The sequence below is a fragment of the Rhinolophus sinicus genome, linkage group LG11 (assembly GCF_036562045.2).
Source record: "Rhinolophus sinicus isolate RSC01 linkage group LG11, ASM3656204v1, whole genome shotgun sequence".
Lineage (NCBI taxonomy): Eukaryota > Metazoa > Chordata > Mammalia > Chiroptera > Rhinolophidae > Rhinolophus > Rhinolophus sinicus.
Genome location: NC_133760.1, coordinates 57,223,082 through 57,493,923, shown reverse-complemented (window position 1 = coordinate 57,493,923; position 270,842 = coordinate 57,223,082). Strand labels below are relative to the sequence as shown.

At 42.5% G+C, this 270,842-nt stretch overlaps 12 protein-coding genes and 1 long non-coding RNA gene across 22 annotated transcripts; 9 read left to right on the top strand and 4 right to left on the bottom strand.

The window, feature by feature from the left end:
• Nucleotides 1–24,805: 24,805 nt before the first annotated feature.
• TCAF2 (TRPM8 channel associated factor 2) lies at nucleotides 24,806–38,574 on the bottom strand. The gene is made up of 8 exons (XM_019715364.2): nucleotides 38,493–38,574; nucleotides 36,278–36,913; nucleotides 32,798–33,774; nucleotides 32,457–32,554; nucleotides 31,266–31,479; nucleotides 30,688–30,927; nucleotides 29,434–29,771; nucleotides 24,806–27,535 (listed from the first exon to the last, which is right to left on the bottom strand). Exons 2-8 carry the CDS (start codon nucleotides 36,898–36,900, stop codon nucleotides 27,284–27,286), a joined length of 2,742 nt encoding a protein of 913 aa, XP_019570923.2. The 5' UTR covers nucleotides 36,901–36,913; nucleotides 38,493–38,574; the 3' UTR covers nucleotides 24,806–27,283.
• A 9,188-nt stretch (nucleotides 38,575–47,762) lies between these two features.
• On the bottom strand, nucleotides 47,763–92,671 carry LOC109436637 (TRPM8 channel-associated factor 1). Of its 5 annotated transcripts, none has more exons than XM_019715363.2 (9): nucleotides 92,508–92,671; nucleotides 71,015–71,648; nucleotides 57,795–58,789; nucleotides 57,407–57,504; nucleotides 56,101–56,314; nucleotides 55,569–55,808; nucleotides 54,233–54,570; nucleotides 52,946–53,222; nucleotides 47,763–50,354 (listed from the first exon to the last, which is right to left on the bottom strand). In XM_019715363.2, the coding sequence occupies exons 2-8, from the start codon at nucleotides 71,632–71,634 to the stop codon at nucleotides 52,968–52,970; spliced, it is 2,760 nt and encodes a 919-aa protein (XP_019570922.1). In that variant the 5' UTR covers nucleotides 71,635–71,648; nucleotides 92,508–92,671; the 3' UTR covers nucleotides 47,763–50,354; nucleotides 52,946–52,967. The 5 variants fall into 5 exon arrangements, with proteins under 5 accessions (XP_019570922.1, XP_019570920.1, XP_019570921.1 ...); XM_019715361.2 differs by having other exon boundaries at nucleotides 52,972–53,222; nucleotides 92,508–92,670; XM_019715362.2 differs by lacking the exon at nucleotides 92,508–92,671 and adding an exon at nucleotides 80,404–80,557 and having other exon boundaries at nucleotides 52,972–53,222.
• LOC141567564 (olfactory receptor 2A5-like) lies at nucleotides 65,179–199,964 on the top strand. 2 transcript variants are annotated; one of them, XM_074315225.1, is made up of 2 exons: nucleotides 65,179–65,287; nucleotides 197,752–199,964. In XM_074315225.1, the coding sequence occupies exon 2, from the start codon at nucleotides 197,756–197,758 to the stop codon at nucleotides 198,686–198,688; it is 933 nt and encodes a 310-aa protein (XP_074171326.1). In that variant the 5' UTR covers nucleotides 65,179–65,287; nucleotides 197,752–197,755; the 3' UTR covers nucleotides 198,689–199,964. The 2 variants fall into 2 exon arrangements, with proteins under 2 accessions (XP_074171326.1, XP_074171325.1); XM_074315224.1 differs by lacking the exon at nucleotides 65,179–65,287 and adding an exon at nucleotides 95,511–95,609.
• Nucleotides 95,498–107,281, top strand: LOC109436627 (olfactory receptor-like protein OLF3). Its single transcript, XM_074315226.1, has 2 exons — nucleotides 95,498–95,609; nucleotides 105,319–107,281. The coding sequence occupies exon 2, from the start codon at nucleotides 105,342–105,344 to the stop codon at nucleotides 106,290–106,292; it is 951 nt and encodes a 316-aa protein (XP_074171327.1). The 5' UTR covers nucleotides 95,498–95,609; nucleotides 105,319–105,341; the 3' UTR covers nucleotides 106,293–107,281.
• LOC141567565 (olfactory receptor 2A5) lies at nucleotides 95,509–173,303 on the top strand. The gene is made up of 3 exons (XM_074315229.1): nucleotides 95,509–95,609; nucleotides 169,311–169,580; nucleotides 170,866–173,303. Exon 3 carries the CDS (start codon nucleotides 170,898–170,900, stop codon nucleotides 171,828–171,830), a length of 933 nt encoding a protein of 310 aa, XP_074171330.1. The 5' UTR covers nucleotides 95,509–95,609; nucleotides 169,311–169,580; nucleotides 170,866–170,897; the 3' UTR covers nucleotides 171,831–173,303.
• LOC109439917 (olfactory receptor 2A25) lies at nucleotides 95,512–181,270 on the top strand. Its single transcript, XM_074315227.1, has 2 exons — nucleotides 95,512–95,609; nucleotides 179,474–181,270. Exon 2 carries the CDS (start codon nucleotides 179,489–179,491, stop codon nucleotides 180,437–180,439), a length of 951 nt encoding a protein of 316 aa, XP_074171328.1. The 5' UTR covers nucleotides 95,512–95,609; nucleotides 179,474–179,488; the 3' UTR covers nucleotides 180,440–181,270.
• On the top strand, nucleotides 121,536–126,722 carry OR2F1 (olfactory receptor family 2 subfamily F member 1). Its single transcript, XM_074315219.1, has one exon. The coding sequence runs from the start codon at nucleotides 122,648–122,650 to the stop codon at nucleotides 123,596–123,598; it is 951 nt and encodes a 316-aa protein (XP_074171320.1). The 5' UTR covers nucleotides 121,536–122,647; the 3' UTR covers nucleotides 123,599–126,722.
• On the top strand, nucleotides 130,835–142,008 carry LOC109439531 (olfactory receptor-like protein OLF3). The gene is made up of 4 exons (XM_019719852.2): nucleotides 130,835–130,845; nucleotides 131,637–132,580; nucleotides 138,895–138,948; nucleotides 141,806–142,008. The coding sequence occupies exons 1-4, from the start codon at nucleotides 130,835–130,837 to the stop codon at nucleotides 142,006–142,008; spliced, it is 1,212 nt and encodes a 403-aa protein (XP_019575411.2).
• OR6B1 (olfactory receptor family 6 subfamily B member 1) lies at nucleotides 142,237–143,256 on the top strand. The gene has a single exon (XM_019719853.2). It carries the CDS (start codon nucleotides 142,315–142,317, stop codon nucleotides 143,248–143,250), a length of 936 nt encoding a protein of 311 aa, XP_019575412.1. The 5' UTR covers nucleotides 142,237–142,314; the 3' UTR covers nucleotides 143,251–143,256.
• LOC141567694 (olfactory receptor 2A25-like) lies at nucleotides 190,272–192,966 on the top strand. Its single transcript, XM_074315912.1, has one exon. The coding sequence runs from the start codon at nucleotides 190,519–190,521 to the stop codon at nucleotides 191,467–191,469; it is 951 nt and encodes a 316-aa protein (XP_074172013.1). The 5' UTR covers nucleotides 190,272–190,518; the 3' UTR covers nucleotides 191,470–192,966.
• ARHGEF5 (Rho guanine nucleotide exchange factor 5) lies at nucleotides 197,673–245,611 on the top strand. Of its 5 annotated transcripts, none has more exons than XM_019710597.2 (16): nucleotides 197,673–197,806; nucleotides 204,300–204,459; nucleotides 229,624–232,786; nucleotides 233,327–233,384; nucleotides 233,817–233,881; nucleotides 234,066–234,319; nucleotides 236,903–237,063; nucleotides 237,568–237,720; nucleotides 238,013–238,142; nucleotides 238,407–238,481; nucleotides 238,908–238,997; nucleotides 240,059–240,216; nucleotides 240,816–240,977; nucleotides 242,420–242,490; nucleotides 244,068–244,172; nucleotides 244,878–245,611. In XM_019710597.2, exons 3-16 carry the CDS (start codon nucleotides 229,636–229,638, stop codon nucleotides 245,033–245,035), a joined length of 4,791 nt encoding a protein of 1,596 aa, XP_019566156.2. In that variant the 5' UTR covers nucleotides 197,673–197,806; nucleotides 204,300–204,459; nucleotides 229,624–229,635; the 3' UTR covers nucleotides 245,036–245,611. The 5 variants fall into 5 exon arrangements, with proteins under 5 accessions (XP_019566156.2, XP_074171321.1, XP_074171323.1 ...); XM_074315220.1 differs by having other exon boundaries at nucleotides 233,321–233,384; XM_074315221.1 differs by lacking the exons at nucleotides 197,673–197,806; nucleotides 204,300–204,459 and adding exons at nucleotides 221,863–222,456; nucleotides 224,694–224,858 and having other exon boundaries at nucleotides 233,321–233,384.
• A 12,068-nt stretch (nucleotides 245,612–257,679) lies between these two features.
• On the bottom strand, nucleotides 257,680–261,585 carry NOBOX (NOBOX oogenesis homeobox; the record flags this gene model as incomplete). Its single annotated transcript, XM_074316029.1, has 7 exons — nucleotides 257,680–257,981; nucleotides 258,658–258,962; nucleotides 259,282–259,513; nucleotides 259,738–259,823; nucleotides 260,097–260,209; nucleotides 260,537–260,643; nucleotides 261,003–261,585. Coding segments are annotated over 7 exons (1,728 nt in total), but the record flags the coding sequence as incomplete, so codon positions are not given.
• Nucleotides 261,586–261,662: 77 nt separating this feature from the next.
• Nucleotides 261,663–267,535, bottom strand: LOC141567568 (uncharacterized). Its single transcript, XR_012490326.1, has 3 exons — nucleotides 266,319–267,535; nucleotides 264,598–264,646; nucleotides 261,663–264,142 (listed from the first exon to the last, which is right to left on the bottom strand). It is a non-coding gene; the product is annotated as an uncharacterized LOC141567568 (long non-coding RNA).
• Between the last annotated feature and the right edge of the window lie 3,307 nt (nucleotides 267,536–270,842).

The window sequence follows — 270,842 nt, the reverse complement described above, 5'->3', positions numbered from 1 at the left end:
TTTGCAGACATTTGGAAAACATTGATAGCATGTAGGTCGACTGTGCTTGTTTATAAACCTCTGGAGTGGGGGGATATGAGCTAGTCAGAAATTCAAGGCCATGCAAACTGGAGGAGAATATTGGAGTTTTCCAGTAGTTGTTGATGATATCTCTTATTTCCTTCTCTCTCTCTTTTTCTTTCTTTATTAATTTTAATTGTAAGCTTGACTAGTATTTCCTTTCAGTGATGCTGAGTCATGGTTTCTAATCAATATTGGAAACGGGATTTGTGCATAGTTGTTGTACCACGGAGTGTAATAGCAATAAAGCTGGGTCAGGGGCACCACGTTACATCGAGGAAAGAACTGGAAAGAATGCAGAGAGCTTGCTTTTTGCTGGCTAATGTTCCTTTTTGAGAAGAGAATTCCGAGGATTTATATTTATTGGTGTGACCATGTGCTTTTTCTTATCAGCTGAGGGGAGTGTGTTGAAACAGATGTTTGCAGTCTTATGGAGGATTAGTAGGGTGGGGTGGGTCTGAGGGAGGTGGAATCACTTCCTATGTGTTTTAGAGCCTTCACTTCTTTTGTGGGGGAGGGGCAATCTTCAATCTATTGAGCTAATTTAGCAGAGCTCTTTTTGTTGAGTGAGGCCTCTTCCTTGCCAGGGAAGCCTTGGCTGTCCTGAAGGTTCGGGTAGGATGAAACTGCTGAAGGACCCACAGTAGCTCTCTTCACTCTGCCTCAGCTCACCTCCTCTTTACTGCTTCCTTTTTGTCTCCTTAGAGAAGCAGGGGGTGAGGGGCCAGAGACTGAAATGATCTAGTTCTTTTGCCTTCGTGTTCATACTGCGCAGAAATGGAGATGCCAAGAAAGGCCAGGTGAGGGTACCAATAACTATCCACTGAAAGTATGTCATGTTTTACAAACAAGGCCCTATGAAGCAAGTCCAATAGTCAAACCAAAAGGAGACTGAGGAGTGTTTCTACTTGATAAGAGTTCCTAGGAAGATTTGCCATCAACTCTAGGAATGTATATTAGAGACGTCTTTTCTCTGGGAGGGGGCAGGGGAATAGATACTTCCAAAACTTCATGATTTGGTCCATTCAAAACCCAGCTCCACCCTGCTACTAGGAGAAGCTGCAGAGGAAAAAGAAATGACTGCAGGTCTACCTGAGCCCCCACTACCATCACCACCCAGGGGCAGAAAGGCAGATTCTCACTCTTTCAAGTGATTAATAATAACAACAATAGCTATGCTTGAAAGGGTGGCAGGCCAATGAGCATAAGGACTTTACACAGTGCTAGCGACAACCCAGTGAGGTAGGCAGACTCTTATACCCATCTTCCAGATGGGAAAATGGAGGCCTACAGGAATTAAATGTCATGAGCCAGTTAATGGTAAAGTCAGGTTTTATACCCAAGCAATCTAGCCCTTGATAGTCCCTGGTCCTACCCTCTATAGAGTCTTCCTTACTTACACCTCTCCTAAAAATCCTTCCCACATTAGACACACCCTACGCCTCTTCCCACATCTCTTACCTCTCCCTGCCTAGGAGTTATCTGTACTCCACTAGGTATTTCTGTTGTCAGATTTCCCTTTGCTGACATTTCTCTTGAGGACATGTTGATGTAAGCTGTAATACAGATAATCTGAGATAGCAAATCTAAAAATAATTTCTCCTTAGCTTTGACATTCATCACTGCTATTGTTATTGTTCTGGCAGATCTGCTCTCCTCATTGTGTGAGGCTCCATGGAGCACCACAAAGTCATGGCTGGCTGATGGCCTAGGACATCTGCATGTGGCTGGGCTGGGGCTACCGATCTGGGCTTTGATTTTCACTGTGCAGAATGACTAAAATCATCTGTAATAATGATGTTGTTTAATTGGTCATTTCAATAGTCAAGGAAGCACTTCTTAAGAGAGGTGATGAAATGGGAGATTTGAGAGGCAGACAGGTCAGGCCCCTCTGGGTCTTGAGGATTCCATAGATTGCTGAATTTGGATGAAACTTAAAGGTCAAACGGTCTAGACCCTCATGGGGGTTATAGCCAGTGAGGCCCAGAAAGGTCACACAACCAGCCTGAGCCATGGCCCCTATCTGTCTGTCGCAGAGTTCATCGAGAGCCCAGGTCTCCTAATTCCTGGTTGACAGTCCCATTTCTGAAAGACTAAAAGCACCAAAGGTGAGCAAGCTCACAGGAAAATCAGACCATTGTCCCATAGGATGTTAAATTTAGGTTATAAATATGCCTCAATTTCCCTAACTTGGCTTAATAACCTGTCAGGGGCCTCTGGTCTAAAAATTAATACAAATTGTTCTGGACTCCATTTAAAAAATTATTTTAAAAAAATGTTTTTATTACTATGAACTCCCAGTACACCAAACAGCATCAGTAATGTAAAGTTTGATAAAAAGGACTTTTTAGCTTAGTAGAAAAGGAAGCTTGAAGATCAGAAGTACAACGGATATGTACATCTTAGTGGGAGATGTATGTATGCGACCATCTTTCTGGACTCTATTTTCACCCAGTGCTTCTTTGTAGAGAAAACTCATACCATACATTCAAAAGGTTTCTTTTTTCTTAACCATTGGTGAAGTGGAAAGAGTCCCCACAGTTTAATTTTTGCTGTGTTATTTGCTGGATGCTTGATTTGGGGTGGGGATAGCTTAGTTAACACTTCCAAAGCCTTGCTTCTTCACTATTAAGTGGGGGTAGTAAAGGAGAGACTTTGTGAGAATCCCGTGAGATCCTATGTAAAAACTAGCACAAGACCCCCTACATAGGAAGCACACAAAAAGACTGAAAAGCATTCTCATCTTTTTATTCTTCCTGACTTGACAGACTTAGGTCATTTTTCCTCTGAGTATTTATCTTTCCACCATGAAAATCTCACCCCTTAATTGCATCCTTTCATGTGCTTTCCTAGTGCCGTTTCTGTCTTTCTGGGGTCCAAGAAGCAGAGGTGTGTATAGTATTCTGAATTTAGGAAACTCATGGGGAGATAAGTAGACATGGATACCGATAGATCTGTCTGTACATTTGTCTGTCATCATCACCATCATCATCACCATCATCTCTCTGTCTTTTTGTCTTCCTACTTTTTTTCCCTTAGGTTTCTATTGCCTTTCTAAGACTGTACAGACTATGGAAGAAGACATCTGTGGATTCAAATCCTGGCTCAACCATTTACTTACATTACCTTTGGGTGATGTACTCAATTTCCCTGATCCTCAGTCTCTTCTGAATGGAGATGATGGTATCTAATTTGTAGGGTTGTTGTGACAGGTGGGCACACGACAAAGGAAGCCCACACACAGTGCCAGGCAGAAAGTAGGCAACAAGAGGTGGTTATTAATCGTATTATAAGAGGAAAGAGTGAAGATAGGGCATACATAAAATGGAGTCACTTTAACCTAGCCTAAAATTATTACCACTATGAAGGTTGAGGTATGAGGAAAGACTCTGTTCTTGTTCTAACTAGTCTGGGAACTTTAATTTTTTGAACTTTCCAGTCCTTTGTCAATGCCTGGATGTACACCTGGACATATACCAGACCTCCAGGTAACCCTCTGATTATCCCTCTGAAGGATTCATGTATCCAGACCACTGGACGTGACCAGACCTCCTGGCACCCATCCTCTAGACCACCTGGCATCCATCATCTAGACTGCCTGACATCTGATTGATAACCATCCTGGACCAATCCTAGGGCTAAGACTGGTAATTCTCACGAATGCACTTTCTACTATAAGAACTCAACTTTTCTGTTTTCTTCAGAACACTGTTGGGTTTTTGCCTAGCTGTGTGCCCACTTTGTAAACCCTAAGACCTTTGAATAAATCTTTATCACTTATTTCTAGCCAAAGCCTCCAAACTCTTTTGAGTTCCTTTGACATATAACCCAACTTCTACAATGTCGTTGCAGGCTTTGGGCTCTGTCTGCATAGCATCTGACTGTTATAATTACTACAATGACTCTTTTTCCTGTGGTTTATGACAGCCTTTCCCTTGGTTTATGACAGATAACTTGAAACTCATTAATTTACATGTATTTGTATTATTATGTATTTCAATTTTAGATTTGTTTTCTGAAATAAAATCCTTTGAGTTAAGACTCATTCACCATTTTCTTGCCCTGCCATGCAAATTTACATCTTTTGGTATTTTTTTTTCCTCATCAGTTTGGTAATCCCTTTATTCCAAGGAGCTACATATCATCTCTGGAAGTAGAGATTTTACTGCATGCCCCTCTTCCAATCATTTATGATGTCAGCCTCAATCCCTGGGATATGTGCCTGTTTTCTGGCAGTCTGTTTCTGTCTTATGAGTCAGTTCCTTTTACATGATAAAGCAGTCTACAAAGTCCTTGATGACTGAATTTGTTAAGATGGCTTGTCAAAGGCTTTTGAAAGTCTAAATAAAAGAAATCCTTTGTTAGTTTCTCATTGGCATCTGTAGCCCAAAAAGCATTTACATAGATTTAATAGGGAATGTTTTCCTTACACAAACATTCTTGCTTTTCATCCTTTATGGTGTTTTCTGAAGTATTTAGTGATCCCACATGTTATAAAAGTGAGGTGTCCTTGATATTCTCAATGTCTCCTCTGGAGCTCTTCTTTCCAGTGATGGTTATATGGGCAATCTGTTAGTTCTCTAGCTTTGGGTCAATATGTTACTTTGGGTTTTGCATTTCAGCCAACATTTATTCTTTAAGTTTCCTGACGATTCAGAATTACAATGACGTGCGCACTTGTGTTTAGAGCACCCTAAATAGTTGCCACTGTTAGTTCTCTTTTCTTAAATCAATTGTGGGATAAAAGCTTGGAGCAAAGTATCATTTCAGCCTTCATGCTCTCTTGTATTTTCATCTGAGGAGGAGCTTTGAACCATACAAATCTAGGAGTCCTACTGATTTTAGAGCTTGCCCTCTGCCTTTGGTGCTTTTAAAGAAACTCTCTGCTTGAATGAAGCAGCATTCGTTTAAACTGATATCTCTGACCCAGGCTTCTGCCAGAGGCACAGGGATGGGTTTCAGAAATGGGCGCTTTAATGTTCAACATCAAAATTGTCTGGTGAAGAGGCTGTCCCCGTTCTGGGACTGTGAAGGTCATCCTTACCACACACGTCTGATCAGCATAGTGCTACATTTTGAAGGGCATTCTAGGTCTCAGGGCCAGTGACTTTATCTCCCTGAAAACATAGTAACAGCTTTGCTCTGGTTGGTTTTCTCCTTTGTTTTTTAAAACCAACTATCATTTTCCAGGAAGTCAGTTTTAGGACATTTGAAAATACTTTTAATTTCTAAACTGCATCTTAGGCTACAGAACAGCAGGAGGGGTCCATGAAAAACCCAGAAGATTCTCCTTCTAAAAGGTGCTCTTGTGTTTCTTGTTGGCCACAGACTGACAGCTGGAGCGAAGGAACAGGGCAAGGCAGCTGCTTGGGTGAGGAAATCAAGGCTACCTCAGTTCTGCCGGGGTATTTTCATGATTCATTAAAAGGAAGAAAAAACAAAAAAAACCCACTGGTGAGAAAAAAAAAGCTGATCTCCTCGGCCAGCCACCCATCCATCAGAGAGCACGGCTGATATCTTTGGAACACTGTCTCTGAAAGCCACAGGGCCCTCAGTAAACCCTTCCCCTGAGAGAGTGGTATGCGTGTTTCAGGACCCCTTTCTAATGCGACAGTCTTCTCACCACCCTACTTCCTACCCCTAAATTTCTAGAATAGACTCCTGTGATTGCTGAGAAGAAGCAACAATGACTAGATGAAATGAGATAGAAACCACAGGACTCAGTCAGCGGGGAGAGTCAAGGGGGGGCTCTCATGGGAGCCCAGGTCTTCTTCAGGGGGGCAGGTCACTGTGGTTGATGTGGTTTAGGGCCTGGGGGGTTTAGGTCTTTGGCCAAGAAGTGGAGAATAAGTGGAGCCAGTGACAATACCATGACAGGAAGTTTCTGTGTGGTCAGATTCTGTGTCCTGTGGAGCTAAATAATCATCATGGATGTCATCTTCATGAATACTCTTTATTTTGCTTCTAAGAGTTGAAGAGATAATATTTTCCTCAATTCTATTCTTACCCGTTATTCTATAGAAACGACATAGCTTCTCTCTGTGAGAGCCTCTGTTCACTTGAGAAGAAACAGGGCTCTCCCATTGTTAGATGGGAAAGTGGAGGCAGAAGAGAGGCGTTTGGGTAAAGATGTTGAATAAAAACGTATACAGAACCTCAAACATCCTGGCATCTGGAGCTTCCTCATATTCCTCAGACCCCGCCCCACCTCAGTGCACCCCAAACTGAAGGGTTTAACAAGTGACAGCACCTTGAACACTGTGTACCCCATGACTTACTGATGTGGGGTACCAAGTCGGACCTAAGAACGGCGGTGGCAGGGGAAGAGATGCTTCTCTCACAAGTAGTTACCTCTTTGGGGCAAACCTAGCTGGGAAGCAGTTTGATTTCCTTATTTCCATGCTCTACTCTTGGTGTTTCCTTCTGTTCCTTTGCCCACCTACCCTGCCAATGCCAGGCATCTCCTTACCTGGACTCACAGAGAGGGATGACTTGGAGATGAGTGGAGAGGAGACGCCGATTACGGTGCTTGGAGGTTAGAGAGATCCCAGGCAGAAGGAAAAACAGCACATTAAGAGCTGCAGTGGGCGGTTGTAGAGGATCAGGAGGGCTTGACATGAGAAGAGAGAGACGGAGAGGCGAAAGAGTGGGGATTTCCACAGCAGTTTCTGGTTAGCCGTGTCTGGTTGGTCCTATAACCTTAGCTTGCTATATGTCCCTGGAGAGGTGGGGAGAAAGGAGAGGAAGTATACTGGTTCCTGCCAGGGAGGGCAGTGGGGGGGCCAGGGCAGAAGCCTCTGTGATTAATGCTCTCACCACAAAACCCTCCTCAAGGATGGAGACGTGGGAGGGGCTTGGCACATACAATGACTCTGCAACTGTCCAAAGAGGAACAACTCTTCCTGTCTCACGTGACCCACCTGTCCAGAGTGCTGGCTGTCCCACTGGGGCTGCACTCTTTCCCTAGACTGTTCCTTGCTCCTCTCTCATCGTAACAATTCCCATCTCCGCATGCTGGACCAGGTGGCAGCTCCAGAACCTGCTGTGAAGTGTCAGGTGCCTGATAGGTCTAAGATGTCTTAGTTTGTCCAGCGGCGAGAGCAGGAGCTGGTTGTGGAGATGCGTGAATGAATCCCCTTTCTAACTCTCACACGTGTGCAAGGACCCAGGAAACTACACTAGGAAGCCTCCACCAACAGATACTCCTGACCTTGGAGTGTGAACTAGACTCTGGCAGGTCCCTCTAAGTTTGGGAGCTGAACACTTGCTCTTGATTTTTTGGTTATTATCCTGCATATCCATGAGTATATGTGTACAGCATCGTAGGACTCTATGAGGTCATTTGTTCTAATTCATTCACTCATTCATTTATTCAACACTTCAACACATGTTTATTGAGTACCTACTATGTGCTAGGCTTGGATTTAGGTTCTGGGATATAGAATGGGGCAAAACAGACAAAAATGCTTGTCTTCCTGGAACTCACATTCTAGGGAGGAGAGAGAGACAGTAGCTGAATTAAGTAAATGTTACAGCATATTTGAAAGTGATAAGTCTAGTGGAGAAAAATAAAGGGTAGGAAATGTGCGCGGTAGGGGGGTGACAGACACTCTTAAACGGGATGTCTGAGGAAGACTTTAGTGGGAAGGTGATATTTGATGCAAAACTTGAAGGAGGTAGAGAAGACAATCATGTAGATATCTGGGGGAAGAACATTCCAGGCAGAAGAATTAGCCAGGCAGAGGCCCTGAGGGGAGCAGGCCTGGTGTGTCTGAGGCACAGCGTGGAGTCCAGGGGGATGGGGTGGAAGGAGTGAGGACAGAACAACAGCAGATGAGGTCAGAAAAGCAGTGTGTGGCCAATAGGGGGCGCCTTGCAAGGGATTGGGAGACCGGCTTGCATTCTGTATGCGATGGGGCGCCACTGGAGCGTTTCAGGACTGGAATGCTGCAAAAGGGTCACTGGCTGCTGTGTTGAGGATACACTGTAGAAGACCGGGGTGCATTGCAGTAACCGGGTTGAGGGAAAATATGACTTGGGTCAGATTAGCAGTAAAAGTGAGATGTGGTTGGATTCTGAAAATATTTTAAATGTAGAGCCCGCAGAATCTCCTGATGGATTGGCTATGGTGTGTGAAAGAGAGGGGCCAGAATGACTTTGGTTTTTGACTAAGCAACAGGAAGGATAGAGGTGTCATTACCTGAGATGAGGTCGGCCTCAGGTTGAGCGAGTCTGGGGTGGAGAAGTTGTTGGAATTTCAGTGTGGGGCCTATTCAGTTGGAGATGTCTGCTAGACGTCCACGTGGGTCTCTGTAATTGGCAGTTGGGCATATGATCTGCAGATCATGGGAGAGGTCCAAGTGTGAGGTAAACATTTGAAGTTATCAATTAGAGGTGATATATAAAGTCATGAAATGAAGGATGAGATCATTATAGAAATGAGTATAGTTAGAGAAAAGAAAATGTCCTAAAGTTGAGCCCAGAGGTATCCAAAGTTAAGAGTTTAATTTATAAGAGGAAACCAGAATGGGAGTCTGGGGTGGGGGAGTCTACAGTCTCCATTTTCCAGTTGAGTAAACCATATATTTACATTCTGCCTGTCACCCAATTTGCATGTCTCCATCATCGTGGAATATTTACATGGAAAAGGATTCCATGATATAGTAAGAAGACTTCCCCTAACTGATAATAAACAATGACGTCAATCTCTACACAGTTCTTCTATTGAAGATAATGTAGAGTGTTGAATGACGGTCATACAGGAAGCAGAAGATTTCCTCCCATCTCCCCTTCTTCAAAAGTATAAGGAGCTGCACCAGAGGATGGAAGTGAGGGCAGAACCCAAACCCTATGGGAAAGAAAACAGTTGGCAGCAAAATTCTGGGTTCTAAAATTCTATATTCGTATCCCAAATTTTTCTTTTCTTTTTTGCTATTGTATACTTTAGGAAGTAATTTACCGTGTCTGAGCCTTAGCTCACACGACTGAAATGTAAGAGTAATAATACAACCTGTGTCAAATTAGCAGATTTTGTTTTAACATTGGATTTTATTTTCAACAGCTTTATTGAGGTATAATTGAATACAAAGAACTGCACACATGTCATGTGTACAATCTGATTAATTTGGACACATGCAAACACCCAGGATGCTATCACTGTAATGAAGGGAATAGACATATCCCAGAGTTTCCCTGGGTCTCTCTCTTTTGTTTTTTTTTCTTCTTAAAGTGATTTCTACCTTCCTAACAAATTTTGAAGTGCACAATAAAGTATTGTTATCTATAGGCGTGATGTCGTGCCACAGGTCTCTAGAATTTATTCATCAATCATAATCGAAATTGTATACCCTTTGGATGACAACTCCCTAATCCCCCCACCATCCGGCCTCTGGCAACCACTATTGCATTCGCTTCTTCTATGAGTTAGACTATTTCAGATTCCTCATAAATGTGGAATTAAATAAAAGGTATTTCTCCCATCTTAAAGAAAAGCTTTCTTGATCCCATTTTTTTTTTTTCACCTAGCTTTCTTGATCCCATTTTGATGCAATGGGAAAAACTCCTCAAGCGAATTGTCTATGCGTGCCGTCTATACTTCCTTTCCTCTTAGTCTCTCTTTTTAAAAAACCACTTTAATGAGGTATCACTGACATGTAAAATTTTGAGGTTTTCAATGAGATCTTATTTATGAAAACATTGAATAAATTCTGAAGTGCTACATTAAGTGCTACATAATTCTAAGTGTTACTTATAATTATTATTATATTGAAGAACAACGATCAACACATGTTCCAATATAGAACTCTCTCCCACCTTTCCCTGGCTCTGAGCTTTCAGAATGCAGAGTGCCCTCTCAGTCTCGTTTATTTTGTGCACATAGTTTTCCTGTAAGGTGAGAAACAATCGGAAAGGGACTTGGTCTGGACAGGCCTCCTTAGTGATCTGGACTCCCGGATGTGATGATTTCATCCACAAACAGCAGTGGAGTCATAGGTCAGAATTTCAGAAACAGTGCCAGGAAGGTCTTGGATATCGTCTTCAGGATGTATAAATCCTGGACTGAAGCAAACAAAATTGATCAGTGACAGGAGTTTGGAGTTTTATGCGTAATGATTTCCTTGGCTGGAGTCTGGCTTCATTTGATAAATTGTGTCGACATAGGGAATTCTCTACTTGGGTTTAGGGATTCCTCAGATTGGTGGTGCCCCTCTCTTCCCTCTTAGGCGGTTGCTGTGAGTTTTCTCAGATTTGGAATCATGTGGGATCTGTGTTTGGACAGAGACTAGAAATACTTATATCATGTCCGCATTCCTCAACCATTTGTCACCGGATTGCACATTGCCTGGTGGGATGCCTGCTTCCAGGGGGAAAAGATACTGCTTGTCTCTTGACCTCAGCAGAGAAGAGGTGGCTTAAGTTATTGAGTCTGATGAATACCTATGACCCTACAGAGGAAAAGTTAATTTCTTTGGGGGCTTTGCATATTTTGGGGCAGTAAATTTATAGAAATATAGGTGATAGAAAAAGAGCAATAGGGTAAATCTAAAGAGGCAAAAATAAATGAAGTTATAATGATATATAAGGAAATCAAGGGTGTAGAAAAGAAACAAAACAGTATAACCAAACCTTGAGTTGATTCTCTGAAAATTCTCAGAAGATGGATACATTTCTGGCACCAAGGAAAAAATTAGAAAAAGGCACAAGTAAATTAAAAAAATTAAAAGAGAAATTAAAATAGATACAGTAGGGATTTGAAATCATAAAATAATATTATTAAAAAGTACTTATAGGTACAATAGACACATAACTGAAAATAAAAGTCTAATTGGCCTAAGAAGAAACAGAAAACTTGGATAGAATTGTAATCATTAATAACATTGAATTGCTATTAAAAAGATAACCTCTCTGACCTTCTCATTATGTCCATAAAAAAAAATTTTACGAGTGGACTTTACCAAAGTTTCAAGGGACACATAATCCCCATATATTAATAAGTTTTTCCAGAAAATGAAAAAAGGAAGGGAAAATTGCTCACTCATTTTATAAGGTTTGCATAACCTAGATTAAAATAATTCTCATAAGAATATTATGCAAAAGTATGCACTAATATTACAGATGAAAACATCTTGTAATATTATCCAAGGAAATTCAACATTAAAAAAAAATAGCCCATTTTTACCAAGTGACAATTTTTCCAGGAATACAGAAATGATTCAATTTCAGAAAATCTATGAATTCACTATCACATTGGTTGACAAAAGGAAAAGAAAGTCATTTCAATACACATGAAAAATATGGTAAAAATTCCTAGAAAGCTAGAAATAGAGAATTTGATAACCTAATAAAACCTATATGCAAAAATTCTACAACAAATGACATTATTTAATAGACAACTCCGAAGTACTTCTTCTAGAGTCAGAAACAAAATACATACACTTTGTATAAATGACACTTACGAGTACAGTACTTATGAGTCTAGCCAATACAAAAGGAGAGAAAATAAAAATTGATACGGAGGAGAATGTATTGTAATGATGTGCTGGTGATACGATCATTTACTTTTAAAATCCAAGAGAATTAATGAGGAAATAAGTCACATCAATAAGAAAGTTCAGCAAGATTTCCCAATAAAAGATCAACATATAAAAGTAAATAAGAGTCCTGTAAAGCAGCAATAGTCACTTAGAAAATATAATAAAAAATAAGACACCATTACAGTAGCAAGACATGCCATAATATATAGAATTAATTTAACAAGATGCACAAGAGCTTTACAAAGAAAATTATTGTTTGTCTTTAGTAAAGGGCAAGAAAGAAAAATCCAAATAAACATAAAAATATACCATGTTCATTGATAACTTTTCCTGGTAAAAATGTCATGTTTTTAAATTTTGGGGATATAACAAATGCATTTTCAGTAATAATTACACCAGGACTCATGAGGCAAATTGGCATATCAGTTTTAAAATATATATGGAAAAATAAAGGCCCTGAAATAGCTAATAAAGATAAATTTTGAACTAAGGTAGAGAGAAAAGAGAATGAGTAACCCTCCTAAATATTAAAATATACTGCAAAGCAATAATTAGTAGGATAAATTGATATTTGTATAAGAAAAACAGGCATATGGTACAGAATTGACAGTCCAGAAACCAATCTGTATCTTTATGTGGACTTGGTAAATGATGGTGATTGCATCATACATCAGTGGTAAATAATTTTAAAGTAAATGTTTCAGGGAAAGTAGGTTCAATAGGTTGGGGAAAATCAATAAGTTGCTTCAGATACATCAAAAGATGTAAAATACACAACCTTTAAGAGAAAAATAGATGGATTTGACTACACGAAAAATAAATATTTTGGTTAACAAAGGACAACGTAAGTAGAAATAATAGTCCACCCTGTTAACTATTGTTATACCTTAGTTTGCGAAGCAACATATTTACCAAATGTGACTTTAGACTACACCTTCAGCCTCAGCTAGGTAACACATTGAGCATGATACCTGACACAGATATTAAACAACTATTAAGTGAAATAAAAAATCAAAAAAAAAAAAGCAAGAACGAATGAGAACCCTATTAATGACTATCAGGTTACAAATAGCTAAAAAAACGTCCTGGAACATAGTAAACAATAAATGTTTCTGCTGTTCTCCGTATGTTATGTCTCCTAGGACCATCACATATCAACACTTATGTGTTAAGCCTTGTGCCAAGTATATTATCTCATTACGTATCTTATCTCATTTAATGTAACACACTTTTACTGAGCAGGTTGAAACAACTCAAGAAAAATCGTTAGGTTTTTCAAAATAGATTTCCTTAAAATCTGAGGTCTCCGCTTACCTCTCTAATCTCAGAAAAGAAGTGTGCTCTGCCTCTCCAAAGCCAGCACTTCAATATGTATTTTCATCCTGAGTCCTTTCTGTCACTTCCAAGACCATGTTTTCTTGGTTTGACTCCCTAGATTCTTCACTCTCTCCCTTCCATGGGCTTCTTTCTTGACCTTGAGATATGTGTAGGTCTACCGAACTTGTCTTGAAAATTCCCAGGTTTGAACATTTTTGGGCACAAGATTCTATCTTATTTTTCTCTTTCCCATCATCTTACACCTCCTGAGGTAAGTTTTCAGTCTGTCCTCTGCTTTTTTCTTGCCTGAATTCTGCTCCTGGAACCCACCTCAGTCATTTCTGAAGTCATCACAGTTGGTCATGATTTCCTAGTTACCAAAACCTTCTTCTAACTACTTATTCTCCATAGATTTTTCTAGTGCATTTTGCCCTTTTGACCACTGTATTCTTGAACATCTTTCTTCTTTGGCTTTCATGGTGGGACACATTCTTGATTCTCTTCCACCTTTCTGCACACACCCTCTGCCTCTCCCAGCCTCTTAAAGCCAGATGGTAAGCATCATGTGAGGGCACCATCTGGGGGATCTTGGAAGCAGAGCACAGGAGGTGAGGATTGGGGCAGCCGTCGGGTCAGTATTCACATCGTTGGAGAGAAATCATGAGGACACCAAAGGGCAGAGAAAGGCAGAAGGTTCATATTCCTGGCATCAGGTGATAGCTGAGATAGCTGCAGTTGTAGATGCAATATTATGAATATGTGAGCACAATTGGTCAAAGGGTTTACAAAACCGGATGGAGCTGCAGCAAGGAAGGGCAGGAGGTGTTCAGGTGGCAGCTGGGTGGGATTGCAGATGGGCAGAAGAACGAGGGAAAGTAAAGGGTCTTGACTCCACTTACTTACTACCTCCTAGTGAGAGAAGTTAATCCTGGGTTGGCCTTGCTTAGTGGCCAGAGGGTAATGCAAGCCCCTGGCTGGGTGACCTTGACAGCAAGGTGAGAACCCGGTTGCTCTGATTATTGGCAGTGAAATGACTAGACCCTGATACAGATCTGATAAGTGAGGCACTTGGGCCATCATCGCCCTTCCTCTTTAATAAACATCAGCCATCCGCACCTTTTGTAGCTTTTTATTATTGAAATTCTCGTATATACATAAAAATAGCGTAGTATAATGAGCCCTCATGCATCTATTATCCAATTCGGCCATTATCCACATTTTGCCAATCTTGTTAAATCCAGCTTTGCCCCACGCCTTTTAAAAAACAAATCTAAAACATCCTGTTATTTTCCCCACAAATAATTCAGTGCATTCACTCGTTTTGTGTCTAAACCCCTGCAGACACTGGCACATTTTCTGCTTTGTACAATTATGCATATGGTTCTTCAGTTCTGATGTTTGAGTACCAGGTGAGTCTTAAAATAGACCAGTAGCCGGAAAGCCCAGCTGAGTCTGCAGACGGATGTGATAAATACCCTGGTAGGAGCGCCTTCTTTTTCCTGTAAGTTTTGTGACTTTAAGAGGCCCCACCAAAGACTGTATCTTACTCCTTAAGTTAAAGCAAGGTATTCCTTTCTTAGGCGGTCAGCTTGGTCTTTAAAGCTGAAATTTGTATTTTTGGGAAAAAGGGCTTTGCCATTTGAAAGTCTCTGAGCTAGTCTGTTAGGCAACCTTAGAATCATTGTTGTAATCCACACTTTTAACTCTGGGAGATAAGCAAGTACTGGAGATAAATAGACCAACGCAGTAGGAGAGATATAAAGGGATAAAAATCTAATTAGCACTACAGTGCTGCACACAATACTGAAAAACAGGTGTGCACAATAGCGCGAACCAATTATATCAGTCGGATATCAGGATATGTAATTTAATAAAGATGTTTTTCTGATGTGCATTTGCTTATCATAAGAATTCTCAAAATAATCACATTTCATGCTATATTGGAGTTATCTTTATTAAGAAGGATAAATCAGATAAAATCAGGGCCATGTTGAAACCTGGGACAAGTGGTTCCCAAGGCAGTGAGCTGAGCTATTTATTTATTTATTTATTTATTTATTCATTCATTCATTCATTCATTCATTTTTGAAATGAATCAGGAATGACTGGAAACTCATGGCCTTCATTTCTGGGAAGAATTCATTTACTGTGTTTTAGCTAAGGTTGTTCCCTCCATTTTCTTTGTTCAGGCACTGAACCTTCTGGCTGCTCCTCTATTTTTTTTTAAAGTATGTGTTTTCTCTAGTTTTTCCCTCTCTATCTTTTTGCTTAACTTAGAGGAGATTTTCTTGACTGTCTTCCAACATTTTCATTTAATTGTTCACCTCTACAGTCAAATGTTTGATTTTAAGGAACATTTTATTCTCTGGTGTTTCTTTTCCCTGTGTGAGGGGATGTTCTATTTGTTTCCATTTGATAGATGCAATATCTTTTCTAATTTCTCTGAGGAAATTCACTATATATGTATTTTGTAATATCTTTCTTTCCCCTGAGATTTCTTTTTGTGTCTATGTTTTCTCTAATATTGGAGGTTTTTAAAATGCCTGGTGCTTCCTGGCTCTCTGTTCGTATTTATGATGAGTCAATAAAAACTGTTTAGGGAAACAGTATGTACAGACAAAGCTTGTTGATGGGTGGGTGGGCTTCAACAGTTGAGTGGTGTCTCAGTTACTTCAGTGGGGGAACCTCTGAGTGTCAGAAGCACCACGTCTCTTCTACTGACCTGTCAGTACACTCAGAAAGAAATTCGCTCGTCTCTAGCCTGTAGGGTACATGTGTAGCTGCCAACATCCCAAGAATCTGATGGAGAAACAGATCTGAGGGTGAGATGGGGAAGAAGGCTCACTCAGTGACCCTGTTTTCAACATACCACCTCTCTTCTTGCATGGTTTGCTGTCCTGAGTACAGAATTCTTGCCGTTCAACCTCTCCTGTCTTCACTTGGGGTAGAATAGGGGCAGGTCATAGAGTAGGGATCTCACTGCTTCTGTGCAGGCTCTTAAACCAGCCCTCATGTTCTTCACCCTTCACACCCCCACTCCTCCCCAATTCCAGAGACATCCTAATAATCTGCAGTATAAATATGGCCTTTAGGCTACTATATTTCCAGCCTCGGTTTCTGTTTCCCTTAGTCTGCTAAATTGGTTACCTATCTGTCTGTTCTGCAAAGTCTAAAATTTTTTTTGCTATCATCCCTACTTTTGTGTTCTGGATCCTTGAAAATTTATATCATTTGTCATCCCTTAATTGTCATTTTAGTGAGGTTTGAGAGGAAGCAGTGGTGATCTCACGTGATAAATCTCATGTATAAATGGAAATTTCTTGAGAGGTACTTTTTCACCATCTTCTGTGGGACTAGCTTTTTGATTCATTGATTTTTCTTTCTTTGTGTCTCTCTTTTCCCCCCATTTCATTGTTTTCTGCTGTTATTCGTATTATGTCCTGGGAATTCTGGATTGATTTCCCAGAATCAATACTCTAGGTAATTGTGTTTCAAACTTTTTAAAATATTGTGGCTTATCATAAATACCTTTTACATCATATCTTGGTAAGTGCACAAAAAACCCACATACATATAGTTAAAACAAACTTTTACAAAACAACACTTACCTGTGTTATGCACAATAAATTTAATATTTTTTTCCAGCTCAATTCCATTCTGTTCCAGCCTAGCTATATTCTCTTTTGTTAAGAGAAATCTGTTCAGAACCTGCTAAACTATATTTACAGCCTACTAATGGTTAGTGGTCTACAGGTTGAAAAACATTGCTGAAGGTGATTCTGATAACAGGTTATACACACAACATTTAGTGAAAACTTTTGCTATTTCTTTAGCCATGTTATGGATAAAAATGAAAAACAAGATAGGGCACATTTTCTAGCCCCGCAGAATATCCCTAGAAATCTCTCACCAGGTTGAAAGAGCGCCATTATTGAACATACTTTGCATGTGGTGGTTTATCCACAAATATTGAACCCAGGTGTCAATGTAGGCACCGTGAATACAACAGTGACTAAAACAGATCAAGTTATTGACCTATACAATTTCTATTTTAGTGGGTAAAAACAGTCGATAAAAATTATACAAATAAACACGTCAAGTGATCATAAATCCAATGAGAAAAACTGAAGCAAGCTGAGGAAGAAAGACATGGGGCCGTCATGCTGTTTTATTTGGGATGGCCAGTGATTGTTTCTCTTAAAAACTGGTATTTGAGCAAAGAGCTGAAGACATGAGAAATGTCCTGGCGAAAGGTGGTGGTGACACTCTCTGTGTGTTTTTATAGCACTTGTTACCACTTATATATGGTTTCTTAATCATGTATTGTTCTCCGTAACTGCCCAACGGGGCATGCTGTGAGACCAGAAACCTCGTTTCTTTTGTTCACAGCCATATTCCAGCACCTAGAGGAGTGCCTGGCTCACAGAGGGGCTCAATAACTATTGGTTTGAAAAACGTCTCTTCATGTCCTCTGCCCATTTTTCAATTGGGTTGTCTGTTTTTTTGGAGTTGAGTTGAGTGAGTTTTTTTGTGTTTTGTTTTTTTAATAAATTTGGGATATTAAAAAAAAACATTAAAAAAAGTATATGACATAAAAAAAAAATTGGTTTGTATGAAGGAGTGAAAGGAAAAAAATTGGCATCTATATTGAGTCCTTACTATATTTCTGTCTTTTCACTCTCTGCTTCCACTTCTGGGAATCTCTTTGCAGGAAATTTTCACAAACGCAAAGACTTATTCCCATAGATATTCATCAGAGCAACTAGTTCTAATCGTGGAAAATTGAACACATCCTAACTGTTCAACAAGAGGAGAATTTGGGACACTTCCAAAAATGTTCAAGGGAGACTTTGCCTACTTTTGGGGCAGGATGGTCAATGGTGGGAAGTAGTTTCCTCTGCTTGGGCTTTATTTAGCACCAGAGCCCAGCTGACCTGTGGGCACAGGGTGGCAGGGTTGTTAGTTCACTTCAGAGCCTGCGTTCTAATTACAACTTTTTAAATCTCGAGGGTTTAATTTAAAAAGTTTTACAGCAGGCTTTGAATGACTTCCTGGGGTCTCATTAGTGCCTGCTCTCCTCACCCTGGGCCTAGTGGAAGGAGTTAAGGGAAATGAGAGAAGTGACTAAGGGAGAAAAAGCTACAAGGAGGAGTGTCTGTGATAGAAACACTCAAAGGAGAAGGGGGAGCAGAGCTTTAATTAAAACCCAGCTGGGCAATTTGCACCAGTGAGTTTAACCCTGAGAAGGAGAGAGTGGCCTTAGAAAATGCTGTGGGAATGTGGGTTTGCTTGGCCCCTCAGAAGTGACACTTTCAATAGACATTGCAGTACAGCTCATGATAGGAGCTCAGAACGTCCCTGTGGGAACTCAGGCTTGTGTGTGCAAACGTGAACACATTAGCTTTCCTGTTTTACTAACTACTGAAACCTACATTTATTCTGCTCAGTGCAGCTGATTAGATTTCACTAAAAGAAAACAATATTGTTTCTACCTTAAACCTCAAGCATATTACAAAAGCGAATCGAGTTGACAGAAAATCAGTTTGTCCAGCTGACCTATGGCTCATGTTCTAGCCAATCTCTTTACCTTTACTTGAAAACTACTTTATAATTTCATTTAAAGTAAATTTTATGTACTTTCCCCCTTTCAAACACGTAGGTCCCAATGTCTCCCTCCCTATTAGGTTATTCACATCTATATATAAATAGTCTCTAGTATTTCATTATTGTTTCAAAACCAGACTCTTCCCTTGGCCCTTTCCATGTATCACCCTACCAAGGAATAAGTAGAGCACTTCCTTACCAAGAAAAAAGTATTCAAAGCATTCTAAAGATGAGTTATCGCGCCCTCTTCATCTCCCATTCTCCTGAACCTGCCCCAGTTGGGTTTCTGACTTGGCCACCTGCTGCCTTCACGACACCACCAACATGAAGGCTGATCCAAAGTTCCCCTCTCCACCCTCATTTCACATGACTTTCATGAGTAGTCAACAACATATGACTGTTGACCTCTGTCCCCTCCTCCACTTACAATTATTTTTCTTTCCCACCGTTCTATGATACTAAATATTGTAAGCTTGGACTTTCTGCATGTCCCACCAGGCTAGTCCTTCCCCATCTCTTGGGCTTGCTTCAGAATGTTGGCCTGCAGCATTCTCACTGTTCTTCTCCTTAAGCGAGTCAATGCAGCCTAAACCTTTGAATGCCATCTATAGTCTGATAAGTTCTAGATTTATATTTTCAAACTTGACCTCTGTTCTGAAGTCTAGACTCATCTATCCAATTGCCTATCCAATATCTCCTCTTTATTCTGTACTCCAGACTTCTAAAGTTGAGACACATATATCAAACTGTCTCTCTGATATTTTCCCTTCATCTTACACTTTCATTGTCCACTATGGCAGCTAAAGGTATGAAAAACTCTGACCGCTCAAGTCAAGACCCTAGGTGTAACCCTTGATCTCTCTTTATCTGTCCCTATCACATCCAATTTATCAGCTAAGTCTATTCGGTCCACTCCCCTCCCCCCAGAAATATAGAGGATCATATTTTCTGAAAATAATGACTATTTTGTCTCTTCCTTTTCAGTTTGCCTACTTTGTCCTTAATTCATAAGGACCTCCAGGGACATGCTGAAGGTAGCATTAAATGTAAACATTCTTCATGTGAATGCCTCTAACTTTTTACTACTTGAGTATAGTGCTTATTGAAGATTTCTAGCAGATACACTCTTTGGTATAGGATGTTTCTTTCTACTTTACTGTGCTGTAACTGTTAATTATGCGTGGGTCTTGAATTTTTCAAATTATTTTTTGGCATGATCCTAAAGTTTTTCTCTTGTAATCTGTGGATTTACTGAATATATTAGATATCCTAGTATTGCATCATTGCATTCTTGAGATTTATCTGTTCTCCCAATCCATTTCCTCTGGGCCTGGAGAACTCCCGCGGCAGCTCTTGCTCTGTAAAGCACCTCGCACTGACCAGGTTCTTGGTTTTCTTCAACCATGTGATGCCATCACCCCGGGTCTTTTAGAAGGAGCTGGCCTTCTGTTTTTCCAACGCTGTGTTAGAGTTTTAGAAAAGATCCTGTCTTTCTAGTAATTTAGGGCCAGGGGTTGGAGAGGCTGGAACTTGTGCTTATTATGCCATCTTGAGGACAGACAAGAAAGGACTCGAGTTTTTCTGGTTGGTGACATAAAGAGATTTGGGGGATCCTTCTGACTTAGGGGCATACCCTTGGTCCAGAATTTAATTATATATAGCAGGACTGTGGGCAGTGATCATTCAGAAAAAAAAAAATATCCTCTCCAAAATTAATGTCGGCTGAAGTTCCAGTAAGCAGAGAAAAAAAAAGGTGTGGGAAGAAGTGAAGATAGACTGTAAAATATCAAGGCCTAAAAAATTTAATTAAAAATTGATTATTTCCCTTGAAAGTTTCCATCATCATCCCCCACAAAAAATGTTGCTGAAAACATTCTAAGTACTGAATCTTGAATATGTAAAAGGGGTGAGGAGGAAACCAAAGGAAAGTTCCCTCTCTTCCAATCTCACCACCAATATGGCCAAAATTTATATAGCCAGTTACAAGGTAGAAAAAAATGGAAGTAAGATTAAAGTCACATTACAGCTTCCTTCTAGTTTCATGAGAGAATTTCTTTGAATTTCAGTAAACACCATAGGTCTCTATAGGCTATTCAATGGGTATAGGACTTGGGAATCCTTCATCTGTTTTGTATACCTTTATTGAGTCCACAAATACGGAAAACTTTTGATGGGCCAGGCACTGTGCTGTGTATTGGAGAGAAAAGCTCTGAGAAATTCCGACATCACCCCTGCCTTCATGAGGTGTACAGCCTAGTGAGGAAAGAGAACATGAAACAAGCATTTACTGCAAGTGTGACAAGATGTATTAAATGATGCATGGCTGGTATGACTGCAGGTAGACAGTATGTGCAGATTTTTAAATAGACTTAAAAGATGAGACACACAACCTTTGGTCAGCCTTTCCCACCAGGCTCCTGTCTTCCCAAAGCTGGAAAAAAAACAAATTATTTGTTTATCCTCTTTATCCAAAAGTGCCTTTAAAAACAAGAGTATGGTTTTGGAATCATGGAATTCTAGAAGGTGGGGCCTTGGTGACCATTGGCTATCTTTACTCTCAGTGGAAAACTCACTTGTGTTATCACTGTCGCGATCTGTGCTTCTCTGGGGCCCACCCACTATGAGTAGGGGTGAAAGAGGAGGGTCTGTTCCTGGGCAAATCCTCTTTGAGAAAAGATAGGGGTTCATATTGCTCCATCAGCAGACTGGAGAGGACTTGAGGAAGGGGGAACTCTTTCAGCTGGAATTTCTGATGAGGTGAAAGAAACTCAGACTGGTAGAAGCAAAAGGAAGCAATTTACTGGTTCAAGAAACAAAAAAGTCTGGGACTTGACCTGCAGCTTGAAGGATTACTAGACCCAGATTCTTGAGCAATATTCTTAGAGATCCAGACCTTTGACTTGTCATCGTTTTCCTTTGTGTGGGTTTCATTGTCCACCAGACTCTTTTTGTGTGAGATAATGCTATTACAAGGCAGCTCTGGCCTTAAACGGCTCATAGAAACCATGATCTCAGAAAACCACACACACACACAAACAGAAATCATGCTTCCTCCACTACTTCGAAAATGGTTAGTTGATAGTCATAAGCTGTAAGGTTTCTAAGTGGCTGCAAGGGGGAAACAAACAGCAATGGCGGTTGACCACAGAATCTGCAAAGTCTAAAGTTCCTTCAAGATAGAAATTACAGCCATGTGCTGCTTAACGAAGGGGATGCGGTCTGAGAAATGTGTCGTTAGGGGATTTTGTCATCGTGTGACTATCATAGGTGCACGTATACAAACCTAGGTTGTCTCGCCTACTGCCCACCTAGGCTGCATGGCCTGGCCTAGTGCTCCTGGGCTACAAACCTGTATGGTATGTGACTGTACTGAATACTGTAGGCAATTAGAACACAATGGTGAGTATTGGCCTATCTAGACATATCTAAATACAGAAGAGGTACAGTGAAATACGGTATAAAAGATTTTAATGAGGTTATAATCTTATGGGACCCCTGTCACATACGTGATGTGTCGTTGACTGCAATGTCATGAGGTACATGACTGACTATACTTTCATTCCCTTGAGTAGCGCTTCTTATTTCATTTTTATAATATGTGTCAGAAGTAGGAGGTTTGGTGGTTCCCTTTAGTGTGACCAACCACAAATGCTTTAATTGTTTTGAAATTAACTGCCCAGTCTTCTAACAAGCCAGTGGCTGTATTGTGCTCAGGGGAAACGATACAAGTAGGGTCCTTTTTATCTTCTTTGAAACTTAAAAGTAGCCATTCCTACTTCCCTAGGGTTATTTATTTTGAAACTTACCCGATTTGCTAGGAATTTGGGTATCTCAGATATCGGATCTAATAATCTATAAGAATGTATGTGGTCCCTTGTCCAATGCTCTCAGACATGAGGCTGGAATTGGAAGAATGAGCAAAGCACCCTTGGAGACAGGTCCTGTGCTTAAGATGACTTAGGACTCCGCCAAGTTGTTATTTGAAGCAGGGGAGCTTTAATATCCTCCAGACGAGGGCAGGACAAGGTCTTGGTATTGAGGGATGTATGTCTTAGACGCATGACCCTTCTCATTAAGTACTTGCTTTTTTACTAACTAGAAGCCACTGGTTGGTTCAGTTTTTAGCAGTTTGGATCTGGTCCTTTTGTGATTCAGCAGCCGTGCACATAGTTTCATGCATGTAAAGTTCAGGCCCAATAATTGTGTGGTAGAGTATGTTGGTTAAAAGTGTGGGCTCCGGAGTCCAATGTGCAGGGCTCAAAATGTGGCTCCACCCCTTGCTAGCTCTGTATCTCTGCTTCCTTCTCTGCAAAATGGGGACAGTAATTGTACTCTGTGGGACTGTTGTGAACACAGATAAATAAAAAGCACTTATAACAGTTCCTGGCACACAACAGTTTATTTATGATTCCCCAGGCCCACGCTGACATCTTGGGAACAAATGCACTCTGCAATATAGATTTTTAGGTCCTTTGCTTTGAATGGGATTATACAAATGCACAGTATTTGTTATAACTACAAGTACCTACTTGGTTCCGTTTGTTGTAATAGTCCACTGACTTTTCCCATATATAACTTCCTAATTCAATCCTCAGTGGTTCCCAATGGCCATATAATTCAACTACCTGTTCAAACTACGGCTTATTCATGATAAATAAAAACAACGTGACTGAAAGCAGCCTGCATGGTTATATTAAAGACGGTGTCATTTGTGAGGGCGTCCCAGTATCGTGGGGTCACATGGTATTTATCTCATCGAATGACACTGCAGCTTGGGTTCCAGTCTCTGCAGACTCGGGAAAGCACTGAGCACTACACTTAAGTGCCGACGTTTGTTTCTCATTCTTGTGAGTATCCTTGCATGGCTTGATTTTTCTTAGGCCAATTGTGCTGGATCTGAATTTCTAAATGTAAGGACTAGAAGCAAGAAAGCAGCAGAGGTAGAGGGGCTTTTTTGGTTTAAGTATCCCTTCTACCTGTAATCTTTAGTAAGAAGGACTGGCTTTCTTCAGGTTATTCTTCATGAAATGATAACAAATCCAAGTAGCTTTCATAAATTTGTTAGAAGACTAGCAAAAATTTTTTTTTTTTTTAAAGTAGGGTCCTTCTTATTGAATTCTAAGATGGAAATAGCTCATTAAACTATCCCTATCTCAGGCTGGCTTTGAGTGCTAGCCCCTTGAGGTGAGGTTGTATGACATCTGAAGTGGGACCTCGGATACTGTACCCTCAGGTTAGGCTCCTGGTTGCTCTCGAAGGTGAGAACTTCTTTCTCTCCATTTGTCTGTGGTGCCGCCCACTGAACTTTTGTTCTCTGGTTCTCTGGCTTGACAGGTAGTTTGCAATTTCAATTCTGATTTTTTCCCTCAACCCCATTATTTCCCAATCCATGCTTAACATTTTAAAACAGTGCTCTCTCCTTTCATCGTCTTTGGGGATTTATAGAGGTGACATTGATATTATTTATGAAAAATAGGTTATGTTATGACTTTCCTGAACAAAAGGTGAGTTAGTACGGAGTTAGGTGTATAAAATGTAGGGTCTCCTGTAAGTTGAGCATGAGCAGCAGACTACCTTCCTGTCACAATGGCAAAGCACACCAAGCTTGTAAAAGAAGAAAAATGGAAGCTTTGTCAGCATGGTACCAAAAACCTGGTGACAGGACAAGGGCATGGAGAAGAGTGTTCTCAGAAGACTGGAAGTCATGACACACCTGCCAGGAAATAGCATCAGCTGAAAAGTAGCTGCCCTTCCTTCGAAAACTTGCCCACATCTAAACACCTTGGCTGACCACTTGTTGGCACACTAGATACAGACAGCTCAAAACATGGTTGGAGAGGACTTTGATTTCAGGCCAGTAAGCACATCAGAGATATATCTTAGCAGGACTCAGAAAGCTCAGGTTTCTGTTTCAAAGTTTCTGGTTGAGATAGCCTAGAGGCTGAAGAAATAACTTCTTGTCATAGGAAACTATGAGCAAGTTTCAATGAGTGGGACAAAAATTTGAAGTAGGCTAACAGTAAGCTGTTTTTCTACAGAAACAGAGACTACCCGATCAGAAGTACTTATGTGAAGTTGCTATCTATAGGTACCTTGGCTGTCTTGTTCTGGAATTGGAAAGCCATGTGAGAGGATTTGAATTATTATGTTTATGTTTTGGTCTTAATTTGGCATGATTCTTGCTGTGGGATGAACCTTTGTTCCAGAGCCTAAAAACATGACAGACTCTGAGAATGTTAATTCAAAGTAAAAGGGACAGAAACATGACAGAATCTGAGAATGTTAATTCCAAGTAAAAGTATCTTTAATAGAGTTAACTTTGGTTGGAAATGGTAATTAATAGAGGAAAGGAATCGACATAGAGATACAGTAGAAATAGGGCCCAAGAAATTTCAGGAACTGAAAATTTGGTTAAGTAATTTTTTTCCCCCCACCAACAGTACAGAAAAAACTCCTGAAAATAGCTTGTAGTTTCCTCTGGCCTTAATTCTTGGAAAAGGAGGAAAAGGGTATTAATGGAAAATTTACGCTCACTCAGGTAGCCTGTATTCAGTTGATAGAAATAAAAGAATGGTTATAATCACCCTGAAGTTTCTCTCTGGAATAATGAAAGTATTTTCCTGAATAAGAATAAATAAGAGGCCTTTTAAAGACAGCAAACAGGTACAACAGTTGGTAATCCGTTCCTGTCTTTCCCCATATTATACAGTCTCATCAGGAATGGACCGATTCCATAAAGACCCGTAGCAAAGCTGACCTGTGCCAGGCCCTGGGCTTGGAGCTATGTCACCAGCTGTCAATCAGACAAACATGGGCCCTGCCTTTATGAAGCCTATATGTAGTGGGAAAGAGAGACAGATGCTAGACAAATAATTACAAATGTGATGACAGGTATCTAAGGGAAATTACAGGGCTTCCTCGGAGCATGAAGCATGGGAGCAAGGCCCAAAGAAATGACCTTTAGGTTAAAACCTGAGAAATGAGAAGAAAACCTTAGAAAGACTGATACACAAATTCACATTTGCCTAGAGAGGTGCCATCTCTTCCCCAAGGCCACCACTAGCTCACCGCGTGCCTTTGTGTGAAGTAGAAAAGGCCTTGCCGCTGGGTCTTGGGGAGAGGACCAAGGGCTGTACAGCGCCCCCTGCTGGCCCTTTGATGTGGTGTCTGTGTGGGGCCCAAATGGTACACGACACAGCGGTCCTCCTCCACAGGACAGGATTTTATGTTATTAAATACAACACTAAACCGCACTGATTATCTTACTGGTACTTAGCTGATAGATAAAATATGTTAAAATTATTCACATTTCAAAAAGATTTCAGACCATTCAAGTGTAAGGTCTGGTTGAAGGTCATTGAATGCTTAGCAGGAAAAAAAAAAGAATGTTCTAATTTCCTGAAATGACCCTAGAATTGAGAGATGTGCTGATGGGACTCAGAAAAAGACATTCCCTGGGTCAGTTCTCTTTCAGAGGAGCCACTCTACTCTCAACAAAGCGCATGGATTGATGTTCAGTATAACAAAAGTATGCCTTAAAAGTGAGCCAGAGCAAAATGGCTAGGTGTACATCCCATTAACCCTGGAGACAAGTCTAATTAGAACTCCACCTCACCAAAGAGCAGGGATGGGCTGGAATGAGATTATGAGAAAGTGCCGGGGATGCTGGGTTGTGGGTTAATTAAGTGACTGTGGGTTCATTAGGTCTGCTGTACCCAGCAATCCTGTCCCAGAGTGAAGCCTGCCACATCCATGGACCTCTCAGCACACCTGCTGTCCACGGACAGCGTCCTTATTCCATGGCGACCAGAGGAGTCGTAGCCGGTTTTTGTTCTAAGAACAAACAGACTATGGACTTGGTAGGGTTGCTAAAGAGACTTTTACCTTTGGCTGAAACAAAAATACTGGAAGATGGAACTAACCAAGACCAAACCCCAATAGCTTTGTAACATCCAGTTGAGTTCACACCATTCTCTTGAGTTTACACCGTTCCATAGGTTATACCCAAGAATAATTCCAGAGGCAGGAGAAAGGATATAGATGGGCTAGGATCCTGACAACTATCGCTGATACCATGTCTGGGAATGACACTGATAGTCATTACTCTCCCATGAGGACTGAATGCTGACCTCAAGGTGGCCAACCCAGAAGTGAGATTCAGTTTGTAGGTTATACGCACGAAACTGGACAGACGGGCCACGGTAGGACCTGGTGAAGGCTTAAGAGGACCCTCTCACCAACACCTTCCCCATCACGGAGCCACAGATTTTTATGCCCACGTCATGGACAAGGATGCAGAAGCACAGAGGCGTTAGTGGCTTTCCACAGAACCAAAGCTGGTCCAGGGTTCTCTCCACTACATCAGCCTGTCGTTCTTGCTGTTAGAAAACCTCTCAGAGCATAAGAAATGAACAGCCTTGTTCAGGGCTGGCAGGGCCGAGGGAGTGATACCAGATTATTACGGTGATCCATAATCCATGGTCTTTAGAACTGTTGGCCAAAAAGAGAAGCCAAGAGCCCGCAGGACCTCAAGATGCCAAGAGCAAAAATCTTCCACTAGCTGAGGAGGATGGATAAGCAGAGTGACAATACAAAGAAACACCAGGGCATTTTCCGGAGAAAGTTGGTTTCATTTTGTCTTAAGACCTTAATAGCTGCTCTGAAGACAGAGTAGGAAGTAGGATTCAGGGTCAAGGTACACGAGGCCAGGCTCACGGGTGGTAGAGCGAGCGAGGGGCCTGCTCTCCTCCCACCAACTCTGCACAGCTTTACACAGTGTGGACATGAGCCAGCATGGGGTTTTCCCGCCACTGAGGCAGACAGGCCAGGCTATCAGCCACTTCCTTCTGGACAGGCCAGCCCCAGGCCTCAAAGAAAGGAACTAGATTCTTCTGCACTTTTTCGGAAAACTTCTTCACCCACAGATTCATCTTGCCAGCGTTGTCTTTGGGGGTGTCACGGAGCGTCTGATACTCAGCAAAGAGCTGGGTGAATGGCTCCCACCCAAAGGCCTCCTGGAGCTGGGAAGAGAAGGAAGGGGCAAAATGAAGTGTCGGGATTGTGAAAGCAACTGCAACATGCACGTTACAAATATTTCATTTACGGTGATTTCTGCCCCTTGATCATTCATTAGCTTCACTCTTATTATTTGCCCCTGTCGCCTACCTGACCCCTGTACATCAATATAATTGTATTGGCTCATTCCACTTCTTGGCCACAAAACTTATACCCCCTGACTCTTGTAGGGGACTTCCTGGGAACCTAATGTCTGAAGAGAGGTAAACACTCCATAAATGACACTTATTGATATTATCTTTAATTTAAAAAATTATATCCCTAGGTCCTAAGTGTTTTCCTATGCATCAGACAGGTTTGAGCCTGAGTGACTTGAGAACCCCTCACTTTGTACAATTTGGGATGACATCAGAAGAGGGCAATAGATCTGAATTTTGACAGGTGACTTAACAGACAAGATATTCAAGCACATTTCAGCCACAGGAGGAAACACAGGGAGGCAAAGAGGCCTGGAACAGCAAGATGTGCTCATAGCGGGAAGCAGTTTGGTATCCAGGAGGGTAATTATGGAGCTGTGGAAACTGGGAGCTGGAGCTGGGTGTGCTGGTGGAAGTCTGATGACAAAGGGCCTTCCACACCCTGCTAAGCAGCCTTGGCTTTATTCTGCATGGAAAGGAGAGCACTTTGAAGGTGTTAAATGCGGAATATGAAGGTTGTTTTGGAAGTGGAATGGAAAATGGGTTGTAGGGGTCGAGACAAGATGCTGGAACAATTGAGGAGTCTTCTGGAATTGACAAGGAAGAGCAATGAGGACCTGAGCTGTGAGGTGGGAATAACAGCAGACGATGTGATGGGGAGCAGACCTCTCGCAGGTAGAGGAAGCAGGTGTCTGCCTGTCCTGCGGCTGAGGCTCAGTCTCCGAGGTTGATAGGTGTCTCCATAGCTTTTGCAAAATGATATTCATGGCTCCCCGGTGAGTGGGTAGGTGGGGAAGGGCAGAATTAGGGCTGTAACTTCCACTGTAGTGGCAACCTACCATCTAAGGTGTGTTTCCTTGTAGACCTTCGAACTGGCTTTGTAAGAATACAGAGTTGATGCAATGCAAAGTTATGTCATTGACATTCACTCTTTAGAACAAGAAAGGGGAAGACAATACAAAAGGCTGGGGCTCCTCATTTGCTCTTCATTTTAGGTTCCGGGTCCATCCTTTACATGTAATTTTGGACAGGCTGCTTCAACTCCTTAACTTAGTATGTGTCCCCTGGGAAAAGCAGGCCACCCAACTGCTATCTGTAGTGCTAGATGCACAGCTTAGGAGGTCTGATACGGAGAACGGCGTTCACTACTCCAAAACGTGAAACTTCAAAGCAGGATTGGGGGAGGAGACGGGGACTTGGGTTTATTTCACAGGCAGTCGACCTGGCTCAGGGCTTTCTCCCACTGGATTGGTTGGTTGTTTATTTGTTCTGAAAACATTTTGGGTTCAAGTGGGGTGATAGGCATCTGAGAATCTGACTGACAGGTTGATCTCCTACCTTCTTGTCATGCAGTTGTTCCATAGACCATGGGAACATCACCATGGGAACATCTAACTCATAACTTCTGCTCTTGACCGATATACTGATATGCTGTATTTCCTTCTCTTTTTTTCATAACGCTTTTCATTTCCTCTTACTTATCATCATAAAATCACAGGAGGCAAGTGGAACAGGCATCCTTCTCTCCATCTTAGAGATGTATAACCTGAGAAGCACCACCGGGAAGCCTAGTCTCTCGTATCCAGGGGAGGTAGTGGGCCCAGACTGGTGGGGGTGGTGCAGGAGTTGGAGAACCCCTGGGATCCAGGATGCTACATGATGGACGGGTCTCGTGGACCCCACCTCCATGAGTTTCAGCTCCATACCTGTAGATATGTTTCCAGAGCTGTCCACACGGTCCAGTTACACAGGGGGGCTCCCTTCCCTAGGTGCTTCTTGATCCTCTTCTCTCGTTTTGGTGGGCTCAGAGCAGGGTGGGCCTTGGCCCTGGGAATGCCAAGGACTGTCTCATGCACGTAGACTGACCAGAGGTTGCAAGTGGCTTCAGTGGTGTGTGGGGGGAACTCCCAGCCATGCCTCTGCTGGTTGTGGCCCAGCTCGTGGATGGGTCCCCACAGACCACTGCTTCTCATGCTGCTCTCATTGATGAGCTCCTGCACCGACTCCAGATGGCACATGATGGGGTACCCTGAGTGCATCCAGCCTGGGAAGCCAAAAGGAAGAGATGAGGCATGGCGGGGGGAGGGGGGAGGCCCAAACCCATCTCCCTTCGTTCCTCTCCACGGTGTAGCTTTTCCTCACCATCCCGGCTGCCCCCAGTAATTCCAGAATCTCTGTGCTGACTGGAAAGTCAATGGCTTTTCTGACTTGGTCAGAAACTGAAGAGTCCTTACATCCCTTCCCAGCCTCGCACTGGTTATGCCCTCCTCATCACTCTGGCCCTGGAGAATAAGAATACACTTTACACAGCCATTCTCGTTGTAATTCAGTGCTGTGTGTGTGTGTGTGTGTGTGTGTTTCCTATGCATGTTATTCTGTGACATTACATCCTGTGTCCGAATCGGAGATCCTCGAGGCTAGAACAGTAGGACCCCTTCTTCTCCAATGTCAATTGCTGTTGTCCAGATTCATACTCTTTTAACAGAGAGAATCTTGTCCTTTTTTTAAAAAATAAGAAAACTGAGGTCCAGAGGAATTTTCTCCATGTCGCAATCAGGTTTCCTTATTTTTCTTTGGGTGTTCTCTTTCCTCTAGACCATTCAAGACTTATCATAAACCTCTTTACTCCCTCTTTTAATTGCCAACTACTCTGACTTATGTTCGAAGGAAGTATTTCTATGTTAGCCTCTCTTGAAACAACCCTTATGGTCATCTGTGAACTCCTAGTACCATTTTCCCTGAGATTGTTCTACCAACTCGGTGAAAGCTCACCTTGTAGAAGGAAATGATTTGCCTCTTCACATATAAACATCTTTGCATCCCCATCAAGGTCCAAGGTTCTTATGGCTTTTTACCTTTACTGGTAAAATGACGCCTTACACATATTGGACATTAACAAAAGGCAAAATAATAAATCAATGGTGTTCACTGACTAAGGGGCCCTTCCCTACAGCACCCACCAGCTGAAATCTGCACATCAGCAACGATCCTCTCGGGACGGAGGAATGGGAAAGGCTGGGCCGCCAGCCGTGCTATCGCCTGCATCATCTCGTCCCAGAGCCGGAGCACGGGCTCGGGGTCCCCCAGGGCCCGCAGGTTCGTGGTTGGCACCGTCAGGATGATGTTGTCTGTGGCCAGCTCTCCCCAGGGAGCTGGGCTCTCCTGGATACGTCTCTTCCACTCCTCCAGGGATGTCTTCCCTGGGAATGAATAGCACAGACGCTGTCACCCACTTCCCCAACTTTCTCTTGAGCTGAAACATGCAACTTGAACTCCAGGAGGAGGACCCTGAAATAATGAACTGTTATCATGTGGGTCTCCAGGCTAGGAAGCGAAGGACAGGCTTCCAGACCCTTCCTCTGGTTCTTCCCTGAAGTCTCTGGGGACACAGCATGTTCCATGTCTCCTGCCTCCACTCTCACCTCGAGCACTTCCCCCTCCTGTCCACCCATCCTTCTCTCTCTCCACCTTAGCAACCAACCCCTAACTACCATGGCGTCCTCAGTGTTTCCTCTTCCCCAACATTCAGTCCACTTACCCAGCTTGTAGTACGGGGCAGGCACAGCCCTCTGGATGGTGATGGGCATGGGGCCCAGTTTGCTGCCCTTGGGCACGATGACGTAGAGAAGGCCACCCCAGAGACAGGAGACCGACCGTTTGGTCCTGTCCATACAGCACTGGTGAGTCACCACAGGGGCTCGACACAGCTTGCTGGCCTTGCTCAAGTCATCGGTGTGACAGCCAACCTGGACCTGGAGGGGTGATTCCACCATGTGTTGGAGGAACTAGGTCCCTGTGGGGTGTGTGTGAGGTTGAGTGCGGTGCTGTGTAGCTGGCGCGTATTACAAAAACTCCAGCTTCCTCTTTCTGTGAGCTCTACATGGACATCTATGAACCTGTAGCACTGCAAAGGTCACATGGACTGAAAGGCACATAGAATCATTTTCCCAGGGACTAGAACAGCACCTGAGGCTGATACTGATGGGGGTCCCCTGGCTTCTCCTGGCAGACCCTAAGCAGTTGGGTGAGTCCCATGCTGGGTTTGGCCTGGGGGGGATACTGTGTGCCCTTCCTGCACAGACAGGGGGCCCATCCGAAGGCAGTAGGATCTGGCCCGAGGGGAGGACTCAGTCTCTCTGCCCCCTTTGCCCAGGGCTCCCCTCTTGGTCACATGGTCTGAATGCTGTGTTCTCTGGTGTCCTGGATTTGATTTTCTTAGGCTTAATGCAAGCGAGCTCCTGAGAGGAGGCTGACACAAGAGACTCTAAGTGTGGAAGGAAGCGACCCTCAGAATTGAGGCAGGAGGAATTTGAATTCCGCACGTAGGGCCTATTTTTGGGAGTGATCGGGTTAAGTATACCCTTCACATGGGAGGGTAAAGAGGTAACCAGAAAGGTGGGGTGCGACGGGGAAAACTGGTGAGGTTGGGAATATGCAGGGGGCAGTCCCTTTCCTCACACCTGGCCTCTCTCTACATCCCTGGCAGGAGGCAAAAATCCCCATGCGTGGAAATCTGCAGGCCTAGGGCTCAGTGCTGGAGCTGCTCACAGAGCTGTGGCATCATCATCATCACTCCCTCAGGCACCCCCTGAAGTTTAGTGGCTTCATCTGTGAAATCTGTAAAATGGGCCAGTACTCTCTTCCTGTGCCCCTGGTAACAGTGCTGTGGGCGGGATGAGTGAAGCCACCCAAGGCTTTGGGATATGGGCAGTGGGTCTTCTGGCCTTACCTTCAGGCCAGCACAGGCTGCAGGTTCAGACAGCGAGACTTCTGCATTTTGTCCGTTCAGGAGGTAGAGTCCGGTGCTCACCCAGGACTCGCCGTGGCCTGACAAAAGCCATCGGAGAGTCTGAGTTCTCCCCGCACCTGGAGCCTCACAGCCCCCCCCCGCCCCCAGAGATGCAGCCCCTCCTAAATCCTGAGCAGAACCCCAACCCATCTTCCAGGAAGTACCTGCTAGAGAATGGAGCTGGCCTGCCTGAGCTTCAGCACCTGCGTTGGCCCGGAAGCCCACTCACTCCACCTTCCCCAGCTCCCGCAGTGCTCCAGACACTTCCCCTCACTCCATACCTGGGTTGCTTCCATCCACCTCCACAGTGACAGTGAATTCTGAGTGGCAGGTCCCGGTTCCCGGCCCCTGTGCCAGCTGAGAGCAGTCGGTCCCAGAGTGTGCCAGCTCCGTGGCCAAGCAGAGCATTGCGGCCTCACAGGAGTCACTGGCCAACGGGTTTTCCCGGCTCACGGCTGGGAGGCTTGACAAGCGCAGCATCTTCCTCAGGAGCCGGTGCAAGGATATGTAAGCGGGGACTCCCTCTGCAGGAATCTGCAGGAAAGCGGCACTGTCCACTCCCAGTTTTGCTAGCCAGCCCTTTTCCAAGTTCCTGTCCCTCCGAGTCAGGACACCTTGGAATTCAGACAGTGCCTTGCGGAAGTGGTAGCTCCGCATCTGGGGAGTGGGGACCGGGAAACAGCCTGGCTCAAGAGTCCTAGGGAGGATGCTGAGGCCAAAGCAGTTGAGGATGATGTTACCAGGGAAACCAGCCAACGCGGAGCGGCCTGGGTTCTGGGAGGCCCACCACCAGGCCTGGCCCCCGATCAGCAAGCCCCCTCCCTCGGCCACAAACTCCTGCAGGTGCTTAGCTTCCTTGTCACTGTAAGCCACACAGCAGTAGACACCCAGGCCATCCGTCAGTTGGGGTACCAGACTGCACGCTAGGCCATGCTCTGACAGTAGGGCACGCAGGTTTTTTAGACTTGGGTTCACCCCAATTTTGTCCATCTGGCCTCTGGCCAGCCAGCGCACAGCATTGAGCAAAAAGGGCCCCATCTTGGGAGCACAGAGCATGCCCTCGTGGGCAGCCAGGACCACGCGGCCCCGGCCATAGCGGGCGGCGGCCAGAAAGCAGCCGAGGGAGGCATCTAACCCCAGAGGGAAGGCCAGCGCCCCGTGAACCAGCAGCTGTGAGGGGATTCCTCCGGTCTTGATGTCCAGCTCTGAGATCCCTTCCAGGAGTTGATGCTGGTCCTGCCTGAGGTCCTCCCCACACCTGGGAAGTGACATGGGGAATAAAGGGGTGACAGTCGGTTAATGAACCACTGGAATGAGCTTATTGAGTAGAGAAATCTGTGCGTGGGTACAAAGATTATACAGTTCATGCCAATCTCATTTTTACTAGTAACATTTAAGAGTTTAGTGCATAATACCATTTATTTTATTGCGTCTAAGACATAATTTCTCACCTTTTCACCATTGATGGCATATCATTGTTTGTGCTTTGTCGTCCTTGTAGAGGCTAATTGACTTCTTTTACATGAGGCGTTTGGTGCTTAATTTGTTTTCTTCACTCTGAAATCCCCTTTTTCATCTCATTCTGTCTCTCGTTTTATTTAACACGTATTTTTAGAAAGTTCTTTTGTAGCTTGAAGCAGTCTCAGAAAATCTGCTTCTGTTCATTGGGTCACCTTTTTCTTCCAGACGTGACTGATTCTGTTGTCTTTTCATACTAAATGCCTGTCTCATATTGCCCTTTTAAACTTATTATAGTGTTTGTATTTATTAATAGTTATTATGTGGATTTTTTTCACAATTGGCATGGGCATATCTTTTGCATGTTCTGATATAGGGTGGGTGAATTCTCTGTAGTGTTTTTTCTAAGCCACCCAGGACCAGTTTGTTTCTACACACACACACCATATCCATCTTCTCAAATTATACTGAGGTCTGTATATTGTTTCTTTCCCCTTTCTTATCACCTGAGATTCGTTGCACTAAGTAAAGGGCAAAGACTGGCTGGGGCCTACTGTCCTTGGTGGGGGCTGGTCCCTCCACTCTTTGGGGACCTAAAACTAAGCCTATTCTACTCAACCAGAGATAGAATGCACTTAAGGGGTTCAACCCACCACTATGCTTGGAAGAGGGTACACGCAGCACCCCTTTCTGCCTTCACCAAATCCTGAAGTAGCTCTGCTGCTGTAACACTTGAGGGTTGTTTTTTGCTTAAATGTCCACTCACCCAATTTGCTCATTCTTCTACAACATGAGAAGGCATCAATGATCATTCTTGGATGTGTGGTTTCAGGTTTTTTTCTTTCAGTGTGCGTCTGGGATGGGGGTGGCGTCAGCAGATGCTGCAGCACACACCAGTCACCTGTCTCGCCCTCTGGTCAGTGCTGGCAATTTCAGCATCAGCATCAAAACCTGCCAGTTCAGCTGCTTGCTTATTATGTTTCATTCATGGGGTCAGATTTGGTGGAGAGGGTGATTCCAGGATCTAGCCTCATTTCACACAATCTTTAACTGGAAACTGGAATCCGTTGGATATGAAAACGGAATGGTGCTGCTTACCAGCTGGGAGTCCTCAGATAAAGACCTTGCACTCTGGGGTTGTGGTGAGGAGCGAATGAGATAACGTCATCTTCATGAGATGCATAAACATAAGCAACTAAGACGTACTTACTTTTACATGAGCAGCTTTTAATAGGTTCTAGGCTTTGTAGGTGTAAGGATGTTGAGCTATTGATCTCAGATTAACCGTTTCCCCAGACTCTTCTACCCTGTTTCCCCCTAAATAAGACCTAGCTGGACAATCAGCTCTAATGAATCTTTTGGAGGAAAAATTAAGACCTAGTATTATATAACATTACATTACACTATATTATTATTATATAAGACCCAGTCTTATATTATAGTAAAATAAGACTGGTTCTTATATTAATTTTTGCTCCAAAAGACACATTAGAGCTGATTGTCCGGCTAGCTCTTATTTTCGGGGAAACACTGTATGGTTTTAAAGCTGCCGGTGACTTGGGATCTGATTTTGCATATAAAAGTAACTGATTGTAAACCAGGTGTGCAATCAGCTCTTGCCCTTGGGGATAGCTTGAGCCAGAGGAGTTGGGGTTTTTAGAGCCGGCCCCTCCCCTGAGCAAACCAAGCAACTCCCTGAATGAAGTCCAGAGTCTTCAGCAGAAATCTGAAGTTAGCAAACCTGCTAGGTCAGTCCAGAAGGTCTTGACAAAGACTTGTTGGCAGGAAAGTTCACTGAAAACCTCCGAGGGGACTTTCCAGTGAAGGAGGCAGGAATCTGGGCGGAGGGCCTGGGCTCCACATAAGGGCCTTCTTAGACTTGAGAGTTGATTGGGTCAGTGAGACTAGAAGCCCCTGAGACTCAGCAACCCCAGCAGTATATTCCATAAACTGAAGCTGTCTGTAGTGTCAGCACTAGTACACTAGGCCACCCTTTCTCTTGTTATGGTTTCGGATGAGTAGTCATTCATCTATTTATTCATTGATTTCTATAATCTACAAATATCTGTTGCTCTCTTGCACACGCCAGGCACTGAGAAGAAAGCAGCATACATGACAGGCCAAGATCTCTGCATTCATGGAGTTTTACCTTCTGCTTGGCAAGACAGGCACTCACAAGTGCACAGGGGGATATTTACAGCTGTGATCACTGATGTTTAGGGAATAAATGGAGAAACTGGAAGGTTAGTCCTAGTTTCGGTAGGGTCATTGGGTAGGATTCCCCAGAAGGACACATTACTCACCTGACCTGGAGTGGGATCTTAGGGACCTTCTTTGACACCTTGAACCGGCCTTTGTCCCCATAGGTGTCGGTGAAGTACACTCCGGCCACACTGGTCACCTGGTTCCCAGGGAACCTGGACAGCACCTTGTCATGACCGTGCTGACTGGCCCAATACCAGGCCTGGCCTCCAATGAGCAAGCCCCCTCCACATTTCACAAACTGGATCAGCTCCGCAGTCAGGGTGTCTGTGTAGGCATTGATGCAGTAAACCCCCACGCGGTCTCCTGGTTCTGGCTGAATATGTGCCTCAACCCCGAAGCCCTGCAGGATGCATACTAGTGGCGCCAGGGAGGGGTGCACGCCAACGGGAGCCTCACGTGAAGGACAGAGCCAGGCCACCGCATTGCGAAGAAATGGAGCGAAGCTGGTATCCAGCAGATAGCCCTCATGGGACAGCACCACCAGGCGGCCTCGGCCATAGGAGGACGCAGCAATGAGGACCTGGCCCATGTCATTCACCATCACTGGAAAGGAGGCCTCTCCAATAAGAAGGAGTTCACAGGGGATGGGGTCTTTGGGGACATGCCAGCTTGTCACTCCGTTCATAAGGGCCTCGAAAGCAGCAGCGGGAGTTGTTGCCATGGTCAGTTGGCTGCTGCAGAGAAAAGCAAAGACTCAGCGTGGTCAGAACAGATGAAGGGATGCGTGAACACACAAACAACTAACCGCATTCAGATGAAAACAATTTGATGGGTCCCCACTATGTGCCAAGCACAGAAAGGAACATGGCAGACACAGTCCCTGCCTTTATGAATCTAGTGTTTTAGAAGGGGAAGGACAATAAATTAACAGGTAGACAAACGGATAAAATGCAGCAGTGAGTAACTGTTACGATGAAAATAAAACACAGTGACACCTTGTTCCGGGCCAGGTACACAGAAAGCACTGAGAACACTGGAGCGTTTGTCCCTTTGCTGCCCTTTCCACCTTCCTCAAGTGACAAGGTCTGTGGAGTAGATGCCAGGTATCAGTGCCACTGCCCCTCGGCCCACCTCTGACTTTGGTGGCTACCTGAAGGGCTTTCTGGAATCTCCAGAAGGTCCAGGAGGGACGGAGCTCCAGCTGCCCACAGTGGGCAAACCTCAGCCACGTGGTCTCCCTTCACTGCCTTTCCTTCCTTCCTTGTCTCCTCCTCGCTTCCGCACTCTGGCGTTCTGCACTTTCTTCCTAAGTGAACTACCTGCACTCAAGTCCTTCTACCAGGTTTGCTTTGGGGAAGAAGAATCTAAACTAGGATACCAGAGCCCAAGGCTGCCTTTGAGGCCTTCCGCCCTCTCTGTTTCCATATGCAGTCGGCCACTTCATTTCTTCCTCTTCCTTCACCGCATCTCCAAACGTCAGTCCCTTTCGTGTCCATTCTGGTTTTACTTCCCAGGGAGTGGTCTCATCTACGGTGTTTTCCAATCTGTCCTATTCACAGTTCTCTCTACTGACAGCCCTCCAATTTCATCCACTGCCCATCAGGCAAAAGCTGAGTGACTCACTCTGGATTTTAAAGCCTCCAGGATCTGGGCTTTCCATTGTTTTCTAGACTTTTTCCACGAAATCTCTAGTTGGAGTGGCATCCCCAAGCATGACCTGTATTTCCTGTAGAATTCTAGAGTCCAGCTCTTTTTTTTTTTTTTTTTTTCAAATTCCCCTCCCAGCTCCCACCTCTTTCTCAGTATTGCTCTCAGGTCAGTGAATTCACAAACGACAGCCCATCCCCAGCTGGAGCCTGGAGTGTGTGGGTGTGTGATCTCCGCTTTGGGGTCCGGAGTGAGAAAGACAGGAGAGAGGTCAGGCAGCTGAAGGTCACGTTCCTGCTAACATCTCTGAGAGGACAAGGGAAGTCTTTCACTAATTTGGACCTCCCTGGTTTTACAGGAAAAACAAACACAAAACCCAGGAGATGAGCAATGTCCTCGGGACGCCGACCCCATCTCCCTATATCTCAGTGCGCATGTGCGCACACCCGCATCTTCGTCAAATTCTTGACTCACACATTCAAAAAGGCAAGAGGAAAGCGTTTTGAGACAAATAGTAAATAGCGAAACAAAATGAAACAAAAACCCGGCCTACGAAAAGAGACACCCCGATTGAGTGGACGTTCTCGGGCACCCGTCTGGCACCTCCGGGCACACAATTTGCCGGGTGCTTGGCCCACCCACTACGCGCTGGGATAGAAAACTCACGCTCAGGTGGTCCGGGACGGCAGCGCTGGCTCCGGAGCTGGGAGCTTAGGCAAGGGCGTGGCGGGGGCCGGGCGGGCCTGAGGGGCGGGACGAGGGGAGGGGAGGGGAGGGGAGGGCCTTGTGTCCCGGAGCCACCTACCTACCGTCCCGCCCAGGCAGGCCGCACCTTGGGCGGCACCCCAGACTCTCAGGGCGCCTGCGGGATGCGTGTCCGGCTCCATCCTCCCCGTCCCCCTCCCCCCCCACCCCCGCCCCACCGCGTGGTCCCTCGACCTGCAGGGATCCGGACCGAAACCGGCTCTCCCAGACCCTCCTAGGGGTCCTGGGGTTCGAGAGGGAGCCCTGCAAAGTTGCTGTCACACTGGGTACGGAAAGCAGACACCAAGTCTCTAGCAAACCAGATTCGGGACAAACAGTCTCCCAGCAACAACGTAACCCACAGCCGAGGGTCTGCTTGGGTCCCGACTGGAATTGGGCTCCCACCCCTCCAGGCCTGGGGTGCGGTGTCACCGCCTCCCAGAGACCCTACGTTGAGGGCCTGCCCTCTGGTGGTCAGCACCCACAGTGCATCCCGTGCCGGGGGACATTTGTTCCAATCCAGGGTACTCACCCGAGAGAACTGGGTCTGGGTGATAGAAATCATGCCCAGTGATATTCCTGCTGGGAAGGAAACGTACCTGTTACGGACACATCCATGCATGGCTTCCGAAACTACAGCTAAAGCTATAGAGTGTCTGCTGCTGGAAGTTCTACCTAAGAAAGGTGGGAAGGTGAAAATCAAGGTGGAAGAGTACTAGGTGTGCCGCGAATCTGATTTTGCACAGCAGTTATGCTGTTTTCACTTTGATGGAGTCTTGTTTTGTTTTTAGGGGAGAGAGAGGATACAAGTCAGGGTAGGCAGGTGAGTGTTATGACGAGGGTGATTATGGAGACTGGGGCTTTAGATCTCTTTTTTTCTAAGCACCCCCCTTTGGGGCTACCACTGATTATACATGTAAATCATCTCACTGTTTATGAAGTTATCGGATGTGCCTATTTTAAAAAAAATAAGGTTCGTGACTGTCTCTTCATAAGCATTATTTAAAAGCAGCAGTTACTCTCATCAACAGCCTCCTTGAGTTCTGTTAGGTTGGTGCAAAAGTAATTTCAGTTTAAAAGGCTAATAATTGCAAAAACTGCAATTACTTTTGCACCAACCTAATAAAATGTAGCTGACTCTTCACTCATATTCTCTCTTCTGTCTGGGGGCTTGTCAAGACCTAGTCTCCTCACCAGAACTTGAGCCCATTCTCTTTGTAAAACAGGTAGCATCTCCTCCAGGGTCTTGCTGTCCAGTTCCCTCTCCTTTTTATGTTTCCATTTTTTATCCTCTCCTGATATCTTTCCTGGACTTACGTTGGGTAAACTCCCTTCGTTGCTTCTCTATATAGAACATGTCATTTCTTCCCCTGGTTCACCCTCTTCTTTGCCAGGAATGAGGTTCAAATCTCAGCATGCAGCTTCTGCTTGGACCACTTCGTCTCCTTCCAAGGTCACCAGTGGACTCCCTCCCAAGTCCAGATTATGTCCTTACCTCCTTGACTCCCACGCACGCTTGGCAGTGCGGGCGGATTCATCCTTTTCACTCTGTCTCTTAAACTAACATAATGCTATATATTATTACTCTATCTTTGTAACATTACCAAAATATACTTTCAGTCTTTTAAAGCAGTGTTATTTATGTATTTACTGAGAGTGGGGGCAACCAGGAATGAAATGCAGATTCTTAATGCATGGTGAAATGTTTCTTGTTATGGGCTGAATTGTGTCGCCGTCTCCCTCAAATTCATCTGTTGACGTCCCACTCCTCAGTACCTCAGAATGTAATTTTACTTGGAGAGAAGGTATTTAAAGAGGTGATTAAATAAGTGAGGCTCCTGAGGTAGGTCCTAAATCCGATATGACTGGGGCCCCTATAAGAAGAGACACCAGGGAGCTCCGCACACAGATCGAAAAGCATGTGAGGACAGAGCAAGAAGGTGACTGTCAGCCAGCTAAGGAGAGAGGCCTCAGGGAAACTAAATCCTACTGGCACCTTGACCTTGAACTTCTAGGCTCCAGACTGTGAGAAAGTAAATTTCTATTACTGAAGACAAAGACAAATCAAAATTACCTAATCAATATTTAACTGCTCACTTATTGATAGTTTGAATTTAAGATGCATTATACAGTGTAACTTTTCAACCATTAACAGAAATGAAGTAGATTTGCAAGTACTAATCTGGAAATGCTTGAAAGTTGGATGTTTAAAATGTATTGGTTAGTGTGCGTAATATTTTGTTAATATAGAAAAAGGTTTTATACAGATACACAGCCTGTGTGTGTGTGTGTGTGTGTGTGTGTGTGTGTGTGTGTGTAAATGCATAGACAATGTCTTGAGAAGGATTTTAGAACTTGATAACCATGGTTACCTCTGATAAGTGATCACAGATTTTTGGGGGAATGGAGAGCAGCATTTTTCCTTTGCATCTTGTGTTCTTAACATGTATTATTTGTACTATTAAGAACAAAGAAAACTATAAACGCTTATGGGAAGAAAGTCACATACACTTTGAGCTACTGGAGAGTTAGAAGACCTTAGAGAATTTGTCATGGTTACCTGTTTGTGACACTGGGGAGAAGTTGATAGTATTGCTAGTTAAAATGACCCAAATTTGGACCAAGCTGCCACAATACTAAGAGGCAGCACATTCAAAGCTCTAGCATAAAGTCCATCGACGGGAAGTCCTGTGTCCAGACCTCCAAGACCTGTGCTATCCATGCCTCAATCAGTCCTTACCACTGAAATATCACTAATCCCTACTATGTACCTCTTGAAAACCTCGTGTCCCCTCTCTCCGTCTCCACACCCTGACCTATGTCAAACCACAGGTATCTCTCCTATTGCCATGGCCCCTAACTGAATGCCCTTCCCCTCCTCCCATACCATTTCTAGTCTACTCTTAACACGGCAGTTAGTGTTCATTCTAAAGTTCAAGTTGGGTCATGACAGCTTCCTGCATAAAAGCACGTCATGGCTTCCTACCTGCCTTAGACTATTGACCTAGATAGACAGCCCCTGCCATGGTCTGACCCCTGCTTAGTTCCCCAGCCTCATTGAACGTTGTGGGTCTTCTTTTCTCCCAGTACTCTATCGCCATGGTTTTCCTTTAAGTTTCCTCAATGTGCAACACTCACTCCTAAAGTGAAATTTCCTTCTCGGAGATAAAAACTCTTTGTTTTTTTTAATCTTAGCTCAGTCACCTCTTCCCTAGAAAAGACTTTCCTAATCTCCAGACTCTACCAAAGCCTCTTCCTGACTACACCAAATGCCTCTGCTTCTTTGTTCTTATCCAGGTTATAATTTTATATTTATTCGTATGATCATTTGGCTAATGTTGGTCTCTCTCACAGGCTCTCATGCCGTGACTATAGAGTCTCTCCATTTTTGCCCCCCATTGGGTCCTCACTGCCTGGTTTCCTTCTGGCATGTCATAGGCTTTAGTTTCTTAATAAATATATAAATGCAGATTGAATAAAATGAGTAAGTGTATAGTGAATGTTCCAGAAATGTGTGTTGAATTTGTGAGTAAATAACTTAGTCTTTGGAACACTGGTGGGAACCTGTTTGGCAAAGGACCAAATGGAATCAGATTTCAGAAAGAAAGAGCAAGGAGAAACCTACCAAGGGAGACAATTTGGATACGACGTATGAGGATTTCAAATAGTCAGGATGGCAGCCCAATGGGAGGTGAGGTCAGCTGAGTTCTTAGGTCTCATACCAGGAAAGTTGACATTCAGGAAGCGAAGCGGGAGACAGACATTGAGGGAGTGGGTCAGGAAAATTGCATGTCCAATGCTGAGCTCAGGGTGTCTTGTGTGTGTCTGTGCTCTTCGATTTCAAGCACTACATCAATCTCCCTCTTCATGGTGAAGCACTGCTATTGTTGTAAAGACTCCTGAGAATATTTTGGTGTTGATCTAATAGAAGAAGGGACTTCAAACAAAGGTGAAATTTCCAGGGTTAGAAAATAGACGCTAGTTCACCATCACCAAGGTAACTGCCATTTGGGAGCAGGCTGAAGAATGGAAACAGAGAAACATAGGGCATAGCATAAAGGTCTGTTTAAAACCTGGAAATGAAAGGTGGTGACCAGCGTGGGTTCTGACTGAAGGTCATTGGGCATGCGAAGGTGCCCCAGACCTTTTATCCCACCTAGGAGAAAACAAAGTACTCCCTGAAAAGTCACTCTTCTCACTGGGCATATCTTCTGTGAGGCACCCTGGGAGATGGAGATGGTGCTATGGCCAATAAGTTTAGACAGGAGAGCAGATGTGAAACAACGATAATATCAGGTCGATTTATGTAGGTGCCAAAATTGGCTGCAAATTAAGTGCAAGGGAACAGAAAGGAAGAAGCAATGATTTCTAATCAAGGTATCGGAGAAGAACTTAGAAGGTGACACTAAAACTTAGCTTGGAAAAAACAGATATGATCTTTGTGGGCAGAGAAGCGTGGAGGGGGCATTACAAAGTAAGGCTATGTCATAGTCACAGCGTGCAGATGTGACAGTGACAAGCTGGATTTAAGAAACAAAACGTTCATTGTGATTGACACTTATTAACAGGACCCGTAGAGTGCGAGCTCTGAAGAGACCTTGGGCCGGGTTTTGAGGAACTTTGGCTGATACACTGAGTGAGGAGTCTGGGTTGTGGTCTGTAGTCTGCAGGAAGGTTCTTAAGAAATGCCATGTAGGAAGCACTGAAGTCACCTCCTCAACTCTATGCCCTACCTGACCCGCCTCCGATGGTCCTTTCTAACCAAACCCCAACTCTGTTCGGATAATCCAGCTTTCCCTTATCAGAATCAGGGGGAAACGAAGCCATTTCCAATTCCAAGGCTAGATATGAATTGGCTTAAGCCAAGCATGCTAATGCATGCCCTTTGCCCTGCAATGACTGGTGCTTTCTGGGTCATATTTCGTAAAGATACATAAACACTGTGGTACTTAATCATCCAGCCTTCGCAAGAGGCATACACAAATCAGAATTGTCATTGTTACCAGTGGGACATCAGTCCATTTTTGTCAAATAGAGGACAATCCCTTCAGAAAGTCTCACTAAGCCAAATGCAGGGATTACTTCATACATATGCTTTCTAGTTATAGGCTAGTGCAAAGAGTCACTGGCCTCCTGCTTCAATTATTTTTAGATATGAGTTAAACTGACATGCCCCAATATATTCTTTCCTTGAAGGGCCTCAAGAATCTGGAAAGGATTAGCCACACTCTAATTTAAGAAGAGAGATGGGTGAACCCACCTGTGTGCATTTACTGGCATGAGTCACTGGGGAGGTTGACTAAGATGATCCAAAACAGGTGTCTACAGCTGTTTTAAGAATAAGTATGGCAGGGGCCGTGAAAATGGTCCGCTCAGATCTCCAACTGCAGGAAGCGGGTGTGTGATTGACAGGAGGCCCCAGTTGGTGCCTCTGGAATCCCTGGCACCAGGGCCATGCTGCCCAGAGGCTTCTCCTGGCCAGTGATTAAGTGTGGCCGGGATGCTAAGCTAGACCCATTCCTGGGGGACACAGGACTCTTCCGATGGGTCACTTTGGCTTAAGGATTCCCCAGTGGCCTTGACAAAACTTTCTGAGAACTGCACTGCAGTGCAAGCCTTTCTTCCTTCTTTTGCTCTCTCCTTCCCAAGGCTTAAACCTATATCACAGTCTGATGGCTCTCCCAGCACACTTGATCTCACTTTGGCTTCTGCCTCTGGAAGGACCAGGCTAACACAAGTACTGCTATAATTATATCTCCTCACATTAACACGCTCAAGTGTGTTTATTGAAATTGTGGTGTGGGGGGAGTAAAGAGCCAAATCATTAACTGGGGAATATTTATGAAAGACTCACCCACTACGTTTATCATCCTCTAGCATGTGTATGGTAACCTTTATTCAAATTATAGCGTACTCTATCTCTACGGGCAAGTTCCTGCCCGCCTGTTTATTTAAAGCAATGAAGCTGGTGTTTGCTGCGTCTCTTGACAGTTGGCCAGCCCTAATTCAGAGTAATAGAAGCTGTCACAGTCTCCTTTGGCATATTTGTGGCATTAGCCTGGGCCTGTATTTTCTTTCTGGGTCATAAGTGTGCGGAACATATGTGGTAGGAGCCAGGGTTCCAATTACAGAGGCTTTCTTGGAACGCATCACTGCCACTCTAGAGGTATCCATGCTGAAACTCTCTTCCTCTCGTGAGGAACAAGGGAGGGGTCTTCTTCTACTTCTAAACTTCCCCCACCCACAGGTTAGCCATTATTTATTGTTTTCGTGCAAATGTAAACAATTCTTTCCAAATTGATGTATTCTAAAGTTCCTGTGATATTAAGGTCTTCCTTCTCAAGGCTTTCCATTCTGTATCGTGAATTGTGATCCAAAGTGTCTTGTCATTTTAACTGAGGTCAGATAATCACCATTCAGCGTGGGGTGAGGAGAAGAGGTTATGGAATGAGAAGCCAAGAATCACTGAGTCTAAATGTCCCACTGCTCTCCACACATATGTTCTCATGGACATCAATATGTGAGACTAAACCTTTCAGTGCTATGCAAATTTATTCAGTTTCCAGATCAGTTTTCTCCATATGAATTTGGTTCCAATTCTACTGCTTATTGGGCCCATCAGGCCATTAACAGGGGATCAGAACTTAGTATATAAAATAAGAATTATGTCTCCAGTCAATACCTTTGGCAGAGAGCCCGGCAACCCCTGAGATAAGCTCCTCTTTCTTCTTAGAGAAATGTCAGAGGGGAGAAGCTGCAAAATTTACTGTGAAGTGTGTCTTGACTTGGAAGTTTGAGGACAGATATTCAAAACTGGTGAGTTTCCTTTAGGTCAATGGCTCCTATCAGACTGTTAAGGTCAGAAATCTGTGATCCAGACTTACATCTGAGAAAGTAGCAGCTATCACAGGACCGAAACTCGTGTCTGTCTTGCTGCTCTCAAGACATTCAGTATAATTTTCCCTTTTTGGCTTGAATTATCTGCATGGTTTGTTCCATCTCTTTCAAGAATCTGCTCAAATATCATCTTGTCAGAGAGGCTTTCCTGGACCTCATTACATAAAACAGCAAGCATATCCATGTGTAGTCCCCTACCCATCCTTACTTAGTTTTTGTATTCCTTCGTAGTACTTATCATACCTGAAATGTTTATTTGTTCATTTTCTATGTTCCAACTGGAACATAAGCACATTGAGGGCAAGAGCTTTATTACGTTTATCTTGTATTTCCAGACCCTGTAACAATAACTAGGATAGTCAGTAGGTGTTCAAGTAACGTTTGTTGAATGAATTTTTAGGTGACCACACAGACAGCAAGAACAAAAGGAGAAACTATGTAAAAAAATAAAACACACACAAAAAAACACTGGAGTTGCCTCTCCTATCTCTGTTTACCTTGATGGAGGGTGAGGAAGGAGTTTCTGGTCTTTTCTAGGTCCCTGGCTCCTGTTTAAAGCACAGACACTTCACAGAAATGGGAGTAGACCTAGGGATAGCCTGCTATATTCACGTGGGTCGTGGACTACAGGTTGTGTTGAGAGGGGGGGAGGGTCTTCTCTCTACGTCTGTGGGGCCTTGTCTAGACCCCTTGACTTGCTTTCATATTGTACATTTGATCATTTTGCTTTCCCCCCTCCCACCCTTTCAGCGCTATCTCAGATTTCAAATTATACTAAATAATTTTGGCAATCCGTGAAAGTGAATTTTATGTGAAAATTTAGGTAGTTTGCGCAAAGAAATGTTTAGTACCAGTATGTACATATTTCTTGAATAATTATATGAGTTCCTCTATAGTGCAGATGAACCAGAAGGAACTTTTTAATAGCCATCTGGTGCACATATTTATATTAATATAATCTGTGGCTCCTGACATTCATTTCTAGTAAGTGCATGGCTTGTTTATAATTTAGTCATTCATTTATTCTGTTTATTTCTCATATAATGAACACCTGTAAAAGCAACCATCCAACATGACACTAGAACATTGGCAATAACTTAAACTGCTTCTCTCCTATTGAAGAAATGCTTTTTTTTTTTTTAAGTAGCATTTAAATGCTCAAGAATACAAATGCGGTAAGTAGCATTTCTATAGCTCTCTTGAGTTAGATGTGGAATTGTCTGTGTGAACGTGTAGTTAGAAGATCTCTGAAAAGTTGTGGCTCACTCCCACCCCTTCTCTACCACCCTTGGAAGACTGGCTCCAATGTTGTGTGTCAAAGAAAGAAGTCCGTTTCAAAGTGAAGGCAGGTAGGGGTCCAAAAGCTTTGAAGGAGAACAGCACACAGCAGTGAAGTAGTCTTGAAAGAAGGGTGTGTTATTTTTGTCAGCAAAAATTGTCAACATCTAAGGCCAGATCTGGTTAGCTATTGGCCTGTTAAGTATATACCTTAGGCGAGGTTGTGACATCAGGTGGAGACATTAATTTAGGGATGGAAGTGTATCAGAGATTAATCTTAGGAGGAGATGGGAAGGATTTCCAATAAATGCAGCTGTTGAAGATTCGCTGTAAGGCCAATACGCATTAGAGAGCTCCAGTTGGCCTTGGGAATTACACAATAGAAGAAAGTAAACGAATGGAGAAGGAAAGAACCACCACGGAATAGCAAGATACAAGAAACTTGGGAGCCTGAAATTTCCACTAATTAGTTGACTGTTTCCCCCAAATACAGGGGGGAAAATCATAATCTGTTCAGGCAAAGTGGCAAAAAACATACCAAGGAGAATGACAGATGGACAGAAATCCTTTGAACCGGGTCTCCTAGGACTAATACTTATTATCAAATGGGTTGGAGGGCAGGAAAGCTTACGGCCCCATATGGTCTTGAAATACTTCCTGGAATGGGGACAACTATTCTGTGCCTTTTGGGGAAAGAACACTAGTTGACAGTCTTCACGCAACACCTTATTGTGCATTCATTCATCCCACAAATATTGAAAACTTACTAGACCATAAGCTCAATCATCAGACACATGGTGAGATCAGGGGCCGGCTTTGTTTTTCTGTGGAACACCTACAGAAACAAGGTGAAGTGTGTTTAAATCATTGGAGGATCTTAAGTGTGGCTAGAACTAGAGAGTGTGGGGAAATATGATGACTCTGGACATGTCAGATAGAGCCAAACAGTTGAGGGCCTTATAAGCTATGTTAAGGATTTTGGTTGGACTGTATCGGAGTCAATATGGAGCCACTGAAGGATTTTTATTTGAGTTTATTAAAAATTTTTCCAGGTAATACATGCACAAGGTAAAAAATTAAATAGTACAGAAGAACTTAAAATGAAAAACACAGTTCCCCATCCTATCCTTTTTAACCCGAGTCCCATTCCCGAGAGGCAATGCATTTAACAACTTCTATTTTTAGATCGCCTGTTATCTAACTTCCTAACATTAAATAATATGTTTGAACAATAATTTTTTGGCTTATTAACTTTAGACAATCTTTAATAATACCCCATTACAAAAGATAAGGAATTAACTTACGCTATCTCGACTTTTCCTTTACCTAGCCTTTCTCAAAATTTTGATGTGTCATTTTAATACTTCTATTGGTTTAATTTATAGCTTTGAACAATATACTAATCCTCTAGTTCTTGTTCCATTAACTGTGGACTGTTTTTCTTTTCTTTTTTTAAAATCTCCGCTTTGAATCTTCCTTCAGCTCTCTTCTCACAACTGATTCTCAACCTCTTTCTGCTCCCTTTTTCCTTAACTTGTTGGGATTATTTTCAACTTCATTTCTCAATAAAGAATTTAAGCCTTTTGTGGTTTGCCTATAGGCTGATTAGAACACTGTGTACAGATAAATAGCATCTATATTATTTTGGCTATGTACATACTGTTTACGGAGAGCCAAGTAGAAGGTAGGCCATTTTCTTCTATACACATCCAATGACATGCCAGTGTCACTTGAAAGGAAATGTACCTACCGTCAATGTGAAATTCTAGTCTCTTCTTACATTCCATCCATGAGTATTTTTTGGTTGTTGTTTCCTAATTGGATGCAAATTTCATGACATTTGCTTTGTTTTCTTTTTTGTTGACTAAAGAATGTATGTTCTCCATCTTCTCAAACATGCCAGTTTCTCGATGACGCCATCTATGGCATAGAATGCATATTCTTCCCAGGGAGCCTGAATGATGCATTCTCATCTGAAATGGGTCTGCTGGAAAACTGTCACTCTAGCATGAGACATCCTGTTGGACAAGTGTCACTTTGGAGTGACACATCCTGGGTGAGGTCCATTGTTTTCTGGATTCTGTTTCTTCTTCTTTCCTGGTTCTCATCCTCATTTTGCGGTAGAACTTCCTCAAGGTGCTTGCTCAGGAAGGGTGCAAAGGAGGTATAGACTTTTTGAAAACTTGCATGTCAGAAAATGTCTTCATTTTGACTTGACTCTGGACAGTTTGGCTTGCTATGGAATTCTGGGCACAAAATTTTTCCATAAGAAATGTGAAGACATTGTTCCATTGGCCTTTAGCTTTCAATGCTGCTGATGAAAAATCTGCTGCCAGTCTGTCTATTTCCCATCCCTTTTTAGTTCAGGGAATTATGATGACCTAATTTTGTTTTCTCTCTGGGCACTTTTAATGTCTTTCCTCTATCCTTCATATTCTAAAATTTCACAAGATTGTGTCTCAGTGTAGGTTTTATTGGAGCCCCCTCAATCTGGAGACTTAGTTCTTTCTGTTTTTCATTTTTCTTTTCCTTTTTTTCACCTATATTTCCTATGCTTTCTCTTCCAGAAACTGCTAATGGTTAGATATTATTGTCTACTGTCCTTTCTTCATATTTTCTGCTAATTCTCTTTGCTCTACATCTAGGGAGATTCCCTCAATTTTATTTTCTAGCCTGTCTACTGAATATTTTTGGCAGTCTTATTTCACTTTCAAAAGGCTCTTTTTATTTTCAGTGTTTTTCCTTTCTTTGTATCAATCTGTTTTCGTCTTACAAAATGTCAGATCTCTCTGGAGATATAGCTAGATTTTAAAGTTATATTTGTTTTTCCATTTTAACTTTGTTTCTTCCAGAATTTGTTGTATTTTTCAAATCTCCTAATTTGCTGTATTTTTCTGACATGCTTTTTCCCTCGTCTTCCTTCTCACCCTCCCAACTCCCATACCCAATGTCTGGGAATTCCTAGCTGACCATTTGTATTTTTAAGAATCACTATAACGGGTGACTTTTATAGAAATTGATGTGGGTTTCCTCTGCCATTCTACAGTTCAGTCTGTTTTTCCAGTAAGCCTCTTCTATGATCGGAAGCATTTGGTTACTTAATTAGGGGTCTCAACTCTCAGTAGAGAATTAGCAGATAGGCTAGAGGGTCACTTATTTCCACAAAAAGAGAAATTTTATTCTGGAGCACCAACCCCTACCTCTCCTCGGGCAGTTTATTCAATTCCTTCATAGAAACAACAACAACAAACAACAAACAACAACAAACAACAACAGCAAGAACACATTTTTCACTGGTACCAATAGGTGATTGCCTGTGTTCTGTACACAAGAGATGGGGTAGAATTGGGATGGGGTTTAAGTTTACAACTAGCATAATCCTTTAGGAGACAGACTATTCAGGTGCCCGAGTCTCTCTAGGGTTATGTTGTTCAGATCAGCTTATAGTCTGTCTTAAAGGTACCTTCACTCTCTCATTCTTTTTCATGCTTCATCCATTTTCTCTCTTCCAGAAATGCGTCGAGGTCTTCTTCACTTATAATCGAATGCCTTCCGTTTTCTTTGCTGAGTTGTTTCTTTTGTATTTCTTGACTTCAATTTCAGTGGGGCCTGAGGAGGGAGGGGAGGCAAACTTATATGTTTAGTTTATCATCTTAAATCCAAATTCCCACTGGAAGTTTTTAGACAGGGAGGTGGCATGGATAGCTTTACATTTTAAAAACATCCCCAGGGCTGGACTGCTGAAAATGGATTATAGAGGGTGAGAATGGATATAAATATTATTTAAAATAACTGAGGATCTAATTTCCTTTCTGAGAACATACAGTGTCTGGGACTTTTGGGAGTCAGGCACTTTACCAAAATAACCCATTATTCAAAATCCAATGAGCTAGTAGAATGCTTTTATGGTGTCCTGGAGGGAATGTCTGAAACCTGAACAACCTGGAATCTAAAAGACTTGGATCACACTAGTGGGTCATCCCAGCTCTGTGTATCGGGAAGCACTTCAGGAGCCTACCTCAAATTCTTCCTTTGAACTAGAATTTGGGATCAACAAAGGGACTTTTGGTTGTGATAAAATTAGATGAGGGCTAAGTACAAGCAATCAAAGTGCTGGCAAATAGGGACATAAGGTCCTTCTGTTTGCTCGCTGGGTTCTTCCTTTACTCATTTATTTGGTTATTCAAAGCACGAGAGTTACTAGCACCCATATTGTAATCAGAATGCCCCAGTTCAAATCCCAGATCTACCATTTGTTAGCAGTGTAGCCTTAGGCACTTTATTTGATCTCCATAAAACTCGGTTAGCTCATTCCCAAAAAGGGAGTGATAACTTTCCATCTCATAAGATTATTGTGAAGATTAAATGAAACAATCTGTATAAAGGAGCTAGTTACAATGCTTGGCACATATTCAGCACCCCACTATTTGATAGCAAGTATTTTAAAGGTTGAACAAATTTTCAGCATCTGTGTTTAAAGCACCTAGATGATAGACATTCATGAAATAAGGGGAAATAATTTTATGATTGAAAAATGTTATCTAGGTCACACCTTATTGTCTACGAACCCACCCAATTTCCAATAAAGTAAATAGAACAGTGTCTTAACACAAGCAAATAAAAAGAAGTGAGCTGAAGGAAAACTGGCTGGATATACACAATATTAATCCTGTAGGCTCAACTCTAGGTGAAACTACAAAGAAATGGGAGGTTCTGAAAACAATCAGAAGAAAATGGAAGAAATTCTTTGATTGTGTTGCAGCGAAATGAAATGTGAGTCAGCTCTATCTACTTATGTTGTTCCAAAGTAAAGATTTCTATACATGTAGGGGTTGTATCTGCCCAACTAGTAAGTAATTCTTGACAGCGATAGCAATCTATGTCACTGTGGGAATGTAAACGATGTCACTGAGCTGGATGCCCAGTGTTTGCTAAGGACAAGCTGTTCTAGTTTTATCAAGTGACTTCTACTCTTGAATTAATTAAAAGAGGAATGTTACCTGAAGGATGCAAGTGAATAAAGAGACCAAACCCTAAGTAGCTTTTAAAACACTGTGAATTTAGAGCCCTTCCTTTAGATCATGAAGCAACGCACCAGAACCCTTCCAGAGGTTGGTGTACGGAGTGTAGGATGGGATAGGATTAATGACACTCCATCTGTAGGAGCCATCGAAAAATGAAGTCTAGCTTCAAAATGATGTTAATTTGATAATAATAATAATGTCAGCTGACACTTTCTCAGTATCTACTAATTGCCAGGTACTTTTCTGATAACTTTCAGAGGCACTGACATTTAATCTTCGCAATAGTCCTATGCACTAGAGCCCGTGTTATAGATGAGGAAATCAAGTCACAGAGAAGTGAAAGAACTTGCCCAGAGTCATACGACTAATAGGTGGAAGAACCAGGATTTGGATGCAGGGCGTCAACTGTGACGGATGGTCTTAACCTCTAGGCTATGGGAAGTACTCAGCTCACTACTGTGGACCAGCACAAAACAGAGCAGCCCCTTAGAGAACATGCACTGCCTTCCCAGACCTCTTCACAATGATCAGTGTGAGCCTTCACAACCCCGTGGGGCAGGCGTTTGTAGCCTCGTCTCACACAGAGAGATGGGAGGACAGAGGTAAAATGACTTTTCCAAGAGCTAACGGCCCTAGCGATGGGCTCTTTCTACTTCACCAGATTGCTTTTCAGGCTCTTTGAAAACGATCTAAGACACAAAATGTGTAAGTCGTCAGGGTAAATTTGTATTTACATATTTACAGAAATGGTATTTGTAATTACAAATGTGTGTCTGGTTATCATGGTAAATTGGTATTTCAGTTGGGTCCTATGGTCAGGGATTTTAGAATAACTGATCAGCTATAAAAGCCCAGAGAGTCCTCAGGATGTGAGAACTATAGGCTAGGGCCCATGATGGTGAAGCAAGGGCTGGTATAGACACAGAGCTCTCAGAACCGTGCCCGACAGGGTCAGGAGAGCGGAGTTGTTAGAATAAGACTCATAAACAGAAGGCCTTGCCTCTGAGAAATTCGGATGCCGCTTTTTGGCTGTGTTCTGAACCCACTTCCTAGAGACAGAACTAGTTAATAAGATTCAGGGGCAGTGAGCTGAGAGGACCCCTAAAGCTAGATCCCTAGGAGGCAGAGGCTGAGGAGTGACTCCCCATCTCTGCCTACCTCCCCAGACCTCTCTACCTGCCACCTCGCTGGGCACTCCTTACATCTGTGTGAGGAGGTACAATTTCATAATATTTTCCTTCCATTCAGGCAGATAGGCCAGGCTGGTAGCCACTTCCTTCTGGATCGGCCAGGCCCAGGCCTCAAAGAAGGGAGCCAGGTTCTTCTGCACTTGGTGGGAGAACATCTTCACCCACAGATTCATTTTGTCAACGTTGTCTGTGGGCAGGTTGGTCTGGTTGCGATACTCAGTGAAGAGACGGATGAATGGCTCCCAACCAAAGGCCTCCTGGAGCTGGAAAGAGAAAGACGCAGGATGACATCTAATCAGCAACAAGCAGACAGCACTCTGATACAGGAATTGAATGCGTTACACTCCTGAAACACTAGTTTCCTACCTATCGCTGATCCTCTGGCTGCCCTCATGCCCTGCTCTCTCATATTCTAATCTGAGGAAGGGCCTCTGAGCTAGCACCGTGCTTCGCACAAAGCAGACACTCAATAAAGTGTGGTACTAACAGCAATGATTAACATCAGTATTTACCGCCAATACCATTATCATGAAAATGGTGATGGGCTATTACAGGGGATATAAAATGAGCTGAAGTGAAAAAAGAGCCTTCTCTCTCTTCACAGTTGCAAAGTGAAACCCCAGTAGTTGGGGAACTGCTAGCCCTGTCCTGACATAATCTGCATTAATCATAGGTCTATGTCCATTTGCAAATGCTGCTACGATGGTCTTTGGCGGAAAAACAGAGTCCGGTAGACGCAGAAGACTATGTACAGTCTAGGGAATTAACAGTAAGGTGTAATTTTAGCAAAAGGCAGCCATCCTCAGGCCACTGGAGATAAGCGGGTTGTAGAGCTTTACAATTAAAAGGGACATTGACAGTTCCCTCGAACAACCTGTTTTATTTCACAGATGAGGAACTTCTGTCCCTGGGGTGAAGAGGCCCCAGTGACAAGTTTCAGTAGAGTCTCTGGCAGTTTCACTGTCATCTTCACTTCAGTGGGAAGGAACAGAGAGGCAGTCAGGCAGGTGGGAGGACAGGAATACAGTGTGCCTGGGCCGCGACTGAGTTCTAGAATCCAAGGTGATGTAGCTCTCCATAGTGATCCAGGGGCTGGGGGAGAGACCTGGGGTTTGAACGATGATAATTCAAGGCCAATGGGGAACCTTGGATTGCCTATAAGGTGGAAACTGAGGCACAGCCAGGTCTTAATGAGAAGATGGGATACTCGTCTAAGGAAAAAACATAGGTCCTATCCCGTGTGTGTGTGTTGGGGATAGGGGTTGCCTATTACCTGTAAATATGTTTCCAGTGCTGTCCACGCATTCCAGTTTTTCACATTAGGACCCTTGCCCAGGTAGATTCTGACCCTCTTCTCCCGAACTGGGGGCCACAGGGCAATGTTGGCGCGGCCTCGAGGAATGCCCAAGACCGTTTCATGCACGTACACACACCACAGGTTGCAGGTGGCCTCGGTGGTGTGTGGTGGGAATTCCCACTCCTGCCGCTGCTGGTTGCGGCCGAGCTCATGGACGGGGCCCCACAGGCCCTTGGTTCTGATGAGTTTCTCATTGATGAGTTCCTGCACCGACTCCAGATGGCACATGATGGGGTACCCTGCGTGCATCCAGCCTGGGAAACATAGAGGGGCGGGAGAGAGGGTCAGCGTGCTGCCCACCCGTCCTGCAAAACTCTCCTCTGTATTGTTTCCCTCCAAATACCCAGTCGCCCTGAAGACTTCCGGTACCCCATAATGCTCAGAAGGACAATCCAAACCCAGAACCTCCTGGGCTGTCCTCTTTAGCTGCTCATTCCACCATAATGCCTTGAACCTCACCCTGACCTGAAAGCGTGGCTATAGGAGGTGACGCAGGTGACAAAGTGCTGTTCGTGCTACTATTCAATTGTTTTACATTTATTTATTTATTATTTATTTATGTATTTATTTATTTATTTTTAAGGAGGGCGCAGCTCACAGTGGCCCATGCGGGGATCGAACCAGCAACCTTGGTGTTATTAGCACCACGCTTTAACCCATTGAGCTAACCAGCCGCCCCTTCAATTGTGTTATTTTTATGAGAGTGCCCTGTCCATGTGAACCCATGACATCTTACTCTTCTCAAAATTAAGAACTTGTCGAGGGTGGTTCCCCTTCTCTTTATTCAGATGTGGAATTGCCCTCCCTGACGTTACTTTGTGGCGATCGTCTATGTAAACCGAGAAAGCTAAGGGCCTAGAGCGATGTCCATGGTTCTTTAATTTCTATAGAACCCCTCACCCCCAATTTTTTAGGGCTGTTGGCCCACTGGTAAAACGCCATCCACATATCACTTTAAATGTCTTCCTCAGTGTCTGTTGAAGGTACACACATATGTTACTAAACCATTCCAGAATTATTGGACATTTAGGTAGTTTCCAGTGTTTTGTAGAAGTGGCTGAGTCCATGTTTTTTAAAATACATTTTTCCCTTCTCATTTAAATAGCAAAGGCTATATCTTGTATGTCTTGCTGGAAAAACATTTTTACTCTGCTGGCTGGCTGCCCACTGCACAGCTGTTGAAAGAAAGAAAAGAAGGCCCTTCGGGGCGGGGCAGCACGCACAGAGGGCTGGTTCACCCAAGGGCACCCACCTACTGAGATCTGCACGTCAGCGACAATTCTCTGAGGCAGACGCAAGGGGAAGGGCTCAGCCCCCAGCCGTGCCACCGCCTGCATCACCTCGTCCCAGAGGCGGAGCAGCGGCTCAGGATTCTCCAGGGTGCGGAGGTTGGCGGTTGGCACCGTCAGGATGATGTTGTCCGTGGCCAGCTCTCCCCAGGGACCTGGGTTTTCCTGGATGCGCCTCTTCCACTCCTCCTGGGATGTCTCCCCTGGGAAGAGAGGCCACGGGGCTTAAACTCACTTTCCTAAATCCCTTATGTTAAAACATACAACGCGAACCCCAAGGTCACAAACCCCAAAGTCACGAACCACCATGTCACCGTCTCTAATGTATTTATTTCCATGAAGTCCCCATGGATGTGGTTTGGTCTGTCTCCTCAGCCCCAAAGCTGAATCTGAGGGGACTTACCTTCCTTCCCTCCACGTCTGAACCTCTCCCTTCCTGCACCCAACAGCCCCCATGACCTCACCCAGCTCTCCTGCCCCTCAGGGCTCACTCACCCAGCTTGTAGTATGGAGCATGCACAGCCCCCTTCACAGTGACAGGCACGGTACCCAGCTTGCTGCTCTGCGGCACGATGATGTAGAGGAGGCCACCCCAGAGGCAGGTGATCGATTTCGAGGGCTTGTCCAAGCAGCACCGGTTAATCACCAGCGGACCTCGGAACAGCTTGCTGGCCCTGGTCAGGTCGTCAGTGTGGCAGCCAATCTGTACCTGGAAAAGAGAGGTCCCCTCACTGAGTCACTTTGGGGCGTGTGCAGGCAGGAAGTGGAGACAGGAAGGGCTCTGGGCTAGGACCCCAGGTCACCTTAGCCTTCCCCGTCTATGAACCGCGTGTGCAAAACCTATAAAATTGCATTATTCCTCAGGTGGGTGGGCCGAATTGTGTGTAAACATCCTCCCAGGGGAGTCATGAAGGGTGATGCTGAGACGCTGATGTGAGGGGCACCAGGTGTAAACCTCAGGCTAATTCTGAGGGTCTCTGGGTATCTCTGTAAGAGACAGAATGCCAGGACGCCTGTTCCATGGTGGGGATTCTGGCATTAGGAATGGGGTACAGGGGATCCTGCCTTTTGCTGACTCGAGAGGACGCTCAGGGGAAGGCAGTGTGACGGGCTGATGGAGCCGAGGGTTGCTTCAGTTCCTCCTGATCTCTAAGACCCCCTTCCTGGGCTGATGAAGTGACCCCTGTGCTCAGTGGAGTCCGGGAATAGTTTTCCCGGTTTATGCCAATCAAGTCCCAGGATCGATGCAGGCACAGAATAGACCCTAACCTTTATAGCCACTCTCAAGGGGACAGAGCAGGATGATAACTTAATTTGTGACTAGGGTATGTGTATGTATAAGTGACAGAGCTGAAGGGGGGACAGGGTGAGCTGGGGACAGGGTGAGCCAGGAACAGTCTTTGGCATCCCAGGCAGAAGCCGGAGTCAGACAGGCCTTTGCTACAACGGGAGATGCGTAGGTGGGAAGTGAGATGAGATTTACTGAACACCTCTGTGTGCTAGGGCGTCTTCCATGTGGCTCCTTTCCTGTTCCTCACTCTATGACACCAGTTCATCGTACACAACTTCAGGGCCAGAAGGTGGTTAGGTTTGAGTCTCGGACTCTGGAATATCTCCGATCTATACATTTTAGTCAGTCAGTGTGCTGCTCTACCCCTTAGTTGCCTCATCCTTACAATGGAGGTAAAAGTACACACCCCAATGGCCAGTAGGCTTTTTATGAGGATCAAATAAGATGCTGACTGGGAAAGCCAGAACACTGGGGTTCCATGTTTCATGGGGAGCACGGGCATGGCCTTACCTTCAGGTCAGCTGAGGCAGCAGCTTCAGGCAGTGAAACTTCTATAATTTGCCGTCCAGGTATGTAGAGCCCGGTGCTCATCCAGCAATATCTGGTGCCTGCCAAAAGCACAGGACAGACTTTACCCCGGCTCCATGCTCCATGCTTCCATCTCCCCCAGCATTCCACAGCCCCGCTCATGAACTCCACGTGAGTTCCCCTCCACACTGCCCTGACTCACTCTTGCAAACATTACCTAACACCTCAACCCCCATCTCCTTGAAAGTACATGACAAAGGGTGGAGGTGGCCTTCTAAAGGTGATCAGGTCCCTGAAATGCACTGCTGAAGTCCTCATGCCCCAGTCCCCCAGACCCCCCAACACTGAGCTGCCACCCCTCCTTCCGTACCTGGATTGTTGCAGTTGACCTCGACGGTGATAGGCGATTCCGAGGGGCGCAGATACGGGCTGCTGTACATATCTTCAATTTCGGGGACTAACAGAGAGAGGTCACTTCCAGAGTGGGCCAGACCGGTGGCCAGGGACAGCATAGCACCCCTGCAGCAGTCGTTGATAACGGGGTTCTCTCGCGTTGCCACTGGGAGCCGGTATCGACTCAGCAGCTTTCTCAGGAGCCGGTGCACAGACATGTAGGCAGGGATCTCTTCTGCTGGGATCTGCAGGAAGGCAGCGCCATCCGGCCCCAGCTTTGCCAACCAGCCCTTCTCCACATTCCCTCTCTTCCTGCCCATGATAACCTGGAACTCGGCCAGGGTGGAGCGGAAGTGATAGGTTCTTATCCCTGCTTTGGGAGTACGGAAGGGCCCTGGATTGAGGCTTTGGCTCGTGATGCTGATGCCGAAGAGGTTGAGGAGAAGATTTCCTGGAAACCGAGCCAGAGGGGACACTCCGGGGTTCTTGAAGGCCCACCACCAGGCCTGAGCTGCAACGAACAGCCCGCCGCCCTCCGCTACAAACTCCTGCAGCTCCTTCACATCCATGTCACTCACGGGCTCAAAGCAATAGACACTCGCATCGCTGGTCAGATTGGGCTCGATGCTGGTGTCTATGCCTCCCACTGCGAGCAGGCCGCTCAGTGTCCTCAGTTCTGTTTGCACCACGATCTTGCCTCGGCGGCCGGCGTCCAGCCAGCGCACAGCATTGAGCAGGAAGGGGCCCAGTTTACTGACGGAGAATAATACCTTGTGGCCCATCACGACCACGCGGCCCCGGCCATAGCGGGCAGCCGCTATCACACAGCCGTGGTAGGAATCTAACCCCAGGGGGAACGCTAAAGCGCCGTGCACCAGCAGCTGGGATGGGAAACAATCCGAGTTGCTGATGTCCAACTCCGAAATGCCGTGCAGGAGCTCCTCTCTGTCTTCGGAGAGATCGTCTTCACAACTGCAAAAGACACACGTGTGCTGTGAAAGGAGAGACTGCATAAAGCTCCTAGAACAGCCCCCGGCATGCAGCAAGCGTCAGCTTTACTAATAGGACCATTTTAGCTCCTAGAGGACAGCTGGGAGAACACAGGGGGCAGATATGACCTCACTGTGGATGCAACCCCTTTGAGGGAAGACAGAGGGACTCAGCCTTAATTCTGCTCTGCTCATTCTTGGTATACACATTCTCCAAAGGAGATCTCCAAGGAAGCCCCGCTGTTTTCACCCCATCCTACATGTGAAATGGTCTGGATTGAAGTGTAAAAAGTGCCCTTGTAGCATTACGTAAAGAATCAGACCGGAAATCATGTTTTCATCCTTATAAGGAATCTAGTTTATAAACTTCATGCAGCTAATTTTCTGCAAATAAACTCAATGGACAGCTGAGTCCATGGTGCTAGGGAAGAACCATTATTATGTCAGAGCCAGGGGGCTGGTTGGCCCCAACGCTAGTGAGACCTGCCTTTGACTTGAACCCAAGAGGATTTCCTGTCTACATCCAGCACTCTAACCATCCATTGCCTGCCCACGGGAGTTCTGTTTATAAATTTCATGCAGTTAATTGTTTTCCAAATGAAGTGAGTGAAGAGGTAGGTTACTGTGTTTTAAACTAATACACTGGTAGCTTATTATGACAAGATGAGTGATGTAGAATAATGAGACACCACTGCACACCTATTAGAAATGGCATATCCTCGAGGACATATGATGTGGGGCATCCTTTCATATCCTTACGTGCCATCTGTACATCTTCTTTGGTGAAGGGTCTGTTAAGGTCTTTGGATCATTTTTAAATCAGATTGTGTTCTTGCTGTTGAGTTTTAAGAGTTCTTCGTATGCTTTGGATAATAATCCTCTATTAGATGTGTCTTTTGCAAATATTTTCTCCCAATTGCTTTCTCATTCTCCTGACACTGTCTTTTGCCGAGCAGAGGTTTTAATTTTAATGAAGTCCAGCCTGTCGATTATGGATTGTGCCTTTGGTGTTGCGTCTATAATGTCATAGGCATAGTCAAGGTCATCTAGGTTTTCTCCTACGTTATCTTCTAGAAATGTTATTATAGTTTTGTGGTTTCCATTTAAGTCCGTGATCCATTTTGAGTTGACATTTGTAAAGTGTGTAAGGTCTGTGTCTAGATTCTTTTTTTTTGCATGCTGGATGCTCAGTTGTTCCAGTACCATTTGACGAAAAGACTACCTTTGCTCCATTGTATTGTCTTTGTTTCTTTGTCAAAGATCAGTTCACTATATTTATAAGGTGTGATAAAACAATACGGTCAATGTTTAAATTAAAAAAAAAATTATTACAGTAAAAGACACATTGCCATTAATCACCCTCAAAATTTCCCCCCTCACTTCAAACACAGTTATCCCATCGTTCTTGCCACTTTCTGAAGCAGTTCTGGAAGTCCTCTTTTGTGAGTGTCTTTAGTTGCGCTGTTGTGGCTGCTTTGATGTCCTCAGTCATTTTGACTTTGGGGAAGAGCCAGAAGTTGCACGATGCTAGATCCGGTGAATAAGGTGGATGAGGACACACCATAATGTCTTTATTTGACAGAAATTTCCGTGTATCAGAAGCGATGTGTGACATGGAACATTGTCATGATGGACGATGATTTACAACACACTTTATAAGACACCTTTTCTCAACCGTAGCTCACACCTGACTGACTGCACCGAACAAGTTGATACTTGTCACACACTGTTAATAAGGTTGGCCGTGCTGTTTCCCATATTGAAGATCCCTGCCTTTCCGTTGGATGGCACTTGGCAGCAACATTCACCGTATTTTGTGATCACAACGGAAACGCTCCGATGTGGGTGTATTTCTGGGCTCTCTATTCTGTTTAATTGGTCTCTTTGTTCTTTCACCAATACCATGCTCTTGATGGTTGTAGCTTTGCAGTAACTCTTTAAGTTGGGTAGGGTCAGTCCTCCAACTTTGTTTTCCCTCAGTATTATGTTAAACATGTCAATTTAAAAAAAAATCAACTTCACTGACACGTGATAAAATTCACCCACTTAAAGTGCACACCGTGATGCATTTTTGCTACATTTATACACTCATATAATCACAATAAAAATATATCATTTAAATCACCATGAGAAGCTACCTTTTGCCCCGTTCCAGTCAATTGAGCCCTCAGGCAACTACTGATGTGCTTCTTCTTTTCAGTATAAATTAGATTTGCCTTTTCTAAAGTTTCATATAAATGTAATAATAAAATATGTACTCTCGTGCTTGGTTTCTTTCACTTAGAATAGTTTTTTTTCTGTTTTTTTGGTTTGTTTTGTTTGTTTTAAGATGAAAGCATTATTTCAATTATATTGGGGAATGTTGGGGAACAGTGTGTTTCTCCAGGACCCATCAAATCCAAGTCATTGTCCATCAATCTAGTTGTGGAGGGTGAAGCTCAGTACCAAGTCCAGTTACCGTTTTCAATCTTTAATTGTGGGGGGCGCAGCCCGCCATCCCATGAGGGAATTGAACCAGCAACCTTGTTGAGAGTTTGCGCTCTAACCAACTGAGTCATCCCCTGAGGCAGCTCAGCAGCAGCTCGTTGTCTTCAATCTAGTTGTGGAGGGCACAGCTCACTCGCCCATGCGGGAATCGAACCAGCAACCCTGTTGTTCAGAGTTCGCACTCTAACCAACTGAGCTATCTGGATGCCCCAGAATAGTTTTTCGAGAGCCATCCATGTCGTTGGGCCTATGAGTAATTCATCTCCTTTTCTTGCTGTGTGGTATACCACTGTGTGGCTACATCACATGGTGTTTGTCCATCCGTTAATGATCATTTGGGTAGCTTCCAGTGTGGGACTTGCTGCCACGAACATTCACGTACAAATTTTAGCGTGGACATGTTTTCATTTCTTTAGGATAAATAGTTAGGGATGAAATGGTTGAGTGGTATAAGTATGGGTTTCACTTTATAAGATATTGCCAAACTGTTTTCCACAGTGGTTGTATTACTTTACATTCACAACAGAAACGTATTAGAGTTCCAGTTTGCTCCACATTCTTGTCAACATTTGGTTTGTGAGGTTTTTTACTTTTAGCCATTCTAGTGGGGGTGTAGGTATCTAATTGTGATTTTAATTTGCATTTCTCTGATGACCAGTGATGTTCAGAATCTTTTCACGGGCTTATTGGCCTTTCCTAGTCATCTTCTGTAAAGTGTGCTAAAATATTTTGCCCCCCCCCCTTTTTACTATTGTTTCTCTTCTTGAGATATGAATATAAGAGGTCTGACTGCACATCTATTGTCAGATATAAGTACTGCCAATAATATTTCCAGTGTGTGGCTTGCCTTTTTGTTTTCTTAATATTTTCTATTGAACTGCAGAAGTTACTGAAATCTTTTTTTGATGCTCAATTTATTAATCTTTCCTCTTACGACTCGTGTACTTTTTGTATCCTATCTAGGTAATCTTTGCCTACCCCATAGTCACAGATACTTTCTCCTACTTAGTCATTTAGAAGTTTTTGAATTTTAGCTTCTGCATGTAAGTCTAGATCTATTTTTAATTATTTGTTTTGAATGGAGTGGGATAATTTTCAAGATTCACTTTTTTTCCATAAGGGTTCCAGAACCATCTGTTGAGAAGTTTCTCTTTTCCTCATTGAACTACCTTGGCATCTTTGCCCAAAAATAACTGAGCATAAATCTGTGGCTCTATTTCTGAACTATCTAGTCTGTTTCATTCATCTGTATGTCTACCCTTATGCCAACATCACAGTTTGATTCCTTGATTACGTTAGCTTTTTAGTAAGTCTTGAAATTAGGTTATGTTAGTTCCCTTCATTTGCATAACTTTTAGAATCAATTTGAACTTCATTTGGGATTGCATTGAATCTACATGTCATTTGGGGAAAAACTGACATCTTAAAAATATTGAGTGTTTTGATCCATCAACATGATGTGTTTCTCCAAGTCTCTAGGTTTTATTTAATTTCTCTCAGTAATGTTTTGTAGTTTTCAGCATAAAGGTCTTGTAACATATTTTGTTAAACTTATCTGCTAGTATTTAATGATTTTGGGTCCTATTTATTATAGTAGGTTTATGGACATTAAAAATTTTTTTTTTTACATAGATGATCATGTTTTCTGCAAATAAACATAGGTTTACTTCTTAACTTTTAATCTCTATGCCCTCTTTTATTTGGCTTATTGCCCTGGCTAGGACCTTTAGTACAATGTTGAGTAAAAGCAATGAGAGCAGGTTTTCTTCTTTGCCTGGTTCTTAATTTTGGGTATTTCACCATTAAGTATGTGCTTACTTACAGGTTCTTCAAAGGTGACTTTTATCACATTGAAGAAGTTCCTTTTTATTTCTAGTTTGCTGAAATTTTATCATGTTTGGGTATTGAATTTTGCCTTTTTTTTTTTGTGTGTGTGTGTGTGCATGTTTTGAATTACATGGTTTTCTCATTCATTCTATTAATATGGTGAATTTATTTGATACTTGAATGTTAAAGCAGCCATGCTTTCCTAACATAAATCCTACTTAGTCATGAGGTATTATCCTTTTTATATATTGCTATATTCTATTTATAATATTTTAATAAGAATTTTTGTGCCTTTGTTCATGAGGGATATTGTTCTGTGGTTTTTTTTGTCTTTCTCTGTCCTTCTTGTCTTTCTCTGGTTCTGGTATCAGAGAAATACTGGTTTAATAAATCAAGTTGCAAAAATTTTCCTCCTCTCCTATTTTCTGGAAGAGTTCATATAGGGTTAGTATTATTTGTTCCTTGAGTGTTAGATAAAATTCATCAGTGATGTTATTTGGGCTTGGAGGTTATTTTTGTTTTGTTTTGTTTTTTAAGTAGGATTTTTTTTGCATTGTTGCTAATTTTAAATAAAATTTTTATTTTAAAATAAAAATGTAAAAGTTGTCAATATAGTACGGAGAGTTCCCATATACGCTTCACCCAATTTCCCTAATGTTAACATGTTATATAATCATAGTACATTTGTTAAAACTAAGCAGTTAACATTGGTAAAATACTATTAACTAATCTCCAGACTTTATACAAATTTCACCAGTTTTCCCACTAATGTTTTCCAGACTGCAATCAGGCTACTACATTGCATTTGGTATTGAAATATTTTTAATTACAATTCAACTCATTTAACATATATTTTCTGTTTCTTCTTGTGTCTATTTCAGTAGTTTTTGTCTGTCAGAAAGTTTATCCACTTTATATAAATTGTCAAATTTACTGGCATAAAATTGTTGTTCCCTTATTATTATTTTAATGTTTGTAGGATCTGTATTAATGTCCCTCATTCCATTCTTGGAATTTATAATTTGTGTTATGTTTCTTATTGTCATAATCAGTATACCTAGAGATTTATCACTTTTATTTTTTATTTTTTGACTAACCAGCTCTTGTTTTTATTGTTTTCTCTATTTCCTATTTCATTGATTTCTGCTCTCATCTTTATTATCTTCTTATTCCTTCCACATGTTTTGGGTTTAATTTGACTTTCCTTTTTTTAGCTTCTTGATGTGGAAACTTAGGCTATTATGTTTAAACTTTTCACTTTTCTAATAAAAGCATTTAATTTCTCTTTAAGCACTGCTTGAACTGCATTCCACAAATTTCGACATGTTGTGTTTTCATTTAAATTCAGTTCAAAATATTTTCTAATTTCTTGTGTAATTTCTTCTTTACTTATAGAGTATTTGTGGTTTCTAACTTACAAATATTTAGATATTCCTGATATGTTTGTTACTGATTTCCAATTTAACAGCATTGCGATCAGAACATACTATGTATGATGTCAATCCTTTTAATCTCATTGAGACATTTTATGGCCCAACATACAGTTTTGCTTCATGAGTGTCTCATGTGCACTTAAACAGAATGTAATCTGCTGTAAACTATTAGCCATGCTAATAGTTTACACGTTCAAAAATTAAAATTAGATAAAAAAAAATATGTGTGAAAACTCACATTAAACAAAAATAGGGCCAAATTAACAAGAACCATCCAAGTAATTTTTGAACAGAGTACTTAGACTTTTTATGCTCCATGCAATATATTCTGAGAACATCAGAAAAACTACAAAAATAATCTTTATCTTAGTAAGTTTGCTGTTGGTAATAGCGTGGGAATAGTAATCATGAAGTTATTTTGTGTGCACTATAGGACTGAGCAAATGAGCACATATTGAAGTTGCTGGAAACCAATATTCTCACTATAAGAGAAGGAAAGTGGAAATATGGGATGAGTGAAGAAGAAGAATCTTGTGGTTCTGGATTAAAATTAGGGCCTTGTGATTAACAGATATGTATTCCCTGATTCTGTCTTTGTAGGGGTCTGGAGATGATGAGAGTCTAACAGCAACGAGCACACCTAGAGCTTGGTTTCCAATACCATTCACCACTAAAAAGAACTAAGATTCCTTGAAGAAATCACTGAGTCCTTTTTTGGACTGGAAAAGGACAAGGTAAGTCTGCAATTTCTTGTTGTGCCAGAAATGAAGTATTAAAAAATGATGGTATGTCAAAAGATTCAGGAGTCAGCTCAGTGGGGCTTTTCTTTGCTAAATTTGGGACCATTGGACCGTCAAAAAAATGCCAACTATAAATGCATTATAAAGCACATTTGATTTTTGTTTTGTCTTTTTAAAAAGGTCTATGTGTACAGAGTGATATTAAGACAAACAAAATTTAAAAACAACCACAAAACCAGCAACAAATGTTGTGGAGGTGGGGAGGAAAGCTTCTCTTGACAGAAGGATGTAGCCAATTCTGGGAGAAACCTAAACTCCGCTGGGGTATGTCCTAGAGTGTCAGGTTGCTATGGAAGCACAGAGGAGAGCATCTATATTAGAATAGGAGGTGGGGGGGGGGTGCAGTTTCTGGAGGAGGTGATGCTTGACATGAATCTTTAAGAAACGAGCACAGGAACTACCCAAGTGGTAGAAGTAACCATTTTTGTAAATATTGACTGTGACACATCATCAAGATCATAAAACCACTGAGTGAAGGGTTGTTGCTGGACAGGATATGAATAGTCTCAAATTGTCATACTGTATATTAAATTAGTTTGAAAGGGGGAAAGGCACGCTTACAATAGGAAAATCTGGCAAACTCCAATTTAACTAAATGACCAATTCAAACACCGCCAATAACAGACAAACTGACTTCATGTCCTCCCAATTTGATACATTGTGATGAATACAATGTCATGTATGTAGTATTCTTGCCAAAAATGTTTGACGGGAGTATAATCACGAGGAAACAATTAGACAAATCCAAACTCAAGGGTATTCCATAAAACAACTGGGCTGGATGCTTCAAAAACGCTAATGTCCCTAAAGGTAAGAGCTGGGAACTATTTTGGTTGAATCCTATATATTTTTAAAAGACATTGTTAGGACAATTGGAGGCATCTGAATATGGATATTGGATAATAGTATTGTATCAATACAACATTGAGTGAGGTAATTGTGTTGTGGTTGTGTGGGAGAATGGCCTTGTCTTTAGGCGATACATGATGGAGTATTTAGCTGTTAAATGTCATGATGTCTATAGGTTACTCTCTAATGGTTAGGCAAAATAGTCTGTCTCTGTGTGTTTATATGATACTTGCGACAAAACCTAATCACCTGGTGAACCTAGGGGAGGGGAAAGGTTATCATTATGTTATTATTGCAACCTTCCCATAAGCATGAAAAATTCTTAATGAAGAGCTGGGAAAAAAATTAAAGATAATTTTGAAAGAACAGAAAAACTATCTGTAATTTCAGAACACTGAGAAGGGGAAAAGAAACAACCAATTGAGCAAAAAATTTAAAAAGAAGCAACAGGAAAGTGTGACAGAAAACACTGAGCAAGAGGATAGTAACTAGAACAAACATCAATTTTCTCAGTTATGTGAGTTTTGCCTTTGTGACAGAGGATCTCTTTTAAGAAATCAGATTGATGCTACGAGATAAATCTGTTTTAAAAGTCAAATCTTTTTAAAAAGGATCAACGACAACAGCAAAAAAAAAAGGAATAATTACAATATTAGACAAAATAGAGTTCAAGGTGAAATACACTAGTTGCAAGAAAGGATATTTTATACTGATAAACATGTACAAATCATAAAAAAATCATAAGATTTTAGACATCCAAACTATAGCTTTGAAATATATAAAGTAAATTACAAATTCGGTTCCAAAATCTCAGTGGGGGTATGAAGCAATTGTAGAAATCCCTTTTAGATCAAGTATATAAAAATTAAGTAATTCATAAAAAATATGACTAATCAAGTTGATCTAAGGGATAGGTATAAAGATTATATACAAAATAGAGATACTTATAGAATGTTCTCAAAAAATGATATTGTTATTGACATTTTATTGGTCAGAAAAAAATGCTATTTAAAAAATGTGTTAACAGTATTGTGCTTATATTTAAAAATGAGTCTTTATCTTTTAGAGATATACAATTTTATGGATAAATGATGCAATGAAAGGGACTTGCTTCAAAACAAACTGGAAGGAGGAGAGAATGGGTGGGACACAGAGTTGATAACAGTTAGCCAGGAGTTGATAACTGTGGCACCTGGGGGATGGCTACATGCGTGTTCATTGTTCTGTGTTCTAGTTCCACACATGTTTGAAGATTTCCAAAATGTTTCTAACAGGAAACTGCCAAGTATTTAAAATAAATAGGTGTATATCAAGCCTATGGGTTTTAGTGAAAAAAATATTCATTGTATCGTGATTTATAAGAAAAAAATTAGAAAATAACTTAATGTGCACTAATAGATGAATGGTTAGATGACTTATAGAACCATTCAACTGGGAAACGCTGCATAGCCATTCCAAAGGGTGAGGCACATCTTTTTTCATGCATATGGAACCATGTCCAAGATGTATTCAGTGAGAAATCAAGTTGCAGATCTCTCTGTCTCTCTTTCTACTGTTTCAGGTCTCCCACCCCAACCCCAATACATACACAAGAAAGTAAACTCAGAAAAGACACAATCTAAACTGCTAGAGAAGAATGGAATTAGCAGGAGGCAGAGGGAGAGGTGGGGGATGAAGCTCTTTCACTTTCTACTTTGTATATTTCTGGATTATTTCATTTTTTTCTCTCTAAAAAGTGTGTATTTTGAAGTTGAAGACAGGAAAGTGTTCATCAAAAGACGAGATGTAGCAATTTCTCTTCTATGATGGCACATCATCCCACTTGCATTCACTCTCTAAAAACTTCTGGTTTATTTTGTGAGAAGCAGTTAATACAATTTTACTATACATGGCTAAGAATGTAGCAAGAGGCAGAGAGTATGAGTTAGGAAAGTACACTTGCCCTAGTACATCAGCCATGACCCTAATGGTAAGATCTATAGTCAGCATTCTGTGTCCTCCTAACATGTAACTAACTAGCAGCGACCTCCATGGATTTGTGGATCCTTGTTATAAAGACGCTTATTAATATCTGCTCAGATATTTTTATTTTCCAAACTACATGAGGAATCATAATAATGTTTCTTTTCAGTAATTGGGCAGTTTTCTTGTTTCCTTTGGGCTAATTTCAAGTAGGCACTAAACTTTCAAAATTCAGAAATCTTAATAATCTGGAATTTAAAAAAGACACGTTTGTGTATAACATCCCTTCAGCATCTTGCAAGACGAAGGGGATATATCACATCTATTTATCATGTTTGTCAATTCAGGTTTAACAGGGGTGTTGTCAGGCTAACGTGTTTGGAGCATTTGGATATTTTAGAGCATGACCACTGGTACACCAATCTTTTCTATGCATTTCTGATGACTTTGAGCAAAAAGGCATCACTGAAGACTGTCAATGGAGTAAAAGCTAAAATAGGGACAAGGGCCTTCTACTCCAACACTTTTCACTTAAAGGGAAAAAGAGAGGTGAAAGGACATGCCAAGGTCACACTACACAGTTATTGGGGGTAGACCCCGGGTTCCATGTCCTACTGAAACATGTTAGCACAGAACTCTTCCTACAACAGTTATTTGTTTTTTGCGATTTCTCCCATGTCTGGTGATTGCGGATGTTTCTGGGTCCTAAGTATCAGATCTTTGGAAATCATTCTCTTGAAATAAGAAAAAATGTCTATTTCTTAGAATATAGAATATACTCATATAGAATGCTGGCTAAACGACTATGAATGAACAAACATAGAGTTAGAACTTTAACAGAAGCTTGAGATTTGGGTTAAAATGAGACAAGGGCCTTCTTATCCTAAGCTGTCTTGGTTGATTTTCCTAAAACAAACCTTGTTTGTTAAATGATATATTTAATCTGCATCAAATCTTTTACTGGTAGCGCCAATTCAGTCTCTAGTACTTGTTTTGTTAAATGTATAAAGAGGGTAAAATGTCAGTTGGTGTCATTTGATTATAATGATGCTATCTCGGTTTGGTGGAGGAAGCAGGAAAACATCAGTTAAAATGTTAAGACCTTATACAACTGGAACATACATGATTGAGGACAAAGCAGTAGAATGACAGATGCTAGGTAATTTTCAATGGTTGGGAGTGATTTATTCATGACATCATATGCTTACATACCATAGCATGAAGACTGGATGTCAACATAATTGAAGTGTTTTCGGTACTCTAAAGTATGTTTCTTCATTTATTCCTCACAACCACCGTGAAAGGTGTCCTTACTCAACCAGTTTTAGAAATGAGGCTGAGTGGTTGCTATGGCCCAGGGTTTTAGAGCAAGCCCCAGACTTACTAAACTTACTAGAGTCTCAAGTCTGCCTTCCCTCAAGTCCAGGATATATGAGATCTTTTACTAGAATCCTGAGTCCTGCAATGGGGCTGTGAGTAGTTTATGACACTAGATCCAGTGTTTGTCCATATGAAATACTTAATGGAAAGAAGGTGGGCTCAGTTCTATACATAAAGTACAGTTGCCACTGCCCTCAGAGCTGGAGGGGCCACTGAGGAAAAAGCTGATGGGAGAGGACGAGTCCCTGCTCAGTGAACAGACTACAAGTGGCTTTGGACTGGAGGCTAATGCTCTGAATGCAGGTCATGATGCTTTCTGAGTGGGAAGGTAGGGCCGTGACTACAAGGCTTGTGTCCTGATATCTGTGGGTATTCTCACCGGGCTAAAAGTTGATCACCTGGTTTTATTTACTTGCGGTTTTATTTTGCCGATCATAAGTGTAGTATAGTCTTCTGATAAAAATTTGATTCATCTTAATAAGACCAGTGGATACTCTTTTAGAAGGTTAAGAGGATCCCGAGATCGTGTTTAGAGTTTAATATAGTAAGAAATGTGCAAGTAATTAGATGAAGGGTTAAAAGTTAATTCACACTCATGTTTAAATGAGGGTTTAAAAATAAATAACAGGACACTTTGGCAGAGTAACTAAATCCATAGGGGCTTTCAATCTAAGGATGCTGAGAGTTTTCATGTACAATATAAGGTGTGGCCTGTTGTGCTTTTTCTACTCCTGGGACTTCCAGCTTCTAATCTCGCTCATTCATCCATCCAATAAATGTTTACTGAGCACCTACTTACCTGCTCTACGTTCAGCACTGTATGAGGTGCAGGAGCTCAATGCGCATAGAACAGCTGGGCAGCGCTCTGAGACTTTCAGTGTAGCGGTCTCTGCATCCGTCCCCTGCCTCCTTCATTCTCCACCACGGGGTCGTTTGCCCCCCAAGATGAAAGCTGCTCCTAACTCCTCCTAGATTTCGCAGAGATAACTTGTGCCCTCTTTTCTGCTATTTCAGCTGCTGATTCCTCTAGCTCTTCCTGCCATCCTAAGCCCATCTAGCTGGACATTTCCAAATCTTTCCCAGGGCTCTCTAGACTTTGTCTTATGGGGTCCCTCGTGGTTGTTTTTCTTTTCCTCACATTTCAGTTGCAAGCAACCTTCTCAAGCAAACCTTCCTGGATTAGTCATGCCAACTGTGGGATTCAGCAATGAATTTTAGTAAGCTAGACTCTGAGGGCATAACGGTCACTAAGTTTGTCCCCTCAAAACGAAGTGACCGGGTCTGAGAAGGCAGCAGCAACAGAGACCCTGCCCCACCTGTACTTCAGGGTGTTTTAAAAATCTGGGTGATTTACGTGAATCCATATCTGAGTGCCAAATTCTCTTCTGTTAGCCTGGGAGTAATCTGAAGGTAAGAACGGTGTCAGCTTTTGAACCTGGGACCAACTCCCCGTTGGGGTAATGCACTCACCTAACTAAGACTGGGATCTTGGGCATCTTCTTAGACACTTTAAAGAAACTAGTGTCTCCTTTGTTGTCAGTGAAGTACACGCCGGCCACGCTGGTCACGAGGTTCCCAGGGAACGTGAACAGAACCCTTTCGTCATCGCCCTGGTTGGCCCAGTCCCAGGCTTGGCCTCCAATGAGCAGGCCCCCTCCGCGTTTCATGAACTTGACCAACTTTTCAGTCAGGGTTTCGTTGTAGGCATCAATACAGTAAACCCCCAGGGAGTCTTTCACTTCCGGCTCAATCTTCGCCTCCACCCCAGAGCCCTCGAGGATTTTGGCCAGAGGTGCCAGGGATGGGTGTACACCAATGGGAGCCCCAGGGGAAGAGCAAAGCCAACCCACTGCATTGAGGAGAAAGGGAGTGAGCTGGGCTTCCACCAAATAGTCCTCATGGGACAGCACCACCAGGCGGCCTCGGCCATAGGAGGACGCAGCAATGAGGACCTGGCCCATGTCATTCACCATCACTGGAAACGACGCCTCTCCAATCAGAAGGAGTTCACAGGGGATGGCATCTTCGGGGACATCCCAGCTTGTCACTCCGTTCATAAGGGCCTCGAAGGCAGCAGAGGGAGTTGCCATGGCTGGATTGACTTCTGCAGAGAGAAAGCAAAGACTCAGCTTAGTGAAGAATGGCTCAAACAAATAAACAGACAAACAAACAAACAAACAAGCCAAGTAGTTCATTCCTCCGCTAGCTGGTGTGATTCTTCACATAACTCGGATGAGACTGACATTGTGAAATGACTCACCAGGGGTGGCAGTGTCTCCAATCCAGGAGATCCCATCACACCCTGTCCTCTTAAACTCTCCTGGTCAAGCTAAAAGGGCTCGATGCTTTCCCATCACCGAAGAAAACAAACACAAGTGAAGAATGAGGGCAGAATTGTGTCCCCAAAGAGATATGCTTAAGTCCTAACCCCCATGAATGTGACCGTATTTGGAAGTAGGGTCTTTGCAGATGTCATCAAGTTAAAATGAGGTCACACTGGATTTGAGGGGGCCCTAACCGAATGACTGGTGTCTTTATAGGAAGAGGAAATTTGGACACAGACACAGATACCTGGAGGAGAATGCCATGAGAAGATGGAGGCAGAGACTAGAGTAATGTGTCTACAAGCCAAGGAATGCCAAAGATTGCTGGCAAAACCAGGAGCTAGGAGAGAAGCCTGGAGCGGATTCTCCTCCAGAACTTCCAGAAAGAACCAACCTTGCCAACACCTAGATTTCAAACTTCTGTGCCTCTAGAACTGTGAGAGCATAAAATTCTGTTGTTTTGAGCCACTGAGTTTGTGGTAATTTGTAACGGCAGCCCCTGGAAAATAATACAGTGGTGCAGCATGCTGTCCCCTCACCCCTACTTTACCCCACTCAGCTCACACATTGATCTTATTAATCCCAGCTTGGGGAACCAGAATTCCAGTCTGAAAAGTCTGGGTCTTCAGAGAAGGATTTTTGGTCATAGTCATAGGCTATTAGGTAAGAGGAAAGCTGAAGCCCTCTGTGGCTTGAATCCAGGTCTCAGAAGCAGAAGATAAGTTATGAAATTATGGCAGATTCTTCCTTGCACCTGAACACAGTGGAGAAAGGATTTGTATTCACAAAAATCCTCTGCTCCTTTACCACAAGCTCCCACTTACGGATGCTCTACAGTCTGACCTCTGCTATATGCACTTTACTGAAACAGCTCCCCCATGGACAGATGTGTTTTCATACTTGGGACATCCAGGGCTTGTCATCCTCACTGACCACTCCACTTGGTGGCTCTGGGCAACGCTTTGCTCCTGGTCCCTGAGCCTCTCACTACCTCTAGCCTTATGGCCCGAGCCAACGTCATCATGGGCCACCTCTTGAACTATGACTTCCTAACCTTCCCTTACCTCTTCTGAAGATCCTTGTTTCTACCTTTGGCCCTTTTACCTCTTTTCTATTTCCTTTGTCAGAGAGCGTGCTCACTCTCAAGGTCATATGGCAATGCGATTACACTCTCGGCTCTGGGGTTAGGCTGTCTGGGTCTGAATCTCAGCTTTGCTGTTACTGACTGTGAGATTGGGTAACCCATCTCAGATTTAGTTTCCTCATTCATTAAGTTAAGATGACAGTATCTGCCACGTAAGGCTGTTCTGAGGATTACATTTATTATATACACACACACACACACACACACACACACACATTCATATGTGTATTTGCTTATAAATATTTGGTTAAGAGTAAAATATTTAAGTATGCGTAATAGAGAATTCTTATAAAGTAAATGAAAAACCTAACCCAATGTTAGATTTTACAAACACTGGATTAAACATTTACTGGTTCTGATTTCATAGTTTTCGTATTTTGGAGCCAACATGTACATTCATACCAATTATTATTATGCTTAGTGCTCAGGTATTTCTAGTGCCCTTGGAAAAGTCCTTGGCATAGGTACCATGCCTTCTCAAGGCCACAGATGAAAAGGCCCTGATGTAACGAATCAACTCCAGAGCCCCACTGAAAGAGCACACTCTCCAATTGGTAGCAGTCTCTAAAACTAAAGACTGACATTTATTCTTTTCCCTCCAAACTAGCTCCTCGTAGGGAAACTACATAAGCTAGATGTCCCTAGTTGTTAAAGAGGGTAGCCTACACCTCAGAGAACTACTAATGAAGAAGATAAAACCCAACACAATTGGTTAAGAAGAGCTTGTCCCTTGCCTGCTTCTCCTGGTGTCCACAAATAACCAGGACAGCAAACTATACAGTCACAATTGTGTCCCTTCTCCCCCCTGCTCCATATCCAGCTGGCCCCAAGTCCTGTGAATGCTGTTGTTCACGGTTTCCAATCACACTGCCATTAACCTAGTTCAGTAGCTCAATTCTTGACTAAACTGATCCAGTTTCTCAGTCACCACTATCTCTTCTCACCTCTATTCTTCTAAAGCCACCAATGGTGGTGTTATTTCCTAGAAGCGACCCCTGGATGTCACCTTGGCCCACAGGGGAGAATCTGAGCGCTCAGCCTAGGGTGGGAGACCTTCAGAACTGGCTGCTTCTTACTTTTCCAGTCGTATCTCCTGCCGCCCAACGTCTCTGCAGCTCCCAGAACACTTGGCATCCCTGGACATGCCCTGCTTTCACTCCGGATGCTCTTCCCATTCTCTTTTCTTCCTGCTCCCTCTCCCACATCTTTCTATTTATTGAAATCCTATCCTTCTCAGAGAAGATACTCACAGAAGAGGACATTTAAATGGCTGATTGGTTTATGAAAATATGCTCAATCGCACTAATGAGGCAAATGAAAGTATAGTGTATGTGGCCCATAAGATTATCAAAAAAAAAAGGTGGTGAGGAAGAAGAAAGAGGAAAAGGAGGAGGGGAAAGAGGTAAAGAAGACAAAGGCAGCTAATAATGTCCACTGTTCAAAAAGGCTTTGGGGACATTATCACATCTGCTAGAAGGACTGAGAACCTGACAGCCATCTGACAGTGGCAACTCAGCGATCCTTCTTCTAATAAGATTTCTCACAGAAATGAGAGCAGCAGAATGAAAGATACACGTACAAGGATGCTCCCTGCCCCACAAAATGACAAATGCAGACAGATAAATGACAACCTAGAAACAGAGATAGATAAATGACAAGGAATGTTTCCTAGAACCATTTTTTACTCCTGTGGGCACAGGATCTGTAATCTAAAGGTACACCCAGTGTCCACATATCCCGCCCCCGTAACCCACTGTCCCCAACATAAAACCCTGGGGCACAGCCCCAGCCACCCATATACACCCTGGAAAGAACTGCCCATCGGACCCCTTCTCTTTGGGCCTATGTCACCGCTGGTATTGGTACAAACACACCCAGAGCCGGGCACTCACATTTTGGTCTCTCTAGTTGTATTCTGAGCTAGCTCATGAGAGAAGGAATATCTGTCACGTGACAAAGGGCAGGTGGCTTGGAGATTTGAAAAGTAGGGAACCAGGGAGAAAGGAGGGTTTTTCCTGATGGGTCCCCTCTTCTACCTTTCCTCTGGGCCACACTGGTGGCCCAAAGTGAGTGGGGTTTGGTTGGGAACGCCTGAGCTCCCCTTTTCTCTGCCAGTTGCTCCCGTTCTTGCACTGTGAGTGCAGCTGCAGTGTCAGCCTTAGTCTGATACCAATGCTGTGTATGTGTCAAGATATTTGAGAGGGAGAATGTTTGAGTCAAGTATGAAAAATCTAATTATAGGACATCACATAGCTATTACAAAGGATGCTTTAAAGCTATTTTGCCTCTACCTAGAAGGATGGTCTAGATATATTTTAAGTGAAAATTTCAAATCACTATAATCTGTAGGACAGAAACCCACTTTTGTATGGGTGAAGATAATAATTGTAGCAGTACTAGTAATTTTAATAGTAGTAATGACAATACAGTACTTACCAGCTTCCGGGCATTATTTTAAGTGCTTTACATAAATTATTTAATCCTGACAATAAGCGTATAAGGTATGTACTACCACCCTCCCCATCTTATAGGTGGGCAAAAACACACAAAACAAAAACCCTGATGGCTAGAGAATTTGTTACTTGTTCAAGACGACATAGGTGGTAGTGGCAGATCCAGCATTCAAACCCAGGACATTTAGTCCTGGAGTCCATGTTCTTAAGTGCCAGAAATAGATAAGCCTGTAAAGTACCAGGATCTTGTATATATAGCAAATCCATGGAGGCCACATTTCAACATGCTAACATTGATTCGTAAGGAAGGGAAGAGGTGAACAGTATTCTTTCTCTTTATATGTCTGCATCCTTTCAATTGTTATTATTACAATTAAAAATAGCACACTCAATTCAATCAAGTCGACATACATTAAATGTCCGAGTATATAAGTGATTTGATTGATCAGGTGACCCTGTCTCATTCCTCCTAACATGTCTTCCTTCCCGACAGGTTGTGCATTTGCCCATCAATAGCTTGAGCTTTGCAGTTAGTTCTCTTCCCACTGTAACCAGCTATGGGTGATTCTGACACTTAATGTTTTTTGTTTTTTAATTATTATTAGTTTCACGTGTCCAGAATAACATAATGATTAGACATTTACCCCTCTCACAAAGCGATCTCCCCAACAAGTCTACTACCCCTCTGACATTGTACACAGCTATTACAGTACTATTGATTATATGCTGTTCCCTATGTGGTACTTTACACCCTATGATGATATATACATATAAATTTTAGTTGACAGACACTTGACTTTTGAACCAAATGCTTCCTCTTTGTGCTTGAATCCACGTTTGCCCTCCTAGCTTTGTGAGCTCAGACAGACACAGCCTGGAGAAATCCCTTTTATTTCTCTCCCGAAGTTCTTCATCTTTGGTTCTCCTCCCATGGGTCTTGCTTTCTCTCCCCAAGGTCCACCAACTTTCTGGAACACAAGGCCCCTCTAAAGCAGAAGGTACCCTAGGCGCAACCTGAAACTCAGGGAGAGAGCTTTACAAATCCCCTACCCCAGCCACCATGTCACCTAAACGGGGTTTCCCTTTCAGATGTATATGGAAGGGAAGGAGGGCAGTGGGCCTGTCTTGCACATTGCACCACATCCTGCATTATGGTTTGCTTCCAAATCCCAAAGTAGGATAAGTGCCTGAGGTCAGGGAACAAGTTTTGTTTTTTTGGATGTCCCAGGAGAATGAACAGATACTCTGGATGGCTGATTCAATGACAGACATAAGGTGTGGGTGTAAGGGCCAACCTAGGATGTATTCTTGACTACCTTGGCCTTGAAAAATGCAGACTATCGCAGGCATCCAATTCTGTAGGTCTTCTCTTTTTCATGCCATTTTCTTCCATGAACTCTTGTTTCTTTTTCCTTACATGTCCAATATCTTTTCCAATATCCATCAACTTCTCCTAAGCCAGAATTAGGGTGGGTTCAACTCCTTTTGCATTCTTTCTGGAATATTCCCAGTTCCATCTTAGTTGATTTTCACTTAAAAATGGTTTAATTCACACATGTAAAAGAATACGTAATGCGCGTGGAAGGATATAGATGGTAAAATAATAATAAAACAATTAAAAAAATTAAATGGACTCCTACATACCAACCACCCAGCTTAAAAAAGAGACCATTACTATTATCTTTGAAGGTCATTTGTAGCTCTCCCCAATCAATCCCTCCCCCATTCCCCAAAAAACGTCAGCAAGATTCAGAACTTTGCCTTTTCTATTCTGATCTTACTACACTCCCTTCTTAATTCATGAGTTCCCCTGGGGCTGTCTTTCTCTCACTCATATTTGCACACTTCTCACTGCGTAACTCCCAGGAGAAGAGCAAAATGGAGGACCACTAGCCCAGGAGTGAGAAGACCTGTTTTGATTTTTTAAAAAATCCTGTTGCTGCCTCTTCACAGCTAGCTGTTGATCCCCCTGCCTCAGAGGGTGTTCTATAAATGGACAGTGTTGGAGACAGAAAGGACGTTCCACATTCTGGTGTGGGATCCCTCTCCCCGCTTTCCTCTCCAGGCCCTCACCCAGGCAAGACTTTCCTCCCCAGGCCCAGGGCCAGTCCACAAAGAGCAGGTCGGTGACGTCAGAGGAGGAGTGAAGGGGGGCGGAGATAGTGGAGTTGGGCGCAGCAGGGGGAGGAGGGGAGCATAGCGGAAAAGCTGGGGTTGGCAGGCAATTCTCCTGGCCGCTGGCGCAGGGTCTGAGATGGGCCACTGGCCCCTCTTCCACACACATCAGTCTCCAGGGGCCATTGCCAGTGGACGAGGGATCTCGGTCCCAGAAACAGTGTTTGCGCAGATCAAAGGGCAGTAGGACAGAAGTGATGCTCGGTCACCAGCCACCTGTGTGACTCTGAGCCAGCCCCGTCTCCTCCCTGAGTCACGCTATTCTCATCCGCTAAAACTGCGGATTAGATGCTGTTCCTCTAGGTCAGGTCTGTGCGTAACTCGACGACACAAAGCAGGCAAACAAACATCAGATGTCAGAGCCCTGCGGCAGGCGCGACGCAGAGCCTGAGAGCGCAGAACAATCACTAACAGGACCGCGACACAAACAGTGAGGGATTCTGTCCCCGATTTGGGCACCCCCAGCCCTGCCGAGCCCGGTCCCGCAGGTCTGCCCGCCTCGCGTCCCCTCGGCCTGCGGCACCGCCCTCCCCCAGACCGGGGCCGATGCACCGCCACCAGCCCTTTTTCTGCCTGCGGAGCTTTCCGAGAGGGCCACTCACCTGGTTGCCTGCAACTGACAAGGGGGCAGCTGGAGGGGGCAGGGCTGGGTGCAGAAGGGACGCACAGTCTGGCAGAGAACAGGCTTCCCTGCAAGCAGCACCCCGAGAAGAGCGAGGAGTGGGGAGAGAAGGGAGACGAGCGAGGAGCCAGGAGAGGAGGGGGAGGAGAGGAGGGGTTCCTGAGCAGTCTCCTCCCCCCCACTTCCTCCCGGGCGGGATCGAGCCCGAGGGGGCGGCGCTTGGCAGGGGACAGCGCTTCTTTGTGTCGCCAGCCCTCTTGGCTTGGCACCGCGGCGGGCCCCCATCCTGGCAGAGGGGCTGGCCGTTTTATTAAAGACATCAACTTCTTCGACTATTCACTAATAAGGAAAAGGCTGAACAAACGCTAGGACACATCCTGTGGAGTATCATTCAATCCTTCTGAAGAGCTTAGCTCTCCCTTCAGTTGGAGGAATGTACCTTATAAAAACTATAAGTTCTTGAATATGCTTTCATTTTTTTAATAATAAAAAACAGCCCTGTGTATATTTGTAGTGTGGTGGCAGAAGGGAAGGATACAGCTCTACCTGTGAATACTTTTGAGCCTGGAGAACAGTCGAGGGCAACTTTTATATAGGTCTACATTGCGTGCACTCTTCTAGATGTTATTCTTGTAAACAAACAATAATATATTTCAAACAAGCAATAGGTAGCTAAAATATATTCTTCAAAGTACATTCCAAATCCTATTTCTTTTCTTAAGTCCTTTCTAATTATCAGTTGACAGTCGTTCCTACCCTCTGTGAATTGCAAGTTCCTACTATGTGTGGTGATTTCACCTGGGTCACGTGCTAGTTCTAGCATGTGAAATGGGTACTACAATGGTTAGGAACCTAGACTGTCACCAGATGGCCTGGACTCAGATCTCAGGGCTACGCTATATGGGCTGAGTGACTCTGAGCATGTTACTTAATTCCTCTATGCCTCAGTTTTATTATCCATAAAATGGGGATGATGAAATAAGTACTTACATTACAGATTTATTGTAAGGTTTAAATTAGGTAAGTGAATACTTGTAAAGTTCTTAGATCAATGTCTGGCAGAGATTAAGACTGTATGAGTGCTTGTTAAGTACAATAAATATTCAGGTTGTCCTAAGAATCAATATTTCGTGTTTCAGGAAAATGCATACCTTTCCATCCTGATTAGGGTTTTGGTTCAAACCCAAGTCATACTTCAACCCTCTTTCCTCAAATTGACTCATGTGAACAATAATCAATAGGGGGTTGGGGGTCGGTGAGCTCAGTGGCAGGGCTCACATAGAAGAAACACCAGGAACAGAACAGATATGAACCACCTGGATTCAGGATCCTGTCCCTTCAGGGACCACTTGAGTGACAATGAGTAGGTCCTTTATCTTCTCCAGGGCTCAGTGTTCTCAGCCAATCAAGGACGGCTGCGGACGTGCTTGCTAAGTCCTTTTTCGGTATGAAATGCCAAGACTCATAGCATCATGAGTTAAAACTCCCAAATACTGAGTTTCATAAACAATTTTAAAATTCTAAACAAAAACGCATATATTGCTTACATAAAAATAATAAAAAAAAACCAAAAATATACACAGGAAGGATACCACCTGACTTACCTCTGAGGATGTGGGCATGAGATTTGGTGGGGAAAAGGTTTTAACTGTCAGGTTTTATTTCTTAGGGACACGGACACACACACACACATACACACACACACGGGTGAAGCACAGGTGATAAAATGTCAGCATCTGATAAATCTGTTATATTATCTTCTGCAAAGACCTGTAGCTTTGAAATATGTCATCATGAAAAATGTTTTAAAAGGATAGGAATATACTAGACTCCTGATGGTTAGGTTCCTGGAGAAGAAATGCAGCACACAATAATTAAGAGACACAGCGGTAGAAAAACAGCAGAAACAGACATGGAAAAAACGCAGGGAATCCGCTTTGAAAGACATCTAGACATCTGCGTCCTTAGGCCCAATCGGTCTCCGGCCCCAAACCCGACCACTTCACAGCCCCGCAGGCGCCCCCTCTCCGGAGCTCCCCCAGACCCGGGCCGGTCCCTCCCTCTCCCACCAGGGACTGTGGACTTGATTGGTGCACCCGGGCCGGGTCCGGTTTCAGAGACCATCATTAGATAAGACTCACCGGTTGTCCAGCAAGGTCCGCACCCGGCTAATTCGGAAGGGTAAGGACTCCTCTGCAGAGATGTGACTAGAAGGGACAGACAGCCTGGGGATTTGAAAATTGGTGACGACGGTGGTGGGAGATGCGTGGGGGTAGGTGAGCTGTGGTGCAGAGGAGGGGCGAGGGGGCCGTCCCGGGAGCTGATTGGCGGTCACGGCGGGGAGGGTGGAGCCGCCTCCCCTCACCCCTCCCACGTCAGACCCTGCTTTGTGTCAGTTTCTGTGGAAGATGCAGCCCCAAATCTACAATGGTGACACTGGGGCCCGCCGGGGGTGTGCAGTGGGGCAATTTGTTGAAAAATAAGTCCCTGAGACTATTTACCAACAAGGGAGTGGTTGATAAATTATGACAGGTCTTTGTATAAAATAATATATAATACAAATACTTATCAGAATGAGTAAAATCGCTACATATTTGCCATTAGTTAGGTTATATTGATATTCATATTTTTAATAAACATTTAACATGGTGGTCAAATGGAGAGTTTGCATTTTTGTATGAAAAACTTGAAAAATATTTTATATACTTATATAAACTCAAAAATTGTGTGAAAAACATACATCAAGCTATTCGAATCAGTTACGTCAGACAGGAAAGTATTTTTTTCTTCATACACCTCATTGAAGTTTAATATGTATTATGTAATAAGTTTAATAATATGTATTAAGTTTAATATGTAATATGTATTATTTTGTGATAACATAGATACATTTAATCAACTAAAAAGAGATTAAATATCCTTGTTCATACAGCTGGTAGTGACCACCACTCTATAAATATGAATTCTCCCTGTGTGTGGATTCATAAACTTTGTTCCTAGTCATAACTCATTTTAATCAAGTAAGAGTGGGATCCAGCGCTTGACTTTGAGCCAGGCCCTGGCTTTATGCCTGATGAGGTCCTGCCTTGAATGGGTATCTGCTCATCTAGCTTTGTGAGTCAACTTTAGAGCCTGGGGGGAAACCTCTGGTTCCTTTTTATGGTTGTACCCAAAGCCCCCAAAGGTTTGTGCGGCCTCTGTACATTCTCCTGTATCCCGGCCCATCACCACTCTGGCCCCTGTTCTCTGGGATCCTATAAGGAGAAGGTGTCCCCAGACCAAACTGTCCCTGGGAAGAGACCATTAAAAAAGCTTCCTCCTGGACCACAAAACAGTGTCCAGGCTGGACCTCCCACAGGAATGTGGATTCCGTGATAAAGGGGATAGAGTGCCATATCCGGATTACTTCAGGGTTTCATTACAACTCCCCAAGCATAAGTCAAGTACTGTGTTTTATTCTTCTTTAGATTCTCCACTTCATGTGGCCATAAGCAGTTGCTCCGTAATGTCCACTTGATGGATGAATGAACAAAATAGATGAATATGGACTGAGGAAGGCAATCCTAGAATTGTTCCTCAACAAAACAGCAGCTTGATGTAGAAAACTGCTCAAATTGCAAATTTCCTGTATTGTAAGTTTTCTCCTCTTCTTCGTGTTCTTTGTTTCCCCTTAAGCCTTTTGTTTTCTTTCTATACCTCCCCAAATTTCAGCTGGTTCTATCCTTTCTTTCTCTCTTTCAGACTCCACGTTACTAGTTCAATTTTAAATCCTTTATCCTTCCCTTTTTTTAATTCCCCTAGAGTTTCTGTTTTTCTTTCCAATTTTTTGCCTTGAGTTATAGAGACTGCCATGAAACCTTTAAAGCACTGAAATCACTTTTGAGATGTTAAGTTCTATAAATATTCAGCAACATAGGAGTGAATGCACAATTTATTAAAAATCCATACTACAGAATATATGCAATCCTTCGTAAGGGTGAGCTCAAGTCAGAACTTGAGGAATGCTTTCAATATATATTTTCAGTGAAAAACTTATGATCCTACTTTTTTTATGTTTATCTAACAGGAAAAATAGGGACATATTTGGTGAACTCAGGAAATGCGGATGGTTGACCAGTAATTTTTTTCTTTAGAAATTTTGTATTTAAAAAATGTTATGAAAATAATTTTGAAATAAAAAATACGACTGTTCAGTAATACCGCTCTTAGGTACATACCCAATAGAAATGCATACAGATGTCATCAAAAGACTTGTACTAGAATGTCCAAAGCAGCAGCAGCATCCATTATAGCCTAAAACTGGAAATTACCCAAGTGCTACCTTCCCTGCTTTCTTACCCATAATGCACTGCCCTGGCACTACCTTCCATTACAAGAGTCTTAAAAATGTTACTTCAGACCAACAAATATTGAGAATTTGTCATCAAAAGATCTGCTTTAAAGGAAATTCTAAAAATTGTATCTCAAGAATAAATTAAATCATCTTAGATAAATAATCCAAGATGTAAGACAAAACAGTGCGAGTTTTCCAATTCTGGCATTGACAGAATGCCTTGTTTGGAACAACCCTCCCACTGAAAACAGCAATGAAAGTTGGACAAGATATCAATGGAAGATTCTGAAGAGTAACAACATAAGCAGCACTTGGGATGCTATGATCCTGACAGAAGGAAAACATGACCTGAGCTCCACATTCACTATGGCTTTTTACTTTAGGGCATTTTCCAGTTCACAGTGCAGGGTAACTGAGGCTAAGCAGTCTAAGATGCTCGGCCTCAGTTACCCTGCATTGTGAACTGGAAAATGCCCTAAAGTAAATAAAGTAAAGGAAAATGTGAACTGGCTCAAGATGACCAAACTAACTGGAGCTCAAAGGGCAAAATTAAGAAAGCTCAGAGAAGTGAATCTAAAAATCTATGTACAAATTCCCCTTAAGTCACTGGCTGACTCCTAAGCTATGCATGCACAGGGAGAGACCCCCAAAAAGAGTTGCAGAAAATAGTGGTTAAATGCTAAACAACTGAGCAGTCATTTCAGTAGCTGTACTGTTCTGGGAATAAATAAAGCAGTGGAGGTCAGGTCCCACCAAAGTAAATGATTCTTATCAACATACTGCTTTCAGTTGAGATATGAGAAAATCCATAGCATATGAACGAGAATGACATCTAAGGACTATGCTCTTGGATAAAGGAAAAACCTGAAATGGACCAGTTTTAATAAAGCTTAAAACTAACCTTTGATAATATGAAATGAATCTGCTGGTACTTTATCTGTCCCTCACCCCTGAAAAAATCCTCTTTGAAAAATAATAGCACCAATCAGAGCTTTATAATTTTTCATTCCTGGTGTCCTGCATCCAATAAAAAATTTAGAGGAAGGCTGAAAACCAGGATAAATTGCCAAGAACTCAGGAAAACAACAGGTAATAGAAACAGACTTACAGGTAGTTCAGACATTTGAGTTCTTAGGGACTGACTTTAAAATAACTGTGATCAATATGTCCAAAATAACAGAAACAAGGCTGGAGAATTTCTGTATAGAATGAAAACTCATAAAAGAGTAAAATGGAAACTTTAAAAATAAAGTCATTGAAATCAGAAATTCAACAGTTGGCTTTACTAGCATGTTAGACACAAATGACCAGAGAATAGGTGAAGTATAACAAAGTTTAACAGAAAGTATTCAAAAATAACACAGAGGAAAGAAAGGATGGTGCACAAAGAGATGAAAGATATAGAAAGAGTATAATAATATTATGAGACATGGTAAAAAAAGTTGTGACATATGTGTAATTAGAGCCCCAGAAGAAGAGAGAGGGAGAATGAAACAGAAGCAATATGTTAATAATTCATGACTGAAAATTCCCTGAAATAGATGAAAAACATAAAAACTCAAATTGAAAAAAAACCTCTGTGTTCCCTAAGCAGAATAAATACAAAGAAAACTACACCTAGGCACATTATAGTCAAAGTGCTAAAAACCAAATTCAGAGAGGAAATCTGAACATCAGCCAGACCTAAAGGATATTTTCCACTCAGAGAAATAATAATACAGCTGGCTTTTCAAAAGAAATGATGGAAACCAGAACACAATGGAATTGCTTTAAAAAAAAAGAAGAAGAAGAAGATAAAATCTTTCAACTTAAAACTCTATGCACCACAAAATGGAAGGCAAAATAAAGACAATTATAGATAAACTGAAGCTGGGAAAATCTGTTGGCTATACAGTATAAGAACTCTGAAAAGGAGTTTTTTGGGATTAAGGAAGATGATCCCAGATAAGAGCCCATAACTATCTGAAAGAATAGAGAATACTGAAAAGAGTAAATATATGGGCAAATATAAGTTAATATTGACTGTTTAAATAAACAAATACAATGTCTCATGGGATATAAGGGTATACAAAAAATAAAATATACAATAATAGCACAGCTGTGAGATAGAAGTTAATGAAGATAAACTGTTTTAAAGTTCTTGTATTGTTTGAGTCTTACCCTTACCTTGATACCAAAGCCAGACAAGGACACTACAAAAAAAAAGAGAAATTACAGGCATATATCACTGATGAACATAGATGCAAAAATCCTCAATAAATATTACTAAACTGAATTCAACAATACATTAAAAGGATACTGCACCATGATCAAGTGGGATTTATTCCAGAGATGCAAGGATGGTTCAACATGTGCAAATCAATAAATGTGCTACACCGCATTTGAAAAATGAAGGATAAAATCATGTGATCATCTCTGTAGCTGCAGAAAAAGCATTTGGCAAAATACATCCTTTAAACACACAAAAAAATCTCAACAAATTGGATATGAAAGAAATGTACCTCAGTGTAATAAAGGCCTATATTACAGGCAACAATTAACATCATACTTAAAGCTGAGAACCTGAAAGCTTTTCCTCAAAGATCAGGGACAAGACAAGAAGTCCCACTCTCACCACTTCTTTTCAACATTGTACTGGAAGTACTACCCAGAGCAATTAGGCAAGAAAAAGAAATAAAAGACATCCAAAATAGAAAAGAAGAACTTAAAATTGTTTCTGTTTGCAGATGAGATGGTCTTAGATATAGAAAACCCTAAAGACTCCACCAAAAAACTATAAGAATTAATAAACAAATTCAGGATGATTGCAGAACATAAAATCAACATAAAAAATCAGTTGTGTTTCCATACACTAACAACAAAGTATCTGAAAAGGAAATTAAAAAAACAATCCTGTTTATAACAGAATCGAAAACAAAAAAAATACTTAGGAACCAATTTATCTAAGGAGGTAAAAGAGCTGTACACTGAAAACTATAAAACGTTGATGAAAGAAACTGAAGACACAAATAAATGAAAAAACTAGTCTGTGTTTACGGATTAGATGAAGTTATAAAGTTAAAATGTCTATACTACCCAAAGCTATCTGCAGATTCAGTGCAATCCCTATCAAAACTCCAATGGCATTTCCCACAGAAACAGAAAAAAACAATCCTAAAATTCACATGGAACCACAAAAGAACTCAAATAGACAAGAAAAACTTCAGTAAGAATAAAATTTGAGGCATCACTACAAAGCGATAGTAATCAAAATAGTATGGTACTTGCATAGATACAGATATATAGACCAACGGAACAGAATAGCGAACCCACAGCTGAACCAATGCATTTACATTCAGCTGATCTTCAACAAAGGTGCAAAGAGCACGCAATGGGGGAAAGGATAGTCTCTTCAATAAATGGTGCTGGAATAACTGGATATCCACATGCAGAAAAATGAAACTGGACTCTTGCATCTCACACCATATACAAAATCAACTGAAAACATATTAAAGACTTAAATGTAAGATCTGAAACCATAAAGTTACTGGATGAAAACATGGGGAAAAAGTTTCTTCACATTGGTCTGAGCAATAAAATTTTTGGATATGACCCCTAAAACACAGGCAACAAAAGCAAAAATAAACAATTGGGACTGTATCAAACTAAAGAGCAATGGGAAAACAGAGTGAAGAAACAACCTACAGAATGGGAGAAAATATTTGCAAACAATATATCCAATAAGGGGTTAATATTCAAAATACATAAGGGACTTAAACAACTCAATAACAAGAAAACGAATAATCTAAATAAAAGATGAGCAAAGGACCAGCATAGACATTTCCCAAAAGAAAACATACAAAGGGCTGATAGGTATATGAAAAGGTACTTAAATCTACTAGTCATCAGGGAAATGCAAATCTAAACCACGAAATATCACCTCACACCTTTTAGAAGAGCTATGATCAAAAAAGGGAAAAGATCACAAGTGTTGGAGATGATGAGAGAAAAGGGAACCCTGTGCATTGTTGGTATGAATGTAACTTGGTACAGTCATTATAGAAAACAGTACATATAGAGGTTTCTCAAAAAATTAAAAACAGAGCTACCATATTATCCAGGTACTTCTGGGTACATATATGTTCAAAGGACATAAAATTGGCATCTAGAAGTGAGTGATATTTGCACTCCCATGCTCTTTGCATCATGTTTCACTGTAGCCAAAATATGGATACAGCCCAAGTGTCTGTCAAATCGATAAAGAAATTGTGGTACTATATATACAATGGAATATTTTTGGTCATAAAAACAGGAAGGAAACCCTGCCATTTGCAACAACATGGGTGAGCTTGAGGGCATTATGCTAAGTTTCGAAGTAATTCAGACAGAGAAAGACAAATACTACTATACTTGTATGACCTCTCTTTATATAGAATGTAAAAGTCAAACTCATAAAAGCATAGCATTTATGATGGTTTATGAGAATAGCATGGTGGTTACTAGGAGCTGGAGTGAAGAAAATGGGGAAATATTGGTCAAAGGTTGCATTGCAAAGTTTCAGATATGTAAGGTGAATAAGTTCTGAAGAGCTAATATATGACACAGTGACTATGGTTAATAATACTGTATTATTATGTACTTGAAATTTGCTAACAGTAGATTTCAATTGTTCTCACACACAAAAAAGGGTAAATTAAGTGAGGTGATTAATATGTTAATTAGCTTGATTTGATTGTAGTAATCATTTCACAATGTATGCATATACCTAAAGATCATACTGTACTATATATGTGTGTGTGTGTGTGTGTGTGTGTGTGTGTGTGTGTGTGTATATATATATATATATATATATATATCGTTGTCAATTATGCCTCAATAAATGTTATAAGTTAAATGTGTTATGCAATTAAAGTATTCCTAAAACATTTACGTTAATACACTAGAATATGTAACTTCCAAATAAGACTAGGAGTAAAATAGGGAAACAAATAAGGAGTAAGAATGAGGGGAGAGGAATCAGACAGAAAAAGCAGAAAAATAAAAAGCAAATAATAAGATGGTAGAAAAAAATCTAATTGTACTACTAATTGCAATAAATATAATGACTAAATTATTCAATGACAAGTTATAAATTATACAATAATTTTAAAATCACAGGACTTAAGAAAATACAGATACATTTTTAACATATTTACTTAAAACATAAATTTAGAGAGATTTATAGTCAAAAGATGAAAGATAGGTAAATAAACACCAACCAAGGAAACCTAATTTGATATCTGAACAAATTAAGAATTTAAAACAAAAGGCTTTAATAGGTAGCTATAATATTGTATCCCTACATTATGATAAAATTTTAATTTCCTGTAATTCACTAATAATATAACCTCAAAATATATAAAGTAAAAATATACAGCTCTACAATGAGAAATTTCAAAATTTACCGTTTTCATGAGAGACTTTAATATACCTATTTTTGTAATTGATAATACAAGCAGATAAAAAATCGGTGAAAATATGGCAGATCTGGATGTGTAATTAAAACACTTGTTTTAAAGGTATGTATAGGACATTATATAATTAGAGACTATACATTATTTTCAAGTATACAAATAAAACTGACCACATGCTAAGTTATAACACTAATTTCAATAAATCCAAAAAAACTGGTATCATATATTCTCTGACTATATTATAAATTACTTAGGCAACGTTTACTACAAGATGATAAAGGAGTCTTCATGTGAGTGACTGGAAATTAAAATATACACTTCTGAAAAATCATGGCTCAAATAAGAAACCATAATGGAAATTATAAATACTTAAAGGTACATAATAGCAAAATATTCATATCAAAACTCATGAAGTGACACAGCTAAAAAGAAGTGACACACATTTATAGCCTTAAGAGCTGATGTAAGAAGGAAAGCCCAAATTTATTAAGCTAAGCATATTAAGAAATTGAAAAATAAATAACAGAAAAATTCAAAGATACCAGGAAGAAGTAATAAACTAAATACCAATTAATGAAAAAAGACAGTTTTTGTGTGTGTGAGTATGTGAAAGAGCTAATAAAGTAGTCCAAGTTCTGACAAAATTAATTAAAACAAAAAGAGAAAGAATATATACCCATATTAATAATGAGAAGATCATAATGATGGAAATATTTAAACAGATAGCAAGAGGATATTATGAACAATTTTATTCTATTAATTTTGAGTGTGTGTGTGTGTGTGTGTGTGTGTGTGTGTGTGTGTGTATGAAATGGTTAAATATACTGGAAAATAAAATTTATGAAAACAGAGTCCAATAGTCCTATAATCCTTAAAGTTATTGAACCAGTTAGTTTAATATCTTCTGACAAAGTAAATTCCAAACCCCGAGGGTTTTCTGGTGATTTGAGGAAATATTCAAGGACCAGATAATTGCAAACTCGCACAAATTCTTCCAGAGAATAGTCATTGTGAGAATTCTACCTATCTTATTTTATGTGATAATATCAGCAGCACATAAGGTTAATACCAAAAGGGATAATTACAGGCCAATCTCAATTCACATATATAGATGCAAATATCTAATGCTTATCGTTATATCAATATCTATACATAAAATTTATTGCATATTTGTCATAGAGGGTTTATTCCAGGGATGTAAAAAGTTGATTTAATATTAAAAATTGAATACTATACTTTACCATATTAACATATTTAAAAGAAAAAATTACATGTAAAAATCAGCTATAGAAGAAGCATTCAGTACAATATCTGCTAATAATAAAAGTGCTTACCCAAGGAAGAATTGAACTTTCTTATCATGGGACAAAGCATATACAAAATAACAATAATGAATGCAATATTTAAAGATGATATAGTGAAATCTTCCTCTTTATTAAGGATAAAACAAGATGACCTTCCCTACTTTTATTCAACATTATAGTGGAGGTACTAGCCAATGCACTAAAGACAAAATAAATAAAAAAAAAAAGTTATAAGGATTGGAAAGGAAGAAACAAAATTGTCTTCATTTTCAGGTGCTGTAACTACTTGTTTAGCAAATCTGAAAGACTCCATAGGTAAATTTAGAATTATTGAGTTTATCAAGATTGATATGTTATCAATGTGTAAAAGGCAATTGGATTTCTACACACCAGCTACAAAATATAATTTTTATAAAATAAAACATTTATAATAGCAATAAAGATACAATGTACTTATAAATAAGTTTAACAAAAATGAGCAAAAGGAAAACAATGAAAAATACTACAAAACCTTAAGAAAACATTAAAGTGAGCTAAATAAATAGCATTATATGGTAAGTTCATAGGTGGAAACAGTCAACATCTTAAAGAGGCCATTTCTCCCCAAATTGATATATAGAACTAATTCAGCATCAATCAGAATTCTAGCAGGTTTATTTGTTTGCTTTGTTTGTTTCTTGTTTTCTTATTTAAATAACAAGGGTGAAAGGTCCAAGAATTGGTAAAACACTCTAGAAGAAGAATAAAGAGAGGGGGGTTCACACAGTGTGAGGGATGTAAATGATAAACGTCTAAGTTTTGCTTTGTCTTGTGCACCTGAAACTAATTAAAAAAAAAAAAAAAAAAAAAGAATAAAGAGGTGGGAGGATCTTTCCTACCAAGTTTCAAGACTTGTTACAAAACTATTTCATATTGGTGCAGAATTAGACAAATAGATAATGAAAGAGTAGAGAACCTAAACAAATTCATGCATATATGAAAAACTTGATTCATGTGGATCACTAGTGCTGGGATAATTATTACCAATATGGAATAAAAATGTAATAATCAATTTCCAAGTGAATTAAGACTAATTGCCAAATGCACAACTATAAAAGCTTTTAGAGGAAAATATAGTAAAATTAATTTATTACTTCCAGAAAACAATTTTCTCAAACAACGCAAACTATAAAAGAAAATAATGCTGACTTGAAATGAAAAGTCAAGACGTAGTTCATTGAGACAGACATACAGAGAAAGAAAAGCTAAGTACCGAATTGAAAGCAGGTATTTGCAGCATATATAGATAACAAAGGATTAATTAGCTTTCAGATTATATAAAAAAAGCATTCCAATGAGTCAATAAGAAAAAGACAAACAACCCAATATGAAAATGAATAAAAGGCAGAAACAAGAATTATCACAGAGAGAAAGGACCATAGCTCATCAATATATGAAAAGATGGTCAACTTCATTACTTATCAGAGAAATACTCATCAAAATCACAAGGGAATGCTATTCCATGCCTGCCCGACTGGCTAAAAGTGAAATTTCGTAATACCAAGTTATGACAAGTATGTAGAGCAACAGGAACTCTGGTCTGTTGCTGAAGAGAGTGCAGACTGGCTCAACATTTTGGAAAACAGCTTGGGAATAGCCTAATAAAGTTGAACATATACAAATCGTGTAACTCAGTAATTCTGCACGTAGGTCTATACTTCAGGGAAACTCATGTCCATGTGAACCAGAAGCCATGTACAAGACTGTTAGAAGACATTGCTTGTTCATATCCTCTGTAGTAGCAGCTTTTAACATGGCCCCCTAATAATCCCTGCTTCTGGGTATTCATGCTCTTGTATCACCCTCTCGCCTTGAGTGTAGCCTGGAATAAGTGATTCACTTCTGATGAATATACAGCAAAGTGATGGGCTGTCTCTTTTGAGATTAGGTTACAAGAAGAATCTGACTTTTGGCCTTCTTTCTTTCTTTGTCTCTGAGAGCCTTCATTCTAGGGGAAGCAAGCTTCTCTATAGAGGCCCATGTAGCAAAGCACTGTGTGTAAAAGAAGGGTCACTTGAACACAAGCACTGTGCTACTCCGACAGTGGGTCTGTTGGTTTAAGCGTCTCGGTTGAGACGCTAGGGACTGCGCAAAATTTCATCACGCTACTCAGAACAGTGTGCAATTTAAAACTTAAGAGGTGCTTGTTTCTGGGATTTTCTATGTAATATTTTCAGACCATGATGGACTGCGGGTGACTGAAACCTTGGAACAGCAGATAAGGGGGGAATACTGTATTGAAATGAAGTCAATTGACAAATCAACAGTTGGGAGTATAAAAGGATGGTTGGTGGATGGATGGTCAGCTAGACAGATACATTCTGTGCTTTACGTCTGGTTAGATCTGAATTCTTCCAGTAGTGTCTATGATAATCCCGTTGTTAAATCTTTTTCTCCTACTTAAGGCCTTCTCCCTCCTCCCCCCCCTTGATCCCCCCCCCTCAGTCAACTCAGCGGCCAGCTCCTCCTGGGCTATTCACCTGGTAACTGTGTAATCCAGCGTTTACCTGGAGGCCTGAAGCATTCCAGACAGAACATTCCACCCAGTTCCCTGCACCCACCCTCTCCACCACCCCCCCTGCACCTCTCACCTCCCTCCCCCACCACAGCCACTCTCAGGCCCCCTGTGGAGCACTTGTGTAGGTGAGGACTTTAACCTTGGGGGGGGGGGGGAGGGTTATGCAGAGGCAGGCTACACTGAAATAATTGAAGAGCGAGCCCCAGGAGGTGAAATGCCATCCCTCCACAGTTCTCTGCAGCTTAAATCTCAATGGCTCCTGTGGAGCACAAGAACATAGGGGGTAATCGCCGCCAGACAAGCAAGGGTGAATAACGATGTGACAAGAAGGAAATAGAGAGCCAGCTGCAGGGAGGCAGCAGAGAAAGATCCGTGAGGTGTAGAGCAAGGACTGTGCGTGGAACACGTCTGCCACCCTCCCATCCACCCTCCCATCGGGGACATGCAGAGGCCCCACACCAGCCCCCACCCATGCTGTCCCCACACAAATGCACAGACAGCCTCCCGGGCGTTCACCACCCGCCCCCTCTCCCCTCCAGGGCCATCAGCGCTTCGTGCTGTGGCCAGTGTCACTGCCCGGCCTCTCCTGGTCCAGAAGCTATCGCTGACCCCCACTCACCGTTTGCCCCTCTGTTCCCTGCAGCGCGAGACCGGGGGCAGAATGCACTGGCTAGGAGTGGGTAGCGGCTGTTCCCAAGGGGAAGGAGCTTCTCAGGAGAGAAGGGACTGGCCGGCGGACAAGGCCTGGGACGTGAGAAGTCACAGGCAGGCAGAGGGGCGAGGAGGGGCCATGCAGGGAACTGATTGGTGGCTGTGGCGGTGGGGGGCGGAGCCTGGCTGGCCACCTCTGGACTGCAGAGGCCCGGCTTTGTGTCAATTTCTGCACGAAGATGCGGCCCCAAATCCAGGATGGAGAGACGCGGGTGCCCGCCCCGGGAGTGCGGCAGGATAATTTGTTGAAAAATAATCCCTGAGACTATTTATGAACAAGTGAGGGCCTGACAAATAATAATAATATATTTTTCTATAAGATAATGCACAATTATTTATAAAGATGAGTTAAAAATCCATGGGTCCTAGATATATTTTTAATTAAAAGAATCAAGTTGTATTACAATGGAGTGTAGGATTACATTCTTATAAGAAGAAAATCTTACATTGCGTATATTTATAAGGGCAGGGCTATGAGTGAAGAAATTGCCTGTTGATACTTCATAACCATTTATTTGTTTTAAAAATATCACATGTCTTGTTTTATGAATTAAATAAAACAGGAAAGGGTTACAGTTTTTACTAACCAATAAATAGGTGGCAGACACTGAGCATGAGGGAGAGAAAAGGCCTGGCTGTTGAAAGTATGGACTTTGAAGCTACTGTGACATTCTCTACTTACCAGCTGGGGAGTGAATGTGTTTCTTAATGCGGGGGTAACATGTGACCACAAACGTAGTGGCTTCAAACAACACATTTATTATCCTACAATTCTCACTGGCTAGCATCAAGGTGTAGGTAGGGCTGTGTTCCTTCCGGAAGCTCTAGGGAAGAACCCATCTCCTTCCCTTTTCTAGCTTCTAGAGGCTGCTCAAATTCTTTGGCTTGAGGCCTCTTGCTCCAAGCCAGCAATCTCATCACTTGGCCCTCTGCTTCTTTTGTCACATCTCATTCTCTGCTTCTCCTCCTTGACTTATTTCGGAGGAAATTTGACCCTGTTAGTTCCCTTTCTGTCCTTGATCCAATGGGCCTCCCTCAATTCTAAATCCCACTTCCCCATTTTATCTGATTTCCCTTTGGTCCTTTGGTTCATCTTCTGTCTTCTGCATTGTCTGTCTTTGTCGCCCAGATAATGCAATTCTTTACAGGTAGGAAGTGTTGTGGGTAGAGCACCTTATCAACAGAACACTCGCACAGTCCTCTTACGGCCACTTAAAAGTCAGGTGCTTTTCAGAGTTGTTGAAATACATGTGACAATGTGTGAGAAGGGACGCTCTAAACCTCCAGAGGCTGTCAGTACTCAGTTCCCAGTCTGCATGGGCTCCCCCCTCCCTCCTTTCCTCTCCAGGCCCTCACCCTGGCCAGACCTTCCTCCGCAATTGCAGAGCCAGTGCACAAAGAGCAAGTATATGACGTCAGAGGAGGAGGGGCGAGGGGCCTCGGTGAGAGGAGGCAGCAGGAGGAGGAGAGTTGCTGAGCAGAACAGCCTGGCCCCCAAAGGCAGGGAATTTGCTGGCAGAGGTTCTTGCAGTCTGCGTGTGCTTTGCAGGGTGGAGGAGGTACGGAGTGTGCACTGGCTCTGTCTCCTCCCAGCCACACACACACACACACACACACACACACACACACACACGCACACGGAGGAGCAAAGCCAAGAGGACAGCACCACAGATCTTTGCCTCATGGATTTTGTACTGAAAGCACGGGAGCCTTGAGTGGGCATCCGATGTCAAGATCCTGCTCCATTTCTGCCTGTGCTGACCCTTACTGCTGTCTGCATTTCAGTATTCTTTTTTTTTTTTTTTTTTATAAAGGAGTACACTGGGTGAGATGTTTTAGCTCTGAAACTGTGACCAAATAAATACACAGCAAGACCAACAACTAAAAATGGTGGGCTCTGGGGGTGTATCTGGGGAGAGGATGGGGGTAGGCATGTATCACTATTCACTGTCAGTTTCTGAGAAGAGGAGAGATATGGCAGGAGAGAAATGCAGCTGTCTTGGCAGAGAGAACGAGGGTGCGATCCAAAGCTCCATCTGCCTCCACAGGTCCCCCAGACACCCCTCTCAGCTGTGCAAACATGCCCAGACACTGGCTTTGCCTTTCACCCCCAAAGGACTTTGTAGTCAGAAACTACGGCTCTCTGCCTGGGAAGCCAGGTCGCTCATTTCTAGAGACCTTTGAGAAGTGAACCCTCAGATCTGCCTTCCAATCTCAGGCCACGCCTGGCAGATGGTTCTGAGGGATATTAGACTTTGGCAGGGAAGTGAGGAGAGGACAAAGGCTTGCAGATTTGGAGAGTAAAGGAGGCAAGGCAGAAGGAGCAGTGGTTGTACCTGTGAACGAAAAGGTCGATCCTCGTCTTAGAAGGAGAGAATTCTTCCTGCCTCCACCTGGGACATTGACTTTGTTTCTTGCCTTCAAACTTGAACTGAACATCAACTCTTCCTGGGTGTTTAGCCTGTTGGCCTTCAGACTGGATTTACACCATCAGCTCTCCTGTGTCTCCAGCTTGCCACAAACCCTTGTCCACCCTAAAAAAAACAACAACAACCCAAACAATCCCCCCGCCCCCCCAAAAGCCCCCAAATAAAAATACCCAGCCAGTTATTTTACCAGCAAAAACAGGCTTGGTAGGGAATGTCAGAAGAATTTCAAGTCACAACATGTGAGCTATGAGGTATCTTATTTTTTTAGGATAATGACTTTCTTATTTTTATGAAAGCTATATAATGCATGAATAGGCGGAAAGAAAGGAAAAAAGGGACTCATACTAAACATACTTTTTAAAAAAAAATTTTAAAAGGTATATGTCTTAGTCACTTTGGGCTTCTAAAACAAAAATATAGATTGGATGGCTTAACAACAAAAATTTTATTTCTCCCAGTTCTGGAGGCTAAGAAGTCCAAGATCAAGTTGCCAGCAGATATGGTGTCCCGCGAGGATTCTATTTCTGGTTCAGAGATGGCGTCTTCTCCCGGTGTCCTCACATGGCTGAGAAGGAGCTCAGGTATTTTCAGCCCCTTACAAGGGCACTATTCCCTTTCATGAGGGCTCTGCCTTCATGACCTAATGACTTCCTAAAGGGTCCACCTCCTAATACCATCACATTGGGGGTTAGGATTTCAACATATAAATTCTGGGGTGACCAAATACTTAGTTCATAACAGTTAACTTGAACTCTACAACAATAACAACAGCCAAAGAATTGCTCAGGTAAATGTTTCTTCACAAGAAGAACATCTGAAATATTGCTGCGTGTTCTGTACCGTGGTGTTCTCCAGTGGCTGGTATACCCTCTTGTCAGGGAACGGCATTTTAGAACCCTGGGAAACTGTGAGTGCTGCTGGTTCTAATGGTTTCTGTGAAGACCATGGTGGAGGTAGAGAGAAGTTCCTACACTTGGAGGAGTTTATTCTGACTTTTCCCAGGGCTATTCACCACATCAGTCCACTATGTCATGATTGGGTGATATGAGTGAGAATTCTTAGCGTTTTATCAACTTACCTCTTTCCTTAGTATAATTTCTTAGGCCATGAAGGTGCTATTGGCAGAATGAGTGAGGGGTTTAAACATCATTCCAAGAGGAACCAGATCTTATTTTCTGTAGAGGCACGATTTAGACCCAAACAGCCTGGCATCGAATACCCATTCTTAAGACATGGTTTAAAGGAGCCTGGTACATAGCAAGGGCTCAGCAAATGCCAGGCATTTATTGTTAAATTAATACCACTTTCAGAAATTCACGGAACGAGGTTGTGCCGCATTCCTTGTTTGCTCTATGATAAGAAATATTTCGTTTACGCTTTTACAACTGTCTTTAAAAAGAACTTTATTAGATGTTGATGGAAGGGAATTTTGTGATCTCGCTTCTTTCTGTCATCTTGCTACTGCCTCTTAACATTTATGATTACCAACACTTTCCTGGGAGTTTCACCTATTTTCTTTTACAAATTCTCAAACGTTCACAGTTTTTGCTTTAACTTAAAAGAGTTTTATATGCCTTTTTTTTCTCCTGATCACTGAAAAAGATAGCCTCCACACTGTAAATCTGCAGTTTCTCTCTCTCTCTCTCTCACTCACAGTCTCTGTTGCTCTCTTTAGATCCCATTTAGGATATTCAAATAGGGTGGTTTGAAGAGAGAGAGAGAGAGAGAGAGAGAGAGAGAGAGAGAGAGAGAGAGAGAGACCTAATATCCTTTTCAGGGAAGTAAAACAATCTATTTTAAAGCAAGATCCAAAAAAAAAAAGTCTTGACAGGTCTGGCTCAGGCCTGGACACTTTTAGGGGGACACTCTCTGACATTCCTTGGCTTACAGAAGTTACTGGTGATGACACTGACACTTCTTGGGGGCATGGGAACCCCAAATCCACCCAATTTCGTCTCACCAACTTCCTCAGACCCAGCTAGGCTCCCATTCCCTCAGACCCAGAGCCTGGATTTCGGGCATGTAACCCCTGAGAAAGTCAGCTTTCAGCTGGCCGTTCCTGGAGGAAGCCCCATCTCAACAGAGCCAGGGGCAAGGGAAGCCTCCCAAGCCCCATCCTGAATGGGCCAGATGCTCTGCCCATCTCCCTTTATGTCCAGGGCCTGGATGCTAGGCTGGGAAGGCCCAGAGAGGTTGCACGTTGACCTGGGCTCATGTTTCTGAAAGACAGGAGACTCCAGTAGACCCTTGTATGAGGGAATCCTATTTTCTCCACCCACCCACACCCCTTGAGCTAACTGCAAGTTCTGCCCCCCATTGGTCACACTCTAGGGCCTCCGTGTTGTACGTGGAAGCCCTGGGGAGGCACAGCGATGGTCAGTCCATGGGTAGTGACCCTCTCTATCTAGAAGGTTCCCGGGCCTGTCTTCAATCTCTGCTGTTGCCAGAAGCAAAACAACTCCCCCCCCACCCCTGTTCCAACCTCCTATGTTTCATTTGCTTATGGATAGAAAAATAAACATCCCCACTAAGTTAGATACCCATGTGATTAACTGAAAAACATTCTTAAGAAATGGTGCAAACTACCAGTGGGAATGGCATACTTCCAAAGGCAGGTGCAGAAGGGTTGAAGAGGTCAAACCACCGGGTATATAGCCACTCTGATTATGGGAGGTTTTGACTATATATACTGGTATAAATCCCATATAAATCCTCTTTGTATCCTGCTTTTTATCCCACTTAAAGTATCATTTGTGTGTGTGTGTGTTTATTAGATTTTCTAATACCGTGTTTCCCTAGAAAATAAGACCTAGCTGGACCATCAGCTCTAATGTGTCTTTTGGAGCAAAAATTAATATAAGACCTGGTCTTATTTTACTATAATGTAAGACCGGGTATAATATAACACAATACAATACAATATATAATATAATACTGGGTTTTATATATATCTAACATAATACAAGACCAGGTCTTATATTAATTTTGCTCTAAAAGACGCATTAGAGCTGATTGTCTGGCTAGGTCTAATTTTCTGGGAAACACAGTAGGTCATTGTTGGTCTGAAGGCATGCTATTCATGTTTTTTAAAGAAACTAATAATAGTTTAAGTGTGATATTACCTGTTGATTTAAAACAGAGAGATGATGTTTACCATGTTAAGGAAATACATTTTTATTTCTAGCATACCAAAACATATAAAGTCTGGAATGGGCAAAGCATCTTATTGAATGTCTTCTGTTTTTTCCTATTGATCCAGCAGATGTTGAGATTTTAATTTCTTACATGGGTGGAATGTGTGCACTTGATTATGGTAAATAGTGTTTATATTAAGCTGTTAAAATTACTAACACTTTATTTAGAAGTTTTAATCTATTTTCATAAATGAGGTTCATCTATACAGCACTCTCGTATTTTTGTTTTGTAGAACAGTGATCAGGAACATATTAGTATGTGGGTCATGCTCAAATAACTTTGGGAAATTCCATGTTCTACATCCATTTTTGCAGATTTGAAGTCATATCAGCATATTAAAGGCTTTGAGCGGTCCTGCAATAAGTAACACTTCTTAAATATTTAATGCAACACTGTTTATATTTACTTAAAAATGAATTTTCCCCCCTTGGGATACCTATTAAAATGTGTGGGACAGACTTTTGCGCATACCAATTTAGGGACACATTGGTCTATGAACTTTTTTTTTTTTTACTGACTTTGCCAGGTTTAGTTACTAGAGTTATGTTAGCTTTATAGGATCTAGACATGAATACAACTTTGTCAATATTTTGGCTTATTTATATTAAAATAACATTTTTATAATTATAAAACTATAAGTCCATTATAGGAAATTGGAAAAATACTAAAACTCATAGAACAAAAAAATGTAAATCACTTATATGTAATCCTAATATTAGGCTCATAAGTTGTTATAGCTATACATAGGTATCTATATATTTATGTATCTATGTATTTATACATAAGTATCACATAGTTATAAAGTTGAGACTGTTTTATAAATTGCATCCAGTTCCATGTTGTATTCTTTTCACTCTGATTTATATCTTAAACATTCATCATGCTATTAAACATTCTTTAAACCTTTTTAATGGGTGTATAATAGTTCACTTCATTTGCTGAAATTGTCTTTATTTTCCATTTTAGAAATCAGATTATTTGAGAAGTTTGCTAGTCACAATAATCTTGTTAAAAATATCTGTTTTACTTACATCTTGATTTGCATTTCTGATTATGGGATGTATTTCTTGAAGTAGAATTAATGATCCAAGAGACGTAGCATTTTGTAGGTTTTTGATACATAATGCCAAATTATTTTCTAGAAATGTTTTGTATATTTATACTCCCAACAATTCAATGTGAGTATACCCATCTGGACTTCTGCTGTCCTGAATACCTTATTTTCCAGACATTGTGTAGTCTCTCTCCACCTGTTGAGTGAAATCCTTTTTGGTACAGATTGAAACGTTTGTGGCAGAATGGGTGTTTGTCTCTTTTCTTTTCTTCCTGGAGCCCAACATATGTAGAGCCTACCATGAAAAAAAGGCTTATTTTGAAATATAACCCCAGGTATGGGGAAGTTAGGAAGATGTATTAGCTTAAAATTAGTATTTGCAGTTCAAAAGTCCATATATCTTTTAAAGAATCCTCCCAGAGGCTGGTTTGGGAAAGGGTCTTACTCTGTTCCTGTCTTCATCCCATTATCCAAAGCTTTCCTTTTAAACCTCCGATTAAGTAGGGAAGCTGAATGGAGCAAGAAAAATGGCAGAAAAGTCTAGCTGAAGGCTGGACACAAAGGACTTTGTGCTGAGCAACTGGGGATAACAGGACAAGGGGTTGAGGGAAAAGGGAGGTCAAGACCTAGGAGGAATGTTTGCTGCTGATTGCAGGGGCATGCTTGGAATGTTGGAAAATCTTGAGAATATGGAGCTAAGGCCCTATGCTCATGGGTGGAGTTTGGGAATAGGTTGGACACAAAAAGAAGTCCCAGGAAAATCTCTGCATGGATTACAATCTATCCCATACACTTGCGATAAAACCGATGGGTCTCTAGGGTTGTGAGCACTTGTCTGGCTGATGCAAAGGCTGTTTCTGTTGTGCATTGTCCTCCAATGTTTGCATACCATTGGGTCACAGAACTTAGCCAAGGGCATTGCTTAATCATGGGTGCTAAACTGTCAGAAAAATAGTTTCAAGGAGCTGCAGTAGACCCTCAGAAAATGATGATGTTACTTAAAATGCGCTCTCAGGGGAGAAGATGCTATAGTCTCAGTTCTAAAGATGAAGTCTGTAATTTAGTAATTGGTGCTTCAGTCGGAGAGAGGATTATTCTGTGTTATGAAGATGCCAGGGGAGGGCAGCCCAGAGCAGGGTGGGTGGGGGGTGGATGCGTGCTGGTGAGAACAAGTCCATGTCAAGTAACATATTTTAGGGAAAAACAGTAGATTGTTTTTGGAAGAAGAAGTTACATTGATGGCAAAATGATTGTGCTGGCTGTTTATTCCTCTGCCTAGTAGACAGCAGATTCTTTGAATATTAAATACTTTGAAATGTGGAGAAAACGAATGACCATTTTATTAGAAATGTAGGGGACAAAAGTGTATGTAAAATGGTACTATAGGGATGCAATCAGCAAATTCAAATTATGGGAAACTCTAGAAGTGCTTAAAGTGCGCAGAATTTTTTCCCCTGAACCATTTGAGAGCAAGTTGCTAATACAATGTCCTAATCACCTCTGAATGTTAAGAAGGCTTCCTGTAGAAGCACCGTACAACCATCACAACCAGAAAAATTAATATCTCTACCATTAATCTTCAGATTTCATTTAAATTTTGCTAATTATCCAAATACTGGTATTTATAGCAATAGGATCTAGTCTAGACTCGCCCATGTTCCATTTAATTGTCGTTGTCTTTACTCTTCTTCAGTCTTGAACAGTTCTTCACTCTGTCCTTCCCTTTATGACCTTGACACTTGAAGACTATAGCCAGCTACTTCATATGTCCTCAATTTGAATGTCTCTGATATTTCTTTGTGATTATATTCAGGTTACTCATTTCTGGCAACAGTATCACAGAAGTGATGCTGAGTTCACCATTCTCTTGGATGTCACATGATTTCAGTTTTATCCTATTTCTAATGACATTCACGCTCATTACTTGATTCAGGTGGTGTTTGCCAAGCAGGTGAGAAGCAGCTGTTTCTTTAGCAAAAATTCCTCATTTAACTCCCCTGTCATGCAGCCCTCCAGTGCTGTTTTAATTTAATTCACCTCACCTTATAATCCCATAAACTCATTTTTTCCAAGTGTGCAGGGGCGTACCTAAAGCCACTGACCTGGCTTTATTTGTATTTGCACAGTTTTGTGTCACATTAACCTTCTATGTTTGACTATTTAGAACATTTCTCTTAATATGCAGCATTCCCAGTTTCCACGTAGGAACATTGCACCATTGGTTTCCAATATCTCACTTGGAACACACACAGGAAGTATATTTTTTCAGGCTTCTACAACCTTTCATAGGGAAGACTAATCAGAGAAATCCTTTGCTTCCATACGAAAACAAAATCAAATATACATGCTAGAATTACTTGCCTCACTATTAGGTTGTTGGAAAATTAAATATAAAATGCAATTTTGATCCTCAAAAGAGGAGAAGGAATTGTCGGGAGGGTAGGGAGATGGTGGCATGGCAAGGACATATAGAAGAGGCGGAGCTGTGACCACATCTGCCATCATAAGTGCAGCCTGCAGCTAGGTCTGGGTGCAGCATGTATGAGTGCTGGGTGGCAGGTCACCATCTCCTGTCCCTCTAGCATGTGTAACCAGTCGGCGAGTGTACTCAACTCCGGTGGCTTTGTAGCGGAAGGAACAGATGGAAGGTGGAGAACGTGGGGTCTTCTGTCCACACTCTGTTATGAATTCCTTGGGTCGTGCTGAACAATCATGTTTCTTCTCTGGACCCCAGTTTTTATGTCATGGGGCGGGGGAAGGAATACATCAGAACTGTGAAATTCTGAAACGAGAGTAATACTAGTGGAATAAAACAGAAACAGATAATCATCAGAAAACTTTTGCTCCCTTTGGGCTTGCAGAGTCTCTCACCCATAGACCTTCTTGCGTATGTTTCACATATTCACAAAGCTCTGCCATTCCAATCACATGTTCCTTTATAACTGCTTTCCTCCCCACTCCCACTCAAGGAGCTGTCCATCTGCCCTCTCATCCTTGACCTGTTAAGCTAAACTTGCCATATTCCAGAAACTCTTAGAGTAAAATCTTCATTTATGCTCCTGTTTCAGCTCAGAACATGCTGAGAAGGAGATTCATCTTCAGAGAAGTGATGAGGAGATAGATAAACATCCTGGAGGTTTAAACAGTAGGGACAGAGAGTGAAAAGGAGAATTATTGTCCAGGGATGTCTTTTTCCTTCCTTCTGGGCTTCTCTGGAGGCCCCAGGGGCTGGCTGGAGCTTTGCGGTGGAGGCTGAGTCAATAAGATTTATAGATATAGCTTGTGGGGCTCATATGCTTGGGGAATTCATAGAACTGAGTGAAAAGACATTATAAAAACCATTTAAAAAAATTTTATGGTCCTGTTAAAATGTGCTTCTTTTTTCTTTCAAAGGATGTTTTTTTTCTCAGGCATTGGTTCTGACACTAGCTTTCTCACAGAAGTGCTATCAGACATTCTGCACTGCTGGAAAGTGCTAATTCCAACAGGTTTTTGAAAATGATCACCAAGGGGCTGTGGGGTAAAGAAGAATAGGGGAGAAGGAAGGAGGTTGTTTTGCATTGAAATAAATGTGAAAATGCCATTTACAAAGCTGAGCTGCCTTCTAGGAATGGAAAGCATTAGTCATCGGCCCAGGCTTTCCGCATTAGGAGCAGGGCGCTTAGGTTGCCACAGAGCTTCTCTTTCCGATGTAGGTGGCTGGGGCAAGGAGAAATGATGTCCTTTAGGCAAACTAGCTAAAAACCCCACACGAACCAAATCTGTTCTTTCAATGAGCTTAAGATGCCAAGCAAAACAATCTACAATTGCAGTGGTGGAAGGCAGGCAGTTTAGAAAGGCTGTCTAGAGAGACCATTGCTATCAGAAAACCCCAAAACAGCTCCGCTATGTTATCCATGTGGTTCCCTAAATTCCATGGACATGCTGTCACCCTAGTGCAAATTGGGGGCTTGGCTTAAGGAGTTGGGGTGAAGGAGGGTTGATATCTTTAAATTTCAAGGATTAGTTGAAAGCCTTCTGTGAGAGTTGAAGACTATTTAAAAGAAAAATAAAGGAACAAACCAAAAGTTAAAGCCTAAAGTTTAATTTTTTCCATTAAGAATTTAAACACATAGGTAGAAAGATTACAAATAAATCTCTCATCATTACAGGATCCAAAGAAACTACTCTTAACGTTATTAAATATGGACATTTTCCCTTTTGAATTTCTATTTTTAAAAACGTAGCTGCAAATTGGGCTTCATGAAATCATTCAGCAGTTTCAAAAAGAAACCTTTTTATTTTGAAATCATTATAGGTTCAGAGGAAGTTGTAAAAATGCACGGGGAGTTCCTGTGTCCCCTTCACCTAGTTTTCCCTAAGGGTAACATCTTGCACGACTGGACAATATCAGAGCCAGGAAGCAGACCCTGGTGTAGTCCACAGAGTTTATTCCAATCCCACCAGTTTTATATGCACTTGTGTGTGTATGTGTGTGTGTGTGTGTGTGTGTGTGTGTGGTTCTATGCCACTTTATCCCATGTGTAGATTTGTGTAAGCATGACAGTCAGGATATAGAACTGTTTCATCACCACAAAGCCACCTGGTACTCTATCCCTTAATATGGCCACATGTTCCTAACAACATAATTTTTGCCCGCTTTAAAGTCAACGGGACATTTACAGAGACACTCCCCTTTCCCAGAATTCAAGTTCTTGTTCACTTCCCCATTCCCTAGAGCTCCCTCTCTGCAAACTTCAAATGGACTCCTGCTTATATTTTAGATATCAGCTCACAGGTCCATTTTTCAGGAAAAATGTCCCTGGGGCCCATCACATACATGTGCAATCTGCATAGTATGGCTCTTTATTTTGCTGCCTGTAATTGTGGTAGATCATTCATTTCAGGTCTACAGATGTACTTTCATGAGTTACCTTTGTCAGATAAATTGAAGAGCTAAAATTGGACCTGCTAATTTTACAATCGTGTTTGAGTATGATGCGAAAATGATTTGAACCATTAGAAGGATACAGACTTTCAGCGAGCTCTTTCCCAGAAACGCTACAAGGAAGGCTGCAGAAGTCATTGGTGACAAATGCTAAACGCCTTTGTGAAGGAGTAACATTACACTAGAAAGCCTACGCAGCTGTTTTCATACCATATTTTTTACTGAGACCATATACAAGGGCTAGAGTTGGAGAAAAGTAACAAGCAAGTCAGAATGGCAGAAACAGAATGGTAGAAACAGAATGGTAGAAGGATAAAACAAGCAAGAAAAAATTCAAACTCTCCTCCCTGTCCTTCCAAAGACTAAGACACCAGATTCTCAGAAAGACCTATATTGCCCTGGAGGTGCCAAGCGTCTGAGTTGCCTTTTAGACTTCAAATCTATCAAAGGTTTTGCTTTCTTTTTTTATGTCTGAAATTGCAGAAGGGACATGAGAAGAAAGCACAACATTTGTTACTCTGTTTCTCCCAGGGCGGAGTTGAAGTATTAAGAGCAATAACAGTTAATACTTTCCCTGTAGGTTATTTACATTTGAGCTTATATACTTGTAAGTTATGCAACATTATTCCATTTTGTATATAAAAGTTTAAATCTTTAATCCAGTCACACATCTGGTAAGTCATAAAAACAAGTTTCATATTCAGGTTTTTCTAATTCTAGAACTTTACATGAGACACCAGTCTTACTTATAGTGTACATCTGTCTGAACTTCGAACAATTTTTTCTTCAGTGTTTATCACTTTACCTCCTATTGTCACCTACCACCCTCTCCTACCCTGGAACCTGAGGTAAATTGAAAAGATACAGCGCTTCCAAAAATTTCACTGCATTCTCTCCAGGATTTAACTGACTCCCTGAGACCATGTCTTGTCTTTATGAAGGGGTATCCTCTCTCTTCCGTAGAGTAGATATAAAGCATATTGAGATCAAGCCTGTAATCTTGGCCCGTAAATGATTTGAAACCATTATGGCTGGCAGGTCTTACACAATATGCATTATTTTAAGAAGTTATGGTTCTTTGATTCAACAGCTTGTTCTTTCTGATTCTTTGCAGATTAATAATCCTCACGTTTTTTAATGGGAACAGATAACCAGACGTGGGTGAGAGAGTTTATTCTCCTTGGCTTGTCCAGTGACTGGGACACTCAGGTCTCTCTCTTTGTCCTGTTCTCCATCACATACCTGGTGACAGTTCTGGGAAATTTCCTCATCGTCCTTCTGATCGGACTGGACAGCCGACTTCACACTCCCATGTATTTCTTTCTCACCAACCTCTCTGTTGTTGATGTCTCTTATGCCACAAGCGTCGTCCCTCAGATGTTGGTGCATCTTCTTGCAGAACATAAAGCAATCCCACTTGTGAGCTGTGCAGCCCAGCTATTTTTCTCGCTGGGCTTGGGTGGGATTGAGTTTGTTCTGCTGGCAGTGATGGCCTATGACCGCTATGTGGCTGTGTGTGACCCCCTGCGATACTCGGTCATCATGCATGGCGGGCTGTGTAGCGGGTTGGCCATCGCATCCTGGGTCAGCGGCTCCGTCAACTCGCTCATGCAGACCGCCATCACCTTTCAGCTCCCCATGTGCACCAAGTTTATTGACCACATATCCTGCGAACTCCTAGCTGTGGTCAGGCTGGCCTGTGTGGACACCTCCTCCAACGAGATTGCAATCATGGTTTCTAGCATCGTCCTGCTGATGACCCCATTCTGCCTGGTACTCTTGTCCTATGTACAGATCATCGCCACCATCCTAAAGATCCAGTCCACAGAGGGAAGAAAGAAAGCCTTTCAGACCTGTGCCTCTCACCTCACCGTGGTTGTCCTGTGCTACGGCATGGCCATTGTCACTTACATCCAGCCCCGCTCCGGCCCCTCTGTCCTCCAGGAGAAGTTGATCTCTCTCTTCTATGCCATTTTGACACCCATGCTGAACCCCGTGATTTACAGTGTAAGGAATAAGGAGGTGAAGGGGGCGCGGCAGAAACTATTAAGGAAATTATCTGGATTTACGTCAAAATTGGCAATTTGATGACTCATGAGCATCACTTAGAGAAAAGAGCTTTGCCTGTGTTTTCTCCCACCCAACTCAGATATGACAGGCAGCAACTGTGTTGCCATGGCAACCAGGAAGATGAACCGTGTGCTGGTGATGCGGGGTCGGAGGCTGAGTGGTTGGCTTGGGGTGTGAGATGCGGGGGCATTTTTATGTCACAGGAGCATGTTCAGAGGACGTAAGCACTGCTGTAACACAACTTACCAGACTTAATCTCCATTCATAGGACCTGAAAGTCATTGAAAAAAACCCACACACAACATTTACTGCTTTGATTTGTCACATTGTTTGTAATCATGGATCTATTCACGAATCTTTGGACCACTGGTTCTTATTCATCCAAATTTTGTACAAGGTTATTGTGTTTCCATTTGGAACAAACCACTTTCACATTTTAGACTCACTTAAAAAATGTGTGGTATTGTAGCCACATCCATTAGTTTGTGAGTCACTGTTCTGAGGACAGTGTTGCTGTCCAGGCTGATTAAAATGCTTTTATGCTGGGCCATCACGAGGACATAATGTGTGTCTGAGTGCTGCTACAGGCACCTCAGTGCAGAAGCCTCAACAGAAGGTCTTGTTTCACACCAATAGGACTCGTAACTAAAGAGGGTTTGGACACATGATTCTGACTGGCCAAGAAAAAGCTATGTTTCAGGCCCTGCCTGAGTATACAGACAGTCTGAGAGGAATTTTCCTGCATATGTAAGGCTCACCATTTAAATATTAAAACTGTCTAATTCTGACAAATCTATTAACTCTTTTTCCTAGACTTTAGAAACAAAATTAGCATATACTATTTGAAATAATGTATAACATGTGAAAGGTGTAGTTAATCTAAGAAAGCTGATGAAAGATAAGACAACTTGAGCACGGATTTTGGGAATCAGGATAGTGAAATCAGCCGTGCAGATGTCACACTCTACTCTCCATCCCTGCTTCACACACCACAGGTCCTGCTTGGTCTTCATAAATCCACGGAGCTGGGATGGTCTGAGAGGGGACCGTACCTCTGAGAAAAAGCCGGAGTAAATAAGGTAAAGGGGAGGGAAGAAATCCTTGAACAAGGGATAAGGAAGGGGAAGGAAAGAGGAGAGAGACCGTGATCACGGCAGCTCATCTCCTTCCCTTGAAGTCTCAAAGCCCTTTCTTCCCACTGTCTCTTCTCTAAGTCAGTTGATTGGCAGTCATCCATTTGTGAACATATTATCACGACTCTCAGTGTGCAAGCAGCGTGGGAGACTCATATAGCCCAGGGCCTGTTTGGTATTTTAATTTTACCTTACAATAATCCAATCCTAAATTTTGTGAGCTAGGCAAGTATCCCAAAGAAGTGAGTGCTAGCGGGCTATATTTTTCTTGGTGTTAATTCAGGAAATAGTCTAGGAGCGTCTATGTGTCTATAACAGTGAATGGTTGTTGAGACACGATAGTCAATATGATACGGTTCTGGCAAGGATATTGCCTGTATAACAGGGATAAGAGATTTCAATGAAGCAATTAAAATGCAGTGTTTAGTCTCAGAGAGAGTAAGCCTTCGGGGGTGATTGCAGAAGTCTTCCTGTATGAAAGGACCAAAACCAGGTCCAGGTGGAGAGCAGGAAAGTGAGAATAAGTGACCCAGAGGACAAGCAACCTGAGCAAAGCGGCGACCTGTCAAAGATGCAGAGCTGGGAAAGAGTGTGAGACTACCAAAAAGTCCTGAAGTGCGCTTGCAGGACAGAGAAGATTGAGGAAGTAGTGGGGGTGAAGCAGGCAGCTCCAGAAGGGTCAGATCACGGAGGGCAATGAATGCCAGAATACCTTCTACCTTTCAAAGTAACGGGAGCCACTACAGATTTCGAAGCAGGAGCATGGCTTGACAAAATGTACGTTTTTGAATTAGCACTCTGGCAAATGAGTCAGAGGAAGAAGAAAAATGGAGCTAAGGCGACCAGCTATGGGGCTGCTCCATGATTCCTAATGAGGCACTAGCAGAATCTGAACTAAAGTAGGGGCAATGGGGAAAGAGAAAAGTCAAGTCAAGTCATATGATTTAAGAGATTCAGAGGGACAGTTCATTTTCTCTGTGTGGAATTCCTATATGGACCCATATCTGGTCTAAAATGTCACAATTCTGTCTGAATTTTCTGCAACTGTGGACTAATCCACAAAACTTGCCAATATGAACATACCCTATAAACGGAGAGGAAAGGGATGAAAGAAGAAAATTAGTTAAAAATACAAATATTCATATGACACTTCAAGGAGGAAAATATGTGAAGATGCGGTATCCTCATTTCTACACCTGTTAAAATGTTTGTGACTTTTCTCCACTATTCATTGTATGGTCCCTTTGCCTTCACCCAACCTCCATTCCTCTGCTTATCACCCCTTCTCCCATCTTCAAGGTCAGCAGCAGAGAAACCTCTGTCTGAACCTGATCCTCTTCCATTTTTGCATTTCTTTCTCCTGACGCTGGTCTTCCTACACTGCTCTTATGAGGATTCTTGTAATTATATTGGGGCCACTAAGATTATCCAGGGTAGTCTCCATCCACATTTTAAGATCCTTAATTTAAATACGTCTGCCAGGTTCCTTTTAACATAGAAGGCAGCATATTCACAGGGTCTGAGACTCAGGCACAGATGTCTTTTTGGGGTCATCATTCAAACCTATTCAAATTGGCCACTTAGTTTTTCCACATGACCCTACTGTTACCTAACAGAAAGTTCATCCACCCGGCGCTAGCAGAGCCAAACACCCAACACCAAGAACTGCACTGGGGAAATACTGGCTGTTTTATTATGAACGGTACCACCCAGGAAAACACGAAGCTCATGCTCAAAAGCCCGGACACCCCGATGGGATGTAGGTTATGGATTCTATAGGGCAAAATCACAACACTGTAGGTTAGTGGATTCGGGGTCGTGCTGGGAGCTGATTGGTCAGAGGTGAGGTAAGAGTCATTTCTTCAGGTCTTGAGGACAGCTCTGAGGTCTGTTCTGGTGTGCCTCTGGGAAAGTAGGGGGGTGGTCATTCCACCTTGGGGCTCAGGAGCTGAAACATAACTTAGGTCAGGATGTTATCTGCAGCCTGCCAGAGGTCTGGACCTTGTGACCATTTGTCAGGTCCTGGCTACTATCTTCTGCTGCCTGGGAGTGCTAGGTCTCTGAGGGGTGGAGAGAGAGACATGATTTCTAGAGCTAGGATTCCAGGCTAAATTTAATCAAAGTCATAAGGATCTTCACTTTCACTAGTAATCTTCCACAGCTTCCTTACTTTCTTGTGTGATAGACTATATTACAGTACCAATTTTCACATTTCCTGCCTTATAATGGAATTATATTTTCAAGAAGCTTATTAACATTTCTTGTGATCTAGGACTGCTGGAAACGTCATTCAGTTTTTGTTTGTCTGAAAGTGTCTTAATTTCTCTTTCATTCTCAAAATATTTTCTCTCTATACAGAATTCTTTGTCGGGGGGTTGTTCTCCCCTCAAGACTTTAAAGATGTCACTTCATTGTCTCCTGGCTTGCGTAGTTTCTGAGAAGAATTCTGCTTTGATGTAGATCTTTGTTCTATTTGTGGTATACCTTTTTATCTCAGGCTGCCCTCAAGATTTTCACTTTATTTTTGGCTTTTAGACAGAATATGATGTGTCTAGGTTTTTTGTTTGTTGTCTTATTTCTCTGAATTTATTTGATTTGTGGTTTAATTTCTTTCATTATTTTTTTCAGCCATTATCTCTTCGACTATTTCTTGAACGCCTTATGTCTCCATTTTCTCTCTGTCATTTTCCAATTTCATGTACATTAGGTGGTTTAATATTGTCCCACAGCTCTGGGAGGCGCTCTTCTCTTTTTTATCATTATTATTTTTTCTCTGCGTGCTTCAGTTTTGCTAATTTTTATTGGCTTGTCTTTATCCGCCTTAATTGTTTTCTAGCTCTCTTGAGTCTCCACGTAAGCAGTCTTTATTTCTGTTATTGTGTTCTTCCTGTCTAGCATTTCCATTTAATTCCTCCATACAGTTTTCAATTGTCTATTGAAATTCCTCAGTTATGAATGACACTGTCCATCTTTTCCACTAGGTCCTTTAACTTGTTTAGGAGAGTTATTTTAAACTCCTGTGTGATAGCTCCTGTGCCCAAATATATCTGATTCTGGTTCTGTTAATTTTTGTTCAGTGACATGGTGATTTTTCTCGACTTTTCCTCTGATATTTAATTTTGATTGAAACCAGGGTTTTCTGTGTGTAGGGTAATAAACTCCGATAAACAGTATTATGCCTTGAAGTGGGCACATCTCCTGTTTGTCCTGTAGTCATGTTTGGTGGGAGAGAATGTGGGAATCGATGCAGTTGTGGTTAGAGTTTTGTTGGTGCTGTGGTTACCCTCAGGGCACCAATGAATTCCATTTTCTCCAGCATTGTTTGTACTTAGGTGGGACATTCAGTGGTTGGAGGTTTTCCCAGAGTTGGTTCTCCACCCTTAGTTTTAAATTCCCCCAGTGGGACTGTCAGAGTGTCATGCTTCCTCTCCCCTGGTAAACAGCTGTTCTTGTTCAGTTCCTGCTCACCTGGTGATAGAGGACAAGGGTTTATGATTTGTTGTCCTGCTTTTGTCTCAATCCTAGATAGTCCTTTCTCCCTGTGTCTTAGGGTTGGGGCTTTCTTTGTGACCTTGCCCTTCCATGGTGTGAGGAGATGGCTGATGGTCTGGGCATAGAGTGGTTTCTTCCCAGTGGAAATCCCAGGGCTAGAATGTTGTTGTTGTTTCCATTCTCTTCCTTCAGCAATGAGTCCTCATCTGTCTCTGAGGGAAAGGGGTTTGCTGTCCTTCCCCAGTGGCCTCAGGCTTTTGTTCTGTAAGAGAGACGAGCAGTGGTGGGAGCTTGCCTCCTGCTTACTGCAGAGGCTGCCGCTGCCTTTCCAGACCTGCGCCATGAAGGAGGCTTTGTCTGGTTTCCCACCCTTCCCCAACCATTCTTGTGAGGACTGTTCTAAGTCTGTGGAGAAAATCTTGAGAATCGGTTTCCACCATTTTTCTTTTTGCTGTGGTTCTCAGCCAGTCTGTACTTGTAATATCCCACCCTCGAACTTGAGCCATTTGTTAAAGCAGTTCTCACTGGCTTTTTTGGTGGCCCTATTTCTTTTCATGCTTTGGTCCAGGTAAGTAAGAGCGTACGTCCTCTCTCTCTCTCTGATGTATCTATCTCTCCCAAGATTTCATACTATTTGGTTGCCTCATAGTCTCAGTGCGCTGGTGATTTCATGAATAGTTATGATTTTGTAGATTATCTAACTTTTTCTTATTTTAGGATGGAACCAGTGTTCTTTCCAGCTTTCTACCACCTAAGTGGAAGCTAGAACAAACTCAATTACTTAATTTATTCCTTTTAAATAGACTCTGCTTTTTTTTTAGAGCAGTTTTAGATTTACAACAAAATTGAGCAGAAAGCACAGACCCCCACAGCCTTCCCATTATAAACATGCTGCACCAGAGTTGTACATTTTCAGTTACTTGTAAAGGTCTGTTTTAACAGACAAATTATAAGTAGGGGATGTGGGGGATAAATTATAGGTAAGTAAAATATAACAATGGCAAATAATGATTTTTAAGCAAGCAAATTTTAAGTCAAGTAAACCACTTATCTGGTAGCAGCTTACCCAAATGATATGTATACAGTTTGGAGCAAATAGTTTGTTACATTCGTGTTCTTCTTTCAAACTCAAGCATACACATTGATGGGATGTATTAGTGTGTCTGTCATTGCTTCTTGAAGGAACTAATTCAATTTCTAGGTAGATACCTATGAGATGACAAAAGAGCATCTTACAGGACTTGTAAAATGTCTGGAAGCTCACATGGGAGAGAAGCAGGGAAAAGCTCAGGTTGTGATTGACTTTGAAACTCTGCTCTCTGTTAATTGAGAGTTGGCGTTAAAGCTGGGGGCACTCCAGATCAAATCTTTGTGAAATGGGTAACGTAGAATACAATGTAATGGAAGATTAATGTGACAGTGGTCTTACAGAATGAATTGTTCCAGTAGCTTTCAACTGTTATTCTCTCTGAAATATCTGAGAAGTTTTATTCTACCAGAAACACCTGACAGGCTCATAAAAACACAGTTTGCTGGATCCTACCTACATAGTTTCTGACAATAAGTCTGGGGAGGATCAAGCCTGTCATGCTTTGAAAAGCACTGAATTACATGGCATTTAGGAACAAAATGCTAAAATAATACAAACCAGCAGTATTAATAATGGAAAGGAAGGACCCAGGTGACAGATGTTTCAAAGTGTTAACAGAGCAGAGTTTGTCCACCCGGTGCCAGCAGAGCCAAACACCCAACACCGAGAACTGCACTGGGGAAACACTGGCTGTTTTATTATGAACGGCACCACCCAGGAGAACAGGAAGCTCATGCTCAAAAGCCCGGACACCTCGATGGCATGTAGGATATGGATTCTATAGGACAAAATCAAGACACTGTGAGTTAGGGGCTTCGGGGTCGTGCTGGGAGCTGATTGGTCAGAGGTGAGGTAAGAGTCATTTCTTCAGGTCTTGAGGACAGCTCTGAGGTCTGTTCTGGTGTGCCTCTGGGAAAGTAGCGAGGGGGTCATTCCACCTTGGGGCTCAGGAGCTGAAACATAACTTAGGTCAGGATGTTATCTGCAGCCTGCCAGAGGTCCGGACCTTGTGACCATTTGTCAGGTCCCGGCTACTATCTTCTGCTGCCTGGGGGGTGCTAGGTCTCTGAGGGGTGGAGAGAGAGACATGATTTCTAGAGCTAGGATTCCAGGCTAAATTTAATCAAAGTCATAAAGACTCCTGGTTTCACTAGTAAGAGTTGATATAACTTGTTGAATGATGGAGGTTGAATGAGAAGAAAAATTTCCCAAGGTTGTACGTAGGCGTGACTGAGAGTGCTGGGGCGTTCTTGTTAAGCTTGGAATTTGGGAGTTTACCTTTGTTATCTGCAGGTGAGTGGAGAAAAACAGCAGTGATGTGAACTTCTAAATACTGAGACTAAAGTCCTCATAGCCATGGAATGCTTCCAGCTTTCCTCACAGAGTCTATACAACCAATTCTGTTAATGCTATGCGAGGTCAGAAATGCAGTGAGGAATGAGAAGCATCTCTGCTTTCTAGTTCCTGGAATATCCCAGAAACTTTGTCAGGGTCACTGGGTGCTGTATGTAGTACCCGGGGCCATGGAACCATGATGGAAAAAAGTAGTGGATAAGCAGAAGGAGGCTATGTTGTGTGAGTATAGAAGATGTGGTAGGTAATTCATGAATATTAAGTAAAAGATTAGTTGGCATGTGGCTGAGGAAATACATAAATGGGTGGATGAGCATCTGAGGCGGTGGATGAGTGAGTATTGAGATGGTGACAGACAATTGGAATGAGAGGGTATATCAATGGTGGTTTTGAGAATTACTAGGTGTTTGACTGGCTAGATAATGGATAACTGAATAAATGATTGACTTCTAGGGTGCATGATGCCTACAGAATATCAGAGAAGGGTAATGTGACTGCAGTCTTTCAAAATGACATTGAATCTTTTTATAAATATTACAAATTTGAAAAGGTACGTATAGAAAGTTAACTCTCTGTATTAAGAATTTCACATCTTCTCTTTCCTTTTTTATCCCCTGGAGCCCATAATACTCTATTTTTGTAGATCTTATTTGGAGGCTTCAAGCTTTTCATTGCTATTGTTTCTTGAACTTAAATAGTACCGTGGCAGATGTACTTGGATGTCCACCAACACTTGCAATGCTCACAGCAGCCCTTTGCACGTATCTCAGGGAAGTGAAAACAACTCTCTTGACTCCAGGAGGAGAGGTCAGGGCACCTGGAGCTGCAGAGCACAATTGGTTTTTCAGCAGGTTTGAATGCAGGCCTAATTACTGCTCACTAAAATGAGGGCGTGAGAGCTAGAAGTCAGGTTTGGACTTATAGGGAGCGATCCTAAAACCTCAGAAAACTGGCTTCAGTGACTTTGTAGAGTGACCTTAGGCTTCAGTGGATTGTCGCAGGTTGAGGAGGATGGAGAGAATAGCTTACCATGGAGAAAAGGACCGCGTAAGAGAATTGGGAGTGACGAAGCAATTAACACTCTAAGGCATAGAGCTCCTGGGGGAATCTGTGAGCCCTGCATTGCTAATTCAGCCACTGCTACATGTCATTAGGTTTGTATATGAGCCAATTGGGGGCTGCCTGTGCACATCCAGCAGTTTTCTTCACAAGGTCACGTAGTCCCACATGAGTTCTTAGGCCAGGAGCCAAAGTCTGGGACACTTGTCTCTATGGTCTGTCATTTTGTTGAAGGGGAGCACTCTTTAGAAGCCCACATAAACCTAAACTGAAGCAGACATGCCTGTTGTCAGGCACTAATCAATGTTTGCGAGTGCTAACAGAGGTATCAACACAGTGCGTGTACGCAGAGGTTTCTAGAGAGCCAGAAACAGAACTGATTTGTTTGGGACTTGGATCAGAGCTAGGAATCATAAATGTTCATCTTCTCACACTAAATAGTATGGAAAATGTAGTAAAGTGATGCTGCTTTTCTGAAGCTGGAGGCTTAGGTACATTTCTGTTCTAAGGATTATCAATCGCAAAGTGTCAGTCCTGGCAGAGAAAAAGAAAGTGAAACAAAGGGGATGAGGAAGAGAATGACGAGCATTTAGAAATTGGAGATACCTTGAATGAATTCTCCATCAAATTTTGGTGAAATACTACGGGGCAAGCCCAGATCTGTAAAGTGACACTTAGGTATTAATATTTATGAACACGTAGGATTATATTACATTTACTAAAAGATAAATTGTTAATCACTATGAAGTCTCTAACTCAATTATTTCCTTAAGAATATGTATGCAAAGTATTTGGATTTTTCTTTCAGTGTAAGAAAATGGAAATGCAAGATGATTAAATGGATTGCTCAAGTCATAGGCACTCAGAATGCGGGCTGGGGCTAGAACTGAGGTCTCCTGATTCTCATTTCAGGGTTGGTTCCTCTCGCATTTCAGGATTGGTTCCTCTAGAAAGAGCTGTAGGATTGCACTGTAGAAATAGAGATGGGATTATACTGTAGAAAAATGCTCTAGTCTTACCTGTTGGGGTCAAGAGATATAAAAAAGGTGAGCATTTACAGAATGAAACTTTGATTTCAGGTTTGCACATAGTGGAGACACTGGACCTCCATCATTGCTGATTGTGTGAAAAGCCAGGCAAGTAAACTGTTTTTGAGAAATCCCCCACCCAAGTGGCCCTTGGGTTCTCTGTTCCAAACATTAAGATGATGCAAATATTTCTGCCCGTGATGGAGGCCTTCAGTGTACGTAGCATCCAAGTGACCCATTCAGCCACAGGTCAGATGAATCTTTCACTAAATGAAAGTGCCATTTTTATTTACAGCTCAACTATATAAAAGTACGGTTCTGGTGTATTTTGACCAACATGATAGAAAACGTATCTGTAGGTATGGGACTTTTCCTTCACGTGCTCTCGTTCTGTGTGTCTCTGCTAAGATTGCAATTAAGAAGGCAAATATGATAAAGACTCAATGGAGTATTATAAAAGATGATGAACAAACCATCTTTCAGGGGGGAAAAGCTTTTGGCTCTTTATCCCTTAGCTGTTGAGCATCATCTCTGCATAGGAGATAACATGGTTGATGGGCTTATCTTTAAGCCTCACTGTGTTTCAGATTGGATTTTTGAGGCCGATCCAAAATTTTGTTTATCCATGCACTCTTCAAATTGGCACGAATAGTGAAAAGGATTATTATTCTGAAATACAGCATAACTCTGGAATTTGAGACACTGAAGAATCATTCTGTAGTGTGCATATCTCCTGAGTCTTTTCAAATTAATACTTCTTTTTAATGTAGAGGGAGAGAGATAATATAATTTATTGAAGCAGCCAGCCAACAGAAGTGGAAAATATTTTGATGGTTTTAAATGTATAATACACTAACCAGGGTAGGAAAATACTACATGGCAATGAATGGGGCAAATGGAAAATGTACCCATGTGTTAAGCCCTGAACACTTCGATCCTTGGTAAAGTTTAATCGAGTATTTTTGATTGGTGATCCATAGAGTAGCAATGGAAACTAAATGTAATTAAAAATTGATTTGAAAAAGTGTGAACAGCAGGATCTAAAGACATCACCAGAGAACCACAAATAACGACCTTGTCTATGTGGCACCAACATATGAACTTTCTGTCAGCGTTCATTGGATTGTATCTGTGGGTCAGGTTTCTCAGATTTCCGGATGAGCAGTTGCTCATAGATCTTCGAGACCTTCTCAGTACTATTAGAGCAGGTATGGGGAGGGTGTGGAAAAGGCTAACCAGATGCTCTGTGTTGAGAAGCCATATTGTTACTTGGGGCTATTAATACTCTTTCCTCTCAGGCATACTACAGAGCTGCAGAGATCAAGGCAAGGAAGGGGCTCCCATCGGGAGATCAACTGGTCAGTTTAAGTAAATTATAATTGACTCATTGGGAAATGCTGATTTCCATGATTCCAGAATATCAGGTGTTTACCAAAAATATTACCAAAAATGACTGCCTGACTTACCACTAGAAATATATTTAATTAGAAATATATTTAACTTGACTTGACTTAAGATCTTGACTCTCCTGATAGTCCTTTTTAGCTGGGGAGGGCAAAGGGCAATTTTAGAGCTAGGGTCGTTTCTACTGGAGGCAGACCTTGGTTTAGAGAATTACAGAGATAACACGAAACTATTTGGCTCAAAGGTGAAGGGTTAGAAGACAGACTCAGTAAAAGGGAGGCAGGAGCATTCTAAGCCAAGCTTTATCTACCTCTCCACCCACCCTCACTCAGATGAATACTAGTTCTGGTTTTAACATCAGCTAGCATGGTTGTCTGAATTTTTCACTCTTCATCTTCTTGTTCAGGTAATATATATTTTTAGCCAAAGACGTAAGAGCCAAAGGTAGTAAGAGATTGAAACAAACAGGAAAAATAATTTTGGTTGCATTTATGGAGGTAGAGTAGGGTGAACCATAACATTTAATTGGTTACAATTTACATCAGTTTTCATAATCCAAAGACTGTGACAGTTTCGATGGAATCAATGAGTAAATTTGCTTTTATAAAGGACTATCATGATTGACTAAAATTTAACTTTTAAATTAGGTGTATTTTGTCGTGTAAAAGGAATTGTGTGAGAAATCTGTACACCCACTTTTTGTCTTTATTTCTTTGTCATCGAGAGAACATTTCAGTCTTGATGTTTGTGTAAGTAATGATTACTGGATAATGGGAGAAGCATATGGGGGTATTTTTAACTCAGGTCTGAAAAAGTAATATTTTTAACTGAGAAAATTTGGTTTTTCTCCCCATACCTATCCCTGACTTTTCCCACTAGTTCACAATAAGATTAGGTGCTTCATATTTTAAACTTCCCAGGTAATATAATTTCCTATTTATTTATTTGTTTATTTATACTTGAATAATTTTAGTTATTTATTTTTTGAAATTTAGGTAACATTGGTTAATAACATTATATAACATTATAATTCGATTATCTGTACACTCTACTGCCTGTTCACCACCAAAAGTCTATAGTTTCCATCTGTTACCATACGTTGAGCTCCTTTACTCATTTTTCCTTTCCCATATTCCACTTCCCCCCCGGTCATCACCACTCTGCTGTATGTATCTACGAGTTTGGTGAGTGAAATTATATGGCTTGTCTCCTTTTCCATCTGACTTGTTTCACTTAGCATCATACCCTCAAAGTCTATCCATGTTGTTACAAATGTCAATATTTCATCTTTTTTATGGCTAAGCAGTATTCTAGTGTGTGTGTGTGTGTGTGTGTGTGTGTGTGTGTGTGTGTATACCACGTCTTCTTTATCCATTCATCTATTGATGGACATTTAGGTTGTTTCCATATCTTGGTTATTGTAAATAGTGCTGCAGTGAACATAGGATTGCATATTTCTTTTTGAGTTAGTGTTTTCTTATTCTTCAGCTAAATACACGTAAGTGGAATAGCAAGATCATATGGTAGTTCTAGTCTTTATTTTTTGAGGAAACTTCCCCACTGTTTTCCATAGTGGCTGCACCAATTTACAATCCCACCAACAGTGTATAATGGTTTTCTTTTCTCCACATCCTTGCCAACACTTGTTATTTCTTGTCTTTTTGATAATAGTCATTCTAATAGGTGTGAGGTGATAGCTCATTGTAGTTCTGATTGGTAGTTCCCTAATTAGTGATATTGACATCTTTTCATGTACCTGTTGGCCATCTGTATGTCTTCCTTGGAAAAATGTCTGTTCAGATATTTTGCCCATTTTATAATCGGGTTATTTAGTTTTTGTTGTTGTTGAGTTATTTGTATCTGGGTTCTTTATATACTTTGCATATTAACCCCTAATCAGAAATATTATTTGCAAATATCTTCTCCAGTTTGGCTGGTTGCCCTTTTGTTTTGTTGATGGTTTCCTTTGCTGTACAGAAGCTTTTTAGTTTGATCTAGTCCCATTTGTTTATTTTTTTTGTTTCCCTTACAATTAGAGTCAAATCCTCAAAAACATCGCCAAGACTCATGTCTAAAAGCATAACACCTATGTTTTCTTCTGTGTATTTTTATGGTTGCACTTCTTACCTTCAAGTCTTTAATACGTTTTGAGTTAACTTTTGTGTAGTGGTCTGGTTTCATTTTTTTTGCATGTGGCAGTCCAGTGTTCCTAACACCATTTATTGAAGAGACTTTCTTTTCTCTAATGTAGGTTCTTGACTCCTTTGTCGAAAACTACTTGTCCATCTATGTATGGGTTTACTTCATATTTAAACATTTTACCAAAGGATAATACTCAACTTAAAAGTAACACATTTTATGCATTAGTAACAATACCTTAAAAAGATAATCTTTTGTGGACTATTTCTATGTCACCTTTCATGCTAAGTCACGTAATGTGCCCTGTTTGTTATGGGCACAGTAATTACACTGTATCAGCCAAAATTTATAAAACACAAGCATGAAAACATAACACATTCATGGTGCTAGTGTCTAAGGAGATGAACCCTAGTATGTCATTATTCAATTCTGTGCTCTGAGAAGACAGCCTAGATGGTTCATTTTTGAGTAGACAAAGAAAGCTCAAAACATATGTAGAGAGGTGTGGTTTGAGATTTGTTGAGTGTGAGCATGATATGACCCAAAATCTGTAAAATAGGATTTTGTTCTTTATTAAGGGAACATTACGGACCTTAATAAAGGTAAAGTAGCCAGAGTTAGGACAGATACTGAGAAGAGAACCCAAAACACACTCGAAGAGCTAAATCGATCTGGCTCTTAACTGTGCACATTGCTCATCACTGTTCTTTTTTTTGTTAAATTAAGGTTTATTGGGGTGACAATTGTTAGTAAAGTTACATAGATTTCAGGTGTACAATTCTGTAATGCATCATCTATATATATCAGATTTCATCACTGGTTTTGATTACCAGCTGCATGGCTAACCCATGCAGCTGTCTTGTTTGGACAGACAAATGGAGAAAGTATTCCCACATTTTCCCCTTAGTTATTTGAATTCAAAGAAAAACACATACTTACGGAGACCTGTAGATCCTGTAAACTAGTTAGGCCTGAGAAGACCATGCTCTGGCTTCCTGATAGGAGCAGTGCGATGTGAAGCCCATTCTCCACCCTAACCCAGCACTAGCGAGATGGAGCTGATCCCAGAGTAATGGAGAAGGTATTAAATGCAAGCTGTGCTAAGAGCATCTGCTGAACACGTTTCCTGCTTCATTTGACTTTCCAAATGCTGATGACATTTCTATTTTCTTTATCTACCATGAGACCCAAAAGGGCCTATATGAATGTGGACAAAAGGTATATTTGGGTATTAATGATTTTGAAATAAGCCATGGTCTTTGGAAATAAATAGCAGTCTTGGGAGGCTGAAAATAATCAGCCAACATATCAGTGAAAGGTATTGTAGTTATTTTAATAAAATACTTTGCTGTAAAACACACAGTACAGTAATCATGCTACAGAAAGTAAAATAGAATTTAGAAATAGGGCAGAGCCAGGTTGTGGGTTGTGTGGAAATTCTTCTGTCCAGGATAAGCTTCATTCTGTATACGTTTAGACAGCATTGATCTGTTTGTGCATGAAAGTGGTGTGAATACATTTGTATTTTGCATGATTAATTTGGACGGAGCGTGTAGAAGGTGTGGAGTGGAGGGGGTTTATGTCAGGTACATTTATAAGGAAGCCGTGGCACTCCATAAGATGGGAATACGAGGGCAAGGCTGTGAATGAACACTATGGGAAAGGTGGGAGATACGTAATTAAAAAATAAAGAAAGAATTTATTCTGTGGCGTGGTGAGGAGGAGGGATAAATCACATAATATGTTAGGAGAGTGGGAGAACTTTAGTTCTGTTTATAGAAATAGGACAGTCAGGAGGGAACAGTGTGTGGAGAGATACGTGGAGTCATTGGTGAGATATTTATGAGACATTCATTAAGCTATTGGGGAAAGCATCTAGATCCTTGGAGAGAAGTCTAGGAGATAAATGTTGAATTGAGGGTGAACTACCTATAATATGTTAGTAATAATTATTGCAGTTAGCAATCACAAGCCCTTCAAGGAAAAAGAACGACTATAGAAAGAAGAGTACAAATTGTGAGCACAGAACCTTACAAAACGCACACAGTAATGGAACATTTAGAAAATTATCCCAGAATGCAGATAGAAGATAATAGATTGTAATTAGAACAAAAGCATATGATGGAGTTGAGAGTTTGAAGGAACAAATAGTTAACCTTGTTAAAAGTTAAGTGAACAATAAAAATCAAATGAAAATGGCTGGATTTCGTGACAAGAACGCCACAAGTGGTCTTTAAAAGCACAATTTCTATGGATTAGTGAAGCTGAGAACCAACCTCCATGGCTTAAAGGATGAATATTACAAGGAAATAAACCCAGCAAGTGGATACCTATCATTTTAGAACTCTGGGTGTGAAAGGAATAAATAGTTAGAATGACGAAGAGCCAAGATTCCTCTCCCCATATTCAGAGGTCTGTGTGTATTTTGTAATGAGGGAATGGGAGTCATTCAGGAGCACAGGAGACCCCCGGATGGCAAAGAGAGGACTAAATGAAGGAGTAAGACTCTGAGAGAGAGAGAGAGAGCATGAAAGCAAAGGTTAGATCAGTTATCAAATAATTCAGTCACTTGTGTGGGGACGTTGGGTCTTCAGCTCCTGCATTTCACCAGTGACCTGTCAGTTGGCCAATATTAGCCACATTGTACAGGTGGAGAATTTTGAGACTCACAGAGGCCAAGGGGTTTGCTTCAGGTCCCAGGAAGCAGAAGAGGTTGGGCCCTGAGGGTCTCCTTTCTGTGGGATGTGACACTGTCACTCATTGGTAGTGAGATGCGCAGGGTGTGTAAAAAGAACACACTGAGTCATTGCCTGTCGTGTTCATCAAAGGCCATTCAAAAGACAAAGGGTCTCCAGGTCCCCACAGTGACCCAACTAATCCCAAGCCATCAGTTCTTTTAATAACCACCTCCAATATTATTTAGGTCTGAATCGGTGGAGGGCGTGCATAGGAAAATCACATTTGCTATCTTTTCTATCCCAAGGTGGAGGTCATGTTACTAATTTTCATCTTACTACAGTGCTACTTCTGGGACAGTTCACAGAGTACTGTCTCCAACATTACCTACATTTGAGCTTAAATGCACTTGCAAGTTGTATAATATCATCCTGTTTCATACATAAAAGTTTGTCACGAAACCAAAATCACATAGCTGCTAAATAAAATCTTAAGTTCTCTAATTCCAGATTTCTTTCACAAACCCCAGCTTCTTCCCAATACTTTCATTTTGTAATGGTTTCACCCATTTCATCAAGGTGGGTCTCGTTAACATAGTTAAGGTAGTTTTTGTAACTTTCCAACTGGGTTTTTTTCATTGTTTACCATTCTACCTGCCATTGTCACCTATCCAGCACTCCTCACTTTAAATCTGAGGCAAGTTGGTGCAAAGAGAGAGCTCCTAAAGTTGAACTGCATTATCTCCAGGCTTTAAGTGGGTCTCCCTGAGGCCACATCTGTTCTATTAAGCGCTGGTCTGTCTCTGATGCAGAAGAGATATAATGTATGCATATATCAAGATAAAGCCTGTGACGATGGCCCATCAATGGTCTAAAACATGTGGCTAAGGCTGGCCAGTTGTAAACAGTAAGTATTCATAACAAATTATTTTTATGGTTCTTTGATTCAACAGCTTGTCATTTCTGACTCTCTGCAGATTAATAATCCTCACATTTTTTAATGGGAACAGATAACCAGACGTGGGTGAGAGAGTTTATTCTCCTTGGCTTGTCCAGTGACTGGGACACTCAGGTCTCTCTCTTTGTCCTGTTCTCCATCACATACCTGGTGACAGTTCTGGGAAATTTCCTCATCGTCCTTCTGATCGGACTGGACAGCCGACTTCACACTCCCATGTATTTCTTTCTCACCAACCTCTCAGTTGTTGATGTCTCTTATGCCACAAGCGTCGTCCCTCAGATGTTGGTGCATCTTCTTGCAGAACATAAAGCAATCCCACTTGTGAGCTGTGCAGCCCAGCTATTTTTCTCGCTGGGCTTGGGTGGGATTGAGTTTGTTCTGCTGGCAGTGATGGCCTATGACCGCTATGTGGCTGTGTGTGACCCCCTGCGATACTCAGTCATCATGCATGGAGGGCTGTGTAGCGGGTTGGCCATCGCATCCTGGGTCAGCGGCTCCGTCAACTCGCTCATGCAGACCGCCATCACCTTTCAGCTGCCTATGTGCACCAAGTTTATTGACCACATATCCTGCGAACTCCTAGCTGTGGTCAGGCTGGCCTGTGTGGACACCTCCTCCAACGAGATTGCAATCATGGTTTCTAGCATCGTCCTGCTGATGACCCCATTCTGCCTGGTACTCTTGTCCTATGTACAGATCATCGCCACCATCCTAAAGATCCAGTCCACAGAGGGAAGAAAGAAAGCCTTTCAGACCTGTGCCTCTCACCTCACCGTGGTTGTCCTGTGCTACGGCATGGCCATTGTCACTTACATCCAGCCCCGCTCCGGCCCCTCTGTCCTCCAGGAGAAGTTGATCTCTCTCTTCTATGCCATTTTGACACCCATGCTGAACCCCATGATTTACAGTGTAAGGAATAAGGAGGTGAAGGGGGCGTGGCAGAAACTATTAAGGAAATTATCTGGATTCACGTCAAAATTGGCAATTTGATGACTCATGAGCATCACTTAGAGAAAAGAGCTTTGCCTGTGTTTTCTCCCACCCAACTCAGATATGACAGGCAGCAACTGTGTTGCCATGACAACCAGGAAGATGAACCGTGTGCTGGTGATGCTGGGTCGGAGGCTGAGTGGTTGGCTTGGGGTGTGAGATGCGGGGGCATTTTTATGTCACAGGAGCATGTTCAGAGGACGTAAGCACTGCTGTAACACAACTTACCAGACTTAATCTCCATTCATATGGCCTGAGAGTAATTGCAGAAAATACCATTTACTGTTTTGATTTGTCGCATTGCTTGTAATCATGGACCTACTCATGGATCTCAATTTGTAACACTGGGTCTTATTCATCCAAAGTTTGTACAAGGTTATTGTAGTGCCATTGGGAACAAAATGATTTTCATATATGAATACTCAGGTAAAATAATGTCTGATGTATGTAGCCACATCCAGTAATTGTATGAGACAATATTCTGAGGAGATTGTGATCAAAGAAGATTAAATGTCTTTCTGTAGGACCTACTATGTGTGGACATACAAAGTCTGTCTGAGTAATCAAAATAATTAAGTGGCGAAACAGCAACTAAAGTTCTTGTTTACTGTAATAAGGATATAACCAAAGATTGTTTGTATACAATGACATCATTGGCTAAGGAAAATCTGAAATTCACTTACCGCTAAATAGTGTTTAAATAAGTTGACAAGAAATGTTACATATATATGGGGTCTTATTCAAAACTGTCTAATTTCTGAAAATAAATAAATAAATAAAATAAATAAAACTGTCTAATTTCTGAAAATTCAGCAAACTTTTTCTCTGAAACCTGCAAAACAAAATAAGCAATTAAACAATGAGATAAGTGTATAAAATATCAAAGACATAGTTAATTAGAGGAAAGCAATTTTCTTAGCTAAGCCAATGAAAGATGACACAGTTCTATGTCTATTTTGGGTCATCAGGATGGTCAATCTGTTGTGCAGATGTTACCCTCAAGTCTGTCTTCTTGTACTCCCCCTCCCCCAGGGCCTACTCAACCCTTGTAAACCGGCATCGTCTGTGAGTGCACCTCGCCTGTGCCAACAAACCTAAATAAAGTAAAACGGGGGCAAGAAAAGTTTAAGAAGGGTTAGGTAAGGGAAGGAGGAGTGGGTCTTCTCACTGTCTTCAAGAATTCCCAAAGGGGAACTTTGCTTTCTTCTCTTTGTCTCTTCAGTAAGTCAGTTGATTTACATTTAGTTGATTTACATTTGGAAGTTGGGGATCAGAAGTTGGAGAGCATCCAATGGTCCACAGTTTTTTCTGTGAAACATGATGGGGTGCCCATTGTTGAGAGTGCAGAGGAGGGTGTGCAGGAATGAGAAATTTGAGAATGATGAAGGTGAAAAATCCACATGAGATATAGGAAAATGGGCCCCCGTTAACTGTGGACATCACTCTCCCCCTAAGTATCGCTGCATTTTATCCCAGTATCCTCAGTTACAAAGCTAGTGTTCAAATTTTTCCTTTAATGTGGCCCACTTTATCTTTATACCCAGCCTTTTCTAACATAAAGTTACTGGTGATCATTTTGTGGGCATCCACTTCGCTGAAGGCATTGTGGAAGTATCAGAGTTGTGTTTAGTTATGGCCACCACCTCGGGAAATGGACAGTCTTATAGGCCAGATAGTAAATATTTTAGGCCTTGTGGGTCGTGTAATCTAAGTCACAGCTACTCAGCTCTGCCATTGCAGCACTAAAGCAGCCACAGACATTACATAAAAGAATGAGTGTGACTAATACCAATACATCTTAATTTACGGACACTTCAATTTGAATTCATGAAATTTCCACAAGTCATACAATATTATTATTTTGATTTTTCAACCATTTAAAATATTGTAAAAATTCTTGTGGGCCATATCAAGACAACTGGTGGGCAGAATTTGATCTGTGGGCTGTATTTTGCTACACAGTTATCAGAAAATAGGACAAAAATGCAAAATGATAACCCAAGGTATGCACAGAAAGAGCTCTGGGAATTCGAAAAAAGAAGGGATTTTTGTTTTCTGGATGTGCACTGAGGGTTATATTGGTGAAATCTTCTGAGAAAAGATGAAGTGATTCACACTTCAGTTTGCATTTCAGAAAGTATCTCATTTATCTTAGTTATTTAGGTTCAATTGCCCAACATCTAAGGACTCCATACCAATGAGTGAATAGAGGAGATGCATTGAGCATATTGAGATATGGGTTCAGCATTACTTTTATCGTTAATTTGGGCAATATTACTTTACATTAGAATAGTTTAATTTTTAAAGTGTTTTTATATCTATCATCTCATTTCTCTTGTTTTATTAATTCACTGGAAGGACTGCCATAGCAGAGTATCACAGAGTGGGTGGCTTACACAACAGGACTTTATTTTCTCACAGTTATGGAGACTATAAGTTTGAGATCAATGTGTCAAAAGAGTTGCTTTCTCTGAGACCTCGCTCCTTTTTTTCTCCCTGTGTCTTCATGTGGCCTTCTCTCTCTGCATGTCTGAATGACAGGTGTCCTTATCAGAGAGGGTTAATTCGTTTTTTAAAAATGTAGGATGCAGGATTCACATTGCATTCACTTGTTATTTATCTTTAGTTCACTTCATTCTGTGATAGTCTGAGTGTTTGTCTTTCAAGCCTTGACACTTGAGGAGGATTGATCAATTGAATGTTGTACTAACTTGCATTTCTGTAACAAACTTAACTTGGAAATAATACATTTAAAAAATATAGCTGCATTCACTTTACTAATATTTTTAAAAGCATTTTTTGTATCTATGATCATGAGTGATTTTGATTTGTAGCATTTTTTTTTATTTGTAATTTTTTTGGTATCAGGGTAATGCTTGAATAATTAGTTGGGGAAAGTTCTGCTTCAGCTTTCTAAAAGAGTTTGGTAGAATTTGTAATATTTCTTCTTTAAATGTTTGGTATAATTCACTGGCAAAACCAGTGGTTCTGTTGTTTTCTTTGTGGGAAGGTTTTAAACTACAAAATCAATTTCTTTTGCAAGTAACTAGTTAGTTTATCTGTTTCTTCTTGTGTGAACTTGGCAACACAAATCTTTCAAAAAATCTCCATTTCATCTAAGTAGTCAAATGTATTGACATGAAATATATTCAAGATGTTATGTTTTTGTTTTTTTGATGTCTGTAGTATCAGTAATAATGTCATCCCTTTCTTGTTTTTACATTGATAAGTTGTATCTTCTTTCTTCTTTCATGATCAGCCTAAATAGAAATTTATCAATCTTACTGATACATTTTTGAATCAGCTTTTGATTTCCTTATTTTCTCTATTTTTCTGTTTTCTTTTCATTGATTTCTACTCTCATTTTTATTACTTTTTTCCTTAGTTTATATCTTTACTTTGCTTGTAGTTCTTTTTTTCTGTTCCTGATGAATTCTTTTATCATTTGCATGACTGAATATATCTTTATTTCTTTTATTTTTTTCTCACTTTTCCTCTTGCGGTGTCTAATCTGTTATTGATTTCATCCAGTTTATTTTTCATTGTAGAGATCGTATTTTTCATCACTTTGTAGTTTGAATTGGGTATTTTTGTATCTTTAGTTTCTTTCCTTACCGTATTTCAGCTTTCCTTTATCCTCTTGAACAGGTGAAGTGTATTTATAATGGCTATTTTAATGTGCTTATATCCTAATTATATCATCTATGTTGTCTGTATATATTCCTGTTGATTGATTTTTCTCCTCGTTGTGGCTTGTTTGGGTTTCCCTTCCTTGTGCTGTGGCCTGGAAACTCTTCTGCCTCTTGGCATGCCTAGAAACATTTTTATTGGATTATGGACATGAATTTCTGTTGGATATTTTTATTTTCCTTTAAATGTCTCTGTACTTTGTTCTAAAACACAGTTAAATTGTTTGGAATTTATTTGATCTTTTGAGGCTTTCCTTTAAGAATTGTAAGGTTGTATCTAGAACAAGCTGAAGTATAGGGTCACTTTATACCACGACTGAGGTTATACTCTCCCGAGGACAGACACAGTTGTCTGTCTGTGTTAGAGGTCTTTCCTTTCTGGCTGCTGAGAGCGTGAACTATTTTGGGCGCTGTGTTACTTCTAGAGTTCACTCATTGCTGGTGGTTCTTCCCTTGGCTTTGGGTAGGTTTCTCGTATCATGCAAAGATTAGTAGACAGCAAAAGGTTTAACAATATCCACCTTCAGATACAAAAAAGAAGTCCCCTCTCGTTGTAGGTTCTTCCTCTTTGGTACTATGTCCCAAATTATGGCCTCTGCCTTTTCAATTCAGGATGATCACAGGTTCTGTTTGGGTTCCCTCTCCTCATCCTGTGCCCTGGGAACTTGCCCTAGGCAGTGAGCAGGGGTGCTTGTGGCTCACCTCATTTGGTTCCCTTCCCTCAGGGACCACTGTTTTGTACTGCCTTTTGTCCGATGTATGAAAACCATTGCTTCATATATTTTGTTCAGTTTTCCAGTTGTCTGAGGTCAGAGTATAAGTACCATCCCTGTTCTCCCATTATGGCCAGAAACTGAATTCACAGTGACTTTGGAATTGATTTATATCATCCAACAGCCATGCCTGATTATTCTATTAATTATAACAATTTATCTGTAGATTCTTTTGGATTCTTTATAGAGAAAATGATATACTGTGCAAATAAAATATCAATGGTATTTTTTTTTTCAGTCCTCATTGTTTTTTTCCTTGTCTTCTTGTACTGCCTAGGAACAACAGTGTAATGTTAGATAGAGATAAGTAAAACAAACATTATTATTTTGCTTCTGAACTTACAGGGAATAGTTTCAAAACAACTGCAATAAGTATGATGCTTACTCTATAAGCCTTTTATGAGATTAGTAAGTTCTCTATTTTTAAATCATTAATATATGTTAAAAATCATTAATATATGTTAAATTTAAAATAATTTTCTATATTAATATGATCATATGATATTTCTCCTTATAGTTTATTAATATATTTAGTAACATTGGTGTATCTTTATATTAAACAAATCTTACTGAATACAACAAAGTTTGTCATCATGCATTAAGTAGTTTTATAGATCAATAAATGAAGTCTGCTATTATTTTGTTTGAGAGTTTTCTGTTTATCTGCCTGAGTGAGATTGAAGTATAATTTTCCCTTCTTTTACTTTCCCAGTCAATTTTTGGTATGCTGGTCATGCTAACCTCATATAGTGAGTTAAGACATGATCCCACAGTTTTCTTTTCTCTGGAAAGTCCTATGCAAATTTGGAAGCTTTTCCTTCCTTCCTTCCTTCCTTCCTTCCTTCCTTCCTTCCTTCCTTCCTTCCTTCCTTCCTTCCTTTCTTTTTAAAAAATATTTAATAGAACTCCCAATAAAGCCATCAAATACATTGCTGAAGTTGATTTCTTTTCATTGACCCAGCATTCCTCTTAGAAGATAAGTCTATTTAACATTTTTTTCTCACCACATGTATTTCTTTCTGGTTTTGAAATTTAGAAGATTTTACCATCTTTAGTATAAATGGTTTTATTTGTAGGGTTTTCTAAAATACCAAGTAATGGCTTTGATATAATAGCTATGGCGCTATCAGGGTCCGAGGGTATTCTCTGGTCCTGTATTAGATAGATCTCGGAGGAGTTATGTATTCTCTTCACATGTATTTTAGGCTAATTTTTATGATGTTTGACTTCTTTTATAGTTTTAGTCTTTTTCTTCTTAAGGAAAATAAATGTTCGTTTTCTCTCTGTTACCTATTGCATGGTGTTTTCTCAGGGATGAGGCTGACCCCATCTTTGTTTCTCTCCTTGCATCAAATGGTATTAAAAATATTTTTTAGTAAACTACAATCCCTTGCCAAGACTAATGGATACCACTTATTATACCCATTAGAACGGCTAAAGTGAAAAAGGACTTATAATCCAAGGATAGAGAAAGCTTAGAGCCAAGGAATCCTTATACATAGTTGGTGGAAGTCTAATTAGTACAACTGTTCTGACGAAACTGACAATATTAGCTAAAACTGGACACGTATATAATCTGTGATGCACCAATTCTACCACTAGGCAATAGAAATGAATACATATATAGGACAAAAGATGAGTGTGTGTGTGTGTATGTGTGTGTGTGTGCACGCCTGTGTGTATTGTATGTGTGAATGTTCATAGCAGTATTGTTTGCAATAGCTACAAACTAGAAACAATCTAAATGTATATATATCAGTAGAATGGACATATAATTTGAGGTGCTTACAGTGGGTAGCAAATATCTGTAGTATTTGCAGAATATGAGGGCAGACATCCAGATACAAAAATAGTTACATAATTTGACAGTGCTCAGCTAAAAGGAACCTTCTAACAGTGAGATAAAAAGGGAGAAAGTCCCACGAACTAGTTGCAGCCTTTGTGAAGAGAATATTTGATGTAGCTTGTGTACAACTTCAGAATCATGTTATGGGATTTGTTGCTAAAAGGTCCCTTAGGTGGTCCATGGATAATTGGCAACTTTGGGTTAAATAGTGTCAGTCATGACATGGACAGAAAGTCACGGGCAAGTTATAACCTCCTCCAAGTGAAACTTCAGCAAAGACTTAGGAGAATGTCTCGGATGGACTGGGGACCTGGGGCTTTGGGTTCTCTTCTCATGTTTCTGGGTCAGGAAAAACTAAATTCTCTTAAATACAGATGAGAGTTTCAAGAGAGGGAATCAATACAGAGAAGAAGTAGCAGAAGCCTAACAGACACAGCATAATTGGTCTGTAGAGATTTTATCTCTGAGGGAAAAGAAAGTTATTTCTTCCAAGCCCTACATCCTGCCCGGGCCTGCTCTTCCTAGGGCAAGGCTGTCTCCTGTCCTGTAGGTAAGGCAGTCGTGCTCAGAGGCGCTCCAGTGGGTTCTCAGGGCCATGGGTCAGGAAACCAGGATTTCCTTAGCTCACAGCTTCTTCCTTGGCTCATGTGACAGTTAGATTGAATCTGGTTACTGGAGAGATGAATGTCCCATGTTGGCAATTGGTTTTAAGAAAACACGTCTTGGGTAGCCAACCTGAGGGGAAAGTTCTTTCAGATACAGCTGAGAAATGAAGCACCTAGCATGGGTCTGACGGCATTTGTAGGAATGAATCCCTGGCCTTAGCTACTACAGGTCGTGTTCCCTGACTGTTTTGCACCCCTCATTACCTGCACACCGGAAATCTGGACCCAAAGGGCAAGTTTGTGTTGACTGCTCATTCTTAATAATGGTCAGAAGGTGAGTAACTTCATCTGGATTTAAACTTTAAACTTTAATCTGGCTTTAAACTTTCTGTTACTCCGAACAGTGTAGGCTGTGGGGAGAGCAACTTAGCCAATTAATATTTTGTGGAAATCTCAAGATTTCCAGGTGGCTTTCTTCTTTCTTTAAGAAGAACACTTGTGACGTTTAACTTTATGAAGTTTGAATCACAATTCTGGGAACAAAATGTGGTACAAGCTGCTGTTTATGTTTACTGTTATTGTCAGTTATAGTACCTCTACCTTACTTTTGTACTATTTATGCATCAAAATTTCCAAAAAATGTTTCAAACATTTTATTTTACTTCTTAACCTTTTGTGGGGTTAAAACATTATTCTTTTTACTATTGGTGTTATGTCCTTATTGCATTATCCTTCCAGCCTTTCTCCCTTCAGTGAATTAGGACAGACTTGAAATCAGGTTCCATTCAATATGGATTTTGAGAGCGTGAGGAGGGAAAAACTGGTTTCCAACAAAGAAGTAAACAAACTCCAGGGTTAGGAGTTGGCTCTAAGCAACAGAATCACATTTTACAGTTAATCTTTGTCTAAGCATTTTAATAAAAACTTTCCTACTTAAGGAAGGAGCGTTTTCTTCTCTCCTTGAATCTGAGCCACATCAATGGGTTCTATTGTGGCCCCCAACCCTGAAGGAAACATACAATCTGGGAAACCACACCATTTAATATTAGGTGACCATTTGGTATAAATGACCTTATCAGGCCCTTTGCCATCTTAAGTGTCTGATATTTATTGATTTATAACTAGGTTTGGTCTTCAGAGGCTCACGGGCAGGGAAAACCAGACGTGGATGAGTGAGTTCATTCTCCTGGGACTGTCCAGCTGCTGGGAGACCCAGATCTCTCTCTTCATCCTTTTCCTGGCCATGTATCTGGTGACTATATTGGCGAATTTCCTCCTCCTCCTCCTTATCAGACTGGACAACAGGCTAAATACACCCATGTACTTTTTCCTCAGTGTTCTGTCATTTGTGGACATCTGTTACAGCAACAGTACTGTCCCCCAGATGCTGGTTCACTTCCTGTCAGCCCGGAAGTCCATCCCATTCTCCAGCTGTGTGCTCCAGCTCCATGCCTCCCTGGCCCTGGGCGGGTCTGAGTTCTTCCTGCTGGGAGCCATGGCCTATGACCGCTATGTGGCTGTGTGTCACCCGCTGCACTACACAGGCATCATGCACGGAGGGCTGTGCCTGGGGCTGGCTGCCGGCTGCTTGGTGGCTGGTTTCGTTAATTCACTGATGGAAACAATCATCACCTTTCGGCTTCCCCTGTGTCACAACGTTATCAATCACTTTACCTGTGAGACCCTAGCGGTGATACGGCTAGCCTGTGTGGACATCTCTTTCAACATGCTCATGGTGGCCATCTCAGGATTTCTGGTGATTGTGCTTCCCTGTTCCCTCGTTCTATTCTCCTACGGTCACATAGTTGCTGCCATTCTGCGCATTCGTTCTACTCAGGGGCGTAGCAAAGCTTTTGGGACTTGTGCCTCCCACCTCACTGTGGTATGCATGTGCTTTGGGGCTACCCTCTTCACCTACCTGGGGCCACGGTCAGCTTTTTCAGTGGAAGAGGAGAAGATAGTTGCTTTGTTTTATGCTGTGGTGGCACCGATGTTGAACCCCTTGATCTACAGCTTGAGGAATAAGGATGTTATAGCGGCTTTCTGGAAAGTTTTAGAGAAATTCAGAGGTAAAGAGTAAAGACTGTAAGAACTTTCTATTATCTATCTTCAAAACCAAAAAGGAGATCAGATAAGTATAGATGGGACTCCCACGCTTACACTAAAGAAGACTGCTGTGGCCACATCCTTGCATTTGAATAAAGTGTTCCTCCATCTGATCAATGAATGTTCTTACATAGGCCAGAACCACATAATTTGCATGTCAGTAATCCACGAGGGAGCCTCGTCTTAGATCATGCCATATATAATATAAGCTTATTGCATAGAAATTATGCCATTTACTAAGATGGGGAAACTTGGGATGTTTACAGGCATTTTCCTCATAGTTGAGGACATGCCGATGGGTAACCTTCTCAGATTGGCTTCTTTGCCTTAGTAATACACATTTAAGTTTCCTTCATGTCTTTCCATGGCTTAATAGTTCATTTCTTTTGGGAACAGAATAACATTCTATTGTGTGTATGTACCACAGTTTATCCATGCACCTACGGAAAGACACCTTGTTTGTTTTCATGTTTTGGTGATTATGAATAAAGCTGCTATAAACGTCTGTGTGCAGGTTTTATGTGGACATATTTTTGACTCCTTCGGGTAAATTTCAAAACCCATGATTGCTGGATCATATGGTGAATATGCGTTTAGTTTTGTAAGAAACCATCAAACTGTCTTCCAAAGTGGCTGCACCATTTTACATTCCCACCAGCACTGAATGAGAGTTTCTGTGGCTCCATATTTCACCCGTAATTGCTGTTGTCAGTGTTCTGGATTTTGGCCATTCTGACAGGTGTGTAGTTGTATTTCATTGTTTTACTTTGCATTTCCCTGATGACATGTGATGTGCAGCATATATTTTCATATATTTTTTATTTGCCATCCGTGTATCTTCTTTGGTGAGGTGTTTGTTAAGGTATTTGAACCATTTTTAAATCAGCTTGTTTGTTTTCTTATTGTCAAGTTTTAAGGCTTCTTTGTGTATTTTGGATAGCAGTTCTTTATCAGGTATGTCTTTTTGCAAAACTTTTCTTCCAGTGTGTGACTTGTCTTTTCATTCTCTTGACATCATTCACTTTCAAATGGTGACAGAATTACATACCGTGTTGCCCCCAAAATAAGACCTAACTGGAAAATAAGCCCTAGCATGACATCCCCTGAACATAAGCCATAATGAGTATTTTGGGGCAAAAATTAATACAAGACCCGGTCTTATTTTGGGGGAAACACGGTATTTACATATGAAAGAACTCAGTAAAATTATTACCCATTCATCCTTTATTAAAGCTATAAAAATTACAACAAAAAATGTGCAAACAACTTCAGGCAACAAAATATGGCGTAAATAAAGGCCTGAAAATTAAGTTCTGATAGGACAAGCAACAAGCTAAAACCGGCTCAGAATAAAATTAAACTTTAAAAGCTATGAACTTCCATCTGTTGAAAGTGAAGAAATCAGAGTCAGAGTGATAAGTCCAAAATGAAGGTGCTGCTCCCACAGGGAATGAGCACTTGGCTAGAGCCCAGTCAAGAAAGAGGTTTTAATTAAATCCGATTAATCACTTTCCCTTAAGAGACTACCCCACGCAGTTTGTTCCTGCCTCACAACCCTGTGTATCTAAGGCTTGACAGGCAGTCCACACTTTACAGATTGTCCTTCATCATCTGGGCTTTTATCTCAATTCGGCCTACACGTCTGACCAACATACTAAACTGTTGTGATACCATGGTTTCAAGAATGGCTTTCAAGAATATCCTACTATTCACTGCGCTGCTTCACCCAGTGTCATTTATGAAGACAGGAGTCGGTGGGAAGTTCTTCCCAATCTTACTGCTCCCTGGAAAGAGCTTTAATAAGCCAGTAGGTGTAAAATGAAATAATTAAAGTAATTAATATAAAAAGAGAGGCAGAAATGGGAAACATAGAACAAATGAGACAAAAATAAAAGCAAACAGCAAGATGGTAGATTTCAATGCAAGTTAACCTGTGATAGCATTAAATGAAAACTGTCTAAGCATAGTAATTAAAAAAACAGAGGACATCATTTAGGATAAAAATGGAAAGACTCAGCTATGTGCTCTCTATAATCAATCCATTTTAAATAAAAAGACATAGATGGATAAAAGTAAAAAAGATGAAAAAGACATACCATGCAATACTAAAATCAGAAAGCTAGAGTGACTGTATTAACATCAAATGAAGTGATCAGAAGAATAAAGAATATTGCCAGCAAAAAGTAAGACATATAATGATAAGGGTATTGATTAGTCAAGGGCACATAAATATTCTAATAATCTAATAACAGAGCTACAAATGCATTAAAATACATTCACCACTATTATTGGAGATGTTAACATCCTTCTCCAGTATTTGATAGATCAAGTAGACGAAAACCAGTAAAGATAGCATACTTGAACCAACTTGACCTAATTGAAAATTTTAAAACACTCCATCCAGCAACAGAAGAATACAAATGCCAACACTTGTAAAATAATTGAAATCATACAGAGTATTTCCTTTAAACATAATGGAATTAAGTCAGAAATAAGTAAGAAAGAGACCTCTGAAAATTCCCTCAAATATGTGGAAACTAAATCCTATTCTTCTAAATAATCCATAAATTAACGACAAAGGAAATTAGAAAAATATTTTGAATTTAATAAGAAGAAAATACTATATATAAAATTTGTTCCTGGCCACTGAAACAAAGGTTACAGAAAAATTTAAAGCATTAAATGCTTATGTCAGAAATTTCTCAAATCAATGACTCAAGCTATAACTTTAAGAAACTAGACAGAAAAGATCAAATTAAATACATAGGATACAGAAGGAAAAAAATAAAACAGGAAACAATTTTTTAAAATCCCCAGAAAGGGGGGGAGGAGGGTGGCAGATGAGGGTAAAGGGGATCAAACATATGGTGATGGAAGGAGAACTGATTCTGGGTGGTGAACACACAATGGGATTTATAGATGACGTAACACAGAAGTGTACATCTGAAATCTATGTAATTTTACTAACAATTGTTACCCCAATAAACTTTAATTAAAAGTAAATCCCCACAAAAACAACTGAGAAATTCAACGAAACCATAATTAAGTTATCTGAAAAGTTTAATCACATTGGAAAATCTTTAGCCAGATTAATCAAGAAACAAAGAGAATAAACACAACCATATCAAGAATTAAAGAGGGCACATCTCTACAGATCCTACAGACATTAAATAAAATACTAAGGCAATATGGAAAATAAAAAGCTACCAAAGCCCACATGAAAAAAAAATCAGTAGCCTGAAAACTTTCCATCTATGAAAGAAATTACAGTTAAGAATCTTCCCACAAAGAAAACTTCAGGTCCAGGCGGCTCCACTAATGGATTCTACCAAAAGTAACACATCATATGACGTAGTTCTACACAAACCCTTCTAGAAAATAGGAGAGGAAACACTTACACATCATTTTCTGAAGCCAGAATTACCCTCACACCATAATCAAACCAAAACATTACAAGAAAAGAGAAAGCACAGACCAAACACCTTCATGAACACACAACAATTCTAATAAAATATTACCAAATAAAATCCAGTAGGTTACAAAAATATAATAGCTCATGACCTTGGGGAGTTTATGCAAGGAATGCAAGTTCGGTTCAACATCCAAAAATAAATCAGTTTATTTTACGCTATCAATAGACTAAAAGGGAAAATTGATTATCTCAAGAGGCGCAAAAAAGGTGGTTAATATAATTCAGCATTAATTCATAACAAAGATCTTTAAAAACTAGATATATATTCACTTCAAAGTAATGACATTTCAGTAAAAATCACTGAAAATGGTGGAGTGGGGAATTCTAAGACTCCATCCCTCCACAAAAATAGCTAATAAGCTGGCAGAATTTTTCGGAATTAATTTTTGCAGAGCTCTGGAATCTAGTGAGCAATTAACAACAAAGAAGGGAAAGATTAATGAAGAATGAAGCTGCTGCATTGTACTCACATACTGCTGGGGCATGTCAAGTGGTCACCTGTCATCCTCCATCTCCCAGGTTGATGGCAGCCATGAAGGTGACAGCCCACGTTTCTGGTCCAGGTTGCTAGCCAAAAATAGCAATATGGACCTTATGCTCAAAGAATTGTGTTTGTTAGTTTCAACCTATCTGGCAGGCTCCTGAAGGACTGCCCTAAAAGCTTGCCTTGGTGTTCCTGACTCAGAGCATGTTCAGGGCTGGAATGGCTTCTCATTTGCCAAAAGTATGTAAAGGCAGAAGTACTGGCCACAGCAGCCCGAGGTGAGGGATAACCGTGGAGACAAGCAAGAGACAGATTGAAAAGATTGGGAAGGAAGAGATTGGAAAAATCCAGACGTTGGAGAATAAGGCCTTTTAAGACCCCAGGTCTATGCTGGAGAATTGAGAAAGCTAAATGCATGCCCAGGGCTGGACACGTGCTTAGAAAAATCCTGAGGAGACACTAAGATTTCACTTCTGGGTGACGTTCAGTGTTTACACAGCAGGAAGAGGATGCTAAGGCATGGTTGTAAATGGCCTGGGTAGGTGTTGAAGGAGTGCCTCAAACAGTGCCAAATGTCAGTGCTGAATAGATAAAAACTGTGGTCACATCATTTCCTGGAATACTAATCAGCAATAATAATAATTTAAAAACTGCCCCTTTGATTAAAACACCTGGACATAGCACAGCAACAGAGCGAAGACGGCTGAAACAATGAAGGTAAACAACCAAGGGACCTCAGGACTTGAGGAACAGCATGCCAATGACTTCCCTGGGTTTCCTGATTGCTTCCCATATATCCTGGGTAGGAATCTTCAGAATTCTCCAACCTGGAATTGCCAACAGATATAGACAAACACAGCTCCAAGAAAAGCTTGCAGGTCATAGCTGAATTCGAGGATAAGACAGTGTCAGCATGTCATAGAATACAGCCAGTTTGTTATCTGCGGAACATCTCTGACCTATTTGGGGTCCTTTGTTTGAAATTTGGACTCCAGATACCTTGTACAAAGGATCACAGCCTCAGTAACTCATAGAAACCCCTCCCAAGAAAAGGACATTCCTATCTTTGGAGAAGTGTGCTCCCCCTTTTCAGTCTCCCTGGAACATTGCCACTACACAGCTGATGAGAATGTGAATAGTGCAATGATTGTCATTTGCATCTCTATTTGTGAGCACGACGTGACGCTATACTTAAAATCCATGTGGGACAATTGTGGATAATATTCAAATTATGCATTCTAGGGGATGTCAGGTTTTCTGGGACTTGGAGGTAAATCAAGGCCAGATATTTGAAAGAAGTGCCTCATTTTTATTTCCTGCAATTTGGTTTTCATGCTTCAGCTCTATAAGAGAAACTATATTAAAGACTGCTTAGTAATCATAAACAAGGGTGGCAGCCTGTATTGTTAATACCTGCCAATATCCCCAGTTACCATTTCGTGAAACCACAGTGAATTGAACAGCTTTTCTTTTGGTGAGGGCTGCTTCAGAGTTCAGCAGTTTACAGAGAAGTGATGTTTAGTGAACTAGAGTTTAGTCCCAGATGGTGCAATATTGGTTAAATGGCTCCTGAAGGCAACTGACAAAGTAACGACGATCCCATCATGGTAAAATTTATGTAGCACACAATTATGGCACAAGCATTTATAACGAAAACTTTAAAACTTACTGAGGTGTAGCAGTATAAGTCTACTTCGAATATTAATATCTCCCTTGGGGCACTAATATGTAAATGTTCTGTTTCAAGTAAGCTGAAAATTGAATAATAATTGAAAATAATGTAGATGTAAAGGTAGTAATTTTTTTCTCTTCATGTTTCAACAAAGCATACATTGAAATGTGGTTCTTTCTAAAGCACGTGACCATAAGTAGATTTCCCCCTGTGGAACTAGTATTACATAAAACAAATCAGACTGCCACAGTCGCCCAAGAGAAATTTCTCATGGCTCCCACAGAGACCTGCATGGCCATCGTCAAGGTTCTTTTCTCTTGGGTCTTGGCAGAGATGTAGAGAAAGTCTTGATACCATTTAAAGCCCTTAGAATCCAAAAATCTTCCAAGCTTGGTGTGCCTAAGATCACTGCAGCTTCCCCGGGCCGGTTGAGGGGTGCCCTGGCCCTGGGGTGCTCAGAGAACCAGCCTGGTGCCACAGCAGGCACAGAAATGTGGCCCTCCTGCCTGGGGCTCACCTCTCCTTTACTGCTGGCTGGCAGTAGGGAAGCAGCTGGGTAATCTGTGCCCTTTCAGTCCTTCTAGGTTTAGAGAGTGGGTTCCTCACATCGATTCAATACCCGAATCTTTTCTACTTCTTCCTACTTTAGCATCAGTGAAGACTTTCTTTCCTATTCCACCCCATCAGAGTCTGCGGAGCCAAGGTAAGGGTCCCCTCTCAGAGCATCACTTTCTAACACTGCAGACAGCTCTGTTCCAGGCTCCTAGGGCACAGCAATGTTCAAATCCTAAATATTTAATTCTACTGTCATGCTCCTTCCTTCTATCCAACCTCAGTTCTCAGCCAGCTGTCAGGGCGATTGATGTTCTCATGTTTTGAACTTTCTAAGTGCAGCCAGGTGTGTAGTGAGTTGAGGGAACACATTTCCCTTTCGACTTTCCCGAGGCATCTCTTGGTGTTGCAGCAGAAATAAGTGTCCCGGATTCTGATCCCAACCTGCAGAGCCTCCTAAGCCTTCAGGCTTCTCATACTGCAGGCTGCTGCGTCTTCCCAGCAATTCATTTGTGGTGGTGGTGGTGGTGGTTACAAAAACTGCTGCTGTCTCAGCAGGGATGGAGGTTATGTTTTCATAAAATTTGAATTACTTGGAACCTACACTTGTGCAGAATGCAGACAAAATTAAGGGGAAATGCATACACAGTAGGAGCAAGAATGGAGAGAAGACGCCTAGGATATTTGATTCTAGAGCAATGGTAAAAATCTGCTTTAAGGGGTGACAAGTTTGATTGCACTGTAATGGAGTAGAAACTATTATGACTGAAAAACATCTATCAATTTTATGATAAAATAATGCCCTGACAGTAAATATGGTCAGTTCCTCCTATGAGAATGCAATAATTAGTGCCCATGCACTCTTCATTCGGTTGATGAGGAATAGGGAAGATTGTTTTGTTGTTGAACTTCCTTTGGGAGTGCAAAGTGATGTGTGTCGTTTGTGAACAGGTATGTCTAAATGTGCTCATCTTTGTCTTTTTAACAAATGCAGCCGGGGAGGTTTTTCTCTCCGTGTGTGTCTTTTAAGTGTCTGCTGGGAGGGTGTCTTCTAACTTTTCTCTCAGGTTTGGCAGCCCTGACCCGTCCTAATTCATCCCCGCATCAAAAGCCAGGGTGAGATACGAGGATGTTACAATCATCTGAAAAACAGCCAGCGCTTGCTTGTTGTCTATACTGCACGATAACTTTTAAATGCCTTCCTATTTCACACAAAGGTCTCCCTGATCTGGCCCGTGACACTGCTTTCAGTGTCTCTCTCTCTCCCTCCATCCCTGTTCACTCTACATTCACTCATAATTTGCCCACTCACACAGCAGTCGGGCCTTAACGAGTTGCTTCCCTGAAAATGCCAGGCTGTTTCATACTGCGGTTCACTCATTCGTCTGCCCGAATGCTTCATCCTCTCTCTCATTTATATTTCAAGACTCAGTCGAGTGATTATCTCTTCTCTGATACATTTACCAAGCATTTTACTCTGTTTGTTTCTGTTTTGTGTGTCTGATTGAGTATGTATCTGTCATATATAGATATACATATATAATTTGGGTTTATCATTATAGTTTGTGTCTATGATAAAATTTCAGTAGGATTGGAGAACATTTCCTAAAATAGTCAGAAATGTTAAAGGTAAAAATGAGGCAGTGAGTCCCAAATCTGCTGTTCCTCATCTGTGTCAGCAAAGTGCAGGGCATTCTTTCAGTCAGAGAGACCCCGTCTTGGCTGTAATTCTGATTCCATCACTCTCTAATTTAGTAATATTAATCTAAGTGTCTTTTGTAAAATTAGAATAGCAATACCTTATCAGTAGTGTTTCCTGGATTAAATGGGATCTTGTGTGAAAAGAACTAGCAAACTTCCTGGCACCTAGTAAGTGCTCAATAGATTATTGTTACAGAATTTTCTGGACTGATGGCTCAGGCTTCATGTTAAAACTAATCAAACCATAACCCTACCAAATTCTTGGTACGTCCTCAACTTTGAGAAAAGTGCTGTAAACACCCCAGGTTTCCCCATCTTAGTAAATGGCATCACTTCCATGTAATAAGCTGACATGTGAGATTCCTCCTTGATTTCTCTTTTTCCTTTACGCCCGGATTCAATCCATCAATTATTGTTAAAGATTCTTCTAAAATGTATCGTATGTCGACCCACATCTCTGACACCACTGTAGTAGTCAAGGTTACGGGCAGTTTCTCTGAATAGCCTCCAACCAGCCTCCACTCTTGCTTCCATGGGGTCTTGGGCGATGACAGAGTTGTCTTTCCAGAGCATAAATCACACCGTGCCCCTATTCAGCTTTAATCCTTCACTTGCTTCCGACTGTGTTTAGAACACTATTCACATCCTTTATTACTATCTATGGGCCTGCCTACCTTTCCCACCTGGTCCTCTGTGCCCTCCCCATCCATCACAGCTCAGCAGTGGTGGCCGCATTTCTGTGCAGCTCCCTCTCAGCTCAGCTCTTCAAAGGGCTGGGGCCTTGGAATCCCTCCTGTCTAGATGTCACTTCCTCAGAGGTCATAGGGACCTTCTTTGATCACACTAGTAGCATTTTCTGTTTTTCAACCTTCATGGAAAATGTCTCAAATTTTATTATGTATTTCTAGCTTTGTTTATTTTTTTAAAAAGCTCCACCTGCAAGGACAGAAAGCTTTCTGAGAGGAAGCCCGTATTTCTTTTACCTACAACTCTACTTGGCTCATAGCCTTTACACTCCTTCCTCTTATCAGCCCATCCCGACATTTTTAATGCCCTCCTGTGGGGTAAGAGCCTCTTTCACACTTATTGTTATTTATCGTTCATATAAATTTCATTTACATTTATTTCATTTGGATTTTGATCCATAGGGATATAAGCTGAATATTAATATGTACATTTACAGAAGAGGAAATTGGGTTTCAGAGAGGATAATATTTCAAGGTCATACAGCAAATCCAGGGCAGACATGGTCCAGGTCTTTAATCCTGAAGAACATGACTCTTCCCATCTCATCTTGTACCTCACAGATGATGACAGCTGCACTCCCATCTCCATGGAAAGGAAAGTAGTAGCAGGTGAGGGCTACATAAGCTGGAAGGAAGAACTTCCGGAGGTCTGGGTAGATGATGGGCCAGGAAAATCAGGTATATTCTTTGGAACTGGCAGTGTCACATGGGGCGTGGTGGTTGTGAAGGACAGTGGAGGATATTACACAGAAAGTGGGCTTTAGATTTACATTTGATTCCTGCCGTGCTGCCAGTGGGAACTTGGTAAGTTACTTAGTAATGCTCTAAGACGCGGTTTCTTCATCACTAAAATAGATATAATAACACATATAAAAAGGCTACGCGAGAACTAAATTACACTGTGTGCATCGTGTACCCACTGCATGGTCTAGCCTGTAATATATTTTACTACATGATACTGTTCCTGTTATTGCTCGTTAGAGAAGGCAAAGGAGGGAAGAGTCTAACTGCACCGTGGAGTCTGACCAAGTGATTTTTCCCCCAGGAGAGCTAAGCCCTGTGTCTCCAACATGGAAGTGGAGAACCAGACAAGGGTCACCCAGTTCATTCTGGTGGGGTTCCCGGGCAGTGGGGGCATGCGTGCCGCCGTGTTCCTGATGTTCCTCGTGGCCTATGTTTTGACAGTGGCTGAAAATGTCGTCATCATCCTGCTGGTGCAGCAGAACCGGCCACTGCACAAGCCGATGTACTTCTTTCTGGCCAACCTGTCCTTCTTGGAGACCTGGTACATCTCGGTGACGGTTCCCAAGTTGCTGTGTAGTTTTTGGTCTGTGAGCAACAGCATCTCCTTCACTCACTGTATGATCCAGCTTTATTTCTTCATCGCACTCATGTGCACGGAGTGTGTGCTCCTGGCTGCCATGGCCTATGACCGCTACGTGGCCATCTGCCGCCCGCTGCACTACGCCAGCACCATGAGCCACGGGCTCTGCTTCCGCCTGGCTCTTGCTTCCTGGGCCATTGGCTTTGGCATCTCCTTGGCTAAGATCTACTTCATCTCTCGCCTCAGCTTCTGTGGTCCCAATGTCATCAATCACTTCTTCTGTGACATCTCCCCAGTACTTAACCTCTCTTGCACAGACATGTCCGTAGCCGAGTTGGTGGACTTTGTCCTGGCGCTGGTCATCTTCCTCTCCCCCCTCTCCATCACGGTCCTGTCCTACGGGTGCATTCTGGCCACCGTTCTCCGCATGCCCACAGGAAAGCAGAAAGCTTTCTCCACGTGTGCCTCCCACCTTGTGGTGGTCACCATCTTCTATTCCGCCACTATTTTTATGTATGCTCGGCCTCGAGCTATCTATGCTTTCAACATGAACAAAGTTATTTCCGTCTTCTATGCCGTCGTCACCCCTGCTCTCAACCCTTTTATTTATTGCCTAAGGAACCGAGAGGTCAAACAGGCTCTGAAGAAACTGATCTCTTGCCAGGCCATCCGCTCCGACTAGTTTACTGCAGATGATTAGAAAGAAGGAGATGGTCGGATCTGGTGCCTGCTCTGCCGTGTTCCACCTTTTCTCCTTCAGTGCTTCACTGCATGTGACTCATGTTAATCCGGCATCACCCCATCCACGTCACCATCGTTCATAGTTTTGCCAATGCCAAAGGGAGATTTACTTTAAGCTGTATTCCACAGAACATGCCAATGTCAGCAGAAATATAAATCTTGCTTTAGAATAGTTTGAAATAGGATGGCTTTTAGTATTTGCAACATCTTTCATCTAAGAACAAATAGCTCTTTTGAGACTTTTTCTTTTGAAGTAAGCGGCATTAGGTGGGATTCTTTGCTGTGTTTTACACGCTTCTAGAACAGAAGCTTAAGGAAGTAAAGAATGTCCAGTCACAGACAGTGTGGAGCAGAGGGCATAAGGCGAGGCCTCCTGCCTCCGAGCCCTGGGTCCTTTTTTAGTTCCTGGCTCTCTGCAGAGAGAAAACACTTCTTCAGCAAGGCACGTGGGGAAGCTAATTGTACAGGGACACGGTTGGAATCATCTGTTACTACACCTGGAGAACTGTTAATAAAATAAAAATGGACAAATGTGAAGTATAGTCCTCAGGAAAGAAAAGAAAGATAAAATGCAAGGCTTCCTCACTTTAGATAATACATATACAAAAAAGTGGTTATGAATATATTTCTGTTTAAAACTCAAACATATAAAGAAAAGTGATTATTTTCTGAGATAATTCATGTGAATCAAAACATAACGGCACATCTAACTCAGTTATTATTTTGGTATTTCATGGTCGTGTAGAGTTATGGCTACCGACTTGGGGAAGTGGGCAAAGACCTCGTCAGCAGGAATAAGTAAGGAGGCATAAAACAACCGAGTGGCTGTCGACAATCTGTTTCAGTCCCAGACATGTTTTTATCCCGTGGCCTGGAACAACCATATAAACTTTCTGAAACACTGATCCTTCATATATAAAATAGGAATAATGAAGCCTGTTCTGCCTCCCTTACACGTGATTCTGAGGGTCAATTGACAAGATGCAAAAGACCTTGGTTGTCAAAGATCTGGGCCAGTATAAGACAGATGCAGGCTGCAACTCTGTTAGGGTTTCCATGGTGAAACTCGCTGGGAAGGCGCTCCAGGCCTGTGTGAAACCACCCCACACGGACAGCTCCTCATTCCTAACCTGGGAGACAGCAAACATAAGAGCTGTTTGTTTCTTTATGATTTCTCATAGATGTGTTGTGAGGGAGAGTGTGGGAGTGATGTTCCTTCATAACTTCTATTAAATTGTGTTTCAACGAGCACATGGGAATCAACAGTGTAGACTTCACCTCTTTGTGGGAGACCAGCTAAATGTGCGGGCGAAGTGAAGGAGAGAGTACAGGACAGCCCAGTGCACGCATGAGGCTCACAGAGAGACGGTGATTTGCAGCAGTGGGATGGATACACCCACTTAGAAGAGTGGTCTCTGTAAGGTGAGGTACGTGAAGCACGTTAGAAGTTTGGAGCCAGGCTTCTTGGCATTAGGCAACCACGACATAGACTCTGGTAGTCAGTCTTAGCAGTTTACCCAGAGATGAAGCCCTCAGGATTTAGTTGTCACCAACCAAACTCATAAGGTAAAATAAACATATGGCAGTTACATACATAGTATATTTTTGAGTGACCCTATTAACTCATTCAACTAATGTTTATTGAGTATCTACTACATTTTAGGCACTATTTTAAATGGTAGGGATGTGATAATAACAAAACTCAAACACGTCACACACATAAGTAGGAACAGATAACAGGCAGTATATTTGTATTTACATAATAATTATATACATAGTGCCTACTGTAATGGGTTGAATGGTGGCTCCCAGAAAGCTATGTGTGTACCCTCAACTTGGAACTTGTGATAATGAACTTATTTGAAAAAAAGGGTCTTTGGAACGCAACTAAATTAAGGATCTGAGACCATCTTGGATTATGGGTGGGCACTAGACTCAATGGAAAATTCCTTATGAGAGAGAAGGGGGTGTTGGTAAGATATTATGCTTTTGCAGCCTAGTTAGAAAAGCTAAACTAAAGTTGATATGGCTTATTGGACTGTAAAACCTTCGCCAGCCTTGCAATCTAACTCAGTTATCTTATTTTGGTATCCTTTGCCTGGCTGACTATATAAATGTCTGTTCCTGAATGATATTGGAACAATCTCTTTTGTCTTCCTGCTGTTTCTCTCACACATTAAATAAATATTGACTCATGTTTACCATTTATTTGTCATAGACTAGATACGGGGCAGTGGGTGGAGAAGGGCAGCTACTGAATAAGCAGTGTGCTGATGGCGTGTGACTGGGGAGTACTTTACAAACAGTGGTCTGGGAAGGCACTTTGCACAAAGCCTGAACAATGGGAGGGAGCTGAGCATGACAAGAATAGCATAGTGACTGAAAAGCACAGGCTCTTGGGCTGTGTACACTTGGGCACGTTTAACTATTCTGCACCTCCGTTTCCTCGTACGTAAGATGAGGCTAATAATTATACCTATTCCACTGCATTGTTTTGAAGATTAAACAAGTAAGTTCAGGTAAAGCACTTAGATTAGTGCTTGGAATTGAGTATGTGTTCAGTGAAGGATATATTTTGTTTATTTGGGGCAAAATTTTTTATTTGGGGCAGAGCAATTATTTAGTAATAGAAGCTTATAGTGAGAACTAGGGTCGCATGTTCCAAGTTAGAAGTAGAATAAAATTCACAGTGTAATAACTCTAATTTAGACATTTATACTAAGGAAATGCATACATGTAAAAATAACTAATGGGATGCTCATTGCAATGTTGTTTATAACAGAAAAAAAATGAAAAAAAACAACCACAACATGTTAAGAAAAAGAGTTGGATAAAGTAAAATGTTCCATGTCCTTAGAGTGGACAATGTTGTAGCTTAAAAAAATGACATGGAAAGTGGCTTATAATATATTGGGTGAAAAAAAGTTTACCGATATTAATAAATAAATTACAAAAATGATGTGCTGAATAATCTCATAAAAATAAATGCATATATGGCCTATGTGTACTTCTACGAAAAAGAGGAAAAAAGGGAAATTACTGATAAATTTAGGGATGCAGAGGGGAGAGTAGATGGGTCAAGTATTAATCAAATTAAGGTTTAATAGTCCAACCGAGTTTGAGAGAACGGAGGCAGCTTCCTCTTGGACCTGCTTCTTCCATTGTGTACTAGGGAGCTTAAATCAAGGCAGAATAAAAATATATACAAAATGCTTTTCCTTTTTTGCTTTTGTCCACTGCCAGATTTTTCTGAGGTCCGGAAGCACCTATAGCATAGGCCAGTTATGACTCCAGTAAGTGTATACATAGGGGAAGCATATATTGAAATATAAAATTTAAGTATTTTAAGGTTTCTGATGTATGACAGAGTGTGCGTGAAGGCTGGCTGTGATTTATTTGATAGGAAAAATTATGAAGCATCGAATGGCAAGGCAACACTCTGGATCAGAGCAACTTCGTCAGCTTTGCCTTTTGCTGTGAAGGTTGTCATGGTAACGGTAGGGCTCAGACCTGAGAGCGGCCAGTGCAGCTCTTATAACTCTACATAAAACATAGTCAATATTTGGAACGTTTCCCTTTTGATTCATGTTTCGATTGAGACACTGAAATATTCCTATGGTGTGCGGAGACCATGTGCTCGATAACAATCTAATGAGAAAATAATCGGAAGGTACAGATACAGAATTTAAGATGTGTTTGTCTAGGAGTAGATTACAGGTTTGTTTTATCTCTTTCTCCTTCCCCGATCCTTCTCCTTTTTCACTTACCTCATGTTTTCTCCTTTTTTTCCTGTTTAGTAAATGCTGTATTGCTTGTTTCTAAAATAAGATAATCCCCCCTAAATTAAAATGCTAATGTGTGCTGTCATACCCTCAAGACACCCCAGTGTTTCTCTCCACCGTCTGCAGACGGGGTCCTTCACTCGGCCATAGGCTCTGTAATGTTTTCCTGCCTCTGCTTCCGGCCTCAGCACCTGTTCCTCCAGCCTCAGGGTGTCATCCTTGCACCATCATTTTATGTCCCCAATCTTCTCGTGGTTTCTACCATGCAATGTGCTGTGTCAGGCCTCCCTGTCTTGTTTAGGCTATTTCCTGCGTTTAAAACATCCTTCCATCTCCAGTTGTGTGAGCAGGTGGGCTTTTCTTTTTTTTTCTTTCATTTTTTTGATTCAATTTAGGCATCACTTCCTCCAGGAACCTTATCAACCAGCGCCTCCCCTTCCAGCCAGAGGCACAATCAATGTCCTGTAGTCTCTTCTCTGAGCTCACAGGAGCAGGAGTCTTGTCTTACTCATATTTGTGCTCGGAGAGTCTGTCGCAGCCTCTGACGTATAGCTGGTATTCGATTAACATTGTTATTCTAAGCCGAACTGAATTAAGGAAGAGTTTGTGCTTCTGAGAAAAAGGAAAGGGACAAAGAAGTTTCCTGGGGCGATGCCAGGTATTTTCCCAATACTGTTCTAAAACCCTTGAAAAGGTTCCTTGAGAGAAGAATCCAAAAGACTTACATAATTCTGTAGCCATTACTAATAGACTCAACAAAGACCCAGCTATGTGTTGTTGGCTTTCGATGGTGATGCTATCATAACACTGACGCAGCAGATCCAGTAGCATTGTAAATCGTCAGCAAGCATGTAGCATGCTACAGAAACCGGAATTGGGAGCTGCTGCTGTTACTAAGCAGAAAAAAAACGGAATTTATTGAGAGAGAGAGAGAAGCTGTAGTGTCGGTTACTAAAACTCAAGATGTTCAGAGTTCATGATTTTTAATTCCTTCATAACTCACAAAAACAAAACGGCTCCCAGTTTTCTCTAGTTATTCTCCAGTTATTAATCTTTGTTCTTGTTTCCTTGCCCTCTACTTCAATCCATCCTTCACTAAGGTCCCCGATGCCTTAAATCCTTCATCACTGTCATCATCATTTATCTTCAAGCCATCATGGGAATATGCTGTCATATCCCTCCAAACAGTAGCCCTCTTTCATTCTTATCAAAGAGCCACACCACCAGCAGATGTATCATTTTAAAAAATATACTGTATTGAGATATAATTGACATATAAAAAGCCGCACATATTTAATGTATACAATGATGATTATACACTCATGAAACTCACCACCATCAAGGTCATAGACATTTCCATCCCCTCCAAAAGTTTCTTCCTGCCCCCTTTAATATTGTTAATATTATCAATTATTGTTATTTTGTAATAAGAGCACTTAACATGCGGTCTATCCTCTTGGAAAATTTCAAGTATACAGTGCAGTATTATTGTCAGCTATAGGCTGAACTTATTTTTCTTGCGTTGCTGAAACTTTGTACCTTTGACCATTACCTCCTCATTTTTCCCTTCCTCTAGCTGCTGGAGGGAATCACTATTCTACTCTCTGCTTCTATGAATTTGATTATTTTTAGATTCCATAATGAGCTCATCTAGTCTTTCTGTGAGCAGACACAACTTTTATGAAACTCTGTGGAAAGGCTTCAATTTTGTCCCATTATCTACTGAATAAAGTCCAAAGACCTTCATTTGACATTCGGTATCCTCCACTGTCTGCTTCAACATGCTTTTCTTTTTTATGTGACACAACACATTGAACCTGTAACCCAAAATTCATCTACAATACCCCAATTCCCCTGAAGACCAATGCTGATTTCTGCAGCTGAAAGCAATATCTGTATGCTCTGAATGTTCCCATTTTTCCCTTGTATTATAGTTTTTAAAATATATATACGTCTTATTTTCCTTATGAGAGCATCCATGTACTATTTGTATTTGTGTGGCCTCAAACACTGTCATAGCATTGTGTACAGAGTAGGCACCCAGTAAATCTCTGTTAAATAAAGTACTTTGGATTGATTTCATAAACATTACTCCAAAACATTGTTTTTTTGGGAGATACTCATTAAATTATTTATTACCAAATATCTGTCGAGTTAAAAATGAGGGAAAAGTCTATGATTCTCTATTTTATTTCACAAATTATAACTGTTGTACATAACAGGCTGCCCTTCCTGATTATTCGTTTTTACAACTCAAAAAAAGTCAATTTTCTCTAGTGTTTATGTGGTGTTGGTGCCATCTAGTGGGAAGTATGAATAGTACTCAGCAATTAAATTGGCATCGGAGAGTTGGTCTGAGACAGGCCCTGAAGATCATCCGGTCTAAAAACATGGAAAACTAGGATTTTGAAAATTGACGAAGTTTCTCAGGGTCTGCATAAGGCAGAGCTCCTATTATGTGACATGCACTTTTGGATGGGATACTAAGAATGGTAAAACATGGTTCATAAACTCACATAATCTACCACCAATTTGGGGACATACGATATTGATACGTGAAAGTTGACAATAAAATAGTTGAATTATTTAATATAAGTAAAAACTGTGTGGTAAAATATACAGACAAACATTTCGATGAATTCAGAAGATTAAAAAACTGTGCTAAGAGTTCAGTGAATAAAAAAAGAACGTTTTTAGGGGAAGTGGAATTTGTCTTGAATCCTGAAAGGTGTGCAGGATTTGGACAGCCAAAGAAGCAAGGAACATTTAATGCAATAGAAAGGACAGAACAAAGACATGTTTAGGGGACAGCGGCCATAGAATAAGATGAGATAAGAAGAGTACATTGACTCTTTAAGTGAAATGGAAATGAAAGCTGGTACAAATAAGATATAAAGGAAAGGAATGCTTTAAATGAACCTGGTGTGAGAAAGTAAACAAATAAACGGTAAATTTGAACCATAAAGCTGAGTCAGTACGGTGAATAAACTCAAAGCAAAATCTCGGAGTTCGTAACTTAAATTCTCTTAACAGTGGTTATATTTAAGAACTATAGGAAGAAAAAAGAAAATTTACTAATGTCATATGAAAGAGCATTTGTAGCTTAGAATGAGATTCACTAAAGGGTAATACATTGATTCAAAATGTGTTACATTTCAAATAACTTAAAGGAAGGTGAAAATGGTGTACTTTACAAAACTGTGTTAGGTGATTCAAAAAGCTCTGATGTCAAAGACATAGATAAAGGGTTAGAATAAAATTGTGGCATGAAATTGAGTTAAAAAGTATTATGCCTAAGTCATTCAATATTATTGAATATTATATGTGATTTAAATAAGTATAATTTAATAAATATATTAAATAGAAGCATAAAAAGAAAGGAGCAGATAACGAGGCTGTTTACTTTCTTTTTGCGTTTTTGGGATTTGTTCTTGTCTGGATCATTTCCTGTATGTTCTATACTTTTCACATTTCTGTTGCTAATGTTTCTTTTATAATCAGAAAGGTATACTATTTCAAAACTAAACATAGTAAAAGTATCTTTGCATTTTATTTCTTTAAAAAGCTTATGTATTTACATGATTTAAACTTCAAAAGTATATAGTGAAAAAGTTTCCCTTGCTTCCCCATGTCTTGAGAATAGACTTGGGTTTCTGGGAGACATAACAGTAGAAAGTGAGAGACATAAACCCAATTTTATTATTTTTCTAGTATGTGTAATGGTTTCAGTACGTTTATTGTATAATCCATCTTTGCATCACTAATTTCGAGCTACATTTTCATTGTAAATAAAATTCCAATATATATTTATTTACAGTCTTTTCATTCGGATTCCGTTGTGTATCTCTTTAGTCATGCACTAGTAGCACATTGTTTAATTACTAAAATTTTATGAAATTTGAAAATACAAAAAGGCTGGTAATTCTTTTATAGAATTTTCCTGGATTGTTCATGCTTTTTACTTTTCTGTATGATTTTAGCATCATCCTATCTAATTAAAAAACAAATCCTAATGCTACTTTGGGATTGCATTATATTTACTGGATAGGTTAGGAGAATTGGGGTATTTATAATACTCCGTCTTCCTATTCAAGAACGTGATAAATTTTCCATTTGACCAGTTTGTTGCATCACTAAGCACTGTCTTAAAGTTTCCTTCACTGAGTGTTTACACATTGTGTTAAAATTTTAAGATACTGTGTAATTTCTTTGTTATCTTATTAGTATTTTTTTAGTTGTACTTAGAAAATAGTGCCTGTATTAATTCTATTTTTTGAAATTAGTATTCTTTGGGGCTTGATTTATGGTCCTATTTTCCTTCCTTCCTTCCTTCCTTCCTTCCTTCCTTCCTTCCTTCCTTCCTTCCTTCCTTCCTTCCTTCCTTCCTTCCTTCCTTCCTTCTTTCATGAGTGGTCTCACATTTGAAAAGAAGATTCATTATTTTCAGGATTCAGAGTCAGTGAAATATTAATTAGATCTACTTTATTGATTATGCTTTTTTTAGTCCTCTGTATCTTAAATTTTTCAATGATCTGATATGGCTGAGCAAGGTGAATTGATGTCTCCTGCTTCTGTTTTACTTGCCGTTTCTCCTCATATAGCTTGTAGTTTCTGCTTTATGAAGGTGGACCTTATTTCATTTGAAGTTATATAGTTATAACTTTTATATCTTCTGTGTTAATTTTGTTTCTTGGTGTTATTAGTACCCTTAGATGATATATTAATGCTTTTCTAGGTCTGTGTTAAACCGTGTGTGATATTAAGATTACAGCTCATGCTTTACTTTTGTTTGTGTTTTTGCTCTGTTCCATTCCCCACACTTTTCTTTCTCGATCTTCTGGATCTCTCTGCTTTAACCGTTTCCTGTGAACAGTATAGAATTGAGCTTTGTTTTTTTAATCCGATCTCTAAGTTGTTTTAATAGAGTTTAAGTCTGTTTATATTTGTTGGTATGACTAAAATGTTTGGTCTAGATTCTGTCATCTGATTTTATGTTAAGCTTTGTAGATGTACTGCTTTAAAAAACTACTATGTTGTATATTTTATTTTTTGTGGTGCACATTTCTGTTAATAAATAGGAGAATTGTGGTTTCATTCTAAATGTTATGTTTTACAGCTATAATTTTGTATAACATCCTTAATCTTCTATTACTTTGCATTGAATTTAATTACCTGTCAAAGGTAGGTAATTACCTACTATGGACAATAATGCAACGTCTATGTACTTTTTACCCTGCCTTCTTTCTCTCTCCTCCCCCACTTGATTTTTGTTAATCTTAATATCACTCTCATCAGTTAAAGGCACTTCTGTCTCTTTTACTTGATATGTCATATTTAAGTGAAACACTTTTGCTCCCACATATTAAAGGTGAGGAATTCAGCATGACACAATCTCCTATCTCCTCTCAACTTTTGTTATTCATATTTGTTTCTACTTTGTCAGGGTGTGCTTTTTCTTTTCTTTTCTTTTTTTATTAGTTTCAGATGCACAAAATAATGTAATAGTTAGACATTTATCATTTATATCCCTCACACTGTGTCAACCCCCCTCCCCCATCCACTATCCCTCTGACATCGCACACAGCCATTACATTTCCACTGTGTCTATTCCTAATGTTGCATTTTGCTTCTTGTAACTATATACATATATAATATATATATGTATATATACATATATATACATATATACATGTATATATATATATATATATATATATATATATATAAAACTTGTAGTTGACATTCATTATTGTTCAGCTTCAGCTTCAGGTGTGCAGTGCAGTGATCAGGCATCTACATCTTCTGTCAGGGTATGTTTTAAACATTTGAAATTCGTTCTACTACCTTAATGCTCATAATTATATTCATCATAGTCCTACAACTAAAAAGATTCAATGCTCACTACCAATTCTTTTGCCATAGATTTTTAGGACTGATTTTCTTTGAATTCCTTCATTTTCTACACTATTTGTGCCTTTCGTTAGTACATTCATTTGGCTGGGTACAAAATTTGGAGGATGCTTTCGTTCTTGGAGAATTGTGTAGGCATTGCTTCACAAACTTTAGCATTGAATATTGCTATGGAAATGTACAAGTTCAAACTGGTTCTTTTTGCTAATGAGCAGCTTTTAATTTTGGGGGGCTCACCACATAATTCTTTATCTTTTTAATCTAGTAATACTAGTAGAATATATCCTTATATGACCATTCTGTGTCCGTTTCCCAGGGGCACAGTTTGCCTTTTCAATCTCTAGACTTAAGTATTTTTTTTACTTCAGGAAAATTTTCTTGAATTATATTTTAAAATGTTTATATTTTATGATTTATATTTTCTAGAAAATGAATATATTAGCATTTGTATGCCTATCTTCCATACCTTTTATTTTCATGCTATTTCATTTTATTTCTCTATTTCAATTTCATTATGCTTGCTTTTATTATTTATATTCCTTAGTGTATTTCTACTCGTATCTCTATTCTCTTTTCCCCATTCCAATTTTTTTTTAATTTTTATTAAATTTATTGAGGTGACATTAGTTCATAAAATTATATTGGTTTCAAGTGTACATTTCTGTAATATATCATCTGTATAGTGTATTGTATGTTCACCACCCAGAGTCATTTGTCCTTTCATTACCATCTGTTTGACTCCCTTTTCCCTCTTCTATGCTGTCCTCCCTTACCTTCTAGTAACCACTAAACTGTTGTCTTTGTCCATGAGTTTTTGTTTCTTTGTCTCGTCCATTTGTTGCTTTCAGTGTATATCTCACATATGAGTGAAGTCATATGGTTCTCTGCTTTTTCTGTCTGATTTATTTCACTTAGCATGATAATCTCAGGATCTATCCATGTTGTCGCAAATGGCAGTATTTCATCTTTTCTTATGGCTGAGTAATATTCCATGTATATATATATGTATAGCATCTTCTTTATCCAGTCATGTATCGAAGGACACTTTGGTTGTTTCTATGTCTTGGCCACCATGAGTAATGCTGCAATGAACATAGGGGTACATATATCTTTACAGATACATGTTTTCAGATTTTTGAGGTAGATACCCAGAAGAGGAATTGCTACGTCATATGGTAATTCTGTTCTTAATGTTCTGAGAAAAGTTCATACTGTTTTCCATAGTGGCTGTACCAATTTACATCCCCACTAGCAGTGTATGAGGGTTCCTTTTTCTCCACAACCTCTCCAACACTTGTTATTACTTGTCTTGTTGATAAGCTAGTATCTCAGTGTGGTTTTGATTTTTCACCCAGACCCCCAGTCACCCTCCCATGTGGCAAAAGTTTATTTTGTTTATCAATTTGGTCCCTGTGGTATATCTTATGCTTTTTATTGTTTCTACTTGTGAATGTTAAGCTTTGTATTTTCATACTTCACATCCTTCAGCTACATCAACCTAACTTTCCTAAATTCTTGATTCTCTGCAAAGTCTTGATTCTTTGCAAAGTCTTCTTGTTTTGAAAAGAACATTAATTTAAAACAAATTTCTTGTAGAGAAAAGAACATTAATTTAAAAAAATATGGAGAAATGTTTGGTTACCATTTTCATTTGTTATGTGGGGAAATTTCTTTTGTGAATGTTCTTTCTCCACTGTGACGTGTTCTAGGAAAGATTGGAAACTGCTCCTCCAGTCAAGTTACTTTTTCTTTCTTTTTTTTTTTTTTTTTTTTTTTTGCAGTGCTCAATCTGAGTGTGAGGGGAAAGATGGTAAGACCATGGAATTGACCCAAGAATGGCATATTTTTCAGGCAATTTCAGTAAAAGGACAATAAGGTTGAGATGATTTATTAAAACCATTGTTAAACGGATGGAACCTGGAGTCTAAGCAGAGTAAGAAAAGAAGTGAAAACTAATAGAAGAAAAGGTGGAACAATGGAAAGACTAGAGCTTCCCATATGGTCAAAGGTCCAGGCTAAGTGAACTTAGATGAGTGTGAAAGCTGATGTGTGGACTCAAGGTTTCAAAGCTTATGGGCAGCCACAGGGCTGAGGTTGTGACAATGGCAGAGGGTGAGAAAAGGAGGGAAAACGAAGGTGACCAAGAGGTACACAGTGTGCTGCTTTTTTCTTCTGTAAAATCACATAAGTCTGATTCTTTAAAAAAGCAGCTTGGCAGAATTATTGAGCTTTAGCTTAAATAATTGAATTTAAAGCTAGTCGAAACTGAATGACTTTATCAGAAGCCTTAAATATGGAAAGACCACTTGAAAAACATTTTAGTTAAACTCCAGAGTTATGTAGGAGAGGAGAGAGTGGCAAACAGGATAAGAAAAGGAGGAAAGGTTGGAGTGAGGGGCCCCAAGCAGATGCCTGGGCAAGGTGTGCTCATGCATTGGTCTGATCCTTTAGGGTAGGGTTTCTTTGGTTGTATATTAGTTTGGTTATTTTTCATAAATAGAACACTGTCTTCTAAAACCCGAAGTAGAACATGACTAGGGATGACGCTGACACTAAAAGTCATACAGTAATAACAGTTGATATTTGAAGGCTAACTCTGTGCCAGATAAACTGGTCTGCACTGGATGATTTTAAAAAGTAACAGGTAGAAAATATATATGAACAGATTTTTTTGGTACCTTTTGGCTATCAAAAGTAATTCAAGGTGAATGATGGGAGAAGGAAAGTGGGTTCAAGTCAGACTGTCATATAGTATTTTATGTATTATGCTTTTCTTTGTCTTCTTTTTGTATTACATTTTTTGGGGTCAATCTAGTTGATATATTATTTGGTTTAACTTTTCTTTTTTCCTAATTTTTTATTGTGAAATTTTTAAATCCACAGAATTTTAGAAAGAATCATATAATGAACACCCATATCTCCTCTTATATTTACTAATTGCTGATTGTCAGTATTTTGACATATTTTCTATCATCTCTCTATGTATCTATGTATTGTCTGTCTGTCTATCTGTCTGTCTGTCTATCTATCTGTCTATCTTACTTTCTTTTGGTAGCTAGCTACCTGTAGATCTATAGTTATACATATATGTATTAGGGGCAATTCTGTGCCCATTCCCCAGGGAACATATGACAATGTCTGGATATATTTTTGATATGATTGGGGAAAGGGGGAGCTCCAGGCATCTAGGGGGTGGAGACCAGAGATGTTGCTAAACATCCTACAATGTATAGGACAGGCCTCCACATATGTAATAATATTATCTACTAATGGCTCTTTGCTATTCCTTTCCTATTCAGGCTCCAATCAAAGATCGTGCATTGCATTTAGTTTCTTATCTCTTTAGTCTCCTTTAATCTCAAAGGGTTCCCTTCCCCTTTGTCTTTCATGCCATTGACATTTTTGAAGAGTCCAGGCTAGTTTTTAGTGGAATGTCCTGAAGTTTGGTTTCATCATACCTAGGTTGAGATCAAGCTTTTCTGAGAGGAATTCTACTTAGATGAGGGTGCGTTCTTCCCCATGCATCATGTCAGGAGGTGCAGGATGTCAGTTTGTCCCGTTACTAATAATGTGGAGTTTGGTAATTTAGTTAAGTGGTTTCCACCAGATTTCTGCATTGTGAAGAAATGTTTTCCTCCTTTGAAAGTGAATCAGTATTTATTCTGCAGCTTGGATCTTGGAGATTATGTGAGGAACTTGTCTTCTAATAATATTTTCAGCCAATGAGTTCAGCATCCATTGACTGCCCGAGTCAATTATTAAGTTGGCTACAAATTATTTTCTAATTCTGTCATTACTTTTTACCACAGTTAGTTGGCATTCTTTTCTGAAGAACTGTCCCACTTCTTAACCACTATTGTTAACTCATGTACTTTTTCTGACGAGTCAAAATATGGTTTATTCCTGTAAGTAAATCTTTGTAAATAAAATGTGTGTTAAATTTCCTTGAGATTTCTGATCTGACGGAGTCCAAACTGTGGCCAGTTCTGGTGAATATGTGAATCAAATGCTGTGTGGACGCTTTTTGTTTACCCCTCCCTGTCCACACTTCATCTTTCTCTGCCCTGCTCTGTGTCCAGTAAGACTGATCTGTACGTGCTACACCATGGGGTTTCACTGCCTGCTGGCTTCTTGTTGGGTTTGGCTAATTGGGAAAAAGACAAGAGACTGGAGGGAGGGAGGAGAGTGATGTCTAGTATTTATTCATTCCCTGCAGGATCAGTGTGGACTGATCCTGTTGACTTATGAGTCCTCTTTCTATCAGGCCACCCTTTCTGCACATTCTTTGTCTCCAGGTTTTAGTAACAGCAATCTCCTCTTCTCTTTTAGGCCTAGAGTTTGTCAGGAAGTTTGTCAGATCCCTGCACTATCCTGGGATCTTACACTTTCCCTTGTGATTTCCATATGTCCTGCACATAACATTGTAATTAGTCCCTTTATTAAAGTTCCTTCAAATTACCAAATTGGAATGAACCGTCTACTTCTGGTTGTGACTCTAGGTGATACATATGCCTTGCTCCCTTCCTTCTCCCTCCGCAGGAATCAGACCTGCATCCAATGGCCCTCCAAGCCTTCATTGGGTCCCTCCCCATTTTTCCTTATGGTATTTCCTGTGCACGTCTAATTTTGTCTTGCCATCGGCTCTTGGAGGACCCAGACGAACACAGTAGCTCATTAACCCCAAGCATTGCTCCACACCTTGGGTTTTCATTAAGGCTTACAGAAGAACCGAGAGGGTTGAATAATTTGGCGTCAATTTGGTATCTATGTATTGAGAAAGATTCTATTGTATTAGTGACAAGGAAATGGTAGAGTCAGACCTGGGGTTAATAGCAACTGGGACAGACACAGACGAGCAGCAGGAAATATTAGTGTTGGAATCCTGTTAATCAGAAGAAGTTCTAGCTCACATCCTCTCATCACATCTTCAGTTAGTGTTTCCCTTGTTTTCCTTGCTGTTGCCAAGGAAGAAATGTACAAGAGGGTTGTTTGAGTGGCTGAATTAGGACTGTGAGCAGGTCTCGCGAGAGTGTGCTTGCATTCCTGCTGGACTCTATCAACAGGAACATGGAAAAGGCTTTGGAATCAGTTTTAAATTTGGGGGCTGCCACTGACATGACATTGGGCGTGTTATTTAACTTGATTGAACTTGCTCCTTCTTTTATAAACAGGAAGGCAATGAATATTCACTTTTGAATATTATTTTGATGATTGGTAATAATTCACGTAAAGGTCTTAGTACTATGCCTGGAATACGTAACATTTTTATTTGGTTTGTTATTCTCTTATTTAATTGTGTGGATGGGAAAAGAGCTCAACCCATTGATAAGATGCTTGGAGCTTCAGCCTCCAAGGAGGGTGTCTCCACACACCACTTGTGCACTAACTGTGCGGCCACAGCTGAACAACCATGACTCTCCCCCAGAAGGCCAAGTGCCCCTGTGGTCTCTGAGCAGTTGCCTGCATGAGAGTGATCCTGCTGTGATTAATGGCGGCAAAGTTTTAATGAACTCCACAAGGAGGTTTTTTCTGACACTTACTTTTTTGATCCTGAAATAGTTTCTATTCCTTCGAGATCAATTAAAAACCTTTTTTTTTTTTTTTTAAATCTTTGTCAAGATGCCCGAGGCAACTTTGCAGCTGTGTCTTTTTAATGAGTTCTCTAAATGGCTCCTGAGCCTTGAGGTTCTTTAGTGAACTAACTGAACTTGCAGGATCTCTCAGGGAGCAAGGGCAAGAAAACTTCTGAGAACGCCTGAAGGTGATTTCCCTGGGCAGGCTCAGAGGTGCACATACCTTTCAACTCAGAATCTCTCTAGATTCATTGAGAGCCACTGTGGGAGGGAGGGAGGGAGAGAAAGGGGGAGAGTACTGCAAAGGGATCTAATAGGTTACTGATAGTTTGAGGCTCTTATAGTTAGTTTCATATTTGAGTGAAGACTCTGGGTCCTGTCAGCTAGCAAGTGGAGGGCTGGGGCACTGACCAGATCTGCAGTGAGGAGCATAGATACGCTCACTAATTGCATCCCCAGACTCAGGCTATCTCCGGTCTTTAACCTGGTGGAGATGGCAGGTGGCCCCTCACCCCAGGAAATCAGCACCCCAAGAATGTGTCGATATGTTTATACACAAACCCGACTGGGCATCTCATTGAACCGATTACTCAATTCAAGATAAAAAAACATTTAATTCAAACTCTGTTGTAGGAGTAAGTATGAGTCTATAAGCTAAGTAGTGGAACAGACTGATTTTTATTGCCGAAGTGACCAATTCTTGTGAGTTCCTTGGCCTTCAGTTTACATTGGTTTTCATGCTCACCATCTATCAAATATGCCAGTGGAGCAGTGTTGGGATTAAGGTAAATGGAAGAAGAACCTGGGATGCATTAGATTTATTATAGACAGTTCAGGCTGGAGAGACATTAACATGACATCTAATGGAATTTAATAAAGAATCTTCAGTTTATAACTTAAAGGTAAATAATTCCCCGTCTCTCAAATTCCTCCTGAAAAAAGTAAGCCAGCAAGCTACTAATAGTCAAAAGATTCTCCTGAATATGCTGGGGCAATTTTCTTGTGTAAAAATCTAGATGAAGTCAACTCAATTCACTTAAGAGAGAGAGAGAATTCTTAGAGTGAAGAATTAATTGACAGAAACATACAATTGTAGGTGATAAGTGTTCTCTTATCCGAGGAAAAGAGCACATTTGTTTCTTCTCCCTTTCCAGATACCATTAAAATGGCAATAGAGCAAAAGGCATAACCCACAGGAACAAATAGCATGGCAGAGGAGGCATAAGCAAACAAGAGAAATTGCAGCATATTTTTAAACAATGGGAAGCACACAGAGGAATGATCATTACTTATTAGAGAAGCAGCTACCAACTAATGAGCATGCAGAAGGGGAAACCAATAGGAAGTAAGGTTACTTCTAAGAGCCCCTGACAGGCTACAGACTTGAGGACACAAGTAACAGTGGGGCGTGGGAGTATGCAGAAGGATGGAAAAGGGGATAAGGTGAAAGTCTATTACTACAGTGGTTGGATCTTCTGACTTCTGCAACACCCACACACAGCTAGGCAACCGCTTACTCTGGGCAGGATTGTGGAGGTTCATTCTTTGGAGACACTGAAGATAAGAAATCCTAGGATCTCGGATCCCAGGCAAAGCAGAAGCCAGTGAAGCTTGGGTCTGAAAACAGGAATTAAGTGAAAGTCTGAGCACTGAAGGGTGAGCATATGAGCTCAATTACTCTCCCTGTACTTTATCAGGTGTATTCGACCCCTCCTGCTCACAATTAGATAAGAGGTTGAAGAACTCATTGGATAAACCATACAGTCCAAGAGATATTCGTATTTGAGGGCATCTCAACAAAATGGCTAGCTGGACCATCCAATCCTTTCACCCTGCGTTAAACTCCGCGTATGGACTTTTCATTGAGAGACAAAAAGAAAAAGAAACAAAAATCAGTGGAAACAGAAATGATAAAGAAAAGATAAGAAAACTATAAAGTGCAATAATTAGATAGTCCCATTTTCCCACCTTCTTTTCCTAGAGGAAGAAATGAGCAATAGACAGTTGCTTGGATACGGGTGGAATGATGGTGCAGGAAACTGTGGACATGCCCTGGAGACACCCAGGACGCAGAGTATGGAGTTAACATGGTTGGGACATTGGATGCACTGAGCAAATAAGTAACTGATTGATCAATGCACAAATATTTTGAGGACTTTCTCATAGTTGAGGGGGGTACTCACAACTATGGTATGGTGACAGGCTAGGAAGCACCCACACAGATAGGAGTGGAATTGGAGCAATCAGTATAAAGTTGCTTTGTGGTCCAGTCACCGTTTTCACGATATAATTTATACGCAAGTATATTTCTTTCAAGAGGATAGTCCAACGAGTTACGACAAATCAACATGATCAGGCTAGAGATCATTTCCATCACTCAAAAAATTTCTTCTGGTGTCCTTGTACAGTGGATGTATGCCTTTTCACCTGGGCCCTATGGACCCACTGATATGCCACTACAGATCTCTGTCCCCATAGATTAGTTTTGCTGCTTCCACAATTTCATATGAATGCAATCATACAGACTATTCTCTTTTCTGGCTAGCTTCTTTCACTTAACTATTGCTAAAAAAGTAGCTCTGAACATTTGTGTCCATGTCTTTGTGTAACATACGCTTTCATTTTCTTTGGGAAATGCCTAAAAGTATAATATTTCCATATTTCACTACATAAAACCATATGTTTTAGTTTCTGTTGCGCTGAAAAATTGTTCCATTTTACAATACCACCAGCAACATGTGAGAATTCCAGTTGATCACCATCTTCACTACAGTTGGGTTTTTAAATTTTTAACCTTTATAGTGGATGTATTGTGGTATCTCCTTGTTTAAATATGTATTTCTCTGAAACAATTGATGTTGAATAACTTTTAATGTGATTATTGACCCTTCATCTTCTTCCATGAAGTACCTGGTCAAACCATTTGCCCACTCATTATTTGGGTCATTTGTCTCTTTATTAAATTTAAGAGCTCTATATGTATTCTGGATAGATATCCTTTGTCAGAAACATGTATTGTGAATATTTTATTTAATTCTGTGGTTTGCCTTTTCATTTCTTAATGTTGTTCTTCAAAAGCAGAAGTTTTTAATTTTGATGAAATACAAGTTATCATTTCTTAATGAAATCATGTTTAAAATATATACATATAGAAATATAGAAATAAATGTAGACATATGTGTGTATGTTAAGTTTCAAAATCCCTTGCGTAATTTAAGTTGACCTCTAAAATTTTCAATATAAGGAAGAGTTGCAAAGGATGATTTTGTTTTAAGGATGAAGTTTCTTCTCTTTGTAAAAATATTATTTTATTTTTATAAATAATTTATCTTGAAATTATTTTAAACCCATAGAAGAAAGTATATATATACTATAATATGTATAATATTAGTATAGTATTTAAAAATAGTGTAATGTTTTTAATATATGGAAAAAAAATCTCAATATCCAAAACGTGATTAAGAAAATTATGACATGCTCATACAATATGATACTATACAACTATTAAAATTAAGTTTATTGATAGATTGCCTAGATTATTATAGTGAGTGGTACAGCATAGGAATTTTTATGAGCTCGACTATGCTAAAAATACATGAAATTTGGAAAAAATATATGGCAAATATTAACAAAATTTACCTCTGAACGGTGGCCTTGGTGGATTTCATTTTCCTCTATTTTTAGTTTATACATTAATTTAAAATCAAGGAAGGAAGAAAGTATTTGAAAAGCTATTCTGTGTAACAAACACTAAGGCAAATGAAACTGGTGGGACAGCATGACCGTCTTGCCATAGAGCATGTATATTCATTCATGTGTCCCCTGGGTGTACCAAATGCAACATACCAGACAAAGAAGAGGGCAGTGGTTAAGTATATGGAATTGGTAGCCAGGCAGACCTGGGTTCAAGGTTACTTCTTAGAGTCTTAATTTTCTCATTTATGTGAAGTCATCCAGTTTGCAGTGTATTTTTAACAACTGCCACATAAGAGCATATATGCAAAGTTCCTGGCACAGTTCCTGACATATACCAAGAATTGAACCAATGTGTCAATTATCTTTACTAGTTGAGCTCTTAGAAGATAAAGGATTATGTTTCTAGACATCAATGTGAACGCAAGTCGAGGTTTTTAGATATACTTAACAGCAAAACATAAGTCCAGATAGAGAATACTACTAAGCTGAGTACACAAATTTAAACTAGACAGTTTTTATTTATTTGAAAAGAATTTATCAAAGGGGTGCTGACTAAGGCATTCACCGTAATGGTTCATTCTCACTCATCTTTAGGTGCTGTTCATATATTGAGAGTTGAGTAGGATACACCAAATCTCAAATTTCTGACCTCCCCTGAGTAATGGAGTTGAGATGTCTCATGGTCTTGAGGTTTTTGGGAATATTTAAGATTCTATATATGGGGCAATTCCATATCAGTAATCATTAAATTATGTGAATTTTACTTAGATCTCAACCTAATAAACGTAAAGGAAAACTTGCTTTGAACTTCAGGTTCCAGACACTTCTAATTTCCTTTTGACTTGTCGCCATTCTTTTTATAAAAACATGAAACCCCCCTTAGTCTCTTGATCAATGATAAATCACTAGTCTTTGATGAATATACAAGTATTTCACATTTTTTATGTATTATGCAAGTTGTCATTGAGACAAGGAAAAATATATTTATATTGCTACTTTCAGTACTACAGTGTGTCCAGGATGTGAAGATATGAAACAACTTAAAAAAAAAGTTTTAAAAAACCCTTGAGAGTTGTGGCTGCTACTCCACACTAACCAATGGCTGATTGTTAAGAGCTCTCTTTAGATGGATGTTAGCTCATGGCTAGTTATAGTCAAGGAGGAACATGGATATAATTGCAAGGGTCCAGTATTAAACTTTAGAAAACAATCTATTCTTTAGCTAACTATGTTACTAAACATCCATCTATAAACTATTTGTCAAGAAAGAAGGAAGAACAAATTAAAATTAAAATCAGAGTTCTCTTAAAGTGAAGAAATGGGCTATTTGGAAGAGAAGGAATAGCTAGGCCCAGAGGGTTCCTAACTAAGGTAACCTGTGTGTTATTAAAATTTCTCATTTATACCTTCTAGAGACAGGTAGGCGAGGATAGTAAGGGCCATGACCCCTCTGAATTGGCACACGAGCTTTAGTATCTGAGGCTGCTGAAAAGCTTGTTTTTGGTGTTTTTTGTTGTTTTGATTTTTGCTGTTTGTTACCTTGTTATCTCAAATACTGTGTTTGAGATTCTTCATTAAATTATGATTCAAACTCTGCCTGGAAACAATTTACATTCAGAAGAGAAGATGGTGTGCTGAGGAGAAAGGGCCCAAGAGAACATACAGGCGAAAAGGGACAATGAGAGAGGGACGAGGTGACAGGAAGTGAGGGAGGTAAGAAGGAAGGTTAGGAAAAAGGGAAGAAGGGAGGACAAAATAATGGAGAAGAAAGAAGTGAAAAGGATGTCAGAAGAAAAAACACCAAGGATGATAGAAGTTGGCCAGAGGAAATTATGTAACCGAATATCTTATAAGTCACGCTATGTTTAATGACAACGGCAATCCAGGAGCAAGCATGTGAGGAAAATCTGCTTCTCTAAGGCCCTAAAAATATAATATTTTTCAATAAAAATGTATATTTCCTGAAAAGCCCAAAGAAAATGACTAACAGGTTATGTTCTTAAAATTTTTTTTTCAGTTAGTCACTATGAAATAAACTGAAAACATACTCCTGGCACAGGAACCAGCAAGTGCCAAAACCCTGAGGCTAGAAAGAGTTGATCTGCTCTACAGCTTGGTCCAGTGTGGTTTTTGCAGACTGAGCAACGAGGAAGAAAACCAGAGATGTGGTGGAAGAGGGAGGAAGGGCCGAATTATTCAGCGCTTTCAAAGCCTTCAAAGGGAATTTGGATTTTATATTGTTCAAAGAGAGGGTGTTGACTTTTAATCAGGAGAAATATATACTGTGCTTTGCATTTTAAAGGGACAGTTGTGACTATGTAGAGAATGGCTTGTGTGACAGCAGGAGTGGAAGGCAGAGACCAAATGTAGAGACTTCTCATTAGTGGGTTTTGTCAGCCCTGGACTAAAACAGAGCCTCACAAAGTTAAGAAAGGTGCAGATCAGTTATTTTAATTTAACTGACTAGTATTTTTAACGCAAAAAATAATAACTATCTTTGTTAGAGATAAGATGATTATGAGATAATAAAATAATATTTATGGTATACTGTAGACAGTGTGGTCCAAAAATGGAGACATATTTAAGATTATACAACACATCTTTAATTAATGTAGTGAATCTGTATCTGTTTATATTATTAAAGTTGCAGTTAATGCTACCTGTATGTATTTAAGTCCCTTTTTAACTATGAGACTCTCTCCCTCTGTTCTAATTCAAGCTTCTGTCCTAGACTGGGGACAGTGACAGTAGCACTGAAGATGGACAGAAGCGAACAGAATTCAAATAAATTCTCAAGAGGAAGAAGAATCAAGAATGACTCAGTTTCTCACTTGAATAACTCTGAGGGATAGTAATGAAACTTACTGTGAGAGATAAGACAAGGAAAATTAAACATTCCGTTTTGAAGACACTGCATTTGCAATGCCTGCGTTCTTATCTTAAATCTGCCTTTCATCTTGAAGGGTGGGGATAAGGGGAAAGGTGAGGGGATTAGAAAACAGTCGGTAACCACAAGATGGCCACGGGGTTTTGAAAATTAATTCGGGAACGTAATCAATAATGTTGTAAAGATTTTGTAGGGTATCCGATGGACACGTGTGCCATTTGGGAGACCACCTCAGGGATGATGTAGATGCCTGATCTCTGCACTGTATACCTGAAGCTGAACAATAATGAATGCCAACTATAAATTTATATATATATATGTATATATATGTATATACTTACAAGAAGCGGAGTGCAGCATTAGGAATAGAGACAGTGGAAATGTAATGGCTGTGTGCGATGTCAGAGGGATAGTGGAGGGGGGAGGGGGGTTCACACAGTGTGAGGGATATAAATGATAAACGTCTAAGTATTACTTTGTCTTGTGCACCTGAAACTAATTTAAAAAATGGGAAAAAAAAAATCTTAAAAAAAAAAAAGTCATAGCTTTTCTAGCTTCACTATTCTTATCTCTAAAAACCGGCACCTTTGGTTACAGTGGTCTCTAAGGTTCTCTGCATGCATAAAAGCTGTTTTAAAAATACTATCTTACATTTACTTTGAGGTTTAGAGTTTGCAAAGTGCTTTGTGTTCCCTTATTAAGCGTGAAATACTCTTCTCATGCTGGTGGTCCTTGGACCCTGCTTTGAGAAACACTTCTTTGTTACCTACTGACTCTACCAAATGCTGGGCAGTTGAGAGATAAAAGGAGACGTTAAAAGTACAACATTAGGAATAGAAACAGTGGAAATGTAATGGCTCTGTGCGATGTCAGAGGGATAGTGAACGGGGGGGAAGGGGGGTTCACACAGTGTGAGGGATATAAATGATAAACGTCTAAATATTGCTGTGTCTTGTGCACCTGAAACTAATAAAATTAAAAAAAAAAAGTTTTCTAAAAAAAAAGCCAACCAACCAAACAAACAAACAAAAAACTCCACCAAATTAACAGATGTACAGCTTGTCCTTAGAATCATCGTGATTAATACACTGTGTATCTAACATTGATTTTTCTATGTTTAAAGAAGCATTGCTCCTTGTTCTTTCCCTAGAGCTTACACTGACAGATTGTGTTGACTCTTGTCCCCTGTTGAGAAAAAAGGAGGTGTGAAATTCATTCCTTTCCCAATCACCAGCCCTTTCTGAGTGTGTTGAGGAATTAAGAATAATGTTGATAAATTGCTGGAGTAGAGATGTGCTGCTAAGGAGCTGACAGACGCTCCTTGTGAATGTGGTGGATTCCTGGCAGGGCACAGGATGGAAAAGTCTCATGCTGGGAATCGGGTCATCTGCCTCTCTCTCCATCGGCATCGTCTTCTATCCATTGAGTCCTGTCTCACGCAGGGTAATAACTGCTTTTCACTTTCACAGTGATGATGCTGCACATTTGTGTGGTATTTCTGGTTAACTGCTTCATAACAGGCTCTTTGGAAATTAAAATTTTCTAACCATGTTGCTTATTATTCACCTTTCTTACTTGTTGATGCAAATGGAAAGTGATACCAAAAAAAGCGCTTTATTTTTCTTGAAGGATAATAATGGCTTTCTCTCAGTAATTTTGGTTTTATTTTATTTTCCTCTAAACGTTAACTTCATTCTAGGCTTGTGCAGAATAAGACTCTTGTATTTCAAAAACAGACATAGAATTACTCATATGATTAAAGTGAATATCTTAGTCTGCATCCTGGCTGCACCATAGCTCATTGATTTCCTTCATTCGTATTTTCTGGTTTGCTGCCTCTGTCTTTCATTTTCCTTCTTGCTCACTTTTGGAGATTTATCTTTCTCTGTTCATCTCTTAAATATTGGTCATTTTGGAGATACAGTTCTTGTCCTTCTTTTCTTCTCACTGAACCTGCTCTCTTTAAATGACCTTTTTAACTGCCATGAGTTAAACTATCGCCTAATGCATGTAATTCCCAAATCCATATCTTTAGCCTGGATATCTCTAACGAACTCCAAAATATTTTAGTTTATTCTTTATTGGACATACTCACCTGTATATGGCATAGGCACATTGTGTTAAAAACTTTTCTCCTTTTTAACCCTTGCCATAAATTCATTTTCCCCCAGGTATTCTCTGTATAAGTGAAAGAAACCACTCTACCTATAGCCACATAAGCCATAAACCTGGGAAACAGCCGAGCTCTGCTTTTTCCCTCACCCAACAGCATCAACTGACTGAGCACTGATAGCTGTGTTTCCTTTACATGTTTCCTATACAGTCTCTCCTGCCCACAGCCGTGGCTATCACCTTAACTCAGGTCCTCATCGTCTGTCACTTGAACACCTCGGCTCCTTACAGAGCTTGGCCTCAGTCTCCAACCTTAGTCTTCTAAAGAGTCCTCATGCTAAGCAAACAGTAATCTCTATAATCACATACTTAGTCATCTCAGTCTACTCTTTCTTTAAAATGAAGGTCAGTGTCTGTGACCTGGTGCCGAAGATTCTCTTTGAACCCGCTTTCCAATGTCATCCATGTGCTGTGCCCTCCTCAGACCCTAAGGTAGAGCTGGCGTGTCCTATCTGCTTTACGTCTTCCTGCAGAGCGTTGAAGCATCCCATTCAGCGTGACGGCCGTCCCAACTCCCTTTCAGAATAATCTAACCCACCCTGCTTTGCGGCCACAGTAACCTGTGCACACTTCTGAGACAGCCCCTAAATTTTTTATGTGCGTGGTTCACTCTGTAGGGAAACTGTAAGATCCTTGAAGATCAGGGAGTTTCTCCTTCATGTTTGCTTCTCTAGTGTCCAGGATAATGCCGACACAGAGCAGATACTCAACGAATGTAAATTGAATAAGTGAGTTAATAAATGAATGGCTCAAATGATTAAGCATCTGTATATGGATAATTACGGGTATAAAGTGTCTATCTGTGGCTACTACATAGAAATTGAAACTCATCTTGGTAATATATTTTTTTTAATTATTCAGTTTTAAGTCGTCAATACATTTATTTTTTATCTTGGGGTTAAGTGCTTCAGTTAGTTTTTAACCACATGGCTTCTAAACTTATCAGTCCTTCAGAGGTTTCAGTGCAGTTATTCCTGGAGCTTCTTTATTTTGTCCATGGAAATATGTGTGTTTTGAATTATTGATTAGGCTGTGAGCCAAAAACCATAGGCATATTTTGGTCCGTCCATTGTTAACAGAGAACCACATTGCTCACACATTAACAGTCTACTTCTCCTTTCTCCAGTAAAAATCCAGATGTGTCTGATAAGTGAGTTTGGGATGTTTCTCTCCCAAACTTTGCCCAGTGAGAAAAGACACAAAAAAATACACACACACACACACACACACACACACACACACACGTATGTAGATGTGACACACATAAGAAAGACAATCAGAAAAAAAGTTAAGATATCCTCTGTTTATATTTTATTATGTGAATGTAAAGACAACACTTCCTTCCAAGGTGTCATCATATCAGAAGCTTCACTGAATTTCATCAGTCTGTCCCAGTAAAGGCGTGACTTCAACACTCCTGCCCTCTAAACCCCAAGACACCTCTTCAAGGCCAGCTTTGCTCTGCTTTCTGTCTTCCTGTTCTTCCAGGACCCTATATAAAACCCCAGGTGCTATGTGGAAAGGTTTCAGCATCTTTCTGTCCACAGTATGGGAAGGTTGATACAAGTGTTTTTCTTATCCACCATTACCCATCTTAGAATTACCTAAGAGGAAAAGGAGAAAGAAGTGAATGCCAATTTTGGAAGTCATTATCTCATAAGGACGTGCTCCTCCTTCCTCCAAGTGCCACTAAATCCACCTGGGGAGAGACTGAGATCCAGGAAGGCCTCACCACCCAAGTTCTCACACCCCCCAGGGGAGTGCAATTTGCAGTATGGTCCTAGGAGTATGTTTGTCCTTATTACTACACAGGTTTCATGTGTATGGATCCAGCTGGGTATTAAGTCAATAATACCAGCTCTTTTCCTTCTAACCATCCATCCCCAGGGCCCAGAGAAATGGAGACAGAAAGACAAACAACTTGTGGTTCTCCTGGTAGAGATGGTGTCTGTCTTTTGTGTCCTTGTCCTGTGTCCCTCAGGGACCCTCAGGAACAACCTGGAGAGCAATCTGGAGTGGAGATGGCCTCACTATAAAAGCTTTCTAGCTGGTGCTCACAGGAAGCAGGCCCCCTCCTTGCACCTGCCTGTGTCAGGAGAGCAGGGACAACTCCTGCCTCTGCAAAGCGCCTCTTTCAGAGACTGTTGGAGGGAACAAGATCCTCAGCTCTGACCCTCAAAATCTCTCCTCACTTCTGTGCAATTTCTTCTCAATCGGATATCTCTGAGATAAGACCAGCGCTGGTGCCACAGTGAGTAAAAGGCCTTTTACAAAGCATGGGAGTTTAAAGACGCTGGGGTCTGGAGGAAGAAAGGGCTCAGAAACCAGCATACAGAATGGGAGGCACAGTACAGGTTTCACTTCTGGGCAGGCAGCTTCTGGGCTTAAGACAGGGTTGGAATTTGCAGAACTGCGGTCATAAGCTGCCCAGGGGGAAGGATCATGTATATCATGAATTATCACGTACACTTCTATGGAACATCTCAGGTTTTCCCTTTCTGTCACCACTATGGCCATATGGTTGGTGGAATGGCAGCCAGAGAAAATGATAAAGGAAACAAAAGCCTTGATTAAATTCCAGGATATGCACTTTGGAGGCTATTCCTAATGCAATGCTTTTCATCCATCCATCCATCCATCCATCCATCCATCCATCCATCCATCCATCCATCCAACCATCCATCCGACAAATGTATTGGGCACTATTCAGATGCAGTGGGGCCCAGAAACAGCATCTACTCAGAACTAAGGAAGAAGCCCTGCAAGAGGCTGGGGCGGGACCGGATGGGAAATATTATATTGATAACTCTTTATGTGGATGACCACGTGCCCTGACCCTGTACCATAAATGGCTTCTATGAATGCTGACCAGATTAGTGATGTCACTCAGCTTGTGCCCAGAAGGGAAACAGCCAGATTTTCCTGCATAGCATCAGGAAGTAAACATCTTAGTGCCAACTTCCTTTGCTAAAGCCCTAAACCTGGTGAGCACAGAGGAAATGGACCTCTTTGAAGTTGCATTTGTAAATCTCATTCCCTATTTCATATATTAGTTTACATGCGTTTAGTGGATTCATATCTTTACTCTGTGATCATTTATTGAGCACCTGTAATGTGCAATGTATTCTGTGCACATTATAAAATAAGAGAAAATCAAATGATAAAGAGAACGTGGGAGGAAAATTTGAAAACTAAATGGTTTAGAAAGTAAAATTTCATGAGACTATGGCTATGGGGACTTTCTCAAAAACAAAATGATTAGTCATTCTGGAAAACAATTTATTGTGTGGCTGCCATCATGATGGTAAAAATATGGAATCAAAGTAAATAAAATTCTACAGAAATGGAAATAGTATTTGACATCCTGTGCCCACTTAGACTCGTTACCTGAACCGACTGCCTTTCTGCTTTACTGGGGATTAAAGGATTGGACATAATAACTCTAAAAAGGATTGCTTGCTGAATCCACACACAGTGTGCTCCATAACCCCCTCTTTCTGTTTAATAACTAATCCAGGTCTGCGTTTGCTCCTCAGCTCACAGCACGTATGGGCAGTTTTGCCAGGGCATGATGGGAAATCAGACCTCTGTCACCGAGTTCCTCCTACTGGGGTTCCTGCTCAGCCCAAGGACTCAGCTGCTTCTCTCTGGGCTCTTCTCCCTGTTCTACGCCTTCACCCTGCTGGGCAACGGGGTCATCCTGGGGCTCATCTCCCTGGACTCCCGACTGCACACGCCCATGTACTTCTTCCTCGCACACCTGGCCATTGTCGACATTTCATATGCTTCCAACAATGTCCCCAAGATGCTGGCAAACCTTCTGAACAAGAGAAAAACCATCTCCTTTGTCCCGTGCATCATACAGACCTTTCTGTACATGGCTTTTGCTCACACTGAGTGTCTCATCTTGGTAATGATGTCCTATGATCGGTATGTGGCCATCTGCCATCCCCTACGTTACTCTGTCATCATGAGCTGGAGAGTGTGCACGGTTCTGGCCGTCACTTCCTGGGTGTGCGGCTCCCTCCTGGCCCTGGTCCATGTGGTTCTCATCCTGAGGCTGCCCTTCTGTGGGCCTTGTGAAATCAACCACTTCTTTTGTGAAATCCTGTCTGTCCTCAAGCTGGCCTGTGCTGACACCCGGCTCAACCAAGTGGTCATCTTTGTGGCTTCTGTGTTTATCCTATTGGGGCCCCTCTGCCTGGTGCTGGTCTCCTACACACGCATCATCTCGGCCATCCTGAGGATCCCATCTGGGGAGGGCCGCAGAAAGGCCTTCTCCACCTGCTCCTCCCACCTCTGCGTGGTCGGGCTCTTCTTTGGCAGTGCCATCGTCATGTACATGGCCCCCAAGTCCCGCCATCCCGAGGAGCAGCAGAAGATCCTTTCCCTGTTTTACAGCCTTTTCAACCCTATGCTGAACCCACTGATTTACAGCCTGAGGAACGCAGAGGTGAAGGGCGCCCTCAGGAGAGTGAGTTGGAAACAGACATCAGTGTGAGGGATGCCAGGCAGACTCTTGAAGCTGGATTTGTTCTCTGTGTGACTTGGGGAATGGCAGTGGAAATGCTCTAAAACCTCATGTTTAGATGTCTAGTATCAAGAATACATATTGATCAGATTCTATCCCTAAACATGGGGTACAAAGCATAAGCAGAATGTCACAGAGAGCAGAGTGGTGTAGTGGTGAAACACGGCCAGAGAGCCAACTTTAAAGAGCCAGTTCCCAGTACCACCTAAGATCTGGTTTCTGTTCTCACGAGGATTTGTTCTCTCAAATCTCCATGTATATCCCTCGGTCATTTTCATCTCCCTTACTGATGTGCATATATGCTAATAACCCCTTAATATATGCTGCTACAAGAGTGCACCTCTAAAAGACAGAATACTGACCTGGGATAAGCACTGTCCTACTGGGGAATGCAGGCAGGATTATGGGGAGAGCCAACTCCTTGCTCCGGAACTTAACATCTAAAGGTGAAGACATTCTTTCTGGAAAAGCATCTGAATCTGAGCCTAATGAATTTATTTCTGTGAAAGGCAAAGTTTAATTTTATGAATGTTTTTATCTGAGAGACAGAAATATCAGGATCATTGTTCCATTTCATGTTATTCTGCACCATCTGATTAGAAAGAGTTTGTGTTAAGAGTAAAAATGCGTCGGTTATTAGGGAGAGTTACCTTTTCTGGAGTTCAAGTCACAGAGTTGCATGTAGGTGACAATTGATCTTTAGGCTGATGATTTCATAAACTATTATAGCAGCAAGGAAGTATTGTGAAGGGAGAAAGCACCAGGAGTGGAGGCTAATAGCTTCGCATAACACGTTAGACCCACATTTAGCACCAATAATACAACAAAGTCTGATAAGGACTTGTTAAAGAGTCTCAACCAAATTCCAAAGGACTTAACCAAATTCCAAAGAGTGCCTGCTCCAGGTGGGATAAATCACTTATTCTGGACACAAATGATCAGAATGATACAAAAGAGGAATTTGTTTTCTGTTAACACAAGTTTTGGACCTAAGTGACCAGGACAGCATGGTAACTGTTTTCTTTAACACAGTGATTATGGTATCTTTTGAATTCACTTCCTCTCTACTTGTGGTATCATGTGCCATTCGAGTGTATGATATATATGATAGTACATTGTCTGCTTTCTGTAGATCTGTTTTTTGACCTAATTGTCTTATATATTATTATCAGTCCATATCTTTCTTCTCCCATGAAATTAAGAAACAAAGGGGACACGTTTCCCTTCCTCCCTCTCTCCTACATTTCTCTCAGTTCTCAAAAAGCCTCATTGCTGACAATTCTACTCATTGACTGTTCTGTCCATTAGTTTATTTGGGCAAAACTTTTGTCTCTGGCCATTATCTTTGTCTTCTTATCTTCTTAGTATCAAGACGTTTCTAGCTCCAGAAATCCACTGACCTTGATCCATTTTCCCCTGAGCCCCAAATAACAATTTTTGAATAAAGAAATAAACATTGGCTCCTAATGTAACAATAAACACTATGGAATTATTGTGTGCCCTGTTTTAAAGGTTTCTAAACAAACAGGCAATATTTTCATAAAACATGATGTTTTAACTCTACCTAGAAAAATTCGTATATTCTTTAAAGTATGTATACCTTGTGTTAAAGGTAAAATCCTAAAAGGAAAGAGGAAGAGGAAAATATAGGATAATTTCTCTCAGAATAGAAGCTATATGTTTGAATTCAGAATTCTTCTACAAGGGCCCATTAGAAAAATCAGGGTCTGGTATTCACTTTTACATCAGTTCAAAAGTACTTGAGAAAGAATAGACCAAAAAAGACCAAACTTCTGTGAAGGCAAATAGTGTAGATAAATTATAAAGAGATGTCCTCTAGCAATCTGAGAAGTGACTCTGACTAAAAACGAAAAAAAAAAAAAAGAAAGAAAAAAGAAAGCACAATAAAACTATATTTTGTTAATAAATTGCAGAAAATGCCTGACTAAAAGAGAGATTTCTATACATATTTCAATATTTGAGTCCTAGGATTCTAATAAATTATATTTCAGTGTTATGACTCTTTACATATATATTCTTTTAACGTGAGTCACAGTTTTCAGAGGGCTGAGGACAGAGGAAAAGGGATGTGTTTACATTATGCTGAGGATTGTGATGGTGCTTCCCAAATATCCTATTTACCTTTCACCAATAACACTGTGAGGTACATATTACTCTCTTCCTTTTGTAGATGAGGGAACCAAGTCAGAGGGAGTTAGTAACTTGCCTGCCCCACTCAGCCAGTAACAGGACCGAGCTGGGGGTTTAACATCATTGTACTGGTTCCAAACCCACACGGCTTGTTAGCTTTCTTCCCAAAACATCACAGATTTGAGCTCAATGTGGGTTAGGGTTGGATCTAGCTGACGGAACAGAGTGGGAGACACCAAAGTTTATATTATTCTGACCAAGCACTAACAGCAGTAAAAGCACGGCCGTTAGTCAGCCCATCTTTGGGGATTTATTATTACCCTTGATAAGAGTAGAATCCCTTACCTTAGTGGCCTCCAGTAACGACTCCCTCTCCGTGCCTCTCGCAAAATAACAATACCCCAGAGGGCACTGCCCCAAAGAGGCCGTCTGAGATGGACACCATGCTGTTCGCAGTATCTCACCTTACCTATGATTCTGGTCTTTTACCCATCGTCACATTTACCCTTTTGCTTTTCCTTTGTAATGAATGCTCTCCCAGGGAGCTTTCCTCCCTTTCTTGTGTATAGATTCAGGATGGACCTACCTTACCAGTGCTCTCGGCTGATAGGACTGAAGAAAAGCAAGAACCCAGCAGGGGATTAAACTGAGGGGCTTACTATTTTGGAATCAATCCCAATTGTGCCACAGCTTACGAAATAGGTCTGCTTCTAGATGTAATTTAGCCTTCCCAGTTTTGGTTTTTATCTTAGTTCCAATGTGGACAGTGTTTTAACTAAGTACCTCACCTAACATTTATCGATGTTAAGTGATATAATGTGTGTGAATACAGCTTGAAGATATATATACATACATACACACATACATATACGTATACATACACACATATATACATATATAATTTTGATGACACACACATATATATACATATATAATTTTGATGAAAAGGATATAATGGGAATGAAAATGATCACACGGTAAGACTGAGTTAATGGCAAAATTTACCTTAAAAAAACTGCATTGTTTTTGTTGGTTGTTTTAGAGAAACTCTCAAAGAGGTTGAAAGATAAGGCATAAGAGACTGGATCTAAAATGGTTTTCATTGTAACTGCTGGGAGATAACACTGTAAGAAGAATCCTACCTAAACTTGTACAGTGTATACATAGCTGCAATTGCAGAAGGATTCTTGAGATAACATCTGGGAGAGGAAATGAATATAAAAATCACATTTGTGTAGTCTAAGCTTGTTACCATGAAAGCAATAATGACAACATTCAGCTCTTGCCTGAAATGGATCAGCACTCAGTGACTGTCATCAAAAATCCTGAGGAAGAACAAGCCCGCATAGAAGGAAATTAATGATCCTAAAAGAAAACATGCTCTTCTCTATCCATCCGTTAGATCAGCAACAAAATCTGTCAGTGTAGCTTGCAGAGAAGGTCAACCTAGAGAAAATCAAGTCAATGGAGACCACAAGTTAAAGTGTGAATTTTTGAAGGAAAGAAAAAGCAAAGACTAAGGAAGAGAAAAAGTGGAAAGGAAAAGATAACCCTAAAAACGGGTTCTCGCCGTTGGCCGAACGTGGGAGCCTTAACGTCAAACTTCCTGATGCTAGGTCACAGATGAGATCAGTCTCTGGAGCTGGGTCCCTGGGGTGCATGATGACTTTTTAGGGCCTGGGCTCTTATGGCGCTGTTATGACTAGGCAGGAAGTTCCATTCAGGGTAAGGAATTAGCAAACCTCTTTGGGCAGCCATCTAAACCTCGTCCTCTATTTAGTCTTTTTTCAGTGATTCTTGGGCCTGTCCTTTAATTAGTTTTCAGGGTGAGTGAGGTAAATGTTATTCTGTATCGATAAACTCAGAACCCCCAGCATCTGGTATCCAGGCTTACAATTTAGCTGATCCAAATTGGGCCATTTGGGTGATGGATCTTAGTGGCTTATGCTGAGGTTGTGTAGTGGCTTATGCTGAGCTCTAAAGGAGACTGGGAGCCTGGAACAGGGGCAAAGGACCTTGCTCCTTTCTGTTTGCCGGCTGTTCTTGTCAGCATAGCCCCAACAACTCTTTACCTTGGCAGTGGCAGCTAGTTCGTGCTGGTCTTCTCAGCTTTCAATTTCCTACTTCAGCCTCACTATGCCCCACAGGGGGCAGCATGCAGCTGGGAGGCACCTTCCTCTCAGAGGTTTAAGTCTGAACACTGACCCCTCTGACGTTCCAGATTCTATTCACCCCAACCTCTGCTCTGTGTCCCTCAACCCTGCTCTCAAGGTAAAAAATAACCACTTTGTTATTTTTGTTGTTGTTTGGCATGTACACTAAAATAACTTTAATTTAGGAAACTATATTCTACCTCCTTTATATTTGAGTGTAAGAATACATGTAGATATAAGAATAAGAGAAATTTAAATTACAGAGGCACCACCACATTGTCTCAGTTGTGTTCCCTAGAATGTAGAACCAGGTCAGTTTCCATCTCAGTAGTAGTTGTGGTCAGTCCTGGGGGAAACTCTTTCCTTCTTGGCTTAGAGTCTGTGGAAATTATAAAATCGAGATTGTTTCCTGGTGGGATGTTTCCTTCCCCTTTGGATCTACAGTTAAATCCTGCAAAACAGGATTTAACAAGTCCCGTTGGGATGTCTCATCCTCTCTGTGACTCCTCCCCATGCTCCCCATGGCTTCCATAGGCCCTGCTACCTGGCCTTACCTTATGAATTGTATTCCTCGTGGTGCTTGATGAGAAACATATATAGGATGCATGTGCAGGTGAGGTGTGACATAAAAGTCAGCCAACACTCGAGAGGACGGGAAAAATATATGGGTTCCATCTGCCCTTAATCTATTTGGGGGGTTAATGGGTGGGGAAATGTTGGAGTTCTCGAAGCCATAATAAATCCAAGCGTGTGGTAATTGTAGTGAATGAAGGAGTCCTAGAAGTTATTCGAATGCTCCTGAATTTATGATCAAGGACCCTACGGTGAGTGAAGGAATCATCAACATCATTGTCCTGTCATAAATGTCCGTCTAGAGAACACCAGAGATAAGGATCGTGAGAGCCCCCTTTTCCTGGAAGGAATGAGATGGCAGTGTACGTGATGGATCTTTAGCTTTCCCCTACAGCAGCACGCAGAAGCAGATTGTGAGCTGGTTGACCTAAGTAGAAAATAAATCATCTCTTCTGAGAGGAATCTTGTTGTCTCTGTTGGGGCACCTTTTCTCCTAAGAGATCCTTGCAAGAAAGGAATGTTTACAGTAACTCACAGACGCTATTCATTTTATTGGTCTATTTTTGCTTAACCCAACTCATATTCAGCCTTTCTTTTCATTTTTAGCTCTAAGTCTGTGGTAAGTTTCTTACATTATTCATATACAATTTGTCAGTATACAATTATAGACCATGTGGGATGAAAAATAACAAAGCAAGAATGTAATTATTAATGTCTATCAGTGCCAGATGTCTTTTATTTATAAACTCAGCTAATAGGATAATTTAGAAGTTACCATCTCTTTTAGCCACTTCTAATATGGATCATTCACTTTGATGCATTTCACCTTGAATTTCATGTTTAAATTATAAGATAAAACAGCTGTTTGAGAGATTTGCTTGCAAACCTTTCTATTGCCTCATGAAATTAAGTCATATTTTCATGAAATAATGGACCTAATTGACCACAAAATGAGTTTACTACCGAAGAGTGTCCTGAAGTTTTTTATTTTTTTGGATGTGAACTTCCTTTTGGTGAGTTATTTAAATATGAGAATTATCTTTTGAGTCCTTTTAACAATCTTGTCATTCCAAGCATGTTATATACACCAGCAGACAGGAAGTGTCCTGTATATCCCAGCCGAGACATGTAGCAGGACATGGAATATGTTTAGTAGATATCTGTGGATTTTAAGTTTTGTGTTTTAGTAGTTTGCAGACAGGAGGAAGATGAGGAGACCCTCACTGGTCCTTCTACTTGAGTTTATTGTGTACCTTCATTATACGCCATTTTAGAGATAGCACTGCTGTCTTCGTGGGTCCCAAATGTTGCTAGACAGTTGAAATGTAAGTGACTAACAATTCTTTATACCTTTAGGGCCAATGAATCCTATAGTTGTCAGAGACCTTAGCATTCTCCTAGTTAACTTCTCACATAACACCGGAATCCCATCTTGAATAGATTGTTACTCAATCTCTGGTTTAAATCATTCACCAATTTTTCCTAACAAAACAACCAGTTCTCTTCAAGAAGGTGATTCCTGTTTTGATGAAGTTATTTCTTAGACGAAGACAAAATCATCTCCCAATAATTTTTATTGTGAATTCTGGTTCTTCCTTTGAAATAGGGTAAAACCTTTGCACTTTTGCTGATAAAAACTTTCAAATATTAACTTATCAGAAAATTTGAATGGGTAAAGGATAGCTAGGAACTCAATTATGAATGTTCTGAGATTCTTCTTTTGGAAATTCAGATGGATCCTGGACTGAAGAGGGATATAATGTCAAATAGACAAGAAAACAGAAGCAGTAGCTCAGCAGTTACAGTGATTCAAACCTCAGAACATCCACCCTGTGGTAGAAGTGTTTTTTAAAAAATCGATAACCACAAAAACCTGAAATGCATGATAAAGAATATTTTTTACATTGAAGTTAAGCTATAAAATGTTAAAGATTCTATGTGTATAATTCTATAGTTAGAGCTTTAGCTTAGCTTTGGGTGTAGATCAGTATTTTTTAAATCCCAGGCTGTGATTCATCATGAAATCATCCAACCAGCATTTTTACTAATGAAAGAGAGTAGAATAATATAGAAAATACCAAGTACTTTGCACACACACACACACACACACACACACTCACAGGGTGCAAAAAATGTATACACATTTTAAGAAAGGAAAACTGTATTAAAAGTATAATACTCAATGTAAGCTGATAACAAAAGATGAATACCAGTCCCGTTTGACTTCTGCAATTACAAAAGATGCTCAAAGTGGTTACCATCAGCGTCCAGACACTTCTGATGATGGCGAACTACTGCTTGAGCATCGTTGACCAAAGTATTCACCTGTATACATTTTTTTGGCACCCTCTGTATATATGAGTATAAGACAACAGGACACATTCCCATGTGTGGATGTGTGTACACTGTGGTAGGGAAGACCCACGACAAACCTCTGATGCATCATAAACCGAGGAAAGTGTCCTCTGCTATGAAGTCAATTTAAGTCTCAATGTATTTTGAACTATGGTGATAGTTGGTTTGGAAATAAAGGTGAGATTTACTGAATATTTTAATAGAAGACTAGCATTTAGTTTATACCAGTGGGGGGAAAAATTCCTTCTGTTTCACTTGGAATGCATAGTTTTCACTTAGTAAGTGTCTAACAGGACAGAAATGTCATGTAAAGATACTTTCTGAGGAAATAAGCAATGACACACAGATTCACCTGTTGAAACCCTTCCCTCACACCTTCAGAATTGGTGAGCTCCGATGTCTCCCTCCCAGGAAATGGGGGGAAATCAGACCTCTGTCACCGAGTTCCTCCTACTGGGGTTCCCGCTCAGCCCAAGGACTCAGCTGCTTCTGTTTGGGCTCTTCGCCCTGTCCTACGCCTTCACCCTGCTGGGCAACGGGGTCATCCTGGGGCTCATCTCCCTGGACTCCCGACTGCACACCCCCATGTACTTCTTCCTCGCACACCTGGCCATTGTCGACATAACCTATGCCTGCACCACAGTGCCCCAGATGCTGGTGAATCTCCTGAATCCTGCAAAGCCCATCTCCTTTGCTGGCTGCATGACACAGACCTTTCTCTTTTTGACTTTTGCTCTGACAGAATGTCTTCTCCTGGTGGTGATGTCCTATGATCGGTATGTGGCCATCTGCCACCCCCTCCGATATTCTGTCATCATGAGCTGGAGAGTCTGCATCACCCTGGTGGTGATTTCCTGGACGTGTGGTTCCCTTCTGTCCTTGGTCCATCTAGCGTTACTCCTACCATTGCCTTTCTGTGGACCCCAGAAAATTAATCACTTTTTCTGTGAAATTATAGCTGTTCTCAAGCTTGCCTGTGCAGACACCCACGTTAATGAGATGATGGTTTTGGCGGGGGCAGTGTCGGTGCTGGTGGGCCCATTCTCCTCCATTGTGATATCTTACGTTCATATTCTACGTGCCATCCTGAAGATGCAGTCAGGGGAGGGGCTCCAGAAAGCCTTCTCCACCTGCTCCTCCCACCTCTGTGTGGTTGGACTCTTTTATAGCACAGCCATTATCATATATGTGGGACCCCAATCTGGGGGCCCCAAGGAGCAGAAGAAATATCTCCTCCTGTTTCACAGCCTTTGCAACCCCGTGCTCAATCCCTTGATCTATAGTCTGAGGAGCAAAGAAGTCAAAGCTGCTGTGAAGAGGATGCTTGAAAAGCAGAGAACTTCGTGAAAGCTTATAGAATAGTCAAGTAGCAGAGTGCTAAGGAAGCTGTGACGTCATCTCATCCAGCATCTACACAGGGTTTGCTAATGCAGCCTCGTCAGCTTCTTGAAATTTTCCTATGACCGCGTTCCTCCCTTAGTCAGTGCTGCACAAAAAACTGAAAATGTCTTCCAGCGATCTGCATAATGTACACACTTCTAATATGGTGATGTTTTCTAAGGTATACTCAACTTAAATTGGGACAAGCAGGAGCCGCGACTTAAAGGCAAAGAATTAAGGGTGCAACTGTGATGCGACCAGCAATAACGAGAAAACCCCAAAGAACGTCATAGTAATAAATACGTAGACAGATTGCAGCATCTCTGCGGCCCCTTTTCTCTGCGTGTGGAGTGCAGGTGGAGAGGCATGGAGGGCGGAGCCTAGGGGAAGAGAGCAGAATGGAAGGAACTGAGAGTCCTTGAAAAAACTATGTCTTTTCTCTCATTGGTTTGGTCAACTGTGTCCTGTGGGAAACGACCAAAACTTAGAACATTCTGGCAAATCAGAATAAACTGGAATTGTTGTGATGACTCGTTGACCAATGATAATAGCGCTATAAATGATCAGAAATAATTTGCTTTGATATTAAGAGATTTGAGATAAGTTAAATAACCATTTTAATCCAACATGAAACTCCCACACTTAATTATGAAGTGATAGCAAACAGTTCAGAAGTAGTGTTAAAGAATGTATAATGCTTTTGAATACTTTCCTCAAGTTATATACTAAATTAAACCTAAATCCTGAAACTGTATTGAAAGGAAATATTCAACTTTTAAAATGATGTGTCTTTTGGTGAAAAGTGTTTTTAAAGAGGAAAATTAATGGACTTCTTTCTTTTTTTTTTTTTGGACTTCTTTCTTATAATACATCCGTTTAGTAAGGATGTCTGTTATATAGATGTTACTCTGTGATGGAAAACAGGGTGAAAACACATGATTTTGTGTTCAGCTAAAACTGGGTTTTACAAAGTTCTGTCAGTGACTAAATGTGCAAACTTCGCAGTATACTTAAATTTTTTGGAATTTAGATTTATTATCTGTAAAACCAGTTCACTAATACTAAACTCACAGGTTTGTTGTGAAGTGGAAAGTGTTAAGCTATAAAATATGTTATAGCTAAGTACACAATGCTTAGCCGAAGCCATGAGTTATAATAAGAGTAAAATAAATGGTAATTATTAATATTATCCTCTACACACAATCATCATTTTTAAAGAACAAGGGCTATGGCTTATAAATGAGACAATGGAAAATGAGATTTCCTACTATACTAGACAAAAGCAGGAATATTGCAAAATGTAGCCTTTTATGTGATGCAAAATGCCAAGATTTCAACTCATTTATGAAGTAAATGACTCATAGAGTCTTTCCCTTGCAATATTTATTCTCTAAAGAAATAACGAATATTTAAAAGTGCATGAATAAACACAATTCAGAATTGCAACTATGTGTATGTGTGTGTGTGTGTGTGTGTACACAAACACGCACAGTGTGCTTCTTTTCTATTTTCCTTCTTTCGTTCATGACTGTGTTTTGTGAGGTTCACTCTGGTTGTTACATGTACCTCTATTTCATTTATTTTAATTGTTCCATATCATTACCTTGTATAAACCTATCACAATGTGTCCCTTATATTTCTGGTAGATATTTGAGTTGCCTACCGTTTTGCTGACGCTCTAGGACCCTCCTTTTCTAGGACCGTCCTCTCGTCCTTGTGTGTCAGCTCTTGACTTTGTTGTGACTGTCAGAGAGGAGGAATCAGACCACCACCCATGTAGGGTGGGAGCTGGCTAAGGGCTACCAAGAACTTCAGGGGCCACGTGGCCCAGGTCCCTGATCCTACACCGAGAAACCCTCCAGTCAGAGCTAAGCGGTTTGCTTGTTCTTCCCCACCCTGCTAACTGCCCATCCCTGCAGATCGTGGGACTTTGGCCACATAGAACCAGCTTCTCACTTGTCCAGGAGAGAGATGGCATTCTCTTGCAGGTAATACCCAGAGTCTGTTGCTGTGAAGATTCTCTTTTTGGTCCTTATTTTAGCAGAGGAATATTACACATGTAACATGTTTCCTTATGATTCCTGCATCGAGAAGTTCCTCTCCAAAAATGGTTTCCAAATCCCCAATAATGTATCTTTAAGTACTTATTCAGTGTCTTATATAAGTTAACCCATTTAATTTTCTCAGTTATCCTATGAGGTGGGGTTTATTATCACCTCTTTTTGTATAAGGAGAAACCGAGGAACAGAGAGGTCCCAAAGCCAGTATGTAGCAAAGCCAGGATTTAAATCCAGCCCGTTGTGCTCAGAGTCTGTGTTGGTTTTTAAACTGTAGTGCTCGTTAGAATCAAGCTGAGTGTCAGAGTGACTATTGCAGATGGTAAATAATTTCTCAGTGTGAAAATTTAACAAGTCTGTACTGCCCCTGAATGTAACCAGTGTTCTCACTAAGTGATCAATATACACTTTTACTGTGGGTGGGCCCTTTCCTTCCATGAGATCTCTCTCTCTCTCTCTCTCTCTGGGATATTTGGCATAAAATAATTGCCTTTTGGGTTTTAATTCCTGTATTTTCTTCTTCAATCCAGGAGTGAAGTTACTTTAAAAAATTCCTCCATTTCTTTAAGTTCCTTTTTGAACTTATTTTTGAAAATCAGCATATAAAAACATTAACAGAAATGAAAGTAAAATGGTGTGTTTTGTTATTTAATCCCAAAAATAACAAAAAGAAAAGCCAGGTAAATGTGGAAGAATTTATTGTACCATGGTTTTGTTGGCTTTCTAATCCTAATGATTTGGATTCTTCCTTGAATGTTGTGGTCTCTTTATTACTAATAACAGCTAACATTTAACTCCCATATCTACTAGTTAATGGTATCAGTTCTTCACATCAGCACTTGGACGTGTTTTCACTGTTTTACACATGAAAACAGTGAGGTTCAGCATAGGTGATTCAAGTTCATAAAGTTCACCTTGGAGAATCAGATTGGAATGATGGCCTCACCTACACTGTGAACTAAGCTGCTTTCATCCTTATTCGTGGATCTGCTTTTTTCAGGCCCTGCTGCTAATTTTCATGCTCTGCAAGAACCGAGAAATGGATTCATGAAACTTTCTTCCACATTCTGTGCACTGAAGATCTTTCCTTAATGTGTAGCTAAAGTGGATACTTAAATCTTCATTTCAGATGTCTGTCCCTCTATTGTATCAGCTCCAAGCCTTTTCTCAGATGAAACTAACTAACTAACTAACTAACTAACTAACTAACTAACTAACTAACAAAAACCACAAAAAAACTGGCTTCGTGAACTGGGAAATACAAAATGCAAAGCCATACAAAGAAAAGAATAGCTTTCCTCTTAAATGCTATGTTTTTCTGCTTTCCTGGTCCTCACAAATGAGCTGCTCCACAGTTAGTGTGTGGAGAGAGGTCCCAAAGCTGCCATTACAGAGGTGTCTCCTTCTGTCCTTCCGACAAAACTTTTAAAAAGTCCAGTTTCCATCCAGTATTACATATGGTTTGTCTGTATTTGCATCAGATGAAACGAGTTGTTTCACTGAGAATTCTGTTTACCTCTTTATTTATTCTTATCATTTAGAAATAGTGTTTTTTTTTAATAGGCTACTGGTTTCTTTTATAAATACCTTACCAAAAAGCATTACATGTAAAACTCTATAATTCCAGATTGTTTTAATTATGAGCTTTCGTTAGTCAACTCTGATCGTTTAGGAAAAGGCGCTACTGAGCTGCATGGCGGCTAGCTGAAGCATCCATACACGTGCTGTCCTGGGTCGCTGGCCTGGCTGCAGTAGGAGCCCAGATGCACACGTCACATGAGCAGTGTGCGCTCCCAGGGTTCCATCTAAGGCCCAGACAGGCTTTGCTGCCCACGGGCCCTGTCCTCAGCCTGCCCGCCCTTCCTCGCCAGGCTCTTGCCCACACCTCACCTCTTGAAGGTCTCCTACGACTCATTCAAACGCTATCCTTGGACACAGGTTTAGTCTTTCCGGCTTCTTCTGTCTTTATTAGCTCCAAACACATGCATATAGTACTTTTTTGAAGTCGTTATCTAATTTTCTGTCATTGCTTTTGTTCTCTGAAATAGGTGGGTAGAAAAGCACGTGGGAAGGTAGGCAGATAAATAAGCACAAAGAACATAAAGAACAGAGAATCCTCATCACTTCATTTCTTGGACCAAGAAGACAGGGAAACCTAGGAAATGAAATTACCTCTTATTGCAGACGTTTTGTCAGGGTCATCTCTTGTCTAAGTACATTAATAATGAAGACTCAGCCTCGAAGGGAAGCCAGGATACCTGAGTTTTAATAAATTGCAGAAAAATGCCTGACTAAATGAGAGATTTCTATACATATTTCAATATTTGAGTCCTAGGATTCTAATAAATTACATTTTGGGTTGTGACCTCTTTACATATATATTCTTTAATATGAGTCACAGTGTTCAGAGGGCTGAGGGCAGAGGAAAAGGGATGTGTTTACGTTATGCTGAGGATTGTGATGGTGCTTTCCAAATATTATCCTATTTACCTTTCACCAATAACACTGTGAGGTAGACATTACTCTCTTCCTTTTGTAGATGAGGAAACCAAGTCAGAGGGAGTTAGTAACTTGCCTGCCCCGCTCAGCCAGTAACAGGACCGAGCTGGGGTTTAACATCATTGTACTGGTTCCAAACCCACAGGGCTTCTTAGTTTTCGTCCCCCAAAATCACAGATTTTAGCTCAATGTGGGTTAGGGTTGGATCTACCTGACGGAACAGAGTGGGAGACACCAAAGTTTATATTATTCTGGCCAAGAACTAACAGCAGAAAAAGCATGTTTTTTAGTCAGCCCATCTTTGGGGATTTATTTTTACCCTTGATAAGAGTAGAATCCCTTACCTTAGTGGCCTCCAGTAACAACTCCCTCTCCGTGCCTCTCGCAAAATAACAATACCCCAGAGGGCACTGCCCCAAAGAGGGACCGTCCGTCTGAGTTGGACACCATGCTGTTCGCAGTATCTCACCTTACCCATGATTCTGGTCTTTTACCCATCGCCCCTTTCCCCCTTTTTTCCCCCCTTTATAATGAATGCTCTCCCAGGAAGCTTTCCTCCCTTTCTTGTGTATAGACTCAGGATGGACCTACCTTACCAGTGTTCTTGGTTCATAGGACTGAAGAAAAGCAAGAACCCAGCAGGGGATTAAACTGAGGAGCTTACTATTTTGGAATCACATCCCAATTGTGCCACAGCTTACTAAATAGGTCTGCTTCTAAACGTAATTTAGCCTTCCCAGTCCTGGGTTTTGTCTTAGTTCCGATGTGGACAGTGTTTTAACTAAGTACCTCACCTAACATTTATCGATGTTAAATGATATAATTTATGTGAATACAGCTTGAAGATATATATACATACATACACACACATACATATATGCGTATACATGCACACATACATATATGTGTATACATACACACATATATACATATATAATTTTGATGAAAAGGATATAATGGGAATGAAAATGATCACACAGTAAGATTGAGTAAGACTGAGTGAGTTAATGGCAAAATTTACCATTGAAAAACTGCATTGTTTTTGTTGGTTGTTTTAGAGAAAGTCTCAAAGAGGTTGAAAGATAATGCATAGGAGACTGGATCTAAAATGGTTTTCATTGTTACTGCTGGGAGACAAAACTGTAAGAAGAATCCTACTTAAACTTTTACAGTGTATACATAGCTGCAATTGTAGAAGGATTCTTGAGATAACATCTGGGAGAGGAAATGAATATAAAAATCACATTTTTGTAGTCTAAGCTTGTTACCATGAAAGCAATAATGACAACATTCAGCTCTTGCCTGAAATGGATCAGCACTCAGTGACTGTCATCAAAAATCCTGAGGAAGAACGAGCCCGCATAGAAGGAAATTAATGATCCTAAAGGAAAACATGCTCTTCTCTATCCATCCGTTAGATCAGCAACAAAATCTGTCAGTGTAGCTTGCAGAGAAGGTCAACCTAGAGAAAATCAAGTCAATGGAGACCACAAGTTAAAGTGCGAATTTTTGAAGGAAAGAAAAAGCAAAGACTAAGGAAGAGAAAAAGTGGAAAGGAAAAGATAACCCTAAAAACGGGTTCTCGCCGTTGGCCGAACCTGGGAGCCTTAACGTAAAGCTTCCTGATGCTGGGTCACAGATGAGATCAGTCTCTGGAGCTGGGTCCCTGGGGTGCATGATGACTTTTTAGGGCCTGGGCTCTTATGGCGCTGTTATGACTAGGCAGGAAGTTCCATTCAGGGTACGGAATTAGCAAACCTCTTTGGGCATCCATGCAAACCTCATCCTCTACTTAGTCTTTTTTCAGTGATTCTTGGGCCTGTCAATTAGTAAGTTTTCAGGGTGAGTGATGTAGATGTTACTCTGTATCAATAAACTCGGAAACCCCAGCATCTGGTATCCAGGCTTACAATTTAGCTGATCCAAACTGGGCCATTTGGGTGATGGATCTTAGTGGCTTATGCTGAGGTTGTGTAGGTCGGGAGCTCTAAAGGAGACTGGGAGCCTGGAACAGGGGCAAAGGGCCTTGTTCCTCTCTGTTTGCCAGCTGTTCTTGTCAGCATAGCCCCAACAACTCTTTACCTTGGCAGTGCCTGGCAGCTAGTTCGTGCTGGTCTCCTCAGCTTTCAATTTCCTACTTCAGCCTCACTACGCCCCACAGGGGGCAGCAGTGCAGCTGGGAGGCACCTTCCTCTCAGAGGTTTAAGTCTGAACACTGACCCCTCTGACGTTCCAGATTCTATTCACCCCAACCTCTGCTCTGTGTCCCTCAACCCTGCTGTCAAGGTAAAAAATAACCACTTTGTTATTTTTTTTGTTGTTTGGCATGTACACTAAAATAACTTTAATTTAGGAAACTATATTCTACCTCCTTTATATTTGAGTGTAAGAATACATGTAGATATAAGAATAAGAGAAATTTAAATTACAGAGGCATCACCAAATTGTCTCAGTTGTGTTCCCTAGAATGTAGAACCAGGTCAGTTTCCATCTCAGTAGTAGTTGTGGTCAGTCCTGGGGGAAACTCTTTCCTTCTTGGCTTAGAGTCTGTGGAAATTATAAAACCGAGATTGTTTCCTGGTGGGATGTTTCCTTCCCTTTTGTCTCTACAGTAAATCCTGCAAAACAGGATTTAACAAGTCCCGTTGGGATGTCTCATCCTCTCTGTGACTCCTCCCCATGCTCCCCATGGCTTCCATAGGCCCTGCTACCTGGCCTTACCTTATGAATTGTATTCCTCATGGTGCTTGATGAGAAACATATATAGGATGCATGTGCAGGTGAGGTGTGACATAAAAGTCAGCCAACACTCGAGAGGACGGGAAAAATATATGGGTTCCATCTGCCCTTAATCTATTTGGGGGTTAATGGGTGGGGAAATGTTGGAATTCTCGAAGCCATAATAAATCTAAGCATGTGGTAATTGTAATGAATGAAGGAGTCCTAGAAGTTATTCGAATGCTCCTGAAATTATGATCATGGACCCTACGGTGAGTGAAGGAATCATCAACATCATTGTCCTGTCATAAATGTCCGTCTAGAGAACACCAGAGATAAGGATCGTGAGAGCCCCCTTTTCCTGGAAGGAATGAGATGGCAGTGTACGTGATGGATCTTTAGCTTTCCCCTACAGCAGCACGCAGAAGCAGATTGTGAGCTGGTTGACCTAAGTAGAAAATAAATCATCTCTTCTGAGAGGAATCTTGTTGTCTCTGTTGGGGCACCTTTTCTCCTAAGAGATCCTTGCAAGAAAGGAATGTTTACAGTAACTCACAGACGCTATTCATTTTATTGGTCTATTTTTGCTTAACCCAACTCATATTCAGCCTTTCTTTTCATTTTTAGCTCTAAGTCTGTGGTAAGTTTCTTACATTATTCATATACAATTTGTCAGTATACAATTATAGACCATGTGGGATGAAAAATAACAAAGCAAGAATGTAATTATTAATGTCTATCAGTGCCAGATGTCTTTTATTTATAAACTCAGCTAATAGGATAATTTAGAAGTTACCATCTCTTTTAGCCACTTCTAATATGGATCATTCACTTTGATGCATTTAACCTTGAATTTCATGTTTAAATTATAAGATAAAACAGCTGTTTGAGAGATTTGCTTGCAAACCTTTCTATTGCCTCATGAAATTAAGTCATATTTTCATGAAATAATGGACCTAATTGACCACAAAATGAGTTTACTACCGAAGAGTGTCCTGAAGTTTTTTATTTTTTTGGATGTGAACTTCCTTTTGGTGAGTTATTTAAATATGAGAATTATCTTTTGAGTCCCTTTAACAATCTTGTCATTCCAAGCAGGTTATATACACCAGCAGACAGGAAGTGTCTTGTATGTCTTAGCCGAGACATGTAGCAGGACATGGACTATGTTTAGTAGATATCTGTGGATTTTAAGTTTTGTGTTTTAGTAGTTTGCAGACAGGAGGAAGACGAGGAGACCCTCACTGGTCCTTCTACTTGAGTTTATTGTGTACCTTCATTATACGCCATTTTAGAGATAGCATTGCTGTCTTCGTGGGTCCCAAATGTTGCTAGACAGTTGAAATGTAAGTGGCTAACAATTCTTTATACCTTTAGGGCCAATGAATCCTATAGTTGTCAGAGACCTTAGCATTCTCCTAGTTAACTTCTCACATAACACCGGAATCCCATCTTGAATAGATTGTTACTCAATCTCTGATTTAAATCATTCACCGATTTTTCCTAACAAAACAACCAGTTCTCTTCAAGAAGCTGATTCCTGTTTTGATGAAGTTATTTCTTAGACTAAGACAAAATCATCTCCCAATAATTTTTATTGTGAATTCTGGTTCTTCCTTTGAAATAGGGTAAAACCTTTGCACTTTTGCTGATAAAAACTTTCAAATATTAACTTATCAGAAAATTTGAATGGGTAACGGATAGCTAGGAACTCAATTATGAATGTTCTGAGATTCTTATTTTGGAAATTCAGATGGATCCTGGACTGAAGAGGGATATAATGTCAGATAGACAAGAAAACAGAAGCAGTAGTTCAGCAGTTACAGTGATTCAAACCTCAGAACACCCACCCTGTGGTAGAAGTGTTTTTTAAAAAATCGATAAGCCACAAAAACCTAAAAATGCATGACAAAGAATAATTTTACATTAGAGTTACTATAAAATGTTAAAGATTCTATGTGTATAATTCTATAGTTAGAGCTTAGCTTAGCCTTGGGTGTAGATCAGTATTTTTTAAATCCCAGGCTGTGACTCATCATGAAATCATCCAACCAGCATTTTTACTAATGAAAGAGAGTAGAATAATATAGAAAATACCAACTACTTTGCATACATACACACACACACACACACACTCACAGTGTGCCAAAAAATGTATACACATTTTAAGAAAGGAAAACTGTATTAAAAGTATAATACTCAATATAAGCTGATAACAAAAGATGAATACAAGTCCCGTTTGACTCTGCAATTACAAGAGATGCTCAAAGTTGTTACCATCAGCGTCCAGACACTTCTGATGATGGCGAACTACTGCTTGAGCAACGTTGACCAAAGTATTCACCTGTATACATTGTTTTGGCACCCTCTGTATATATGAGTATAAGACAACAGGACACATTCCCACATGTGGATGTGTGTACACTGTGGTAGGGAAGATGCACGACAAACCTCTGATGCATCATAAACCGAGGAAAGTGTCCTCTGCTATGAAGTCAATTTAAGTCTCAACGTATTTTGAACTATGGTGATAGTTGGTTTGGAAATAAAGGTGAGATTTACTGAATATTGTAATAGAAGACTAGCATTTAGTTTATACCAGTGGGGAAAAACAATTCCTTCTGTTTCACTTGGAATGCATAGTTTTCACTTAGTAAGTGACTAACAGGACAGAAATATCATGTAAAGATACTTTCTGAGGAAATAAGCAATGACACACAGATTCACCATGTTGAAACCCTTCCCTCACACCTTCAGAATTGGTGAGCTCCGATGTCTCCCTCCCAGGAAATGGGGGGAAATCAGACCTCTGTCACCGAGTTCCTCCTACTGGGGTTCCCGCTCAGCCCAAGGACTCAGCTGCTTCTGTTTGGGCTCTTCTCCCTGTGCTACGCCTTCACCCTGCTGGGCAACGGGGTCATCCTGGGGCTCATCTCCCTGGACTCCCGACTGCACACCCCCATGTACTTCTTCCTCGCACACCTGGCCATTGTCGACATAACCTATGCCTGCACCACAGTGCCCCAGATGCTGGTGAATCTCCTGAATCCTGCCAAGCCCATCTCCTTTGCTGGCTGCATGACACAGACCTTTCTCTTTTTGAGTTTGGCTCACACTGAATGTCTTCTCCTGGTGGTGATGTCCTGTGATCGGTATGTGGCCATCTGCCACCCCCTTCGATATTCTGTCATCATGAGCTGGAGAGTCTGCATCACCCTGGCGGTGATTTCCTGGACGTGTGGTTCCCTCCTGTCCTTGGTCCATCTAGCGTTACTCCTACCATTGCCTTTCTGTGGACCCCAGAAAATTAATCACTTTTTCTGTGAAATTATAGCTGTTCTCAAGCTTGCCTGTGCAGACACCCACGTTAATGAGATGATGGTTTTGGCGGGGGCAGTGTCGGTGCTGGTGGGCCCGTTCTCCTCCATTGTGATATCTTACATTCATATTCTACGTGCCATCCTGAAGATGCAGTCAGGGGAGGGGCTCCAGAAAGCCTTCTCCACCTGCTCCTCCCACCTCTGTGTGGTTGGACTCTTTTATAGCACAGCCATTATCATATATGTGGGGCCCCAATCTGGAGGCCCCAAGGAGCAGAAGAAATATCTCCTCCTGTTTCACAGCCTTTGCAACCCCGTGCTCAATCCCTTGATCTATAGTCTGAGAAGCAAAGAAGTCAAAGCTGCTGTGAAGAGGATGCTCGACAAGCAGAGAACTTCGTGAAAGCCTATAGAATAGTAAATAGCAGAGTTCTAAGGAAGCTGTGACGTCATCTCATCCAGCATCTACACAGGGTTTGCTAATGCAGCCTCGTCAGCTTCTTGAAATTTTCCTATGACCGCGTTCCTCCCTTAGTCAGTGCTGCACAAAAAACTGAAAATGTCATCCAGCGATCTGCATAATTTACACACTTCTAATATGGTGATGTGAATAAGAAAATGTATATTTGTGTATTTTTTATGCCACAATCAGGACTCGTAGACAAAATTTTGTAGACTAAAGCAAGGTATTGGCAGAATATTTAAGGTACAGGAGTTGGGAGAGGTGGATAACACAGTAATTATTTAAATATTTCAGACTTAGCAACTGTCATCGCCTTCAAAAACAAGCCTATATGGAAAGTATTTGATTATATGCCTACATATTTCCATGACAGTGATGTTTTCTAAGGTATACTCCACTTAAATTGGGACAAGCAGGAGCCGCGACTTAAAGGCAAAGAATTAAGGGTGCAGCTGTGATGTGACCAGCAATAACGAGAAAACCCCAAAGAACGTCATAGTAACACGGCACAACACGGGTTTGAACTGCACAGGTCCACTTGGATGTGGATTTTTTTTCAATAAATATGGTAAATGTATTTTCTCTTCCTCATGATTTTCTTAATATCACTGTTCTCTTCTCTAGCTTCCAATAGTGTACAGTCTATAATACATATACAAAAATAGAGTACAGTCTATATTACATATATAAAATGTGTTAATTGACTGTGTTTGTTATCAGTAAAGCTTCTGGTCAACAGTAGGCTATTTGTCATTAAGTTTTGAGGGAGTCAATAGTTATACATGGGTTTTTGACGGTGCTGAAGATCGATGCCCCTAACCCCCAGGTTGCTCAAGGTCAACTCCATATGAAATTTCTACCTAGATGGGTTTACAGCCTAATGAGGGAGACTGGCATTATTCTGATAATAGTATGCATAAATACATTATTAGGTCACAAGTCTTATTTGTTCTCCTAAGCAGTTGAACGAAGAATAAGGGACTTATTTATGCTTTTATGATTAGCTTACTGTTCTTAATTAGCAGCAATGAGAGGTTTAGGGAGTGGGGAAGGTGAAGTTATACATGTATGATAGGACTACATGAATTTTAAATGTTTCCTTTGAAGATATTGCAGTCTCGCCTGTTTAAAGAGCCTCTTTTTCATGTCATCTCATCCTGGTCCATATGGTGGTCTCTCCTGGGAGACTTGTGTCCTTGGTGGGGACTGGCTATTATTTGCTGAGATTTGGCCTCTCTGGAACTATTCCAGGACCTGTCTCGTCTTTGATCCTGGAGTATGGGGCTGTGGAAAGCATCTTCTCTCGTTATATTTAGTCAGCATCTTTGGTGTCTCATCCTGATCTAAAGTAAACCTTGCCAATGCTCTGAACCTGTCTGAGATATGGCTGTATGTTTCATTTTGATCTCTGTGTTAAATGCCATCATATTGTTCTCTTCAAAAGAAATAAAAGTGGTAATTATGCATATCTGAACAAACACGCACCAAATGATTGTCCTTAGCTTTATCTGAATGTTGGTGACTGATTTATCTTTCAGTAATAATCTTGTTTTACTTGTAAAATATATGAAAGATGAACAGTAAAAGAATACTAAAAGTTAAAAAAAAACTTACATATTTAAGCACAACCTTGAAGGATGTTAATAATAAGTGCTTTTAGTCTACCAGAGAAGGGAGTCCAGTTTTGGTTGAGACAGGTGAAGAAGACTCCATGAGTGGTTTGAAGAGTAGTATTACGTTGGAAGTCAAATGGTTACTACGAGGATAAAACTGACTTGAAACAAGGAATAAGAATTTCAGGAGTGGGAGTACTGGGGAGTAGTACCTGAATGAAGCACAGAGTGTGTGCCGGAGAACAAGGAGGTAAGTGGAGCAAGGCTCCATAGGACACAGGTTCGTTTCAGAAAAGAACCCCAATTTGCTTCCTCTTAAATATGTTTTTTTCTGCTCTCACATAGATTAAATATAGGAGTATTACTTTTATTTTGAAGGGCTCCTTCCACTATAGTTTAAAAACTAAGACGCTCTAGAGAACTAGATGAGATACACTTAGAAGTTAGAACTGGAAGGACTTTACAATCATCAAACATTATTAGAGAGAGAGAGAGAGAGAGAGAGAGAGAGATTCATTTTTTTCTTTTGACTGTGGGCTTTAACCCAGGATGAAGGAAAAAAAAAGTGTGCTTCAGAAATCTGGAGACATTTGAAATGGAGGGCAAACTACAGATGAAAGGGGTGGTATATCTAAACTGCCAAGTCACAAATATCTGTGAGAAATGTGCAGTGATTGTTTGGCAATAATATTTCTCCATTGGGAGACACCTGTTTCCCTGAGATGATGTCTTAACAGGGTCCGTGGGGCCCCCACCATGAGAGATGAAGAAATCACAGCCTCTCCTTCTCAGTCAGGAGGAATTGGAGAGTGGAGCAGTTGCAAGACTGATAAATAAGTATTGAGAGAAATTAATTTGTGACAATCTTGACTTTTTAGTTTTTTGTGCCAGGGTCTTGTATAGTTTAGAAACATGCTGGTTTCACTCAATCCCAAGGCTCTACCCCCCCCCCCCCACACACACCTATACCCCAATAACACAACTCCCAAACACACAACACAAAATCCCATGGGATACTGAAAGAACAAAATGAATAAACTTGGGAAATGCATTCATTGGTTTACTTGCCCATAGGAACATAGCAAAGTCTTTCAATCATCTGGGGAGAATGTGATGTAATTCCACATGGTCTGACCCCTGACTCATTATTTGTGTCTGTGGGGAGGGAGTTGGGTTCAAATGATGATAGAAAAAGCCTTCACGCGTCCAGAAGCAAGTCTGTCATTAAGGTCTGTGATGAGAGCCAGGTACCGGGTCTTCACCTCCCGATAAGGCCCTTGTAGAGAAGAGATCAATCCTATTTTTCCTCTGTGAGGTCTCTTCTAAGCCCAAGGCCATGTTGGAAGAGCAGAACACTGACGATACCACTGTAAGTAAAAGTGGTTCATAATCCCTGAGGCGGGGGTCTGCAGATGGGACATGGGAAAAGGAGGAGTGAGTGAAATCTCTGGCTCGAAGTATTAGTGACAAAATGCCGTCCACATGTGGTCCTAAGCCTGTTTTCATAACTAGGACTCTGAAGGGCTCTCTGGGGAACACTGCCGATCTCCAGGTGTGGCCATGATGCTGCCGCTCTAGGACCCTCCTTTTCTAGGACCCTCCCCTTGTCCTCGTGTGTCAGCTCTTGAGTTTGTTGTGACTGTGTCAGAGAGGAGGAATCAGCCCACCACCCATGTAGGGTGGGAGCTGGCTAAGGGCTACCAAGAACTTCAGGGGCCACGTGGCCCAGATCCCTGATCCTACACCAAGAAACCCTCCAGGCAGAGCTAAGCGGTTTGCTTGTTCTTCCCCACCCTGCTAACTGCCCGTCCCTGCAGATCGCGGGACTTTGGCCACATAGAACCAGCTTCTCACTTGTCCAGGAGAGAGATGGCATTCTCTTGCAGGTAAAACCCAGAGTCTGTTGCTGTGAAGATTCTCTTTTTGGTCCTTATTTTAGCAGAGGAATATTACACATGTAACATGTTTCCTTATGATTCCTGCATCGAGAAGTTCCTCTCCAAAAATGGTTTCCAAATCCCCAATAACGTATCTTTAAGTACTTATTCAGTGTCTTATATAAGTTAATCCATTTAATTTTGTCAGTTATCCTATGAGGTGGGGTTTATTATTCACCTCATTTTGTATAAGGAGAAACCGAGGAACAGAGAGGTCCCAAAGCCGGTATGTAGCAAAGCCAGGATTTAAATCCAGCCCGTTGTGCTCAGAGTCTGTGTTGGTTTTTAAACTGTAGTGCTCGTTAGAATCAAGCTGAGTGTCAGAGTGACTATTGCAGATGGTAAATAATTTCTCAGTGTGAAAATTTAACAAGTCTGTACTGCCCCTGAATGTAACCGGTATTCTCACTGAGCGATCAATATACACTTTTACTGTGGGTGGGCCCTTTCCTTCCATGAGATCTCTCTCTCTCTCTCTCTCTCTCTCTCTCTCTCTCATTGGGATATTTGGCATAAAATAATTGCCTTTTGGGTTTTAATTCCTGTATTTTCTTCTTCAATCCAGGAGTGAAGTTACTTTAAAAGATTCCTCCATTTCTTTAAGTTCTTTTTTAAACTTATTTTTGAAAATCAGCATATAAAAACATTAACAGAAATGAAAGTAAAATGGTATGTTTTGTTATTTAATCCCAAAAATAACAAAAAGAAAAGCAAGATAAATGTGGAAGAATTTATTGTACCATGGTTTTGTTGGCTTTCTAATCCCAATGATTTGGATTCTTCCTTGAATGTTGTGGTCTCTTTAATACTAATAACAGCTAACATTTAACTTGGATATCTACTAGTTAATGGTATCAGTTCTTCACATCAGCACTTGGACGTGTTTTCACTGTTTTACACATGAAAACAGTGAGGTTTAGCATAGGTGATTCAAGTTCATAAAGTTCACCTTGGAGAATCAGATTGGAATGATGGCCTCACCTACACTGTGAACTATGCTGCTTTCATCCTTATTCGTGGATCTGCTTTTTTCAGGCCCTGCTGCTAATTTTCATGCTCTGCAAGAACCGAGAAATGGATTCATGAAACTTTCTCCCTCATTCTGTGCACTGAAGATCTTTCCTTAATGTGTAGCTAAAGTGGATACTTAAATCTTCATTTCAGGTGCCTGTCGCTGTATTGTATCAGCTCCAAACCTTTTCTCGTTCTTGTATCATTTCTTGGATGAAACAAACAAACAAACAAACAAACAAACAAATTAACTAACTAACTAACAAAAACCACAAAAAAACTGGCTTCATGAACTGGGAAATTCAAAATGCAAAACCATACAAAGAAAAGAATAGCTTTCCTCTTAAATGCTGTGTTTTTCTGCTTTCCTGGTCCTCACAAATGAGCTGCTCCACAGTTAGTGTGTAGAGAGAGGTCCCAAAGCTGCCATTACAGAGGTGTCTCCTTCTGTCCTTCCGACAAAACTTTTAAAAAGTCCAGAGTTCATCCAGTATTACACATGGTTTGTCTGTATTTGCATCAGATGAAACGAGTTGTTTCACTGAGAATTCTGTTTACCTCTTTATTTATTCTTATCATTTAGAAATAGTGTTGTTTTTTTTTTAAATAGGCCACTGGTTTCTTTTATAAATACCTTACCAAAAAGCATTACATGTAAAACTCTATAATTCCAGAATGTTTTAATTATGAGCTTTCGTTAGTCAACTCTGATCGTTTAGGAAAAGGCGCTACTGAGCTGCATGGTGGCTAGCTGAAGCATCCATACACGTGCTGTCCTGGGTCGCTGGCCTGGCTGCAGTAGGAGCCCAGATGCACACGTCACATGAGCAGTGTGTGCTCCCAGGGTTCCATCTAAGGCCCAGACAGGCTTTGCTGCCCACGGGCCCTGTCCTCAGCCTGCCCGCCCTTCCTCGCCAGGCTCTTGCCCACACCTCACCTCTTGAAGGTCTCCTACGACTCATTCAAACGCTATCCTTGGACACAAGTTTAGTCTTTGCAGCTTCCTGTGTCTTTATTAGCTCCAAACACATGCATATAGTACTTTTTTGAAGTCATTATCTAATTTTCTGTCATTGCTTTTGTTCTCTGAAATAGGTGGGTAGAAAAGCACGTGGGAAGGTAGGCAGATAAATAAGCACAAAGAACATAAAGAACAGAGAATCCTCACCACTTCATTTCTTGGACCAAGAAGACAGGGAAACCTAGGAAATGAAATTACCTCTTATTGCAGACGTTTTGTCAGGGTCATCTCTTGTCTAAGTACATTAATAATGAGGATTCAGCCTCGAAGGGAAGCCAGGATACCTGAATTTTCCGGACAACGTACGTGTATATGTGTGTGCATCCTATTAGGTAGAGTATATAATAATGTTATAACAGACTTTATCATCTGTATATATACACATATATTATTTCATTGATAAAGGGGAATTTTTTCTGGTTAATAGGATGATACTAAGTTTTTATGATATTTCTAAAAATACACTATAGAGAATCCATTCAAAGGAATACATTTTTAAATGTCCACACTGTAACAGTGAGTAAACATTTTGTGTCTCGATTGCTTTACAGCTCTGACCTTCCTGTCCTGGCCGGGAGGGGGTCCCGAATGGGGGTGCCCCATGACTGAGGTATTCTGGACTTGTCAATCTCTGTTGCAGAAGCATGGGAGGCAACCAGACATGGATCACAGAAGTCACTCTGCTGGGATTCCAGGTCGGTCCAGCCCTCGAGGTTTTCCTCTTTGGATTTTTCTCTCTCTTCTATACCCTCACCCTCCTGGGGAATGGAGTCATCCTGGGGATTATCTGCTTAGATTTTAGACTTCACACCCCCATGTACTTCTTCCTGTCACACCTGGCTGTTGTTGACATGTCCTATGCTTCCAACAATGTCCCCAAGATGCTAGCAAATCTTGTGAGTCAGAATAGAACCATCTTCTTTGTCCCGTGCATCATACAGACCTTTCTGTACATGGCTTTTGCTCACACTGAGTGTCTCATCTTGGTAATGATGTCCTATGATCGGTATGTGGCCATCTGCCACCCCCTACGTTACTCTGTCATCATGAGCTGGAGAGTGTGCACGGTTCTGGCCGTCACTTCCTGGGCGTGCGGCTCCCTCCTGGCCCTGGTCCATGTGGTTCTCATCCTGAGGCTGCCCTTCTGTGGGCCTCGTGAAATCAACCACTTCTTCTGTGAAATCCTGTCTGTCCTCAAGCTGGCCTGTGCTGACACCCGGCTCAACCAAGTGGTCATCTTTGCTGCCTGTGTGTTTATCCTATTGGGGCCCCTCTGCCTGGTGCTGGTCTCCTACACACGCATCCTCTGGGCCATCCTGAGGATCCCATCTGGGGAGGGCTGCAGAAAGGCCTTCTCCACCTGCTCCTCCCACCTCTGCGTGGTCGGGCTCTTCTTTGGCAGTGCCATCGTCATGTACATGGCCCCCAAGTCCCGCCATCCCGAGGAGCAGCAGAAGATCCTTTTCCTGTTTTACAGCCTTTTCAACCCTATGCTGAACCCACTGATCTACAGCCTGAGGAACGCAGAGGTGAAGGGCGCCCTCAGGAGAGTGAGTTGGAAACAGACATCAGTGTGAGGGATCATGGGCCAGGGCTGTGCTCCCTCTGAAGTGTGGCAGGGGCACTCGTGCCTGGTGCTCTAATAAGTGTCACATTAAAATAGACTCTTATAGGCCTACATCGATAACCTGAAACCATGTAGACTTTAGCAGGCAAAATAGATGAAAATCTCCATGATCGTGGGAAGGCTACGATTCTCAGAGACGATCCAAAAGCACGAGACGTCAAATTTGAAAAATTCATAAATACTGGACCTTTTCAAAATGAATCGTTCTGCTCATCATAATCACTATTAAGAAACGAGAAATGCAAGTAACGGACTGTGTGTGTTATGTATTTTTTTTAAAACTGTGATGGTCCGTCAGATGCAGCCACAAGAGGAGAGAAAGGAGAGGCTTGGGGACAAAACAAAGCCATTTACACTCAGGTTCTGGAGAGAAGGTGTGGCACACGGCGCCGGGTCACGTGGGGCAGATGCCAGGGTCGTCAGGAGGTGGGAGATGGGAGCAAGGGGAAGGAAAATGCAGAGCGCCCACCGGGGGACACCCAGGGAAGGGGGTGTGCAAGGACAGCTCGCAGTTCTAAGAACACATGGATCTTTAGCGTGTAAAGAAAGGGCAACGTGTGCAGTGATAGTGCAGGAGAATTCCACAGCTGGCAAGTCCTCTGCTATTCGGAGCCCGTTATCTTACTTTCAATAATCGCATTTTAAATCCATCCGGCCTCTCTTCTCCCTTGACATATAAAATGCTGTATAATAGTATGTGGTATTGTTTACTTCCTTTTTCTTGGTTCTCCTCAGTTAATTTGAAAATCGACATGTCTATTTCTGAGCTGTGCGTGCATTTCCTCTCAGTTTCTGCCAGCTCCCTGGCATTAAAATATTCCCCTGACAAATTGCTCTGCAATTTAATTAGAAATATCTTTTTACCATCTCTTCACACGAAGATTTGGACATTTCTGGCTTCCATCTATCTTAATCAAAACATCTATTAAAAAAGAAATATAGCGAAGTAATTTGAAAAAAAACTGAGCAGGGTGCAGTCGTAAACTTCAAGCCCACGAAATGATGATGAATCCCTGACCTCTAAAAGCAAAACGAAATGAAAATAAATGAATTCTATCATTTTCACTTGTCAAACCGTAACAAACTAGATAATACCTTCAAATCCTAAAGCAGATTTCTCAAATATACTGCTTCCAATTGTAAGAATAAAGTAAAAAAAAAAAAAAAAAAAAAAAATCCTTTCTCCTGCCAAATTGTAATTACTAAATAAGGTTAAAACACGAATGGGCTTCTTGATGCTGCTGCTGAAAGAGAAGTACGTACCGTGAGGCCCCACCAGCCGTGCATGCAGTGGTTAGGACTGCAGCTTCCACGGACAGTCTCTTCACGGTGCCACAAAGCCCAGGAGTTTGGAAGATGTTGGAAGGTCATCAAAATAAATGTTCCTAAAAACTTGTCAGAGAAGATGGCTGCAAAATAATTCCCAGGACCACAACTGCATGTAAGAAGAGGTACCCAAATTTACATTCTGCAGTTGGCTATTCCAGCCCTTAGCCATGGTGTTTAAAAATCCTTTACTACCCCAGTGTGGCAGGCAACAGTTTGGGAAGGAAAATTGAAGAATTGATTAAGAGGACAGATGAATAGAAGCCAATGATGAAAATTAACACTTTATTTGATAACTTATCTCACAATAAATTATGTAGGAAAAAACACTAATGGGGAATTCTCCTTCTGGTATGACAGTGTGACAAGCTCTGTGGCCGTGTTCCCCAGTGAAACCGGGGAAAATTGTTTTTAAACAACTAGTTACAGTTTCTGGAAATGGCCCTAAGGGCAAACAGCTAATGAAACATTTATTCAAGAAAATCTACGAAAATTCAGTAAGAAGAGCAAGAGTCTGTGATATCTGAGCCAAGGTCAGCTGCCTCCCTACCCCTCCTTAATTCATGGAGAAGGGCATTCCACTCTAGCAGCCCAGACCACAGGGTTGCCCCTCAGTCCCTAACTTCCCATCAGAGAATGTCTCCAAGGAGGGGTGGGACAGAAGCATCTTATCCCGCCCCCAAGCTGCCTGCCACTGAAGCTAAGTTCTGGGTGATGGAGGCAGCCAAGCGGGGAGCCCCACTCAAGGGACAGCGACCCTTCCTTGGGCACAGCACCACTCTAATGTGGTGGTCCCAGCCAGAAAGGCTAGTCAAGAAGACCTGTGACAACTGCCTTCCATATCAAGAGCCCAATTCCTAAAATGGAGATATCACTTGGGGAGAAATATAACCTCGTCCCCACCCTGAGCCATAAAACCGTGACTCATCAAGTAGCCAGTAATCTCTCCCAAGGGAGCCGACTTTATTTGCAGCTAAGTATGGAGAAATTCAAGCCTAAGGGCTCTCTCAAAAACAGCCAGAAGTTATGGTGAAAAACAGTTGGGAAGAGATTGTTAGATTAGTTGGAGATACCGGCTAAACTGTAGGCTGGCTAGTTTGCATTCAGGAACTGGAGAAAGAAGTAGCTGAAGTGGATCCTCTGAGGGGTCAAAAGGAATCTTAAACGCTAAACTCTCCATCTGATGAATCCCTTCAATGGACCCAAAATTTGATTGGCTCTTTCTCTCAATCAATTTATGCCCTGGAGCATTGTTGAAAACATCCCACAGTTAGTGGAGTTTTTAACAGTGGGACATGGTCAGGGAAATAGGCAAAGAGCCTTGTCAAAACCATCTCCTCCCAGGGTGACTGTAGGCTTAAGCCAAGGTTGCCCTCCAGGAAAAGCGACATCCTCTGATATTAACACTTAACCCTGACCTACGGGTGGTGGGGAGAATAGGATGGTGGGGAGAATAGGGTAAGTCACTAAAATAATCCGGCCAGTGAACAAACAAATAAACAAGTAACCGAGCAGATAACAATAAAAAGCCCCAGAGAAGAGTGGGGAAGGTACCAATACCTGGAGTTTTAACTCAAATGTCCAGTTTCCAACAAAAGAATTATGAGACATGTAAAGGAACAACATATGACCCACACTCTAGAAAAAAAGCAGGCAACAGAAACTGCCTGTAAGAGTGACCAGGGGTTGGATTTTATAGACAAAGACATCAAAGTCGCCATTATAAATATGAACTAAAAACTGGGTTAAAGGAGTAAGGACTATACCAATTTGGACCACCACGTTACATTTCTCTAGACCAAAGAATACATTTTATAGCTCCTATTGTCCAACGAAGGGCAAAGAGATATCCCATCACATAGACATATTATGCTGCACGTCATTCTCTGCGTAATGGTGTGACAGAGAATTAGAACGGGCAAATTAAACATCTGTTGTCTAAAATGGGAAGCGATGAAGGTACAAAGGATTTGCTTACATACTTTCATGAGTGTGTGTTCACACTGGACATGAGTGGGACCAAGGGAGAGTTCCCACTCAACAGATGCCTCCACTTTCCTGGGGGATTTGAGAAAAGGGGGTGGGAAGGACCCTGGTACCACTGTATCTCCTGGTACCACTATAGAGATGGGATAGACTGAGAGACACTTGTCGGCAATGTGTAACAGCACAGTGGCTGAACCTAATATCCCTTCTAAAGGTGGAAAACTGGGTTAAAATCGATGATAAATGGAGAAAAGGAGAAAAAGTAGCCGAGAATAGACAAATGAATAATTGGATTACATAATAAGGGAAATCTAATATTACCTTTATGCCTCAAGAAAGGCTCACAGCTAGAGAATGATATTATTTCTTAACACAATTATACCAGATGCAGAAAATGGTGAGGTCATCTGTTTGCCGGAATGGATCTTGCTTTTGAAACCTGACAAGGTCAAATAGAAGAATGCAATCCTGAGTAGCATTGTACCGGGATACCTTTTGGTCATATGTTATGATGATAAACTGGATCGATTGTTGGTGACTGAATGGAATTCTAGTAATGCAGCCGTAACTTTTGACTCTTATTTTTCAGGTGGCTTCTACTACAAAGGCTTTCATTGGGGAAGAAATTTGCAGAAACCACTCTCCACATGGTCATCAGACCATTTGTTGTACAATTCTAAGCTGACTGATGACTATGTATCTATAAACCTTAATGATCAAATACTTAGAAAGGTCCCTGGTTATAAGGGACAGAATACGGCAGCTGTGTTTCTAGCGTGCCATGGTATGCTGTGCATAGGTACACATTTGTTTTTGTGGGTGGAAAGCTATTAGAACAGTAGGAGACAGTGTGTTTCAGATGGGAATAAAAAGTAGACTTCACATGGTAGGGATGAATTCCCTGAGAAATGGCCCCACCCTGAAAGGAGGAAGTTTCTAGATGGCCTTACTTGCATATCCAGTCTAAATTATATCTAGGTGGGACTACCACTTATCTAACTCTAATATTGGGGTCCCAGTATTTTAGAGGGTAACATATATCATAACTGCACTGCATTAGTACACAATGGAAATAACAAGCATGGTGGATTGCCCCATAAAACAAACCAAAAAAATGGTTTTAGGAGAGATAAGCTATCTATGCATCACTGGCCATGCTGAATTTACTTTTATGATAAGTGATAGTCAGTGGGAAAAGATTTGTTAACTAGAATGAACAGATTAGAGAGAATTCTCTTCCAGGAGGACGGCAAGGGAATCAGCCTGCAAATATGTTGAGACTTCAGTGAAATGGGTCAGGCGAATTCAACCGATAATGCTGGATACAGCTAGGACTCAGTCCTGACCCAACGGACCTCTGGACCGTTTGGATACAATTGGAGCCTGAAGTAACTGTGGGGCAATGGCCCTCCATTCTAGCTGCTAAAAATGCCCAATGCTAACAGATAATGTCAATGTTTTTATTTCAGTGAATCCTGCCTGTGTTGTCTATATGCTGAATTCTTCAATACGTCACTCAAAAATGATGTATATGTGTATATATATGTCATTTTTATTCTTTGACTAGTAAACACTATCAAGACAAGTTATTTCAGTTTAATTTTAACAAGCTATGGACAATTTTGAGTTATAGATATTCATGCTTATGTTCTTACAGGGTTTTCCTAACTTTTAGTACGTGTGATAATCCCAAATATTACACTTAACTACTGATTATGTTGCTTCTACATTTTCATGTGTAGGAAAATATCTACTTACCACCAATATTCCTAAGGTATTGACAGTAGAAATAGAGTCTCTACACAGGTTTTCAGTTTACGACTTGCTCATGAGAGGCAGTTTTCCTGATTTCCACATGCTGGCATAGAATGTAAACATTTGAGAACATATTTATATCAAATATGATCTACCTGTTATTTTCTTTTGTATGTATTTAGATTTTGCATATGTTCGTGTTCCACTCTGACCACTTTTAGAAGCTGCCCAAAGGTTAAAAGTTTCATCAACTTGATGTGTAATAGAAGCCACGTTATTTTGAGGTGATGCTTTTCCTGTTTTAGTTTTATTGGCATCATAAAATTTTACATTTAAATTCTGACTGTCTTAGTTCACACTTTCGATTTTTATACCCTAAAATGAATTTTTATAACTGATGATGTTGAAGATAGAAAAACATGTACTAAAATGACTTGGATTTCATAGGATTTTTGTCATTTACATCAGTTTCCTAATTTCTATCTTTTCTGCAGTTCACCTGGGCATGAAAAGAGAAGTAAAGAAGAAAAAATTCTAATATTTATGGATTACTTACTATGGACCAGCCCTTTTTATATAATCAGGAGCACTTTTCTGCCTCCCTGTATAAATATGTAGTCCTTCTCACCGGGGACATGCACAAACGAAGCACAGGTAAGCATATCTTCAAATGTGATACATATACAAGATTTTCAAGTTTATGCCATGAATCACACTGGGGATCACACTATCACGAATTCATTCGTTTGTAAATTGCACAATTGCTTGATACGAAATTCCTAACCTTCTTATGTCCAGTATAAGAAAGAAACATCAATTAACATGAGAACACCTTGCAAATATCTCCACCCTCCTACCAGAGGTTGGCTTGCAGGAGGGAAGAGAGATTAGACTAGAGAATATATCCAAAGATCAACCTCCATTGGTGGTTTGTGCTCTGGAAAACCCTCCCTCAGGCAGGTTCTAATAAGCCCCCCGGGATACCTTGTCGACTCTTCGCTGTCCCCAATCCACTCCCTGCCTCCATAACCAGAGCTCTGCAGCATCTCCTCACCTTGAGTTGTTACTTGGGGTCAGCTGGTTTATCTGGGACCTTTCATCCCACCTGTGCTGCAACACAAGGGATGCACGTTACAGTGGGGAGATGCTGAACGACAGAGGTTAAGCCAGGAGCTTGTTCATAGTCACACTGGTTCCGCTTCCATACATCCAGGGACTGTCACAAGTGATGTTGTCTCGGAGGGTTACTCTGTGGCTGGCTGTGTTTCCTAATTGTGCGTCCTGCTGGGGGTGACAGCCGAAATAGAAGAGAGAGTTGCTTTGCGTCTCCTTCCGGGTAGAGGTGGGCATGTGCTACATCTCGCAGCCCACCCTCAGTGCGCCCTCAGCAGCTGCCAGCTAGGTGGAGCCCATCAGGGAGCAGAACCTCCTTTTCTGAGGATTCTGCCCCGTTTTCAGTCAGAACCAAGAGGGGCTTTGCAGCTCCCACAGAAGCTCTCAGAAAACAAGTCCCTACCCAGCCTTCAGTTGGTCTCCCGTTCTGAGGTCCTTGAGTCCAAGTGTGGTTGCTAACCAGGTTGCCTTCTTTTCTTTTACTATCAGTTCCTCTTAGATTGTTGTAGTATCCAGTCTTTGCTTGACTCTTTCTTACACTGCTATTCGTTTTAAGCGTAGGTAAGGAAATTCAGTCTTCTCTAAATATGTGCTGATTATTCTTCTGCTATGGGGAGAGTTCAGGAAACAGCAACGCTAACTTAGTTGAGCATATTGTTCACAAGTAACGTATGTGTACAATTTTATTAATTTCGTTTTACATAGCAGAGAAGTAGCTGCCTGAAAATAATAACCTTGTGAACATTGAGGCTAGATAAAAGAGTAAGAATTTTCTGTGTGATGGATTTAGGTTAAATCTATGGAATAATTTTCTGAAGCCAGAGAAAATTACACCGAGATCTATGTTATGGAGTAAACTTACATTTCAGGAAAACTGTTGTTAGTTCAGTCCTTGTGTTTATGTCTCACCAACGAAGCCACAGTATGTAATCTGTGCTGCCCATGCAGATCTCGTCCTTATCTGTAACTTGGAGAACAAAGCCAGGCACACAGAAATTACTCAGTGCTTTTAAATATTAAACTTTCCCAGCCCTAGAGTGAAAAAAGGGGTGTGTGTGTGTGGTTGAGGTGGTAGGGGGAGTACAGAAAAGGGAAGGGGTTGCTACCTAAAGGATAATCCCTTCAGTTTTTAATAGAATCGTCTCAGTTTTGTGCTCTTTTTAATCCCTAATATCTCTTCAACGGGTTGTGCACTTTCCCAGTAAAGACATAACAAAAAACCAGAAGCCAAAACGTGCTTTACTAAGCCTTCAACAACACGTAATCCACAAAGTCCCATCGTTGACGACATTGTTATAACAAGACTTTGCAAAGTTGGCTTTCAGAGGATAATGGTCCATGAGGGGAATGATTTCAAGGGACAGCTGTGAGCCCTGAAGAGGCCATGCTCGTCAGACCCACTCAGGCTATCCAAGAAGCTGTTAAACACTGACAATAATTAATCCTAGTTATTGAGTCTTCACTGTGTAGCAGGAATAGTCTCAATGTATAGCATGTATTATCTCAAATAATCTTCACAACAGCTTCATGAAATGGGTGCTATCACTTTTTTCCTTTTAAAAAACAGGAAATTGGGGCTTGGAGAAGTTAAATATACTCAAAGTCATATGAGTAGTAAATGTGTGTCTGCCCCCGAAATGCATGCCCTTTAATTGCTGCTCTGTAGTGCCTTTAATTCTTTTTTTCTCTTGAAAAATGTGACTCAAAGAGAGCTCATTAATATTTGGTTGTCTCAGATTTAATCAAACTGATACCCAGTCAGTCTACAAATATTTATTGAACACCTACAATGTTCCAGGCACAATGCATGGTCAAATATATGATCTTTTTATGATTGACTAGATCAAAAATATTTCTTCAGTCTAAGAGTATATTTTAAAAACAATTTATGGTTAAATTAATTCTGAAGTACAATGAGATAGCTATTGGCCATTATGGTATCAAGAGAGAATATTTCAATATCCCAGATAAGTGGGTTGACAGATGTTATTGCTATTATGAATTATTAGATAGTATTTTCCAAGATTGTTTATAAGACAGTTCACCTGAATGCAGACTTCCCATGTTTGAGAAAGCACTCAAATATTGGAACTGTTGATAAGTCTCTAGAAAGACTGTGGGATACATATGGGGGAGGTAAGGAAGAGAGATTCTGAGAATGGGGAATTGTGGAAGAGCAATAAGGACAATTGAAAACAGAGAGAGAATATCATCAAAAGGTCCAGAGAAAGGAAGAGGTCAGGACAGAGACAACGATAGAGGGAGGGGGAGACACAGCCATCAAAAGAAACAGAGAATGCAGAGCAAGGAAAGTTACCAGGGATAAAGAGGGACGTTACTTAATGATAAGGGTCCGTTTTTCAGGAAGACATAGCAATTATTAACATCCGTTCACCTACCAACAGAGAAAAAATATACATGAGGCGAAAACTGATAGGACTAAAAGGAGAAATCGATGAATCCACTATGATAGATGGAGACTTCAACATCTCTCTGTTGGAAATGGACAGACCCTGCAGGCAGAAATCAGTGGCTGAGCTCAACATACCATCCATCGACTGGATGCGTGGGCATCTATAGACTACTTCATCCAACAGCAGCAAAATACGCATTCTTCTCAAGCTCACATGGAAATTCGTCAAGATAAACCCCATTCTGGGTCACAAAACACACCTGAACAAATTTAAGATCATAGAAATCATACAATGTCTTCTCTTAGACCACAATGGAATTAGAGTAGAAATCAACACCAGAGAGATAGCTGGGAAATCCCCAAATATTTGGAGATGAAACAAAAACCCTTCTAAACAACATGTGGGTCCGAGAACAAATCTCAAGAGAAATTTAAAATTATTTTGAACTAAAGAGAGAGGAGGTCTGTCCTGAGCACATTAGTTGTACCCAATACTTCTCATTCCTTACTAGTAAACCACCCAATACTTCAGTTGAACTGAGGTTTTAAAAATAGCTTTCAGTTTAGAAATGCTGCGTGACTCATGCTCACAGCATTTGAAGAGAGTTTGTCAGCTCATTGGATCTTAAATTTTACTTTTTGAAACATAAACTCTGTCTAGTACTGACAGGTTTGTTCATGTGTAGAGAAATTATTTCAATCTTAGATATTTACTTTGAAACAATGAGGTTCCTGGATAATTTCTTAGTCATCAAGCAATTTGCCAATTTTTAAATTACTGACTTGTACATACATGTAATGTGTATCATTTGTAGCATAAAACAATGTATGAACATTACATTTGGAACTGGAATAGTATATTTAATTTCTTTTTTCTTTTTGTCTCTCATTTCTGCCAATCCTTTGACAAATTTAATCTGTTTGAGTTCAGGTAAGGTGCTTTTAATACGTGTAGAATAAGACAAAATATTGGGAATCAAGAAAAAATAGAAAGGTCTTTCAAGACCAATGCTTAAACGTTTTGGAGATTTTACAGTTATTCTTATCAAACTTCAGTCTGTTCTTTTTTGCCTTGGAAAGAATGGCCTTAATTGGGTATGGTTATGGTAGGCAAGAATTAAGCAAGCCAGAAACTCCATATCCAGTCTAAGGATGGTCCAAAAATTCAATGTTTAGGTATTCTCTCATTCATTCATTCATTCATTCATTCATCCATCCATTCAGTAAACATTTGATAAGTGCCAGAATTACCAAAATGGGTACACAAAGGGTGCATTAGAATCCAGTTCTGTAAAGGAAATCAGACTTTCAACCCATATGGCAAAAATGGTTCTTAAGGAACCTTGATATGTTCCTTAGGCCTTCCTCTCTTGTTTGTCCCTTTAGGTTTCAGAGAGAGATTCATACTTTGTAGTAAGGTTTCTTTTTCCTTTCTGCCACTATGGAAGTTACAAATGAAAATGAAGGAGGACTGAATCACAAGCAAATATTTTCATATGCTTTGTAGGTTTTCCAAATTAAAAGGTTGTCTGGGAACAGTACATTTTTATACAATCCTAAAAAAAATAACTGGCCATGTGTCAGGAGTTTGTAGTATAGTAGTTGGATTCATTTGATTCTTGGTGACATAATGATTTATTGATACTGCTTATTAAAAACACAGCCATTTATTGCTTCTAGAGAGGGATCTAGTGGGGCTGTCCTTTAGGATCCAATTAGCTGCTCAGCAAAGCTTTCCTGGGGTTGTATTTCAATGAGGTTGTCTCTGCCCAGGGCCTGGCCCTCTCTTTGTGGGTCCAGCTTGGTGTTCAATTCCTACAAATTATGCATTTCTCAGCTGTATCATGCTGTCCAAACTAAAAAAAGAACCACAGATAAACCTGAATGGAATTTTTATTATAAAAAAAAATTGGCAAGAACTTCGCTGATCAACACATTCCCTCTTTGTCAAAATATCTGCACAAAAAGGCAAATGAGTGCCTCGTGGTTGATGGGTGAGCATGGGATTGGAGCAGAGGGGGCTCACGTGGAGATCCTACCAGTTATGATCACTGATCACTCAAGCCCTCTGAGCTGTAGCTGTAGACCTGCCAGGAGGACAGCCCACCATTAGGCCAGGCACCCCAGACAGTGCTGCAGACCTGCTGGCCCTCAGGATCACCTCGTTCTTTATTCCTCAGCCTTTCACTAGACAAGTACCCCACACAACTGTTACATCTGGGATCCCTACATCCGTCAGATCCTCCTCCCCTGCGTCTGGAAACGTGCATCAAAGCACCTGGAGAGACTTTTGGATGCGCTCAGATTGTTGTTTGTTCAGGTTGTCTTGTTTCCTGCGGCCGTTCTTATCATCCCTTCTGAGTGGGTTTTGCAAGTTTTACTTCTCAAAAAGCAATGCTACTTCTGTTATTTCCAAGTTCCTCAGGGAGTATCTCATTGATATTAATGACAGATGGATTCAGGGGCTTATCAACAGCAGCATCTTTCCACACATTAATCCCGGAGAACCTTCTTCAGAGGCTGGCACACACAAGTTCAGTAGTTCACCCTAGGGTTAGTTTAGCCTAGCAAAGACACTAGCAAAATGTGTGCACTAGCAAAGATGCTGGATTTCTACATGACGCATCGAGGAAGCGTTGTTCTGGACTTCCGGGCAAGCCAGCTATTCTTTGGCACATCAGCAATTCACAGAAGTATCAAATACCTGCCAATTTATTGCTATAGCAATCTGTAAAATCACAAATTCATTAAATTATCTCCTTGCCAAAAAGTTTTGAAATTGGCTACCAGTAAAGCATTTAGCAATTCTTCTGTTGTTGAAGTAAGGCAAAGTTAATTTTTAATGAATGGTCATCTCATGTGTTTGAGTTTCACACGTGGTACATGACACAAATGGTAAGCTATTATACAATTAGTAGTGGGTCTTCCAACACACTGCCATTCAGGGTTGGCTTTTCCTTCTTAAATTGGTACCTGGATTTGGTCTTTCTGAGGAGCGGATATGGGAGTAGTTACATATAGCGCACGGAGGACCACATGTTGAAATGTTTTCACCCACGTTCACACACACCGAGTCTTCAAATGAGTCCAGAATGACTCATACTCATTTACACCCCTGCACACGAAGTCTAGACTCACAATACGGGAGCACTAGGCAGCCCCCCAAGATTCAATTCCTACAAATTTTATGGGTTGTTAGTCGAAACAATTTTTTGGTGAATCAGTAACCAAGAAGCAATCAGTAGATTAATTGCCACGTGGCCAATTGTTAGTTTGTATTCATCACTCATTGTAAACGAAAGACAGTCATCAGAGCCCATAGGTAGCACATCCATTGATTCCTTCTTAGCAACCACATCGTCTTAGAAGTTGGTTTTTGTCTTTTTTGCCCCTCCTGTTATCATGTAAGCTTCTCTAGAATGCAAAGCTTGATTTCAGTGGCTGACAGCAATACAGTGGATGTTTCTATTGAGAAATTGGAATCCCATCTCTTTCCTATGACTACTCTAATTCTCGCATTTTGTGCTTCCATTACTCATTACTGCTACCTCCAGAAATTCTCTTAGGAATTTTGACATGTGCAGCTCCCTATGGCACAGTTATTTCATTTATTGTTTTGCTATGACATTCTTTCTACCCATCACAAGTGTCAATGGCTCTAGGTAATCTTTCATTACAGAAGGGAATGGTGTCAGCCTTAGGATGAGGACCATGTGGACCAGGCCAGGAGGGAGCCCAGGAAGTCACCACCAGAGTGACGCAGACCCTCCAGCTCACGATGAGAGAATAGTGGATGGGTATCTGATACCAAGTCTACCCTTTGTCAGGAAGAGCATCGAGGCTGATAAGTCACCAAAACCTTCACCTCTGTGGCTTCCAATGTCCCCTCTAGCAGCATAGGAGGCCACTCAGCCTTGGACACGGCAGCCTTCACAGAAGGCCGAGCTTTAACCCAGTCTCAGTGACCCCTCTGTGATTTAGTTGGCAAAGGTCCCCCGGAAACCTCCCTCCCTTTGAACATGTCCCCAGCCCATCCAGTAAGAAAACATGGGGGACCCGTGGGAAGGCAACAGCATTCAGGTTTTATTTTTGACATTCGACATTTTATAATCTTAAACCTGGGATTTATAGTATATTTCTCTTATGTATCATCTCTTCACAAGGGGAAGAAAGAGAATTGGTTTATCTCTTCATCCCCAATACATTAACATTCCTAACAAATAGTGCTCACCAAACACTTGGTAAAGAAATAAGTGATCCTTTAACTGTCTGTCAGCCTCATTTCCGAATTTTCAGACTTGAGCTCTCTTCTGATTTCTCACCTCCTTTAAATCCCTCTAGTTGTGGGTTAGAGTATAGTAGAACTTTAATTGAAGCTGATAATTATGGAGCATTACTGTGTGCTAGACCCTCCATAAAATGCTGTAATACAATCTTCACATTAAATCTGTGGAAAGGTCTATTCCCAACCTTATATAACAATGAGGAACAGGAAGTTCAGAAAAGTTTAGAGAAGGTCATTTACCCACGGTCACAAAATCATCCACTGATAGAAACATAATTCAAGACCAGGCAGTCTGGCTTTAAACGAACTCTGAGCCACTCTGCTATAGATCTACTGATATTCCTAACCTCGAATGGCTGCATCAGGACAGTTCCTACCGTGTTTCCCCAAAAATAAGACCTAGCCAGACCATCAGCTCTGATGTGTCTTCTGGAGCAAAAATTAATGTAAGACCTGGTCTTATATTCTATTATATAAGACCCGGTATTATATATATTGTATTATATTATATTATATTATATCATATTATATTATATTAATTATATTATTTTATATTAGATGCAGTCTTATATTAAAATAAGACCGGGTCTTATATTAATTTTTGCTTCAAAAGATGCATTAGAGTTGATGGTCTGGCTAGATCTTATTTTTGGGGAAACATAGTAGTATCACTCAATAAACTTCGAGTGAATGTACAAATTAATAGTCATTGTGTCCAAATTTCTACCCATAATTTATAGGCCTGGGGATGTGTTAACCTTCATTCTTTTAAGTTAGATTATCTTACTGTCCATTAGATTTACCCAATTCTTGCTTTTAGTATATTCTTATGTGGTGGATAATAATAATCAAGAATATGTAGAAAGGAAAGAAATAGGGTGGGAATATAACAATTACTATAAAAATGCTGGGAATATTTATTCATTTCTATCACAGAGCAGTGGCCATTGGCTTCTCAAAAGAGTGTGCCCAACTGCTGAGCCTGTGATTCTGGAAGGCCAGGATGGTGCTGGTGTCAGGTGGGAAGACGCATTAGGGTGTTGTCCTTGATAATCTGGCAAGAGGGTGGAGAGCATGATGGACAGTAAACATTGGAAATGACAGGGATGGGAATCTGTGTGTGGTCGCTGGTTCACTTGCCGCCTGAAATTGGCACCTGAAGCATCTTTGGCATGTGGACAGGAATTGCCAACCACCAACCTGTAAGATTGTTTACTGTTTGCTGTGAGTGTCGAGTATCATTGTTAAATACGTGTTGCTGAGACAGAAACAGGAGAGTTGGAATGCCATCCCACTGGGTGAAAACATGACTATGTTTTCCCAACCAGCAGGGAAGAGTCTTACACCTTCCCTTGACCAGTATTTCTTGACCAATACTGAATAGCACTGGTTCATTTTTTGATCTTTTTTAAACCTGTGCTTCCCTCTTTCTTTGCTTTTAATTTTTAAAATCATGTTGGGCCCCAAAAAAGAGATGAATCCTTGAGCACAGGATGATTTGGTCAATAGAGTGCTGGCTCAGAGTCCAGATGTCTGAGTTCTCATCCTAGTTCCCCCACTAATTCACTGTGTGACCTTAGAAAAGTTGCTTAACTTCTCTGGCCTTCAGTTGCCTCATTTATGAAATGACAAGTTGACAGTCTTTAAGGTTCTTTCTTATTTTCCAATTTTCTGTCTCTCTGTTGGTTTCCTGACATTTCATTGTGATTTGGATTTTCACTTTTTCAAAGGACTATAGAATAAGATTAATGCAGAGAAAATGAAGTGGACTCTTAAAGATAATTGAATATCTTGGTCCTTATGCACAGTGGGAACTCAAGAGTAACTGATGAATCAATAAATGAATTGAATATTTTAGTGCTGTAGGAACTAGGGATTGGAGAAGGCTGGCTGAAAGCTAGGGTGAAGTGCTCACTCTAAGAAAAAGGAGTTTGGTTAGCACTCTTGGATCTTCTTAAGAGTAACTTTCACTGGGAAAGAAAAAGTTCTAGCACCTGGAATAAAATTTAAATGTCTAATTCTGTTGCCCAGAATTAGACATTATTATTACACTGTAATAATTTTAATATCTAGTGTTATTGTGGTGCGATACCTGCATTATTATCTTGTCTACATTTCATGAAAATTCTATGCATATAGTATTTTTGTTACTTTCATTTTTCAAAGAAAATAAAAAGGAAACAGAGGCACAGAGAAGGTAAGAACCTCCCTATGGTTACAAGCTAGTGTGTGAGGCAACCTGGGCTCTAATCCAGGTCGACCTGATTCCAAAAACCACACCCATAGCCATTAAGCACATTATAGTCTTTTTCTGCCTATAGTTAAGTAAGACTCAGGAAAATCAACCCACATATTTGGAAAATCCATTTTAAGAAAAAGATAAAAGTGTAGCCAACAGAGATAGATAGATAGATAGATAGATAGATAGATAGATAGATAGATAGATGGATAGATAGTATATGTTGCATGTATGAACTAATGCACTAATGAATAAAATAGTAACATATAAATCAGCTTTTTTAATTGGCAAAAATTATCTAGAACTAAGTACAGACAAATGAATCATACACAGTGAAATAAGTGAAAACCACTAAAGAATATAATGCTATTTTATCTAAATTATCTATTCAACAGAATACTGTACAGCTGAAAAATAAACAAGGAAGCTCTTTATGTGCTGATATTATAGAACAGGGGGTGTCCAAACTGCGGCCCACGGGCCAACTGTGGCCCTCAATCCATTTTGTGATTACTCTGAAAATAAGAAAGCTGTCACTGAGTGAGAGCTGCTAACTAAGCCATCGAAGGTTCAGAATATATGAGGAACCTTTTGTTACTCACAAATTGTATATTGCAAGAAGGATTTAGAACCAAGAATACATTTCAAGATTGATTTTTTAAAAAGACAGCTAATAATTTCAGAACAAAAAGGCTTGTGATCAAAACCATTTATTTCCACAAGATGGTGCTATAACTTCTGCCAAGCAGGAAATTCACATTTCCTTCAGGAACTAGAAATCCAAAATATACTTCTGATGGGGACCAGATCTGCATGTGCTTTGGTGAATCTGTCAGAGAAGCACATGGGACAGAAAACGTTTTGGTGGAGGTCGATTTGGGCCAAAAGGGGGAAGGTCGTTTCAGGTAATGTTGCCTTCCACCACCTCCACACATACCTGAGCTGATGTCTCAAGTTCTCATGCTCACCTTCCAGCCCAGTCGTTTTCCAAAATGCTGCTCTTAACCACTGTCAGGTGTATGTGTGTCAGGAATGGAACCTGGGTATTTGGAGTGGCATAGAGTATCAATTATCATGGGAAATGTATCTCCCACACCTACCCACACTTTCTATCAGGGACAGCTGAAGACTCAGCTCTTTGGCCCACATTAATCATACTTTCCTTGAATTTCCCTGGCATTATTATTCTCACCTCTCTGTGGGCTTATTAGAGGTTGCTTTGCAGTATTATTTGACCATTTCCATTGAAATTTTCCAAGTTCTTTTGCAACAGTCTATGTCCTCATTGCCGTTGTATTATTTCTCACAACAATGAGCATCCTAACTTGAGTTTATGCGTATTAATAATATGAATGCCAACAGTCTGAAATAAGTGCTCAATAAACTTAGTTGGTGGCCTGAGTAACCGGGAGGACGCTAACCCCAATTGGCCACTGCCTAGGAGCTAGGAATGCGATCTCTAAGTCACACCCGGTCTAGAGCTGTTTGATCATCTCTGACAGGATAGGACTGAACTGTCCTTCTAACTCTGTTTCTCTTCTTAATGTTTGCTTCTCTGACTTTAATGTCTTCATTAGCCTTGTCTTGAGGGAGCCATGGAGGCACGAATATTTGTATGCTAAGGGAAACAGAAGGATGTTTCTATTGAAGGGAATGGCGTCTCCCTCTCCATTCATCCTTATTCTTTCTCCATTTTTGTGTCTTTTTTCTTTGGCAGTCAAAACTGTGACACGCGTGGCTGGTCACTCCCTCTCTCTCTTGTCACCATAACCTCTCTACTCCCACAGGGAAGTAAGGCTCGTCAGTGGAACCCTAGGGGCACAGGGACAACAGGATACTCTGGGCCACTATTAGGAGTATGACTCCTGGGCAGCAACAGGAGTCTTGGCTGGATAATATGGATACAAGTGGGAGAGGGATGCTTGGACCTCAGGACAACCACTGGGGACTTTGATAGCTGCAACAGGACACTTCCAGAAATAGACATCAAGCATTTGAGAGCAGGGATAAAGCCAATGACTTTCTATTGGCAAAAGTGAAAGACAGTGTTTGACCAGTAAGGGCATTTCTACATTCAAAACAATCAGCGTGTTGTTATCAGTTTTCACCTTTTATTATGTCCATCAGAAGGAGAGCCAATGCACAAAGACCCAACTCATTCTTCCAATAAAATGAGACTTTAGTCTAAAAAATACCCAAAGAAAAGGTATAATGCCTGTTTTTCAGCCTCTCTCTAAGAGAAAAGAATAAAATATATATGTAGAAAAATAGTAGAAGAAATATTTGGCTTTATGCACCCATTCAGAGGAATTCTTGGGACCCCAATTCCCTCTTCCTATCAGTATAAGATATAATATAAACTTTATGTATATATCAGTATGTATCTCTGTGTGTGTATTTCTCATCTTATACCAAAAAGAATATAATATGGCTCATAAACATATATACACTCACAAAAGATAAAATTAAAGGTAGATCAAAGAAGAAAATAGGACAAAAGGAAAATAAAAAGAGAGGGAATAAGAGTTCACAAAGAAAAATGACTAAGTCTTTTAAATTCACTCTGATTGGAGAAAATGAAAAACACGAGTGATAGCCCAGCAACATTTATATAAGTTAAAAATGCATGCCCACAAACAGTATACAGTTTTTTATTATTAAAAAATAAAGTAAATAAGCCAAACACAGGGGGCACCTTGAACAAACCAAAGGAACCAAAGATGACAGTGTGTGCCATGAAGTGAAGATTGTAATTCAACTTTCTGCACCTGCCTTCCCCAAATAAAAATTAAACAGGTACATTATAATAAATGAAGGAAGTGCCATTACGGACATTAGCTCTAACTAGTGTGGAAGTTTGGAAGAGAGAACAGGGAAAGGCTGCCCCAAGAGAGTGACCTGAATGTTGTATCTTGAAGGATGTGTGAAAATTTGTGGAAAGTAAGGAAAGGGGAAGTGTAAGAGGAGGGCCAAGTCAAAGCAGAGGTTTCTAAGTCCAACCCAAACGTCAGAAGGGAAAGAATAGCGGTCATGGGCCAGCTCTTAAGCGACTTCTTTTTTGAGATGCAAATCTGGCCGTCACTTCCCTGCTGTCAATCCTTCAATGGCTTCCCTGCCCCTCAAGATAAAGACCCCAGTCCTTCATTTGGTCGCCTGGGCCCACAGGATCCCTGGTCTCTACTCACGTCACTGGTTTCATTTTGTGCCAGGGTGCCACTGTCCTGTCCTGGAGATCTGAAACACTCTAGCTTTCTTTCAGTGTCTGGAATGAGCCAATGGCCTTCCTGCCTCAGTGTTTTCAAATGTTTTTCTTCCTCCTGGAACCCTCTTCCCCATCCTCTCTGCCTCGCTCATTTCTATTCATCCTCCTGAGTTCAGCTGGCGTAGTACTTCCAAACTACTGATTTCTCTAACTGTCCACATGAGGTCATTCATTCTCTTAGGTGATACACTTACCTTTTAGCACCCATTAAAATCATAAGAACATAATTATCAAGTCATCATTTGTTTAATGTCTATGTGCGGGCATAATACACATTTATTGAGATGAAGGACCATGTGTACCATCCTCAGCTCCTCATTCCATGCCCTGCACATAATGGAAACACAATAAATATATGTCGACTGATTAAGTGAACTAAATAATTGAGTAAGAGTGCCTTGGGAGGGTGGGGAGGAGGCGATTCAGCTTTCAGACAGGTTACCTGAAACTGTAAAATCTAAATACAAGTTGGGGTCCAGCTAAGGAATCATTGGCCCCATTCTCTCTATCAGGGGTCCACATAGTGGGATCTTGGTAGGCTCATTGGGGGAATGGGATGAAAATATTAGAACTTTTCATTGTATTTATTTTTATAACTCCTATTTTAAATGTTTTTGCATAGTATAAAGAAGTACATGTCTATAGTTTATAAATAAACAAAACACACATATATTGGGGGTGCCTGCTGAAAATTCTTCAGTTGATAGGAGGTAGGATAAAAGATGTTTAGAAACCAGTGCTGTAGCTCCGAGAGTCTCCACTCTTATTAGGCACCCAGCTCGTACGGAGCTATTTCCCAATAGTTCTGCGTGATCCCACACCTACAGCTTTGAAACTCTTGGTTTGGGCCGAGGGCACATTCATAAAACTCATTGGATGGTTATGATGGAAGTTTCTGGTAAAGAACCACTGCTTTTAGATCAGGGTTCCCAAATCTGGCTTCTCATGTTAATTACGTGGATGCTTAAAAACAAACAACAGCAAATGAAAAAAAAAATATTACCTTGAGATTTTACCAATTTGACAGGTGTCGGACTGCAATAGAGCCAGAACTCCCCTAAATGGATTTCATCAGTTTCAGTCTCTTTGAGAACAGGGATCATCTCCAAACACTCAAGACAAACAAACAAACAAAAAAGCAAGACAATCATGGATAGCGTCCTGCAAAGCAGGATGGGACCCTGCGGTCTCTTTCCAACTGCCCGCACTCTACCACAGCTGTAACCACTGTGTGGAAAGACGTGGTCACCCTCAGACATTATTTACCAGACAATCTGGAAATGCACAACTGAATAAAATGCAGGGGCATATATAGATTTTCCTATGACCTATGTACCCAACTTAAAAACATACCTACAGGAAAAATTTCCAGAACTCTGAGCCTCCTAAGACCCGGAAAGAGTATGGTCAGGCAGCCAGATCACCAAGGGGCTGATAGGTCATGCATGCTGCTGAGTTTGGACTTCATACTTCCAGAGATGAGGCTCCTCTAAATGTTTTCCTTCCATTTTATTGAGGTATAATTAACAAATAAAAATTGCATATAAGGTGTACAACTTGATGTTTTGACACACACACACACACACACACACACATACGATGGTGAAATGATCACCACAGTCAAGCCAATTAACATGTCTGTCACCTTAAAACATAGTTCCCATTAATTTTCCTTTCCTTCTCTGCCCTGTCTTCACCACGCCTCATGTTAAGCCCACACGTTTTGCTCCTCCCTCAGCAGAAGGTGTTCAGGCTTCTGTTTTTGCATGTCCCATTTCGTCTGCTGGTATGCCGTTCTCTGTCCTCCTCTCCACCAGTGAACAGAGTACTTCAGACAAATCAGCTCAAATAATCACCTTCTCCTTCAAGCCTTCTCTTACTCCCCAAGCAGTGCTCTGTCCTTTATGTCACCATTGCACTCTGTGTACATCTCAACACAATACATCACACTCTGCTATCATTATTTGCTACTTGTGTCTCTCCTCGATTAGATTGAGAGCTCCTTGGGGGCAGAGACTTGGTTTTTGTGTATCTGGTTTCAAAAAAATGCATATTGAGTAAATGAATGAAAGAAAAAAAGTGGATGAAGCAATTAGTATTTGTACCTTGAACATTTAGGCTAGTGCCAACATGCAAAGGTTGACAAAAGAAGTTAAGGGGAAACCAAGGATGAGAACAGAAAAAATACATCCCTTGGAATGGCACTGGATAGCTAAGAACCCTAGGGCCAAGTGAGGCTGGACTTAAAGGAGAAAGATGGAGAGACCATGGTCGGTCAGGTTAAGGAAAGAACTGAGTTCAAAATCAGTTCAAAAAGTTCAAAGGTGAGTCATGGGATCAGACAAAAGTCAGAGTCAGAAAGACCAGAGCAGTTTTTAAAGAACTGGCACCGGAGAGACAGAGCTAACCAAGTGGGGGACCATGTGGCCAGTAATACGGGATGGTGTCACCAAGAGGATGTCTGGTCAGGGCAGTGACAGCCCCAGGGATAACTCTATGAGGTCCTGCTTTAAAAGAGATCACTGTAATCCCTTTATCAAAATATGGGGGTAGGATGACAGGCCTGATTAAGAAGCCCAGGCACCAAGAGCAAGCATCAAGAAATGGAAAATAAAGAAAAAAGAGAGAACCATAGTTTGCAACGTGAAGGGTAGAGGACGAGCCCAGAGCTAGATTGGTTCCCACATGCACACACCCTGCAGGCAAGGGTGCTCCACGGGATGCTCTACGTGATAAGTTTTAATGTTCCGACATCTCACTACTACTTGAAAAGTCAGCCGAGCCTTGTGTGCTTAACTCTCTGGACAACAGCCCAGAGGTCATTGAATCAAGGGTGGTGATGCAACAAAACAAAAATGCTGATAGGTCAGAGCTGGTAGAACAAGAGGAGGTCAAGTCTAGGAGACCTGAGAGAGAAAACAAAGGGATAGAGAGCTACAATCAAGGAGAATCAAGTGCAGCTGGCGTGGGGCAAGGAGAAGAGCCAGGCTGGTGTGGGAGGCCGGCCCAGTACCTCTGACCACACTGCCCTCTCCTGGTAGGCAGTATGGAGCATGGCAGACATCAGCCACTGGTGCCCAGGGGTCAGGGGTTCACTAACTTTGCTCACCCTTACCCTGGACTGAGTTTGCTCTCCCAGCCTAGAAGTAGAGACACTTCTAGCTTAAACTTCTTTTTATGACTTTATGAAAAAAATGTTTCAAGTATAGTTTGTATAAGATATTTTATTAGTTTCAGGTGTACAATATAGTGATTCGACATTTTTATACCTTACAATGTGATCACCCCAGTAAATCTAGTAATCATGTCACCGGGCAAACATATCACAATATTATTGCCTATATTTCCCTTCCCTTTTCACCCATCCCCCCATCCCCTTCTCTCTGTCAACTATCCCTTCGGCCTCTGTTTCTATGAGTCTTTTTTGTTTTGTTTGTTCATTTGTTTTCTTTTCTTTTTTTCATATTCCACACATAAGTGAAACCATATGGTATTTGTCTTTCTCTGTCTGACTTATTTCACCGAGCATAATACCCTCTAGGTCCTTCCATGTTGTTGCAAATGGTAAGATTTCATTCTTTTTAATTGCTCATAATACTCCATTGTATGTGTGTGCCACCATCTTCTTTATCCATTCACCTATCGATGGACACCTAGGTTGCTTCCATATCCTGGCCATTGTAAATAATGCTACAGTGAACTTTCTGACTTACTGCACTCCCCACTCTCATCCCCTTTCTGAACGTATGACACGTGGTAGGCCTGCTGTCTCCTACCTGAACTCCTCGTCCTGGCTTTCCCTGGGTGTTTCCCACACCTACATGGCCGCTTAGAATAGGCTGAAGGCTGCTGAACGGTGGAGGACTGAACCCCTCCGAGCAGCATGGCGGAAGTAGCACAGAAATTGAACACAGAAATATTTCAGGACTTGATTGGAGAAGACACCATTCTGCTTTAATTACGTTGTACCCTAAAGCCCCCTTCAAAACGGGGGTAGGCATGGCCAGCCGGCATCTGCAGCAGCCAATGGACGCAGTAATCTGCAAACAGTCTAACCCTCTAGCCATTTGGGCTTACAGATCAGGGCATTCCTGGGAAGATTCTACTTGACTTACAGGAGCAGGGAACCCCAAGGAGTCATGAGTGGGGCTGGGGTGGTCTGACTAAAACGGACCTACCTACCTACCTAGAATCTCAGTGCCTAGGTGAGGGCTTCTTACTGCGTGTGCGCACGCGGCTGTACCACAGAACCTTCTGGCATTGTGTGAAGTCTGTGGCGAGGAATAAAGACAGACCCTCAGCTTTGCACTCGAGACCAACAGAACACAGGCTTTCCCTGAAAAAAATCTGGAAAAAAATACAGGCATGAAAAAAACACAAGGGCCTGAGACTTAGGCTTAGATATTTCAACACAAGCACACACACACACACAGAGGTCCTGGGAAGAATACAGAAGGAAAACACACCCCGAGATATATAAAGATCCTAAAATGAACTCAGAGAACACACAGAGGAAAGACATGGCGTGCCGTGTTCCAGATGTCATTTCTAGGCTGTGTGAGATGGCCTTGTAGGGGGAGGCAAGGAGAGAGAGGGAGGGAGTGAGGGAGAGAGAGGGAGGGAGAGGGAGGGAGAGACAGAACCGCAGGACACCCGCCAGCCAGCCAGCAGGCTACACCCTTCCTCCTAAGGGAGAGACAAGGAGACATTAAGGAAGAGCAGTGAGCAGTGAGGCCTGAAGAGAAAGATGCACGTCCAAACACAGAGACTCAAACATTCAGAGACTCAGATAAGCCCGAGATAAGCACCGACGGGAGGCAGGAGATCACAGGGTCCGAGTCAGGCTCAGGTGAAGACCTGAAGAAATGCAGGGGAGAAGAAACACCCAGGCAGATTTCAGAGACACACCAGGACACGGGAGAGGCCCCTCTCTCTCCCCTCTTTGTCTCATTCCTTCTGGTCACTCCTGCCGGCCCTGTCCCCTGCCCCCTGCCCCCTGCCGCCGCCGGCCCTGGGCTCCCGCCCGGGTCACCCTCCCAGCCGGGCGCCACTTCCCTGCTCTGACGCGGGAGCTTCTTTCACACCAATGGGGCCGCGGCGCAGACAGGCCCTGCCCCTCCCCCAGGAAGGTGTGTCCCTGGTTTCCTCACCTGAAACTTCCTTGGAGAACCAGATCCCTCCCTCCCGGCCGGGCGGGGAAGGGCAGGAGCGGGTGGGGCGGCTAAGGCAGCCCAGGCCTGCGCAGGGGACGGGGACGGGGCCGGAGACGCGACGGGGCCGGCCGGCGCCTGGGACTCGGAGGGAGCTCTTGGGCCGGGACAGCATGTGACACTGCCCAGGTGGGTACCCTTCTCCCTCGCAGCTCCTGGCTCCGGCAGGCGGCTGCAGAGACCCGGTGGAGGTAAGGGAGGGACAGGAAAGACCAGGAAACTAGGCCTTCACTCTGGGACCAGCCCCTGCTGGGTCCCGGGGCGCAGGCTCCGGAAATGGGGGGCTGGGCGTAGGCAGAGTTCGGGGCGTGTGACGGAGTATCCCAGTCGGGAAGAGGAGGGAAGCTGGAGGAAATGCTCTTGCCTGAAAAAGTTGCTTCCGGCCTGGTCCCCGCCTTGGAAATGGGCACCCTGCCCCCAGATGTTCCCCAGGCCAATAATAGGGCTCTTCAAAGTCAAGGTCCTGGGGAAGGCTAAGCCCTATAATAAGGAATAACTGAGACTCCCTTTGTGGACCTGTTCCCCACTTAGAGATGTTTTACTGTCTGCTCTTTCTTAACTAGGCCCCGGCTTCCTTTCCCTGAGTTTCCTGTGGATTTACACACTGTGTATGTCTAAGGCCATACCTCTCCCAGGCTAGCAAGGCTCTGAGCAAAAATGACTCCTGCCCCTCCCTCCTCCTTCCCCTTATCTGGGGAGTACTGCAGAAGCTTCAGGTCGATCACAATATTGCCTAGTGAACGTGGGGAGGCGGGGAAGGGAGCTATTTAGAGGTGGGGGTTGGGTGGGGGTGGGGCTGTAGTTCCGAGCATCATCTATAAGCAAGACTGTCCTAGGTGAGCTAATCCTGATGCTGCTTGGCTTTCAGGTTTCAGGCCCGTCTCCCCTTCCTGGATCTCTGATTCCTGAGACAGATTTGCCCTCCTGTCTACCTAGAAGTGAACTCTGGCCAGGACTCTTGTCAGAGTGAGGAGGGAGGGTGTGTCAAACAGATGAAGGAGAGCGGGTGGCTTTCATTTCTAGTTTCTTCCCTCTTTTGCTCCCCCCCATGGCATTCTAAGGCCCTGCGTCCCTGGCCTACTCCAGAAATCCCAGCTCCTAGCGACACCGCTCCTGAGGTGGCCTCTTTCTCAGACTTCCTGTTTTATCTGTACCTGGAGTGTGGAGAAAGGCCTTGCCTATGTCTTAGCAAAATGGGGGTCAGGATGGATGTCTGTCATCACCCCAGTGGGGAAGAGAGAGGGGCCAGGAGGGATGTAAAGGAATCCCTCTTATCAAAAGAACACAGTGATTGTAAATACAGTCGGATTCTTCACGATAGGGGTCCCTAGAGTGTATGGCTGCCCACAGTGTGGTCTGTCTGAGGCTTGCTATGGGATAGACAAGATGATATCATTTGCGGTGTCTGGAGTGGCCAGTCACTACGAGGTGTGGAAAGAATGGGTCACTCACAGAGTCATGGATTGAACAAGAGCAGTGTTACCCAAGTGTCAGTGGTGTAGCCCCAAACAGGTGGCTGACAGCATCTGTGAGCTGTGGATCCGGAAAGTCACTTGCCGTATCTGGAGTGAATGGGGCTGGCCATTCAGAGTGTGTGCAAGGTGGGCGAGAACAGAGTCACCCTCAGGTCTATGCTAAGAACGCACACAGGTCACTCCCACTCACATGATCTGTGTGGGTGGCAGCCGGGCCACAGTGGGCTTGTGGAGTATCTGTCAGCATTGCCACTAGGGACATTCTGTGTAAGCCCATCTGGGCTACAGGGCAGCGAATGAGGTGGTATTTTCAGACGTTAGGGAATAGATATGAGATGTGTGTTACATTTTCTCTGGGATGGAGGGTAGGACTTTCCTAAAGTGGACAGAACACAGGTCTTCACAGCGAGTGGTCCAGATCGCTACTCTTATTTTTAAATCTTTGTAGCGTTGGGGCAATAATGTCAAACAGTGAATAAAGGCATACATCTATGTGGTATTCTTATTTTCTAAATCAAAATGAGAACCTGTCTTTTGACTTTGGGGGTATTTTCTTAAGATAAGCAGCAGTATAGACGACATAGTATAAATGCAGAAGTGTTGTCATCTCAAGGAGCATTTCAGTGATTTGTGGTGTAAATCAGAATTTTAAAAACTGACGCTGCTCGGAAATCCAGGAAGCATGGTTCTCAACGTTCAACATGGGTTCGAAGAAGAAGCAGTGTGATGGAGGTGGGGGTTGCCTGGGGAGGGGGGATATGTTTGAAATACGATTTTATGTCTGGAGACTCGAAATGGACAAGAGCTAAGGTTTGGGGGCTCCAAGGGAGAAACTGAGCTCTGTCACACACTGCGTCAATGGGGTGACTTGGAGCTTTGTGTTGAACACAGTCGCGTGAGGAACTGGATCAGCAGATGCACAATGTCTCTGGCCCGTCTGATGCGCGTCTCTCTGCATGTGCTCAGCTAGTGATTATTCACTCCCAGTGGAGCAGGAGCTAAGAGGCAACGCTGCGTACTGAGCAATGCCCGAAAGTCTCTCTCCTGTGTCTTTATGTGAGTAAAACCACGTTTTACAGATTTCCTTTTTAGCTTTGTCACGTGCTAGGTGTGTGGTGCCTGACTGTGATCAGATCACTGGGACCATCAAGTGAAGGGACATGGTGACTGAGCCGGTGACCACTGACATTGCCAAATGGGTAAAGACTGTTAGAAGTAGTGTCAGTGGGGTTGCAGGAGACAGCCATGATTGGGTCACTAGAAGGGAACTGAAGATGTCTGTCTGTGGAGCATGTGTGTGTGTGTGTGTGTGTGTGTGTGTATTGCCTAAATATAGCAGAAACATGCTTATATATTTAGAGACTGCTTGTTTTGATGACAGGACGGTGTATATATAGGGCCAGGAGAACACACATGTGGGTGAGGGGAGACTACAGATTTAGTTACCCAGTCTCCTCAGACAAGTAGGAGCCAAGTTTCAGGAAATGTTTACAGTGAGCAAGTATATTATTTAACGTGTGGTCGAGAGAACAGGGTCACATCATAGTATCATCTGTAATGATGATAGTGTTTTGTCCTTAGGGCTAGATACAGGGAACAGGTCGCACAGTGTGTCAATTAACTGGAAAAGGACATAAAAGTCCTTCTATACAAGTATGCATATGTTAGACACGGCTCTTTACTCCATAGAGATGGTATCTGGGTCTATGAGGTGGCCAGGAACTTGTCACATACTCCATCTGCAGGGTGGCTAGCCATCTGCCTGTTTGGTTATGCTGGGCGCTATTGCATAGAAACTGCAAGGGTGGCTCCTGTGTGTGTGTGTGTGTGTGTGTGTGTGTGTGTGTGTGTAGATGTGTGCTCAAGCATGTGTGCCTCTGCAGTATCTCAGGCCTGTAGGCATTTTGGGGGGTGGGCTGCCACTTCAAGCCTCGACCAGACAGGAAGGGTCCAGGTCCAGGTTATAGCTGTTGATTCCATGGCCCCCTGGAGTCTTCTCTAGGCTTGTGACCTGCCAGCTTTCTTACCCATGGACTTCTGGTTGCTTACAGGTGACTTAAGTCAGGAGACCTTGATTGGAGTTCACCTGTACCATTTACTTAAGAAATACGAGCAAGTGTCCAGGTTATCTAACTTTCAGTTTCCTCAGCTGTGTCCTAAGCAAAGTTGTCTGTGTGTCTCTAAAGGACCTTCCAGCTGTGAGACCTAGATGTCTTTCTTACACGTTCTCTCTCATCAGCAATAATTACACTCCTTAACATTTCTATGACCCTTAATTTAACAATGTACTTTTTAAATCTTCATTAGAATTCCTTGCAAAGAAAATATTTTATCCCCTTTATAAAGATAAGAAAATGGATGTTCAAATAAATGATTTCTACAGTTGTCTTAAATTAGCCAGATACAAAAAAGGCAGAACTAGAAACTGAACAACACTTCTAGCTTGGCATTCTTCCTTCATTCATTCGTGCGATAAATCTTTGTTGAGGGCCAACTAAACTTCAGGCAGCGGGGACTGAGCAGTTAATATGGCAGTGTTTGTGCTCTCATGAAGCTCATGGTCTAGCCCAGGAAAGAGACATTAAGTATATAATTCCAAGTGCAATGAATATGAGCAACATAAAGGGTTGTGTGGGAACCACAGGAGAAGAGCGTTCCAGGCAGAAGAGCAGCGCACGTGAGGCCTGCAGGAGAGAAAGGGGGGCTTGAGCTAAAGGACGGAAAGCCAGTGGGTGCTGACAGGTGACGGGGCTGCTGGGGAGGCAGGTGGAGGGAATGCAACTCCTGCTGAATATTTGGGTTTCGCCCCAATGGCAACCAGAGGCTACTGAAGAATTTAAACCAGAAGTAGAGTTTGAAGGATCACGCAGGGACTGGGTAGAGAATGCCTTGGAAAAAGGACAAGAAGAGCTGCATGAAGGCCTGTGGCCAGGCTGTGCCCAGGTGCAGTGGCCTGGGGGAGAGAGGACAGCAGGCTGTACCTGGGTCTAGCAGCGGAGATGGGGGAAGGAGAGAGACTGAGGAGGTGCGGTCAGTAGGACTAGATTAGATACGGGGAGTGTGGGCGAGGAGGGAAACAGTCTTATTCTGTAATGGAAAAGTATTTACTGAGCACCCAGTATGGGCCAGGGACTGAGCTACATGTAGACACTTGAGCAAGACAGATGTGATTCTTTTTTTTTTTTTCCTAATTATTTTTATTAGTTTCAGGTACACAAGACAAAGTAATACTTAGACATTTATTATTTATATCCCTCACACTGTGTGAACCCCCCTCCCCCCATCCACTATCCCTCTGACATCGCACACAGCCATTACATTTCCACTGTCTCTATTCCTAATGCTGTACGCTGCTTCTTATAAGTATATACATACATATATATACATATATATATATAAAATTATAGTTGACATTCATTATTGTTCGGCTTCAGGTGTACAGTGCAGTGATCAGGCATCTACATCATCCCTGAGGTGGTCTCCCAAATGGGACACGTGTCCATCGGATACCCTACAAAATCTTTACATTATTGATTATGTTCCCCAAATTAATTTTCAAAACCCCGTGGCCGTCTTGTGGTTACTCACTGTTTTCTAATCCCCTCACCTTCCCCTTATCCCACCCCCACCCATCTAGCAACCCTCAGTTTTTCCTCTATGTCTCCAAAACTGTTTCTGATTAGTTCATTCACTTATTCTTTTCTTTAGATTCCACATATAAGTGAGATCATGTGGTATTTGTCTTTCTCTGTCTGACTTATTTCACTTAACATAATGTTCTCTAGGTCCATCCATGTTGTTGCAAATGGTAAGATTTCGTTCTTCTTTATGGCTGAGTAATACTCCATTGTATAAATGTACCACAGTTTCTTAATCCAGTCGTCTACCAATGGGCATTTCGGTTGTTTCCATATCTTGGCTATTGTGTATAGTGCTGCAATAAACATAGGAGTGCATAACGATTTTTGAATTAGAGTTTTGGATTTCTCCAGATAGATACCTAGGAGTGGGATTGCTGGATCATAAGGTAGTTCCATTTTCAGATTTTTGAGATACCTCCATACTGTTTTCCATAGTGGCTGCACCAATCTGCAATCCCACCAACAGTGCAGCAGCGTTCCCTTTTCTCCACATCCTCGCCAGCACTTGTTGTTTGTTGATTTATTGATGATGCCATTTTGACTGGGGTGAGGTGGTATCTCACTGTGGTTTTTATTTGCATTTCTCTGATGGTTAGAGAGGTTGAGCATTTCTTTATATGTCTGTTTGCCAGACAGATGTAATCCTTGATCTCGTGAAGCTTACCACCTATTTCAGATAGATGATAAATCAAAATACGGAATTATATAGCTATCATCATGTAAATGCTGCAGAGGGGACGGAAAGTGAACTATCGTTGATAAGCGTGAGAAAGAGGAGTACAGTAACCTCGTTAGAGGATTGGGGAAAGCGTGAGGGGTTAAACTCAGAAAACGTAGTCTCACAAATAACAAGAAAGAGTATTTCTAATGTCAGGAGTGTCCGATGCTGACAGGAACCTCTGCGGTAAGGGTCCAGAGTGTCCCCTTGGGAGTTAACACGTTGCGTCCGGCGGGGTTTAAATCCCTCGTGAAGATTCTCGTGATCCGTACGCAATGTGTTAACAACTTGAGGATCCGAGGGGAAGTGAGCCGAATGGGGCTGTTAAAGTTGGGTGGAAGGTAGGTGAGATGTAGGGATAAGAAGACAGCAGGTATGAACCAGTCCTTCCTCAAGTTAGAAAGACGGGAAAGACGTGCGCATGGTAAATGCTGGTGGGACGATTGTACCAGAGGTGGAGTGTGAGACAGCTCACCCACAGCTGAGATCCCTGACAAGGCAGGCCAGAGGAGGCGGCACTCAGCGAGCAGGGACACCTCTCCCACTGTCACAGGAGACAAGACGGAAAGAGCAAAGTGCAGGTTGCTCTGACATGCCCGCAGCTCCATTGGTTTTCAAGTACGTAAGTACTTTGCAAAGCGGGAGATGAGGTATTCTGCTAGAAGTGAGAGAAGAGGTGGGCAGCAATGAGAACAGTTCACAAGGTTGTTGGAGAGACGGGGAGAGTAAGATAATGCGGGTCACGGTTTTATGGACCTACCTGAAACAGGTAACCACTGTGTCTGCTGAGCTTCTAATCTAATAAGTCATTCTACTTTACAACAGCTGCCTGTGTCATTGAAAACAAAATTGTTAATTAGTTACAGGCTCTATTAGACACTGGAAAATAAGATGAGTGAAATCCAGACCCTGTGTAAAGATGATTATACTACACGTTAGTACATCAGGCATAGGTTGTAATGGCCGGATTTATTTTAATCCCGTCAGCCCCTTGGGAGGAAGATCTCCCATCAGACACTGCTTCTCTGGTCTGTGAGACCTAGGGTGTGTCACTCACAGTGTCTGGGAGTTCTGTGGGACTGAGTCACTCTTGGTGACCAGAGAGTAGACGGGGACAGACAATATGACATAATACCATCTGGAGAGTAATGACCCCTGGGAGCACCTGGTATCTGACAGCGAGGGTCCCATGTAATCTGTCCCCCCACAAGACTGCAGGTCTGGAGGACACAGTCTTTGTCTCATTCACTACTGAATGCCCCGCACTTAAAAGTCCACATATCGATATTTATTAAATGAATTAATAAGTGACAGGTTTTATAGAAGCAGTTGCTTTTTTTGTGGAGTGCCTTTTGTCTCAATGCATGACAGTAGACCAGCTGTCCTACTCTTGTTCTTCCGGGTCTGCCCGTGTGACAGGTAAAAGCGCAAGAGCTGACGGAATCTTTCTCTTCTTCCTTAGGACTCAGCCCCGATGGAGGCTGAGGAGCCCCCGCATGCAGCACCGACTGCCGTTCCTGCCATAGCGGAATGCGGTGTCATCCCTGAAGCTCTCATGAGAAGTGGCCAGACCCCCGCCGTGGGGCTCGAGGGTCACGAAGGCCAGGACCCATCCTATAAGTGGGCAGAGGGACGCCGACTCTTGGAGACCCAGCAGAGAGATTTAAGAGATGTGAATGACGGTGCACCTGACAGGATGACCTCTTTCCCCAAGGATGCTCCTGCAGATGTGGAGACCGACCAGGAAAACCTTATGGCTGAGGCCTGGGACACTCCAGAGTGCCAGGAGGCAGTGCCCCAGAGCCCAGCAGATGGACAGGCAAAGGCATTGGCTTCCCCAGAGCTCTGGGCCTGCCCTGTCCAGGGTGACCATCTGGACCAGGTCCCAGTGTCCAGTGAGTTGGGCAGTGGAGTGGAGCTGGGATTTAGACCAGGACTCGCTTCCGTGATGCTGGGGACTGGACAAGCAGAAGAGAAGGAGGAAAGTTCTCCAGACGCCTCTGCTCAGACTCCGTGCTTGCCTTTCTGTGAAGAGCACCCTGCAGAGACCAACCCCCTGCAGGATTCTGAAAGTGGGACCAGCAGGCAGGGGGAGGAGCTGCAGTCTATGGGGGGGCAGGGAAGTCCAGGGAAAGGAGGGCTTGTGTGTCCCCAGGAGGCCGAGGGGCTGCAGGAGCAGAGACAAGAGGAAGTGGGCTTTCCAGGGGGAGGAGCCGTGGGGGAGCCCATTTGTTCTGATGGGCTTTTAGGGGAGCAGGAGCAGGTGGGAACACAGGTTAATAGCATAGAGGGAGAACAGAGGCAGAGACAGGGTCAAATACAAGGTGATGTGATGCCTGCAAAACCAGGAGGAAGAGACGGGCTTACTGGGGCGTTGGGAGGTCTGAATTATGAAGAGTGGGAGAGGAGGACGCAGGGCCACGAAGGTCTAGAACAGAGGGAACAGAGGAAGAGGGAGTATAGGGGGCCAGGAGAGAGGAGGGTGGACGCGCAGCATGAGAAGCAAAGCTTAGCGGGGAAATCTCTGAATGGAACTAGAAGGCAAGAACCTCAGGGTCCACAGGGGAAAGGGATGCCAGAGGAGGGACCAGAAAACTGGGATGGGGCCCCGCTGGGGGGCATGGGAGGAGACAGGAGCACAGGCCACGGGGAAGAGTGTGACGGTTGTCCCACACCGGCTCTGGTAGCCCCCGAGGTCTCTCCTCCTTGGAACTTGTTTCCAGATGCCTGTAGTGCTCTGGCCAGGATTCCTGGGACTCAAATAGAGCCGAGGGCTGAGGATCTATCCCCTGTAGCTCTGAATCCTACCCTGGAGCCAGCAGGACGGTCCCGTCAGCCCATTTCTTTGCCGAGCTCCCTTCCCACTGGGGAGTCACCTGACCACGAAACAGCTCAGGACAGCGACCCGGAGGGAGCCGAGTTAGGGAAGGAGGCAGAGTCCAGCTGGGGGACTGAGGTGGTCTCTGGCCGTACATCCGTGACTCCTCCAGGGACGCTAGACTCAGCTCCTCCCAGTCCTGCTGAAGTTGGCCTCAGCACAACCGTCTCGTCATCGGCCAGTGCCCCTGTTGCCATTCCCAGGAAGAAGCCCTCTCTTGCTGCATGTTCTCCGGAAACCCCAGGAGCCTTTCTCTTGACTGAAAACCCGTCTCCTTGTGGGACTCCTGAGAGTCTCCATGGCTTCCCCTCTGCAGAAGCCAGCATGGACCCGTGTGGCAGCTTGGACGGGGCCAGCCCTCTGAGCTCCCTAGCCAACTGCGCAGGGTCTGCCCAGCACCTGAGGAGCAATTCCTTCCCGGGTTCTCACAGGACAGAGCTGACTCCGGACCTGGAAGGAATATCACTTTCCTTCTCGCATTCAGAGTTACCCCAGAGGCCCCCCAAACCTGCCATCTATGGCTCTGTGACCCCAAGAAGGTACAGGAAGAGCAGTAGGGACTGCAGCAGCATTCCAGAATCCCCTACTTCATTGTCCACTCTGGGGCAGGGCTCTCCAGAATTTCCCTTAATTCCAGGGAGCCCCAGCAGCCCCCGCAGCAGCCATCTCTGGGGCTCCCCACATAACTCATCCTTTGCCCCAGGCTCTCCTGCCTATGGCTCTTCGCCCCCCCTTGTCTTTGTAGATGGGCAGGCCCATGAACCTCCACCCCCTCCACCCCCACAGAAGAGGCACGTCTACCCCGCCATGGTGGAGAGAGACGGCCATATCCGTGCAGTGGTCCCCACACTGAGGCAGTGTAGCTATCCTCCTCCACTGGCCCTAAGTTCAGGGCAACGTGGCTCCCCCAGAGGCTCATTTCCCGAAGTTCCTGACCCCCTTGTGGCAAGGCAGTACCGACCTCTGCCCTCTACCCCGGACAACCCTCACCATCCTCAGACCTCTTCCTCCCCAAGGTCAAGGTACAACAAACCATTACCCCCAACTCCTGACTTGTCCCAGCCGCACCGTTCTCCTGTTTCTTCTGATAGTAGCCCAAGAATCTACAGGCCTCTCCCCCCTGTCCCTATCATAGACCCTCTCCCCGAACCACCCCCTTTACCCCCCAAGTCCAGGGGGAGGGACAGGAGCATTCAGGGAGGACCCATGAATTCAGGGGCTCATGCTAAGCCAAGGCCTGTTTGTCAAGGGTGGGTGGTGTCCACTCCCCATTCTGCTGGACGTACCTCCTGGCCTCCTGCCACGGGCAGAGCAACAGACTCTTTGGCTTCCACCAGTAGGAGGAAGAGTGAAGTGCCCCCTGGCATGGCTTTCAGCAACGTGACGACCCTTCTAAATCCCTCTTCCCCAACCACCCCCTGGACTCTGGAGTTCCAGGGACTGCCCTCTGAAGCAGGCCTCTCAGAAGAGTCTGAGGCCCGTGCTGGCGGATCTTTGAGAAGAACAGTTCAGAAAGGAGCCAACAGCCTGAGGGGTTCAGATCCCGGTGGAGCAAGGCAGCCTGAAAAACCCAGCCATCCCCATCTGGAGAAGGCGTCCAGCTGGCCCCACCGACGGGACTCAGGGAGACCGCCGGAGGGCAGCGGTGGACAGCCTGCCGTCTCTGGTGACGGCTCGAATAAGCAGAAGGGCTGGCATCGGCAGGGCCTGCGCAGACCCTCCATCTTGCCCATGGTGGGCTCTTCAGGTGAGTGAGGCTTTGCCGTCAGACCAGGCTTTCTCTAGCTCTTGCCACCTCATTCATCTTCTGTCCCCAGGGCTCCTGTGGGTCTCCCTGCTGGCTTCGCTCCCCCATACATCCAACCCCAGCACAGAGGCAAGCACTTGAAAGCCTCTCTGAACTCACTGATCCTCTCCTTCTCCTTCCTCTCAGTCACCATCTGTCACCCAACCATGGTGTTCTTCTATTGTGTATCTTTTTCCCAGGGTGGTTTCGGACCCCCCTCCCCACCACTTTCCAGTTACCAACACCTAGTTGCCCTCCTAGTAGGACAAAGACATCCTCTACTTGTCCATCCCTCTACTTGTGACACGAGGGATGGGTTCATATCTGACGCGTGTCCTCAAAGGATTCCGACTTTGGAACTTCCTCCCTTTCCACCTGCCCGACTACCCCCAACCCTGCCCCTGATGCCTGTAGCTCCCACTCTAGGTGTTTGTTACCTTCTTTGGCTATCTCTGAATGCCCCTCTGACACCTCAGTTGCTTCACCTATTTCCAGTTTCAGATACAAGAGGTCCAGCCCTGGAAAAATCCTCTGGCTCTTCAGACACCATTGTTTTTCGGTGAGTTACCCTCTTTCCCAAGAGACACACCTGTACTCTCTTTTCTTAGGATACTGAGATTTCCATTAGTTGACGAGTGTTCTGGGGCCCTGTCTCTTCCAGGAGTAAGGAGGGGAAGAGACAGACACCAGGATTCCAGGGTAGGGATATCTTGGGTCTACCTGGTTTTGTCAGCTGAGTCCTTATTTCCCATCCTCTGAGGCCTTCGGCCATGAACTAAACCCCCCTGTAAAAACACCTTCAACATGACCTCCAAGAAAGCTCCAAACTACCCCACAGCGGGTCAGACTACCACTTGCCTATCCAGGGGTCTTAGCCCTGACCTCCCAAGCACATGTCCCAGAGGTTAGAGACTACATCATCTACAGTCAACTGGGGCTGCTTCGTATGTACTGGCCGCCAAGCACCCCTGGGGCCTTCTTTACTTCACAGGGAGAAAAAACCAAAGGAAGTGATGGGAGGCTTTTCAAGACGCTGCTCGAAGCTCATCAACTCCTGTGAGTACCTTGAAACAGAACTGGAGACCTACTGCCCAGGACTGGAGAGGTGCTGGCTGTCAGTGGTGGGGTGGGGATACCTACAGGGAGAGCCAGAGCAATCTGGTGGCTTCTGTCTGTTTCTGGGCCTCAACTCCCCCGTCTCCCTAATTCTCTCCCTCTCCCACGCTACTTCACCCCGTAGCTCAGCTGCTCTACCAGGAGTACAGCGATGTGGTTCTGAACAAAGAGATCCAGAGTCAGCAGCGGCCGGACAGCGTGGCTGAGGCCCCAGGGCCCACCTCCCCCCGGCAGCCCCGAAAGAGCCCGGTCTCCTCCGAGTCTTACGTGCAGCGTCTCTCCATGGCTCCCAGCTCCTCCCTCTGGCAGGAAATCCCCGTGGTGCGAAACAGCACCATGCTGCTCTCCATGACCCACGAAGACCAAAAACTGCAAGAGGTACCAGGCAGGGCAGGGTGGGGTGTGGAGGTGGGGGGCGGTGAGGAAGGCAAGCACAGCCTTGTGTGTTCAAATCCTTGTCTCCTGCTTACCCCGCCGCCAAGAGCAGGCTGTCCCCACCATATACTCGTGCATGTCGGTCATCTCCCCTCGGATGGGTTTGACTTGCTTTTTGAAGGTCACCACTAAGCCCGCCTACTCACCTCTTCATGTCATGGACCATTTACCGCTGCCTGTTAACTGGTTCAGACTCCTACAAAGGGACCATTCCTTGGAGTTTGTTGGGGGGGAGTGTAGAATTAATCCCATCACTGCTGCTTTTGGTTGGACTAAAATTTCCCTTTGCAACCAGGGTTTCAAGCTACATTAAAGTTTTCCTCTTCAACCAAGGCCCACGCAGGGGCTTTCTGTTGGGTCCCTTGAAGAGTGCCCCTTGTAGTTGTCCTGTGGTCCATTGGTCTCAGAGGCTTTTGAATGACCATCAGTTTCTGCTTGGTCCTTTTTCCCAAAAGCAGGACTGCAGTAGAGGCTGTTTGTCTGACGTTAAGTTATCACCAGAATAGGTTTGACATGGCGAGCTTCTCTTAGAATCAACCTGAAATATGGGTTAAACCTTTCTTCCCAGGAAGACAACATGGCACATGGAAAGGCATTATGGAATAATATTTAAGTGTTTAGGTTCTGGAGTAAATGACCTGGATGTCAAGCCCACTTTAATATTTGCCAGCTGTTGTACTCTGGCCAAATTACTGCTTTTCCTAAGCTTCTGTTTTCTCCTTTGTAAAACTGCATTGCAAGGAGGTACTGAGAGAGTGTATGTGTGTGTGTATATATATAAAACACTGGGTTGAATCCTGGCTTCATTTATTAGCTGTGTAACCTTAAGCAAGTCTATAACTTCAGTAAATCTCAGTTTCCTCATCTGAAAATTGAGGATAATAAATGCCTACCTTTCAGTGTTGCCCTACAGTTTAAATAAGTGACACATACCTAGCTTTTAGCACCATGCCTGGTACATAGTTTGACACATATTAGTGCCATGCTATGCCCTGTTCAGAAGTGGGAAGGAGTAAAATTGGGTCCAGAAGGACTTACGGATTAAACCGCGCTTTTACCACGTCAAACAGAGACAGGTTAAATTTTAGGTTTTTTGAAACTCAGGCTTGGGGGCCCTGTTCTGACCTCAACTTTTAAAGCACATGGAGGATATTTAGAAAATCACTAATCTGCCCCATATTATGGACCAAACAACAGGGAGATGGTATGAACCCTAGCTCTCTTTCTCCAACTGCAGCCTACTCTCAAGTCCACCAGGGCGCCTACGTCAGCCCTGGCCCCATGCTTCTGAGAAAACAAGCCTCTGTGCTTACATACGTATGCCTCCCATAAAATAGCACTCTGGGGTCTACAAAGTGCTAGACCTGACTCCATTTATTTGACTGCCACACATCTTTGTGAGGTGGGTTCACTGTACCTACACAGAAAGACAAGCAAACAGAGGCTCTGAGAGGTTAAAAGAGCCACCCAAAGTCAGAGAGTTGGGGACTGTTAGAGCCAGGGCGCCAGGGAGCCTGCACATCTCGGTTCAGCGCTGTGTGTGGGGTCATCCTGTGTGTCACTGGTTAGCCAAGTCATCACCACAGTGTGTGTCTTCTTTCTCTTTCCTGTCCATCCATCTGTCTTGAAGCTGCATGCTTGGATGAAAAGCGTGAGCAGCCCAGCTAGAGGAGACAGGGCCATGTGTCATTGTGTCCCTGCTGGAACCTCCAGACGGGTTTCTCAAGTGCTGGACAATTTCCATTAAAACACAACTGCACCATCTCATTCTCAAATATCCTGCTTCCTTCCAATTCCCCTCAAGCCCCCAAATTACCTTCATCGCCTACATTTGTTCCGCTTTCAAAGTTCTCTAGCTTAGTAAGTAACTCCATCGTTCACGCCCGTTACCAAACTCAAAATCAGGCATTCGCTGAGACTCTCCTGTTCTTTCCTCCCCTGTTTCTAGCAAATAACCATGTTGTTCTAAATCTCCCTCCTGAATAATTATGAAATTGGCCACCTCGCCCCATTCCCATGGCTATTCTGGCCTTCATCGCTCATCTGGAATTCCCACAACATTCTCCTAACATGAGTCTCTTGCACCTTCTAATCTGAGCACACTGTGCTCAGAAAATCTTTACAAAAAACAAATCTCATCAAGTCAGTCCCCTACATAAAGCCTCTTGTTTCCCCACGGTTGAGAGCCCAAACCGTTTGACCTTGTTCACGTACCTCTCCAGACCTCATCTCTATCTGCTGCTCTAGTTGCATCTCCTGCCACTACTTGAGTACATGGTTCCGAAAAAGCTCATTTTAAGTCTCTGGGAAGCACCTTTTCCTCTTACACCTCTGGGGGCTTACACGTGTCTTCCCTCTGCTTCAGGCGCTCTTTCCTCGGCCCCCGAAATCAGGTTAGGTTCTGGGGTGACTGTGCACTATGGAAAGATCTGTCTTCTCTATCCCGAAAACATTACATAGCGGCTAGCATACACCAGGGATTCAATAAATGTTTTTAATTAATCTCCCTCCTCCTCATCCTCCTAGGCCAAATTTGAGCTAATTGTGTCAGAGGCCTCCTACCTGCGCAGTCTAACTATAGCTGTGGATCATTTTCAACATTCAACCCAGCTTCGGGCCATCCTTTCCAACCAAGATCAGCAATGGCTCTTCTCTCGTTTACAGGACGTGCGTGACGTCAGTACCACGTAAGAGTCCTCTTCTCCCAAGTACCACTCACTCAGCCTCACTGTCTTTAGCCTGTAGACCTCCAGTTGTTATTTTTGCCTTCTCAGAAACCCTCTCGTTTCTCCCTCCATGACTCCCAGTAGGGACAGGGAGAGCAAAGAAGAGAGGGCGGTAGGTGGATGAATAAATTAATGAGAAATCCCTCCAGGGTTGAAGTTTAGATGTACTGTGGGCATGCAGTGCATTGGAGATGAGATGTGGGAAGCATCTAAAGATTAGAAAACCAGAAAAAATAAAAAGAACAAGAAGTAGAATATTAGGACCAGAGAGTTAGATCTGGGGCAAACGAGGAACATTTTCAGACAGAACTCCAGTGCACAGCCAGGGGCACAGAGGCAAGGCCAGTCAGTAGAGGTTACTTCCTGTTGAAGAGAAGATGTCACGAGCTCAGTGGATAGCAGGGATCAGCCACCTGCTCACTGGAGGCCCACAACTCTCACGAGACTGGTTTGAATACTGTACAGGTTCCTTTCAGACCTGGAGGAGAACTTTGAGAATAACATTTTCACCTTCCAAGTGTGTGATGTCGTCCTGAACCACGCCTCCAACTTCCGCCGGGTCTACCTGCCTTACGTCACCAACCAGACCTACCAGGAACGCACTTTCCAACATCTGCTGTGAGACCTGACCCCCACTCTGTCCCCATGTGGGCCCTGCAATGACCCTGCACCCAAACCTCCAACCCCAACCCAGAGTGCTGTCGCCAGAGCACGTATTCTTGTGCCCGCTCTATGATCTCAAGCCCCAGCCCACCTTCCAGATCAGATGACCTCAGCATCACATCTGGGCCCCCTGTGGGATTCCACTTGATCCCACAGACTGTCCACTGAATCTCCGCTCCCCATGCCTTCCCTGTGTCCCCCAGTCCTCCCCACATCCCTCCTTACCCGAGGCTCACTGCCCACACAGGAACACCAACAGCAGTTTCCGAGAGGTCTTGGAGAAGCTGGAAAGCGACCCCATCTGCCAACGCCTTTCCCTCAAATCCTTTCTGATTCTGCCCTTCCAGCGCATTACCCGTCTCAAACTGCTGCTCCAGGTATGGCAATCCCACCTTGGTCCTCTCCCCTCAACTCAAGTGGGGATCTCAGGGAGCCCCAAGGCAAAGGCGGTCCGTTCTTCTGCCCCTCTCCCACCCCTGCAGATGACGTGAGCATCTTCCCGCTGCCCACACCCTTCTTTCTCAGAGTGACTTGCTGCTCCAACTTTGTTCCTGGCCTTCTTCGTTAGCTCATTCCCAGTCACCTCTTCCTTTTTCCCATCCCTCCTTTCATCTGGCTCCTGTCTATTGTTTGTTCTATAGAACATTCTGAAGAGAACCCAGCCTGGCTCTGCAGAGGAAGCAGAGGCTACGAAGGCCCACCACGCCCTGGAGGAGGTAGGCACCCGCCATCCCACGCTGAGCCCCACAGAGAGCTCTTCCTCTGCGCAGGCCCGTGGCTTCACACAGCACAGGGTCCTGCTAATGGGATCGCTCAGCCACGTCCCAGTGTCCACCAGCCCCCCATGTGCACCCCATGGCTGCCGCCCCCACACCAAGGACACTGCACACCAAGGGACTGTGCTCGCATGCTCACATTCCCCAGATTAAATCTCACTTTCACTCGGCCCAAGAATATTCTATCAGGTCATATGTAGTGTACCCGAGTGCTAGAACTTCAGCTTGTTGCTGCCTTCATGCAATTCATGCCTTGTAGAAAAGACCGAGGCTGCCACAGCCGATGTCCAGGTTTCCTGCAGGGGCCTCCAAGGTGAACGCTCTAACCCTGCACTCTTCCTCTTCCCTCTCCCTGCTCATGGCCAGCTGATCCGAGACTGCAATAACAACGTCCAGAGGATGCGCCGGACAGAGGAGCTCATCTACCTGAGCCAGAAGATTGAGTTTGAGTGCAAAGTGAGTTACTCCTCAGGATGTCCCACCAGTCCCCTTCTAACACACAACCACCTCACTCCCACTGTGCCAGCCTCCAACCTCATTTCAACACACCTGCTGCTCTGTCCTATTTCTGGGATGCCCAAATGCCTACTGCATTCATTCTCCAGGCACACTGTTCAGTGAGAAAGGGTAGATGTAGAACTGTGTGTATTATAGTGTATTAGCTTTGGTGGAAAAGTAGGAGGGTAGAAATCGGTATGTATTTGTTATGCATACATAAAGCAACTCTAGAGGATACATAAGAAATAAAGGGCAGTGGTTACCGGATGGGGAGTACGGGGCCGATGGGAGAAAACTTCCCAGTGTAGGCCTTTATAAAGATACATATTTTGCTTCTTGAACCACTCAATATTTTATCAAGTCTTCATCTGGTCTAACCAAACCCATGTAAAATGGAATCTAAATATAGGACCAAAATCTCCCATCAAAATGCAAATCAAAAACAAACATTCCACATTTAAATTCCAACTCAGAACAGATACCATCCTTATCTCCCTGGAAGAGAGGGAACAGCCCTTATCCACATATTGATCACAGTTCAGTACCTTTATCTTTACCTAATTCCAGCTCCAAGCAGACCCTCCCCCGTTCTCCTCATCTCTACCTGCTCCTCTCAAGTCTCTGGTTACAAGCAAGGAAAGATCATGTCAGAACTGCCCAAATCTTTTCACTTCTAAGAAACACATCATACTATTTCCTGCCTTGTTCCTTCACATGCCCTACTTGGGCTGGTCCATCTCTTTTTCCGTTCAGGCTTTCAGGGCTGAGCTTCTCCTATAGTCACTTTACTGGTCGGACCATGGGCTCCTTCCATTTGTCTGAGTTATGAACATGGCTGCACAACAGTAGACGGTCGTAGGTAGAGGCTCAGAGAGAAACAGAGTCTAGTGGATGAGTTATGCGCGAGAGGAAGATGTGAACGAGATGATTGGCGTGGAGGATGGGACTGAGAGGAAGCCTCGCACCTGTCCTGTGTCACACTGCTGTGACACTGTCTTCTGTCTCCCCCTACCCCGTAGATATTCCCGCTCATTTCACAATCACGCTGGCTGGTGAAGAGTGGAGAGCTGACAGCCCTGGAGTTCAGTGTCTCCCCAGCGCTGCGAAGGAAACTGAACACGCGGCCAGTCCATCTGCATCTCTTCAATGACTGTCTGCTGCTGTCTCGGCCCCGAGAGTCAGTGACTGGAATGGGAGGCCAGAGCACAAGAGGGAAATGGGATGAGGCAAGAGGGAAGGACGAAAAGGGACAGAGAGGGGGCGAGTTCCTAGAGGAACGCTTCTCCATAGCTCAACCCATAGAGCACAGGTCATGGCCTAGACGAGAAAAAGAAAGATCCGAAGCAAAATATTGTGTCACAAGATCATATGGCAAGACTGTACCATGTTACAGACACAGAGAAAAATGCAGCAAATTACTTTATCACATTCTCAATCGGTCTGTTTGTGGTTTTCTTGGGCTAGACTCAGCCTACTAGCCCAGAGATACTCAGCCAATTCCAGATTCTAACTCTCGGTCCTAAAGGCCTTAGACAATGTTTATTGGTTCTGTCTCTTCAACTCTTTAAAGTGGTGAAGTATCCATGGCACTAGATGTCACTGGGTGACAAATCCCTGGGAACTCTGGAGCTACCATCTTGAGAGCAAGTTAACACCATCTTATGTTTTTTATGAGAACGTGCAGATGCTAAAGACAGGGATTTTGGATCCAAAGGTGTGAGGGTGGCTGAAGCACGGCAACTCCAGGGTCAGGATGAAAAGCCTTGTCTTTTGCAGGGGTAGCCGGTTCCTGGTCTTTGACCATGCTCCCTTCTCCTCCATCCGGGGGGAAAAGTGTGAAATGAAGCTCCATGGACCTCACAAAAACCTCTTCCGGCTCTTCCTGCTGCACAACACACAAGGCACCCAGGCCGAGTTCCTGTTCCGCACGGAAACTCAGTGAGATGGGGCTGGGAAGAGGAGTTGTGGGGAGGGAGGGGGGACAGCCTGGGCAGGAAGTGGTACCGAGGCAGAAAATGTGATCGGAACACAGGCACAGCACCATTGTCCATTGTGGACGGAGGAGCACCCATAGAAGCCACACTCCTGGAGCTAATAGAACTATAGGAGGCTGGGTGGAGAGGGGGTCAAGTTGCTACCAAGGCTTAGTGTTTATTTTATACCCTTTAGTCAAGTAGGACAAAGTCTGTGAGATATCAGAAGGAGAGGGGCCGCTATGGCGTAAAAAATTGGAATACTGACATCCACGAGAGAATGTCCATGTGCACAGCCAGAAATTCCTTAGTACCCAAGGCTGGGGGCATATCTGTGCCTAAGACAAGTGCTGGGGTGCCTTTGGCTTTTCTTGTTCCCACCTTCCAACCCCATCTTCTGTTGAGCAGACGTCTGTAGTGTTGACAACTTTGATTTGCTCATCTTTTAAATGATAATAATAATAGTAATAATAATAAAATACATTTGCACATATGTACATTTGGAGAGTATTAAAAAAATAATACCTACAAAATCTGATACACAGTGTCTATAGGAATGAGCAGCTACAAGACTGGACCCTGTATCGATGTTATAAAAGATACATGAGATCTTTTAAAAAAGTTTCACACGATACTCAATAGTCTGAGGATGCTTGTGTTGGAGATGCTTTTCAGTTTGGTCCCTTGGAAGACACTTCCGGGTGGAATCACTAATGCCTGTCTTCACTTATGGAACAAAGGTGGTGGTATGCAAAATGTCACCTAAAGCAAGTAGTCAGAAGGAGCCTCATGGTCTTTGTTCAGGGCTTTAGGCAGCATCTTCCTGGACCAGTAGGAGAGTCTGCTCTCAATTTCTCACATGTGTTTGGAAGCAGAGGCGAAGATAATGCAAAAACCTTCGGATAATTATAAAATTAGGTTTGGGTTATATTACATGACAGAAAATTAGAATTATCTCCCTGATATAATTATGATTACAGAATAATTTTCATCTCTGAGATATTTGATGGGAGGGAGGTGGGCAGAGGAGTGCCAAGAATTGTGCAAAGTGATGGAGGGAATCTAAACTGAGATGCACATTCTGCTTAGTACAGTTCCCGAAATGGAAAATCTACCTGCTTATAATTGACAGTGGACTTCATGCCACCCCTTGAAAGCTATGAGATGCCACCTAGCAGGATAAGCCTGGAAAGAGGAGGGGAAAAAAAAAAGGGTGACAAGACACATTAACATGTAGTTCAAGGTCCTGTCACATTTCCAACCAAGCAGAGTCTCTTTGAGTTTTGTCCTCATTGCCATTGAACTAGACAGGTCTTCCCCACAGCCATGTTCCCTTCCCGCCACTGGTCCCTTGTCCTACACCCCCAGAGCTGCTGTGGAAGCAGTGACCCTGCTTTGTTTCCTCAGAAGTGAAAAGCTTCGATGGATCTCCGCCTTGGCCATGCCAAGAGAGGAGTTGGACCTTCTGGAATGTTGTGGTGAGTGATGGTCTAGGAGGAGGAGACAAATGGCGGGCTTAGAGGGCTGGGTGGTAATTCTGGGAGGCTGCTGTTTCGTGCTTTTGTCCAGAATTTCAGGGTGGAAGACTGCCTACTGGAGCTTAAACACTTGAGTTTCAGCTTAAAACTTTCCATCACCATGGCAGTGGCTCCACTCTCACCGTATATTCCCTACCTTGGGCAATAGTTTGCTCTTTTAAAATATTTGTCCCCTTACGTGTATCCTGCTATTGTTATGCCTAGATTTTACCTACTTGAAGGTCTGGGGAAAATGGGAGGAAGTAGGGCTGGAGCTAAGAGTCACAGGAGGATAGCAACACAGTAGATTTGTCTTAAGCACACGCCCTCCTGTAGGATGACTGGAGACCACTGCCCTCACCCCTTACCCTACCCAGGTCCCCATGGGTACACACACCCACACACATTAGGAATGTGTGTGCATCCATGCTCCTTATCAGGATTTGTGGGTTTCCTACACGCCCCTCAGTTGTCTTCCAGCAAGGATTCCCTACTTCATGTCCAGAAAGGAACTGAATTCAAAGGAAGACTGAGTCTTTAGTGACTCAAAAGAACAAACAAATACCAGGAAGCTTGGAAAAGGAAATAGGAGAGCCAGGCTATGAACTCTGTTCTGTTAACCCTCTCCCTGTGTGATGCATCTGCTGGGCTTCAGCTCCCCAGGGTTGGGAAGGAAGGCAAAATCATTCTCCCTCTACCCTCCTCCCTCCGCTGACCTTGGGAATGGCTGATGAGGATGCGCTTTCAAAAAAGAAGTGCAGGTGATTAAAGCAGTGTTCTCCATGTTTCCTGAGGAAACCAGTACAGTGTGGTAATGTGGAAAGAGCAATAAACCCATGTAAGATGGAATGCTTATGGGTCAGGAGTACTCAGAGGCTTGTTAATCTTGAGCTTCAAAACTATGGGAATTTCTCCTGATTCATAAAAAGATGGAAATATAAGACATCCAGCATTTCCTCAAGAATCTGCTTGACCAACCCAGTCATTTGCAAAGAAGGAAACTGAAGCTGAAGGGGATTAAGTGCCTTCTTAGCTCATACTTGGAAACCCGCGGTTACAAGTCCTTTAGTCCCACATCTGGTACCGTGAAGAACATGAGGAGTGAGTCACAGATTCAGGTTTCACAATCTAGTTGGTGAGCCAGAACACACACACGACACAGTTAGATAAGGGACCCAGGGTTTGGCCTAGACAGTCAGTTTTATGGGAGTTCAGAACCCACAGGACTGCAGAGGCAGAGAAGGCTTCCGACGGAAGAAGCGTCTCCAGGATTTGTAATGATGAATCACTAAAGGTGATCCCAGAATGTTGCTCAATTCAGCTTCCCCGGAGAAATAGAAATTTTGATTCATTTCAACTCTGTTATTTCTATTTCCTTGTCAACCATTTTGTTCCCTGATAGAAGATGAAGACTTTTCCAGTTGTCTCTTCAAAAGCCCAAACTTTCTCTATCCCAAGTCTTCCCAATTTCCTCCTTGCAATTCCTTCTTCACTCGCCTTTCCTAACCTCGCTTCACGCTCTCTCTTCTCTTCCAAAGATTCCCCACAAGTACAGTGCCTCCGAGCCTACAAACCCCGAGAAAACGACGAGTTGGCTCTAGAGAAGGCAGATGTGGTGATGGTGACCCAACAAAGCAGCGATGGTAAGAGGTGGACTCTACGGAGACCAGGCAGGACATTAGAGATGGGACACTGTAGGAGGAGGTATTGGTTTCCTAGGGCGGCTGTAACAAAGCACCACAAATTGAGTGGCTTAACACAATAGAAATGTATTCTCTCATGGTGTTGGAGACCAGAAGTCCAAAATCAAAGTGTTGGCAGGGCCCTGCTCTCTCTAAAGCCTCTAGTAGAGGAGGCTTCACTGCCTCTTCCAGCTTCTGGTGACCTCAGGTGTGACGTGGTTTGTGGAAGCACCATCTCTACCTCTGTCTTCTGTGTTTGTGTATGTGTCCAGATTTCCCTCTTTTTATAAGGATACCATTTATATTGGATTAATGCCCCCTTTACTCAAGTGACCTCATCTTAACTTGACTAATTACATCTGCAACAACCCTATTCCCAAATAAGGTCATATTCTGAGGTACTTCAGGTTACTATTCCATATATTTGGGGGGAACACAATTCAACACATAAGAGTGGAGATCGTTCAGGAGTAGGCAGCTATAGACTTTGCTAGACCTAAAGCAGCCAGGGTTGGTGTGCTGGGAGGCTTTTATCTAATAAATACTGAGGGCTCTCCGGTCCATTCAACCTCATGGCTCAGAAAAGTTTCTGGGAAGGAGATCCAGGGGAAATTATTGTGAGTGTTTTCCAGGTCATTCTTATTCCTACCCACCCTGTACCCATAGGCTGGCTGGAGGGCGTGAGACTCTCAGATGGCGAACGAGGCTGGTTCCCTGTACAACAGGTGGAGTTCATTTCCAACCCAGACGTTCGTGCCCGGAACCTAAAGGAAGCCCAGCGAGTCAAGACTGCCAAACTACAGCTGGTGGAACAGCAGACCTAGCTATTCTCTGGGAGGAATCTCCTGAGCTTAAGGACAAGATGTCCTTGGAGAGGGCTGGCCCCACAACCATGCAACAGAGGCCTTTTGTGAACCAAGAACTTGACCTTCTGAGAACTCAAGGACAAAACCTGTTGCTAGTCCCAGCCCTCCTTTTTGTGTTTGTGCTTGGTCGGGGATTTTGAGGGACTTTGCACTGGACTCTGGAAACCTTTTCTCACAGGAAAAAAGACCAATGGCGCCTACGCCAAGGAACTTGACTCCTACAACCATACAATGCTTAAACATGCTCTGCTTCCCGAGCACAGAGTCAGAGCTGACCAGAGTTTCCATCGTGGCCATATGTTAAACAGAATCTCACCTCAGTTCACTGAAGGAGATGTTTAAGGGGGATTAATATTATAACTCAGATGGGAGGGTAACCTCTAAGGTAGCTTCCTGGTGACCTCTAAGGTAGCTTCCAACTCTAAGGATTTTCCATAATTATTGGTATGAGGTCAGTGCATGTATCTCTGGGATCTATTAGTGGCAATGTGAGGGTAATGCTCTCTCACTCTAATAAACTTGGCACTTCTCTGAGTGTTTTCTCCTCAAACTCTTGAGCACTGAGCAAAGTTCAGGACGTTTTGTTCCATGAGGCTTCCAGGCTATTTGATTCGGGTCTCACGAAGGTCCAAGATGGCAGCTAGGTTATGGTGGCTGTGGACACTTGCTTTATGACTCCCAAGACTTTGGGCAGTTTCTCTGTTATGGCATCAGAGGTTGTATATGAAATTAGGAGGATTGATGGGTGATGAAAATACCATTCAAACTTTCTTTTTTACTGAACTCATAAGGTATAGGCTGCTTTGGGTGGATTTGGAAATCCTACTCACACCCTTCCCAGTTTTATGTTTTCACTTGGATTTTTGTGGACGTATCTTCCCAGCTGTTTCATCCTCTTTGTGACAAGCAGTACAGTGTTATGGAAAGAGTCCTAGGACCCAAGGCAAGAGACATACTATGCTCCAGTTGCCACACTGCCGTGATTCAGCCTGTTCGTGTCTCAGTTTCCTTAAATGCAAAGTGCATGATCGGACCAAATGACCGCCAAAGTCCTATCCAACTCTACAGTCAATCCCCTGTCAAATCACCTTTCTCAGTAGAAGAGCATCACTGTACATTTTTTTCCTCAGGGCCCTCATACAGCAACAGTACAGCCATCTTTTAAGCTGGATTATTGTGGTCCTTCCCTGGGACGTTCTACTCTTCTGTTTTAGCTTTAGGAGGGGTCAAAAGTAAAATTGCATTGCAGCTTTCTACAAAGGTAAGAATTACACTACAAACTTTGTCCTATACCCAGTTAATGATGATATGACATGATAGTATCACTTTTGATAGCACATTTTGTTTTCAACCATCCTAAAATGTAAGTTAGCTTGCTTAATTTTTAGAAAAGTTATCACTATTGTAATTAAGATGGGGTTAATATTAATTTATCCTAAATAGGTTGACATTACTAGACAATCTAAAATGGGATGGTTTTAGAAAAGTTCGATTGAGGTTTTTCACTATTTTCATAAAGCCAGCTTTTTATTATTAATATATGATATATTAATAGGTGTAGATTATTTGTAAACTAACAACTGGTTTTTCTTAACAGCAACAATAATTATAATCCAAATTATTTGTTCAAACCAGTATTTAAATACCTACCATATGGCTCAATCAGAGCCACATCCAGCCTTATATTTTCCCAAAAATATCAGGCAAATTTTCTCAGAGAGGTAAAGTATCCATTTCTGAATGACGCATCTGCAAATATTTTTAGCTGAATGACTGCTTCTTTGCTTGAAGTTGCTAAGGCTTTCTGTGCACCTTTGAAACTGACTTCTATAAGACTAAAACTGTCTTCAGATTTTTATTGTGTATTTGTTTATTTGGGTTATTCTCACCTAATCTGGGAAATTAAAAGACAATTGGCTTCTACCTGTTTTTAGGTCCTTGGTTTTAAAGACAAAAAACAAAGAAAACTTAGATATGAATAGTCTCTCCTCAGTTGAATTACTGAATTTCCCATACTTGGTTTTCAGAAAATTGGGTACAGTTTCACTCATTGTCTCTTCTGCAGATTTCCAGAATTTGATTCAATTTATAATTTAATGGCATGATTGCCTTAGAAGCACAGCCATTTCTTATGAGAGATTGTGAAAATAACCATTAGCCAGTACTTTTTGGACAGAACTGCATGTGAGGCATTTACAGATAGACAGGATTTTGTTGGTTTTAAAGCAAAACCATGCATGGGGTCGTGTCTTCAGGAAACTTCAACACTGGTCCTATTTATTAGCCCCTTTTTCGAAATGTAACACGCTTGGAGCTGAAAATCATATGGATATATGCTGAACTATTTCCTCTGTGCGCTCAACCACATTTAATTTCCATCACTTTTATCTACTCAGCTTAGGAAACTGTTCTTTAAAGTTTATTTTCGCCATCAACTCTTCACTTAGAGTTAACTATGATCTTGCAATTTTTTTGTGTGCATGACTTGCTCTGTTGCAGTCATTTAAAAATGATTTTAATAAGCTCAGCCTACAATGTTAGTATCCGGAAGGCTCACAGTTTGAGATGTGTTCATTTCCCCTATTTTCATTTGCATCTCTTAAACGCCTGTATCCATGATACAAGATAAAATGGATTTTGGTTTTATGAAGACTGTTTTTTTTTTTTTTAAACTGGCCTTTGACATAGAAGTTGTTTACAAGTCTTTGAAAATCTAAAGAAATTAAATTCACTGCCCCCCTTCTTTCACACACATATTTATTGCCCTGACATAAACCCGATTTCCTTCTGCACCCCCTGTTGCTCTACCCCTAATAGTCTGTGCTTTGAATGAGAGCAAATTAGAAATCCAGTGTTGTGGATGTCCAGTGGCCCTTATTGACACAACTATTCCACAGCTCCCAACACACATCACTGAGCTGTGTGTGTTTGTACGTGGTTTTCAATCCTCCGCATAAATACCGTGGTGGTGGTGATTTGGCTCTGTCACTCGCACAGTTCAGTGACTCAGGAACCACAATTGCTGTAAACATGCCTGGGGAGATGCCCGCTGTTTAAGCTTACAGCTCTGAAATCGGGTGCAGAGGGGCCAAAGGTGACAAGTAAACAATCTAAAGAGAAACCGATGCCAAACTCAGTCATGATTCAACTGTTCTGAGCACATTCTCTGTCCTAAATAGTGTTTGACCCACTTCTTCCCACCCGCGCATTTTATGTAACAATTATGGAGTGGAAATTTTTGTAGCCTCTTCCGAGGAAGAGGATCGGGCAAAGCATCCATTCAGTCTGTGGAATTCCCAGGGGACATGGCGACAAATGAGGCTGCGGTCACCAGGAAGACGCAGGGAGTAGAGGTGAGCAGACCCGGTGCTTATTCGTTCTGGGTGGTGGTGAACAGGGCAAGTGTGGGAGAAAGGAGCTGGGCTGGTATGCGCTGTGCAGATTTTCTGAGCTGGTGAGGGAGCTCCCAGGGAGTGACTAATGATCCCTGCTGCTGGGTGAGTGAGTCACGGGCCTGAGGGCAGAGCCTGCTGCAGGGAGGGGCAGAGTCTGGCCCACGATGTTCCCCAGGAGCACCAATGAGCAGGTAAATATTTTCCTGGCAGTTATCTAAGCATTTCAAGAGGCAATTACCTCTGGACAATGCAGATGGAAATTCAGAAGCAGCGTGGGAGTCAGGTCAGGTTACTGCACCGAGATGGAGGTCCTCAATCTGCTTCCAGACCAAGGGAGAACACCAGGGAGAAAGTTCCAGAACAGCAAGGAGAAAGTTCAGACTTCTGGAAAGGGTGGTTGAGAATGACAGAGCATGGGCTACTGTGGTAGAGTCCACAAGTCCAGCAAGAGAGACTTCCGCAGTCTCAAAAGCAGTCTGTCTCAGGGAGAAAAGGAAAATGCAGGAGGGAAGGAAAGCATGGACCCTTGGCTGGGACTCATACAGCCGTTCTAGAGTGTTTTCTGATGGAGATCCGCTTGTGGTGGCGATGAGAAATCCACCCACTGTTGGAGTTGACAGAACCCTAAAGATCTTTGTGTCCCACCCCCTCACTTGTCACAGTAGAGCCTGGAGAGGCCAGATGGTTGGCCTAATGTCACACAGCCAGGTAGTGATGAGCCACAGATTGGAACAGTCTGAGGTTCACTTGTAGGATTCAAGTGGGTGATCTGTTGAGTTTGTGCTCATCACAAAAGGTTGAAGGTGATGACATAAATGGCAAAGATTGAGTCAACAGAATATGGATGGGCCGATTATTTTTGAGAGACTGGGAGGAACTGGCGGTGAGACTTGTGGGATTGTTAATAAGCAGTTTTTGGTGATAAAACTGAGCTTGGACAGGCAACAGACTGGAAACAAAGATAAGGTGTGGTTTTTGTAGCCATCTATCATTACACAGCAGGTCCTCAGAGAACCCCGAGAGTGGGGGGTGGGGAGGGGAAGAGAGAGAGTAAAGAGCTGGCTGTTTAGCTTTAGGAAGGAAAGGGCTAAAGGATGTTTACTGGAGGGTGGAATTTATGCAGAGAGACTGGGATTCCTCCTTGATAAAATAATACTGGCATTAACAAATAAAAGGGGGGAAAATATGGAGGCGTTTTCCAGTTGAAAAAAAGGAAAATGAATGCATAAAATATTTTTTAAAGACTTTTGACCGTACTTTAAATTGGTTCTGGGGACATTTTTTAGTCCACTGGGTATGCAAATAAATGTACCTGATTTCACCAATGCAAATAATTGTTATAGGAAGTAACAGAAAAGTCAAACTGAAATATATAACGGGCAAGAAGGTGAAATAAAGAAATGGGCAAAATGGAATGCGTGGAAACAGTAAATGCTTATTATTATTGTTAATAGCTCTGAAACGGCCTCATCTTCCTGGGGGGCTACAGGATATGAATGGGCAAGGGTGCTGGGGCGGGAAGAAGGACGCACTGCACAGAATTAGGCGGGAGGGATGACAGAAGCAGCTGTAAGGTGAGAGTGCACCAGAAAAAAAACCAAGGGATCTCTGTGCATGGAAATTCCATTCCCAGGAGCAATGTCCCTGAGGCAAGTTGACCAGAGAAGGGGAGGAAGAAGCAAATAAAATGGGGAAAGCGACTAATGCAGATGATGGAGCTGTAATGCGGAGGCAGAAACCAACTCCCGTGGAGTTCCAGATTTTGTAAATCGTACTGCTAGACGCCTGGGTTCTAAAACCTGGAATCAATTTGACATTCTCTCCATCCCACCCACACAACCACATTCTGTGGATTTCTTCCAGCATTGATTCCTAGCGTTGCTCCCCATGATTGCCCCCCCATGACCCCCCCCCCCCACTGGGTTCCCCTGTGGCTATTTTAGCCTCAACACCTCAATCCAGGGCACTGGAATGACTTCCCCTGCTCCTGTCGACTTCTTTCCTCCTGGCATCAGTCTGGAGGCATGTGCTGTCGCAATCTCCGATTTGACTGTCTCCTCTTTCCCCTTCTCAGTATCTACCAGGTAATGAGACCGGTCACAGCTGGGCCCCACCTTCATCCAGCTCCCTTCACCTCCCTCCTGTTCTCACTTCGCCCCTCCACCCACTTCACTGCCCTCTCTGCCTGGTCTTCTCAGCAGTTCCAAGTCCCTTTCCAGTTTGGAACATGCAGTTTCCTGCCCCCCTCTCTTCTCCCTCTCCTGTCCCACAACAAAGTCCCTATTTCTTTTTCAATCAAACTAAACAGTGTTTGTTATTTAAACACAGACCTCGGGTTTATGGGAGGAGTCTACAGCTAATCTAGATTTCAACTGTTTTTATTACACTCACTACCAACCTTCTGACCTTTTTTATGATCTCCCTCGAAAACTATTAGAATACATTGCTTCTTGAAGTTGGCACCTCCCGACGTAGGTTTACATCCTGTCCAATATTTATTTCTCTTGTAACTTTGGGCAAATGCTTAAACCTCTCTGAGTTTCAGATTTTCACGTGTCAAATGAAGAATGTAGGTTGTGAAATGAAATGACCTGTTAGAGAGCTAGATATGCAGTAAGTGCTAAATAAATGGTTATCCTCATCATTAGTATTTTGTCTGAGGACCAATTTCTGGGTAAAGTAAGCTATTTCAGTTCCTCCTATGGTCACATAAAACATACACACAAAATTGACTGTCGTAATAGCTGTTTATCTATTAAGGCTCTTTCAGTTTTTTAGATGATATTTTGGCATTCAGGTAGCAAGACTTTATCTGCATTTGGTGAATTGGAAAACAAACTCATAAGACTTCTTTCTGGACTTGGTGAAGGCAGTCTCAGGCGTCATTAGGAAACCTCAGTGTCGTCTGTCAGTTGGGATAATTATACCTAATTTGCACAATTATTTGTCCAACCTCCTCCCCAGACCTTCTGACCCAGTCGGGCTCTGAGCCTTTCCTCAGCCAACAACTCTTCCAGCGATTTCCACCTCCACCCAGGCCACTCCTCGTCCGTCACCCTTGTTTTGTTGGTGTCCCCGTGAGTCCATCCTAAGACCACTTTTCTTCGTGCTCTGTGCTCTGCCTCGGCCTCCACCAGCATTTTCTGTGCTGAAGAGGCCAGTAGCACCCTTCCGCCCTTATCTCTCTCACAGACCCGACTTCCGTGTTTTTCCTCCTAGATGTATCCACCCAGAAAATCACAGGAATTGCAGCCTCAACATTCACAACGGGGTCCCCCTTTCCCCAGATTTGCTCCATTCCCATTATTTCCTTTCTCAATGAACAGCATTTCTTAGTTACCAAAGTTTTTCTCCTCTTCCCTTTCTCTTCCATTCCTTTCCACTGATAATAGCCTATCCTATTGCACTGATTCTGATTCCTGTATGGTCCTCAAACCCCCGCTCTCTGCTCACTGCCTTACTCTAGGCTCTCACCACCTCTCCCTCCAGCTCTGCAGCAGCCCTGTCTTCCCCTCTCAAGCCCTCTGACTTATTTTCCATTTGTCTCTTTGAAACACAATTCATAAAGTAAAACTGCCAGTGCTTCCCTAATCGCCCCGAGAATACGGCTCAAAGGTCTCAGCACTGCATTTGAGGCCTTTCCCACTCTCCCTCACCAGCCTCATCTTCTCCCCCAGCCCCCCCTCCCCACGCCCGCCATTTTCTGCTCACAGACCCAGCCGCTCCAAAGTTCCTCGTCATCTTTGCAACCTCAACAGCCGTACCCTCGCTGCACCTGCCTGTTATACCCTTTCCATTCTTCTCTGCTTCCCCAAATTCTGTTCTTCCTTTATGAGTAAAGCCTTGGACTCGGAAGATTTCTCAGCCCCAGCAGACGTGGCTGCCCCATCTTCTGGGCTTCCATCACATTCTTTCCTTGGGGCTGGGCTGCACAGCCTTGCTCTCCTGTAGTATAACTACAGGGTATTTCACGTCAGGCTCCCCAACAAGTCTGTCAGTTCCCTGAAAGCTGGAAAGACATTTTATTTACCTGTGTCCACCTGGTACTGTAGGTAAATCCCCACTGAATGCCCAAATGGATGTCTGCCTTTATTTCTCAGGATTTTGTGATGAAACTCAAATGAGGAGGTATTTTCAAAAGAACAGGATAAACTAAACTACCAATACAAGCATCCTAAATCTACCAGGCTGTCCCTCTGGACTAAAATCGCACCACTTCTGGGTGAATGGAGATGCTTCGTTTCTAAGAAGTCAGACCTCCTCGTCATTAGTAAGGACCGTTGAAGACTTGGAGTGGAATCAGCAAAAGCCAAATGGCCTTTTGCAGCCTGCTTTTCTGTGTTCCATTAACGCAAGTGATGTTAAAATAGACATTTAAAAATAAAGTCTAATGGACTGTCTCAAAATATATAAATAACTAATATAAAAAAAATTAGCTACCAGACATAGAAAATATAATAGGAATCCAGCAGATTTTAGAGCATTTCTTTAGACAAGTGTGGAGCCTGTATGGAGGGTTATAATGGCAGGAGAGTCGGGGGTGAGTACTAAATGACGTGGGTTCACGCCATGAACCCAGGACTGCAAGAAAGCAGAGCAGATATATATATATATATATATATATATATATATATATATATATATATATACATATATATATGGAGGATGATCTCTGCTTGAATTGAGAAGCTGTCATGGATGAAGGTGTCCTAGCAAAGCGCTAAGTTGACAGATTTAGCACACGTGAAAATATAGGACATCCAAGTATTGTAGTAAGCATACTTATACTAAAAAACTATGTGTTTATCTGACATTCAGATGTAACTGGACATCTTATATGTTATCTGACAAACCAAGCTACAACCCAAATGATTTCAATATCTCTGAATCTGATCTTACTGGCCCTGGGGTGGTTTGAAGAATTCGCCTAGGCTTTCTTAACTTTAAACAACCAGAATTTTGTTTAAGGCCACAGTGACGCTGGTGGTAGATTGCCATCTAGTGGACACATTGTGGTAGTGAAAGCTTAAGTTGGAGGGAGAGACAGATTTTTTTTTTTTTTTCTGGCGACTGCAAGGAAGAATTCTGCGTTGGTGAATTGCAAAGCCCTGAGGTTGCACTGTTGAGAGGGTGATGACATGGAGAGGGTGTGGGTGGTTTTGGGGATGCAGGATGGGACGAATACTGCAGTAGCTTCCCTGTGACCTAAGGAGGCGAGCGGCCTGACCATGGCTCTCCAGCATTCAGAGACTATGCTCCCTCACTCCAACTCAAACCCAAACCGAAGCTGGAGCTCAGTGTGGGAAGCACAAGATCCTTCCAACTGAGAGCGGCTCAGAGGGAAGTGGAACTACCCAACATGAAATGCTACAGAACGAGAGAAGTCACCCCAAAGGTAACAGTGCGGCTGAAAAGATGGAAAAGTTGAAAGGAGGCACACACTAAAATTCCAAGGAGAACATCTCAAAGTGTGACGCTCAGAAGAAACTCAATGCTGTAAAACATGCGAAAGACCGATACCAGCAATACTACTAGCAATGATAATAACAAAACCAAACTCGGAACAGGAGGAACAGGGGAGAGCTCAATGGACTCGTCGGGGCAGACATTATAATGTCAACATATAATACAAAGGAGTAGCACTTGATTCTTTTTTAGCCTGTCTTCTCCACAAAGGAAAATATTCTAGAAGTTAAAAGGTGTGGGGACAGAGCCAGGAGTGCAGTTTCCAGGCTCTCGGCCTCACGTGGAAAAGTGTTGGCTCAGGTAGTAAATGGCCATCAGCTGTGATTGGATGGCCATCAGCTGTGGCTAGTTGGCCGTCAGCTGTAACCAGTGAGCCATTGGCCACTGATATAACTGCTGTGGCTACACTAGCAGAAAATGGGGGCTAGCAAGAAGAAGGTGGCTGAGCTAGCAAGAGCGGATTGCAGAGAGGTGGATGCTGCCAGCGAGAATATAGTGATATGACTCCCCTACCTATGGCTCCGTGGGTGTTCCTTTTTGGCCTCACCGTGTCCTGCATTCTTATGTGGGGAGCGGGACCAGAGACCCTGCCGGATGCCCCCCATGACAAAAGGGTTGGACAGAAAATATAAGATGGTCTTAAACGCAAACAGGAGTCGTATTGCTGACTTAAATAATTCTATATTTTTTCTAGAGCAGAACAGGAGGGGATCTCTACGATTTAATAGAGGCAGTTATCCTTAGTATCCAATAGATGATTTGTATAAACTGAAGGAGAAGCAATTTAATGTAAAAGTCTCATAAATTTCTGGAAGAGATTATTGAAAGGTGATTTGTGAATATTTAGATAAAAAATAATCATAAAAGACAATAAGTGTTCCCGAAGAATAAGCCATGCCAAGCTTAATCTCATTTATTATATTGTTAGGTTTATAAAAATTAGAGTGCTATAGAGAGAATATATTTTGATTTTAGTGAGTCACACAGCACAAGTTTTCTCCCCCCAAATCTGTTTCTGAAATCCTAGAGCTGGCCCTGGATAATACAGTGAAGGAGGCTACTCAGTTAAACTCTCTACTTAAAAAAATGTTTTAAGGAGGGATGTCAACATAGTCTTATACTTACTTATAAGCGGTTTACTAATTTTCAATGACTTGATTATAAAATGTACAAAACATACTAATCAAATTAGCAAAGAGAAAAAACTTGCAAAAATGGCTAATGTTATATAAGGACTCCAAACCATCTTAGAAAGTTTGATAATGGGTTAAACTTAACTAAATGAAACTGAATAAGCAATATAAATGTTTGTATATTTAGATTCAAAATGTCAATTCTCCAAATACAAAATGAGAGAGAATGGCTTTAAAACAGCTTCTATTAAAATAACCTTAGGGTCATAGTTGACAATAAGTTTGTTTTGGATGAAAAATAATATGAAATGGCTGCCAAAGAAAGAAAAAAGCCAATGTCTCTCCCCACATGAATAGAAGAGTATGTCCCATTTGATGGAGGTGACAATCACACCACCGTACAATGCCACTGACCAGACAGCAAAGTAAGGTTCAGCTCTGGCACCACTCCTACCAGGAACGTCCATGAACTCATATGCATTTGGAAAGAGGCACTAGGATGGTAAAGAGCCTGGGGACCACCCCACATGAGGGCAAGGCTTTGAGGAATGACATGGGGTCCTCTGACTGTGTGATATTAGATTTAATCTTTATAGCACATAGCAAGCAAAGCTCAGGTCAATTGAACAATATTGACTTTCTCCTAGTAGCAAGAAGAAGTTTCTAATCAGCAAAGCTTTCAAAACTTCTGTAGGCCCTAGTGAAGGGAATTAGCTGCCCCCTCCTCTGCCGCCCCCCACTGGAAAACCAAGACTGAATAACCCCCATCTGTGGTGGTACAGAGGAGATTCTGCGTTTGTCAGGTTGGATTTGTCAGCCTGTAAGGTTTCTTCCACTTCGAGGATTCTCTGCTTCTAAGAAGTTTTCACCATTTTCTCTTTGTTGGGTCCATCATTCATTCTTAATTAACTCATTTTGTTTTTAGTTTACTACTGACTTGTCTAACACTTTGGATCTAAGTGTTGCATGTAAGCATAGATCTTAAAGGCGATCACCCTTCGATTCTTGGCTTTAGATGTCTATTCTGTTGCATTTGCTCCTTAGCAGGGTGCAAGAGGCTGAACAGTTAGGATTGGCGGAGAAAACATCCAGCCTCCCCACAGGGCTTTGAAGCAACAGAGTGTTGTGGTAACTAAATGGAAGGAGAGGGAACTAGCATGTAACTGAACAGCTGTCATCTTCTGTCTTTTCCCCTTATGTCTGTTTTTCGGCTGCTTATTTCATGGGCCTCATGAAACAGTGTGAAAACAAAAGAGCTATGTGAAGTGTATACGTTAAAAGACCCAGTTATGTGTCGTAGTACAAGACATTTGCTATTTCAATGGATACATGCCAATCTCTAAATTCAGGTCGTGGAAGCCTATTATAGTCCTTGAGTGTCAATAAGAGCTGGTGACTAGAATAGCAGAGGACAGCGAAGAAAAGCTGTTGGTCCGTAAACCCTACACAAGCACACGGACGTGTGTGTTTATGTAACGAAGAAGTTTCTTCTCCGTTTCCAAATATTTTTACTTTTCATTTCTTATGAGCCATGACCTTAGGACTATTATGATACCTCTACATTAATAATTATAATACAAGATTTTGAAAAAAATATCGTGTATTTTCCAATCATCATAGCAGTTGGAGGTCCGAGTGGCACCTTCCCCCACAGTGCACAGTGAAGTGGTTTGATCAACAGCCCACAGATCGGAGCTTTATGGACACTATAGGAGTATCCAGTGTTCAGATGTGGGGTGCTAACTATACCGGGGGTAGAAACAAAGGTATACACATGACTTGTATTAATGTTTTGTTATCGGTGTATATTATTACAATTCTAATAGTTTTTTCCTTTCTGAAAATGTGTATACATTTTTTTGGCACCCTCTGTATGTGCGTGTGTACACACACACCCACACACATACAAGCATCTTCTTCTTGGTCTTCCCACTGCTCAGTCCTATCTCCCCTCTACCTCCCCCCCCCAAAAGCTTTAGAAAATAAGTCATGGTTCTCAATCCTAGAGACGTAACCTAAAATATCCTCGGGCCTCCCTTGTAATCTTACGCCTGCAGGGCCCAGATTCCAGAGGGACTCAGGCTCCGCTTTGCCCCGGGACTAGAACGTGGTTTCCTGGCAGGTCTGAAGACAAGGCCCCAAATGCCTGCTCTCTCCCCCAGCAGGACAGACAGGCCAGGAAGGACATGAGGCGCCATGCGATCAGGCCCCGGGGAGACCTCACCAGCCACTGTCAGCTGAGTGGAGGAAGGCAGTGGGGGGACACATAATTACAGAGAGGAACCCAAGAGCAGACTCATTTACTGCTTACAATGAACGTTCTGGCTCATTTGTCCAGCAAGGAAAGGAAACAACATAAACTGATACAATGTTCAGAAGTAACACAGGCCATCTCTTTCCCAGGACCGCCATGGAGAGGTGTGGCGAGACGGGTGAGGCCAGCCGTCTTCCTTCTCACCTCAGTGTCCAGCAGAGGAACCCACACAGGGGTCATGTCTGATGCCACCCCAGAGAGTCCACAGTCTTTCCTAACGCTTCAACCGCCCTCTCCTTGGTGGTGCCCAGCCTGCTCCCACCCAGCTGTCTCTTTTCACTCCATGGCTTCGGACTAGGGGCCATGGCTATTCTTGACTTCCTCTCGGACCTCCTCAGGTGCTGAGGGCTGCTCCACAGAGGTGGTCGACTGCTCGTCTTGGGCCTGGCTGGGTAAGGGCCCCGTTCCTGGTCCGGCCCCTTCAGGCAGCTGGATGGGCCCTGGAGAAGGCTGCCTGCTCATGGCCTGAGCATAGGGAGCCGGAAACAGGTCGGGGAAGTAAGCATCCCCTCCTGGGGGGTGCCCCAGAGCTTGTGGACAGAAGGGACCGGGGAAAGGCAGGTCTGGCAAGCAGGGGTCATTCCAGGGGACGGTACCTGTGGGGTCGAAGAGTACAGGAAAGATCAGAAGGACAGTTCAGCATACTCTGCGACAGTCTGCCTCCACAGAAACACAGGTTAGGACCCCCAGCAAGTCTGGGTGAGATACTAGTGCCAGGTGCACCCCTCAGGACCAGGCGTGCTCCTGACTCGAGGTCCACAAAGCAGACCATGGGTCAGGTCATGTGTCTCCCTCACACAGGCAGCAGGGAGAGTGGGAACCAACTGCACACGTCTCTCTTCCCTTCTACTAGAATTTGTCATAATGAGATAGTGGCTTCCAGGTTTTCAGAGGTCCCAGTGGACCTCAGAATACTAATGGCAGCCACCGTCCACTCTGTGCCAAAGTTCACTCACATTGTTTCTAATCTTCACCAAGTGCCTCTATGATATGGGAATAGTCCCATTTCAAAGTCCAGGAAACTGAGGCTCAGGAGAACTGGAGACTGCTGAACTGGACTTCCACCTTTGGTTTTCCTGACTAAAGAGCGCTCTTGCTGGTTCCCACTCTGCTCTCCAAGAAACTCAAGGAAGAAGAACTTCAAGAAGACCACCAGCGGCCCGGAGAAAGGACTCCCTCACACCACGCCCCACCGCCCTCCAGCTAACAACACTCTCGGTCCCTTCTCGCCTTCCTCAATCAAAGGGCACTTCTCTTTCAGCCCCAACTCACCCATATTCCCAACAGGTGGCTGGAGCAGGATCTGCCCTGATGGAGGGCCTGGGAAGTAGCCCTGTGACGTACCCCCATTGGGGCCATAAGACAGTGGAAAAAGAGAGTCCTCTGGCAGTGGAGGTGTCAGTGAACTGGACATGGGGAAGGAGAAGGGGTGCAGATAGGAAAACTGGGGCTGAGGATGTTGGAAAAGCTGGCTCTGTGGAGCCTGGGAAAACTGGAATAGTCCTGGCTGGTTGCCCGCTTGGTATTCCTGGGGTTCCAGGTCTTCCAAGTATGCACAGGTGGGGGGCGGTGTGACACTATAGGGGACCGAGGAGTACTCTGTGAGGCTTGGGGTGGCCCCCTCCGTCCCCCCACACAGTAGGTGTGTGCCTTCCCCTCACCACCTCTGCCCACCTCCATAACCCCCGACTTGTCACCCCTTTTCTGGCTACTAGTTGCTCTATTGCTGTGATATCCTAGATGCTTCCCACCCCAATCCACTTACCCTTTTCACTGTCATCACATTTACTACCTCTTGTCCTCTCAGCTAACCCCTTTCCCTCCCAAGCTCTTTCTGTGTCTGTCCCTAAACCCCTGCCAAGATCACTCAAGGGACCGCCCCATTAGGGTCCATACCTTGTCCCCCAGGAGGCACAGGGGCCATCCTTGTGGCTGCTGTCACTGCCAAGACTGTCCAGCAGCAGAGGCATCAGTTGTGGGGGATGGACGGGGCCAAGGGGAAAAGGAGGGTTGGCTCTTCGAACAGGTGGGGGGCTGAAGAGTGGTGGGGTCACTGCCACCCTCTGAGCACCCCCACTCTGTTGGGGTGGGGCCAGAGTCTGGTCAGATGTCAGCAGCATGGGGGGCTCTAAGAACGGAAGTCAAAGAGGGGTTGTAACAGTAAGAAAACGGGGAGGCAAATTTGGGATTTGATGGTAGACGTGTGTGGTGCCCAGGTCCCCTGACTAGTCCCCAGTGTAACCAAGCAGTGGAGAGATTTGGGCCACACCCATGCCCACCAAGAAAGACCTGTCTCACTGTCTTCCTAGCTGCCATTTCCCTCAGATAACGCTCAGAAGGTGGTCAGCTCACCTGGAAGAGTGTCCAGACGGGGCTCCTGAGGGAGAGTGCCAGGCTCTGGGTCCATGGGCAGAGTAGGTGGCAGCTCAGCCACAGAGCTGCAGGCAGACAGAAGGAAGACTGTAGTCCAAGTGGTCCTTGGATTTGCACTGGGGCCTCAGGGCTGGGGAAGGGGCACCAGTGCCCCCAACTCTGCTTCCCTCCAAGGCACTGGCAACTTCCCCACCCCATCTGCCAAGATCCCTTTGAATATGAGCCAGCAACTTCAGCCTCGTGCCCAGCCTTCCAGCTCTGTCTCCTACAGCCCAGGAGCCCAGCTTATACCCCACTTCCTACCCCAGGGATGATCCAGCCAGAGGAGAAATTCTTACCTGCACTGGCTGCTGGCAGGGGTAGGGGCAGGGCCTGCAGGATGGTCCTTACTCTCCTTCTCATTCAGTTTCTCCACTTTGCGCCACTTAGCCCGGCGATTCTGGAACCACACCTGTAGGGAGAGACACTTGAAGAGCTTGAGAAATGGGGTAGAGACTTGGGTCTCCTGACTGTCACATGATGAGCTACATGACTCTGGAGGTCACTTCACCACTTGGCTTCAAACACCTTTCTGGCAGATTGGTTTTATCTAATAGCCTCTGAGGTACTTTCTTCTTCGAAGGTTCTATGCTGTAGCTGTATGGAAATGGCAGGAACACAGCCCAGTGAGGTCTGACTTGAGCCCCGGCCCCAGGAGGCACTGAGCACTTGCCTGGCCCCTCCGAGTTCCAACTGGTGGTTTCTCCTCCACCCCCTCCCGTCGGCCAGCCCCCTTTACCATGATGCGCTGGGGGGTGACCCCCACGGTCTGGGCAATCTCCCGGCGCTTATCACTGTCAGGGTAGTGGTCTTCTTGGAATATCCTTTCCAGCTCCTCCAGCTGGTCTGGAAGAAGAAGAAACGCATATGAGGACAAACACTCGTGATGAGGCAGGAGAGGAGAAACACAGATGCCTTCCAGATGGGGCCACTGTCCCCAGCCCAAGGGCCTTCCCAGAGGCTTGCGACTCAGTTTCCCACTGGGCCAGAGCCTGCTCTCTCCTGGGCTTTGTGAGTGGGAACTGTGTGGTGTCTTCTAACCTGCCCCCAACCTTCCTCTCTGAGGGTCAGAGGTCGAGAGGATCCAGGCCAGGTGACAGAAAGCAAGCACACTCCCGCCTCTGGGGCCACGGTCTCTGTTGAGCTCACCTTTCCCAGACATGACACCAGGTCTCTTAGGTTTCCTCTTACCTTCAGTGAATTACCTGAGCGGTATAGGGTTCGAGTCTTTTTCCGAGCTTGGCAGGTTGCTTCCGGGGGCCTCTTCTGGTCTGTGTTTTGGCTGTTCTGGGCCGCTGTGCTGAGGAGGTTGGCCAGGTGGCAGGGCCCCTGGCTTGACCCACAAGGCACTGGGTTGTGTGTGGCATGGGGTAAGTTGGTGACATTGGGAGACGGTGTTGAGGCTGGACCCATGGCAATAGGCTTTTTCTGCTTCCCAGAGCCCGGAGAGTAGGGTCTCTTCCCTGGCTTGGCCTCTCTCCCCGGAAAGGAACAACCCTCCCCCTGAAGCTGCAGTCTAGGCAGGACCAGAGTTCTATCTTTGTGGAGAGCCCCTGAGCCGAGGGGCTGGCACGCTCTCCCCGCATCAAACCCAGTTAGTTCTGCAGGGGCCTCTGATGGTTTCTTCTCCCCAGAGACAGCACAAGAGGGGGGCAGGTCCTTACTCGGGGCATCCTGAGGGTGGGGGGCTGACCTCTGCAGCCGTTCTTCCTTCAGCCCGGCCGCCAGGGGCTTGCCTCCACCTTCCTGGCCTGTGGAGAGCCAGTACCCACTGACCTTAGCCCCAGGGAGCTAGAAGAGTCTGGACGAAGAGGATGTGCTGTTTCCTGCTGTATAACTGGTTTCTTGTTGGATCCTAAACTTTAGTTTGTCCACATAGCACATGGGATAACTCCAGCTGTACCTCCCTGACTTGACTACTGTGAGAATCGCATTAGGTAACCCAACTGCTTTTGAAAAATGTAAGCCCATTTATTGCCACTCGAAGGGGGGCTTAGCTCACACACACATCTAGGAGAGCAAACCTAATGGGGGACTCACTTCCTGGGGGTTCCCTGTCCTTTTCCAGACACCTGGAAGGTGAGTTTGAGGGACAGCATCTGTTCAGGCGTTTCTAAGGGACAAAGGGGTTGGGTAGGCTGGGAAGAGGGAGATTGAGATTCTGCTGCTTCTACGACTGGACCTTGTTCCTGCCCCAGATGCAGACATTATCGGTTAGAGTAGAGGCAAGGGAAGCCTCTGGAAGCCGAGGCCAGAACTCAAGGAGCTAACAGGTACCACCATCCCCCCCCTTCCACAGAATTCCCGCTGTCCTTGCCAACCCTCCTCCCTTCCACAGGCAGCCCCCTGCTCCTTCTCTGGAAAGCAGACGCTCAGGGAGGGGCCTGGGGTCCAGGCCACCTCCCTCATACAGGGAAGTAGGGGTGACTCAGCTGGCCCTGAGAGCTCGTATCACTCACCCTCCACGCTTGTCTGTGTGTCTTTGAGCTACGACTGATTCATCAAGTGCTCACCACGTTCCAGGCCTGTGCTAACCCTTGGAAGAGTGGGACAGTAGGCATTTAATCCCTGGGGGGCGGCACTGTTCACATCATGCTAACCGATGCAGAAACACGGAGTAGGAAGGTGAGTAACTTGCCCAAGATTACACAGCACAGTATGTGATCCCTACGCAGAATCCTGTCCAGGCCACCTCACTCCCCTGTCACCTCCTATTTACTCAGAACCCCCAGAACCCTCTCTGCTTCACCGTTTCCCAATAAGTTGGAATATTTTAAAATGGATGCTAACTAGTGACTAAGGGCTACTGTTATTTTAATGACAATTGCATGAGACCGTCTTCGGGAATAACTTTCTCACGTGTATAGTAAGATGGGCTCTCGCGGGCTAGGGGTGCTTTGCCACATCGTTTCCGGGGTACACAGGGGACTGGACCAGCAGGAGGGGCCTGGCGCTGGTGGAAGGTGAGCAGGCCCTACTGGGGTGACGCGGCGCGTCTGGACGGTAACATGGGAAGGAGGGGCGGACTGGTTCTATGGTATTTTAGGAAAACTGGGTAGCAAACCTGGTACATGTAGGTGCCCAATAAGTGAACATATCAGAGCGATATGCCCTAATAAAAAAGGTGGCAGATGTTGGAACCTAGAAGAGTCCTGGGATTCCAGGCCCTGCGTTTTCTCCGCGTGTAGAGATGGGGACCCGTGGCGGAGGGCGCCGCATGGCGGGCCGCCCTCACACCCCAGCCTCGCCCGTCCGCCTAGCCAAGCTCTAGGGTCGGCTAAGACAGGTGGTGCGGCCAGAGCCCCCCCGCTGGGGCCGCGCTCCCCCCAGCCCACCCCCATGCGTTCCGGGCTCACCCCGCGGTTCCTGGCAGGTCTCCCGGGTGGGTTCCATGGCCTGGACTCCGCGGCGAGGCTGGCCGGCTGCACAGGTGCCGCCTAATGAAGCCTCGCCGGGCGAGCAGGTGTGCGGAGCCGCACGGGCCTCGGGGAACCAGAGTCTGTGCCCCTCACCCTGCCGCCAGGCGAGTCCGACCTGGGATCCTGGGGCGTGGGGCAGCTGCAGGGCTGCGAAGGCCCGGGGGCAACGCCAGGCCTCCCCCGCCCCCGCGGCCCCCGCCCAGCAGCCCAGGTGCGGGGCTGCTCGTGCGCGCCGCCCCTCCCCTCGTGGGTTTAAAGCTCCACGCGCGCGGAGGCACAGGCTTCAGTGCGCACGGGCAACGGCGGGTTGCTGGGGTTGGTGAGGCTGCCCTCGGAAGGCTGAGGACCATCGTGGGCCGCCGATACCTTGGGCCGGACTTGGTAATGGACTGTGGCTGAGGCTTGGACACAGCCCTTCCGCGTGAACTGTGGATGGCGACTTCTGGAGCCACCTTAGCCAGGGAGCCCCAAACCCTGGGTTGTCTGTCTCCCAGCTGCTCACTGCGGTTACTCCAAGCCTCAGGATTAAGGAGCCCCCAAGACCCAGTATTGATTTGAAGGTCGTTGGAGCACAGAGCTGACCCCCGGTGAGGAAGGGCAAGCTGGGAGAACCCACGCTGCAAGGTAAGCTCGATGCGGCGCACACGTCTTGGGTGGGGCACGACTGCACACGCTCAGGACACCACAGGTGAACTGGAAGAAGACGGTCGGTGGCCAGCTTCGTTGTCATGTTTCCACCCACTTGATATCACAGTTTTATTCTCAGAGTGAAGGGGAGTCGCATACGGGTGATGTTTATGAGTCCTCGTTCATGCAACGTTTCTTGCCTTTATTAAAACAATTTCGGGTTTAACATTCCAGTTGCTTCTTCCTTACAGCTGCTCTTGAGTGGGAGAGGCTGGCCAGATTGAAACAGGTGCTTGGAGCTGAGGAGAGAGGGGAGGGCCGGAGCAGAAACCAGGTGTTTTGCTTTTAGGATTTCAAAGACGGGACACGGGGTGCTTTCACGCTATATTCACCTGTGGGTACATTTTCCTGTGCCTTAAACTTTGAGGGATTTGGCTTGCAAGTATGGAATTCGGAGAGTTGTGAGAGCGTTAGTTCTTAAACATAAAAAATATAAATGGATTAACTTTGTGATAATGTAATAAAAACCTCAGGCATCTGGTATTTCATTCCGACCTCTATAATATTATCTGGTAAACGAGGGATTTAGAAATAGGGCTCCATGTCTCAGCTAGAAATAAAGTGTTCTGGGCCATATGAGCAAGGGTGGCGGCAGTGAAGATGCTTTCTGTGAAAAATCAGGAGCATTACGTGGTGACATGGTTGTAAATGGAACACAGTAATGTGCTTGGTTAAAGATTTATAGGACACCTACCGTATGCCAGGCGCTGTGCACAGGTCACTTCCTGGCCTGCAGAAGCTCACTGGTGGAGAGATGAGAACAGTTAGAAGCTGAGTTAGAAGTATGCGTAGGTAATATGGAGTACAAATGAGCAGCAGCCTCTCGTGGACTAGGATTGGGGGCAAAGGGGAGCAGGAATCCTTCTTGGAGAGGGGGACACATGAGTATGAGCTGAAAGGGCAGAAGGAGAGGCAGGTTACATGCAAAGCTTATTAAGTCACAGCCCTGCTTAAAATCCTACCCTGACCCCTGCCTGCCCTTGAGATAAAGACCAAGGTCCCCTAAGGAGATAGTAGCCTTCCCAGGTCTGGTCTTCTCAGAAGCCTCAGCACCTGATCCCCACGCCCACATATTCCAGTTTTATTGTCTCTTTTGACCTAGCGTTTCTCAAAGAGTGTTCCTAAGACCCCCCTGGATCAGCATTTCTTAGGGAATTTGTCAAGACTGTGGCTACCAGGCCCCCATTCCCAGAAATTTTAATTGGTAGGTTCAGAAAGAGAAATAGCCGCTGTAACAAGCCCCTCAGGTGATTTTTATTCACGATTGAGTTTGAGGCAGTCCTAGACCTTTCAGAAACAAAGTCAATTAAAACCATCCTGGGTATGGGTGAGGGGGAAGTGGATAGTGGGGACCTGTGTAGGGGAAGAAAGTGACTTTTCTTTACTGAGGTGTCTGCTACAGTGAGAAGTGGGCACAATTAATTTTTAATAGATTATCCTATCGCATTCAATTAAGAATAAATCATTCTTTTCTGCCATCAGTTATGTTGTATTTCCTCTCACCCTCTGGTTGCCCTCTGCCTGGGGAAGGTCAGAAAAGCAGACTCAAATCACCTGTAGACTGGACACCACCTTTACACCGAACATTGAAAAATACAGGGTCTAATTGGCTAAAAGGTTTTGCTCTGGGGCTGGGAATTGAAGACGTTGGTGTTTTCTAAACTCATAAATAATTGAATTGGTTGGGCTTGGGCTGTGACATCATAAAAATTCAAGTTGTCTCTCTTTTGATATTCTGGGTTGGCTGGGTTGTGTGATGTTTTTACAAATGATATAGTTTTGTTTGTTTATTTACGTGAAAATTTGATTTATTGGCTCCAAGTGAGTTTGGCCTACGTAGGTTCGGGAGAATGTCTTGATGTGTTTTGCTGGGAAGGGGTTGTATTCACTATATATGTTGTTAAAAGTCATCTTTCAGGGTCACCTCCAAGGGAAGGAGATAGGGAAGGGAGAGTGATGTTTATGGGATGACAAAAGGTGTTGCTTGGGGGAACTTCAAAGTTTTGTTTAATTGCATTTCATTTTCAGGATGTGCCGGCAAGCTCATATGCTCAAGCTTGTTTAGAGGGAAGGGTTTTTTCATTTTTGTTTTTTGGTCTCTTAGATTTCAGAGCCACACTGTAAGCCACCAGTACCACCCTCTTAGCCAGAGCCACTTATGCCAACATCTTTTTCTTCTCGTGGATAAGAGAGTAACAGAACAAAAGCAACCTGTTTGATGATAGTACAGAATAATAACCTCAATCGTCGGGTCCAGTCTACATAGAGTTGACCATATAATTAGGTTAAGGAAGTGAAATAAGCATTCTTGGTCCTTCCTCCCTCTCTTTCTAGAATGAGATCAATAACCAGAAGAAGGCAGCTGGTTGAGAACATTTCAAAGCAGAAATACAAGGTAATTTGTTCCTGACCTACCTGCCACACCCAGGTGTAGGTGGCAACAGGTCATTGGAGCTACTTGGGACTGGAGAGGCAAGAATCCAGTTGTGAAAGTCAGGTAGACATCTGAACAGGCCCTGGGTAGGAAAATGATTGTCACAACAAACGCAGGAGGTAAGGGCCCCAGGGGACAGCCAGGAGAAGCACCTCTGAGGCCGGGAGGGCAGGGGGGAGCCACGGCCAGTCACCTGTTCAGAGACCAGCGTGTCCTGAGCCTGAAGTAGCAAAGGGCCAGATGATCAGATTTACGACGACAAAGCTGATCTTACCAGTGACAGGAGAGACGCTGGGAGCTGCCAAAGTCTGCCCAGCGGCTTCCTTTGGAAATTCTAGAAGAGGATGGTTTGAGGTTGCTGCTGAAGGGCGTTGGACCACCTGGCTAAAGTGGAAACGGCTGTGGCAGGGAGAGCCCAGGTTGGGGCACAAATTAGTCTAACAATGGCTCATCCCATGCCCCCAAACACTCACGAATTCAGGCTTCTAACAAGAACAGTGACCACATTTAAGACCTGGTTGCTGCTGCTAATGGTCTTCGTTGGACTGTAGGAGTTAATAGTCACCTTTGCTTGTGTTTTCTGACTTGAGAGTGCATTCCCAGCCATTCTCACCCCTCCTGTTGCACCTGTGTTTGGGAGGCAGTCTTTCCTCGTTCTGCTGCCTTCTAATCTTCTCCAGGCTTACAAAGCTGTAGTGCAAAGGATAGCATAGCACTCAGCACCCCCTCAACAGCTGGCCCCCACTTCCCTGGCACTTCATCTGTGGCGATTTCCCCTCCTCATCCTTCTGGTCACGCGACCGCCCTTAGTTCTAACGTTTCAGGTTGAGCCCAGGCTCCCAGAAGGGCCCTTGTCTGGCCATGCCTCAGGGCCTCCAGTCCTGCTGTTGGATCTGCAGGAAACGTCTTCGCCTCCCTTCCCTTTTATTTCTCTCACAGTCTTCCTCCTCCTTCAAAGCCCAGCCCGAAAACTCCCTTTCCTGTGAAGCCTATCTCAGCTTTCCACAGCCCTGAGTGGACGGCTCCCGCCCATTGTGCTGTGTTGACACTGACTTTACCTCACCTGACACTGGCTGACCTACTCAATTCTGTGTGTGTGTGCTCCACTGGGGCGTTGAGCTCTTAGGTGTTAACACACAGGTATTCAGACCCGGCCTTTTCTATTTGCCTTACAAATATCAACTCCTCGAATCCTCAGGACGGCCCCACGAGGTTCTCTTATCATCCCAATTTTACTGAAGAAGGAACTGGGCTGTAGAAAGCTTCAGTACTTTGTCAAAGGTCACCGAGCTGTAAGTGGCACGCCCAGGATTTGCCCCCAGCTAGTCTGGTTCCCGCCCATTCTGCTAACCATGAGGCAATGCTGTTTATTTGATTTACATTTGTGCCAACATCCTCCTGGGCGTGGCATCGTGATTTGCACATGGGGGATCATTCATTGTTCGGGGACCAAAAGTTGATCACGGTTGCTGGGAATTAGGGAGCAGGAGAGGGTGGGGGAGGTGGCTATGGCTGTACCAGGGAGCAACAGTGATGGAACTTTCTGAAGCTGGACTGTGGTGGCGGTCACACAAGTCGACACACAACGTAGAGCTAAACACACACACACGCACAAGTGAGTGTGTGTAACACTGGTGAAATCTGAGCAAGGTCTGTGGATTGTACCAATGTCGGTTTCCGAGTGTGATGTTGTCCGGTAGTCATACAAGATGGGACCACTGGAGGGGAGGGGGAATGGGTGGAGGATAGTAGGACCGCTCTGTGTCATTTCTTACAACTGCACATGAGTTTACGAGTATCTTAAAATAAAAAGTTAAAAAAAAAAATGTTGGTCCCAGTGCTCTGGCCATAAGCTCAGGTCTCCCAGACTTGGCTAAATTTAATTCATGGAAATAATATTTTGTGTATAGTGGCACTACTAACCTTTTGTAGACAGTAATTTAACATTTAGACTTAAATTATATCTATTTCTTGAACAGGGCCATAGATAAACGAGCAGAGGGATTTATATCTGATTTGTTTTCAAAGTAAAACAATAGCTCTGTCTCTTATAATAGGCATGCAAATTTATTAGGAAAACACTGGTAAATACAGAATGATTAGAAAAGGAAAAAACAATTTCCCATCGAACAGCAGTATCAGGTATTAACCGTTTGATGCATTCACTCCAGTATTTTTGCCTTTCTTGTGTTTTGTACCTGTTCTACATAATTATTCTACATATGTAATTTTGAGTATTTCTCCCCTCATATGTACTGTAAAAAGCATGGTTCTATATTATTTCAGTCTTCAGAACTTATCGAGTGGTGGTACCATAATTTAACAATTTCCCACCTGTTGGAAAAAATACTTTAAAGGTCTACATTTTTCAGACTTAATCATATTTGAAATGGAGCTTCTCTTTTATTTCTCTTAGACTTTTTTTTTTTTTTTTTAAATCTCTTCCCGTTGGTGATTGACCTGGTCTATGTTTTTTAACAGTCTCAAATCTGTGAGGAGCCATGACGTTGTTCATTGCACAGAAATAGGCAGGCAGCCTGGCACCTGTCGAGCAAAAGTGCTTCATGAAGAAGGAGTCTGGCCGACTGTTTTGCGGTTGGGGTTGGGGACAGTGGCGTCCGGGACGAAGTGCTCCGCCGAGAAACTTCACTTTGGGAGCAGAGCTCTGTCTTCTCACCAGAATGTGGGCTCATTGCTCTGCTGGAGCTTCCAAGACATGGGCACATTTCGTCCTGGGCTTTGAAGCCTGCCTTGTCCCTTGCGACCCAGATACCCTTCAGGTCTGTGAATAGTGTCATGGTTGGGATCACGTCACGTCAGCAGGCTCCTCTGTCCTTTTGGGGCTGCAGACTTCTTGGTCCATTACAGTTAGGGTGACCGCTTTAGGTGTTAGGAGTAGAAGATGACCCGCGCTTGTCTATAATGTCTCCTTTGGCTCGATATCAGTGGAGGGCAAGCTCATTCATTTGTGGACTAGGAGCTGGCAGCGACTTCCTCTACATGGAGGAGGGAATGGTGAAATACTAGGCTTGCGTTCAGTGAGGCAGAGCGATGAAGTGATAGAAGACTAGACGGATTACCCGACAAACAATTAGGCCTGCAAAACCTGTCATTCAGTTTGTCGGAAAGACAGGGCAGCCAGAGAACCGGCTAGGCCGCTAGGCCCCGCCTTGGTTTGCGAAAGGCTGCTGATGGTCTCTTATCTTACCGGCTGGGCTGCTGCATGGGGTATTACATTGGTGCAGGGAGTGTGGCTTTGTCTTGGCCCCCTGGAGCTGTCACGCTGTCATCCAGAGCCATCCCGAGGGGAGGGAGAAGGGTAGCAGAGAGGAGGAGAGCCATATTTGAAAGTAGAGACGTGCTGGCTGGTTATCAGACACGTCTTCAGGCGGGAGATGTACTTTCTGATATGATATGGCTCCAAGGCTCAATTTTTCGGCTTCTCTGTTGACTTGGGCTCATGAGCAAGGGCAGGCCCAATGCCTGTGCAGTGGGACTGATTCCCACCCCTAACCGTGCCACCCCTCCTGTCCTCCCTGCTTTGTGTCACCCACCCAGTGGAAATCACCCTTGAGGTCTCTGTCCCCGTCACGGCTTACATGGAAACCGACAAAACATGCCTGCCAATTCAGAATACATCTCGAATCCTTTCACAGCTTCCTAACCTCATCTCCCTGTTTCCACTCCTGTGACACTGTGGTCCTTTCTCCTCGGACTTGCGAGAGAGGTGGTCTTAACGTGTAAATGAAGTTGCCTATGGCGCTCCTTTATGTATATGCTTTAATGACGTTTCCATGGTACTGAGAGGAAAAAGAAAGCTTCTTACTCCAGCCCTGTGTGATCCAGCTCCATTTGATCACTCCAGCTTCATCTCAGGTGACTTTTCTTGTCCTTCAAGCACCTTACACATGTCAAGTTCTTCTGTCTTGGGTCTTTACGTACACTCTTCCTGTGCCCGGAAACTCTTCTCTTGGTTCTCATGGCTAGTTCATTCTCAGCTCATGGTTTAAATGTTACCTCTCAATGATGATTCCTTTGGCCACGTTACCTACTTACCACCTGCCTCCTAATATTTTCTCTTTGTTTGCATCACAATCCTTAACACAACATGCAATTATACTTTTGTTTACAGACGGTCTTCCTCTACTATGTTTTAAGCTCCATGGGTACAGACACGATACTAGTTTGCTTCACCAATATATACCTGTGTGTACAGTACACCTGGCTTATAAATGTTAATGACTTGCTGAATGAATGAACTAATAACAGGAGCCTTTTAGTTGGAAGGGAGACCGTAGGGTTATCAGATTCATGGCACAAATTGCAGTTTCTGGTAATTCCCAGTGTGACATAATAACGGGTATTTGAGGACATCAAGTTGGAATGCTTCCTGAAAGCACTGGCCATTTTGAGAATGGGAGAATCCAGAAGCCAGGCATAAAATGTGGCATTTCAGTGCTTGTTGTACAGAATGCAGTGGGGCGTGGCGTGACACTATGGTATAG

Coding starts and splice junctions, on each gene's coding strand:
- TCAF2 (XM_019715364.2), bottom strand. CDS start 36,900: ATGGCAACAACTCCCGCTGCTGCTTTCGAGGCCCTTATGAACGGAGTG. Junction 33,775..36,277: donor AAGATCCCACTCCAGGTCAG/GTGAGTAATGTG, acceptor GTCACTTCCCAG/GTGTGGGGAGGACCTCAGGC. Junction 27,536..29,433: donor CTCTGGAAACATATCTACAG/GTATGGAGCTGA, acceptor TTCTCTTCCCAG/CTCCAGGAGGCCTTTGGGTG.
- LOC109436637 (XM_019715361.2), bottom strand. CDS start 71,634: ATGGCAACTCCCTCTGCTGCCTTCGAGGCCCTTATGAACGGAGTGACA. Junction 58,790..71,014: donor AAGATCCCAGTCTTAGTTAG/GTGAGTGCATTA, acceptor TGTCTTTTGCAG/TTGTGAAGACGATCTCTCCG. Junction 53,223..54,232: donor CACTGGAAACATATTTACAG/GTAATAGGCAAC, acceptor TTCTCTTTCCAG/CTCCAGGAGGCCTTTGGTTG.
- LOC141567564 (XM_074315224.1), top strand. CDS start 95,590: ATGGCTGAGAAGGAGCTCAG. Junction 95,610..197,751: donor ATGGCTGAGAAGGAGCTCAG/GTATTTTCAGCC, acceptor TCTCTGTTGCAG/AAGCATGGGAGGCAACCAGA.
- LOC109436627 (XM_074315226.1), top strand. CDS start 105,342: ATGGGAACAGATAACCAGACGTGGGTGAGAGAGTTTATTCTCCTTGGC.
- OR2F1 (XM_074315219.1), top strand. CDS start 122,648: ATGGGAACAGATAACCAGACGTGGGTGAGAGAGTTTATTCTCCTTGGC.
- LOC109439531 (XM_019719852.2), top strand. Junction 132,581..138,894: donor AGTTTTAGAGAAATTCAGAG/GTAAAGAGTAAA, acceptor TTCCTACTTTAG/CATCAGTGAAGACTTTCTTT. Junction 138,949..141,805: donor TCAGAGTCTGCGGAGCCAAG/GTAAGGGTCCCC, acceptor TGTACCTCACAG/ATGATGACAGCTGCACTCCC.
- OR6B1 (XM_019719853.2), top strand. CDS start 142,315: ATGGAAGTGGAGAACCAGACAAGGGTCACCCAGTTCATTCTGGTGGGG.
- LOC141567565 (XM_074315229.1), top strand. CDS start 170,898: ATGATGGGAAATCAGACCTCTGTCACCGAGTTCCTCCTACTGGGGTTC.
- LOC109439917 (XM_074315227.1), top strand. CDS start 179,489: ATGTCTCCCTCCCAGGAAATGGGGGGAAATCAGACCTCTGTCACCGAG.
- LOC141567694 (XM_074315912.1), top strand. CDS start 190,519: ATGTCTCCCTCCCAGGAAATGGGGGGAAATCAGACCTCTGTCACCGAG.
- ARHGEF5 (XM_074315220.1), top strand. CDS start 229,636: ATGGAGGCTGAGGAGCCCCCGCATGCAGCACCGACTGCCGTTCCTGCC. Junction 234,320..236,902: donor AAGACCAAAAACTGCAAGAG/GTACCAGGCAGG, acceptor TCATCCTCCTAG/GCCAAATTTGAGCTAATTGT. Junction 238,482..238,907: donor CCCACCACGCCCTGGAGGAG/GTAGGCACCCGC, acceptor GCTCATGGCCAG/CTGATCCGAGACTGCAATAA.